We start from the raw sequence: 288,358 nt of genomic DNA, 5'->3' as shown, positions 1-288,358 counted from the left end.
AAATCAAACAAGGAATACTTATTGTAATTTACTTTGTATCTATATTTTATTTAAGCTGGAAAAATGTATTTCAAGGTGCTAGCTGTTCAATGACTTTTACCAAGACTTCTACATTGAACAGCCAGCACCTCCATGCATTACCCCCTTAGGAGCACAAATAATACTATGGGGATTGAAACTGACGTCATTTTAGGGTGCCGACATGAAAATGATTACTGCAGATGTGTTTTTTTCATACATTCGGTCATCCCAGTCTGTCGTGAATGACAGCTTCGGACTTTTCAAGCAAGGGAAAGTGTTGTCGTTGTTTTCGACATAGTGCTAAGGAACCCGCTGTTATACTCTTCGGTATTTTTTTGGATTTTAAGTATTGTCTGTGATGATGTTATGAACATCGATAAAACGTATCACACCCAGTGACACTTGGGGCTTTGTTAGAGGCCCTTCTTATATCATCATACATCAGAAAATATTTTAAAAAAAATGATGTTGCTGCTACCAGGTATAACGGAAACTCTCAGGAGGCCCCCAATGTGGCCTGCAGCCCACCAGTTGAATACCAATATTAACCATTCCTTCTTTTTTTAAACCAATCACAACCATGATTCCTTTTTAGTCCAGTCATGCAGACTTTGTTTCTAAAGTATGCCTGGTCTAACCTGTCTTATTCCTGAAAATTGCTGTGCCTCTAAAATTGCATAGGGCACTGCTATTAGGATTAAGGAATTTAGTATGATGTAAAGTCCTGATATCTTACAGCAATATTGGTGGTTTTGCTTGCATAATATAAATGTGACAGCTTGTGGTTCCTAGTAACAGCTTGCAGCATGACGTCCTGTGGCTCAAATGATTTATTTTAGCTTTTTATGGGTATGTTCTGCTGTTTTAGAGTGATTATATCTCAGTGTTGTACACATGCAGCTACAACATATTTATTATACTAATTATTTCATCTTCTCTTCACTAAAACCCCTACTGCACTTCCCAGGCATCTGGCAAGTAGATTACAGTAGTTCTGTCCATATATATGTCATTTCTATTATGTTGGCAGTGTTTATGCCATTTTACCTGGAAAGCATTTATTTATGCATTTTGTTTAAAACGATGCTGTATAAAACATTTTATATTTTTTTATATACAATGCCAAATATGTGCCAAAGTAATATATGCAAAACAATTTTGAAGTATGCGGTTTTTTTAAAAAAACAAAAACAAAATGCCACATTATTTTCAAAACCTGCAATTGTTTAGTTTGTTTATTATTAACATGTACTGTGATACTTTGCATTTATTCACAACAGTGCAGTATGTGGCTATGGTCGCTTATGAATGGAAAGGGAGCTATGATTGTGAATGCTAGTTCTGTGCCAGAGACAGTATGAAGAGATAGGTATAAGGTGTTAAAAGAATCAGCTGATCTGCCCTCAAGCTGGACATTTATTTGAATAATCAGTAATGGCAGTCTGAGAGCGAGTTGTAAGGGATAGAAGCAGTCTGAAGGAGGTCTTACAAAGGACTGAATGGGAATATAGAAATTTGAGAAGAGGAATAAATACATGAAATCAGAGAAACAATTAGAAAAATGAATCATTAAGAGAAATAATTAATAGCACAGATTAGGGGAAGAGAATAGTCGAAATCATTACAGGGGGAGATAAATAGGAGTAATAACGAGGAAAAGGTAAATTAGTTAATTACTAATTTAATTAACTATTTAGTTCAGTTAGTGTCAGGAGTAACAATAAAAGGTTGTGACAGATCAAACAAAAACAAAATATAAGAAAGAGAAAAGAAAGTTACAAAGGGATACGGATAATGAGCAGAAGACCAGAAAGTAAACGAGAAGATTTAAGTGTGACAGTTTACACAGAGACTAGTTAGTTAGATTGAAATAATCAGCACAATAAAATCAGGTGAAATATGAGAGTAGTTATCCAGTAGCAGAAAAGAAGCAAATGTTGAATCAATGAACTGTGATAGGGAACGTTTTTTTTTTTAGTAAATATGTTAGTGAGAGTTATTGCTAATTAGGCTGAAGCTGATGTGTTGTGTCAATACAAGGATTCCTCTCCAGGAAATCTGCAGATTCTGATATCTTCCAAGAAGTGCATTCATTGTGATCTTTATAGCAAATGCTGACCAAGCATATGCACTCATGGACTATCTTAAGGACAAATAAGTACTTTAATGAACTATGTAATTTGTACATAAACTAAAATCACCAAAAATTATGTCCAGGTGAACAAACATTATTAACTTCCTCTCTTCTGAGATCAATGTAATCCAACAGAACATAGGGAAGGTTGTTTGGATAATTAAAACACATAAAATATGATTTTGACTTATTGTCTCTGTGCACTTGTATCTTCTTTGGTTTTGCCTCTCCTCCAGTGTCAGGGTCAGAGAACCTCTTCCAGCCAGCAGTTGAGCTAGATAAATAAACTTACTAGCAAGGCAGGTGACGGCATTAGGTGTCTTATAATATACCATGATTTTACAGCTTTGCGCACCCTCGGAATAGAAAAAGAGGCAAAACGTCATTGTTATGTCGTCGGATCTTGCGAGTTTTGGATTCTATAAGTACGGCGATCCAGCGCCATTTCCCAGAGGGACACAGAAGGGGTAGCACAGTTCTTGGCAGTCTCTAGTGCAGTTGTGGAGCAGCACAGGTAGAAAAGAAAGAGGAGGGGTATCAGTGTTCTTCAAAGTCTCCAGTGACATTCAGGAGAGCTCCGTTGCTCCATTGCTAATTGTCATTACTGAAATACAAATAATAAGTATGGCAAGCTTGGTCTTATAAATCTGCAGTCACATTGTACTGTGTTATATAGGTAAAACACAAAGAGGAGAGCTCCATTGCTAATTGTCATTGCTGAAATAGATATAATAGGACTGACAGGCTTAGTCTTCTAAATCTGTAGTCACATTGTACTGTGTTATATAGGAAAAAACACAAAGAAGAGAGCTCCATTGCTAATTGTCATTGTTAATCTAGAAATAATAGGGCTGGCAGGCTTGGTCTTCTAAATCTGCAGTCACATTGTACTGTGTTATATAGGTAAACACAAAGAGGAGAGCTCCATTGCTAATTGTCATTGCTGAAATAGAAATAATAGGGCTGGCAGTGTTGTTCTTAATCTGCAATCACATTGTACTGTGTTATCTAAATGGATTCACAGCAGTAGACAGAAGACCAGGAGCACCAGGCAGCTGCTGGCACCAGTCATGATGATAGTAATCCTTCTACATCACCTGCTAAAGCCTATGTTAAAGAGCACAGTGTTTTTAAGTCAGGGAAACAAAAATGGAAAAAAACACCTTTTACCTTGGTCAAGAAAAAATGACCTGCAATCCAAAGTTATCTGCAGAAAAAAGTTATCTGCAGAAAAAAATTAAATTGCCAACATACCATTCTACACACACAGTGGCAAGGAAAGAATGAGGCCTTCGTCTTTCTCTATGCAGAAAAAGTTGTGCAACTGTCACTGAGCCATCTTCTTGTAAGGTCAGTCATGACCAAGCAAGACCTTGTCATTCGGACTCCAAAAGTGGTGTCCAAATACTTTTACATGTAAAAGCCGAGCTGGAAGAAAACAGTAAGGCATTAGAGGAAAGTGTATGTTCAGATTCAGAAATGACACCAAGGGTGTATAGTACAGATAATATTTTAATGTTATCACACCTTGGCTTGCACTTGTTAGGACCTATAGAATAATGAAATGGTAAATGGTATTTGTCTAGAAATGAGTATCCAGATACAGTATCAGCAGGCTTAACACATAAATTTCATTAAAACTATACAATCAGACACTCCCATTTAAGTGAACAAATGAAAGGCTAAGATACATGATACTGGTATGTGAGAAATGTTTTGTGATTGTTATTAACTATGTGATTTACAAGGATAAGTGTACAATAGACAAACAAGGCAAACAGTAAAGGAGGGGATACTAGGAGCTAGACAATTGAAATAACACAGACTACATTTCTAAAGTCATACTGTATTAATTAAGAGGGAATAGTAGTGGAACAAGTTTTTTTTTTCTTAAATCATAATTTTTTTTATTGAGTTTTTAGTTTTTACCTTTTTTGTTGGAACCCTTAACAGTAGACAAAAAGAACTAAACCCACGTAGGGTAGTAACAGTATTATAGAGTCAAACATACAAGATACATCATATAGTAGAAAACAGTTGCAGGCAAAAAATGTAGCGTCTGAAGCCAAGAAAACATCAGAATATGACATGTAAGGTGGCAGTAGCCTCCTAGTGTGACTTCCATAAGACAACGAATGATATAATAATGGCTGGGTATCCGCCCAGGACATAATAACTAAGAGAAGATCACTTTCCGCAGCCCTTCCATAACATAAGGAGATATTCTCCATGGGTACCAAATATTCTCATATTTATCAAGCAGATTTCGGCTAGTGTACATGAACCGTTCATGGCCTATTGTGTCATTGACAAGATCTATCCAATCTTTCAGCCCTGGACCTTCCAGAGCCAACCACTTCATGGCAATGATCATTTTCCCTAACATGTTCAAGGTAGTGATTAGTAGTCTAATAAGTTTGTGGGTAGTCTTGGCAGACCCAGGTTGAATAGGCATAGTCTCAGAGTAATGGTTGACACTCCCGCATCTAGTCATATTATGCAGGCTCCCACCTCCCTCCAGAATGGGAACACCACTGGGCAGCTCCATAGCATATGCCAGAAGTCCCCATCCGCAATCCCACAAAGGACCAGCCACTGAGGCCCCCCACTAAATTTAGAGTGCCAAAGGGGAGTGAGATATGCTCTTTGCAGAAGGAAAACCTGGACCAGGCGAAATCTAGCAGTGATCTATTCAATATGTTACCCCGAGCCTCATCACTGATCCCTCCTAAATCAACTTCCCATAAGTGCCACAGTCTCAGCAGGCCGTCCGCACCAACCCCACCAAACAGATTTGAATATATAGAAGAGATTTGGTGCCGCAAACTCAACCTTGCCAATTGCACCCATAAGGGGTCCTTAAGGAGACTGGGGCCACCCTCTAAAACTTCAAGACCAGGGCATGACTGAGTTAATAATCTAAAGAATTGACTGTGGGGCAGTCCCTACATTCCGACATATAATTGCCCAAGATAAAGGACACCGCAAGAACGCCAGGCCCCAGCTCCCCCATCCTCACAAGTTCACCAAAATCCAGATTGTCCCAGAGTATGGTACTCAAGTCATAACCTGGGTCACCCATAATTTTAAACGAGGCTCGCCACACTTTCAGTGCCTGTGCCACTAGGGGAGGGTCACCCAGAGACCACCTACCAGCCAAGAGAAATTGTGTTTGTGAATGTCTGGAGCGCATCTCAGAGGTTAAGAGATCATGAAGGTCTGAGCCCATCTGAGAACACAGCCAGGGACCAACATGCGCCAGTTGGGATGTAAAGTAATGGAGCTGCAGATTCGGTAGAGCCAGACCCTCAACCTCCCGGATCAACACATGGTAGTGAACTTGACACGGTCTCTCTTGTCCGCCCATATCAAAGAGATTATAGAGATTATACAAAGTGGTCAATAGTGCGGAATATATGTTGGGGGATGTAAACTGGTGACTGCTGCAGCACATATAGGAACTTCAGCTAAAGGATCATCTTGACTAACCTGTAACGGTTAGTGGCATCTGGATATTAGTGGTTAATATCCAGATGCACTCTGATGACACAAGCCAATGGTTCGATGGCTTAAGCAAAGAGATTGGGAGACAGGGAGCAACACTGTCTTGTGCCTCTACCCGGGACAAACTCACGGGACACAAAACCGTTAACACAGACTCTGGTTATGAGACAAGAGCATAGCAATCACACCCACTGAACAAAAACCGGTCAGAAACCGAATTTCGATAATACTGGCAAAAGGTACCGCCACTCCACAGAATCAAAGGCACTAGCAGTAACTAACGACACACCACTGCATCCTCCTCCACCAGGTGGGGCAGCTGCATGTGACAAAAGAGTCTGCACAAATTGATAGATTTATGAAACCAGTCTGGTCAGGGTGCACAATTCCATCAATTACCTGATTAAGATGCAGCGCCAAAAGTTTTGCCAGAATTTTTACAGCTGTCATAAATAGAGATATGGGTCTGTATGAGTCCAGGTATAAGAGGTCCTTAACCTCTGCCGGGTGCCTCAAATGCCACACATCCACCGAACTCATCTCAGCCACCAAGCTAGCAAATTTCGACTTCCCAGTACGCAAAGAATCCCCGACACCCTCCACCTATCAAGTGCATGATTCAACACAGCACTAAAAACTCCAAAGCAGAGCACAGGAGTATCGAGAGACAGGGAGATGATATCACTGCACCTCTTTAGGACTTCACTATTATATGGGGGTGGGACATAAACACCTACAAAACTTCAACGGATGGAGTTAAAGATGCTCCTCAGGAATACAAATCTACCCAGTGGGTCAGTTTCAACTACCTCCAGAAAAGTTAACCCTTTTTCGTACAAGGAGAGACACCCCTCTAGAGTGGCAAGTGTGAGTAGCATGATAGGCCCACTCAACCCATGGTTTCTTAAAAGCCAGTTGTCCCGTCCCCCCCACTAGATGAGTCTCAGTGAGACATATAACATCTGCTTCATATTTATTCAGCTGAGACAGAACCAAAGACCGCTTAATCTTATCATTTAGACCACAAAAATTTCAGGTCATGAACTTAATGGAACCACTACTCATCTTTCCAGTCGCCATAACATTAGGAAATACATACAAGATAGCACAATGGAAGAACCGCCCCTCCAAACTCAGGCAGACACCAGCCATCTGACAGCCACAAAAATACATGTTGAAACAAATCATCTTGACATTTGAAAGTAATTGCATAGAAGAGCATGGCACTTCATTGAACAATAGTTAACCTATCCCCCCTCTCTATCCAAACAACCCACCTCCCCGTATACCCACCCCCAACTTAGACAAACTTGGATCCCACTAAAACTAAAACCCATCCCTTCAAACAACCTACACAGACATCCCTACGTATAGAGGGAATAGCTAGTGTGTGTTAAAAGAGAAGTGGAGACCACAAGCCATTAAGCAAGGGCCCTCCAGCCTAGATACCTGCAATGCAACATATCTATCTCCCCACAAACGTCAGGGTAAAAAAGACATAGAATACTGGAGAATGCTAAATAAACCACCTCCAATAAACAGGTAAGTATTGTCTGAATGGACAGAAAATCAAGCATCTAAGTCAGCATAAACAGTTAAAAAAAACATTGAAACAAGTACTGTAGAAAGTCAACTTGACATTCTTGCAGCAATACTAATACAGTAACCAAGAATATTTGGAACAGTTCACCCCAAGAGGCCAGTACATCACCAGGAGAGTCTGGGCGAGAGCCTCTAGGTGCTCTCCTATCCAGCCAGGAAGTTGCCTTAGTCTGTGAGTTAAAGAAGGTAGTCCCATTCCGCGACTACTCGCAGTCTTGCTGGGAATAGCATAGCATTTGGCAAAAATAGATGTAAAATTATTAGTAATACTTGTAAGGGATACATTATTTTGGGAAAGATAATCATTTGATTTTGATTGATCCTTCCTACAAAAGAGAGATGAAGGTGTTTCCATGATTTTAATGCCAAGATAACATTTCATACCATACTATCAATATTTAATTTAAATAGATCTTCTAATATTTAGGTAAATAAATCCCCAAATATGTAATATGTGAATTAGCCCATTTCAGGGCAATATTTCTAGCTTCTGGGAATTTTCTATAGGATCCCAATGTCATAGCTACCGACCTATATACATTTATAGTAAATCCAAATTGATCTACCTTGTCCGGCATAAGTTGTAAACATTTTTGTAGATTAGAGACGTATAATAGTAAATCATCTGCAAATGCTGTTAATTTAATATTTAGTTTACCAATTTTTACACGTTGAAAATCTTCCATCTGTTGAAGGGACCTAATAAGGGGATCAATAGCCAAATTAAAAAGTAAAGGAGGTAAAGGGCATCCTTGTCTAGTTCCCCTAGACATAAATATTGGATCTCCACGTTTGTTGTTAATCACTAACTTTGTTTGAGGTTTCCTATTTAAATATTGAATACATTTTTAAAAAAGGAGAAAAAATTCACGTATTTCAAATATTCGGATAAAAGAACCACAAAATCTTATCAAAGGCTTTCACTGCGTCTAGACTTAATACGATATTCTGAGTATCTTTCTTTGCATTAGATGCTATTACTGCAGCCAATGCCATTCTTATACCTTTGACTGCATATCTCCCATGTGTAAAGTCTATTTGATGTTCTGTCAGCAAAAGGGGTATAATAAGCTGCAATCTATTTGCCATGATTTTGTCTAAGAGTTTAAAATCTTGATTAAGAAGTGTAACTGGTCTATATGATGAAACAAATTCTGAACTTTTCACTATCTTAGGTATTAGGATTGTATATGCTCCATTAAACTCAGGCACCTAATATTGATATTTGTAAATTCTCTGGAATAGATCTACCAAAACAGGCATAATTTCAATTTTCAAGATTTTTATAATATTCTCCACTGAACCCATCTGGGCCAGGTGTTTTATATAGACGCAACACATCTATAGCGTCTTGCACCTCTTTCCCCTTAATATCAGCCTCCAATATATTTTTCTGAGATGGCGTCAGCACCTGCATAAACTGAGCTCTGATTTTTGGTACATCCACAGAGAAGTCTGGAAACACAGCCACTCTTTGGCTTTGAAATAATTAAGGGCCCTTAAGCTGTGCTAGGTGCAGAATAGCATTCCGATCCTTGTAGTGGAGCATTTTAGCAATTAAGGTGCGTGGTGACGATACATGCAGCGGGCGCTGAGCTGGAATGTGATGTGTCACCTCAACTGCAAACTGAACCATGAACTCCTCTATACCAAACAGCTGGATCATCCAGTTTTCAAGGAAGGATTCAGGAGCAGCTCACTCCGCCCCCTCAGGGAGACTCACCAGTCGAACACTGCTGTGCTGGAGGCGACCCTTAATGTTTGAGAGTTTCTGCTTAACCAACACCATTTGGGCCTCCAGACCAGCGATCTTTCGAGGCATAGGAGCTGTGGTGTCCTCAAGGATGAAAACACAGGCCTCAGTCTCTGCAACCCGTTCCTGAAAGTCCTGTCGCAGCAATGACATATCAAGCAGTACCTCTCCAACTTTGTTTGTGACCTTTTCTTAACAGGCAGCAATAGCTTTGAGGGAGGCAGCGGAGTCTATAGACACAGCCGAGTCCTTGGAAAACTGGGAAACCTGTGACTTAGGTAGTTGGGCCCCTCCCGTGGCAATGGAGAAATTAGAATGTGCAAATCTGTCCAGCCTGCCAGAGATAGCAGAAGTTGTAAAATGTTTGCCCATGGTGGCACCCGCAATATAAAAATCTTGATACAGGCAATATAACATGGTATACAGTTAAAGTGCGACTTGGGGGGAATCCAGAAGCGGGCACCAAGGCCACAGAGGGGCACACATGGTTAATGTGTATATGGCACACAGAGAGATCAGGCTGATACAGTGAGCAAGCATGTGATAGGTACGCAGTGTAAGCAGCCACAGGATGCAGGATTATCAGAGAGAAGGCCACACAATACAGTCTAGTAACTCAATAAATTATCTCTACTTTGCCAGAGAAGGGAAGTTTTATGTCTCCAGAATCACTGAAGGCACTGTCCCTGCACGGATATTATAGAGTTACAGGGGAGCCTTGCCAAGTCTCTAGGAAATAGCCCTCACCTGGTGGTCCAAAGTTTCACGAACGCCCAGCCTGTCCCAGATACAGAAATCTCAGCAGCTGGTCGTGACTGGCATCATCTTAGTCACTTTGCAATGAATACACCTTTTGTGCCACCAGAAAATATTTATTATGGTGTCTTTACATTCACCAGAACCACTTATTAATGTTTCACACTTAAATCATATACACATGTAGCATGAGCCTCCCTGGGCTTCGTAAGTTCACAAAGAATCACGGAGAACACACTAGATTAAATCTATTTAATCTGAAAAATGGTTCCAAGGCTCAGTAACAAAAATGAATAACAAGACATACAATATGTTGCACAAATAAATTGCAGAAAATATACTAGGAAATAATATCAGAGTCACTACTTACTAGTTAAGACCTGGTGTGTGAGGGAACACAATTGAGAAATACGTGACATTTGAGTTTTGATAGACCCCCTCATGAAAGTGCACATGTTATTTTCTAAGTCAGATGATTTTAAACCTTTTTCCACATAGCTCTCACACTTTGGAGTTTAGCTGTCAATAAGGACAGATTGATCTCCCAAATGTCACAGGGCTTTCTAAGTGAGCTAGGGCAGGGCCCTCTTAACAACATTTGGGGCCCCCGGGCAAAGCAGTGCACCGGGGCCCCTATATATATAAAAAAAAAAATATATATATATTTTGGGCCCTGCAGCCCAGGGGGGCCGGTCAGAGGCAGCGAGAGAAAAAAGTTCCTGAGAAAAAGAAGCAGAAAATACTTACTTGCTCTCAGCTGGCGATCCGGCTCCCTCCATGGTCTCCTCCTCCGTGCTGTGCTCTGCAATGGATGTCGGGCAGGCGTGATGATGTCATTTATATATGCATATATATAAGCGGGTCTTGTAAATATATTAGGCTCAGCAGTGATAACATTGAATTGCATAAAAGTCAAGCAAATGAGGAGCAAACAAATAGGAATAACACCACAATCAATTTAGGTTACAGCCCGTGGAGCAAGGAATAAGTAGATCAAGATCTCCAAGTGGTTCCAGCAGATAGTATAAGAACTCATTAGTCTCTCCTCATGCCAAAAGGATTTGACACAGCTATGTGTGTAACAAGATATTATTCATTCATGACACGTTATCCAGAGAGGTCAATATGTTGTAATATCACCTGCTTGTCCATCCAGCCAGCGAAACTCACGGAAAGAGAGCTGTCCCGCTTAAGAGCACTTGTATAGTGAGGCGATTATCCGTACTGTGTTGTAATGGAACTCACAGAAGAGAGCCGTCCCACTTAAGAGCATTAGTAAAATAAAGCATTGTCCGTGCTGTCTGTTGTTAGAGTCCTATTAAAGTAATTTTATCGTTTTCGAATAAGCATTGCATAAACGATTGTATTGTGTTTCCAAGGCACAAAGTAATTTATTTTAGCAGATGCAAAATTTAACAATTCAATGCATGATTATAATACAGTACAGCCAATACCAAAAGATACATACATACCGCGCCTGCATGCGCTCGCTAAGCTGTGCTCCATCCTGCACCTTTGGACAGTATTTCACTCCAGGATACTGTGGTCAGAAGAGACTGAAGACAGTGGGAGTACAGCTATATTATATACATTCAGTGTTACAGAGAGAACAATGCAGATGATGTGGCTTGTTTCTATAGGTCCAGACTTCAGGTGGGTCCAGTGTAAACAGGTCATAGGCTAGTTCAAACAACCCCCTCTAAGGCTGAGGGTCAATATTCCAGATGATTCTCCCGCCCAGAAACCAGTGTAAGCTAGTCTATTTACACATTACAGTCAGTATAACTTTAAGTATTTATTCCCTAACATCACGAACTAGAGTATGCAATGTGCGATCTCTTCGGCGAAATAACCGGACAACTGCTGATGAACAGGGGATTAAAATGATACCAGACATGACACATTTCCTATAACCTGAACTTTAAATAACACTATAGTGTACATATAATCATAATATAAACTAATAATGAACTAAATACTATCAGCTCATAAATCACTGTGGATTGGAATCATTCTAAATATGAAATATATAAATAACTAAATGTTGTAGTGCGAATGTGCATGCGTATTTTACCGTGCAATCGCAGTATGCCACGTGTAAAACAATATTAACCAATATACTTTCGTTCATCCAATTATACGACTTTGACAGTTCCCAGGGTTTTTTAAGAATAGAATAAATAAAATTTGAGGTCTGGCCAATATTTTACTTAACGTGTTTCTCGGCTGTAGATGCCGTTTCATCAGAAGCAGATTTAGTATATGTTCTGCCGGAGATCCTTATATGTCGTTCTGTACTATAAATCTCTGTTTCATATCTGGGGCCTGTAGCACAATGGACTGGGCCAGAGCAGATTTCAGAGCTGTAAATGCATTTTCACATTCTTCTGTCCATTTAACCACCTGTAAGTCAGTCAGAGGTTTATCTAGGATGCTATAATGGGACACAAACTTTCTATAATACCCAGCTGTACTTAAGAAAGACATGACCTGCTTTTTTCTGGTAGCGGTTGGCCACGGCGTGATAGCCTCTACCTTGCCTGGCTCTGGGCAGGCAGGTATCTCCCCCTACATGGTGCCCCAAGTACTGCACTTCATGCATGCCAAGCTGACGCTTGTCTAGCTTAATAGTCATACCTGCCTCATTAATTTGGCCTAACACATTATTCAGGTGGATCAGGTGCTCCTCGCAGATCTAGCTGAACACTGCAATCTCCTGGCCCTCTAGCAGGTCATTGAGCAGGCGCTGGAAGGACGCAGGTGCACTTTTCATTCCAAAGGGCATGAGCAAAAACTCAAACAGCCCAAATGGGGTGATAAATGCAGAGCGCTCACATGCCTAGGGTGACAATTTGATCTGCAAGTACCCTCTACTGAGATCCATGATGGTGATGTAGCGTGCCTGAGTAAACTGATCTAGTAGTTCATCTATCCTAGGCAAAGGATAAGCATCAAACACTGTGGTGTCATTCAACCTCCTATAGTCTACAGAGAACCAGGTGCCAACACATTTCTTTGAGACCAGTACCACTGGGACAGCCCAAGAACTGGGAGATTTTTGAATTACTCCTAACTGCAACATCTCATCTATTTCCTTTTTCATTGCTTCTAGCACTTCTAGGGAAGTACGAAATCCTGGCTGTCTGAGGGGGACCTGGTTACCTGTGTTTACATGATTTGTAAAATGTGTGTTTTTCCACATTTCCCTGTAAAATGGGACTGATAGGGCCATAGCATGTCATCTAGCTGTTCTAGCTGAGAGTCAGACAGCTCTTTACTACAGTGGGCGTCTGCTAGGGAATCCTCCTCTTTAGCAACAGCTGCTAAATGCACCAAGGGGTCAGATTCCTGATTGCTCTCAGGCAATCTATACACAGCTAATACACAAGCTTCCCTTATCTGAAGACAGGGAGTCTGTAAAGGGGCATGGTTAGATTGCAAAACAACGCAATTTACCATATTGTCATCAGACACCTCTATCAGTGAGGAGCTGGAGGAAGGAAGGGGGTTAGAGAGAGTGCTTCAGGGTCAGTGTTACCTTGCGGTTCAGCCTGAGTTGCCTGTTCATGCGGTTCAGCCTGAGTTGCCAGTCCATGCGGTTCAGCCTGAGTTGCCTGTCCATGCGCTTCAGTCCGAGTTGCCTGTCCATGCGGTTCAGCCCAAGTTGCCTGTTCATGTGGTTCAGCCCGAGTTGCCAGTCCATGCGGTTCAGCCCGAGTTGCCTGTTCATGCGGTTCAGCCCTAGTTACCAGTCCATGCGGTTCAGCCTGAGTTGCCTGTCCATGCGCTTTAGCCCAAGTTTCCTGTCCGTGCGGATCAGCCCAAGTTGCCTGTCCATGCGGTTCAGCCCGAGTTGCCTGTTCATGCGGTTCAGCCCGAGTTGCCAGTCCATGCGGTTCAGCCTGAGTTGCCTGTCCATGCGCTTCGGCCCAAGTTGCCTGTCCATGCGGTTCAGCCTGAGTTGCCAGTCCATGCGGTTCAGCCTGAGTTGCCTGTCCATGCGCTTCAGTCCGAGTTGCCTGTCCATGCGGTTCAGCCCAAGTTGCCTGTTCATGTGGTTCAGCCCGAGTTGCCAGTCCATGCGGTTCAGCCCGAGTTGCCTGTTCATGCGGTTCAGCCCGAGTTACCAGTCCATGCGGTTCAGCCTGAGTTGCCTGTCCATGCGCTTTAGCCCAAGTTTCCTGTCCGTGCGGATCAGCCCAAGTTGCCTGTCCATGCGGTTCAGCCCGAGTTGCCTGTTCATGCGGTTCAGCCCGAGTTGCCAGTCCATGCGGTTCAGCCTGAGTTGCCTGTCCATGCGCTTCGGCCCAAGTTGCCTGTCCATGCGGTTCAGCCCGAGTTGCCTGTTCATGCGGTTCAGCCCGAGTTGCCAGTCCATGCGGTTCAGCCTGAGTTGCCTGTCCATGCGCTTCGGCCCGAGTTGCCTGTCCGTGCGGATCAGCCCAAGTTGCTTGTCTATGCGGTTCAGCCCAAGTTGCCCTTCTATGCGGTTCAGCCAGAGTTACCACTTGGTGCTGTCTGCTCTGATGCATCTCACAATGCTGTCTGCTCTGAGGCATCTCACAGTGCTGTCTGTTCTGAGGCATCTCACAGTGCTGTATGCTCTGAGGCATCTCACAGTGCTGTCTGCTCTGAGGCATCTCACAATACTGTCTGCTCTGAGGCATCTCACAATGCTGGCTGCTCTGAGGCATCTCACAGTGTTGTTCCTTCCAAGCCTGGTGTCCAGTCCAGGTCTCCTTCCAAGCCTTGTGCCCAGTCCGGGCCCCCTTTCAAGTCTTCTGCCCAATCCGGGCTTCCTGTCAATTCTTCTGCTCAATCCGGGCATCCTGTCAAGTCTTCTGCCCAGTCCGCACCCCCTTCCAAGTCTTCTGCCTATTCTGGGACTCCTGTCAAGTCTTCTGCCCAGTCCGGGACTCCTGTCAAGTCTTCTGCCCAGTCCGGGACTCCTGCCAAATAATCCGCCCAGTCCAGGTTGTTTTCTGCAAGGGTGTCCTGCCCGAGTCCCCTGTTCAACCTGAGACGACCAAGTCTCATGCTAATTCAAATTCATCCTCTGTTCCAGACTTCCAACCACCTACCTTCAATGGGAATATTCAGCAATTTAATGCTCTTATTAAATTTTGTATTTATGTCATGGTACCCCGGAGGGATGACTGGATCCTGGTGGTTCAGTCAGGATAGGTGTTACTACTTCTAGGGGCGCGGAATCTAACAAGCGAAAGGTGTTCACCAATGATTCCCGCAAGGTGAGGTTTGCTGCGTAGGAGTCTGGAGAATCCGGAATACTGGAATGCAGGTTAGCAGCGCAGAGTAGGAATTCCCAGGAGCAAGGAAAAGATGCAGGAGCTGTTTCCAGTGCAGGATCAGAAACTGACTGAAAGAACCAGCACAGAGTCCAGGTCAGAGGGTCTAGATATAGTGCAGTTCCTATTAGGCAGCCAATAGAGGGCAGCAGAAGGACAGAAAAGGAAGACAGTTCTGCGCATGCGCAGAACCGCTGAGCACCGTGAACAGAAGGATAGAGGCAGCGCTGGAGACTGCATGGCGGGGAAAACAGGAAAGCAGTTTAATTTAACAGGAAGAAGCCTGGCAGGGGGACCTGCGGATACGCACACTGGCTCCCGGGAGGGACGCAGCGGGAGTCCGTGACAGTACCTCGGCCTTCAGAGGTGGACACCGAACACTTAGGAGCTGGCTTCTTCGGAAATCTGGAGTGGAATCTCTTCAGCAGAAGAGGAGCACTAATGTCAGCAGCCCGCACCCAGGAGCACTCTTCGGGACCGTATCCCTTCCAATCCACTAGGTATTTGATTGTCCCTCTAGAAGTCTTGGAATCCAGAATATGGCTGATCTCGAACTCCTCACTTTGTTGGAGGGAAGGAGTAGTAGTAGGTGTAGCAGGAGTAGTGAACCGATTAATGATGAGTGGTCTTAACAATGAAACGGGGAAGGCGTTGGCAATACGCAGAGTGGGTGGTAGTCGTAACTTGAAGCAGACGGGATTGATTACTTGAGCGATCTTATAAGGACCAATGTAGCGAGGAGTGAGTTTCATACAAGGCACTTTAAGACGAATGTTCTTCGTAGACAACCACACCTTGTCACCGACTTTCAAAAGAGCAACAGCTCTGCGTTTTCTATCTGCCGCTAGCTTGTAGCGAGTAGAAGATTTTTTAAGGGACCTCCTGACTTGAGACCAAATGGATAGAAAATCTTGTCGGAGAGTATAAACTGCAGGAACTTGGGTGGGAGGGAGGGCTGAAAACTCCGGGATACGAGGATGGCTCCCAAAGACAATGGAAAAGGGAGTAGCTAAAGTGGACTCGTGAAAGGAGTTGTTGTGAACAAATTCTGCCCAGGGTAATAGGTCTACCCAATTGTCCTGGTTGGCTGATGAGAATATTCTGAGAAATGTCTCAAGGTCTTGATTCACCCTTTCCGTCTGACCGTTGGTCTGGGGGTGATATGCGAAAGAGAATTTCAGGCGGATACCCAGAAGGTGACAGAGGGACCTCCAGAACTTCGAGATGAATTGAACATCGCAGTCTGAGATAATTTCGGCCGGGCACCCATGTAGTCGGAATACTTCCTTTACAAAATATTGAGCTAGACATGCTGAGGACAGAAGTAAAATGAGTGGAACGAAGTGTGCCATTTTGGAGAAACGGTCCACTATCCCCCAGATGGTATTGAACCTTTTAGCTATGGGTAAGTCAGTGATGAAGTCCATGCTAACATGGGTCCACAGTTTGGTAGGTAGAGGAAGAGGGTGCAGCAGCCCCGGTTGGACTTGGCGGGGGGTCTTGTTTTGAGCACAGATAGAACAGGCGGCCACGAAGTCTTTAACTTCAGAGAGGCACTTGGGCCACCAATACTGTCGGGAAACTAGTTGAAAAGTCTTACGGGAACCGAGATGTCCTGCAAATCGTGAAGCATGGAACTAGCGTAGGAGACTCTTCCGTAGATGAAAAGGGACGAATGTTTTTCCCTGGGGGAAGTAGGATTAGGAGAGAGTGAGAGTAATTTCAGGCATTTGGAATCCAAGATAGGACGCTCCAGAAAAGTGTCTGTTCCCAAAGTTCCAGGGAAAGCCTGAGATAATGCATCCGCCTTTTGGTTTTTGGCGCCAGGCTTGAAGGTGACCCGAAGATCAAAGCGGGTAAAGAAAAGCGGCCAGCGGGCTTGACGTGGATTCAGGCATTGGGCAGTCTGAAAATAGAGTAGATTTTTGTGATCCGTGAAGATCGTTACTGGATGACGGGCCACCTCCAGGAGATAACGCCACTCACTTAAGGCTAACTTCATGGCAAGAATTTCTTTGTCCCCGATGGCGTAATTGCTCTCTGCGGGCAGAAACTTACAGTCAATAAACGCACATGGATGGAATTTGCCTTGAATGGTTTTTTGGTAAAGGACTGCCCCGACTCCGGTGGAAGAGGCATCTACCTCTAGGAAAAAAGGAAGAGAAACATCAGGTTGCTGAAGGATTGGGGCCGAAGAAAACGCTCTTTTTAGGAATTGGAAAGTTTCTAATGCTTCAGAGGACCGTATTTTAGGGTTCGCCACTTTCCGTGTGAGAGCCACCAGTGGCGCCACAATAGAAGAATAACCGGCAATAAAACGTCTATAATAATTGGTGAAGCCCAGGAAACGTTGAATGGATTTGAGGGTAGCTGGCTGGGGCCAGTCAGTAATAGAGCAGACTTTTCCAGGATCTATTTGTCGGCCTGATCCAGAAACCAAGTAACCAAGGAAAGGCAATTTTGAGACCTCGAAAATACATTTTTCCAGCTTGCAGAACAGATGGTTGATGCGTAGTCTGGAGAGGATCTCAGCCACATGCCGGCAATGAGAGAGAAGGTCTTTAGAAAAGATTAGGATGTCGTTCAGGTATACCACTACGTAGGAATATAACAGATCACGGAAGATTTTGTTAATAAAACTTTGAAAAACGGCAGGGGCATTACATAAGCCGAACGGCATAACTAGGTATTCATAATGACCGTCCCGTGTATTAAAAGCCGTTTTCCACTCGTCTCCAGAGCGGATCCTAATAAGATTGTACGCACCACGTAGATCTAGTTTAGTGAAGATCTTTGCCCCCTTAATGCGATCAAAGAGCTCCGTGATTAATGGAATGGGATAGCGGTTTTTAATAGTGATAGCGTTCAATCCTCTGTAGTCAATGCAGGGACGGAGGGCTCCATCTTTTTTTTTCACGAAGAAGAATCCAGCCCCGGCAGGTGAAGATGAGGGTCTAATGAATCCCCGTTGCAGATTTTCTTTAATATAGAGCATAGTAGCTTTAGTTTCTGGTAGTGAAAGGGGGTAGACCCATCCATGTGGAGGAATTTTCCCGGGAAGGAGATCAATGGGACAATCCCAGGGTCGGTGGGGTGGTAGACGTTCAGAGGAGGCTTTAGAGAAAACATCTGAAAACGAAGAATACTTGGGAGGTAGATTAACTGAAACAGGTTCCAGAGGAATTTGAGTAGTAGAGATAGGTTTAACAGGCGTCAAGCACTTGTGGGAGCATGCAGGACCCCATCCAATTATCTGTGAAGAAGGCCAATCCAGATGGGGTGAGTGAAGATGTAGCCAGGGTAATCCGAGGATGATGGGGCTGATTGTCAGCGGCATAACAAGGAAGGAAATTGTCTCTAGTGGAGTGCCCCAACTTGCATGGAGATGGGTCTGGTCCGTTTATGAATGCTGCCATTAGGGAGACGGGAACCATCAATGCCGGTAGTGACCACAGGCTTCTTCAGTGGAACAGTAGGTAAGGCAACCTGGGTTACTAGAGATTGTGAGATAAAGTTCCCGGCTGCTCCTGAGTCCAACAATGCCATGGAGTGAGTGGACCCTGAAGGCAAACATAAAGTGGCAGGAAAGGAACATGTAGGGTCTGGAAAAGAAGTTGGAGAGGAAGCAAAAGTCCCTAGTCTGACCTCTCCAGAGCAGGCTAAGGTCTGTCGTTTCCCGAGCGCCGGGTACAGGAAGCTAGTAGATGACTAGACTCTCCACAATATAAACATAATTTATTTTTCATCCTTCTGTCCTGTTCTTCAGGAGTTAAACAAGAGCGCCCCAGCTGCATTGGCTCTTCCACAGAAGTGGGCGATGGAAATCGGGTGGCAGGACGAAAGGTAGTACGTCTGGGGAAGTCCTTCTCAGAGGATCTCTCCCGGAACCGAAGATCCACCCGGTTACAGAGGGAAATTAGGGCATCCAAGGTGGGTGGTAACTCCTGAGAAGAAAGGACGTCTTTGACATTATCTGATAGTCCTTGCCAAAAGGCAGCAACAAGAGCCTCATCATTCCACTGGAGTTCGGAGGATAGAGTCCGGAACTCGATAACATATTGAGCCACCGAGCGGGGACCTTGGCGTAATCTCAGGATGCTGGAGGTCACCCATCCTGGTTCATCGAAAATCCTCCGGAATGCTGAGGTAAAGGCTGAAACATCATTGAGGAGGTCGTCGTTACGCTCCCAAAGAGGAGAGGCCCATGCCAGGGCTTGACCAGTCAGGAGGGAGACCATGTAGGCCACTTTTGACCTGGAAGTGGGGAAATTCTGTGGTAAGAGCTCAAACTGGATGGAGCACTGATTCAAGAATCCGCGGCAAGACTTTGGGTCTCCATCGAATTTGGAAGGGGTAGGCAAATGTAAAGAGGAAGCAGCGGCATGAGGAATCTCGGCAGCTTGTGGTTGAGGTTGATCAGCTGGAGGAGGCGGAGCCACCTGTAGAGCATCCAAGCGAGTAGCCAGAGTTTGTACACACTGTAATAATTGCATCTGGACGGCATCTTGACGCTCCAATCTTCCAACCAAGTGGTGAAGCATATCCTTGGCGGAAGGTTCTCTGTCAGGATCTGACATGGCTGGTTCTTAGTGTCACGGTACCCCGGAGGGATGACTGGATCCTGGTGGTTCAGTCGGGATAGGTGTTACTACTTCTAGGGGCGCGGAATCTAACAAGCGAAAGGTGTTCACCAGTGATTCCCGCAAGGGAATATGGGCTTCGCGGTTTTCACTTGCAGGTCACAGCCCCCTAGGCAGTTCCCAATGAACCAGAAGAGACAGAGCGTAGATGTAGGTAGTAAGGAGAGTTGCAGCTTGGACGATATTTAGCAGGAACTGTTCTGCAGCATTGACACTTGGGAGCAATTGGCAGGTGAGGTTTGCTGCGTAGGAGTCTGGAGAATCCGGAATACTGGAACGAAGGTTAGCAGCGCAGAGTAGGAATTCCCAGGAGCAAGTAAAAGATGCAGGAGCTGTTTCCAGTGCAGGATCAGAAACTGACTGAAAGAACCAGCACAGAGTCCAGGTCAGAGGGTCTAGATATAGTGCAGTTCCTATTAGGCAGCAATAGAGGGCAGCAGAAGGACAGAAAAGGAAGACGGCGCATGCGCAGAACCGCTGAGCGCCGTGAACAGAAGGACAAACAGGTAAGCAGTTTAATTTAACAGGAAGAAGTCTGGCGTGGGGACCTGCGGATACGCACGCCGGCTCCCGGGAGGGACGCAGTGGGATTCCGGCGTGTGACAATTTCTTATTTTCCCTCTGTACTCGACCCCCTAGATATCTCTTAAAAGGAAGTGTTTTACATATTAGACAACTTTACAGGGGAAGCTCTGGAATGGGCACAGCCTATAATCGAAACCCAAGGTCCCATCCTGTCTAATTTGCTGCTTTTAATGATGCCGTGCACCAGCAATTGCCAATTTCACTCCCAGTGCTTCATCTATGTCACGTTCTTTATCTTTGGCTACTTCAACTTTGAGGGTATCTTTTTCTTCGCTCCATAAAAAGAAAGGTAAAAAGAAGAGAAGAGTGACTTCGGGATCCCTGCATTCCTTGGACATGGTTTCTGTACCTTCTCTGCCCATGGATGAGGATTTTCCTGCTTCATGCCCAATTCTGGACAATGACTGACTTTTCTGAACATTCCTGGTAATTGGGTATCTGGAATCTGCCCTTTTTAGGAGGGGATATTGTCACGACCTGTATCCTGCAGCTCCTGTCTGCAGGTACTTTGTTGGACCTTTTGCATATATTGTATTCTGCCTGTAGTACCACTGCCCACCAAAGGGGCCACTGTGGTACTTAGACTGGAATCTTTACACCTGCTTGTGGCCTATATAAGCCTGCCTGTCCCAAACAATCTTTGCCAGATCATCAGGTCACTCAAACTGATGGGAAACAATCCTTTGACTCCAGGTTATTCATTGCTGCTGTATATTGGATTTTCTTCATCTCTACATACCTGTTCCACAATCTGTGGTAAGCTGCTATTCATTGCTGCTGTGTGTTCATCGCTACTGTGTATTGGATTTCCTTCATCTCTGCATGCCTGTTCCACAATCCGTGGTAAGCTGCTATTCATTGCTGCTGTGTGTTCCTTGCTGTTGCATATTGGATTTCCTTCATCTCTACATACCTGTTCCACAATCCGTGGTAAGCTGCTATTCATTGCCGCTGCGTGTTCATCGCTGCTGTGTATTGGATTTCCTTCATTTCTGCATACCTGTTCCACAATCCATGATAAGCTGCTATTCATTGCTGCTGTGTGTTCCTTGCTGCTGTATATTGGATTTCTTTAATCTCTGCATACCTGTTCCACAATCTGTGGTAGCTACTATTCAGGTAATCGCTATCAGCAACGCCTGCTATCTACTCTGTCTGCACTGCTGACTACTGCTGTTCCATTTCCACATCCCTGTGATAAGCTGAGGATCATCGTTGATGCATACCTGGAATTCTTTACATGTTTCTCTCCAGTATACTTCACTGAACTTGTGATATGTTCCACTCCCTAGTGGTACTTGTTGTGACTTTGATCATTACGTACTATTGGACATTGCTGATGGTTATTACTCTTTGCATATCTTCGTGACCATCATTTGCATCTTAAACCGGTATTATCTGTGTTGCTTATAAACCACTTCATTCACTTACCCTTTCTCCGTTGTCTTACGTTGGGAGCCCTGACACCTGTGGCGGGAAGACACAGATTTAGCCGACCCATGGGCAGACAGCATCCAAGTGCCACATTCGTCACCACACACTCAGCAGGGGACACAGAAGCAAGTGAGTAAGTATTGACAGCACTATAGTGAAATCAGATGTCACCGGAGGAAGAGAGCGGTGTCTGTCTCTGTTAGGATTCCAACAGGCCCCTTTAGATTCCATCTGCTGGTGCCAGCACCAGACACACCAATCCGTCAGCAAGGTCACAGTTTGGACTGGCGGTAGCAGGATAGCCACCTCCACTTAACTGAACCAGAAATTTCCAAGTTAGTAGTGCAACAAGGATGGATTATTCAAATATTCGGACTGGAGAGCTCAGGTACATATATTCTACTCCATGCTCTACCAGGCCATGCCTCCATAGTGGAACATGTTTAAACATATGCATGTTTATTATAACCTGAATTGTATAACTAATTCGCTCTGTCCAATGAAAGCAGAACCTTCACAAAGTACCGAGCAGATGCCTCAACATACATATTTCCTTTGAACAAAAGTACCTTGCTGATCATAAAAATAAGCTAACAAAGTCGGCAAAATTTTCAATTGTAAAATTGGGAATACATATGTCCAAATCCTTCTAAACAATTGCCCATTTGCACATACCCCACCTATTCAGGGTGAAGGCATCCCTCTTTTGAAAGACAACATTTCAAATAGTCCCAAGAAAATCATTATGGTTGACAAATATTTGTTTATAACAAAAAGAACAGTATGTTGTATCATAATAAAATCAAGTTCAAAGTTCTAAACACTATACATTTTTGTGGTGCTTATTGTTTAAAAATTACTGGCCTTCATTTGCATAATGTTTTTAGATTACATGCACTCTGGATCTTTCCACCTTCTTGAGGGATGTGTAAAATTAATTTTAATGGAAAGCAAAGTGTATTCCAACAAATGCACAAATAAAGCATTTGATGATCCTTATGCTTAGAACTGTCTGTATGGAAATCCCAAGAAATTATATTTCTGTCTTTGCTTCTTACATAATTACATACTGCAGATAAATAATAGCTATTGTCAATTTCAACTGTTCTCAATATGTATGGTCCCTCTCCTTTTAATTTTTATCAAAAAGTAGGTAGTAACAAGTTAAAACACTCATATTAAAGATGGGAAGAGTTTACACTTCTGAACAACAATCATCCTTCAACCACACTGTTAATAACAGCCAGTGAGTCCAGGAATGGGAGCAGCAACTTAGTGGTTCATTGCTCAATGTTGTTCCTCTACAGAAGAAACAGGGTGCTTACCAGGGCCGGACTGGCCATCTGGCTCCTCTGGCAAATGCCAGAAGGGCCGATGGCTGGATGGGCCGGCCCGACTGTTCTTGGCTTCCTGGTGGCTGGTGACCTCTGCTGCGCGCTGCTCTGCTCCCTCCCCTCTTATGCAGTTTCCAAATGTATTTTTCCTGAATGGAGGAGGGCGGTCGCAGGGGGCCTGTATGACTCACAAGTAGATGTTTGTGTAATTAGGTGTGAGTGGTGGTCTAGTGTATGTGCCACACTGAAACAATGAAACATAAGTAGTCCAATAGCTATCCAAGAGGATAGGCTTGCTAAGTATGTCAATCTAACTGATTAATACATTGGGCCACTTTAAACAGCTGTCTTCTTTCCTCTTGCCAATTTTAATGTATCTCACATAGGTAGAATCACTTATGTTTAGTCTATGGGATAATTGACACTTGTAGGCTTGCTATTACTCTAATACCTACTAATGTATAGTGTAACTGATACCGTCCGTTAAAAGAAAACTTCAATGTGGTGAGAATTTTACTAAAGTGCCGTGATTTTCGTGCGGGGAGCAGGGGGGTGCCGCGAGAGCGGCTGGGTCATGAGTGTGAGAGAGCCAGGGGGTAGGGGGTGCAGGGAGAGGGGTGAGAGAGCCAGGGGGGAAGGGGGTGCTGGGAGAGGGGTGAGAGAGAGCCAGGGGGGAAGGGGGAGCATGAAGAGGTGTGAGAGAGCCAGGGGGAAGGGGTTGCAGGGAGAGGGGTGAGAGAGCCAGGGGGGAAGGGGGTGCTGGGAGAGGGGTGAGAGCCAGGGGGAAGGGGGTGCTGGGAGAGGGGTGAGAGAGAGCCAGGGGGGAAGGGGGAGCACAAAGAGGTGTGAGAGAGCCAGGGGGGAAGGGGTTGCAGGGAGAGGGGTGAGAGAGCCAGGGGGGAAGGGGGTGCTGGGGGAGGGGTGAGAGCCAGGGGGGAAGGGGGTGCTGGGAGAGGGGTGAGAGCCAGGGCGGAAGGGGGTGCTGGGAGAGGGGTGAGAGCCAGGAGGGAAGGGGGTGCTTGGAGAGGGGTGAGAGCCAGGGGAGAAAGTGGTGCAGGGGGTTAAGTGAGAGTGACAAAGGAGAAGATGGTGCAGGGGCATAGGTAAAAGAAAGTGAAAAGGGAAAGACATCATAAAACACAAGTAGTAATGAAGAATTGGAATGCACAGAGGGGACAAGTGTTAAAAAAATACAAAATCAAGCCTTTATACTCCATTCACTTATATTTTCCATACCCCCACTTCTAAATTTCTACTCCTGACTGCCTGTGTGAGCTGACAGCTGCAGATCCCTCATCGCCCAGTGCGCCCAGTAGGAGAACAGAACACAGAATCCCATAATCGGGTAAGTCCATATATTTTCTCGTCTGCAATGTGTTTTTAACCATCCTTTCTTGAACTGGGGGCACTACTGTGTATCCAATGACGTTTAAAACACTATGTATTGCTCATTATTGCGCTGTAATGTTTCTTGCTGTAATCTGTACAGCGATTTTTAATTAAGAGGAAAAAACACTGCTTGTCATAAATTTTATTTGTGATTGTGTCAATATATCTATTTTTGTTTGCATTGTAAATGGTGTATTAAGCTGCTCCTGGGACTCACACTCTCAGTATCTGATATGCTGTACCAAATTTTATTTGTGAATGAGTTTTTGTCTGGGCACTACTAATGATTTGGGGGCACTACTATGGCATAATGTGATTTGGAGGCACTATTGTGGCATAATATGATTTGGGGGCACTACTGTATGGTATATGATTTGGGGGCACTACTATGCCATAATATGATTTGTGGGCACTACTACATGGCCAAATATGAATTGAGGGTAATACTATGTGGCATAATATGACCTTTGGGCACTACGATGTGGCATAATATGAACTGGGCGCACTACGGTGTGGCATATTATGAACTTCTGCCAAAGGCAAGTCTCTCATTGTTGAATATGATGGGAGCCCAAAGAAGTTGCTGTACCGGCCCAAAATTCCTCTTGTCGGCCCTGCCTGTGAGTCAAGGGGGTAGACGTCTGCAGGTAAATAATCTAAATATTTCCTATCTAATCAAACTGATGGAGCACATCCACTTATCTCTCACCCACCTCCTCTATCCCCCTTCATTTATATACTGTTATTTAAAATGAATAGAAAAGACGCATATCCAGTTACTGTAGTGACATTTTGCTGTAGATGGAAATACTTTTAATGCGGCCATGTGGGTTCAAATGATCATTCAATAGATATGTATTTTCTGATATATTTGTAAGAGTTTTATTTCATGTGGAATGATTCATGAAAATTCCACCATTACTATTTAACTGAGGGAAAAGGGTACCTGTTACCTATATGTGTGTAAGTATTCTGTTGTTGCTATCTTGTGGGAGATTTGAAAAAAGCAAAACATTGGTTTCCTACAGTGGCGTCTGTATGGGGTGGTGTGGTGGTGGCAATGTTGTAGTGTGTTTAAGGCTTAGTATTGCTAATAAGTAGGAGAAGGTATTGCTGTAATGTGGGGGTGATGCCGGTTGCTGTAATGTGGGGGATGATGCTGGTTGCTGTAATGTGGGGGGGGGGTAATGCTGGTTGCTGTAATGTGGGTGGGTATTGATTTAGTATGAGTGTGTGTGGGGGGTTAGCTATTGCTGTAATTTGGGTCCTAATAATTTATTGACATGGTATTTATTGATGTAATTGGGGTGCTACCAATGTAATTTTGAGGGTTATTAGGAGAAATAAATACCCCCCTGTGACGAAATGAGTTTGATAACCCTGTGAGCATTGTCCAATAACGTGTGGCTAAGGGGACATTGTAGTTCAGTGTACATATGTATATTGTTTATTGTATATTGATAACTTGAAGTAAGGTTGCTATTCATTGTCTTTAAAGTAAAGCCAGGGGGGTTATGGGTAGGGATCAGGTTGCCATGTGCCTGAGTAGGAAAACTAATTAGTGTCCATTGTTCTCACCAGGCTAGTCCAGACAGGCCATCTAACAGGGGAGGTTCTCTGAAAGGACAGCTCATCTTCACTCCCCTGTCCAACTCCCCCCCCCCCCCCCCAGTCCAGCACTGACCAATGGTTAAGTAGAATAGACGCAGGGGTTTTCCCAGGGAGGGGAAAGACTGTGGAAATTAGACCTGTAATATATAAGGAACAACTCCAGGGGGGAAGGGTGTTCAGGCTTGGATTTCATTCAGGAAGCTGCAAGATGGAGTTTTGAATTGTCGTTTTCTAACCCGAGTCTATATATGCAGCTGAGAGGGATCCATGGGTCATGAAGTCTGGACAGCAGGTGACTATATCTCCTTAAGTTATTGAGGTAAGGGACAGATGATGTGGTAAATCTGCCTGGCATTTATTTACTGTGTGTATATAATATTCTAGTGTTGTTTGTATGACAATAAATATACTGTTGTATTTTTATAACTGCATTTTGCCTGAGTGACCATACGAATCCTAGAAGGTACTGGGTTGCACTGGGCAAGATATACCCGGTATCTTCACATTTTTGGTGGCAAGCAGTGGGGTCACTCAGTCCCAGTTTCTCTCTGGATAGAGCTGCAGGGGAACTGTATCGTGATACATTCCAGGGCTCTGCAAAGCAGTTAGCACTAGAAACCAGTTACCACATTATCCTGAACTTATTTCTAAAGACTTTAAGGTAGAAAGTATCACGAAAAGCGTTGTGGGCTTTAGGCGAGGGAAGATGCCGCCTAAGTGCCGATTTGATAATATGAAGCGCACCCCGCCAGAGGAGAGCGGAAAATGGAACCGTGTCTCAAAGAGAGGAAATCACAGTGAGTTGATCCCTGGAAGTAAAATGGGTGTGAGCTCTAGGAACAAGAGAGCAGATCACAGCCCAGTGTTGAAAAAGTTCCCAAAGGAAGGGATGAAGCAGTCAAGTACAACCAGGAGAAAGGTGTACTGGGATGAAGGACTGTGGGAGTTTCTGCAGGATGGGGATATGGATGTGTTGCACCACCCCAACACAATGCAGCACATTTTGGATTATTGGGATGAGGAGTGCCCAAAGATTATTATGTGGGAAGGAGCCAGTCTACAGGAGAAATTGGAGAACCTGTTGAATGTTGAAAGAGGAGGCAAGTGCCTGTAATTTTCGGGATGAACCAGAATGGGATGATTTTACACATGAAGTTATTTGTACTATGCAGAATCTGGCCAAGGGAGAATCCAGATACAACAATAATCAGCTGTACAAACAAGACGTAAATGGACTGTTACAGCACAGGGACATGCCTGATGAATCCCCTGCAAATGTACTCATAGAATCTATCCCATTAGCAGATTCTACAGATCCACTAGAGACAATGAGTATGAAGGAGCTGATAGTGGAATGCCAGATTCGGGGTGTACCTTACCTGTACTGCACGCACAGGGATAACCTCAAATGTCTTTTAAAAGATCAGGAGAATCCCATCAATGCCTTCAGTGTCTATCGGAAATGGATGCTCACATTGGGTCCCCACATACCTCTCTGGGAACAAATGCAATGTCTGCAACAGAGTTTTGAAGAAGTAGAGGATGAGGTATGGCGGCAAGGACTTACGGACACTGAAATGTGGCAGGATCAGTGTTATCGAGTGAATACTGAAAAATGCCAATTGCAATATCTTTTGTCACACTCTAAAAAAATAGCTGCTCAGTCTGTTAATCAGGGGGAGGTCCATCCCAGTGGATTATACACAGTTGCCCAAGCTACTATCTTGGGGGAGACTGGAGAAGAACTTCTTGGTGAGGATGTTGTACCTCTTACTACTCAGAAAGGATTAGGAGAAATCCTCCCATTTGGGGACTTGGATGGAAAAGAGCTACCAAGTAAGTCCATGTAGTAGCATCTTCTGATAATTTGCCAGTGTTATTGGAACCTGAGACTGTGTCTGAGTTAGAACAGAATTACAGAAAAGACCAGTTATCCACCCCTGTTGCGCCTGAAAATGTATTGGTTAATGAAGTAACGCAGGATACCGTATGTGTGCTCTCCGGGGCAAGTGATGTACAGCTGTACCCAATTGTGGCAGAAGAGAATCATAAACTTGCTCAACATATGATCTCAGCAGAAATCATGATTACAGACTGTAGGACAGAATTAATGGGAGAGGATAAAGGAATCGTCATGTCAGAGGCCACTACCATTGGGCCCTGGGAAAATTACACTTATGCCTTCCCCTATGCCGAATTGGCAGATGAGGAGATGTTGACTGAGTGGGTGTCTGAAAGGGCACCAGTACAGCAGGATTCACACTACCCCGATGCGCCAGAGGCTAGGGAAGTAGTGCAACAGTTGGATGTGGTAGCAGGGGAGGGTAGATGCACACCAACATACTTACAGGGGCACCCACATGTGGTTTGGGAGGGGGACAGAGGATTCCCCATAATCAAAGAATTAATGGAGCCCCCACGCTTGCCTACCACTGGGCAGTTGTCCCTTGAGTGTTTGGGGGAGGGGGGATTGGATCTTTGCCAGAAACAAACGGACAAGGAGCCAGAAAGTTTGCCTGCCACTTGGCAGTTTTCACTTGAATATGTGGGGGAGGGGAGCATGGTTTCCAGAAACAGAGGATAGGCCAAGGGACTATTTGCAGTTGGGCAATTAAGGGTGGATAAGGCACACAAGGGATGTTGGACTACAACTCTCCTACCATGGATGTGTGCACAGGAGTGGCCCAGTTTTATTGTTGTCTCATCTTATGACACAGGGCAGCATAAACCCCCACTCCAGCTGGGTGGGAAGATATGCCTGCAGTCATGGGACCCTGGTGGGAGATTGAGGAACTGTGTACTGCTGTCTACCTTGCCATCAGACCCAGGAAAAACCACAGCAGGCCAGAGATTTTGGACTTGGGGGAGAAAGGTTTACTTGGAGCAAGGGAGCCACTGGGGAACAAGGGCTAAAAAAGTAGGGGAGGTATATGTGACGAAATGAGTTTGATAACCCTGTGAGCATGTCTCATTTCTCACATAATGTGGATTATAGTACTTTTTATAGCCCATGCTGTTTGTTCCCCAGCTCACCAAACTACAACTGCATTGTCCAATAACGTGTGGCTAAGGGGACATTGTAGTTCAGTGTACATATGTATATTGTTTATTGTATATTGATAACTTGAAGTAAGGTTGCTATTCATTGTCTTTAAAGTAAAGCCAGGGGGATTATGGGTAGGGATCAGGTTGCCATGTGCCTGAGTAGGAAAACTAATTAGTGTCCATTGTTCTCACCAGGCTAGTCCAGACAGGCCATCTAACAGGGGAGGCTCTCTGAAAGGACAGCTCATCTTCACTCCCCTGTCCAACCCCCCCCCCCCCCCAGTCCAGCACTGACCAATGGTTAAGTAGAATAGACGCAGGGGTTTTCCCAGGGAGGGGAAAGACTGTGGAAATTAGACCTGTGATATATAAGGAACAATTCCAGGGGGGAAGGGTGTTCAGGCTTGGATTTCATTCAGGAAGCTGCAAGATGGAGTTTTAAATTGTCGTTTTCTAACCCGAGTCTATATATGCAGCTGAGAGGGATCCATGGGTCATGAAGTCTGGACAGCAGGTGACTATATCTCCTTAAGTTATTGGGGTAAGGGACAGATGATGTGGTAAATCTGCCTGGCATTTATTTACTGTGTGTATATAATATTCTAGTGGTGTTTGTATGACAATAAATATACTGTTGTATTTTTATAACTGCATTTTGCCTGAGTGACCATACGAATCCTAGAAGGTACTGGGTAGCACTAGGCCAGATATACCCGCTATCTTCATACCCCCTCACACACACTCATACTACATCATGTTGTACTGCACCAGCAACGCGCACTGCACCAGCATCAGTGTGCAACAATATAGTGCATGTAGCCCACATGGGCCTGTGTGCTTTAAATGCCAGGGCTGATTTTTAGTCCCAGTCCGGCTCTGGTGCTTACAATTTATGGTTTTAAGTCCAAGTGCTGTCACTAGTGCCTTTCTCCGCATATACAGGTCTGTGATCTTGCATAGGATGCAAGACATTTTAATAGATACATGCTGACATGGAAAAACATTCTATTTTTGCCCATATAACCTCTTAAAGGTTTTATTAAAAGTATATATATTTTTCATTCCTATAATCATAAGATTCTTTTTCTGGTTTGTTGTCCCCTAGCTAATGCCTGTAAAGTCAAACTATATCTCAATATGTTACCTGAAGAAAACACTTCAAATCCAGATAAAACAATATACAATTTGCTTCGGGTGATTGAGGAATTAAAATGTATATCCCAGGGAAATTAGGCCAATTCATATTTTTATTCTGCCCATGGAGAAACATAAACCATGAAATATTATAGCTTAATTGAACTATATGCATAAGTTTGGCAATACAATGGCCCAGTGACTAGCAGTGCTACCTCACAGCACTGGGCTATGGGTTCGATTCTGCCAAGAGGCCGATCAGTGAATGTGTTTGCATGAGTTTTCTCAGAGTGCTCTGATTTGCAGTCACACTTGAAAAACATACTGATAGGTTTATTGGCTTCTAATGAAATAATAGCAATTGTGTGTATGTGTGTATATGTGCCCATGGGGTAGAGAATATGGTTTGTAAGCTCCATTGTACGTTTTATGTACGCGCTATATAAATAACTGTTAATAAATAACTGTTAATAAATAAGTCATTATCAGTAGTCAAGCAGCCCATGTATCAAGTTAATTATGACATAAAAATCACTTTTAGCAGTGAGTTGTATTTTGGGAAATAGTTATACAAATAGATTATATAGTAATATATATATAAAAAATCTTTGGTTCATTTTTTTTGTTTGTCGGGTTATGCATTCAGACACCACTGCACCGATTGGGAATTAACCAATGCGAGGTGTTCCAGTTGGATCCTGGCCAGGTTTTAGAGGGCTTAGGGTATCGGTCAAACCTTCCGTACATGTACGTTGTGCAGAACTTAGAGAGCCTGTTCTGGACTTTCCACTGGATGGATTTGGATAAAAACTTCACTGAGTGGTATCATTGGATCCCAGAAAACATACTAGGAAGTTGAGGTCCCAGTTGGACCTCCCATTGGTGTAGGTTGGGCAGAACTTTGACCCAGGGAGCCTGTTCTGCCACTTCCACTGAATAGAATTGGATGAAAACTTCATAGAGGTTTGCCAATTGGTCGGAATGCCTAATGGACTGGTTGGAGTTCCAGTCAGATCTTCCGTTGGTGTACTATTTGCAGAATTTTGACACCGGGAGACTGTACTGAGCCTTCCACTAGATGGATGTGGATGACATCTTAGCTGCTAATTATTTTTTTTTAAATGTTGACAGTTACATCAACCTCATTGATAACTTAATAACTTGAAGATTTAAACCCTGGCAATGCCGGGTACTTAAGCTATAGCTATAGCTGATAATTGTAAAAAAAATTAAATTATATATATATATATATATATATATACATATATATATATATATATATATATATAATATATATATATATATTTATTTATTTATTTCAATGCAGTAACATCACCATTATATCTGGAAGCTGCTGAAAAATCTTAAGGAAAAGAACATTTAAAAAATAAATTAAGTGCAAAAATACATTGCAATGTATGGGCATCAATTGAATCACTATTTATAATACAATGTAGTATGTTCAGTAAAAATAGGCTTCTTTATTATGATAGCAATGTGTTTCAAACAATTTGCTCTAGGCAAATGAGTATGACATTTTAACTAGCTGTTGTTTTTTCTATAACTGTTCAATTTAATAAGATATTAAATGGGATAATTGAAAAGGAAATTCTGGTTGCACAAGCCAATTTAAATTTAGTGTACTAAAAATGGAACAGTATAATGCTATTACATAGGCCACATACATTACACAGGTCTGATATATTTAGCAATACTAACATTTATAACCTTTTATTTTTAAATAACATTGTATAAAGTTCACATCTCTATGTTATTGCAACAGTTTTACAACATGTCAAATTATTGCATAGTTGTATTAAGGTAGCAGTGAAAAGTTTTTATCACAAAAATATCAAACTTTTTATTAAAACAGTGCTCTATTTTATAGGATAACAAGCTATGAATCCGTTATTAATCACAAACCCCTATAATGTTTACTGACTATTAAATTTGAAAGATTATAAGCAAATTCATGATGTTCTAAACTATGTAAAACTTTCTTCTGTATGATAACCACATTAAATTGCAGATGCCATTTATTATGCAGATGAAAATATAAGGGAAAAATGTCCTTATAGATGAAAAAGATTATTTTTATAGTTATCCATATTTTCTTACATTTTAATAACAGTTGAAACAGTTTCTTCAGTCAATCTATAGTTCCTTCTGCAAAGTGCCTAATACAAATATTCTGCTTGTAACTCTTTGAAAATGGTGGATGTCTCCTGAGGTGCTAATCCTGTTAAATATATTTGAAATATATTTTTCACTTATCTACAAAATTAAGGCAATCATTTAGGATTATATATCAATTTATTTTTCTGTGTAAACCATGTCAGTTAGTTTGCTATGAAAGACATTATATTACGCATTGCTCCAACATGCTCCAAGTAGAGATGTTCACTGACCCCCGTGTTCTGGTTTTGGTTTTGGTTATGAATCTGGATTAACTTTGTGTATTGGTTTTGGTTTTGGCAAAACTGCCCTTGCGTGTTTTGGATTTTCTAAAATCCATATTTTTTTTTTGCTAAAATCACGTATTTTTGCTTATTTCCCCCCTACATTATTATTAACCTAAACAATTCTAATTTCAAGACATTTGCAGTCAATTTTGACCACCTCACAGGTTACAATATTATTTTCATACACTTTCATACAAAGACTGCAGCGACCTGGCTGGATGCTATGCGACAGAGTAATGACTCAAACACACGGCAGTTCATAGCACATCTAGGAAACATTGACACACTGCAGTGGCAGAAAAGACAAGTGGTACAAGATGGAATTGTCCTTGGATCATGAAATCAGTTATAGTTAATTTGATCGCTCCACTCATTTCTTGGATAACTGCAGTAATTCTACAGCTAATACATGGTGACAAGCGCTGACCACCCCGGGATGCGTGCTTTTATCAGACCCAGACCAATCCAGAGTGCCAGACAATGCACTAAAGCCATTGCAATTCATCACTGAGCTTCGAATCGGACCCAATTCACAAAAATTATAATATAGTTAGGTACCTTTGACGTGAAGTGCAGATTACAAACACTTTGTGCAATGCTGATGAAAGAGCAGCAAAATGGAAGGTAATACATATACTCATCTATTTAGACATCCATGCTTACATTACTGTGGCTTTACAAATGGCTAGACAACTGTTGTCAGGATTTGGGTAAAAATAATTTCACACATAAGAGGTGGATTTTTTTTTGGTCTTATGCCCAGGCATGACAATGGCCTTCTTTTCACATGCAAGAACTGCTTTCACTGGGGCAGGACTTACACAAACAACATCATCCTCATCAACATCCTCATTAGCGCTCTCGTCAGCTACACAAATATCCCCCTCATCCTGTTGCAATTCCAAAGTGGCATCCTCAATTTGTGTATCACCGGCTATACTTGGGCTGTTCATGCACACATATGCAGAAATGCTGAAAGGGGCTTTCTTTATGGGTACACCATCAGACAGGTCAGGATTAGACATAGCACTCGTGGATAGATTCTCCTCAGAGATTTGTGTCATTTCTGAATATGAACATACATTTTCCTCTAACACCTTACTGTTTTCTTCCAACTCGGCTATTACATGTAAAAGTACTTGGAAACCACTTTTGGAGTCCGAATGACAAGGTCTTGCTTGGTCATGACTGACCGTACAAGTAGATGCCTCAGTCACAGTTGCAGAACTAACACTCATAGAAATAAGCGAAGACCTCATTCTTTCCTTGCCACTGCATGTGTAGAATGGCATGTTGACAATTTTATTTGTTTCTGCAGATAACCTGGATTACAGGTCTGTTTTTCTTGATCAAGGTAAAAGGTGTTTTTTTACATTTTTGTTTCCCTGACTTAAAAGCACTATGCACTTTAACATAGGCTTTAGAATATGACGTAGGGATTACTATCATCTGATTCCTGCTGTGAATCCATTTTGATAACACAGTACAATGTGACTGCAGATTAATAACAACACTGCTAGCCCTATTACTTGTATTTCAGCAATGACAAATAGCAATTGAGCAATGGAGCTCTCCTCTCTGTATGTTACCTATATACCACTGTACAATGTGACTGCGGATTTAGTAGGCCAAGCCTGCCAGACCTATTTTATTTCAGCAATGACAATTAGCAATGGAGCTCTCCTCTTTGTATGTTACCTATATAACACAGTTGTTATGACTCGCCGGGCTCTCTGTCAGAGTAACTAGATAGATAGCTAGATAGATAGTTGAGTAGATATTAGTAAGCCACTGGGTGTTTAGATAGGAAGTTAATTTAGTTCTTAGATAGATTAGATAGATTAGTTTAGGTAGATCAGATAGATTAACTAGATAGATTAGATAGGTATTAGATAAGGTCAGTTAGGTCTGTTCTCTGTCAGAATCTGCCCTCAATTCATGCTGTCATCTCTATATTATGCCTCACCTGGTCAGTATGTTTCTCCTAGCGCACTCACCTGGATTCCTCATTATCACCTGCAGCCTATTGGTTCTGCTCTCATTAAATTGCCAGCTAATCCTCTTCAGGATTGCCGGTAATACATTTACCTTAGTGTTCTGCCCCCTTGTGTTTGCCCTGTTACCTGCTCCTGTTGTTTCCTGCCTTCTTTGTGTATTCCAGTCTACCAGACCGTTCCGTTGCTGACTACTCTTCATTGGATTTCCCTGTGTACCAACTTGGCTCTGCTTTGACTCTTCTCCTGTGTTGATATCCCGTGTACCAGACCTGAATCTGTTCCTGATGATTCTACTATCTACTCACCAGTTCCAGTGAGTTTTCTCCTGGACCCAGGTAAAGTCATGCTCCTAGGCATGGCTCCGGCGTGATCTGCAGCTCCTTTGCTCATCCTACCAAATACGGAGACGCAGCCCCTGCAGCATCTCTGTGCTCAGATTTCAATAATCTTCCTATGGCTCCGGACTCAATCTTGCCACAGGTACTATTGACTGTTTACATATATCACTGTGTGCCTTTAATTGTAGTTACCCCTGGCAACCGCCAAGGAACTGTTTCCCTCCAATCTCCAGATGCCCACCAGTACTGTGGGTTGTAGTTATCCCTGGCAACTGCCTAATAACTATTTCTCTCAAATCCCCGGACTCTCACCAGTACTGTGGGTTGTAGTTACCATTGGTTACTGCCTACATTCAGTTTCATCATCTTTACCTATCACTGCAAGTTCCGTTCCTTTCCAGACAAGCACCTGTACAGAAGTCGCTGTGGAGCAGGGGACTTCTCTATCAACTGTTCATTATTTATTCCAGTGGCCACGAGTGATATATCAGTCTTGACACCATCCACTCGGTATCTCACTAGATTCCCTCCTTCATTTCCTACTCTACGGCCTCGGTAACTCTATTCCTGGGTTCCCCCCAGCCAGTGCACATCTCACGACCCTCTGTTTGTCTGCAGCCAAATCTGCCCCCACCACTAGGGGCAACAGTGAACACCAGACTTTCGGAGCAGACTCCAGGTTTTGCTGTACTGGCTGGAGGGGTTCCTAACAACAGTACAATGTGACTGCAGATTTAGAAGACCAAGCTTGCCAGACCTATTATTTCTATTTCAGCAATGACAATTAGCAATGGAGCAATGAAGCTTTCCTGTTTGTATGTTTCCTATATAACACAGTACAGTGTGACTGCAGATTTAGAAGACCAAGCCTGCCAGACCCATTATTTCTATTTCAACAATGACAATTAGCAATGGAGCTCTCCTGAATGTCACTGGAGACTTTGAAGAACACTGCTACCCCTCCTCTTTCTTTTCTACCTATGACGCTTCTATGTCCCTCTGTGTAATGGCATTGGAACGCCATGGAGGGCGGTACTTATAGAATCCAAAACTCTTAAGCTCTGATGACGTAACAATGACGTTTTGCATCGTTTTCAATTCCGAGGGCGCGCGAAAGTACAGAGCCGGCTCGGTACTTGGATCTGCTAAGTTTGGGTGTGTTCGGTTCTCGGGGAACCGAGCCTGAGCATCTCTAGCTCCAAGTGTTAACATTAAGCTACAGTGTGTGAAATATACAATTACAGTGGTGGAGAATTTGTTTGATTTAATTTCTGATGTTAAGGCCAAATATCATGTAAATATATTTAATATTCTATTCATTTGTTGATGTAATTTAATGATCTTACATTGTCTGAATTTTCATAGATGGATTTTCTCTTATGTACCTTGTCATGAGCTGTACATACGTGGACACATATGAACCACCAGATAAATAAGCCCAAATTATTAAGCAGTATGCACCTAGTTTTGGGACAAGATAATTGTGTGAACTGTGGATTGAACTGTACCATCTTTGGGACACCATGTGCACCAGGCAGGTTCTCTCCATGCAGAGAAACACACTATTAAGCACACAAATACTCATTGAATCACAATATTAAAATGTATAAAGGTGACATATGAAATAAAGATAATCTCAATATCCCCTGTAACCTAAAGTTTTAAGAGAAATATCTTTGTGTTCATGTTACGGAATTTTAATAAATATAATTTCCGATTTTTCAGAATTTAAGCTTTAGATAAAGTATATGTTATTTTTTTGCTATACTAAAATACTTATTTTTTAGAACATAAAGTGCTTGGTCTGTTTTCTATGGTTGTGGCATCTGTGAAAAATAGTATGTATGGATTGCTTTCTACAATTTTACACTCTTAGGGAGATAAATCAAATCACTGGCATACTGTACAGTTCATTTCCTCCAGGGACAGAATCGTCTAGTGCTAATCTGAGGCTAGGGTGACACATTCAAAACTAAGCATAAGAGAATAAAATTATAGTGAAGTCGTCCACTCCATATGCACTAAAAGAATCTCTCATTATTTCATAAAGCGACTTCTAAAATTTTAAATTATAGGCGATTTATGTTGAAGAATTTTTGATTGCAAATCTTTACTTTGAAAAATAACTTGTATAAGAATGCACTGAGTTCTCCAAGGCCTTGCAGCACAACAAACTAATTCATTTTATGACCACTGGAATTCTGTTAAAGAAGCACATTTTATTCCATTTATTATGGAATGAGTAATGGTTTCTAGCTGATCATTATTTTATGTGTCGATTTCACAAGATCTACAAAAAAATTACTTTCCCTGAAACATTTATTGCAGTAGTCAATTAAGAAGCATGTTCCTTGAGGCTATATGAGATCAATATCTCCAGGGAGTCAAGTGTGTTGAGATAACTACACCAAACGATTTGTTATATCTTTGTATGATTAGCTGCCACCAGAAAGAGAAAACATCTGCTCCTAAAATAGCAAATAAAGTCTTCTGTGGTAGCTTTAGCAAAAATACTATAGTATATTTTCTGTTTACTAGTAATATTCTGACTAGGATACTGGAACACAGTTGACAATAAAATCTGCCACAACCATATATGTTTTTGAATATTACATTTTCTTATTTATGAGAAAACTATCTTATATTAACCATAAACTGTTCTTATTATTTTACAATGAAACAATGCTAGGCCACAGCCACAGCAGGTAGCATTGCTGTCTGATTCAATTTCAACCAGGTCCCTATGTTTTCCTCCAGCTGCATGTTTTTTGCAGTGTGTGTGTGTGTGTGTGTGTGTGTGTGTGTGTGTGTGTGTGTGTGTGTATGTATGTATGTATGCATTTGTGTGCGGTAGACTGTATGCTCAAATGTGGAAGGCACTGATATGAATTTCTACATATCCTCTGTACAGCACTACATAATATGCCTAGCTCTATATAAATATATGATAATAAAGAATGAAAAATGAGTCACATTGTTGTATACTGTATGGAAGAGTCAGATGATCTCCAAGAAAGAATGCTTTAAATGCACTAACTTTATCCATTATGGTTTTATGGAGTTGGGTTCCTACTTCCATTATCCACATTAAAGCACCATTACATTAGCTATTTACATACTATGATGCCTATACAACTTCATCCACTGGGAAAGCTTTTGTGACAGTCACAACTATTTACTTTGTGCAGAATAAACCGCAGTGGTTCATATTACGGTATATGTTCATTGACAATGTTCCAGCACCGAACATCGGAGAATATGGAGATGCTTCTACAGCAAGAAAGTACGATGTTTATATGACCTACAGACTTTAGCCACTAGAGAGCTAAACAATTAATTTTCTCTTGCATCTTACCTCTAACACAAATTATATTACAACCTTACCTTTGGGTAACTAACATTGCCTTTTATGAATTGATTTCCCTGAAACTAATAATGTTTAATATTATTAACAAACAAGAAAATCTTTATTAACCTACAAGAAATAATCTTAAGTACATTGTTCTAATTATTTTTGTAGACATTGTTGGTTATTGTTTGTTTTCATATGACAACTCAGACACAATTCACTTTAGTCTATCTACAGTATGACATAGATCTTGGCACAGTACCAAAAGGTATTTTTTAGTTTTATTTTGTATTCTAATATAACGTCTATATTTGTGGGACTTGTGAGCCAATTGTCTGCATTGATTACCTTATAGTTGAAGTATTGACATCATATGAGTTTATTTTTTTGTCTAATATAGGTAACAGAGTTGGGACCTGAACTTAGCTCGCCAATAAAAATTAAGTGTGAATGATTAGCAGGTAATTGTTCCAATCATGTAAAACAGCTGTAAAATTGTTCTTTCCTAAAAATATATCACAACTCCAATGGGTTGAGATACGTCAATAACCAACAGATCCTTATACAGGCATCCAAATTACATAAACAATGGGAAAATATATATGTGCAAGTTAACCCGTGCATGATACTCATGCATTCTAGTCAAATCAAGCTACTTAAGGTCTTGAAAAGGTTCTTGTCATGCATTTGGGCCTAGCCCAGGCCTCCTCAGGGGAAGAGCGTTACTTCCCGACGCAAGCGCCCTTTTTTAACGTGGTTTTGTCCACATGTCACCACCTCATCATTTTTCTCCATCACTTCATCCCTTATCTTCATCGCCACATCCTTCATCAAGCTACTTAAGGTGTTAAAAACACCCCACTGTCACCCCCGGCAACCAATAACCACTCCCAACTGTCACTTCTCCTTCAAGAAATATATAGGTCAGTGTATAACTCTGCCCAGCAGGTGGCGCCACAGCTTGGTTTTTTTTTTCCACACACGCCACTAGGCATTTATATAGTAGATATATATATATATATATATATATATATATATATATATATTTAAAGTTTATATATAGAGAGAGACATGCCTTGTTGACAACCCAAAGGAAGTATTTGAGTAGTTGAATAGATTTTTTAGTTTATCATGAATTTAAGAGTTCAGGATACAGTATGGTAGTAAATAGTAATAGTAAATTTATTGTGGATGGAAGCAGGATACTCCACATAGATTTTTTTTTATATATCAGAGCTTTCATATTCACTTTTCATATATACATGGTATTCAAGTATTGTGTAAAAACATACCCAGATTGAAATCTAGGTTAAGACCATGTGAGGAGAGGGCATGTAATTTGCATATCCATCTGGACTCTTCTCTAGGTATTGCCTTTACATAATCCCCCCTCTCCACTTTTTCGGAACAATTTTGATGCCCATGTATTTTAGCGTGGTGTGGGATCTTGTTCATGCTGCCTAGAAAAGTGATCCGATACTCTATGCGTATCAAGTTGTTTTATTATGTTTCACAAGTGTTCAGATATTCTGACATTTAAACCTCGTACAGTACGCCTCACATATTGGAGGCCACACGGGCCCTATAGGTGATAAATTACACCAGCTGTGTCACATGTAATTTTCTCCTTAATAGCATACTCTTTGCCGTGGTTATTACATCTGAAAGACCTAATGGGCTGAGTAGCACTTTGCCATGTCATTTTACAAGTTTTACAGCGATTGCAAAAATTGAATCCACTTTTACTTTCCCTTAGCCATGTCTCTTGGTGCTTATTGGTCTCACAGGGCAAAATACTATTGACCAGTTTTTTCTTAAGATTTGGAGCCTTCTTGTAAATTAATCTTGGTCTTTCTGGAAGGATATGTGTTAGTTTCTCATCTTTCCTTAGTATAGGCTAGTGTTTTTTTGTCAATTTTCTCAAAAAAGCCTTACATGATCATTGTAGTATAAATTGCCAGATTTTCTGTCTTGACCTTGGCATGCCCTAACTGTATAATGACTATGTGCATAAACCCCTTCCCTCTCCCGTTCTGCCATGAAATTGTAGCCTGTTGGAAGTGTCCTTTGCATTCCAAGATGAATTGGATGTACTTGCGTTCTGAGCATTAGCAGTGAAATTTTATGCAAAATACGACACATATTGGCATTCACGTTCCTTATTAAATTAGGCCCTATTTGTATACATCTACAGATTGGCATTGTTATGGTGGCTGACCTAATAACTTATATGCTATCACACTAGGCTCTTAGATACTGGATTAGGTTTTCTTTATGCCTTTTTTTTTTGGCTCCTTTTAATCTATGGGTGCAAGTTTGAAACATGGTCTGACATTAGCTTTGTATGGGCATGGCATAGCAGCAATTGTCATTGATTTACCTCAGAGTTCATTCATTTCATGTACATTATGCTTTTACTATATATTTAATTACATTTATTTCAATGATTAATTAGTAACCAGTCAATTACACTGATTGGTCTCTTGCGATGACCCATACAGCAAATAGGTGCCATTGGCAATGCAGCGGTTACACATCTCACGGTTCATTCATATCATGTACATTGCACTCTCTCTACATACTTACTAAAGCTTAATTTATTCAGGCTTTATTTAATTAAGGATTCATTACTTTGATCAGGCTTTTGCAATGACCTGTACAGCAATGCACGGGTTACAGTTTTATTTTTGATATATGGGCACAACTAGTCACTTGTACAATTTCTGCTGATGATGTATAATTGTACCTGCATGTCATTTGTGAATTTCCTGATGTTATGGATACATTTTAGTAATGTAGATATTTCAATATGTTAAAGATAGAAAAGCGTCAGCTTTTGATAGCCGTATGATGACTTTTGATCCTATACTATTTTAAATTATATGATTATTTTCTTTACAAAACTATATTTTGATATACAGTGAATAAACTAATTAAGCACACCATTTTAGTTGCCATGGATATGGGTTGTGACCTTTTGATGCTAAAATCAGTGCATTCAATGCATTCAACGCTTTGAAATACAAAGAAAAAAAATTCTGTGTATAATTTACTATATAGTAATATGAAAGAATTTGTTGAAGGTCTGAATAATTTCACGTGGCACTGTGTGTATTTTACTTGCTTTTACCTTCAAAACTTTAGGTAGTGTAATGTTGCTCACTTCAATAAGATTATACATTGCTGATCATTACTGAAAGTTAAAGCCACCCACCACTCATGCAAACACTTCACTTCTTTTTGCAAAAATTATGCTTGTAAACGATCGTAGTTATAAGGGGGCAGCAAGATGTGATTGCTTATTAAAACCCATAATTTTGTAAGAATACAATAGGCAACAGCTTATTTACACATTTGACATAAGCTGACCTTTTGTTGAACTGTGAAGCTTTTCGAACCCTATTAAGTGCAAAGATGCAAAGAAGACTAGTAGAAAATATGATAAAGCTGAACATTTGTTGCCTAAGAACACAGCTATGAATAAAGAATGGTACAAAAAAAATCCTCCATGAGCAACTTCTCCCATCCAAGAACAGTATGATGATGATCAACGCCTTTTCCAGCATAATGGAGCACCTTTCCATAAGGCAAATGTGATAACTAGGTGGCTCAGGGATAAAAACATCAAAATTTTAGTTCCATGGCCAGGAAACTCCCCAGACCTTAATCCCATTGAGAACTTGTAGTCAATCCTTAACATGCGGGTGGACAAAAAAAACCCACAAATTCTGACAAAGTCCAAGCACAGATTAGGCAAGAATGGGCAACCATCAGTCAGTATGTGGCCCAGAAGTTGATTGAGAGCATGCCAGGGCAAATTGCAGAGGTGTTCAAAAATAAGGTTCAACGCTGCAAATATTGACTCTTTGCATAAACTTAATGTAATTGTCAATAAAAGCCTTTGACACTTATGAAATGCTTGTAATTTTATTTCAGTATACCATAGCAACATCTGACAAAAAGGTCTGAAAACACTGAAGCAGCAAACTTTGTGAAAACCAATACTTGTATCATTCTCAAAACTTTTGGCCATGACTGTACTATAATTTGTGTTTAAAGCACAGGTCACACCATTTATGTGCAGGACGTTCTTTATCTTTATTGCTTCTGTCACAAAGAATAAAAACACAGGATAAAAAAATATACTAATTGTTGTGGTATGGCAGCCATAGCGGTTGCCAGCATTTCTTTGGTGCATTGCTGTACAATGGCTAAATTCTAAATTCAAACTCAAATAAGCTAATAAGCACCCTAGCTGTACCCATAGACTTTGGGCTCCATCATCCAGCTAAGAATTATTTTATTTGATGCTCTGAAATCCCCAACTTATGAAAGAATTTGAGGCCTAGACTGAGCGTGCCTAGCCTGGGTCTGTTGCCCCCATTCCTGATTAGGACCTGTAAATAAGTGTGTGTGCTTTTATCATCTCAATGGAACATCATCGCTATATATCCCCAGAGCCAACTAGAGCAGCTTATTCCTGTAAAGTGCGAGTAGAGAGGAATTGGGCTTTATTGTATCGCAGAGTCAATACTTATTTTGGCACATGGCCCAGAGTTTCTTCGGGGGAACAGACTGGATAGCTCTCTGTTGAGTTGGCATATACACCACTACTGCACAGACCCTGGCAGTCATTTCAAGAACTTCACTGTGAATTGTGTGCATCCACACAACCCTGAATTCCCTACTGTCTAGCGGCCATCTTTGGACAGCCTTCATTAGCGATTTCACAACGAGAATATTGACTACAGACAAGTTTACCTTGACTCGTCTTCTTTGTTCTGAACCCTTTTGTACACTTATCTGTGTTGATAATTTCAGAAATTAGAATATTTATGCCTCTGAGTGCATGCGTACATATATCTCTCACTACCAATTTATCCCATTTGCAGGGACTATACACAAAACCGTGTAGAAACCTTTTCTTAAAAAAACGTTATTTTAAATATACATGAATTGCACTTCCTTCATCTTGACACAAGATGTTACTTGGAACTCTTATTAAGCCTCTCCACCTGCTATACCTATAACTACAGACAACAGTTGTTAGAGCAGTTAACTTTTTTAGAGTTCATTACCTCTATCAGCATTAAAATATATAATTTATCTGCATAGCTATTAAAGGCGTAGATGTGCTGTACCTTGTGCCTTGTGGCTCTCTTACACTAATATACAGCTCTCATCAATGTAGCAAAATGCGGTTTACATTCAAACAGACATTTTACACCCGGGGGGATCAACTCACCACTCTGGAGGAAGAAAAGGAAACCTCTTACGCGATTCTTTCACAGTTAAGAGATAACCTTGATAACTGAGGTCATTGGAACAACATTAGGGTCCCAGGGCTTTCAGAGGATATCTTTCAACAAGGCCTAATTGAGGCTCTTTACAAAATCTTTGGAGAAATTCTGGAGCTGGATCCTAGTGATCAAACTGAATTTCTCCACGCCCAAGGACCTTGAAACCAAAGGGACGACCTACTAAAAACCGAAAGATGTGAAAAGCAGGTTTTCCATTATTTTATACAAAGAGAAGAAATTATAAAGAAAATGAAAAATCTAGATGGAATAGAGTTTAACAGTAATAAAATTCTCTCTGCGCACATTAGAGCTACCCAGAATGCTTAGACCCTTGATAGAAGAATTACGTAAATATAATCTCAAGTACTGATGGAGAGTTCCACTTAATCTTCAGGTAGGGCATAATGTAAAGATAGCCAACTTGAGAGCTCCTTCAGACCATGATGTTTTTGTTCGAACCTAGATAACTATGGGGTACAAGTTCCAAACTGGCAGGACTTGGACCTCTAGCTGGAGGTCCCAACAACCTTGCCTAGAAGAGAAAAATGGCAAACAAACCACTTTCATAAAAAGAAGCATAAACTAGGCACGGACAACACCTGAAAGACCAAGACATGAGAAACCAGAGATTCTTAATTGTAAGGTTATCTCTCTAGTTTATATTGACTTATCGCACTCCACAGAAGGGAACAACTCTAATATTCCTGATAGAACTCAGAGCCGGATTTAGACCTCATGGGGCCCTAGGCAAGATACTGATTTGGGCCCCCCTCCTTGAAACAATCCATAGCACTATATTTTTTAGCTTAGCATATACTCCTATAGTTAAGTAGAACGGTAAACTATTTGCCACCACACATCACGTTTTTCCCCCTGCATGACACTTCGGCCACTGCATCACACTGCTGCCCCTCATTACTGTCCCTCTCATCCACACCGTGCCCTCCTTTATCATCACACTGCATCACACTGTGGTCCCTTATTACTGTCCCTCTCATCACACTGTGCCCTCCTTTATTATTACACTGCTTCACACTGTGGTCCCTTATTACTGTCCCTCTCATCACACTGTGCCCTCCTTTATTATTACACTGCTTCACACTGTGGTCCCTGCAGTTAAAGAATAATATTTTGTCAAAGGATCTAGCAGAATTTTTCATTATACTGGTCATATACACCATACGATGAATATTATGAATATTAAGCTCAGTGGTCGAAGTGGAAATTTAGAAGTGGCGGTATGAAAAATGTAATGGAAATGGAAATGCAAACAAGTGAATGGAATTTGATAGTTTTACAATGAAGGCAGTATGAGAAGTATTATTATTATTATTATTATTAATTTTTATTTATTAGGCGCCACAAAGTATCCGTAGCGCCGTTTAAGGACAAACAATGGCACAGTACAAGGTGAAACAGCACAGTACAAGTAACAGTAAGCACTATAACTCTGGGGGCTCAGGCACAGCATGAAAGAGAGGGAGGGAGGGGAAAATTGAGTACAGGCAGGTAACTATGACCCAAGAGGGTGGGCACGGATGACAGGTTGAGAGTCACTGAGGGGAGCGGAGAGAAGCGAGAGGAGACAGAGGGCAGAGGGACTGAGAGGAGGTGAGCTGAGTAGCTGGAGAGCGCAGTTAAAAGTGATGGAAACAGAAGGTAGGAGAGCCCTGCTCAAAGGAGCGAACAATCTAAAGGGAGGGGAAGACAGGCAGACACATGGATGAGACGGAGAGACGGGAGGAAGGGGGAGAAGGGAAGAAGGGATGAGAAGAGAGATAGCCGACCGCTGGGAGTTTAGGCATGAGACTGGAAGGCTTTAAGGAAAAGGTGGGTTTTTAATGTTCGTTTGAAAGAGGACAGATTAGGGGAAGTTCTGATGGAGCGGGGGAGCTTGTTCCAATGGAGGGGAGCAGCGCGGGAGAAGTCTTGGATACGTGCGTGAGAGGAGGTAATCAGAGGGGAAGAGAGGCGACGATCGTTGGACGATCGCAGTGAGCGGGAGGGAGTGTGAATAGAGATAAGGTTAGAGATGTAGGGAGCAGTGGAGTTGGCGAGGGCCTTGTAAGTCAGAGTGAGGAGCTTGAAAAGGATTCTGTAGGGGAAGGGGAGCCAGTGAAGGGCTTGGTAGAGTGGGGATACAGAAGTGGAACGGCGAGAGAGGAAAATAAGCCTAGCAGCGGCGTTAAGTACAGATCTAAGGGGAGCGAGATGAGAGAGGGGGAGGCCAATAAGGAGAAGGTTGCAGTAGGCCAAGTAGCGGTATGGCATACTACCATATACACCCCACTTCCACCACTACTTACCTTTCAATTCACACAAATTGTACCTTATCTTTAACTAAATTTAGGTATTAATCATAATTAACATGTCAAGAAGCTGCAGTTCAGGGTTAGCAAGCCCAGTAATAAAAGAACAGCAGTGTCCTATCACTACCACATCACAGACCGTCTGCCACTACAGTTACTGACTGCAGCCCTCTACCTACTGAAACCTTTTTCACCTTTTCACTTTTTCATGTCAGTCTTCTGTATGAATCCCATAGTGCAACATTTAAACAAGTCAGATCTCCTCATAATATAAATCCCACCAGATTCAGGGCAGTTGGCAGACTGTCCTGCTCTCTCCTACCTGTTCTTGTCACTTTCATCACTTGTGGCTGTTGGTGTCTTTAGATTAGTTGCTGCTTGTCTGGATCCCTGAATGTTGGGGGCCCTATTCGGAAAAAAAAATGGGTATATGAAATTTAGAAAACTCTAACCAGCCCTGGTGTTAAATCAATATAGCGCCCAAATTTTATAATGAGGCCTCCCTCCAGCCCAAACATTAAATTAATAGCATACACATTTAATAAATAGACCTTTTTCCTTCCAACCAGCTCCAACATTAAATTAATAGTGTTCCCATTTAAAAAATAAACCTATTTCCCTCCCTCCAAACAGCCCCAGTAATAAATTCAATATAATTTACATTTAATAAATTTAACCATTTCCCACAACCATCCCAGGCATTAAAAAATTAATAATCTCATTTAATGGAATACACCTCATTTTCCCCAAACAGCCCCATATTCAATTAATAGCTCCAAGCCACCCCAGCATTAAATTAAATGTCCAATCACCCCATCTTAAATGGATAGGACCCACTATTAAATTTAAATTGCCCCACCATTACCCCACAAATAAAATAGCACCCAATTATTAGCCCCCATCTGCACTCCACCATTAAATTAATAGCCTACCTTCCACATTATATTAAGACCCCCCTCTTCCATCACATGTGATATATAGAGATATATATATATATATATATATATATATATACACTGGCCCCTCACACACACATAATATATATAAACTAGCCCCTCACACATACGTAATATATATATATATATATATATATATACACTAGCCCCTCACACACACATAAAATATATACACTGCTCCCTCACACACACATAATATAACATAATTTTACCTTTCTATTGCCTTTTTCTCTTTCTGTTTGTTCTTCTTGTCTTGCTTTCTTGTTTCTTCTACGTCGCGCTGCCGCTGCTCCTCACTGAATCCAGACTAAAAATGATGTCTGAATGTCGGGCGTGACGTCAACACGCCCGACATTCAGTGGGAGAGAGGAGACTGCTGGGAGCTGCCGCGCTGTCAGGGGAATTTTTCTTTGTTTTGTTTTTTTGTTTTTTTCTTAACTCGCCCGTGAATTTGTGTTCTGCGGCCGGGGGGGGGAATGGCAGACAAAGGGGAGCGCCTCCGCCTTGCCTACCCCGCTCACCATTGGCTCTGGGGGGGCCCTCTGGGAACCGCTAGGCCCTAGGCAATTGCCTAGGTTGCCTAGTGGTAAATCTGGCCCTGGATAGAACAGAGAAGTAGATCACTGAATCAGCTTCATATGCTTGTTTCCCCTCTTATTTTACTGAATTATTTTAACAAGCAACTTCATATTTAGTTCCTGTAAGCTCAGTTTGGGTAGCCATCTTTATTACTGACTGTGAAAGTTTAATCTCTCCTCCAATAGGAGAATCTACTGATGGTCAGACTATGTTGAGACTATAAGTGAGCATTATAGAATTATTCAAAGTTGATGTTTTGTTCTGATTTCTTTAATCCTAACTCAAACGGAATTATTTTCAAATGTGTGTAGATTGTTATCTTCATAATCAATTTTCAACATCTAGATATTACATGTAAATATTTCACAACTATTTTCTTTACTGTAAGTTTGTGTTTTTGTTTTTGACTCAATCGGAATGATGGAGTCGGTACCATCCTGGTTGCCCCCACTGCTCTTTTAGAATCTCTGGACATGGGTCACTCTCTGTACCCCATGTTTCCCAGGAGCGGATTGTTGTTTATGACAATTTTTTGTTATAATGTTCATTTGCTTTCCACCTCATTAATGTGCTAACCCTCACTTCTCACTCCCATCCTATCCCTTACCTCACTTACCTTTTTGCAAGAGGATCTGTTGACTAGTCCCTCTTAATTATGTGAGCCTACGCCATTCATTCTTCCAACTCTAACATGACAGATAGGTTATGCATAGTGACGATTAAAGGCAAAGGTCTAAATACTGAAGAGAAGAGAGCTCAAGCGCTAAGATCTCTACAAGCTGACAGAATAGACATTGCATTAATACAAGAGGCCCATTTTAAATTAGAGATGGGCGGACTCGGTTAGTCGAGATCCGAATTCATCCGAAATTCGCCTATCCGAGTACCGAGCCGAGCAGGCTCAGTACTCTCCAGCCCATTCGGAATCGAAATTGAGGCAAAACGTCATTGTGACGTATTCGTATTTCTGAGCTCGGTTCTCGCGAGATTTGAAAAGCATAAATACCAGCCTCCACAGCAAACCATCGCCATTTGACAGAGGGAGAGGGCAGGGTTAGGTCACAGGCTATATCAGCACAGGGACAGAGCAATAATTGGACACATTATTGTTTCTATTCTATACAATGCTAATATTAATATCAATTGTTACAGCAGTAAGAGGAGGATAGAGGAGGTTTTTTTTTTAAAAATTTCTGGCACTCCAAGTGCTTTTGGGGTGTCCCTTATTCCCCATTGTTTTGCAGTAATTTTTCTGTCTGTCAAAAGTCATATTTGTCAGCAGTATCTAAAACAATATTTTGCACTACAAGTGCTTTTGGGGTCTCTCATATTCCCCAGTGTTTAACAGTAATTTTTCTGGCTGGCAAAAGTCATATTTGTCAGCGGTATCGAAAACAATATTTAGCACTACAAGTGCTTTTGGGTGTCCCATATTCCGCAGTGTGAAACACTAATTTTTCAGGCTGTCAAAAGTCATATTTGTCAGCAGTATCTAAAACAATATTTTGAACTCCAAGGGCTAGATTTACTAAGCTGCGTGTTTAAAAAAGTGGGGATGTTGCCTATAGCAACCAATCAGATTCTAGCTTTCATTTATTTAGTACCTTCTACAAAATGACAGCTAGAATCTGATTGGTTGCTATAGGCAACATCTCCACTTTTTCAAACCTGCAGCTTAGTAAATCTAGCCCCAAGTGCTTTTGGGGTCTCCCATATTCCCCAGTGTTTTACAGTAATTTTTCTGGCTGTCAAAAGTCATAAACTACATACTGCTGATTCCCTCAGCATTACACTATACCTTAACAATGCTAATCTTAGCCCTATACATTCTTAACTACAAATAAAGACACCAACAACTTTGTAGTGGCAAATAACGTAAACTTTTTATTTATTTATTATTTTATTTATTTGTTTACTATTAATTAACCTATGAAAGGGTGGCAACGAGAGCGATGCAATCAGCTAACAACTAATAACGAAACCGAACAGTGTATGGCCCACAGGTACTAACCACTGGTCCCAGGCACCACAGTCCTTTACGATCGGCCGGTGCTAAATCTGGCGTCATCGTGACCACTCCCCTCTGGGCTCCCCAAGACGTACGCGCACAGTGCAGGTCAAGGGGTCCTCGCACAGAGGTACCAAGAGCCAGGGTGCTTCGAAAGGGGCAGTGACATGCGGCCAATCAGCGGTAGCACCGTATGAATTAGTCTCTGATTGTTAAAGCTCTACTGCCACGCTAGAGTCCTTTAACGGACACCCAGCCCGCCACCCATAGCCCTCACTAACTTGCCTACACTCCAAAAGAGCTGCTCTACAAAAATCCAATTACCTTCTTCAGAAAGGTAAACCCCATCATTCCTATAGAGATGCCCATGCTCAGATCTTATCATGGGGCTGATCTACCACTATTCCCCCTATTTCTAATATTATTTTCCTTGTTGCCCTATTTAACTCGGAAACAATGGCTTTTATTTTACTGAAAGCTGTCTTTGCACGCCAGTTAATTCGGGGTATTATATTGGACCAGCACACTGATATTAAAGGCCATCGATTTTTAATGCCCCTCAGATCTTCACGAATGGCAATAATTAAGTCCAAAGACTTACCTATACCCACATCATTACACCCCAAATGTATCACCAACACATCTGGTGGGCCTGCTTTAGCAATTTCAGCAGTCAAGTGTGGCATCAAACCTTGCCATCTGAAACCTCTTACACCAATCCACCGAATATCCACTGGCCTACCAAAGGCTTCTTTATTGTTGGCAAATTTATATCTGGACGCCCAGAACACGAATGAATGCCCAACAAACCATATTTTTAAACTCCGAGTTGAACCACCTGCAACACAGATAATAGGAGTCATCACCAACAGGTTGCTCACACACACCTCCACCGATACACCTTGCTCCATTCTTGATATTCATATCACAGCTCCATGTAACGTAGAACAGTTAGTTAACTTCTAAGTGACTTCAAGTGACTTTAATTACTTTTAATTTACTTTACAAAATATTAATAAGGGGGTAGTGTTTACACCAAATGAAGGTAAAAACCATAACCCCCGAGACACACCACTAATCAGGCCTTTTTCAGAGGAAAAAATAGCAAAATCCCTTCATGCCCCCGTATAAAAACAACGGCAAGCGGCAGAGCCCAAGGTTAACACGGGAGGAGCGTGACCTACTGCGTACTTCATATTTGTGCGGCCTAATATACATTTTGTATGCATCTGATTTCCAACGACCTAAAGCTTTAATAGTGCTAACTGAAGAGCCCTCCTAAGCTGCAGCTGTAGCTGCTCCAATCCTGAAAGAGTGCGTACCAAAGCGCGATGGGTCTAAACCCACATGCACTAATGCACGATTAAATATGGCTGTGAACTGAAACTTCGACAGTGGAGACCTGTCAGCATGAGTCAAACAGGGCTCAGCACCACGTGGTCTAATTTTCCCAAACGTATTGCACCAGGACACGGGACAGATCTCACTATCCTCCTGAGCAGAGATGGTAATCCACTGACCACGAGCCGATTGATCTGTTTTGGATCTAAGGATTTGACAAGAAAGCATGTTAACATTCAAAAACATATGCCTGGCTGACAGAGCATTCCCCAAGTCATGCTTAGATTGCGCCACTAACTCACTCACCCTAAATGCGCCAAAGAAAGCCAGCGGGAAAGCTGAGCGAAACAGCAGCACTTCGTAAGGATTATCAGCTATGTATGCCAGCGCAGACATAATTTTTCTTAAAATACTCTTATCAACAGGCCTCCTCACATCCTCCTTCCCTGGTTGAAGTTTTGACCAGCCTTTCAGGGCTTTAGATATTAAAAACCCTTTCGTAAAATCAGTCCACCCATGAAGTTTAGCCATAAATGAAATGCCTGCCAGCATAGCTGCCATTAAAGTTTTAGTAATTCCCTCTTGATATTTAGCCCAAATGAAATCCAGCATGTCAGAGCTCTGACCTGAGTCGCACCGACCGCGCGACTGTAAAAATTGCCGCCACTGCAGCCAAGCAGCCCGATATGCTCTCCTGGTGGAAGGAGCCAGCGACGTTTCCGCCAGTCTTATAATACCTGTTTGACTACCTGCCAAACCAAAGGGGGACATGGCGTACCCTTAATGTCAGCCTGTGGAGCCAATTCTCTAAAACGTTCCCACTGCCCTCGAGATAAAGCATCAGCCACCTCGTTCTCCGCACCAGGGACATGTCTCGCCTTGAATGTAATGTCATGTTCCAAACAGTGCAAAACTAAGTGTCTTAACAATTCTATAGCCGGAATAGAGGATGCGCTCTGTTTGTTAATGCACTGTACTACACCAAGGTTGTCACACCAGAATATCACCTTAACAGCGACGCCCAGAGTTCCACAGCTACTACTATGGGGAACAATTCCAGCACCAACAGGTTGCATAGCAACCGTTTGAAGCGCCATGACTCCGGCCATCGATCCACACACCACCTACCCTTAAAATAGGCTCCAAAACACACGGACCACGAAGCGTCCATTACTAGCTCAAGCTGGCTACTGGCAACTGATGGAGCCGGCCAAATACGAATGCCATTAAAGTTCTCTAAGAACCCCAACCACATTCACAAATCTACCTTCACCTCCTTAGACAGGGTAATCTGTGCATGTGGTCGCAACATTCCCCCTGTAGCCAACTGCATCTTTCTACAGAACACTTTTCCCATTGGAATAATTCTGCACGAAAAATTAAAAGAGCCTAACAATGACTGGGCCTGGCACAGCAAAATAGACCTTGAAGCTAAGGTATTCCAATTCCCTCCTTACTGGTCTTCCCAAAGTCAGACTTGAACCCCTACAATCTTTTTTGCACGCAGCGGCTAGACTGATTTTCCTTACAAACCGTTATTCCTCTACCGAACCACTTTGTCAGTCTCTACATTGGCTGCCTGTATTTCAACGAATCCAATATAAATTCTTCTACTAACATACAAGGCCATCAACAAAATTGCACTGACATACATTTCCTCACTTGTCTCGAAATATCTCCCTACTCGACACCTCCGTTCTGCACAAGATCTACGTCTCTCCTCCACTCTCATCACATCCTCCCATTCTCGGTTACAGGATTTTTTCCGGGCTGCACCCACTTTGTGGAATCCCCTCCCACACACAGTAAGAGTTTCCTCTAGTCTTCAAACCTTCAAGCGTTCACTGAAAACCCACCTCTTCAGACAAGGTTATGATATTCCTCAACCATCATCTTAATTTCCCTAGATTACCCTATTGCCATCCTCTACACTGCTAATGTAAGACAACATCCTTCTGACCAACATTGCAACACACACAGCCCACTCAGTACTTTTACCTTTGCAGTCTGGCTGATCCATTGTGCAATATGATGTAGCACATGCCCTTGTGTTTCTAACTCCCATTGTCCTATAGATTGTAAGCTTTCGAGCAGGGTTCTCTTACCTCTCAGTCTGTATGTATTACCCAGTATTGTCTTATTAATGTTTGTTCCCAATTGTAAAGCGCTACGGAATTTGCTGGCGCTATATAAATAAATGTTGATGATGATGATGATGAAGGTGAGTCCGATTGCTCTTACCAGCTTCTTAACCTTTTCCTGGGGCAATCTACAACACCCTTCCACCGTGTCAATCTCGATTCCCAAGAATGACAAACAATGTAAGGGACCTTCTGTCTTGTCATGTGCCACCGGCACTCCCAAAACAGAAAATAAAGCCTGAGCCAAAAACAGTATGTCTGCACACTCTGATGAATCAGCCTTTCCTATGATCAGGAAGTCGTCCAAATAGTGAGCTATTCCTACGTGACCTGTTCCTGCCTGTATACACCAGTGCAGGAAGGAACTGAACGCTTCAAAATATGCACAGGACACTGCGCAACCCATCTGCAAACACTTGTCTACGTAGTAACCGTCTGGCAGATGAAAACCCATGAACTTAAATGACTCCGGATGAAGGGGAAGCAAGCGAAAAGCAGATTTAATATCCAGCTTTGCCAACAAGGCCCCTGTCCCGAAGAATCTAACTAAGTCTAAGACTTCCTCAAATGACTGGTAACTCACGGAACTGTCCTCCATGGCTATGGCATCGTTAACCGATTGCCCGTGGGGATGTGACAGGTGCTGTATGAGCCTAAACTTCCCCACTGCTTTTTTAGGCACTACTCCCACTGGGGATATTACCAACTCTTGTATTGGTGGGGATCGAAAGGGGCCTGCCATGCGACCCAAATCCACTTCTTTCCGTACTTTCTCTGCTAAAATCTCTGGATAAACATAGGCTGACCGCAAATTCTTTTTTGCCACAGCCCTGACCGTACCAATTATGGGAAGGGGAAAACCGTAATTAAAACCTGAACTCAAAAACTCAGTGAGTTTCCTGTCTGGAAACAAGCAAAGTCACCTTTTCAGCTGCTGTGTCTGGACCGGCGATACTGCCTTACTGATTGGGCAGTGGCTCCCCCCTGCCTCTACCTGTCCCCGGCACGGCTCTCGTGCAATTTCTGGCTGGATGAGGTCCACTGCATTTGGCACAGGAATGCCTATACCTACATGCATTCCCTCGAGCACATGTGCCACTGTTAAAGGCGAAGCACCTGTTTATATTCTGTGCTGGGGAGAGCTACGTCTCCCCTTCATCCGAAACGTCTGTGTCCTGAGCTCTGTCCCTCACTTTCCTTAGGCCCCATCATTTCCATCCACGTCTCCACGTCTTTACAATCAAAAGGGATTATGCGTTTCCCTTTGACCTTCTCCTGGAAGCTCTCGTCATACCTACGCCAGATGGTGCCCCCATCCTTTTTATAAATTCCCGTGATTAAATGAAGGTATTGCCATACGTCCACCGACGCCTCTGGCCTAGTTTCCAGGTGCACCAAGGCAAAGACTCTAAACGCCGTTACCCAATTAGGAAATGACTTATATGCCTCCTTACCTATCCCCCCTTTCTCCCTTGCCTTTGCCAACTCCTTCTTCCCCACCTTCGTAATGATGAAGACATCCACATATGCGCCCTTCCTAATCCTCTCTCTCAAACTCTTCCTAATTCCTGCCGTCAGTGCTGTGTAAGAACAATGTACCACTGGTCCCCTGCCTGCGCTATCACTGTCAGCTGCACACTCTATCTTCCTGTGACTTTTTAAACCGCTAAAATGCTCATTCAATATCCTCAACAACTTACGAGAACCGCGTTCATGGTCTGTTGAGGATCCACTGCTAGAATATGACAACATTGAACTACTTGAACATGTATCAGACAACATTTGATGACCCTCACCTTGAGATCGGTCTCCTGGACTTGCCGCTCCTTCCCTGCTAGACGCCTCATGACCCGATGGTGCCATCCTCGTATCCGATAGATTGCGTCTCTGTGATGTTCTCGGGGCTTTAGCCAAACACCAACCTCAACTCCTCTCATTCTCTGTTGTACTGGGAGACAAAGGACATTAGTATGCGCCTCACTCCTCCTGAGCCCCGCATGCGCGTGCTCAGGTGCACTAGATCTAGGAGTCTTTCTTACATTGTCCATTTGCCCCTCATTGCCTGTGTGAGTGCGCCCTTTTTGATGACTCAAGCGCCTCGGATGGGGGTACCCCTGCTGTGGTACCGACTCACCTGCTCTCCTATACTGATAAAGCGCCGACACCACATCTTGCGGGTAACCTGAACCCTCATGAAGGCAACATGTGTGCGCACCACCTTGACCACCCCACCTACTCTGCTGGTGGCTCCTTTTCCATGCACCTCTTTCCCTGCGTTGCCCTCCGAAAGCCTCTGCAGGGAAAAGAAAATCTATATCCGCATATGCTGCATGCCCTGATTGAGGATGAAACGCCGGCCATCCCCTGCTCCGTCCTTGCACTAATACCGGGTAAGGGTAACCTCGCTGATAAGTCCCTGATGTGCCTGGTGCGTGTACATCACCCCCATTCATAACTATAAAGCCTGTCCCTATTTTGTTCATAGCCAGCTTTCCCATTCAAGAAATCGCAAAACTGCTGGCTATCGTCCACCAGATGGAGTTCCTCACCTGTTTGATACTCACTGTCCTGACTATCTGAATAATAGCAAGCATCCATATAGTACTCCTGTCTTGCATCCTCCTGATACTCATAATCTCTTACCCACAGGCTGGGAGAGGAATGTGAACCTTCTGCCACGCTTGTCCCTTCTGTAGCCTGCACTTTCCTGCATTGCAGGACTTTTGGTGACCCCCTACACCCCTCTTGCTCCCAGACCTAGCCCCCATTTCCTGCCCCGCTGCCCCAGGAGACCCAGACCTGGCCCTGACTTGATATTCGCTACCTGGCGGGGTGCCCAGCTTAGCGGGGGAAGAAGTCTCTCTCCTAGGCCGTGTGTGTCTGGCTTTACCCCTTGCACTTTTTCCCACATGCTTCCGTCCCATAGATCTGCTCGGGGTCCGACCGCGCAAGCGCACAGCCCGCGCGGCCGGGATAGATGACCCCGCCACTGCCTCCGACCAACCCTGCTTCACTACCTCCTGCTCACTAACCAGACCCTCCACTCGCGCGGCTTCCTGCTCGGTAGCGTGACCCTGTCCCTCAGACCCCTCAACTAGGTTGGTGGCCGCCATTACCCAGGGACTGATAGAAATATCACTCTCAGTGGGGAGTTCAGCAAGGTCGCTGAAACGTGCCGGGGGACCCACACTGCGCCTGGGGCGAGACATTTTAATACCACAGTTGACGGTGAACTAACACACGCAGAGGCAAATTCAGCTACAAAGCACCTACTACAGTTTAAGCAATACAGTCAGCAATAAATCTATCTGAAAGGTAATCACACTATTACAGACAAATGAAAGCACACAGATATCGAAATTAAGCTAATAACTTCAGGTAACCAAATATGTTTCACTCAGCCTGACAGTGATCCGATCAGCAAAATTCCCGATGACAAGAGGAAGTTGAACTGCCTAGTCAGTGGTATATATCAAAAGTCTCCTCCTAGTTTCCCCCTAACATCTGGGAACCAAACACCTCCAACATTTAACCATGTAATGTCCGTGCCTGCTTCGTGACAAGCAGCTGTGTTTATCGGCATTCAGCTTAAGGGCTTTATTTTTAATGATTGTCAGCAGTATCTAAAACAATATTTAGCACTATAAGTGCTTTTGGGTCTCCCATATTCCCCAGTGTGAAACACTAATTTTTCTTGCTGTCAAAAGTCATATTTGTCAGCAGTATCTAAAACAATATTTAGCACTACAAGTGCTTTTGGGGTGTTCCATATTCCCCAGTGTGAAACACTAATTTTTCTGGCTGTCAAAAGTCATATTTGTCAGCAGTATCTAAAACAATATTTAGCACTACAAGTGCTTTTGGGGTCTACCATATTCCCCAGTGTGAAACACTAATTTTTCTGGCTGTCAAAAGTCATATTTGTCAGCAGTATCTAAAACAATATTTAGCACTACAAGTGCTTTTGGGGTCTCCCATATTCCCCAATGGGAAACACAAATTTTTCTGGCTGTCAAAAGTCATATTTGTCAGCAGTATCTAAAACAATATCTAGCTCTACAAGTGCTTTTGGGGTCTCCCATATCCTCAGTGTGAAACACTAATTTTTCTGGCTGTCAAAAGTCATGTTTGTCAGCAGTATCTAAAACAATATTTAGCTCTACAAGTGCTTTTGGGGTCTCCCATATTCCCCAGTGTGAAACAATATTTTTTCTGGCTGGGAAAAGTCATATTTGTCAGCAGTATCTAATACAATATTTAGCACTACAAGTGCTTTTGGGGTCTCCCATATTCCCCAGTGTTTTACAGTAATTTTTTCTGGCTGTCAAAAGTCATATTTGTCAGCAGTTCATAAAACAATATTTAGAACTAGAAGTGATATTGGGGTCTCCCATATTCCCCAGTGTGAAACACTAATTTTTCTGGCTGTCAAAAGTCATATTTGTCAGCAGTATCTAAAACAATATTTAGCTCTACAAGTGCTTTTGGGGTCTCCCATATCCCCCAGTGTGAAACAATATTTTTTCTGGCTGGCAAAAGTCATATTTGTCAGCAGTATCTAAAAAAATATTTAGCACTACAATTGCTTTTGGGGTGTCCCATATTCCCCAGTGTGAAACACTAGAAACACTATTTTTTCTGGCTGTCAAAAGTCATATTTGTCAGCAGTATCTAAAACATCATTTAGCACTAGAAGTGATATTGGGGTCTCCCATATTCCCCAGTGTGAAACACTAATTTTTCTTGCTGTCAAAAGTCATATTTGTCAGCAGTATCTATCTAATACAATTTTGGCACTACAAGTGCTTTGGCCTCATTAAAATGAATTCAAAGCAGTCCACATATGAGCAGAATCAGCAACCCGGTTCTGTCACCAGTCCTGATGGTAGTGTTCCCACTACGTCATCTGGGAAAGGTGATGTCAAAGTACATAGTCTTTTTAAATCAGGGAAAAAAGCACACACCAAAATTTTTTTTACAGTGTTGAAGCGAAAAAGAAGTGTAACTGAGGAAAAGTTAAATGCCAATAAAAAAAAAATTGCCAACATGCCCTTCTACACACACAGTGGCAAAGAAAGAATGAGGCCTTCTCCTTTCTCTATTAGTGGCAGATCCAAAAATGTTACTGAGTCTTCTTCTTGTACGGTCACTCGTGACCAAGCAAGACCAAGTAATTTGGAGTCTATAAGTGGTGCACAACTACTGTTACGCGTCAAAGCCGAGCTACAAGAAAACAGTAAGGCATTAGAGGATAATGTATGCTCTGAATCAGAAATGACAACAATCCCTGTGGAGAGTCCATCCAACAGTGGTATGTATAATCGTGAGCATTCTGTTAGTGTACCCATAAAGAAGGGCCCTTTCAGCAGTTCTGCTGATGTGTGCCTGAACAGCCTGAGTGTAGCCGGTGATACACAAATTGAGGATGTTACTTTAGAATTAGAAGAGGGTGAGGGGGAGATTTCTGTAGGCGACAAGGGCGCTAATGAGGATATTGATCAGGATGAGGTTGTTTGTGTAAGTCCTGCACCAGTGGCAGTAGTTCTGGCACGTGAGAAGAAAAAGGCCATTGTCATGCCTGGCATAAAACAAAGCAATCCACTTCTTATGTGTGGAATTAATTCTACCCCAATCCAGACAACAATTGTATAGCCATTTCTAGTGTATGTCAAGCCACAGTCAGACGAGGGAGGGACCTTAACCATTTTGGAACCTCGTCTATGTTACGCCATTTGAAGAGAGTTCATGCAATGGTTGGTAAAAGCTGAAAGTTCTTCCAAAAAAATTACAAGCACTCCATCATCAGCTAAGACCCTCCGGACACCGACATCCCGATGGCTACAAAATACACCCACCACACCATCCTCATCAATATCCTCAGTAGCGCTCGGAGTTAGCTCTGCATCCCACTTATTAAGGCTGGATGACTCCTGCACTATTATTGATTCCTCTGAAGAAAACATTAGTCCTACTGCTGCTGCTGTTGCTGCTGCTGGGGATGAATCGTCAGCCCAGAGGAAGGCCAAGAAAAAGTGCAGTCCTACATTTCAACAATTAACTGTGAAACAATCATTTGCTAGGGGAAGCAAATATGACAGCAGTCACCCAGTCGCCAAGCGAATCACGGTCGCCATGGCTGCCATGTTAGTGTTAGATCTGCGTCCAATATCCACAATAAATGCAGCTGTTTTCACAGTTAATTGAGGTTTTGTGTTCGCGTTACAGAATTCCATCGTGACACAATTTTTCCCGTAAACTTATTCCACAACTATACCAAAAAGTGTGTACAAATGTAGAGATTGCGCTGCAAAATGCCATTCTGCCCACTGTCCACTTAACCACAGATATGTGGACAGGTGGAACAAGTGGAAGTGGTCAAACCAAAGACTATATGACTGTGACAGCCCACTGGGTTGGTCATTCACCTTCACCAGCAGGAACAGCAGCAGCATGTACACCACTACGTAACATTTGTCACAGGCAGGCCACTCTTTGTATCACCAGCTTCACTAACAGGCATACAGATGACAGTTTGTTACGCAAACTGAGAGATGTGATTGATACATGGCTTATACTACTTGGACTCTCTCCAGGATATATAATTTCTGATAACGCCAACAATATAGTGCGAGCATTACAGAATTCCATCACACGTTTTACTCACACCATCAACTTGGTGGTGCAGAGCTTCCTAAGAAATAACCGTGAGGTGCAGGAGATGCTTTCGGTGGCCCGTAAAATTTCAGGCTATTTCAGGCATTCGGCCACAGCATGTAGGAGATTGCAGCAGCTCCAAGAGCAGTTTAACTTGTCCTGCCATCAACTTAAGCAAGAGGTGGTAACTAGGTGGAATTCCACGCTGTACATGCTTCAGAGGATGGAGGAACAGCGCAAAGCAATCCAAGCGTATTGCACAAGTCATTACATTGGGAAAGGAGGGGGCATGTATTTCACTCTTGTAGTGGGAAATCTTTGCAGTGCTGTGCAAGGTGCTGAAACCATTTGAAGTTGTGATGTGTGAAGTGAGTGCAGATTCTGCTAGTTTGAGCCAAGTCATTACTTTAATTACACTATTGGAAAAGCAGCTTGAGAAACTGAAGGAGGAGATGAAAGCAAGCAATTCCGCAAAGTATGTTGGCCTTGTCGATCAAGTGCTTAATTCGCTTCACAATGATCCTCGAGTTATTAAGATCTTGAATTCGGATCAGTACGTTTTGGCCACTGTGCTTGATCCAAGGTTTAAGACCTACATTTAGTCTTTGCTTCAATATGAACGAGATGTGAACTTTTGCAAGGAGCTATTGCTCAGCAAGTTGTCCGCTGAACTGGGCCTTGGCTTGTTGACGTGTCCTCCTTCAGTTTCTCAAGCAGCTGCTGCTCGTAAAAAATTATATTTTTAAAAAAGAAGCAGGGAAGACGCAGAGGGTAGCCCAGAACAGTTTAACATCTGGGCTGGTTTGAAGCAGTTTTCAAAAAAATGTGTGACCTTGCCCATAACTCCATCCAATATGAGTATTAACATGCAAAGGATGGTGGAGGATTATTTTCAAGAGGTAATTGATATGGAAATGTCAGACAGTCCCTTTCCTTACTGGAAAGAAAAGCAGGCAATTCGGAAACCCATGTACAAACTTGCTTTGCAATACTTAAGTTGCCCACCCTCCAGTGTGTACTCTGAACGAGTGTTCAGCACAGCAGGGAACTTAGTCAGTGATTGCCGTAGAAGGTTACTTCCCAAAAATGTTGAGAAAATTATGTTTATAAAAATGAACTACATCTTCCACGAGGAAGGCCTTCACCATCCAAGACATCCAAGCACTGACTGTTCTCTAATGGCGGATTCAAGCGGCGCTGAATTGATGGTCTGTGATGATGACGTACACACTGATGAGGTTGAGAATGAAGCTGGAGATGATGACGATAACATCTTTTTAAAACTTTCTATTTAAGTGTAGGGTGCAATCTACCCACAAAGAGGAGAGGGACTTGGGGCATTTCCATATCACGTACGGTCTTGAAAGGCTGCTGTTTGGGCAATTTCTCCTTAAGGGTAAGGTGTCATACACAGAGTTACCCCAAACTGGCTTTCTCCATTTCAATTAATATTGTACAGTCTGTAACGGCTGAATCTTTTTGATATTTTCGACAAGTGGAGGGGGTCCTATAGAGACAGAAACCAAACTGCCTTTGTCCATTTCAATTGATATTGTACAGTCTATAACGGCTGAATTTTTTTGGTATTTTCAACAAGTGGAGGGGGGCCTATAGAGACAGAAACCAAGCTGCCTTTCTCCATTTCTTTACATATTTAACTATAAGTGTAGGGTGTAATATACATCCAAAGACGATGGCTGCATTGCCAATATGCATAGATGGAGAGGAAGACAATCTGGTTTGTGTGTAGAATTAATGAAGGCCTACCAGAAATTAAACAGTTTTTTTGATAATTTATTAGCTTTACAACTACATTATCTATCCAAGAAAGGTGGAACACTAAATGTGGTTCTTTTATGACCAAAAACATTGATTTTTGAACAAAATAGCAAAACAAAACCAACCAAAACAAAAACACGCAATGGCGGTTTGGCAAAACCAAAACACGATGGAAATCCAGATCCAAAACCAAAACCAAAACACGGGGGTTAGTGAGCATCTCTATTTTAAATATTCTGTTTATCACTATATCTTAGTAACAGACAGTTCCCTCAGGTTTTTTTCTGTAACAATTTTAATGGTAAGACAAAAAAAAGTTGCCATATTGTTTGCAAAGCATTTGCCTTTACTGGATGTGGAGGTAAGTAGGTACATAGGTTGGAGGAGGGTAGGTATCTCCCTGTGAGAGGCCTCGTTTGAAGCTATAAATATTATACAGATGGAAACATAGGAGAGGACTCCAGCTTCTTCATATAGCTATCTATTATCAAGCAAATTTGTTTAGAGTGGACTAGAGGTATAAATGCAAAGCAGTGGCTAGAGATTGAGGAGCAGTACATGTAAGTTTCAGCTGGAATTGGCTCATGGACCCCTAAATTCCCTACAACGTTGCATCCATCAATCACTCCCACCCTTGCTTGCTGGAAAAATCTTAGACACAGGAAAATTTTCTTATCAATGGTCTTCCCTTTGATGTGACTTGTTGTAAATGCCTAGTTCCCACTGGGCAAGGATCTGGCTGCTTTTATATACTTTCTGGAGGCAGTGATTTTTTTGGAATTGGCGAGGTGGTGGACACTGCACCTTTTTAGTGATATCCAAACAAAATGAAATCTTCCCCATGATGAGAGTGGAAACACTTCCAATTCCACCACTTCCTCAGTGCAAAAAACATGCTTAGGCAGGTTTGTAAAGACCTCATGCCATTTGAACAACTATGCTTAGGACCTAATAATCATACCCATATGATCCCCAAACTATACAACCTAATCAGTGAGGATTTACAGGATATGTTACCACGATACACCGATGCCTGGTAGAAGGACCTTGGATATGAAATTGAGGAGATTAAGTGGACAACGATTTGTCAGATTACACATGATACACAAGAACACATTAATTTATTTGTAGGTGGCGCATATGTCCTGATACCCTGAGGATGCGCATGGGAAATCCTAATTTATGGTAGAGAAGCTCTTTGGAACCAGGCAATCCTCTCCATATTTGGTCAAAGTGCTCAAAACTAAAACCCTTTTGGGATAATGTGCTGCATCTCTCCAGGGAGATCATTCAGGAGGATGTAACTAGTTTCCAGATATAAAATAAACCCTTGTAAGGCACCTTAACAATGCCACTAACACTCTATAAATCATATCTTTCTCTCCACCAAATAGGTCATCTTAAATACAACTGAAATTATGAGATGAAATATTGTAGTTAACTGCTCCTATACATGTAGTTGACTTCCCATCCCCTAGTAGTCTCACCCCCTGGTTCTCTTCGTGGGAATAGAACTGAATAGAAACATATTAACATTTAGACTAAATATGAAATTTACCTAGACAAACTGGGCTTTACTTCCCATCTCTATTTTCTCAATCCTCTCCAATCAAAGATAAATGTAAATAACCCCGCCCTCACCTCGCCTTCCACTTTTGGCTCGCCCTCAATTTTTTTCCTTCCCCCAACTTTTTTTTACATTTCTTTGTGCTGTTTGTTTATGTTTCCATATATTATAATGTTACACAATTTGTTTTTGTATATAATTGGCAAAAATGTGAACTACCCAAGATAGGGTAAATGATTATTTGAGTGCTAATTAATCAAGCAAGCAACAATCATATGTTAGCATAACTGTTATGCTTTAAAAAACAATAAAGTTTAAACAATAAATAAACTTATTAAAGTTTAACAGAATTCAGAAAAGAGAGCTAAGCATTTGGTGTTCTAAAAGTAGAGGTGCATTAATGAAATGATTGAGTAAACAGGTAAGTTTTAAGTCTGTTTTTTAAATGCTCTAACGATTGATGTTTTTACCTCAAACCATCACATACCATACACTCTATGTGTATTTAATTTTAAGAACCTTATAATAAATAATAACAGACAATCATTTATTTTGTAAAACTGGAGGCCACCGCTTTATTAACTGATTGCTTAAATTCAATGGCAAGACAAAAAAAATCAATCAGCTAAAAACTAATACTACCAATAAATAAAGGAGGGACCATCCATACCCTCCGGTGCCTCTTATGGCATGGAGTCTTTCCATCCCCTCTTTTGGCTCAGTCAGGGCCCTTAGTAAAGGCAAGCACCAGCACATACAGCTGCATTAAATAAGGGACAGCGCTCAGGAGCTCATCTCCTCTCAAACCACAAGACACTACCATATTTGGTTGCTCTCTGCAGCTCTATATTACCAAAGCAAGGTTCACTCACAAACCACAGCTTGCCACCAACTAAACCTTAAAACCTCAGACAGAACCTGTAATATTGATGCACAAACAAAACTAAGCCCTCCCCAGAAAGATGAACCTCATCAGACCTATAAAAATGAACAATCCCACGCTGCAACATAGGTATATCTCATATCAAAAAATGTACCAACCTAGTGATTAATGATATTACACAGCATCTTCATCACCCCCAGAATATGGGCAGCCCTCCAATTTCTCCTGAGAAATATGTTGGACTAAAGAATGCGACGTTCACGCCAGCGGTACCTAAAACACAGGCTCACCTCCGTTACATGGGGCATCAGGTCCCTTGCCCAGGTCATTATAGCCTAAGTGTCAATCAATGCAGGATTCTAGCTTGTGCCAAAGTATAACCTTTTATAAAATCACCGTAACTGTATACCCTTTGGAACAACAGAAGGAGCATGCGCTAAATGGTGACAGGAGCACCAGTAAATGAAAGCGTGTCCCACCACCTATATCTGGAGTACACCCCTGGAACAATCTGTAGAGAAGGGAAAACCAAAAGGAGAACAGCCATAATATGCAAATTCAGGGAAAACATAAACCTGTCACGATAACAAGAAACAGCACACATTAAAAACATAAAATATAGTAAATCACAATCGATCTAAACCAAGCATCCTAGCCAATGAAGCTGGAAAGAAAGGAACATGGGGAGGGGGAAGGGTAAACAGGTAGCACATTGAAGGTGAAACTATAAAAAACCCATAGGGGCTCACAAGCTAATCAGGCACTCTGTGTATGATCCACCACGCTAATCGCAGGAGCTCATTGCTTCTGAATTCCACTTAAGCCGATGCGCTGTACTATGGGCCATACTTCTCGACTGTTGCCTAGACATCCGGGATGCGGCTTCTACCTTCTATGTTCTGGCTGTTGCCTTGACAGCTGAACACTTCTTTATCTCTCCTCCCTAGACTGTTTGACAGGCAACAGGGACAAGCTCGATCACACTGCAAACACCTGACTGCATTCACCATTGTGGGCTGGGAGTGAGCCTCTGTTCCTCCTCTGATTGTTACTATCTTGCTTAATATACAGGAAGGGCTTAGTCTCCCTGCTGGTTATAATGCTCTTGACCTTCAAATGCTGTGTCAGCTCTCTGTGAGAGTTCTGCTATTTTAACCACCTGTTATCTGATCCCTTGGTTTTGTTATCTGGACCACTCTCGTTTGCTGCATGTCCTTGACCTTTTGGCTTTGTTATCTGTACTATCCTTGCTCACTGTCTGCCCCTGATCTCCTGGCCTGTATTGACACTTTTTGTTTGCCACTGACCTATGACCTCTGTCTTTACTCCGATTACTCCTTACACAGATTTGCACCCCAGCCTCCTGTTCATCGCCATTCCTTGATATAAGCTTTTACTACTTCTTAGTATAAGTCCTGGGGGCATCCAAGTACCTGTGAGAGTAACTATCTTATGCAGGAATTGGGGAGGCCCTACCATTATATCTGGCCAGAAAATACTTGGAGGATCCTGCCCTTAGGGATGAATCCTCCAAGTATCCTCTGCCATTGCTCTCAAAGCTTATGCTGGATTTGGGGAGGCCCTATTATATGACCCCATTTAGCGTGGTAAGTAAAAATCATGGGATAACTGCAGGCAGGGAACAGGAAAGCGAAAACACAGTAACAGAGTCTATGTTTTTTCTATCAATATTAGAGTGCCGCCCCCCTAATTTTTTTATAGCACCCACGGAATATCCTCCAAAACAAGCTTCTCCCTAGCCCATCTCTTCAACACTTTCCTAACTAGAAAACCTTTTGTAACATCTAACAGGTTGAAATTTTCTGCCAGGCCAACTAATCAAGACCAACAATTTGCCAAACAGAAGGGGAACATGGAGGACCATTAACCTTGATATGGGACCAAGGGAACAAACCATAAAACAATATTAAAAATGCAAACATTGCAGCACTGTCTGATGCAGCATATGGATAGCCAGAAGGGACGAGGCCCGAGGATTGTTGATTGCTTGGAACACTTCCATGTTGTCTCACCAGAATATTATTGATCTGTCCCAGAAAGCCACTACAATGGGGAATAGCTCCTACAAGATCAAGTGGCATCCAAGTTGCAAGACCAGAGGATACCTACTGGAAGGGCTACTATTCCACTGGTCACTATTAAATGCAAAACATCTGCTCTGAAAAAGGGACGGCCTAGTCTCCAAGTAGCTTGTTCCAAAAATGGAAGCACCCCCAACCAATTATTTTAGGACCTGTTAGCCTCATTTCCAATATCACCTGGCCTACTCACCTCAGCAAGGGCCTTTTTTGCATCCTGAGTAATAACAAACATGTCTACAAAGACCCCTATAGCAATCCTGTCCTTCACCCTCTTCCTGGGACCCCTCAATATGACATTTTAGCACAGCGTACCACCTCAGAACTCCCCTGGGCCTGTTAGCCCTGATCGGCATTTAACCGGCCCCTCTATTGATGCCTACCCCTCATGTGTGACTTGAACAAGCTAATTAATTTGCTAGGACAGGTCACAACATTTGAAGAGTCCCACTATTGCTAGTCCTGCCCAACATACCCTGGAGAATGCACTAAAGACAATCCATACTCTCCCAACACAGTGATTAATCTAGGAGTGTGATCCTGTCTCAGTAGCAGAGGCCCCCATCACACCCAAAGGCTTGGTCACAGGCCCATGGGATAAACCCCAAACACTGGAACCTACTGCAGGGGACAAACCATCTTTAAAAATACATTTTGTGGGAAGTAGGAGACACTGACCAGGTGGTTATGGCAAGTAAGTCAATTTGGGAACCTGGGGGGGGGGTATTGAGGCTGGAGGGGAAATTGAGGGAGGAAGAGTATCTGCCACTGGGCATTGCTGAGGGGTGGAAGACTGGGGCCCCACTGTGATGGGTGGGAGTACTTGAAGGGTGGCCAGGAAACCATGTGAAATGTAATGGGGGAAAGGGGTGGAAAAAACGGGGATGGGTAATATTCACAGAGGTTGTAATTTTGGTATTTCAAAGCACTCTATAGATATAAAGTATATTATTTCAGCTCAATTGTTATATTTTGGGAAAATAGTATGAAAGCACATACAGGAGACAACTGAATGCTGAAACTTAAAAAAAAAGACATACTGTATTTTATATTGGTAACACAATGTTTTCCCAAGAGGTCTAAATGATCAAACATGGCCATTATGATTTTTTTCTGTGATGTGAAGAAAAGGAAGATTGTAGTGGGAAATTCACCATTTTATGTAAAGTGCAACCAACTTGTTTGTTAATGTATGCAAATTAGCCTTTTGTTAAACAGAGAATGCAGCTCTTTCACTTTTCTAACCCTCCACTGATAATTTCTTAGTATGCATTAGACTGTTGGTTACTTTATGGCTTTTACTTGTCTTTTCTTTAATTCATTGGGCCCAATTCAATTGGCCACATGTGATGGGGGCATTACATGAGCAATATGGTTAAAGAGGAGCCATTTCAAAGAGTTACACATGTAAATCCCTGCAATTGGAGGTAAGTAACCAGGGAATCAAGTTTTCTAGACAAAACCATGTTGCAATGTAAACGGTGCAAATTAGTTTTTTATTTTGCACATAAGGAAAATACTGTCTGTTTTATCATGTTGTACACAAATACTTGGTAGCATATTTGTACACTGAAATTTAAAATTGATCTAGGACATGCTCTACCCCAATTATAAATCTGCCTTCACATTTTAAATTTACCTCCCCCTCAAATGCAACATGGTTTTGCCTTTCTTACTTACTTTTGCTTAACTTTCCTTAATGAATCAGGCACTATGTGTGGAACTACTGCTTTTTAATAAATCTACTGGTATGCAACCTGCATATGTAACATTGCTGTAACAAGTAGGTGGAGAAGGAGACTTTGTGGAATATGTATTGTATAATATCTGCTAAAATAATGTGCTGAAGGTGTTTGTAGTCATTGTGGGCTTGATTCATTAAGGAATACAAAACTATAGTATTGTGTGTTTTTTTTAAAATGCATGTAAATCGGGGATATGTATATTGGTATTCAACTACAAGCAGATATCAAGAAGCATCTCTTGTTGAATATGGGTCCACATATGCTCTGCTTCTATGGTACTTGCCATATTGAACCAGATACAATACACTGCTGGATACGTACATACACGTATTCTGGATTAGAAATTCGCAAATCAGTAAGGAACGGAAAGTTGCAAAACACACCCACCTTCAGACCTTTACGCAATGGAATATAAGAAGCAACGGATCTTAAGATGTTAAAATCCGCTTCTTATTTAAGAAAGTGTTACGTAACTGCAAATGTGGGAGGTGCAAAGGGTTTGTTTACAAATGTTAAAACACAATCTGAGTGTATTATGCAGGAAATTGTAATCTAGTTATTCGTTTTAACACTTACATGTTTATAGAACCTAGGAAAAATTACTTTGCAGTGTTTTTAATCAGCTAAATCAACACACCTTCTTATTCACCTAGATAAAAGATTGCGTAATGTGTTTGCTTTGAACTAAGAATGTGGATGCAAATTTATTACATAATAAATCGCTAACATAAATAAACACATATTATAATAAACATCTGCGTATTATTAAAATTTTATATTATTGATGTTACAAAATGCATAGCGTACTCTTCCATAATAGAGTACATACAACCTCCACACAGAAAAAGGTCATGAGTACGGAGTCAAATTCATGTCTCCATTGGTGGATTGGTTAACCACTAAGGCAGCGCTCATTTGGAAAGATAATTAAATTCTGGAGACTAGTGTGAGAAGCACAACAATACAGCATGTGTGCAGCAGATGAAAGAGCTAGATTATAGTACTCTTCATTATTAGCCAAAAATATATGCCAGTTCTAATCTGCACATGTACCTTAGTGGTTAGCACTTCTGTCTCACAACACTGGCGTCATGACTTCAAATACCAAACATGTCCTTAGCATCTGTGTGCAGCTTGTGGGCCTTATTCATTAATGAAAGGAACACAGCAGGAACTTTGCCCAAACCAGCCTATGTTTTCTTTTTGGCAAGGGCTAGTATTAGGATAGTAGTTACCTCATAAGGAAAGTAATGGTTGGTTTTCAAGTAACACACAAACACTTGATAGCTTGATTTTTCACGCTCTACCACAATGATAAATCTGTCCATATATTTTACATGTATCTCCCCCTTAAATGCAACTTTATAAGGCCAAGAAGCATTTATAAATATTAATGTTTTGGGATCCAAAATGAATCTGGGCCACATAATTCACATTACCTGCATGCTGCCATTTATTACTACAAATATCCTTAGACTTTTGGGGGCAGGGGGTTGATTTTCAGGGGACATGCTCCTTTGAGGTTAATGTAAATATTGTCTGCTAACCTTTTATTTTTTTATTCATCTACCGCTTGTATGTTGTGTACTCAGCTTCACTACAAATCATTGCATACAACACATCAGCAGCACAGTGGGTTAGTGATCAGCACTTCTGTCTTACAGCTCTGGGGTCATGAGTTCGTTTCCCAAACATGGCCTTAGCTGCGTAGAATTGTGGGCCATTAAGATAAGTAAAGTCAAAATTAGAGGAACGTTGTAAAAGTGTTGACTAAATAAACTAATGGCTCTTTTTTCATGTATCGAACTGATACATTGAAAGTTGATGTAGGACATGTCTTACCCCAATTATAAATATACACCAACTTTTTCAATATACCTGCAATCCAACATGCTTTAACCAAGTTACTCCTTTTATTGTGTAACTTTTCTTAACGAATCTTGCCCTGTATGTTCTCCCCATGTTTTTTCCCTCCCTGAACTCCATTTTACTTCATCAATCAAAATGTGTGTGTGTGTGTGTGTGTGTGTTGTTATACTGTAAGCTCTATTGGGTCAGGGACTGTATTCTCCTTATAGCGCCTCAGAATTGTTGGTGGCATCTTAAATAAATAAATGATGAAAGAAATTATGATGTAGTGCAAAGGCACCAATGAAAATAGGTATTAAGGTATGTTCTAAATGTCCTTACATTATTGGCTAAAATAACCTTGACACATTTCTTGTAATTAAATTACAAAAGACACACAGAAATTTTTTTGTTGTTTTTTTAATATATATAGCAAGTTTTTAAGCATTAACATTTGAAAAAGCAGCAATATCAAACTTTTGGTAAACTAATAATTTTCTTGCCATAATAATTTTTTTAAAAATAATTTAGAATATATTTTAATTTTTTGACAATATTTTAATATATCATGTAAAATTTGGTCTTTGCCTGGTGGGATTCCCACCCAAGCCTGGGTGACTTCTTGAGCTGTTGATAAAAAAGAAAAAAATACATGCATAGCTAATTGTTCAAACATATATTACTTCAAAAGGGTGTACTTTGTTTACTCCATTTGATGGGACCAGCAGAGGCATGAAGTGTTACATAACTTTACATTGTCAGAAAACGTTAATGGTATGCTAAACACAGTACCAGGCAGAGGATTAATACTTTTGGTTGGCAGATGTATTTATATATATACATTTGTGTGTTGGCTAGAGTTTACTTAAAACACCCAAATTTGTTTTCGGCCCATCATGGTTGAAAACTGTGGAATGGCTAACTAGCTCTTTGCCTAAATGAATTTGGCAAATCATGAATTGTGCTCCAATATAAATGTGACTACAAAGGAAAACTAATTGGAAAAGTGATTAATTTAAATACTTACATTCACCCATTGCCCCCTCAAACACTGCCTTTGTGGCAGGCACCTCCTCATCTGGGGCCATCTCCTCCCCTTCCTCCTCTGGGACCTCTTCCTCCACCTCTTGTGGGACCTCCTCCCCCACCTCCTGTGGGGCCTCCTCCTCCTCGCCAGACTCCTTTGGCTCCTCCACCTCCTCCTGTGGGGCCTACTCCATCTCCGTCCCAGACTCCTCCTGTTGTTGGCGGGCACAATGTCTCTGGTCTGTTGGAATAAATATTACACATAAGCTTCTGGAAAAAAACTTCAACATGCTTCTCAATGATAAACATGTAGCCTGATAATAATGTCAATTGACATTGTGCAGAATGCATTTTAATAGAGATCTAAATAAAATGGTTTTGGATCCTGTTTTTTTTCTAAAATCCCTATTTTATTTTTTTTTGCTAAAATCACATATTTTTGCTTTTATTCCCCCCTACATTATTATTAACCTGAATAATACTAATTTCAAGTCATTTACAGTCAATTTTGACCACCTCACAGTTCATAATATTATTTTCATACAGTTTCAAACAAAGACTGCAGATTTAGAAGAACAAGGCCTGCCAGACCTATTATTTGTATTTCAGAAATGACAATTAGCAAAGGAGCAATGGAGCTCTCCTCTTTGTGTGTTACCTATATAACACAGTACAATGTGACTGCAGATTTACATCAAACCTGCCAGCTCTAGTATTTGGATTTCAGCAATGACAATTAGAATGGAGCAATGGATCTCTCCTCTTTGTGTTTTACCTATATAACACAGTACAATGTGACTGCAGATTTACACCACGCCTGCCAGCCCTAGTATGTGAATATCAGCAATGACATTTAGCAATGGAGCAATAAAGCTCTCATCTTTGTGTGTTACCTATATAACACTGTACATTATGGGACTGCAGATTTAGAAGACCAAGCCTGCCAGACCTATTATTTCTATTTCAGCAATGACAATTAGCAATGGAGCAATGGAGCTATCCTGAATGTCACTGTAGATTTTGAAGAACACTGCTACCACCTCCTCTTTCTATTCTACCTATAATGTTGCCCAACTGCTCTACAGACTCCCAAGAACTTTGCTACCTCTTCTGTGTCCCTCTGTGTAATGGCACTGGATCGCTGTGGAGGGCGGTTCTTATAGAATCCAAAAATCGCAAGATCCGAGATCCAACAACGTAACAATGACATTTTGTCTCGTTTTTAATTATGAGGGCACGCAAAAGTACTTAGCCGATTCGGCTCGGTATTCGGATCTGCTAAGTTCGCGTGTGTTCAGTTCTCGGGGAACCGAGCTTGAGCATCTCTAATAAGAATAGAAACTGTCCAACTGGCCCTCAGAAGGGGGTTGAGGGCTGGTACAGAAGTTTGGGAAGTGTCTATGGCTAATATAAATTACCGACACCTGTATTTATAACTTTAGAAAACTTTCTTGCGTGGACATTTTAACTGTTGCTGTCTCGGTTACTCTCTCCTTTCCTCTTTTGTGGTGTGGCATTTGCCAATATTTGTAAAGGTTTGCTTTAAAAACATATTGGGGTGATAATGTAATAAAGCCGTTACTGAGTAGTGGAAATGCCTGGCAAATTATCAATCTGTAAGGGAAAAACAAATGAGGGCTGCACTCTACTCTCGGAGTACAAGAGCTGCTGTAATTCAGGGTATCTCTCCCTAAATAACAAGACACAAATTGGAAAGGAATTACGCACTCATTTGCCTCTATGGAGTAATAATATAGGGTGTGAATAAATGAATAGAAAGGATGAATGTCCTATAGTGAAAATATTTAATCTTAAGGGGTATTTATTTCAATAAGAAGGAAACAAAAACATCAAATTGATAAAACATCAAATGGTAAGGAAACTAAAACAATAACAATGACTGTAGCTGGAACCAGGCTGGTTGTAATCTAGTTTGGAGAACTGGCCAGTTGCGGGTACTTAGTCCCGATTAACTCACTGTTTGAAGGTATCTTAATTGAAGATGGTAAGTAATGTGCAGCTAAAAAAGTGAGGGAAGTTCCAATGAACTGAGAACAGGATCGTCGCAGCCAAACAGCCAGTTGAGGAGGGGATGAGAGCAAAGAGAAGACGGCAGCGGATAATGTGCGTTCCACAGTGGAATGCTAGATGAGGTATTTCCTGTATTCCTGTATTCGGCATAGAAAGAGAGGGGGTGTTCCCAACGTGTTTCATCCGGCTAGAGGATTTCTTCAGGGGGTGGTGTTGTCTGTCATAGGGGTGGGTATTTGTACATATCCATAGATCTGAATACCCAATCGGTGACATGTTCATACGATTGGGATGTTAAATCAAAAAGTGAAGGTGAATAACATAAACACAAAATCGAAATATCGATATTTAGTAGAGATAACAAACTGACATAGCAATATTATATACAATGTAATAGTTAAAATATACATATCAATTATAGTCTGAATGTCAATGCCATAGACTGACAAGTATCTGATCTATATAAAAGCAATATGTCATTATTCGGCAAGCAAATATCCCATATTATATATATATAAAAATTACATATTTGATAAGTAATCATCCTTATTGTGTGACTCACAAGATCCTATAAATTAGTATTATTGTAAATTGACTCGTAGATGTGTCAGGGAAGGTCGGCTACAGCCAGCATATATTCTAGACCAAATGGTTGGGCGTATAGTTATTGATAAGACAATATTCAATAAACGTTCATAATTCAGCTTTGTAAGTGATATGAAAATGAGAAAAAATTGAGAACAATTCTCAATGTGGGGGTAGACGTCTGTGATTTCTACACTAAGTGGGATTTTCTCACAAAGTGGACGAAAATGCACAGTTAGACAACACAGTTGGACAAACATTGGACTACATTGGATGACTCCCAGGAATAAGCTATATTTGCAAAGTCTATTTCTGCAATACTTGTCTATCTATACAGAACACTGCAAAGAGGTAATTGTTTAAAAACCCGTTACTTTTTGCTTTTACTCTGATCACAATGTTTAACAAATTGCTCTTCTTGGTCTCATTTCATGGCATTATTTTTAGGACTGTGTCATCTTTCACCCCTTCACCAATACAAGCATTTATCCACATTGCACCTTCATTACTCCACTCACCTCTAGTTAATACCCATGAACTGTTGTCCTATTTATTATCTCTAACTAGTACAGCCTCCACCTGTAGCCAGAAAATAAAAGGTCACACTTTTTACAATCCCCTTACCTATTTTTCTCTCTCTCCTTCTATTAGCCGGTGATGTATCACCTACTCCAGGTCCCCACACTCCTCACACACACATACATCAGAACAATACCGCTCTATAGCAAACCTCAAACACATTACCTGCCTCCCCGCTCTCCCAAAGTCCTTTAAATGTGCCCTTTGGAATGCACGCTCTGTTTGTAACAAACTTACCTCCATTCATGATCTCTTCCTCTCAAAAAACCTTAACCTTCTGGTAATAACTGAAACATCAGACACTGCCTCACCTGCAGCACTTTCACATGGTGGTCTCCAACTCACCCACACCTCCAGACCTGAAGGCAGACAAGGAGGTGGGGTTGGACTACTTCTCTCCCCACAATGCACGTTCACAGTTCTACCAAATGTCCCATCACTCACGTTCACATCTTTTGAAGTATATGCTATTCGCATTTTTAATCCATTCTCTCTACGTGTTGCAGTGATTTATCGTCCCCCAGGAGCACACCAACAATTTTTTGAGGCTTTTTCTGCATGGCTCCGTCACTTCTTATCTTCAGATATCCCCACCATCATCATGGGTGATTTCAACATCCCGATTGATAACCCACCTTCCAAAGCTGCTTCCAAACTACTCTCTCTAACCTCCTCACTTGACCTCTCGCAGTGGATTGAATCATCTACTCATCAGGATGGCCATTGTCTTGATCTTGTTTTCTCTAGACTATGCTCACTTTCTAACTTTCTTAACACACCCTTCCCCCTCTCGGATCATCACTTTATCAGCTACATGCTCACCCCCAGTGCTCTAACCTCTCTACTGTCTAACTCTACCAAGCCTCCTCATACCCGCAGAAATCTAAAATCTAATAATATTCAACAATTTTCCACCTCTCTCCAACACCTTCTCTCCCCTATCTCTACATTCTCCTCCCCTGAGATGGCAGTACCTCATTTTCACCAAACCTTAGCAACAGCCATTGATCAAGTGGCTCCAGCGACACTACATACTACACGTCGACTTCGATGTCAGCCGTGACACACTACAGCAACGCGAAATCTTAAAAAACTTTCCCGTAAAGCAGAACGCCACTGGCGTAAAATTCGCACCTCTAATGACTTCTTCACATATACTTCTATCTACCGCACCTATCGAAATGCTCTGGACACTGCAAAACAAACATACTACCAATCTCTTATCTATGCTCAGGCTTCCAACCCCAAATGCCTTTTTAAGACATTTAAACCTCTTCTCAATCCTCCCACCCCAAACCCTACGTCCACTATCAGTACCCAGGATCTTGCTTCCTATTTCAAGGACAAGATTGATAAGATCAGACTAGAATTGGTATCCTCTTCCTTGACAAGCAATTGGTTCAATTCCTTCCCACCAACCTCTGACATACTCTCTTTATTTGACCCCACAAATGAAGAGGAAATATCTCCTCTCTTCTTATCCTCCTACTCTACCTCCTGTCCTCTTGCTCCTATCCCCTCGCAAATTGGTAGATCCCTGTCTCCTGTGTTCATCTTACCTCTAACTAAAATCTGTTATCTCTCGCTCTCTACTGGCATCTATAAAAGCATGCAGTGATTACTCCTATTCTAAAAAAACAAGATTCCGACCCAAACTCTTTATCAAATTACCATCCCATCTCTCAGCTGCCGTGCTCCTCCAAGCTTCTAGAGAGACTTGCCTACACTCGCCTCACATGCTTCCTTTCCACAAACAACGTGTTGGATCCTCTTCAGTCTGGCTTTCGTTCTCAACACTCCCCAGAGACACTGTTCTATCCTGGTTTTCATCCTACCTTTCTAATCGCTCTTTTACTGTTAATTTCTCTGGGGCCACCTCTGCTCTTCTTTCTTTATCAGTTGGAGTACCACAGGGCTCAGTGCTAGGTCCTCTGCTGTTCTCTATCTATACCGCTTCTCTTGGAAATCTAATAAGTTCCTTTGGATTTCAGTATCATCTCTATGCGGATGATACCCAAATTTATCTATCCTCTCCTGATCTCTTGACATCTGTGTTGACCCGTGTAACTGACTGTCTTTCTGCCATTTCATCTTGGATGTCCTCTCGCCAACTCAAACTTAATCTTTCTAAAACAGAGTTAATAATATTCCCACCCACCAACAAGAGCATACCTGACATTTCTATCTCTGTTGATAGCAGGACCATAAATCCCACCCCACAAGCTCTGTGCCTTGGTGTAACCCTTGACTCACACCTATCCTTTGTTCCCTACATTGACTCTATATCTAAATCATGTTACATACATCTCAAAAACATTTCCAGAATTCGCACATATCTCACACAAAACACTGCAAAAACCTTAATTCATGCACTTATCATCTCCCGCATTGACTATTGCAATTCCCTCATTACCGGCCTTCCCAAAAACAGGCGCAAACCTACAATCTATTTTGCACACTGCGGCAAGATTAATTTTCCTTGCAAATCGTTATTCCTCTGTTGAATTACTCTGTATGTCTCTACACTGGTTGCCTGTTTTCTACCGAATCCAATATAAAATACTCTTACTAACCTACAAGGCCATCAACAAAGCTGCACCAACATACATCTCCTCTCTTGTCACAAAATATCTCCCAACTCGGCAACTCCGTTCTGCACAAGATCTGTGTCTCTCATCCACACTCATTACATCCTCCTATTCCTGGTTACAGGACTTTTTCCGGGCTGCACCCACTCTATGGAATTCTCTCCCTCGCGCAATAAGACTTTCCTCTAGTCTACAAGCTTTCAAGCGTTCTCTGAAAACCCACCTCTTCAGACAAGCTTATAATATTCCTCAACCACCCTCTTTACCTCACTACACTACCCTATTACCACCTGTTATACAACTACCCCTTGACCAACATTGTTGTGTGACAGGATCATTTAGCTTATAAGTCACTTTTACCTTTGCAGTCTGGCTGGGCCGAAATGTAAGATGTAGACTTAACCTCATGTGTCAAACTCCCATTGTCCAATTGATTGTAAGCTTGCGAGCAGGGCCATCTCACCTCTTTGTCTGTTTTACCCTGTTTGTTTATTAGTTTACTATGTTTGTCCTCTATTGTAAAGCGCTATGGAATATGTTGGTGCTATATAAATAAATGATGATGATGATGGTAAATACAGAAGGCAATTACTACAATTAAAGAATAAAAATGTAGGGAGAAAACACTGCACATTTGTTATGAGCCGCGGCGGTGCCCAGCCACCGTGACTCACTCACCCGCGACCGGAATGTCTCTTCCGGTATTCGTCCCAGCCGTTGCCTAGGCAACGGTCGGGACGCTGCAGTTGGTAGCGCAGCGTCCCGGCATTAGGGTCAGCCGGGCGCGTGCGCTACGCTTCAGTTGTTTTACATTATGACAGCCCTTAGGGCTGATTTGTTCTTTGCCCCCATTGGCTAGTGCCTGTTTATTAGGCAGGGAGGGCTTAGCCTCCCTGCCGGTTATAGTTCTGTCTACCAGTCTGTAGCCTGCTCCTGTGCTGTGTTGGTGAAGAACCTTAGATATTGACTACCCGTGTATGACCCCTTGCCTGTTCTTGGAATTTGAGCCTTTGTCTGTGACCCTTGACTTCTGCCTGTGTACCGATTCAGAACCTTTGCCTGTGATCCTTATCCGGTGCCTGTACCTGGACTCCGAACCATTGCCTGTGACCCTGACCGTGCTTTTTCCTGACACCTCCTCCGGTGCTCCGTCCAGTCTGCAGATCGCTGGTCCGCCACTGTTCCGTGTGCCATCACCTGAACTCGTATGCAGCTGTGTGAGTATAAACTTATACTACTTAGAGTTTAAGACCTGGGGGCATCTGAGTGCCTGTGAGCGTAGCCAGTCACTACGGGAAAGGCGGCTGCTATAGGTGAAGACCTCCTATATCTGTTCTATAAGTTTATGCCGCAATAGTTGTTGTAACATTATAACCGGCCAGTGAAGAGCGGTACTGCTCCCATGGATGAAAGCGGAACAAATCTTTCTCCTGCTCAAGTTTTAGCGGGCCATATTCAAACACTATCCCAGATGGTCCAAGGCCTGTCGCAGCGCTTGTCTGCGCAAGAGGAAAATACTAGAGCCTCACAAGCCCAGCAATCTCCCTTGGCCTTTTCTGCAGAACCTAAATTGAATCTGCTAGATTGGTTCCCTGGAGATAGAACCCTATTTCGGAATTTTAAAGAAAAATGCAAGCTGTACTTCTGCCTTAGGCCTCGCTCTTCTGGATTGGAGTTTCAAAAGTTTGGCATTATCATATCCCTTCTGCAGGGAGACCCTCAGTCCTGGGCATTCAGCCAGGCCCCTACAAGTCCTCAGTTACAGTTTGTTGATGCCTTCCTTGACGCCCTAGGACTGCTCTGTGATGATCCGGACAGAGTTACCTCAGCCGAATCACATCCCAGAGCCCTGAAACAGGGTCGTCGCACTGCTGAGGAATACTATGCGGAGTTCAGACGCTGGTCCACAGACAGTGAGCGGAATGACCCAGCACTCCGGAGCCAGTTTTTTTTGGCCCGAACAGATAAAAGACTCTCTGGTGCAATACCCTGTACCAACTACACTGGAGAATCTGATGCAACTGGTCATCAATATTGACCGTGGGTTTAAAGAAAGAAAGGCTGAGAGGGATACCTCTGTTTCCTTGTGCTCTTTTCTTACTCCTCCTGCAGCACTATTTGAAGCCACTGAGCCCATGCAGCTAGGTGCTTATCGGCTCACGTCAGAAGAAAAAACCCGGAGACGTACGTTAGGCCTCTGCCTATACTGTGGCAATAGGGGTCACCTCCTCCGAAGCTGTCCCAACAAATCAAATAAGTTGGAAAAAGAACAGGCCTAGAGAATGTGGAAGAGGTTTGTCTAGGTCTGCAAATTATTTCTTCCAAAAATGCACTTCTGATTCCTGCAGAGATTTCTTTTGGTGCTAAATCTACCCCTCTCACTGCTTTCTTAGATAGTGGTGCCGCTGGAAATTTCTTGGATCTGGACTTTGCCCGTTCGCTGGGAATTCCAACTGTTGAGCTCAAGTCACCCATTACTGTCTGTGGTCTAGATGGTGGTCCTTTACCAGGCGGGAAAATATTTTCACAGACACCTCTGTTGCAACTTACCATAGGGGCACTACATACCGAGAACCTGGCATTTTTTCTTATTAATTGCCCTTCGGTTCCTGTGATCCTAGGGCACCCCTGGCTGCAGCTCCATAGTCCTATCATCGCCTGGAACAAGGGCAATATAATTCACTAGAGCTCTTTTTGCTCATCGTCCTGTTTATCTCTGCCTGTTCGGTTGCTCCAGGTTCCATCTGACCAGTTGCCTCTACCATATCATGAATTTCGAGATGTTTTCTCCATGCAGGCAGCTGACACCTTGCCTCCACATCGCAGTTACGACTGGGCCATTGACCTGGTTCCAGGGTTTAAGCTCCCTAAGGGACGATTATACTCTCTCTCTGTACCGGAAACGCAGGCCATGGAAGAATATATTAAGGAGAATCTCAAAAGAGGCTTTATCAGGCCTTCAAAGTCTCCCATCGGAGCCGGATTTTTCTTCGTCTCAAAGAAAAATGGGACGCTTCGACCCTGCATAGATTACTGCGGGTTGAATGAAATCACCATTAAAAATACGTACCCGCTCCCACTCATATCAGTCCTCTTTGATCAGCTTAGAAGTGCTTCAGTCTTTACCAAGATCGACTTACGTGGTGCATATAACCTTATTTGTATCAGAGATGGGGATGAATGGAAGACCGTGTTCAACACTCACTCAGGTCACTATGAATATTTGGTCATGCCTTTCGGTTTATGCAATGCACCACTGTTTTCCAAGAACTAATTAATGATGTTCTCAGGGAATTCTTAGTCCACTTCATTGTGGTATACCTGGATGACATCTTGATCTTTTCTCAGTTCATGGCTCAACACCGCCATCATGTGAAACAAGTTCTCTTCAAGCTTCGGCAGAATCAATTATTCGCCAAGCTAGAGAAGTGTGAATTTGAGGTCCAGAAAGTCTCTTTCCTCGGATACATTATCTCTCCAGACGGGTTTTTAATGGATCCTAGCAAGGTTCAAGCAATCGTGGAATGGGTGCGCCCAACTAATCTGAAGGCTATCCAGAGATTTTTGGGCAAATTATTACCGGAGATTCATTCATTCCTTTTCAGATCTAGTCGCTCCTATTACTGCGTTAACCCGGAAAGGGGCTGACGCCACCAATTGGACTCCGGATGCCATAACCTCTTTTTAAGCCTTGAAATCAGCTTTTGTCTCCGCTCCAGTTTTGAGACGCCCCAATCCTGACTAACCTTTCGTCATTAAAGTAGACGCCTCTGATATAGGTGCAGGTGCTGTTTTGTCCCAGAAGCATCCTCGAGACTACAGATTACATCCGTGTGCCTACTTTTCACGGAAATTCTCTTCTCCTGAGATTAATTACGACGTGGGCAATCGTGAAATCTAAGCCATAAAATGGGCATTTGAGGAATGGCGACATTGGTTAGAAGGAGCACTCCATGTCATCTCTGTACTCACGGATCATAAAAATCTACTATTTATTGAATCTGTTAAACGCTTAACTTCCAGGTAAGCCCGATGGGCATTGTTTTTTACTCACTTTAAGTTTGTGATCTCATACAGGTCGGGCTCCAAGAATATTAAAGCGGATGCTCTCTCCCGAAGTTTCAGTTCTTCTCACGCTCCACCTGCTGTTCCGCTTCCTATCATTCCTCCTGCTTCTATCCATGTGGCGCTGACTCAGGATCTAGGGGTTGCTCTCCGCCGGTTCCAGAAAATTGCTCCTCCCGAGACTCTGTTGGGCAAGTTGTTTGTGCCTATTCACCTCAGAAAAGCTGTGTTGTTTGAAGCCCATGAAAATAAAAGTGCTGGTCATCCAGGCATTTTCAAGACCACTTAAATTCTTCTGCGTTCTTATTGGTGGCCCACCTTATCTCCCGATGTCAGAGAATTCATCCTCTCCTGCAGGGATTGTGCCAGGAATAAGTCTGCCAGGAATTGTCCTTTAGGACAACTCATGACTTTGCATACTCCAACTAAGCCTTGGTCACATCTCTCAATGGATTTTATTGTGGATCTGCCCTGCTCATCTGGTCATAGTACAATTTGGGTGGTGGTCAATCGGTTTAGCAAAATAGCCAACTTTATTCCATTGGCAGGGCTACCTAATGCCCAGAACCTGGCATCATTGTTCATCCACATGTCTTTCGTCTCCACGGGTTGCCAGATGATATTGTTTCGGACCGCGGGTCTCAATTCATTGCCCAAATTTTGGAGATCCTTCTGCAACCACCTGGGCATCAACATTAGTCTATCATCTGCCTATCATCCACAGTCAAACGGTCAGACTGAAAGGGTCAACCGGTCTCTGGAACAATTCCTTCGACTATACATTTCCAAATTACATATCAACTGGTCTTCATTACTCCCATGGGCTGAATTTGCTTACAATAATTCCTGCCATTTTTCCACCCGCATGTCTCCATTTTATTGTAATTTTGGCTTTCATCCTAGGTCTAATTTCCTTTCTGAGATCAATTCATCTGGTTCCTCTGGTATACATTCCACTATGTCTCGTCTTAGAATTATTTGGAAGAAAGTCCATTCCGCTCTGCTTCAGGCTTCCACTCGAGCAAAATTTTTTGCAGACTGTCATCGCAGGAGATGCTCTTTTAAAGTGGGAGATGAAGTATGGCTCTTCACCCGTAATATTAGGATCAAACAACCATGCAAGAAATTGGGACCTAGGTTCTTTGGACCTTTCTCTGTTATTAAGAAAGTGAACCCGGTTGCTTTCAGGCTCAAACTTCCACCTTCGTAAAGAATCCCTAATACTTTCCACTGCTCCCGGCTGTCGCTATGACGACCGGGACGTCACTTTCAGTATTCGTCCCGGCCGTTGCCCGCGTCTCGGCATTAGGGTCAGCCGGGCGCGCGTGCTGCGCTTCAGGTGTTTTACATTATGACAGCCCTTAGGGCTGATTTGTTCTTTGCCCCCATTGGCTAGAGCCTGTTTATTAGGCAGGGAGGGCTTAGCCTCCCTGCTGGTTATAGTTCTGTCTGCCAGTCTGTAGCCTGCTCCTGTTCTGTGTTGGTGAAGAACCTAAGATATTGACTACCCGTGTATGACCCCTTGCCTGTTCTTGGAATTTGAGCCTTTGTCTGTGACCATTGACCTCTGCCTGTGTACCGATTCTAAACCTTTGCCTGTGACCCTTGACCTCTGCCTGTGTACCGATTCTGAACCTTTGCCTGTGATCCTGGTCCGTTGCCTGTCCCTGGACTCCGAACCATTGCCTGTGACCCTGACCGTGCTGTTTCCTGACACCTCCTCCGGTGCTCCGTCCAGTCTGCAGATCGCTGGTCCGCCGCTGTTCCGTGTGCCATCACCTGAACCCGTATGCAGCTGTGTGAGTATAAACTTATACTACTTAGAGTTTAAGACCTGGGGGCATCTGAGTGCCTGTGAGCATAACCAGTCTCTACGGGAAAGGCGGCTGCTATAGGTGAAGACCTCCTATATCTGTTCTATAAGTTTATGCCGCACTAGTTGTCGTAACAGTATTCTCCTTGCTCTAACTGCAAAACAGAGGGAGGAGGGGGGAAAGAAATGAAGAGAACCTCATATAAATTGATTAAGAGGTCCTAAAAAGATGTAAAGTCCAATATTTAGTTATTTGAGGCCACTCAAAGGCAGCGCTGCAGTCGCAATATGTCAACTGTACCAGATGTTCCCAGGTGGTCACCCATCCTGGTATTGAACTGGCTCCAACCTGCTTGGCTTCCAAGGTCAGTGGTGGTTGGGCATTCCCAGGGCATTACAGTGGTATGACTGTAGTTAGTGCGATGGAGCGACTCTTAAGAAAGCCAGATCTGGATGAAAGCAGCCAAATGGTATTGCCATCAATCGCCTATCATGGGACTAAAAATGATAGTATCATACCTATTTGTTCCATTGAGTAAAAATCATACGGAGTATATTGAGTACTTTAGGTGCTAGTTCTTCAAGGTAAAGATCATCTTGGCTTCTTCTCTATTTATATTTTTAATTTTATCTTCTCCTCTCCAAATGTTATGTACCTGTTTTATACCAAGGAACCTAAGTCCTATAGGGTTGCAGTTGTGGACAGTTTTGAAATGAATTGATAGATGAAGTTTATCAAATCCGCTTTTAATGTTCCTGAGGTGTTCTCCTATTCGGATTTTGAGGGGTCTGATTGTGCGGCCAATGTATTGTTTGCAGCACGGACAAGATAAATGACATTACCAGTGCTACAAATTTTATTGAAATAAATAGCCCTTTAGATTAGATATTTTTCATTATAGGAAATTCATCCTTTCTATTCATTTATTCACACCCTATATTAGTACTCCATAGAGGCATTTGAGCGCAATTCCTTTCCAATTTGTGTCAAATTATCAATCTGTGGCTTTGGCTAAGACCCTTTTTTACATGTTTGCAAAGTTACAGGTGTCTATATAGAAAGCACAAGCATTTATATATTAATGTGCATGTACTTGCAAACTATGTAGGAGTCTGAGGAATGCATTGTTTAGCTTAAGAATGCAATAAAGTCGATAAAGGGGGTGGGAATTTTCCAAAAGTACAAAGTTTGAGTGTTTGATTGGACATTTTTCACACATGATTTCTCTTATAGCTAACAATGTCTGATGCTGGGCCCAGCTCACCCCCCGGTCCGGTGGAACGAACCAGGCATCGCCCTAATTTCACGGAGCTGGAATTAGAGTTGCTTGAAGAGGTCGTGGTTGCAAAATTCCATTCAAGCACCAGACAAATTCCTGCCTTTGAAAAAACCAGTCTATGGGCAGAGATCACCAACCAAGTAAACACCATAGCTCCGTGTCGGTGTCTGCCAAACGAAGTCCAGAAATGGTACTATTAAATTGCTTTATCAAAACCACCGTTTCATTTGTATGCCTCTAAACATAGTACAAGTCTGACGACTGTGACCTTGACACATATTGTGCCTGTGTAAGTCATTTCTCTAGGAAGGCCTGTTTTTTTCCTAGCAAATGCCCATGGTGGGGTCAAAGTGTACTTATTAAAATTTACAGGTCACTTTCTGTCAATTATCCACCCTGGAAAAGCCACACACATTTAACAGTGTTCTTGTAGTGTTATTTTTGTGTGTATATAGTAAGCTGACACTATTATGTACCATGTTTTTGCCTATCAATCCATTTGTTGCCAATTCTGCAGCTGGGCTGACTATAAGCAAAGATTAAAAAAGAAAACTACGGAGGTAAGGAGGCATGCTCAGTGAAGACCTGCGCTTAACACCCATAGAGGAGCATGCAAGTGTCACCATTTCCGAGGAGTCCCTTGTTGGGGTGAACCAAATTGATACAGGCTGCAACCTACCCCTAACATGGCTGCTATATCACCTAGGTACATTATAACTATCTAATATTTCTGTCTGTTAATGTCTATGTTGTGTTTAGTAACATGTGGCACCTCTATCAGCATGTGCCTTAATGCAACCTTTCCAGTCATACTCTGTTCGTGCACCACATAATAGGGAATTTAATGTCAACACTGATTCTAAAATGTGTAAATCTGTTGCTCAAATCTAAGTCCAAGCATAAATATGGCTCTTTCATTATGTCCCAAACACATATACTTAATAGACAGGGCTGTTATGTGGAAATATCAAGGCATGCTTGTTGCTTAATTACCTGTACTACATTTCTTCAAAATGAATGCATTACAATTTGCAGGAATTGTCATTTGTTCAATGAGCATTTTTTGACTTTGCTTAGTTTTGAAGGTCACCTTTTTTAAAGTTTTTAAACTCTATATTCAGAAAGTGAGGCGGAGGAGGTGGCTGTAGGCATTCAAGAAGTGGTGGAGCATGGCCGTGATGTTGAGGCCCCTTAGAGAGAGGATGCACGACTCTTGAGACAGCAGTCATTGTCGCACATAAGTAACCATTTTGAATCCGCCCTTCAGTCCTTAGACACACATGTTGGTGAAATTTCCCAAACCCTCACCGGTATGGAGGACAAATTTGATACTTCTTAACCCATTTCAACTCATACCACACACAATACCTTCTCCACACCAGACCACCAGCTCACTCTTCATAATATTTCACCCCTTTCCACTTCTCAGGCTCCGTCCCCTTCTTTGGCTCCTGCCCCTTCTCTGACCCCTGCCCCTTCTTTGGCTCCTGCCGCTTCTCTGCCTCTTGCACCCCCCTCTGCACCCACACCCTCCTCGTCACGTCCAGCGGGGCACCATTACTCCTCCCCCTACCTATCCCCTTGGTTATCCCCCTGGCTATCCCCTTGTTTATCCCCCTACCTAACCCCTTGACTACCCCCTTTGGCTATCCCCATGCCCATCCCCCTGCTCCTTTGTCACGCCGTCGGTCACACCCTGCTGACCAAGAGAGCTCCGATGTTTGCTCAGAGCCCTCCACATCACGGGTGACTCGAAGCCAGACACAGGTTATGAAACCTCAGTGGGGGAAAAAAGGAAAAAATATTATAAAAATTTTATTTATTTATTTTTTTACATTGTTCAAACTCTTTTAAACACATATATATATATATATATATATATATATATATATATATATATATATATATATATATTATACTCTAAATTAGAACTGTTTGGTTACTGGTTATTGAAGACATTATGTTTACCGTGCAAAACCCAAAAAAATTGCCGTTTGTCAGTACACTGTTACATCAGTACACTGAGTCTACATCACTTTAAGCACTCTTTTAAAAGTGTATTACAATACATTTGAGTTTGAAATGAGCCTGCATCGTGTTTGTAAAGTCAAAACCTATGTATTTTTAAGATTATTTTTTGGTGGAGTGTAATAATACCCCTACTCAAGCATCCCCCCACAACAAGAAAAATCCCCCAAACTCCAAGGTACATTGTAAAATTTAAATCCTAGTTTTGTCAACTCAAATTGTTTGCTCCACAGGGACAAGTGTGTAACATAAGAGTACACAACAACATTTCAAAGTTAGTATCATGGATGCTTAATTGAGGCATTTCTGACAAATCAAGAAACATTTAGAGCTGTCTGTCCCTTATTGCGTGGTCCTGAAATGTGTGTACTACTTTAAGTAGAGGAAGCAAAAGTAGAATTGTCCTGGTGTCTGTGTTGCTTGAACTTATTTTTAATCGGCCCTTGTGTGCCAAAATTATTACTTGAAATCAAAAACCATTATGCAGTTTAGCCTAAAAAGGTGTGCTTGTAGTGTGCTTCAATAGGAAATTGTGTGTTGTGACTGCATGAAACATTTAGTGGATTGTGGGCCAACAGACATATTGTAACTTATATTCAAAATCGAGCCATCAGTTGCAGCACTTGCAGTGTATCATGGTTTGTGTGAGAGAATTGTGTGTACCAAAGGCTGAACAGCCTACAGTATTCCCCTGTAAGTGGCAAAATACTAACACCCAGGCAGATATCCAACTTTAACAATGGCAGCTTTTATAAATGTTACAGGAGCCACAATCCAAAAAACAACATATGGTACTGGATTAACAATTACACAATGGACACGAGAGTTGTACATACTATACAATGCTGGTCCTATTATTATGGGCATATTTGAAATGCCTAATATAGACTTAAGCTTTCCTGGGAGTGCAAAGCACCAGTGACTGCCAACAGGGCAGCGGTCTGGCTTCACTGCCACCTTGCTTTTGGCAAGCACACAGATTCACCAAACCTGGGGTAACTTGACCCAAAGGAATAAGAATAAGGGTTGTCGCAGTCGTTCACCCAAATTCCAGCCTCCGTCAGCTGGCAAGAACCATTACCTCCAACAGCAGCATGAACTTTCTGAGAATACCCTCTGGCTGTAGGGGTGTATTGACTGCCTGCTGTGTCTAAGGATGTTAAGGCATAGAAATACAATTCACATTCCCTAATTATGTTGATTACATCAGACACAGAAAACCACACTGTCGTGCTTGTGAATACACTACTAAACATTATCTACTTTGCCTACTGATGTACCTAAATGCGCAATATTACAAAATTTCCTTTTTAGGCTGAAATGTGTAGATAATTAGCAACGTTAATAGCAGGACTAAATATACACAATCTATATAAATGGCTACAGCATAATGTAATGTTGCCTATTCACTCCATTGAGCTTTAAACATAACACTTGCCTGACTAGAATTTAACAGAGGACAGGTGACTTCCCCTAGCTAGATATCCTGTATTTTATGCAAACAAATATAGTTTATCTAATCCAAAAATCTCATCTACCTCTTAATATCATTTATATAATACATTTTTGATGTATGTTTCCACAGATCTATACACAATACACATAGACTTAACCATTTGGCCTAAGTGAACAATAGGAAGTGTCAGACTAACATGACTACATCATCTACAGTGTAATAGATAATGTTACACCATCTCCTATATGACCAATCTTAAGGCTGATATCCAAACACAGTATGGTGGTGAGCACAAACATGCTATGTGAATGAAAACATACCTACTGAAAACGCAGTCTTAATGTGTGCTAGGGCAGACTCTCTAGGGGAACCTGGGGATAACAAGTACATCTTCAACATTATTGTGTCAGTTTGGGCCTTGAGTAAACGTGTATTAAAATATAATGAAAAAACCCATAAGGAATGGTTGGAAGATTTGGAGTAGGGTTAGGGTAGTGGACTTGATTGTGTGGACTTTTTGCTTTGCATTTGTCTGTGGGCACGATTCAGAGCAAAGTGGTGATTGTGACTGAAGTCCACATTGATCAATGTGGTTTGAACATGTCCTAGCCTAGGAAGTGTGGTGGCCAACGATTCTAACATTTAAGGACCTGACTTTACCCACATTTACAGAGGGTAATGATAGGAGTAAGTTCAGATGCCATGTTGACCTTGCAAAATACATAATCCTAACACGTGGGCCAAGAAAAGAGTGCTTACATACTAACCACAAAATATCCCTAATATTAGATAGTTCAAACTATAGTGTGCGCTACAGGAAAGCGCTGTAAGTGGCTGATGTTCAAATAAGCTAGGATGGCTACAATAGATACATGTACCTATATGGGCCCCAAAGGACTATGGAGTTATTGTTGTGTATGACAAGAGTAAGAACAGCAGTGTAGTAAGCAGATACTTATTTGGGGCAGATTGCTGACACTATTACAGGGTAATATTTATTATCAACAGACAATATTGCAGATTTTCACCACAATACATGAAAAGTAAGACAATGGTCTTTAACATAAAGTTCCTTGGGTAAGGACCAAACAATCAGGGCCAAGTGTAGAAACTCATAGTCAGGGTTGTAGCAATTGCTAAATACTTCAACATCTGATAAGACACGAAATGCAGAGCTGTCAAATGCATGTCAGCTTTTGCTGTTGAAGGGAAAAGAAACAAAATTGTTCAACAATATTAGCTCATATATAACTTTACTGCCTATGCTTAGCTTATGCCTTTGTGCACATGAAGGTGGCCACTGTAACATAACATGCAAAGGGTCTTATAAAGTTCAACACAGTACTCTTCTGTCCCCTCCCGCTCCCTCCTCTCCCCCCCTGGGGGTCTCCCTATAATCCGTGCCCTCCCTCTTGGGTTCCGTCAAATGCAGACCTTCCCCTCTCCCCTCCCCCGCCCTTGCTGTGCTTTGAGCTCACGGAGTTACTGTGCTTATTGTTTACTGTACTGTGCTGTCTCTCCTTGTATTGTAATTTTGTTTGTCCCTGTATGGCGCTACGGACACCTAGTGGCGCCCTATAAATAAAAATTAATAATAATAATACTGGCTTGTGCGTTTCAGCTATATAATGGTTTTGGAGTTTGCTTTGTGGTGGTTTTAGAGAAAGTATTCCAAAAAAAACATCAGCTAGTAAACCTGTGGATTGGATAACGTTGCCTAGGCAGACACACAAATCAGCGTCTGATTCACAAAGCTTATTAACAGTCAAATTGTATGCTGCGCCCACACTTTAAAATAAGATTACATGTTCCTTTTCAGAACACTATAGATACTTACATTCTTCAAATGGCTACCACACCATGGCCACCTCCAGCAACTCTAAATGCAAATTGCGCGGACCCTCGCCCTGCCAGCACCTACATGGTCCGCCATGTGGGTGAAACAGTCTATGGTTACAAAGATAAAACATTACTTCTTGTACGAATGTGGAATGTTCTTCAGTGTAATGGCAACAATTTATAATATATACTTTACATTCCTTGGTGAACACTGTTATCCTAGAGTGTAACTAACAATGTTAAGCAAAGTATTAAGGTAAATGGCATTGCCTTACCAAACCATTCTGCCATGTAATCAATGATATTCATCAAACAGCATATGGGTCATGTTAGGACATTTGCAAGCTAAGTCTTCATTTCTACACTTTAGGACGTAGATGTTTGCACATTAGCCATTAGTTTTTTAAAAACAATTTATGCTGGGTGGGCCAAATGTTTGACCCAAAAATATTCACTTAGTTAAGGAGAGTTCCTAAAGCATTTTCAAGAACGCTTACATGTTGCCATAGATTTGACAAGCATGTCAAATGGATTCCATTTCATTAAAACAACTACACATGTATGTTTGGCCAGCCTTTGTTTGTTTCTAATGTAAGTTTACATATCATTTTGGTTTGCTACTTTTTACATCAGATAGCATCGGTGTAATTTACATTTAACCTTTAAAGGAAACAGTAATGATATATTAGATTTACCACAAAAATAAGTGTCAATGACATATTGCCTGAAGTTGGCCCCCTCTTCTGACTCACGGGTTCTGGCTTCACGCTCCCCCACCTCATCCATGCCAGCAACCTCTTCCTCCACCCCAGGAGCCCCAATCCGGATGGCAATATTGTGAAACACCGCACAGCATTAAGATATCACACACTTTACTCGGCTCATACATCAGTGCACCACCAGACCGGTCAAGGCATCTGAAACGGGCCTTTAAAAGGCCAAATGTCTGTTCAATGACCGATCTGGTGGCTGTATGAGCCAAGTTATAAGCAACCTCACGCTCTGTGTGCTCTGCTCAACATCGGAGTGAGGAACCACGGGCGTAAGGGAAAAGTGTTGTCTCTTATGTAGGGTGAGAAGAAAGATATATAAAACAAACATTAATACACTGTAACAGTAACAAATGACCACCCTACCAGTCAAAAATTTATATAGTACATTATAGGTAAGGCAAATTAACAGCTAAGTGAGGAATATTACCTGAATAAACTATACAATGCATTGTAAAGTTAACACTTTGGGAAAAACACAAACCATAGTAGGGTGAAGGCTTTGAACAATGTGTCTATGTGATTTTGGAAGCATGACATGACCGATGTCTATCTTACATGTAGCGACTATTTTAAAACTAACCATCTCTTTAAAAATTACCACTACCCAAAAATTTGCTAACATTTAGAAAATACATAAATTTCAACCCAACTTGACTTAGGCATATAGCCTTGTAGAGTTTACTAACTTTATAATTATGTAGCAAAATAGCCCTTTTCAAAACATTAGGTAACCTTACATGTTATGTTTCTGTGTTGTAAATCTGGCTACATTACCAAGAGCATTTTGAAACATGGTGAAAGAGAAAAAAAAACAGTTTTCTAACTACTCTAAAGAAAGGCCACATGCACTATATATCACAATGTGGAAACATAACATGTGAGGACAAAAGTACAGTAATTTATGACTTGATTAGTGCAAAAATGTTAGCAATAAATTGAGTTAATACATTATTCTAATTATCAAGAAGCCACGCCGCTCCATGTAAACTTGCACCCCCTTGCCTCTCTTGCAATCTGTGCCACGTCCCTGATTGCCGAAGTGCAAAGGAGTCATGGGTACTCCCACCCCATTTGGCAACCAGGTCTCGAATCTGGAGAGGCGGGTCACATATAGCCTGGACTTTTATTGAGTGGAAATGCTTCCTGTTCAAATACAGCGAAGCATTCCCACTCAATGGGACCAAAGCCACATGCGTCCCATCTACTGCCCCTATGAAATGCAGAAAGCCAGCTATGGTGGCAAACTGCAGCTTAATCCGCACAAGGGACTCCTCATCGAGTGGCAAATGGATAAGCTGAGAGAGCCCGGAGCACAACCTTCAGCACACGACTGAAGGTGGCCTGGGACATACCTGCAGTGACCCCCACTGTGGTCTGGAAGGACCCAGATGCACAGAAGTGCAGTACCACCAACAGTTTTGTCAAAGGCGACACTGCTGTAAGGATGTGACGCATTGGCTCAAGGTCACACTGCACAATGCACAGGGTGTCCAAGATTACATGAGGAGTAAGCCGATAGCGACGGACAACTTCAGCATCTGACATCCCAAAGAGGCTGACATGTGGCCTGAAGACACACTCCCGAGGACGGCGATGTTGTACCAGTAGCTGTTTTGGATGATGTGGAAGATCAACCTCCTCATGAACCAGATTATAATGCAACTCCTGGCTCTCCTGTATTTCTGACAAAAAGCTGAGTTTACAAACAAACAAAAACATTAGCTGAGGACTTTACAGCTTTGCAATTATACTGTAGACCCCAAACATGAAACTGATACTTAAAATAAAATTGTGATTCAGCTTCAATCTTTCTTTAGGCAAGTAAAGTCAGGAATTATTAAAATAAAAATAAAAGTAAAACATGCATCAATACTCAAGCCATAGTGAAAGAACAAAGACACCACATCAGAGACAACCTCACCATGAAGAGGCAGAAAGAAAAACACAACAGACAGAAGAGTGGGTGGCACTGGATACTTACCACACAGAAAAACACAGAAAAACCACAAAGGCAGGTAAAAAAGAGAGACAAGAAAAGGGGCCAAAATATAAAGCAAAACAAAATTAATTTTGTAAACATGCAGTCCCTAGTCAAAGCAACAAGACACAGTGCTAGAAGGTAGTCAATCCAAAATAATTTACAATACTTTACTCCTACCACCCAAAATCAAATTTAAAACAGTAAATGTAAACACATTACTTTGAAAAGTAGAGATGCTTACAGTTAAATTAGCATTGATTTCTTAACAATAAATGCTTCACAATGCTAATTTCATTCATAAAACACACTGATTGATTTATGAAAGACATTGCGCCAAATACCTCAAATCAACACTCCTTCGTCTCTTCTACTCAAAGAAACACCTGAACTCCCAACAAAAAACAAGTGCAGCAAATGCTGTTTTAAAGTGAAGCATAATTAAAGAAGTATCTGCAAGTGCATACGCTGTCGCAGATCAATGACGGCAGTCGCAGGTGCGTTTAGAGAGCGCAAGTGTCTTTTTTGGCATAAAAATCCCCCATGCATATTTTTTGCATTGGATAACAAAAAATGATGTAAGTGTATGTGGTTAGTTTAATTACATATTTTGTTAATATACTTAGGTGTTCCTTCTGTGGAATGAATCAGGCTTCTCAATTGCAGATATGTAGTATGATCTATTGTTTCAGTGCAATCTATATAACGTATGTACTCTTTAGTCTGGAGGTTAGTGTTGTGGTTAGTCATTCCTTCTGGCAACAGTAGGGTACTATGTTCGGTAAGAAATGTATCTGTACAGACTTTGCATTTCCCCATATTTCGGCGACTATTGCCGATGCATCTCTCAAAGAACAGTACGCTAGTATATGTTGGTTTTGTGGACATAATTCTGTTTGCGAATTATTAGCCTTTACATCCGCATCCATGTTTATTTACATCTTAAAATTGCCTATGACACAATTTTCGTGATGGAGAACAAGAGAATGTGTTTTTGTAATTCTTAATTGTTTATCCTTAAACCTTCATGTTGGCAGTGATGCATGTGTTGTGTTTGGAATTTACATATATAAAAATATAAACTGTGCATGTTCCAAGGAGTTAGGGCTCCAATATGTCTTTGTAGATTTGATAATAATAATAATATAATTGATTGATTGTTACATTAATTAAAATTATTAAAGTAAAATTATTTTTTATGAGAGACGTTGATGCTCTGCTATTCCTTCTACTCTATTTCATGCACATACAGCTTCCACTTGTACGTTGGCGTAGTAGTTAGACAATCCCCTTTTCATCAGTGGGTTCATGATTTTGATTCCTACTACATTTTGTGGAATATTGCTACATAGCATGTTGAAATTTGTGTGCAGTTACAACACAGAGAAGCAGCTGTTCCCAAAAACTGGATTGCAAAGACATAGGAAATATCCACAAATGAAAGTTAAAAAAGCCTAAGTGCCCCCACCTAAAAAAAAAATAAGTCCAATTATTATCATTATCATAATTAATATAACTATTATTATACATGACTTCATTTCCATATCCAAATATTTAAACTGTGCATGTACCAAGGTTTTATGTCTATAATATTTCAAAGTATAATCATTGACATTAATAAAAATTAAAAAGGATAAAAGCTTGTTATGAGAGAAGTTGATGGTCAGCTTTTCCTTTTAGTCTATTTTATGCACATATTGCTTCCACTTGCATATTTGGTGTAGCGGTTAGACAATCCACGTTTCAATAGTAGAATCCTGAGTTTGAATCCTCACGACTGCCCTTATCGCTCTGGAGTTTATATATCTTTCCATGTTTGTGTGGATTTCCTATGTGTCCCTTATGTAAGTATACACTTGGTTTAAGTCTGTACAATTTTCTTAAAGTAAGTCGTTGTGCTTTTATATTATTACTAGCGTATTGTTAGCTGTTTTTAACAATTATCAGCAACTAAAACTGTTGACACATCAGCCACTTTACAGTGTGATTCATTACAATGGTGGTTGTAGTTAAAAAGGGATTGTTTTTAAAAAAAATTACACAATGTTTAATATTTAATATAAATATAAAATAAATTTACGATTTTTTTTTAAGTTAAGTGTATTAAGATATATGTTGTGCATATTTAGTTGTGAGTGTTTTAAACGAATGATGCTTTTAGGACAGTTTATTGTTGATACTCAGTGTTGCTGCTGTAGCTGCTTTGGATTTAAACATGACCCTGAGCTTCCTTAAGTTTCAGCGAGGAGTCACAGCTTTTTTCGTTCACTATCCGACGAATACGGAGGGAACGCCTACTCTTCTTAAGTCAGTACAAATTACAAATAATGCTTTCTCCTATTAACTTCTTTTGGATCTCCACTCATTCTCCTCCCATTCCCAACCCTTTTTTCTTCAGTGGTCAGAAAACTTCTTAATGTGCAGTTAAGAAGGATTTTCATTTTAACTTGCGAAAATCTTAGCTTACACAATGGATTGTCCTTCTTAACTCCCTTTTCTAGGCATGCGCATTGAAGATTTTCGTATTATTCGCAAAAAACGGCAGATCCGATCGTTAATTAAGCAGGCCCATAGTCATTAAGGAAAAAACTTTATTAAAAAGATATTTTTTCCCAATCCCCCCTCATAAAATACATCAGTCATGATGTTATTACTATCTACTGTAGGTATCTGTGCATGTACAGAGCAATTTTGCTCAAAATACGGCATGTATTGGCATTTACGTTCCTTAATGAATCAGGACCTGTCTGTATAACTGCTAAAATATCTGCTGAGATATCTGGAGTTTGAGTACTGTGATCTATTGCAACCATTTCCCTTTATGTGCCAACCTTATTTTTTACACTGCACCTGTGTCCAATCCACATGATAGAACTCTGTATTAAAATCCAATGTATTTGGGAGGAAGGGGGGTCCTCTGGTCTTTATATGCCCATAGCCACCAGATAGCCATGCTGAAAAGATGCATTTTGAAAACAAACCAGGCTATCAGTGGGTATTCACACCTTCATAGTTCTAATGCACTTTCTTCCAAATTGACTAGGTACACACAGCAGTAGATTAAATGATTCTGCATCTCCTTTTGTTTTACATACTCTGTCCCTTCTAACAGAAGATCCAGATGAAGGTATGTAGCACTCCCTACCTAGTTCCTTCTTCCCACCTCCAACTCCATCCAGGCCTTTCCAAAATTGCCTTCATTAAATTTACTACAGGCAATAGACAACTCCAAGGGGGCCAATCAGCACAAAAATGTTCACTCTGTTTTTTGCAAATCAGTCAGGGCCAGTGGAACACAGTAAGCTAAGTAAGCAGGAGGGCACCATGCTTTCAGGGCACCCTGCCAGGCCGCGCTGAAAAATATATATTTATTTCAATGTGGGCAACTTCCCCCTTAGCCTCCAAGTTTCCACTTTTAGCAAAGCAGAGACCGGAATAAGCGATCCCAAATGAGCTTCACTACACAACACAAACTCCAGCAGGGAGATGGGGGAGTGAAAATGCCAGTACTGACCCTTAACTCAATATATCATTTTCAACAAATTATTTTGAGAGTGGCAGTATTAAATTACAGACTACATTACAAAGATGTTTTCTATAAACTCTATAGAAACAAATTACTCTAAGATAAAATTTGATTCTCTCATTAGTAGTAGTATTGCAAAATGTTTCAGCACACATGATGCTTTGTTAGGAACACTGACTATTTCTACAAACCAAATTGTGGGAGGTACGCTCATCACCAGTCTAGATTATGGAGACTGGCAAGAGTATAGTGTAGGAAAAAATCATAACACCATTTGGATTCACTGGTTTCATCATGAAGGTTGACTTAAATCACAATATTAAAAGAGTTGATCTTTATAGCTGTAAAAATCAAATGTATTAATAAAGGGACTCAGAAATGTTTTACCTTACACTCAAATTGCAGATATTTAGTGTATAAAAATCAGACCTCTTAAATAACTGACATTTGGGTCCAAATCAACCAGAATATAGATCTTAATAGATAAAAAGTAAGTGAAAAATAATAAAAAGTAATAAAAATAAAACAAAATAAATAAAAAATGAAAAGTGTCTGTGTTCTAAATTCAACATAAAAGTATCAAATGCCAGTGTCATTATGAGCTTTAGTATAGTTTTAGTGTTTAATGTAATCTAATATAAAATGAGAGTGCTGGTTTGTCACTATGGTTCAGACAAAGTGGTCATGTTTTTTCTTATCTTAGGTATCACGTTAGCATTTGGGGAGTTTATTAATAATTCACACATTTCTCTAATTTACTGCATTAATGATCTCATTATAAAACTTAGTTGATATTCTAGGAAGCATGTTTACAAAATTGAAAATAGTTCTAATGTTTCCAATACATTTACATGCACTAGAAATACACAATATTACTTAAGCTGTGAGATTTGATTTTGTTGATATCATCTACTGAATAAAACAACAGGTTCCCTATGTGCCAGAGATGTTTGTTACAAAAGTCATTGCTTGGCAAAGTACTACTTTCCATCATTATGTGGCCACTGGGGGTAATCTTCCACAGATGAGATTTTATTTTATTTCAGCAGAAGAAGCAGTAGAGAAGGAACCACCCATATTAATTAACTCAAATATGCAGAACAAATATGTTTATCATGCTGAATAACCATTGCATATTTTTCTACTGCACATTAAAAAAATGAAACTTTTAGTACTTGGTGAGAAAGTATATTTTCCCTTAATCATTTCAATAAACTCTGAGGCAATTTCTAATAGCTTTGCAATTTACAAAAAGGAACACATTATCCTATATATAAAAAAGGTAGACTTTCAAAGTAAGAATTTCTAGCACAAATGTCATGTTATTCTAGTAGTGTACGTGATTTGTTCAGTTGAAAATATTAGTTTTTGGCAACAAGTCTACAAATTGTTTATACACACAGCCACCTGGTATAATGTTTTGATCCTGTGTGGAAAGGTGTAACTCCAGAGCACAGTTTACAGATGGAGGGCATTATTAATTAAGGCAGGCAAAACAAACATTGTTTTTTTATTAAATGCATGTAAATCAGGCATACGAATGCCCTATTCAATTACAAGCGGATTTGAAGAAACTTCTTTTGTTGAAAATGAGTGTAGGTACGATCTGCATAAACGCAGTTGCATAAAGTGGGCAGAGCAGATGGAACACATGATCTGGGGCTCCAGAAGCGGATGGGGGCTCCAGCAGGGGCAAAAAGGACATAATTTTTATCATACACCTAAGAAAAGCGGGGACGTCATTTGTATAAAATTCTTGATGTTGGCAGCAGCGAGCCCATCCCATTACTTTATTGAGCAGCCTCTTCCTACATTCCCAAAGGGCACAGCCTCTTCCTGTGCACAGTGCACATGTGTGGCCCATGACATCTGCTTCTCCTCCACAGGGTACTTGTATCTGAGCACCTCTGCTCCTCCCCCTTTTGCCCAATTGACTTTGGCTGCACGCCTTCAGTGTGTATGTCTCTATCTCCCCCTGCCTCTACCTTTGTGTTTTCCTCTGTGTGTGTGTGTGTACTTATCTGCACCATGTGTGTCTCTGTCCTCCCTTTGTGTGTATACAATTGTGTCTATTCTTTGTTTGTGTGCCTGTGCTTCCTTTTCTCTCTCTTTATGTGTCTTTCTCTATTTGTCTGTTTACCTATGTTTCCCTCTCTGTTTATCATTGTGTTCACCCTTTGTGTTTTTGTGTCTCTGTCTTGTGGGTGTCTGTCCTTTTATTTTTCCCATTTGTGTCTGTCTCCCTTCACCCGTCTTACCATATCTATCCCTCACCTTCTTCTATGATGTATGCTCATTACCCACATTCCCTCTGTGCCCATCACAATCCACTTTTTCTCTTGATCTATACCTTTTACCACTTCCTCCTTCTTCCACTTCTCTCCTCGCACCCCTTACATTCCTCTGTTCTCTTCTTCTGAAGTCACTGGAGTCCTGCTGGCTGCCTATCAGAAGTGAAGTGGATGAGCCTGAGTATGGCAGATAAGTACAATTTTCTGTTTATATTTATTTATCCAAAGAAAAAATATAATAATATATACAGGCGCTAAAAGACTGTCTTCCTCAACCTTAGAATACAATCAACTAATATCTGCAGCTGTCCCTCGGCAATCTGCTGAAATTGCCTCATATAGAATGAGAATAATAAAAAAAAATAGAAATGCGCTGATATAGTTGATTAGTTGATTAAATATTTAATTGAATGTACAGTTAAAATTAAATAAGAAATAGACACTCATAATATGAATAATATATATATATATACCGGTATCTCTCATATTAAATCAATCCGGATTGAATGAATAAAAAAATAGAAATAGTAGTTTAAAAGTTATATTTTTTTAAAAATAATGGTATTTTAATACCTTTATATTGCAACTGATCAACCAATGGACAAAGGTCAATTATATATCTCTTATTGTTTGGAATTGCAAGAAAATTTGGAAAGCTATACATCAATATTATCCAATGGTCCTGACAGATCCATATCCACGTTCTAAATGCCTATCTAAATGATCTATAACAAGACAGTGGCATATGCTTATTCTTCTATTGTTGTAGTGCCTTAGGTGTATAATCACCAAATAGTATCAGTCATACATACAGTCCCACAATCAGCATATCAGACAAGATGTTGCGTTCTCCCAAGATGTTTGTAATTAGGATGACACTAGGCATCCAATAATTCAATTGTTAAATGTAGCACAATAGGACTTATCTGATCTGAGACTTGTGCATAAATCCATCCATTGGAATCTCCATTCAATCCAGGAAATAAGGTGAATTGCTCTCACACCACTTCTGCTGGCGTTCTAGCGATCAAGTGTGATTCCAGATGTGATGTCTCCTGAAGCGTTTCTCCGTTCCAAGCGAACAGTTTCATCAGAGGTAATAATTTTTGCCTATAACCCTGCTATCACCGGCGGCAGAAAGATTCATTGCGTTTCAATTAGTGTTATGACAGTACTTCTACACCTGTTTTCTTTCTGTTAAATGATAGTATATTAAAATAATTTAATAATGTGGAAAATGCTTTATTCTTTAAATAAAAGGTTTTTAAACTTTTTTTAAAAAAAATTAATGTTATCTCTTATTTATTTATTTTCCACTTTAGTGGAAATGAAAGCTCAGATCTGGCAAGTCGATTCAAAGACTGACAAAGCATTAAGTTATCCCTTACTGCTTCTGGCCAGTATCACCAGGACGGCTGTGTATTGCTGAGCAGCGCTAGCAATATTTTTAAAAAAAATTGTGGCGATAAGTGATTTTTTTAATGACGTGATCAATGGCGATAAAAGAAAGCTGCATATTAACACAAAGGGGCTGTTCATGATAAAAAAAGACCCATGTATCTTTGAATTGTTTCTCTTGCTTTTAACAGAAAGAAAATGAATCATTCTCCTTGGCCATCTTAATAACGCTAGTTTAGACAAGCGGTATCAAAATTGCTTTACTGTAAAAACAGAAGTAATTGAAAAAAATTATTTTAAATGTAGTACTTGTGACGTGTCTTGATTTGTATAGTAAGATACCATAAAATATCAGACATGTGACTACATAGCATTTTTACTTTGTGTAGCAATACAAGCTTCCACATGGATGGATTCCGCACCCTGCACTGCTCAGGAGAAGCTACAGTGGTGAAGCAAACAGGCCAGAATATAAGCTGCTAGATAACTAGACCTTCAGTCAATTACACTACTTTTATCAATGCCTCTCACTCTTCAGTGTTGTGGAACTGCAAAGTATGTCCTGCCAGTGGGCAAGCTGGTACTTCTAGTTTCAAAATAGCTGGAGAGTCAAATTTTACATTGGTAAATATTCAGCCAAATAACACACATACTGTTCCATTGTCACATACAAGGTCATTCCCCCATTGTGCCCTTCATACCCCATTCTGACATTGCCCGTATCGGGTACTTTTCACATAAAATACCCCCACATAAATGTCACACCCACATGTTGGTCATGCCCAGGGCCGGTGCAAGGTCTCCAGGTACCCTAGGCAAACTTTCGCCCTATTTCCTAATTTTTAAAAAATATATATTTTAATTGCAATATAACATTTACTTACCTATATTTCTTCCCTCCTGGATGGTCAGCACAGCAGTAGATGCAGTGGGGGACTCATATTTCAGCTTCTCACCTTCCTCTCAGAGGGGGGTGGAACGAAGCACAGCTGCAGCAAGGGTCCTGCAAATAACTTTATACACACTGTCTGTCCCTGACAGACAGTGTGATCATTGTTTTGCATTGGCCGGCAGCTGTTTCAATGTGCCAGCAGTGTCTCTCACTGACAGACTGACATCTCTGACACATCGATACAGCTGCCGGCTGCCGCAACACAATGAAGAAAGTCTATTGTAGACTTTTTAATTTAAAAAACCTTGTAATGGAAGTGCCGGGCCTGGTCATGCCCACTATCTTGGTAAGGGGGGGCACTGTAGCTTGCTTTTGCCCCAGGTGCAATGGCTGCATGTTACAACCCTGCATATAAAGTGATATTGAAACTGGCACAATACACAGCTGAATACATACAATACATTTGTCAAATATAAAGTTCCAGCAGAATGCACATACAAAAAAATATTCAATTAATTTCACCTGTTAATAATATAGTCAATAATTAAAAAAATATATCTATTTTTTTTTAAAAAATTCCCATGAAATACATTTATCAGGATGTTATTAATCAATACTGTACCTAAAATGTAATTTTACAGTTGCTCTGGATTACAAACACATGTTCTAGCATGTATATGGCACGTATTGACATTTGCTTTCTCTAATGACTCAGGCCCAGAGTGTTCTTCATATAAATTTATTGGCTGTCCCAAAGTGCCCATCTCACATATTGTCACAGCCAATCCTTAACTTCAACAGAAAAAGTTTGGTAATGATCTAGCTAACTGGTGTGAAATAGTGTGCTAAGTCACTTACAGGTTCAGTGAATTCAGCTTAATTTGTACTGCTCAATGTCAATTGTTCTGCTATGTTTGAATTTGTTTTTAATTCCCTAGCCCTTATATTTACTGTGTTTTTGCTTTTACTTTTGGTTTTTGAGTCACGGGAATGTGGAAGTAATTGTATTCATCTGTCTGGTAACAGAGCACAATTCACAAATATTTCATTGTTAATCTTGCTGCATTCCATATTCCATTAGTTAAATGTATTCATGATACATTATTTAAAACTCAAATACCCTGAATTGTTTTATAAAGTTATTGAAATGCTGCACAAGCATTTTATCAACTTATTTTCAGAAGACAAAACATTTGAGCTAAATCAACTCCAGTGGAGTCATTGAAATTTTCTAGTGATGAACTGAAAAGTCAGATGAGCTGTTAACATTAAACTAAACTCAGAAGCTTGTTCAAAACACTGAAAAACAGACCAATGCTAATTATTTGGTCTTGTTTTTACATAACAAAAGATAGGGTTTTCACCTCATTTGATATTATAGGAAGCACTTTATTATACGTACTATTGTGACTTGCAATGGGAAAATTGAGCCTTAAATACATTTCTGCTAAATCTTGCATATTATTGTTCATTTTGACACATACTATTATATTAGTTCACAGAAGTATAATGAAAGAGATAAAATGTATTACTTTCATTGTATAATGTTACATTTCTTCTACTTTCTTCTACTATTAAGTTGGTTAGTTTTAAATATACCAATAAGAAAAGTGAAAAATGCACTTGTGTTTAACAAATAATTATTTAATACAAAATAATAATGTATATATTTAAACCAAATCAGTGTAAATTTTGTAATCAGTGCAAAATGCAAGTATACTATGTGGTCAAAAGTATGTAGACAACCGTTCTAATTAGCGTGTTTGACCATTTCAGCCACACCCATTGCTAACAGGTGCATAAAATCATGCATAGAACCATGTTATATTCATAGACAAACATTAGCAGTAGAATGGGTAGCTCTGAAGAGCCCAGTGACTTTCAATGCAGCCCTGTCATAGGTCAGTTCACCTCTCCAATAATTCATATTGTAAAATGTCTGCTTGCTAAAACTGCTCGTGTCAACTGTAAGTGCTGTTATTGTGAAATGGAAATGTCTAGAAGCAACAGAGGATAAGACTGCTTAGTGGTGAAGCTAGTAGCATGTAAAAATCACATGCCCTCATTTGCAACACTCACTACCGAGTTCCAAACTGTCTTTGGAAGCAATTTCAGCAAAAAAACTGTTCATTGGGAAATTCATGAATTGATGTTTCATGGCTGAGCAGCCATACACAAGCCTCAGAGCACCATGCATAATGCCAAACATCAACTGGAGTAGTGTAAAGTGAACCATCATTGGACTCTGAAACAGTGGAAACTTGTTCTGGTGGACAGATCTGCCAAATGTATGGTTTGTTGAAGGATGAAAAGTTGTCTGGGGCTGTTTTTCATGGTTTGGCCTGGGCCCCTTAGCTTCGGTGAAGGGAAATCTTAATGCATACAGTGACATACTAGAAAATTGTGTGTTTCCCACTTTGTGACAACAGCTTGGGAAGGGGCTTTTTAGTTTCAGCATGACTATGCCCCCTTGCAGAAGACAAGATCCATCAAAAAGTGGTTTAACAAGTGTAGAGTGGAAAGCCTTGACTCACCTGCACAGAACCCTGACCTCAGTCCCATCAATCACCTTTTGGGATGAACTGGAATTCAGGCCTTATAGCCCAAAATCAGTGCCATAACCTCACTAATACTTTTGAGGCTGAATGAATTCATATCCCAACAGCCAAGTTCCAAATTGTAGAGGAAAGCCTTCCCAAAAGAGTGGAGGCTGTTATAGCAACTAAAGAAAGAACAACTTCATATTAAAACCCTTAATTTTGGAGTGAGGTGTTCAGCAAGTACATATGGATGTGATGTTCGAATGTCCATATACTTTTGGTTATGTTGTATTTCTTACATTAGCCCAAAAAACGTAATTGCCCTTCTTTTGGGACACTTTATAATTGGACAACCATATATGTCATTCACTAATTTAATCCATACATATATAATAAAAAGGAAGGTATGAGAGCCCTGGTAATTATATTAGTAACAAATCTATTAAGATAGTATTAGTAAAATATAAAATATAAAAACATTAATCCACACAGCGTGAAAGATATGCACTCAATATAAAGCAAACAGGAGTTAAAATCAAATATATAATTATGCTTAGCTGTGACCTCTGAAGAAACCGCCCATTGAAGGGGCAGAGAAATGCGTCTGGTGATGCCGGCATTCACGGACACACTTTAATTCAATACACATTTTTTTTGTCTGCAGAGCACTTAAAGTTCCTGATTTCCTTTTTCCATTATATGGAAACAACTTGTTTAAAAATTACTAATACTACATTCTCTAGGAGGACACTAGGAGTTACAACTGATCCCTATATGGTACAGTGAGGACTCTATTGCTGAGGAGAATTTGTATGACACATTAAAACTCTACTTAAGATCTGTGTCTACAGCTTAATATCGCTGGAACCATTGCCCATAGAGGGTATAACGCTGCATGCTAACTCCTGCTAACCTGTGCATTAGGGCTAACTATTAGACAAAATATTCAATTTTCTTGAGAAATGTGGACATAGTGTCATAACAGCTGAGCATAAGTATATATTTGATTTTAACTCCAGTTTGCTTTATATTGAGTGCATATCTTTCACGCTGTGTTGATAAATGTTTTTAATTTTTATCTTTTACTAATACTATCTTAATAAATTTGTTATGAATATAATTACCAGTGCTTTCATACCTTCCTATAAATGCCAATGGGCTGATTCCTCAACACTGCCCAAAATCCAAAATTACCTTAAGATGTGATTTGTGTAATGAACCTGAAAAAAATGACACGGGCTCAGGAATAAATTTGGCCATAAGGTCACAGTTTATTTATTTAGGTAAAAGTTAAAAGATGGTGACAATGAAAGGGGATGAAGACAAGCTACCATTCAATACCAAACTTTACCAGAATACTTTAAAAGGATGGCCAGCCGGCCTATAAAACCCAACGCAACTTTACATTGTCAGAAAGACTCCACCCCCTCTGACCTCACGGGTACGCTTCTGAAAACGATACCCAGGGTACCTGCACAGGTGACTCTTCTAAAGAGACAGGATCGAAGGGAGGAAGACCCCTGCGACTAACCAAAACACCTGCGCCCTGTATTAACCATTGCCTGCACTGTTTTCCCGCCTACTGTGCCTCCTCGGATTACGAAAAGAAAGTATGATTAGTACACAAAACATATAACACTTTATACACAACAACAACATATAACATACAAGGGAAGGAGGGTGTTCCACAGAGAAAAAGAGGAGGGATACCTCCTCACACTTGCTTGTAAGTAGTAATGTACAACCCCACCCCCCTTTCATCCTACTGGCCAAAATAATTCTCTCAACATAACCCTTTAGGGTAAAAACAGCGTGGCTCAACATCCAGGGCCATCTTTCCCATTGGGCACAATGGGCAGGTGCCCAGGGGCCCTGCAGCCCAGGGGGGCCCGTCGGAGGCAGAAAAAAATAAAACCTCCAACAGGCGCCCCTGAGCTGCAGGGCCCATATATATAATCTTTTTTTTTTGTATATATAGGGGCCCCGGTGCACTGCTGTGCCCGTGGGCCCAAGATGTTCTTAAGAGAGCCCTGTCAACATCCCGGCATTTAACAATACTTTTCATTATCTAGGTCTTCGCTCATCCTTTCTTTGTTCTTTATGAATTATTTAACAAGCAACAGTACTTGTTAATTGGACAGCTTCAGGTTTTTTCCAGGCACCATTTGTTCATTTGTCATTAAGCCTATGTGTGTTTTTTAATTACCACCTATCTTACTAGCGCCTGACTGTTTGTGTTTTTCTTGTCATATAAAATAAAAAGTCACATTAATTCTTATTTCATTTGTATTCATCAAATATAAATATTAAACAATTAATGCAAAACAGGTGTGATAATGTTGTCACAATACAATAGCTTGGGGTTGCCTATCAGCAAAGGCATTTTCTAAATTAATTTTGGGGCAGGATAGAATAAACAGAAAATATTAGCACACACAGCTCACAAAGGTTTTGCAGTACTATTAGAGCCAACTTTTTATTTGCAGTTGTTCACTACATTATATTTACAGTCCTTCTATCAGGATTATTTTCAATCTACACAGTACATGTGTGTCATTCTGATGTATCTATGATGCTTTATGTTTGTTTCAGTGTTTTTTTAGATATATGGGAAATCCTGAACCAGATGACTGAATATTATCAAAGTGGATTATGTCTAGACCAGATCACTAAAAATACAAGAAATTTTACTGCTCAAAGCAGTAAGTTGATGGGACAGAAAATATAACATACATGTAACATGGTATAGAGAAACAAAAACATCATGAATAGTACACCATTCTATGTATACAGTGCAAATAGAAAATCCTTTTTGGCACGGGGGCATTTTTATTATTGGAGGGGATTCCCAATGTTCGTTTTACCAAAATATCCATATCTACATTCCATATGTATCTTGCTTTAAAAAAATCCCACATATAACACTGAGCTGCAAGTCCCCCCAAACACACACACAAAGTGCAGGTTCTTCTGCAGTACTAGAAATTACAAAGAAGTGTAATAGTGAGTAAGTTTGTTCTAAATGGGAGATTCTGGGCACTTTAAATCCATTTGTGCCTACCTATGCTGTAGTTCTCAAATATTGATGATAAATATAAAAAATTAATTGCGGCATAATATGTAGCAGTAGCTGGTTAGGCAGAGATAGAGGGGCTGATGCAGAATGGAATGCACACCATAAACACTACCAATTCCTGGATTTCAGCCACCGCAGTCATACAACCAATTCGCTCTCTCTTTCTGCTCTTATGTCCTTTATCTGCTTCCCACACTTATAGCATCTGGGTTCCTGATTGACAGACCTTATCTCTCAGGTGCTGAACAGAAACAGAGGTGCTTTCTTTTTCACTCCTGGTCCCCCTACCAGCATTAGCTCCACAATAGTTCTCTACAAGGGAGTTTATTACTGATATATACATAAGGAAAAAAAGGGGATAAGGGAAAATGGAAAACCGCTCCGCACAAGGTAATTACCAACCTCACTGTTAAACCAAACTAAGCTTGATATGTCGTGAGGGGGTGCTAAGCTCAAAACTCGTCAATATACAAATCCAAAAGAAGAAAAATATGACCAGAGAAGCACTCCAGGGGGTAAATGTATCATACCCCGGTTTCTTCAACTCCCGCGAGTTCGGCGTCTTCGCAGCTTAAATTTAAAGTGGCGCTGTCTTGTAAAGGGAAAAGACGCCGAACTCGCGGGAGTTGAAGAAACCAGTGTATGATACATTTACCCCCAGGTTTAGGAAGTTAATTACATTAATACAATAATTTTTATTAGTATTTGTTAAAAATATTTATGAACAGCCAAAATGGAAAGGAGCGAAATATTAAAAAATTATAGTGGTGAATAAAGAAAGAATTTTAAAATAATGTGACTCAGTAGTAGGACTGACCATATATTTGTAATGACTTAAACCTGAGTTAGCCAGTAATAATACTCTTAAACAAATGTGAGCAGTTGTAAATAACTTATATGAGAAACGAAAGCTGCTGACAACTGGTATCTAAGGTATGGTTGGAATATTAAAAGGATGCAATTAATCTCTTATAGATCCTCTTTATTAAGTGAATTATGCACCAAGCATCAATATTGCACTCATTATGTTGCCTTTTGTGTTTGCATGATAATACATAGTTGCCAACATTTCATTTTTTTTTTCCGGGAGCTGCTAGTAGGAGGTAGGTGTGTAGGGGGCGGGGCCCCGAAAATCGCGTCATTTTAGCCCCGCCCCCGTTACGTAATGACGCAAATCGCATCATTTTACAGTGGGGACGAGGAAAAACGCCGCGATTCCCGGTGAATTGCGGCGTTTGAACCTTATTCTGCCCACTTCTGGGCAGATCAGGGAGATTGCCACACTCTCTCGGGAGTCCGGGAGACTCACGCAAAATGCGGGAGTCTCCCGGACGTTCCGGGAGAGTTGGCAAGTATGTGATAATAGGGTTCAAAACATCCCTTTTAAATCCTCTTAGCAGACTGCTTAATACACAAAGCAACAATGTTGCACCTATTTGGTTGTTTAGAATTCCAATACCTAGGCAACATAATGAGTGTAAGGATGCATTGACTTGGACTTAACATTGAATGCAAAAGCACTGTATTGCACACAAACCAGATAGCAAATACAATATCATGATGGCAATTCCTTTACAACTCTTTTGCCCCTGTTGCGCTCCCTGGTATCCCTAAAAAACAAAAGTAATCCACATGAGCCAAATAACAGAGGAATGTGCAGTCCCACTCTGTGTATGCCAATTCGGAGTGCCCTTTCCCAAACAAAGAGTTTCCATCATATCAAATTTCAGAATAATGGCTACTCAACCTCTGCTCACCCTACATTCAGTGTGACAATTTGGTTCGGTTTTGACAATAGGAGGCCACTGCAACTGTGATCTTCCTAATCCTAGAGTCCTTTTTCAGTTCAGCATCAGCTCACCTGACTCTTTTATGCAAGCCCTGTCAGTCAGGTGATCGGAGCATCATGGGAGGCATCACTGACTTTTTGTCCTTACCTCAGGAGCGAGAACACCTGTGGGAAGTTGTACCATTCTTTCCCCCCTCTCTCAATGTGTTGGCATTTTTGCCAAAACATCCACAGTTAATTATAGGTCTTTTACACAGTTGGAGCAGTATTAGATGATGTCCTTGATTAGTCAAACTGAACACTCGCTATGCCCTGTTAGTCAGACTGTTCCTTGCGCAAGAGTCCATCTGTGTTCCCATGGGTGCTACCCCTGCAATGTTGAATGGTGAAGTTATACTTTTGTAAAGTAAGACTCCACTAAAGAAGTTTCCCATTATTCCTGGGTACTGCCAGGGATTGAGGGGATTGTGATGCGCAATGACAAAAAGAACTTCTAGCTATGCACATAGGGTTGATTTTTTTATTACCCATACAATGGCTAACCTCTCTTTTTCAATTGGAACATGGAATACTTTGTGAAGTAACAATTTCCAGATTCAGTTGATGATGGAGTTTTTATCTCTAGCACCACTAACTTGTAACAACACAGCTATATTGCCAAATGGGGAGGCATCTTTCTGCATAATAGTATATTCAGACAATTCCTGATGGCCAGAACAGGGGCATTCAAAGAGTTCAAAGCAGTTTTGCAATATGGCATAAAGAAAAGATTGTGTCTTCTGTCTAGTCAGATCTTTCAATGATTTCATGAACATCCTGTAAAAGTGGTCATAATCAAGAATATAAATTAGTTATAAGGTCAGGCAAAGGCTGGCATGACCATGCAGGAGAATTATAATACCAAAACAATTCTTATGATAATATGGGCAGAGGATTTTTTTGAGTGACAGTACAAGGAAAGAAAAGTATTGCAAAGTAATATGCGACTCATGTTGCACTTCATGACACACTGAACAATGTTTAGCCAAGTTTTCAACAAGCAACCGGAAAATGTAATATGTAGCTGATTGTAGGCACAGCACAGAGATCTTGAAAATAAACAGTGTTGGATATGTCAGTTAATCAGACAGGTTTCAAAAGCCACTGCAGATAATCTACCAGTTCACAGGATCAGAAATTAGTAGTCAACCAGTTCAAAAGACAACAGAAGCCAATGTACGTTTTCAAACAAACTTGGGTCAAAGCCAGTAAATTAGGAAAATATAGTGGAGCCTGATAGTTGAGAATTTACTCAGGTGCACAGAAACTATGAATAACTATGTCGGGAACTGCTTGGTCAGGGAGGGAGATAAAGATCTTATGGACAGAGTCACAGGGTAAGAAAGCATTTACAATAATATCCTGTGATGATCAAGAATGCTAGATCCCGTTAATGATGGGTGGGCCATTTCATGATAATATCTATGTTAAGGGGTTCCAAAGATATCTGTCCTCCTCCTACTCAATGCCATAGATATTGAACTTAAGCAATGGCTGGTGACCCTTTCCTGAATTTAGAGTCAACCCAGCTTGGACCTGATGGATTCCATAATTGTGATTTGGGTAATAAAAGCCCCATAAACTCTTACATTAACCACATCGACTTTGACTCTCACCACCTGTTGCTGTCATTAAGCTCGGTTAAGATTTTCAATTCCAAATACTGCAAACTCCACAGAATCCCCATTACATTTGCTATGCCTATTTTAGGTCAGAAGCAGCAGGATCATCAATGGATGCAATGAAATGAGGTCAGGAGATCTCTACCACAGTTCTACTACCTGTCAGAAAAGCTACAGGGTTCAGTCTATGGGCTGCAACCTTACTTGGAACCAATATAGTTCATTCACCTACTACTCAATCCACAATTATAGTCAATCTACTTCTGCTCACCTCACATACCACGTTCAGTATAATCCATTGGTGGTGGTTTAACAATCAGGGTTCAACTGAGCTGGAATACTTTGTACCTAATTTTCATTTTTAAGCCCCGAGTTCACATAGTTGTCTCTCAGCAGATGGGTCTCACTGTTCTGATGTTTTCTTTATTTCTGTCCTGGGTTTAAGTGCTAGAGAAGCACTTGTGTACCACCATCTCAACTCCAAAATATTTTTTCTCCTGCTATTTTCTGCCCATGTAGGTCTTGTGGAAGTGGATGCTGCTGCCATCTCGGACTTTTGGATCCCCTGGATGTCCACAGCTAAGTCTTCTATTCACATTCATTATTGAGCTGAATGACTCATAATTTACCCTATTTGTCATAAGATTCTTTTCTCTGGCAGTATTCAGTCATATACATATTAGCTTCCTTATATGATCAAAAATATTTTTTCATTGTCTCAGGACTGCTTTCAAATACACATGTTATATAAATATTCATAGATCAAGTAAACCTCCACTTGACAGAGAGTAAAACATGGCATACAGGAATTTATGGTTAAACCATAGACTGAACTTGGAATTTTCAGAAGAAAATCCTGTGACAGGAAATGATGTGAGTAAAATATTTTTTTCTTTGCTTCAGTAACATTGCTGAGTATCACCATTCCTGAATTTACAATAAATATCAATACAAATGAGCTTTCTAAAATTAAAATGTACCTAAACTTCTTACCCAATACCAATTTATTTTTATTTACAAACCTGAGATATCACATCTGGTCATTAGCATGCTGTGGTTATATAAACAAATTAGCTGGCAGTTTATCTTGCTGGAGATTTACTTTTACACTTTAATGTTATTCAATTAAAGGGCCTTTATGGGGATATAAATTTTCACATACCATAGCAAAATAAAATATATATATAATGTTGCAAGCTTGTGCTTACATTATTTATGTAACAGAGAAATAAATTAAAATAATTACAGTAAAACCCAGGTATTGATAACATTTTACCTAGTTTCTTTAGAAAACATGTATTTTAAAATCAGACATTTATATAAAGTGTTTTATTTTGCTTTTTGAAAGCCGAAGCTATGGATGTATATGTAAATCAAATATGTTTTATGGAAGCTATCAAATGCAGAAAACTAACTCTGTGGCAGCTACTTAGCCAAGGAAATCTAATTTAAATCAAGCCAAATTAGATGAGGCATATTTAACATGCCTTATTACATCTTACAGATGCAAATGGAAAACTTTTGGGGGGATATTTAATTTTACTGTTCTGCTAGTCATTTTAAATATTTTGTAAAACTTTTCCTGATTATCACAGATTGCCAAATAAGTTGTTCAGTTTTTTTTATCTTTGTATCTTTGCTACTAGATTATTCCATTCTCCCATTTAAAGTGTATTACAAAAATAAACTTCTGCAATAGGTTGGGTTTTAAGTTTCAAATCTTATTTTATTCTGATATGTTTGCTAAAATGCAATAATTTACAACAAAAGAATTACACTAGAGATGCGCCAATATTCTTTAAATAATCTACATTATTTCGCAATGATGTGACACTGAAGCTCGAACCTGCCTGAAGATAAAAACTCTTTCACAAAATATATAGAAAAAACAAGGATAATCTGCACTCTCCAAACACATAATTAATGTTGTACTAACTACTTTTCTATAATAAAACAGCCAATGTTAGTTCCATATATTGCAATGTATATTAAGGTGACCAACTCACGCCACAGTGTTCCCTTTCTGGTCAGTCCTAACATGATCAAATGCTATGTTTTTATCTGGGATAAAGGCTTTCATGCACACAGCTTTTAAAGACAAGTCTTTCCCAAGCACTAACAGCCATGGGAGACTTGGGACTTAGCTGACACAAGTTGGAATTAATTAATGTAAAGAATGGGGAGCAAGAGAGATGGGACTTACATTGTATAAACAAAAAAAGACATAGATCCTCTGCACCCTCCATGTACAGACTAGAGTGCAAGAGGGGTTGCCCCCATTGTATCAACAAAAAACAGGGATACTCTGCACTCTCCAAACACATAATTAATGCTTACTAACTACTTTTCTATATTAAAACAGGGAATGTTAGTTCCACATATTGCAATATATGTTAAGTTGTGGATGAATAGTTTTTCTTGGTTGTGATTTTAAAAGAAAATACACACATTTTCTTTTAGTTCACTTTTTTGCAATTTCAATAAAAAAAACAAAAAACACTTTTTGGGCAATTTTGGGAAGATTTTCTTTGTTTTGTCAGGAGGTATATGCAAGCCAGTGGTATTTTATGAAAATTCTAAGTCTTCTAAAATTACAAGGTATAACTTATAAGGGTACTGCATAAAAAAATTACTGATATTGATGTTGATTGAATTTGACCAGCCCTAAAAGTGGCAAAATAGACTCAGCCTAGGGTTGAGAAAAGCTTCTATGGTGGAATCCAATGGCAAAGGGGTTGATATAAATTATTCCTATTCAATAAATCTTTCATCAGTTTCTACATCCAAAATAATCCAGTATTACAGATGTGTTTATCTCATGCTTTACAGTATATTTTACTTCAGTTCCCTTTTTTTCCCCATTATGCTTATTAAAGTGCATGTTTTGTCAGATTTACTAAAGGCAAATCCACACATTATACTCATTAGTTTGAACACGCATGGCTTGAAACTAGTATTGCGATTTTCCAAATCACAAATATACAAGCCATACACTTTCTGAAAGTGCCGATTGAAAAATAAACATGTAAAATAGCCAGAAGTATTTTAGACAGGTTTTGTTAAACATGGGTCTGACAGGCGAGATAGCTGAAACCACATACTATTTGAGCTATCTTGCCTGTAGGAATATGTAAAAGTAAATAAATAACTAAATTGAAAATAATCCCCTCCCTTCAGTTTAATTAAAGCCCAGTACTATTCAGCATGGGACACGGTGTTCAAGGCAGATTCAATAATATGGTCAGGTCTCTGCACCTATCTCGAATCGTGTGAGGTCACTCCAGATTGGCTGCCAGGCTATCAAGTAGGTGGACTTATTCTAGTTTAAATCATTTGGTGTTAGGAGCACGTTTTTGGGAACAGTCCATCTTGTCTTTGCAGGGTTTTTTTTGTTTTTTTTTAAATTTCCATATGAATTATGTCTGACCAAGAAAAGAATTTTCCAGGTAAATATTTAAAATAATATTACAATAACTTGCAGCACAGAAAAAAAAGATAGGGCCAAAAATACAATATTAAAAATGCAATAAGATATATTAGTTATATCAAGGGGTCACTATAATTTCATTACTTAGATTAGTCTATTTATTACATGTATTACTGGTCAAACACATGTAGGCACTGCAAGTGTCCGTATGCACAGCCACTCATTGGCTTGCTGGCATTTGTAGTACTACAATCACCAGCATTCAAGAATCTTACACAGTTTGGCCTAAACTACATGTGGTTTAGGTATTTTTAATCCATCACACATCCCCAGCAGCTTAACTTTTCATCCTGCATGATAGTAAAACTCGGGGTTTGGAGGTAAAAACCACTGGTGGTGTCTGGTGTTTGCAAAGCACCAAAAAACAACAATTTACCCCTTTGGCTTTTTATAAGGGATGTAACCAGGAAAAACTATATCATATAGTCATGATAATCATTACACCATGACTCAATAATTGCTAGGATATTTCAGTGATCCCTTAATATGATTACCATGCAGGCATTTGTACACATAGCATTTAAACCACTTTTCCTTAACCTACCACTGTTTCTAATACACTTTTAACATTATCAGCAGTGCAGAGAGATCTACCAATTTTTTTAAAACAACCACTAACGAAACATCTGAACACCTCACTAAGAACCTTTGACCCCCTAGTACCAGGATCCAAGCAGACACGTTTTAATAACGTATTTTCCTTCTAAACTTTGCTATCATGACAGTTAAATCCAAACCCTTCCTCTTTGAATCATTTCTTTAACCAAGTGTAAAAGTGTCTAATCTAAAGTATCATATCTCACCTCCATCTTATGAGTAGTCTAAAACATTAGAGTAGGACACTGAGGTTGCGATCTGCCCATATCCTTTCCTATCAGATTAAAAGCATTTTTAGAAGTGATATACAGGCTTAGGTAAGGTAAGGGAAACACCTTAAGTGGCGGGGCAAGCTATTGATATTCTGATAATTACAAGGAGTGGAAAATAAAAAATATGGGGTGTGCTAAGGGTCCTTATCCGCTATTCAGATCTGTAACATTTTGGCCCCTTTGACTCCTTATGCAAGAGGCCTGATAAGGGAAGCAAGGGGCGTTCTAATGTAGGTAATGTACCATAAGGATGTGTTTAAGTATTTGTGTATGGACTCAGATATGATTGAAAAAGTGCCAGGGGTCAGGATCATGTGTCTGAGGGTTATGCTTGTTGTCAAATGGACTGATACTCATTTGCTTCTTCAACTCTGAATACAATGTACGTATGCATACACTTGTGTGTGACTTTTTCTTAAAAGAAACTTACACTTATGTTTGCGCTCTACTCTGAATCAAGCCCTATATATTTGCAAATGTGTCTGATAAGTGCTTGATATGTGGTTTACATGATGACACATTTCACATGGTCGGATGCATTTAGGAATGAGTCCAGAACACAAGCGGTATGAAGCTGCGATTTCCAGCATTGTGTATGCTACATCTGGAAACCCCACTGAAATGAATGGGAAATTGTAGTACATAAACAATTCATTTAAAAAATTGGGCAGCATGATCATCTCAAATTCCTCATCGCTAGATAGTCTGGGGTGATTCCCATTAGAAGAAAAGGTCAATGAAAATTGTATTCCACCCTGCTGTAGCAAAAGCCAGCCCCAGGCAGGACAGCACAGGGCTAGAGCCTCAATGGGGGAGGGGTTCAAAAAACAGTATGGTCCTCCCAGTGACTACCATACCCATCTTGAATAGTATTGGTCATCATCTCGCCAGAGCTGGTGTAACAAGGACTACTGGGAACCCTTTAGTGGGTTTCAATTTGAATTTTGGTGTCAGTACTCTGTCACAAAGTTACTTGTCATATGTAGAAACACATCTCAGACTGCAATATATGCACAAGTATCTGTTCACTAAAAGGTCACATCAGAGCACATAAAAAATATATAAAATAAATGAACAGTATTATCATTAATAAAAATATGGATATTTAAAATATATAAAAAAAAATGTTTTACATTAAACACATAAAACACAATACTTAATGTACATTGCCCATATATCTTACTATACATGCAAACTTGTATGTATAGTGGCCCTGATTCATTAAGTAAGGTAAGGTAAAAAAATAATTAAGTTTTCTCCTGTACAAACCCATGTTACAATGCAAGGGGTGCATATTATTTTATTATTTTGAACATAAGTTAATAAAGGCTGTTTTGTCATGTAGCACACAAATACTTGATAGCTTTATTTTTACACTGAAACTTAAAGTTGATCAAGGACATGCCCTACACCAACTATAAATATGTCCCCACATTTTAAATTTAGCCCCCCCTCCAATGCAACATGGTTTTGCCAAGGTGTAAATTTACTATTTTTTTTGCTTTACTTTCCTTAATGAATCATGTCCAGTGTATTTAGCCTCATCAAGTTTCAATCTGAGTATAATGACCAGGGTAAAGATACAGCAGTCATCATTATTAACTTAATGAGGATGACTGGCATATTGTTAGTGTATAAAAAAAAAGAATAATTAAATATTTTTTTTTAAAAAAAAAATGGTGTGGCTTTCCCCCTAAGATAAGTAACCAGCACCCATGCAATAATCTAGGCTAGTTACTGCTAAAGGAGAAGTAAAATGAGCTTCATGTTCCCTTGCAAAATGGGCAACCACAACTAAGCTATTTCAGGCTGGGTTAGTCCCATTATACAAGAAGGCCCATAATGTGTTATCCCCCCTCTAGACTATCTACAGTGTATAAGATCTATTGTAATTCCAACATCTAGGATATCTCCTATGGTGTGCCTGTGAGCAGGGCCGGATTTACCACTATGCAACCTAGGCAATTGCCTAGGGCCCAACGGTCCCCAGAGGGCCCTCGCAGGGCCGGCGGTGAAACCACCCTTTAAAAATGGGCCGCTACTTATGGGCCAGTGCTATATGCTTGACCCCCCCGGGCTAAAGTCAGCCAGACCCTTAATAGGGGTATATGTTATGCTAAAAAAATTATAGTGCTATGGATTTTTTCAGAGAGGGGGCCCCAAACCAGTATCTTGTCTAGGGCCCCTTGAGGTCTAAATCCGGCTCTGCTTGTGAGGAATAAATAATAGATTACCACAATGCAACTCGCTCCAAATGAGCTGCAACAAGAATGAATGAACTATATTATGTATCCAAAAATTGCTTATTGCTTTTTGGTCCATCCCTAATTAATAAAATAAATGAACTTATTTTTCCTACAATACTGCTTGTTAGAGCCTTACTATCTCATATTAAGCCATTAGCGTCAGAGCAAATTAATGAGATAAAATATATGTGAACGCCTACTAAAGTGGTAACACCACCCTAAATGCATTCCCTTCGCAGCTTCATTGGTATATCTAAAAATGTAATATGTTTTTTTGCATTACATACATATATTAATACCTATATTCAGATTGTATTTATTAATCATGAAATACTCCAATTAACCAATGGCTAGCCAGCTCATTCCAGCAGAAAAAAATACAATTAGTTCCCTTCTTAATAGACACTATCTTGACATGCTAACACAGACACATTTATATTAAAATAGGCACACAACATCACTAAAGAAGAAACTGTATTTTTGTTGCATACCCTCAATTTACTGAATTTGCAATGAGCCTTAAAAATGTTCTATACCTTATTAGATACCCTTTAGTTTCATTCCAGAGTGATTCATATTTGTTTTTCATCTAGAATGTTATGGGGAGGATTCTTCCCAAAAAAAAAACCCACCACTATGCAAAAGTTAGTTTTGCTTGGTAAAATTTAAGCAATCATAATTTGATGGGATGATGCCTCTTTTACATTGACCAGTACATGATAACTGTGAAACCTGTTTAATATATATTCACTTAAAGAAAATAAAAGCACCATTCTAGCAAAAGATCCTTGAACATTTACATAATTCTACATTAATTTTAAAAATAATGTGAACTATTGCTATGGTTTAATTATTTCACTTAAAGTCCCGACTGTAATGTGCATTTTAAAAAGTGAATAAAACACTAGCAGTTCTATGAATTGTCACAGTATAGTTAAATCTAATTACTGTATTGAAAAAAACAGGAAAAAGTAAATTTCATTTACAATTAAAATAATTTGCATCACTGGTTTCATACCGCTTGTTATTTAACTGTCTGTTTAAAGAATATAATGGTCATTTATATATATATATATATATATATATATATATATATATATATATATACAAGGAAAGTAACCTATGCTGTAAACAACATCATCATCATCAAGGGACCTTATGTCAGCAACTGTATTTTACAAAAAATATTTTAAGCTCTTTCCATTTGGCTTATTGCTGCCATTATGAAGATTATGGAATTTATGCTGGTATCAAATCAGCAATGGAATAATAAGTGTAAAGAGCTTCTATTAGTCTTCAAATAAGCACTGAGCTGTATAAGTCCCAGTGATGATTAAACTAAGCTTCCCTGTTAACAATATGTGAGAAGAGAATTTCAAGTTTATTTTTAAATGTCAAGGTTAATTATTACTTGTGAGCAGAAGAAAGACAAAATTTGAGCTGAAGAACATTGTTTTAGGGATTCCTCTGAAGTCTGGTTCAATTATGTTAAACTTTTTTCAATATGTATAGAGATTAAGCCCAATGCTATTAAATTATTTACTGCCTTTTCATTTCTCAATTATTTTATTATGTAAATAATAATAATAAATGAAAATTGCTTTTAATATTAAGAAGCTTATCATTTTTACTATTCATAATATAAATAATGTAAATAAGATAGGGATAAATGAACAGTATAATAAAGATTTTTTTTTAATTAAATTACGGCATATTGTCTATATTACCTGCTGATAAAGTCAAGATATGATTTAAAGCATCTATCCCAGTTAATTTGGTAAACTTGCTTGCTAATACTTTTAGTAAAAAGTAGTTAGTAGACAATATTATTCTAAGTTTTCAATACAACAATGAAACTTACTAATAATAGCTTATTATTTTAATATAATTCATTAGTGAGCAAAGGCATTTTACACCTTAGCCCCATTGGGCCTGATTCATTAAGGAAGGTAAGTCATAAAAAGGAGTAGATTTTCTCCTGGGCAAACCATGTTACAAAGCAAAGGGTGCAAATTAGTTTATTATTTTGCACATATGTTAAATACTGACTGTTTTTCATGTAGCACACAAATACTTGATAACTTAATTTTTACACTGAACTTTAAAGTTGTGCAAGGACATGCCCTACCCCATTATAAATCTGTCCCCACAGTTCAAATTTACCTCCCCTTCAATGCAACATTGTTTTGCCCAGGTGCAAAGTTACTCTTTGTTTTTGCTTTGATTTCCTTAATGAATCAGGCCCTTTATGTTCATTTGGCAACTCATTATCAATATCCATTTTCACCTTTATTTATTTTCATTGAACAGGTTAGCTTGAAGTAGTCCAACAGAGATATAAAGCCTGATGCAGAGATGAACTTATGCCCATTTGCTTAGCATAAAAAAACACAAGTACAAATGTGTGCAACTCAGATTTCTGCATCTTATATACAAAAAGAAATAGCTACTCCTTTGCTGGTTATAGCAGTGTGCTGGAGGATATTTCTCTTTATTTGTTCCTTGCTGGATAAATCCCAATCTTCAAGCACCTGCTGTGAAACTATAAATTAATTGAGCAACTTCCACTTCTGTTTTGTTATGCTCATACAATGCTGCAGCAACCACACGTATGCCCTTCATAACTAAAGGGTATTCTAATGCAAGTTGAGTACAGTAAGGGTACAGTAAGGGTGTGTTCACAGATATGTGAGCCAATCTAGTCCTAAATGCAGGCATAGGTATGCCTTTTTCAGTAGTGTTATTTGCACCAGCCTAATGAATATACGAATACACGCTCATGATGAAGATAATTGCCAGCTCAAGCTGACCTCTTCTGATTGGCTGACTGCAATTTTCTCTATAAGTCTGCTGGGTGTTTTCTTAATTGATAATTAATATATTATAGGATTTTTTGTGTGTATTACAAAAAATATGTTGATATTTTCATGCATACGTGAGAAGGAAAGTTCCATCTACTCTTTTACATGAATGTTAATAGCAAATAAGTGTTTTCCTATGAAAACAAATGTTTACAAAGTTTTATTGCACTTGTAAGTTGGTTCTTGGTATGTATTGTATATGAGGGTGTAAGTATGCATGCCATAAGCTTGGCCAATATTATACAGATGCCAAGCTGGAGGCATCCTGAGAATCATGTAACTCAGCATATCAGCTGAAAAACACTAATTTTGCATGTACATTTCTGGTCCATAAATTACCTCAAAGTTGCATTCAGCTCTGCATGAGTCTCATAATGTTCAGATGCAGTCTGAACTCTTATATCCCTGATTCATCAAGGTCCTGCAACATCTAGGGGTAAATGTATCAAAGTGCGATTTTGCAAATCCAGCGATTTTCTCAGGAGAGTTGAAACTCGCAGATGTATGAAGCTGAGATTTCATGCAAAATCACCAGAGTTCTGCTTCTGTCAAAATCGCTATTTGCAAAATCGCCAGAGATCAAACTCCCGACTGTTTGCCACTGCAGCTATACAGCTCTCAAATATATGAAGCTGCGAGTTAGCAAACTCAGGAGAGTTTGCTTCAAAACACGCCAGATACAACATGCTGCTTGCTAGCAGCGTGTTGTATAAACACATCACTGTTGCCCTGGCAGTGTTAGAATGTTAAAGAATAGATAAAAGTGCAAAAAAAAAGCGTGGGATCCCCTCTCTATTCCAGCTTAACCCTAGTGCTGCCTGACTAGTGCTGGTCCCGTGAAAATCGTGAAAAATTTTTGCGTGGGATCCCCCCGATTTTCACTTTACCAGCACTAGGCAAAACAGCCTGGGTTGGCGGCACTATAGTAGTGGGACACACGGCAGGGGTCCCCCTGCCATAATGACAAACCAACCCTAGACTGTTCAGTGCTGGGCTGGATTCCCTAGGGAGTGGGGTCCGCCAAAAAAAACGCGCAGGCCCGCCCCTAGAGACCCCCAGCCCAGTGCTGATAGCACTAGGGCTCTTCCTACTACCCCTTGGCTGTGGGTAGTAGGGTAATAACGGTGAAAGTGAGTAAAAATAATAAACAGACGCCATTTTGTTTTGTGGAACTACAAGTACCAGCCAGCCAGGTTGCCCAAAACAAGCACCAGCATACCCACGGCAGCCAGGGCATGTTGGCTCTTGGAGAACCACAAGTGCCAATATGCCCTGACATCCCTGGCTTGCTGGGACCTGTAGTTCCACAAAAAAAAATGTTAAATAAACCACAACACCCTCATAATTACCACATACATTTAATAAAAATAAAAAACCCACAATAAACACAGAAACCACCATCATGTACACCATAAACATTTATTAAAAATAATAACACCCAAACTACTCACCGATGAAGTCTTCATTGTGGTCCAAAAGTTCCTTGCTTGCCCCAGTCCCAGATTAATTATACCTTCCAATTGTCCTGCTTGCCCCAGTCCCAAATTATTTGTACCCTCCAAAAGTTTATGCTTGTCCAATCTCTTCTTCACTTCGCCCAGAAGGGGCCCCTTGTTGCTAGAAGTCTTCTTTGCTTCGGCCAGGAGGGCCCCATATTTGTACATCCAACGAATCTTTAATGTTGCTTGAAGAAAAATAAAAAAATCAGGAACCTATGCTACCACCTCCTACCTAGTATTAGAGCTTACGCAAGTAGCGTAGCGCATGCACAATGAGCTACGCTACTTGCGTAAGCTCTATTTACAGTATTAGGTGATTTCCCCACCAGCGTGGGAAAATCACATAATACAGTATATAGAGCTTGCGCAATGAACGTAAGTTGATTGCGTACCGGACCTCCTACTAGGTAGGAGGTGTCAGCGTCGGCTCCTGATTTTTTTTTTTTTTCTTTAAACAGTAGTTATAGTTATACAAGCAGCAGCATGCCCACACTGTTTTGAGCAACCTGGCTGGCTGGCACTTGTATTTATACAAAACAAAATGGCGTCTGTTTATTATTTTTACTCACTTTCGCTGTTATTACCCTACTACCCACAGCCCAGGGGTAGTAGGAAGAGCCCTAGTGCTATCAGCTCTGGGCTGGATTCCCTAGGGAGTCGGGTGTGCCAAAAAAAATGAGCGGGCCCCCCCTAGAGACCCCTAGCCCAGGGCTGAACAGTCTAGGGTTGGTTTGTCATTATGGTAGGGGGACCCCTGCCGTGTGTCCCACTACTATAGTGCCGCCAACCCTGGTTGGTTTGCCTAGTGCTGGTAAAGTGAAAATCGGGGGGACCCCACGCAAATTTTTCCCCGATTTTCACGGGACCAGCACTAGTCAGGCAGCACTAGGGTTAAGCTGGAATAGAGGGGGGACCTCACGCTTTTTTTTTTTTTTTTACTTTTATCAGTTCATTACATTTTTGACAGCTGCCGGAGCTCCGGCAGCTGTATGACAGGCAGTGTAACAGTGATGTGTTTACAACTCACTGCTACAACACAGGAGAGCTTGCCAAACACAGGAGAGCTGGCTAATCTCGGGAGTGTTTACATCGCAGCAAATCGCCAGAGATGACCAGCGATTTTGAAGATCAGTGTTAAAATCGCAGCTTGATACATTTCAGTTTATTTTTACTAAAATCGCGGGTAAACACCCACGATTTGCCACGATTTTAACACGCTGCCAAACTCGCACTTTGATACATTTACCCCCTAGTGTTCTGTCTACCAGACTACTCAGATCGCAGTGCCCCAGCCAATATTATATGCTATTCTGTTCCACAGGATTCTAGGGCTATCATTTTGGGAGGCATGAATGTGATATTAGCAGATGTACAATATATGCAGTTCTTGAGGCGATTATTAAGAACTGTGGCAACTGAAGACAGAAATGCATCACTTAAAAACCCAAACCATTATGATGGAGCTTAAAAATATTAATCTACTTTGTGACCCACAACAAATTATTGAGTTAAAACACATAAAGCCTTTAGATGACTTAACCCATTCTCTGGTTATAACTAGAGATGGTCAGTGACCCGTGTGTTTTTGCTTTGGATCTGGATTACCTTCGTGTTCTGGTTTTGGTTTTAGCAAAACCACCCTTGCGTGTTTTGGTTTTGGTTTTGTTTGGTTTTGTTTTGCTAATTTTGCAAAAAATAGCATGGTTTCTGTCTGCATCAGCCCCCCCTCCACTTGTATTTAAATAGAAAAAAAGCAGCCTGCATAAACTGAACAATATAAAACGAAATGAACAAAGGTAGTTTGGTGGCTGTGTATGACCCCCCCTCCACTTGTAGGTAAATAGAAAAAAGCAGCCTGCATTGACTGAACAATATAAAAAGAAATGGACAAAGGCAGTTTGGTTTCTGTCTGTATCAGACCTCCTCTCCACTAGCAGTAAAATAGAAAAAAATTCAGCCGTTATAGACTGTAGAATATAAGTAGAAATGGACAAGGGCAGTTTGGTTTCTGTCTGCTTCAGTGTCCCCCTCCACTTATAGTTAAATAGAAAAAAGTAGCCTGCATAGACTGAACAATATAAAACGAAATGGACAAAGGTAGTTTAGTGGCTGTCTATGAGCCCCCCCCCTCCACTTGTAGTTAAATAGAAAAAAAGCAGCCTGCATAGACTGAACAATATAAAAATAAATGGACAAAGGCAGTTTAGTGGCAGTCTGTATCAGACCCCCCCTCTCCACTTTTATTGAAATAGAAAAAATTCAGCCATTATAGACTGTAGAATATAAAAAGAAATGGACCAAGGTGGTTTAGTGTCTGTCTGTATATGACACTCTACCCTTATCGTGAAATTGACAAAACAGCAGCCTTTCAAGACTGTACGTGATATAGAAATGCCCCAAGTCCCTTTCCTATTTGGGGGTATATTGCACCCTACACTTATACTTATACTTAAACTTATAAGTATACTTATTTTTTTTTTTGGTGTGTTTTTTTCCCTGATTTAAAAAGACTATGTACTTTTACATAGGCTTTACCAGATGATGTACAGGGAAGACTACCATCAGGACTGGTGCCAGCACCTGCTTGCTGATCCTGCTCATATGTGGACTGTTTTGAATCCATTTTAATGAGCCCAAAGCACTTGTAGTGCAAAATAGTAAATAGATAGTGCTGCAGATAAGACTTTCAACACCAGAAAAATTGTAGTTTCATACTGGGGAATATGGGACACCCCAAAGCACTTGTAGTGCAAATATTCTATAGATACTGCTGCTAAATATGACTTTTTGCAGCCAGAAAAATTATTGTTTGACACTGGGGAATAAGGGCCTCCCCAAAGCACTTGTAGTGCAAAATATTCTATAGATACTGTTGCTAGATATGACTTTTTGCAGCCAGAAAAATTATTGTTTGACACAGGGGAATATGGGACACCCCAAAGCACTTGTAGTGCAAAATATTCTTTAGATACTGCTGCTAGATATGACTTTTTGCAGCCATAAAAATTATTGTTTCACACTGGGGAATATGGGACACCCCAAAGCATTTATAGTGCAAAATATTGAAAAAAAATGCCTCCTCTATCCTCCTCTCTTCCTGCTCTAACAATTCCTAATAGAATTGGTAGCAGAATTTCAATAATAATTGAAAGAATAAGGAATACAATTATTGCTCTGTCCCTGCTCTAATATAGCCTGTGACCTAACCCTGCTCTCTCCCTCTGTCAAATGGAGATGGATTGCTGTGGAGGCGGGTATTTATGCATTTCAAACATTGCGAGAACCGAGCCCCGAGATCCGACGACGTCACAATGACGTTTTGCCTCGATTTCGATTCCGAACGGGCGGGAGAGTACCGAGCCTGCTCGGCTCAGTACTCGGATAGGCAAAGTTTGGGAGGGTTTGGATCTCGGGGAACCGAGCCCACCCATCTCTAGTTATAACTACTAGTGTAACATTGCCACTCAGCAAGCAATATATACACCAGCTACTGAGCCTCATTCAGTGTTAGGAGTAAATTTAGGTGGAAAGTGCACCTTGGTAAAGTCATTTTCCATTGCAGAGGGGTGAAATTTAAAATATACTCTACATGCAAAGTTAGAGTTGGGTGGGAGAGGAACATTTTAGCTCAACTCTAAATTGCAGTGTAGAAATGAAGTTGCCCAATATTTGAGTGATACATACAAGGCAGTAATTTTTCTAAATGCAATTATATTAATTAATTGGAAAGAAGAAGGAGAATGAGGGGAATCAGGAAAATTATCACTCGGTATATATACTGTCTGGTCACACTACAAGAGATTTACCTGCACTGTATCACTGGAAGTAGAAATTACCAAGTTTATATGTATATATATATATATTGTCAAAGATATTTTATTTTGGATGAAGACAATTTATTAATATGAAAATATTTATATTGTTTTATCCTATTTTAGTATATCATTAATATTTTATGTGGTTTTATTATGTCATATGTTATATTATTTAATCCTTTCGTGTGAGCTGATGAGGGATATGAAAATAATTGAAGGAGTTAATTCAACATCCAAGCAGAAGTTTCCAATCAAGAGATTTTTTTGAACAAAGACTTCTTCAATTTCTCCATTACATCCTGTAGAGCCTGGATCAGGATACACCTATATACTTTCTCAGCCAATTGTAATATAATGTTTGTAAAGTATAGTACAGCCTACTTTGAAACTAAAACTATGTGTCTGGTCTATTGGGGACCAGTTTTCAATTTGAAAATGGAAGTGATAATGTTATCACAGCGCTTGCTTATTCTTTTGTAAATAAACAATGATATAATTTTATTCTTAAAGTCTCTTTTGCTGAAGGAATTATTTTATTACTTTATTAAATTGGAGGCACTGCTGAGATTTTTTTCAACAGGATTTGATTTGGACAAAGGACATTTGGATTTCTAATTTTGAAATGCATGGTCGACGATTTTCTCTTTTATAAAGGAAGGTAAGTAATTGCCGATCCTTTTGAAATAGAGAGAGATGTATACCATGGATTGCAAACTGGTTATCTTGTGTTTTTTTCCAATGAGATTTGTGTTTCAAAAAAAGAACTTTTATTATTTTTTATTTATAGTAACTGTAATATAATTTAAAAGTAGGAGTTTAAAGTGTTACATTTTTCTGTCTGCTACTTTGCTAAACAGTTCATCAAATGTATTTCTGTTATTGGAATGTAGGCAATATAAAAATTTGCCTGAAGTACAGGGGAGGCTGCTTTGTGAACTGATTATCTGAGTATGAGTGTGTTAATGAGTGTTGAGAAGTTAAGAGATAAAATAAAGAGTTAATAAATCTACGTAGTTACTGAATACAGTGTTGAGATTGTGGCTATCTCTCAGACGTGAGGCCTAATGGACTTTCTGGATAGTGGGACTGCGGGACCACTATCGATTAAATGTGCACTGCGGGACGCATTTTAACTTGAGAAATTTGGACTTATGTACTGCAGAGTCCAGTTCTTAAAATAAAATTAAAATAAAATAAAGATGAATATGAAATATAATGAGCGATTTATGTACTGCGGGGGATAAATCCTCAGTTAAATATGAGAAAGATTGTCCAAAGGTTTAGATAGAAAAATAAGTTTAATTTTGTAAAACTGCGGGGTTACAAACGTGTGTTTTTTTGAGTGATTTGTGTAAGGCTGTATGAAAATGACTAATTATTGTGATAAGCAGTTTACAAATGCAGGGTCCTTTGATTAAAAAAAACATTTTGGATAATGTGCAAACAGAAATTGAAAAATCAGAAAACTAAATTATTAATGAATTACTGTTTGGTTTTGTGGAAAGCGGAAGCGGAACATTGGAAGCCATTAGAAACTTTAGGCAGTGTTTTATAGTCACCTGAATCTGATCTAGGTGATTCTGAAACAGTTATGTCTGAAAAGACACAGGATAATAATAAAATTGGGAATTATCCCAATAAAAAGTAATTTAATAGGGAGTGGCTGCACTACCAGAAGTAACCAATAGATGGCGCAGGGGCTGCATCAGAAATAGTTACCTGTAACTTTAAAAAAAAAAAAGAAACAAATACAAAGCCATATTTGTTAGATCGTCAGAAATTTATTATGGATTTTCGACATTTCATTGCCTGTGAGAGACATTGTTCAATTTTATGATAATTCTAAATGCTGTGCATGAATTAAATTTTTTTAATACTAAAATTACTAATATTTAATATCATTGTTTTGCTAATTATGTATTTTCTCCTGTGACTTGATTAATATAAACTTTTCATGATTAAGCTAAAGAATAGTAAATCTTTTAAGGATTATTATGCATGAGATGTGGCTAAAATGTCACATTAGATGGGTATATGTATTTATATATATATGTATATGTGGACATAGCAGAGCATAGATAAATGGCTGTTAAAATTTGGAGCTGAAGTTTTAGCAGAAACTTTGAGAAGCATTCTTTAAATTGCAACCCTAGAGTATAGGAGTAAGAGTTGATCATTAATTGTGATATATTATTAGTAAGAAACAGGAAGATATAAAATATACATTATTGACTGATCAATTAAAATCTTTTAGACAAAGATAATTAATAGCCCAAATAATTTAAAATATTCAATGTGATTGTGTGTGAACCACACCTAAAAATGTCTGGTAACGATTTTATGTGCTGACAAGAATCATTTCTATCATTCTTTTTTTTTTTGTTCAGACGGAGAACCAGACCCACCCCCCACACCTTTTACTGCTAGTGGAAGAATCTCTTTGTGCTCAGCAGAAGAGAGGGGGGGCCATGGGTTTTGAAAAGAAAAAAATACATGTGTAGATCTCTGAAAAAAAAAAGGCAGAGAACTTTAGATGTTGATCATTTATTTAATATAGCACCAACATATTCCGTTGCGCTTTACAATTGGGGACAAACATATTAAACTAATAAACAAATTGGGTAAAACAGACAAAGAGGTGAGAAGGCACTGCTTGTAAGCTTACAATTTTATTGTTTGATTTTCCTGAGCCTTTTATATCACACTGTGATTTTGTATTTATCTTATATGTTAATAACTTACTTTTGTTTTGTTTTTTACAGTCTTTGTAGACACTATTCTTAGCTGTTAATATTCCGATATCAACATGGCTACATGGTTTCCAGAAATAAACTGCAATTTTGCCAGTTTAGGTTAAGTATTTGGGTTACTGCTTGACCCAAGGACTGACACATCTTTCCTCAGAAAGAGTGCGAGTTATTCTGCATATGCACTAGTCGCTAAATAAAATCCTTAGTGCACATCTTTCTAGGGATGTGTAGTTGAAATTTACATGGAAACTATCAAGTACTTATTGTTTATTATAGTGACGAATTTAAATATAGATGCTCATTCATTGTCAATCTGTTCAAAGATAGTTGCAACTGTGGCATTGTTCAGAGAAAGTGTCTAGTAGTTAGTCAGAAGTTTTGTTTTTGTTTTTTTTCCATTCCATATCCTGTTTTGTTTTTGATGAATTTTGCACAAACATGACAAGTCTTCGCTGCCAGATTCGTAAATTGTAAATGAGATCTTATGGCTTTACTTTATCTAATTATTTGTTGGTGTAATATCTTTAATACTGTTATGTTCTTAATTAGTGTGCATGGGAATGCACAGAGTGTGGATGAAAGTACTGATAAGTATATGAAATTTTTGATAAATTATTGCCTATTTATGACTGTATGGAACTTTTGGACTAGAACCTTTACTGCTAGATCTGACATTGAGGACACACACTTACTGGGAGAAGGTATAATTTTTTATATATACAGATGGTAGTTATCATAGATAAAATGAGATTGTAAAGTTATGAATAAGATATAATATAAGTAGCACTCACAGCAGTGTGTGAGTTGGTGCAAGGCAAAAGTATTAAACATCTACCCAGATAGTAGATATGTATTTAGTGCCTTGTGGTGGTTTAGAGATTGTCTAACTGTAGTAGGTACTTCAATAGCATATTTTCAACATGTGAAGATGCTAGATGCTATTCAGATGTCATTGTAGGTAGTGATTAAGTGTTAAGATCACACAAGTAATACTGATCAATTGCATTAGGTAATAAAAAGGACAGATGAAGTTACAATAGGTGTAGTAAGAAGTCCATTACTAATTAACATTTCTTCACAGGACTTGAATTTGTTGTTGTTTCAGTTAATTACTGATCAGAAATTAATCAGAATATAAAAGTTTTGTTATTCACAGGAATTGGCCCTCTGGAAGTTGAAGGGATGTGTACAAGATACCAATGGTACATGGAAAGATGGTAAAGATAGATCAGTGGCCCCAAAGGCTTACCTACCAGCACTGGCAGAAGCAGCCTATGGTTTGACTCATTTAGATAAGTATGCACCTGGCTTCTCTTCTCATGCAGGTAAAAAGGCTGGTTCATGCTTTATTTGCCTGAGGGAAGAATTCAGGTAAAGCCATATCTGTAGAACCATTACATATCCGTCCTACATAGATTTATTCCAGATAATATAAATTGACTTCATCCAAATAAAAAATGTCATAATCTACAGTATGTACTAATGTTTGTAGATATGTTTTCTAAGTGGGATAGAAGTGCAATTCCACTGCAAGTTGCACTGCAGTATTTACAGCAAAGAAATTGGTATATGAATTTGTGTATAGATAGATATGGTATATCACCAATGATTGAGAATGACAGAGGTACACATTTCAATGTGTAAGATTTTTTTTTGTTTTTTTTAATGTATTTTACTAAAGAATAAAAAATAAGTTACTGAAACGATTTAATGGTATATAAAATACACTGAGTAAAGTGATGAAGAATACAGGGATGATTTGATTAGAGGTTTTATCTCTAATATTTTATAGTATCAGAACCACTCCCAGACTTCCATTCAATTTTTTTTCACCATATGAGATTTTGTTCAGAACACAACCCAATATTATTATCAGCCCGCAAGAGACTTTTCAAATGCATTCAAGATGTAACTGTTAAGTGCCTGAATGAGATGAGTAAGCAGTTACAAAAGCAACAAGAGACTTTGAAACTGATTGTACTACAAATGCCTATTGAGAACTGTCAGTATATACAACCAGGTAAATGTTATGGTCAGACATTTTTAATGTTCTAGTTATTTGACAGATCGATGGGAATAACCACAGCATTGAAAGTTGCTGAAACAAGATACTTGGATTTATATATCCCACTGCAAGAAGGTAGTCGATCCGACAGTGACCTGAAGAGACGCAGAGACTAATAAAGTTTTGGAACCATATATAACAAATTTATTTCAGGACTCTGACAATGATGTGGTTCGGGAAGAAGAATCTGACCAAGAAGCCAAAGGATAATATCCTTATATCTATTGCCATCGCTATAGGCATGATCTGTTTTCTGATTCTTATACCTTATATTATTTTTTTTATGGACATTTGGTTATGAGGACCCGATGGTAAGATCCGGTAGTGGTTTTGAGGAAATGGGGGCATATAGTCGTAAAAAAAAAGAATCAGAACTGTCTTCATCATTCATTCTACTCATAACTAATAACACATACAATAATGACACATATAAGATAGAATTAAAAGATAAGCAATTGGAGATAAACCTGAAGATTGTAATGAGACTATCAACTGAAATATGTATATGTCAATATTATAATAACCTCCTGAAAATGTGTACAATGGCATGATAGGACGAGCAATTAAACTAATTGTTGAATATGTTCACATACACTACATGGACACCAATATGTTGAATTGTTGCCAATACCTTTAAATCTTACAGAGTTGCTTAATTTACCAGAGGAAAATAACAGTTGTTGGGAAATATAATGAAACATGACCTCTTTATTTAAAATTGTTGCCACATGTATTGACTGAAAGTGTTATATGTATAAATTTTACTAATAGACCTATACATGAGAAAAATGAACATTTAGGTAAAAATTGGGAAAAGTCCTGCATTTAAAAAGAAATCTTAAATTTAGATATGTTGGATCAAAGAGATATTTGGGAACAGTAGCATGAAAATAAAATATTATAATGTTACAAGATGGTGTTTATAAAGAGCAGTTAGAGAAAAACAAACACGGAAAGTTTATAGATATTGTATACATAGATATATTACATGTAGCAATACCATGTATTTTATTAGATGATATATTACAAATGTGGAAGTAAGGCATATAAATGTATACCATTGAATTAAGGTAGAATATGTTATGTAGGTTAGGAGATTCCAGTTGTTAATGTATTTACACAAAATGATTTAAAGGAAATTGAATCAGTAAAGTATTTAATAGATATTTGACTATAAAAAGAAAGGAAAGAAGTGATGAAAAGAGTGAATCAACTGCTGTACAAGTATGAATTATATTAAAAGTTATAGGCACTGCACATAGAAATATGAATTGGTTTTATATCCAAGGTTTAGCTACATTGAATGATAAAATATCAAATGTGTATGATGAAACCTTTTGTTATGTTGCAAAAGAACTTTAAATTTTTAAAATATAGTTAATAGAGCATAGATTGATCTTGAATTATTTTATTGCACAAACAAGAGGTTATTGTGTAACATTATAGATGAAATAATACAAGTAAAGAGAGATTTTGCAAAGATATATATAACATGACATTATCTGCAGTGGATACAAGGTTTTCGTTATTAGATTAAAAACAATATATAATAATATTTTTTCAGGTTTTGGTACATGGTTTCAATCGTTGATACATTTATTAGGAAGATTTTTTTTTATATTCGGAAAATTGTTAGTTATCTATTTTGTATTAAAATGTATACCAGTACTGTTGAAATTTTGTAAGAAAACATTGAGTAAAGACATTGAGAGTGAATAATATAGGGGAAGAAATTATAGAACTGTATGAACAAATTAAACCTCGTAATTATAATATTGTGTGATAGTTTAGAGAACTATCAAATGAGGGGACTGTCAAAGATATTTTATTTTGGATGAAGACAATTTATTAATATGAAAATATTTATATTGTTTTATCCTATTTTAGTATATCATTAATATTTTATGTGGTTTTATTATGTCATATGTTATATTATATAATCCTTTCGTGTGAGCTGATGAGGGATATGAAAAGGATTGAAGGAGTTAATTCAACATCCAAGCAGATGTTTCCAATCAAGAGATTTTTTTGAACAAAGACTTCTTCAATTTCTCCATTACATCCTGTAGAGCCTGGATCAGGATACGCCTATATACTTTCTCAGCCAATTGTAATATAATATTTGTAAAGTATAGTACAGCCTACTTTGAAACTAAAACTATGTGTCTGGTCTATTGGGGACCAGTTTTCAATTTGAAAATGGAAGTGATAATGTTATCACAGCGCTTGCTTATTCTTTTGTAAAAAAACAATGATATAATTTTATTCTTAAAGTCTCTTTTGCTGAAGGAATTATTTTATTACTTTATTAATATATATATATTTCTCTCTCTCTCTCTCTCTCTCTCTCTCTATATATATATATATATATATATATATAATGAAAAAGGTAACCACAATCATCATCATCATCATTTATTTATATAGCGCCAACATATTCCGTAGCGCTTTACAATTGGGAACAAACATAATAAACTAATAAACAAACTGGGTAAAACAGACAAAGAGGTGAGAAGGCCCTGCTCGCAAGCCTACAATAGGCCCTATCCAGCAGAGAAATGTACAGCCAGGGTTAATGATCCTGCTGGTACCTGGAGAATTGGAGAATGAAGCACAGACACAAGTGCATGACATGCTAAAGTAAAACAGCTACTGCTTAAGAAGCCTGGATTGAAGAGTCTCTTATTTGGTGCTTTATACAAAGTGGTGTCATCATGGGATCTTAAAAGGACAGCCAAAAACACAGCTGTCCACCCAGACATCCAGGCAATGAAAGATAAGTTTGATTTACAGAAAAAAAGTTGTGTGTGATTTTCTGTTCCCCTACTGTTTGTTGTATCCCTCCTTAGAGGTAAAATGTAGCAAGGTGCTGCTAGTTAAGACATTTGTAAAAGTTTTTTTGTGGTGTGCATATCTTTCTTTTCTTTTTTTTAATGCTTGTTTTGTTCCTTCTTGGAGGTAAAATGTAGCAGCTGCTGCTAGCTCAGACATTACTGCTTAGGCTAAAAAAAATAAAAACATTGGGTTTTTCTTTTTTTGTTTTTCTTATTTTGCTTGTCAGTGTATGGTAAGGGAAGCTCAGTTTCACTCCTCCACTATCCTGTCAGATCAGATGGAGGAAATCCTCAGAGTGTTAACTAACAAGGCAGCCACACAGCAGGCCCAGCAGGGCCAAATGCTAGCCGTCGCCGAGGCTCAGGTGAAAAGTAGCAGACTTTTGCGGGTGGAGCTCAGTCAGCTCAGACAAAGTGAGTACAAACCCACTGTGTTGCAAAATATGACCTCCTCATATGACGTTGAGGCATTTTTATTATTGTTTGAAAGGACGGCGACTCATCTTAAGTGGTCAACAGGCAAATGGGTAGAGAAACTGGCTCCTTATTTGACAGGTTAAGCCCAGCGGGCCGCTATGGATGTGCCAGAGGATCAGGCAGTATACTTTAAGCATCTAAAGGCCGCTATTTTAGCACAGATAGAGGTGACAGGTCCTGAGAAGGCGCAGCGATTTCATGACTGGCGGTTTAGATTTGGATCAGCAACGCGTGCCCAGCTGGCAAACCTGGCAAAGTTAACAAAAAGTTGGTTGGAGTCCAACCGTAATACACCAGTTAGAATTTTAGAAATCCTGCCTATTGACCACTGTAAGCGAAATCTGAGTCTGGAGTTACAGAGATGGGTTCTTTAGACCGCCCCTCAGTCGTTCGAGGAGCTTGTGACAGCTATTGACCGGTATTACGCTGTGGAAAATATGGCCCGGACAGCTGGGAAAGTTGTCAAGCCAGACTTCAGGCCGAAACCAACACCAGAGGTGAGAGCAGGCCACAAAGTGACCCCAGCGAAATGTTTCGAGTGTGGTGAGCAGGGGCACTTCTGGAGACATGGTTGAAAACGTTCAGAACCGATGGATTTTTCAGTGGTTCGACTAGACCCCAGGTTTCCTGCTTGTTTCACCATGTCCTCCTCTGCAGGGAATCCACTGACCATCTTGATACGGCAACAAGCGGTGTTAGTGTTGGTGGACTCGGGTAGTGAAATCACCTTGGTATCCGTAACTGTGGTTCCAGAAGGCCTGGCAACTGTCACGGGCACTAGGAGTCTTTACCCAGGGATCACCAGATGGTAGGCTTACCAGAGCAATGTAGATGGTAATAGGGTACTCTGGTAGCTGGGTGATCACGGAACATGAAATGATGGCCGATGAGATGCTCAGGAAAGTCTATGACTAGCAACACTGGTAATAATGAGGTAATGATACACAAGGAACTGTATGGACAAGGACACGTGAAGGTAGTCAGTGGTCTGCGATAGCAAGTTGTACCACTGCTATAGTGAGGAGGAATGTCCAACAGAAACAAGGAGGTGATGAGAGTCAGCGGTCTGCGGGTAGCAAGTTGTACCGCTGTCTGAGTGAAGGAATGGAATCCAAGTGGAGGTATCCAGGTAGTCAGTGGTCTGCGGTAGCAAGTTGTACCACTGCTATGTGAGAGGATAATGGAACAGGTGATACCGGAAACAGGGATCAGTGGTCTGACATCAGCAAGTTGTACCACTGCATATATATGTGAGGAGGTGCACGGGGGAAGACTGCTACACAGGATATACACAGGCACCTTATACACGATCCACAGTAATATGCACAATATAGGTATATATATATGTAAATGACTGATCAGGTCTGCAATCTAGAAAGTCTCTTGAAGTAGTCCAGCACAATGATAACACAGTCAATGATGGCAATAGACTCAGCGGATAGCAGACTCCAGAGAGAACCAAACACAGTCCAGCAAGATATGCAATACACAGCACAGTCAATGAGAAGTATGCATACCGTGGTTCAGCAGTAGCAGTAAGATGGGATTGCAGCGGTACCTGAGCGGCTGGAGACCGACTGGATAGGAAGTCCCTGGATAGGAGAAGCAGCGGTCTAGCAGGTGCAGCGCACAGGTGAGTAGACCGACAGGGACACGAATCCACAGGAGTCAGCAACACGTGGAACTGGACTCATAGGAAACCCAGGAGAATGGAGATGATCCAGCAGAGGGTAGTAGAAGAGATACAAATCCAATGCTGACAGGAGGGTAGAGGCCAGTGGAACACGTGAAGGCGTGGAGAGTGGATCAGCAGGAGATGGACGATAGCGCTGACCACAGCGGCAGGACTCAGCGGCACACGGAGGTAACCAGTAGCAACCACAGGAACCAACAGCGATGGGAAACAGGAGTGCAGCGCAGGGCAGGAGCTGTAGATCACGAAGTGTAGCAGATGGTAATGAAAAGCGGCAGTCTCGAGGAAGTCACAGCAAAGATGAGATGAGAGTGTAGTGCACGGAGGCAGCGGATAGTAATCAGCTGGCAGTCACGATGTTGAACACAGGCGAGTTGCAAGCAGGAGACTGTAGTGCACAGAGGCAGCGGATAGTAGTCAGCTGGCAGTCACGATGTTGAACACAGGCGAGTTGCAAGCAGGAGACTGTAGTGCACAGAGGCAGCGGATAGTAGTCAGCTGGCAGTCACGATGTTGAACACAGGCGAGTTGCAAGCAGGAGACTGTAGTGCACAGAGGCAGCGGATAGAAATCAGCAAACAGACTTGATGAGAAGCAGGTGAGTGAGGTAAAAGCTGGAGTGCACGGAGGCAGCGGATAGCAATGAGCAAACAGTCACATTGATATAAAATAACGTTGAAGTGGTGTAGAAGACTGTAGTGCACGGAGGCAGCGGATAGGAATCAGCAAACAGTCATGATGATAAAGTTGATGGTAGAAGTGGTATGGAACCACAGTAGTAGAAGTGGTTTGGAAACCACAGGAATCAGCAGCACTGAATACACAAGTAATACAGGAACACCTTCAGAGACTCATGAGGAATGAGACTCCAAGATCAGGCAACGTGGTAGTGACCACAGGTGCTTAATATAGGGAGGTTGCCTGATCTGCCAATTAAGTTAAAGGGGTATACACTGAAGTATAGAAAAGGGCTGCGCATGCGCAGACCCTCAGGATGGTGGACGGCCACGGTTCCTAAATGTCCGGGAAGAGGCACTCACGGTCCGGTGAGTGACAGTACCCCCCCTTTTAAAGGTGGGCACAGAACGCCTGGAACCGGGCTTGTCCGGATTTTTGGAGTAAAACTTCTTCAAAAGGGCAGGAGCATTAAGATCTTCAGCTTTGATCCAAGAGCGCTCCTCAGGACCAAAGCCCTTCCAATGAACGAGGAAGTGGAGGACTCCTCGCGAAATTTTTGCATCTAGTACCTCGGTAATCTCAAAATCCTCCTCCTGATGGACTTGAACTGGCTGCGGAGCTGAGGGAGGAGTTGAAAAACGGTTGATAATAAGAGGTTTGAGCAAAGATACATGGAAGGCATTAGAAATCCGAAGACTCTTAGGAAGAAGAAGTTTCACACATACTGGATTGATAACTTGAATGATCCTATATGGACCAATAAAACGAGGGGCGAATTTCATGGATGGAACCTTCAAACGAATATTTTTTGTGGATAACCAGACACGATCTCCAATTTTTAGTGGTGGAATAGCCCGCCTCTTCTTATCAGCGAAAGATTTATATTTGACAGATGTCTTCTTCAAACAGGTTCTAACCTGAGACCAGATATTTTTAAAGGTCTGACAAACAGTCTCCACCGCAGGAACTTGGGTGGGCGGGAGGGCAGGAAATTCCGGAAAAGACGGATGGTGACCGTAGACCACAAAGAATGGAGTTTTGGATGATGACTCATGGTACATGTTGTTATGGGCGAACTCAGCCCAAGGGAGTAACTCTACCCAGTTGTCTTGATTGGCTGATGAAAATATCCTTATAAAAGTCTCAAGATCTTGATTGACACGTTCGGTTTGTCCATTGGATTGTGGATGGTAAGAAGATGAGAGTGCTAATCGTATGCCCAAGGTTTTACAAAGGGCTCGCCAGAATCTGGACACGAATTGTACTCCTCTATCAGACACAATCTCAGATGGACATCCATGGATACGGAAGATCTCTTTAATGAAATGTTCAGCCAGGATAGACGAGGAAGGCAAACCAGACAGAGGGATGAAATGAGCCATCTTCGAAAATCTGTCCACTACGACCCAAATAGTGTTATGGTTCTTACTAGGTGGTAAGTCAGTAACGAAATCCATACTAATATGGGTCCATGGTTTGGACGGAATGGGTAGTGGTCGCAGCAACCCTGCTGGGGTTCTGCGGGAGGATTTGAATTGCGAACATAATTCACAGGAAGCAATGAACTCTTTGACGTCTCTCCTCATTGAAGGCCACCAGTAACTTCGAGAGAGGATCTCAAAAGTCTTGTGTTCACCGGCGTGTCCAGAAAAACGAGAGGCATGGAACCACGAAAGGATTTTCCTCCTTAGAGTAGGAGGCACGAGGGTCTTCCCAAATGGTAGCGTTTTGGTGGATGAAGCAGCCAGTGAGATACTTTTGGGGTCTAGAATGGTATGGTTGGAAACCTCTTCTATATCAGAGGACGTAGCAAAGGCTCTAGATAAGGCATCAGCTTTTTTGTTCTTGGCAGCTGGTTTGAAGGTAATTATTAATTCAAAACGGGAAAAGAAAAGAGACCATCTTGCTTGACGAGGGTTCAAGCATTGGGCAGACTGGAGATATGACAAGTTCTTATGATCCGTGAAGATCGTCACCGGATGGCGAGCTCCCTCCAACAAGTATCTCCATTCCTCTAATGCGGCTTTGATAGCCAGTAATTCCTTGTCTCCGATGGTATAATTCTTCTCTGCGGGTAGGAGACCCCGAGAATAGAAGGCACAAGGGTGGAATTTTTGCTGTTCCGAGCGTTGGGAGAGAATAGCTCCTAAGCCCACATTAGAGGCATCTACTTCTAGGAAAAAAGGGAGTGTCACATCAGGCTGACGAAGGATTGGAGCCGAAGAGAAGGACTCTTTTAATGTTTGAAAGGCTTGAATAGCCTCAGTAGACCATTGCTTAGGATTAGCCCCTTTACGAGTCAGGGCCACAATAGGAGATGCAATGGAAGAAAAGTCTTGAATGAAGCGTCTATAGTAATTGGCAAAACCTAAAAAACGCTGGATGGCACGAAGAGTAGTTGGCTGGGGCCAATGTAGTACAGCATTTACTTTGTCAGGATCCATCTTCAGACCAACTCCGGAAACAATATACCCCAAGAATGGAATCTGGGGTAATTCGAATGAACATTTTTCTAATTTACAGAACAATGAATTTTTCCGTAGCCTGGAGAGGACTTCTGCCACATGTTGGTGGTGAGAAGGCAGGTCCTGTGAAAAAATCAATATGTCGTCCAGGTAGACGACGACACATACATATAATAAGTCCCGAAAAATCTCATTGATGAAGCCCTGAAAAACAGCGGGGGCATTACATAGCCCGAAAGGCATTACCAGATATTCGTAATGCCCGTCTCTGGTGTTAAACGCCGTCTTCCATTCGTCACCGGAACGGATTCTGATTAAATTGTAAGCACCACGAAGATCCAACTTAGTAAAAATACGGGCTCCCTTAATGCGGTCAAATAGCTCAGTGATCAACGGAATGGGATACCGGTTCTTGATAGTAATGGCATTGAGTCCACGAAAATCTATACAAGGGCGTAATGATCCATCCTTCTTTTTGACAAAGAAGAACCCAGCTCCAGCGGGCGAGGTGGAAGGTCGAATGAACCCACGCTGGAGGTTCTCCCGTATATATTCAGATGTAGCTTGAGTTTCAGGTAACGAGAGTGGATAGACCCGGCCTCTGGGAGGAGTCTTGCCAGGAAGAAGATCAATCGGACAATCCCAAGAACGATGAGGAGGAAGACGTTCAGACTGAGCTTTATCAAAAACATCGGTAAATGAAGCATATTGAGGAGGGAGTCCCGGTGAAATAGCTGAAATGGAAGCTTGCTGTACCTTGAGAGGAATGACTTGGGAAAGGCAATGATGGTGACATTCAGGCCCCCAAGACGTGACTTGAGGGGTGCGCCAGTCAATCTGGGGAGAGTGACACTGAAGCCATGGAAGGCCTAGGACAATCGGACTTGTCGTAACAGGAAGAATTAAAAACGATATCTCTTCATGATGCAGAGCACCAATCTGAAGGGTTACTGGAGACGTACTCTGGGTGATGAGACCGTTGATGAGACGTGATCCATCGATAGCCGTCACAGTAATGGGAGTTTTTAAGGTAATCATTGGTAGAGACCATTGATTAACTAACGATTTGGAAATAAAATTTCCTGCTGCTCCGGAATCAATCAATGCCTGTGACTCAAAGGTCTTGGTAGCAAAGGAAATAGTCACATCAAAAGCGCAGACTTTAGATTTCATAGACGATGGAGAGGACTCCAGGGACCCTAACTTCACCTCTCCAGAACTAGTTAGGGCCTGGCATTTCCCGATCTCTTAGGGCAGGAGCTGAGGACATGAGTGGAATCAGCACAATAGATACAGAGTCTATTCTTGACTCTTCGTTTCCTCTCCTCAGAAGATAACTTGGAACGTCCAATCTCCATGGGAATCACAGCGGGTGACACTGGACGAAATTGAGAGTTAGAGCGAAAAGGTGCTTTAGCAGAAGTCGTTTTCTCAGCCTCTCTTTCACGAAATCTCATATCAACACGATGGCATAGAGAGATCAAATCTTCAAGTGACGAAGGAAGCTCTTGGGTAGTCAGTGCATCTTTAATTTTATCGGAAAGCCCCTGCCAGAAGGCGGCAACTAGGGCTTCAGTGTTCCACTGAAGTTCAGAGGCTAAGATCCTAAATTGAATGACGTACTGGCCTACAGTATGAGATCCTTGTCGCAGACGGAGGATGCTGGAAGCAGCGGAGGTCACACGACCTGGTTCATCGAACACACTTCGGAATGTAGAAATGAATTTGGCACTATCTTGTAATATTGGATCGTTCCTCTCCCACAGAGGGGAGGCCCAAGCCAGGGCTTGTCCTGAAAACAAAGAGATAAGATAGGCCACTCTGGAACGATGGGTAGAAAAATTTTGAGGTTGGAGCTCAAAATGGACTGAACATTGGTTAAGGAAACCCCTACAAGTTTTGGGGTCTCCATCGTACTTTGACGGAGTAGGCAGGTGAAGCGTGGAAGCTATAGACACCTGGGATGGCAATGGGGAAACGGAGGAAAGCACAGGAGCTTCAGTAGTAGCTGTCACAGTCTGTCCAGATGTTCCTTGGGAGGTTAATGACTGATAACACTGAAGTAACAGCTGTTGGCGGGCATCCTGTTGCTCCACACGGCTAACCAGATGTTGCAGCATCTCTATGGCGGTAGGTTCCACATCTGGGTCTGTCATGGCCTGATCTTACTGTCACGGGCACTAGGAGTCTTTACCCAGGGATCACCAGATGGTAGGCTTACCAGAGCAATGTAGATGGTAATAGGGTACTCTGGTAGCTGGGTGATCACGGAACATGAAATGATGGCCGATGAGATGCTCAGGAAAGTCTATGACTAGCAACACTGGTAATAATGAGGTAATGATACACAAGGAACTGTATGGACAAGGACACGTGAAGGTAGTCAGTGGTCTGCGATAGCAAGTTGTACCACTGCTATAGTGAGGAGGAATGTCCAACAGAAACAAGGAGGTGATGAGAGTCAGCGGTCTGCGGGTAGCAAGTTGTACCGCTGTCTGAGTGAAGGAATGGAATCCAAGTGGAGGTATCCAGGTAGTCAGTGGTCTGCGGTAGCAAGTTGTACCACTGCTATGTGAGAGGATAATGGAACAGGTGATACCGGAAACAGGGATCAGTGGTCTGACATCAGCAAGTTGTACCACTGCATATATATGTGAGGAGGTGCACGGGGGAAGACTGCTACACAGGATATACACAGGCACCTTATACACGATCCACAGTAATATGCACAATATAGGTATATATATATGTAAATGACTGATCAGGTCTGCAATCTAGAAAGTCTCTTGAAGTAGTCCAGCACAATGATAACACAGTCAATGATGGCAATAGACTCAGCGGATAGCAGACTCCAGAGAGAACCAAACACAGTCCAGCAAGATATGCAATACACAGCACAGTCAATGAGAAGTATGCATACCGTGGTTCAGCAGTAGCAGTAAGATGGGATTGCAGCGGTACCTGAGCGGCTGGAGACCGACTGGATAGGAAGTCCCTGGATAGGAGAAGCAGCGGTCTAGCAGGTGCAGCGCACAGGTGAGTAGACCGACAGGGACACGAATCCACAGGAGTCAGCAACACGTGGAACTGGACTCATAGGAAACCCAGGAGAATGGAGATGATCCAGCAGAGGGTAGTAGAAGAGATACAAATCCAATGCTGACAGGAGGGTAGAGGCCAGTGGAACACGTGAAGGCGTGGAGAGTGGATCAGCAGGAGATGGACGATAGCGCTGACCACAGCGGCAGGACTCAGCGGCACACGGAGGTAACCAGTAGCAACCACAGGAACCAACAGCGATGGGAAACAGGAGTGCAGCGCAGGGCAGGAGCTGTAGATCACGAAGTGTAGCAGATGGTAATGAAAAGCGGCAGTCTCGAGGAAGTCACAGCAAAGATGAGATGAGAGTGTAGTGCACGGAGGCAGCGGATAGTAATCAGCTGGCAGTCACGATGTTGAACACAGGCGAGTTGCAAGCAGGAGACTGTAGTGCACAGAGGCAGCGGATAGTAGTCAGCTGGCAGTCACGATGTTGAACACAGGCGAGTTGCAAGCAGGAGACTGTAGTGCACAGAGGCAGCGGATAGTAGTCATCTGGCAGTCACGATGTTGAACACAGGCGAGTTGCAAGCAGGAGACTGTAGTGCACAGAGGCAGCGGATAGAAATCAGCAAACAGACTTGATGAGAAGCAGGTGAGTGAGGTAAAAGCTGGAGTGCACGGAGGCAGCGGATAGCAATGAGCAAACAGTCACATTGATATAAAATAACGTTGAAGTGGTGTAGAAGACTGTAGTGCACGGAGGCAGCGGATAGGAATCAGCAAACAGTCATGATGATAAAGTTGATGGTAGAAGTGGTATGGAACCACAGTAGTAGAAGTGGTTTGGAAACCACAGGAATCAGCAGCACTGAATACACAAGTAATACAGGAACACCTTCAGAGACTCATGAGGAATGAGACTCCAAGATCAGGCAACGTGGTAGTGACCACAGGTGCTTAATATAGGGAGGTTGCCTGATCTGCCAATTAAGTTAAAGGGGTATACACTGAAGTATAGAAAAGGGCTGCGCATGCGCAGACCCTCAGGATGGTGGACGGCCACGGTTCCTAAATGTCCGGGAAGAGGCACTCACGGTCCGGTGAGTGACAGCAACCCTGCTACCACCAGTGAAAGTCCTGTGCATTCACGTGGTAACAGAGGAATATGACCGTGTCAATATTCCCATACTGCGAAGGGGCGAACAGTGCAAGTGGTAGCAGCAATAGCCGCAAGACTGCCATATATTCTTATTCTGCCGCGAGTCTTTTCCCTGTTCTGGGAAATTATAGCCGACCGAATCGGTGAAGACATGCTGGCAACTGAGTCACTGGCCGGACCTCCGACCTTACTTGATCCTGTTTTTCACGCCCCAGAACTGGAGATAAAGGCCAAAAAGTCGTAATACCTGGAGCCTGAATACCAGGCTTTGGCTGCAACTAGATCGCTGTCATGTTCCAGAACACTGGAGGTCCAAGCTTGAGAAAGTCAGGAGGGAACAGAAGCCCTGCCAGAGGGCGAAGATTGGCCCCCAATATGAAGGACTCTGTCACTCCAGGACTTTGCAAGAGACCAATTTAATGATAGTGCTCTGGAAAATGCTTATAAATACGTGATGGAAGTGAATGGAGTGTGGAAGGCTGCGTGACCAGCCAGGGGAGAACCTAATTTTACAATAAAATGGGATCTGTTGTATAGAGTGGCAGTGGTACAGAAGAAAACAGTTCATCAACTCTTGGTGCCACAGGTACACATTGCTTTGGTACTAACAACAGCCCATACACACTTTTTGGGGGGGGCATCTGGGAGACGAGCAGACTCTAAGTCGAGTGCTCCTGAGGTTTTACTGGCCGGGGATCCGTATGGCAGTCAAGAGATACTGTCAAGCCTGCCCAGTGTTCCAGTGGACGGACCCTAAACCAGACTATCGAACTCCCTTGATACCTCTTTCTATAATTCCAGTTCCATTTGAACGAATTGACATGGATTTAGTGGGTCCCTTGGACAAGTCTGCCCGAGGGCATCAGTATGTATTGGTAGTCCTTGATTATGCTACATGATAATCTGAGGCAATTCCGCTAAAGAATATTAAATCAAGCACTATTGTCAAAGAGCTATGGTTAAATTACACTCTACTGGGAAACTCAAAAGAGAGCCTAACGGATCAGGGAACCCCCTTCATGTCAGGTTTAATGAAGGAGTTATGTAAATTTCTAGGGGTACAATGAGTGCAGACCTCAGTTTATCATCCGCAAACCAATGGGTTGGTTGAGCGGTTCAATAGGACCCTAAAGCAAATGATCAGATGAGCTGTGGTTTAGGACAAAAGAGATTGGGATACCCTGTTACCCTATCTCGTGTTTGCGATAAGGGAGGTGCCTCAGGCATCAACAGGGTTTAGACCCATTGAGCTCCTGTTTGGGAGACAACCCTTTGGAGTTATGCAGCGGCAGTGTCCCAAAGAACCAAATATAGTACAATTTGTGGCTCAATTATGAGATCGACTACAACAGATCAGGCCGTTGGTAAAAGAACACCTGACGGAAGCACAAGGATGGCAAAAGAAGGGTTATGATACCAAGCCACCCTATGCACCTTTAACCAAGGTGACAAGGTGCTCGTCCTAGTGCCAACTCAGAAAAGCAAGTTTTATACACATTGGCAAGGCTCTTATGAGGTAATAGAGCCCAGAGGGCAAGTAAATTACCGAGTGCGGCAGCTCGGTAGATGGCGAAGTCTACCATGTCAACTTGTTAAAGCCGTGGGACGAGCAAATACCAACATTTTTACTGCTGACAATGTTGTTAGCAGTAAAAACCGAGGACTGCACAGTCCCCGTAGAGTCTTCTCTGACTCTATACTCACTCTCACTCACTCTCACTCAGAGACAACAAGCCTTAGAAATAGTAGCTAGAAATAAGGAAGTTTTTTTGGCTATTCTAGGGCGTACCAAAATAATTGAACACAACATTGTCACCCCACCAGGAGTTATAGTTAAGCAGCGGCCATATAGAATACCTGATGCAAGAAGGGTTGCAGTAAAGCGAGAGGTGGAGGACATGTTGAAACTTGGAGTAGCGGAAGAGTCCACCAGTGATTGGATTAGCCCCATAGTCCTTGTGCCAAAGCCTTCGGGGCTATTCGCTTCTGCAATGATTTTAGGAAGCTGAATAAGGTGTCTAGGTTTGACACATATCCAATGCCACGGGTAGACGAGTTAGTGGAGAATCTGGCCAGTAGTAAAACAGCCCTTTCAACACCTGAAGGGCTGTTTCTGTACAAGGTATTGTCGTGTGTCCTGCATGGGGTGCCATCCATGTTCCAGCAGGTAATGGACAAACTGATGAAGCCTCACCGGGAATACGCTACTGCCCACCTTGATGACATAGTTATCCACAGTCAGGACTGGTAGTCCCATCTTCCCAAGGTGGGATGACATAGTCATCCACAGTCAGAACTGGAAGTCCCATCTTCCCAAGGTGGAGGCTGTTATGCAGTCATTAAGACATCACGGCTTTATGGCAAATCCCCTGAAGTGTGCGTTAGCCATGCAGAGACTAAGTATCTGGGTTATGTGGTCGGTCTGGGGAAAGTAAAGCCCCATGTTGATATGGTAGAGGCTGTGAGGGATTGGCCTAAACCAGAGAGAAATTCTCAGCTACATACTTTCCTGGGGTTGGTTGGATACTACCGACGGTTTACTCAAGACTTTGCGACCTGAACGTCCCCATTGACCGAATTTCTTAAAAAGAATAGCCCGGACAAATTAGTTTAGTCTCTGCCTGGAAAAACTTGAAAGAAGCCTTGTGCACTCCACCGGTTCTACAAGCACCTAACTTTAGGGAGCGGTTCTTCCTCCAGACAGATGCTTCCGGGATGGGTCTGGGGCAGTATTGTCCCAAACGGTAAAGGGTGAGGAGAGACCAGTTCTTTTCCTCAGCCGTAAACTCCACCCGAGAGAAAAGAGGTATGCCACGATCAAACAAGAGTTAAGTGGGCAGTGGAGGCACTCCAGGACTATCTGCTGGGTAAAGAGTTCACCCTGGTCACTGACCACACTCCACTGCAATGGATGCATACCAACAATGTCAAAGTCACACACTGGTTCCTGGCATTACAACCCTTTAGCTTTAAGGTGGAACATAGGTCAGGGGCTCTGCATAATAATGCTGATGCCCTGTCATGGAGGGATGCGCTCCCCAGGTCAGCCGATTCGCCTGAATTGGCAAAGCCAGTGGAGGGGGAGAGGGCAAAAAAGAAGATTTTTGCCATGAGCAGTATCCGCTTCGCCAAGTATGGCAAAGCTAAGGGGAAGGGTATGTGGCACAGGTAACCACAATAGGCCCTATCCAGCATGGAAAGGTACAACCAGGGTTAATGATCCTGCTGGTACCTGGAGAAAGAAGCACATACACAGGTGCACAACATGGGTGTGATTCCTGTGTGTGTGTGTGTGTGTGTGTGTGTATAAAAGGATAGTGGGAACTGGTGGGTGGGGCTTCCGATGCTGACAAGCAGCCAGACAATAGTGAGGGGCTGTGGACATAGTTAGCTTGTTAGGAAGCCATGGATTCTTTATGTTTATGTTATGCTGTTTTATAATGAAATAAAACAGCTACCTATATATATATATATATATATATATATATATATATATATATATATATATGTTTTGTAGATATAAGTTTTGCAGTGAGAAATTAATTCAATGCTATTAATTTCAGTTTGCTAACAGAGCTAGTTATATTACAAGTACACCATATTCATTAACAAGCTAGCATTAAACATTTGTTGTGTTATGCAAATTTGCCTTTTCACACACACACACACAGGATGTATGTGTATATTTAAATAGTTTTTCAGTGGCTATATACATTTTTACCCATTTTTATAACTGAGGACTGACAAAATGTTCCCAAATTTCTTTCTCTATGGCATTTACATCAGCCGCATTACTTAATTGATGTGTAAAAAAAATCATTCACATAAATGAATGCATTTTGTACTAAAAAGAAGGAAGGTCTTTTGTTCCTTTTATGGATTTCCATGTAAAGAAGGATATTTTGTGGTTAGCAATTTAGTGAATTGAAGAAAGGGATTACATTTGTTACATGTGTTGTAATAACACCCTGCTATAATGTAACATTTAAAATAGTGGGCATATTGAGATAAGTGGAATGATTTTATGAGCTGACATAACATTCACCTTTTTGATGTTTAACATAGGCAATGATAATGTGAATCACAAATAATGTACATGGTGTCTGTGCTGTGGATATGCACTTTAAAAGATACAGCATTATAATTCTACACAGTATCAAGTATAATTTTCAGAGAAAAGAACCTTTTTTCAAACTGCTTTAAGGCGGGTAGTGATAAGTTAAATGCAATTGTTATTGAGAAAACAAATGAAGGATACAGAAGTGAGAAAAGCTAGTTACACACTACAGATTTTTCACCCAATTATCATGACAATTACACAATAAATAACTGTTAGTTCCAATATCGAATTAGTGTGTACACTCCCACTAACATGTTTTACCAAAGCACATCATTTCGTTTAATTTAAATTTAAACTCAGTGTCGGGGAAATTATGAAGAGTGTATGCACTCACGTCTCTTCATAGAGTTTACAGTCACGATCTTTTCAGCAGATGGTTATGACAGATGAAGATTAAAGATCTTAAGATAAATTGTGTAAAATCGTGTAAGTGTGTACGCATGAATCGGCATGCTAATCGGGTCTTTCTGTCATTGGTAAAATTGTTAAAGATATTGCATCTGGAGAAACTGTCTGTAGTGTGCTAGCATAAGTGTCTATTCATAAAGCCTGAGGAAGAGCACATGACATACTGGAATAGGTTTGATATGTGTACTTTCCATTTGTGTTGGTATTTTTAGGGGAAGATTAAGCAACAGGGCTTATGGGCTTTAGCTATGCCACTTGCCATTATAAATAACAGACAAGGAGGAATATCAATTGCTTAGGTTCCAGAATCCCATAGTCTGCCTCACTTCTCATCTATCAGAATTTCTAGTGCTATTAGAAATGTTCCCTTCAGCTATTGATTTGCAGCCACAATTTAAGGGGCTACCTGTCTTGGAACTCACAGACATTATTATTATTATTTCACACTATGGGCCTTAGTCATTAAGAAGAGAAAAGCAAAAAAAAAGAGTAACTTTGCACCTTGGCAAAACTATGTTACATTGGAAGAGGAGGTAAATTTCAAATGTGTAAGTCTCTATCAACTTAAAATTTCAATGTAAAAAAAGCTATCAAGTATTTGTGTTTTACATGAAAAAGCAGCCAGTATTTCCTTCATTGAAAAATAGTAAACTAATTTACACCCCTTGCATTGTAACATAGTTTGTCTAGGATCAATTTTATTTTTTTGCCTTATTCTCCTTAATAACTCAGGCCCTATGGGGCCCTATACCCAAGCCAAATTTTTACAATTACTGTAGGTGCTCAGTTTACACACACACACACACACACATTTATACACATACTTGTTTTTATTGCATTGTGAAAATCCAAGTCTGGAACATTCCTCATAAGGACACCCCTTACCTAATGCCCTATTAACAGGACAATCAAATGGGTATATTTTGGAGCTATTTGTTACCATAACTTGAGATTATGATTTTCAGTTTGACCTAGACCAAAAGATTGACATTTCACTGAATTGTGGGGACAGTTTCATGTATTTCAGGCATGTGAGAACATCCATACACATTCATACAGAGACACCTAGCTAGTGAAACAGGTTACAGGCATTGCATTGACAACCACTGCATATTGATTCAGCTATTTTTATTTCCATTTATAACTGTTATCTGCTTCTTTATGTCTAATTTCACAGCCAAACAATTCCAATCTCTCAGTGTGGATGGTTCAGCCATGATGCATGTCATGCAGTTATGCTTTCCAGGCACTCTGTATGTCTGAATAAATGTAATGATGTACTTCTCCAAGGCTTCTTTCTTCTCATACTCCTCAACCACTCTGCTGCTATTGACACAGTCATTCATTCTCTTCTCCTCACCACCCTTCCCTCCCTAGGTCTTGACCGCGAAACAGCTATCTTCTGGTTTGTCTCCTACCACTCTGATTACTTTTTTAGCATCTCAGCTTCCAATTCTTCCTCCCCCCTCTTCCCCTTTGTATTGGAGTCCCACAAGGCTCTGTCTTTGCCCCTCTGCTCTTGTCTCTCTAGACCACCTTTCTCAGTGCACTATTTCAATAATTTGGCCTCCAATACCACCTCTATGCTGATGACTCGCAAATCTATCTTTCCTCCCCTAACCTCTCTCCCACCTTCCTAACCCAGGTATCTAGCTGTATCTCTGCTGTCACTACCTGGATGTCACAGTGCTTCCTGAAACTCAACATCTCCAAATCCAAGATAATCATCTTTCCTCCTCCAATGTTTCTATCCCTCCCAATATCTCCACCTTGGTTGACATCATCACTGTTTCTCCTGTCACCCAAGCCCGCTGCCTTGGAGTTACCCTTCATATGCAGTCCTTTACAAATCCTGCCACTTCCTCCTCCATAACATCACAAAAATACATCCCTTCCTCTCTCTGGGAACAACCAAAATCCTGGTGCATTCACTCACCATTTCTCATCTTGACTATTGCAAACTCCTCCTTACTGGCCTTCCTGACTCTCACATTTCTGACCTTCAAACCACACAGAATGTTGGACCTAGGATCATCTTCTTCTCCCACTGCACCACTTATGCTTCTCTTCTGCATAAATCCCTTAATTGGCTGCCTATCCATTTCAGAATTCAGTTCAAGCTCTTTATCCTCACTTACAAATCTCTTACCTACACTCTCCATGGATTGTAATGTTCCAAGAAACACACTTCAAACATGCTCACCCAAAAGTGCATTGTAAACAATATCCACAGGCATTCTACTCAACCTCCTTGCAGAAGGTCAAAGGTGCAGCTATTCTTCTTCATCATACTCTTCCGCTGACAATTGAGACAACCCAAGCGGATCCCCAAGGGCGCTTCATTATTTTCACGGGCCTTCTTTCGCACTCCAGTATTACTTTAGCTACGATATATACTCCTAATACCTCCCAAAACACTTTCCTCACTCACTTTTTTGCCAGACTCTCACAATCTAAGGTAGGAAAAGTAATAGTAGGAGGCGATATTAATACCATCTTAAATCCACGATTAGACTGCTCGCAGCCTGCATTGTGCAGTGGTTGTACTATTCGTGAAGGCTCTAAATTGCAATCCCTACTCACACATGCAAATCTGTATGACACATGGAGAGTGCTGTACCCTAACAACAAAGCTTACCGCATGGTATGTACTCTATATTAGATATGCTCTTTGTAGATGCTCAGATGACGCAGAACCTGAAATCGGCCAACATTACATCAGTTCCGTGGTCTGACCACTCGGCTTTGATTTTGCGGCTTGACATCTTGCCACCATTTTTGCCGTGATTCAGGTGGAAGCTAAATGACCATTTGTTTCTAAAGAAGGAAAATGTTAGTGCGATAAGAAAAGCTTTACTTGACTTTCAAGCAGACAATAGTCCAGATGAAACTGCTCCTAATATTAGATGGGAAGCCCATAAGGCTACTATTAGAGGCCGTTTTTATACGATCCCCAGGCAATAGCAAATAGAGTCTGCCCTTATTACAACTCGCTATATAAACTCCCTCCGCCTACAGGTCCCCTAGACATAAACGAATACGTGAATACCTTCAAATGTGCTCTCTCCCACGCCTCACAGAAGCACAACTGTCAGGTTTAAATGCTGACATTAGGCTGAAAGAGATATAAACAACTATCAAGACCCTTAGAAACTCGACTGCACCGGGTCCAGATGGCCTTACAGTATCATATTATAAAAAATTTGCTCCCGACCTGGCGCCTATGCTCCTTTCCCTTTTTAGAACAATTTTGAGTGGTAAAAACTTTGAAAGGGACACCACCAGTGCAGATACTATTGTTATTGCTAAGGAGGGCTGTGAACCTAGTTACTGTCAGAGTTACCAACCTATCTCTCTACTGAATGTAGATTTAAAATGATTTGCTAAATTACTTGCGAACAGACTGGCCCAAGTGATTCCCGCTCTGGTTTACCCTGCCCAGGTGGGATTTATTCCCGCACGTCAGGGGGCAGATAATACAAGACAAGCAATTAATCTAATTGAAGCAGCTAACTGGGCACAGGTCCCTGGTCTGGTTGTGTCCCTCGATGCAGAAAAGTCCTTTGACAGGGTCTCATGGCCCTTTATAAAAGCTACCCTTGAAGAAATGGACTTTAAGGGTCAATTTATATCTGGGTTAGTTTCTTTGTATTATAATCCCTCAGCTACTGTGTGCTACCAATGGGGCTGCGTCGCCTGCATTTCAAATTACTAACAGCACCCGACAAGGCAGCCTGCTTTCTCCTCTCTTGTTTGCCCTAACAATGGAACCATTGGCATCTTGAGCTCGTAATAACCTGACGATCACAGGGATCCATGCAGGTAAGACTGATTATAAAATATCCATGTACGCGACGCCATTCTACTAACAATTACCAACACCCTCACCTCCCTCCCTTCCATACAGAATGAACTCAGTGAATTATCTAACTTTAAAATCAATATGGACGAATCTGAAATTCTTCCTTTTAACTTATCGCCCCACCTATTGGATTCTCTGAAATAGCAGTCAAGTTTTAGATGGCAACCAGACAAGCTCAAATATCTGGGAATCTATTTGACTAGTCAATATAGTCAATTATATGCTGCTAATTTTCCCGGACTTTTCAATTTGTTCAAACGAGACCTTGAGAAATGGGATAAGTTATATATTACCATCAAACTTCGGAGGGAGGGCTGGGTCTTCCAAATATCTCTAAATACTACACTGCTGCGCATATGACCCAGTTAGTTTTATTTCACTCCCCACCTATTACTAGGTTATGGGTTGACATAGAAGCTAATCTCATTCAGCTGCTTTCACCTTACACCCTTTTGTTGATATTAATTAAACATCGTCCGCCACTCCCCTTGCTTCCATCTTCTATTCTCATGGTACTATGCTATTCGTGCTTTCCACTTGATAGCCAACTCTGAAATTATGTTACCGTTGTGGAATAACCCAGCATTTCCCCCTGGGCAACAACAGTCCTTCTCACACCAATGGTTCGGTCACGGGCTCTGGTTTCTGACAGATATAGCACCTATGCAAATCTTTCCTGAGTTTGCGGACCTCCAGCGGTTGCATGACATTCCCCATAAGCTCTTCTATCAATATCTCCAATTAAAACATTTGTTTCATTCAATCCCAGCGTTTAAAACTTTTTACCAATTCATGCCTTGGAAACTTTTTGTCAAAATAGATCTCCCCTTACTGGCTTAATCTCTACATTCTATAGTCTTTTGGTGGCATTTTGACAACCTGTTAAAGAGTTAAAATGGGAAGAGGACCTTGGAGTGGAGCTGGAAATTGATAATTGGGCTGAGATCAGGACTCAAATCGCTAAGAGCTCTATTTGTGTGCGAGACCAAAGAGAATGCGTATAAGATACTTTATAGGTGGTACTTAGTCCCCACTCATCTGAAAACTATATTCCCTCAAGCTTCCAGTTACTGTTGGAGATCCTGTGGACATGAGGGCTCTTTTTTACATATTTGGTGGTCTTGCCCCAAGATGGTCAGATTCTGGCAAAAGGTACATAACCTAATCCTTAGAGTTACTTCAATAAAAATTCCTCCTTGTTTTTCCTACTCACTTCTGCACAGGCCAATACCTGACACTGACAAGCATGAGACAGCAGCACTAGTGAGCCATATTCTTACCGCAGCCAAATGTGTGATAGCGGTAAATTGGAAATAACTAGAACCTCCTACGCTGCCTGAATTAATTAATAGAGTTTGGCAGACTTACCGCTGTGAGCATATCACGAATATACTTAATGAGCGACCTAATAAATTTCCATATTATCTGGCAACCTTGGCTTACCTCTTTCGGAGTGGAACAATTGAATACCCCTTGAAGCAGACACCGACACCGTAGACTAAAATACTAAATCACATACTAAATATTTGATATCCGCTAAGACACTAAGTTAAGCTCCCTTCCTCTTTTCTTATCTTCTTATACCTTTCCCTTCTTTCCCTTCCCCCTTTATCTTTTCTTGTCCTTTTAGCCTTTTTCTTCCTTCTTTCCTAATCTGTTTTTCCTCTCCCTTCCTTGTCCCCCTCTTGTGTTCTTCCCTCCCCCTATTTACAATAATGTTGTTGTTTTATTTTACTATAACAAAGTTAAATATCGAAAGTGCAATTTATGTCCTAACTTGTATGGTGTTAAAACTTGAAAAACCTTCTAATAAAATATGTTTAAAAAAAACAAATCTCTTACCTATGCTTCTTCCCCTTACATCTCTGACCTTGTCGTGAGGTACATAGCTACCCAGCCACTCTGCTCTGCCTCTGACCTCTGCCTCAATTCACCTCTCATTACCTTCTCCCATGCTCACCTCCATGATTTTGCTGTGCTGCCCCTAATCTTTGGATCTCCCTACCTCATCTCGCTTGACTCTCCCCCAACCTTCAGTCCTTCAAATGCTCACTAAAACCTCACCTTTTCAAGCTTACCTATCCTACCACCTCCTAATGATTCTATCCATCACCTCCTCTTCCTCGCCTGCCAACTCCATTCTCTCCCAGTTGGTCCTTCTGTCTCTCACCACCTCTTCTTCTAGAATATAAGCTCTCACTGGCAGGGTCCGCTTTACCTATTGTCCCATGTCTGTCTACTGTCTGACTCCCTCATACGTCCCGTCAGGTCTTTTGCTGCACTCTGTGTGACTCCTTTATAACATTACTCACACACACCTGTGCTACTTACATGTATTACCTCATCTATTTGTTACTTGCTTCTGTATTCAGCACTATGGAATCTGTGACACCTTATAAATAAATAAATTAATGAATTAATAATAATAAAAATAATAATAATGTGTTGTCATAGGTATTTTTTTCAAAGAAGCCTTGGCAAGCTGTGGAGTGCATGGAACCTTCGGGAAGAAGTCTTTTTGTGGTTGTTTGCATGTAATCAGAACAACATATTCTGTCATTAGCACCTCAGAGTTGTGTGCAAAGTTGCCTCTATTTCAAAGATGTACAAATTGTATACGCATTTCCTTCGAGTGCTTGGGAAATTTAAGTGCCAGCAAACTTCAGTCTCATTACGATGAACATGCTCAATATATCTGGCTATTTTTGAGACAGGTTTATCACAGTATAGGCAGTAGCACTTTTTCTTTTATGCTCTGGATACATCATCGTTTCTGGAATGTGTTTGGATGGACATCACTACAAATTTTCAGCCTCTGTATTTAAAGCACTGCTGCCATTAGGTAAAGAATCATTGTATGCAGAACAAATCTCTGTGTTCTTTCTTTTTGTTCCACTACTCCGTACCCCTGCAGCTGTTGCTGCTGCTGCTGCTGCTGTTGGTGTTAGAACTACTCTCCTCTGTACGGTCAGGGACATTCTCATCTCCACTGCTCTCCAGGCAATAATCAAAGCCACCACAAACGGGCTGTGTCCTACCCTACTGTTCCTACCTTATTTTCTGACAGAGAAGACTTCCCTGTTATCTGTTCTGCTCCACCGAGGAACTAGAAATCTTCTTATGTGGCAGAAGACACATATTTGAATATGTGCATATACTTACAGTTCCACTGACAGAGAGTTTTGGAGTGCAGACAAGTTCCCCTATATTGTATAAAAGCATGCACACTTTTAGTCTGACAAAAGTGACTCGGTCTCCTGCATTGACTAGCATAGTCAGTTTAGTGGTACTTCAGTTTGTGATACCACAACAGCTGAGGTTCCCAGAATGTTGGTATGTAAACAGGTCAATGTCCCGACAAATATTGGGATACAAGTACACACACCCACACACACTTGGAAAATGCCATTGATAGACCTGGTTAGTGGTAGTGGCAGAACAAATATTTGGTTTTGCTCAATCACCCACATCACCCACATAACTGGTACCTATGCTTCTGTACGAGAAATGCTCATTTTGTTACACAATGAAGGCACACACAAATATATTACAAGACAAGATTTTTTCAGCTTATTTTGACTGGCCTACAACCTTTTTGAAATTAATTTATATTACTGGTGGTGGCCTTCTTATTCAATTTGCTAATATACATATAAAGTCCTGTATATAATATCTGTATAAACAAAGAGTTTTGATGAGGTATGTATGTATTTTAAGGAATAACACGTGCTCTAAAAAATTGCAGGAATTATACGTCACCTTGAAGATCCATGAAGTGTATATTGACACAGAACTCCTCAGTGACTTATTGTATCCTTATTTTCACTAGAACGTGCATTATCCCATCCCTATATAAATAATTCCTATAAAATAGGTAAAGGATGTTGTTTACCGTCCATAGTATAACAATGCACTTCCAATACACTGTTACAAGTCTTTTGCATGTGAGAGTTAACCAGGTGATTTTGTCACCACTCAAAAGTATCTTTGTTTACAACATTGTTTCCATTTGGAGATTGGGAGATAAAAATAAGTAATTATATTGCTTACAATTGGATATTTTTTAATGAATATTTGTGGATTAAGTGGACCTGGTGGTTTATGAAGATATTTAAATGTATATAATATTTATGATTGCATTAAAGATCACTTGATTTTATATCATATTTAAAGATATTTGGGAGAGTGAACATTAGTGGAAGTTGTGAGTAAAAAACGGTTTCTTTCTGTAAAAGAGGACTCAAAAATAACCCACATACTGCTGGCAAAACAAATATAGAAATGCAACCATGACACAGATGCATATCTCGTCACTTTTATAATATTTATATTTAATTATAATATTTTTTTATTTATATTTTTATAATATTTTTTTAGTTTTATATTTATCTTTATATTTAATACAATTTTTTCTGCATCTAATTTCTTTAATTGATTTCTCACTTTTTCTCACATCCCTGCTTCCTACACATATATCTATTTGCCCACACCCAAGATGGTGTAGAAGCACACACAAACATTTCCACAAGGACCTATTAAATTGTACCCCTGAATGCCCCAGGATAAGGTGGTTATTAGACATAAACTTGGATTCCTGTTGCCTCATTGTTTTTTCTCCACTTTTTCTACTTTGACCCACATCTCAAAATTGACTTATATACTCTGGTATTGCAGCACTCCCATAGGATATATAATGACACTTATCACTTAAACGGTATGAAGTGGAAAGAAATTAAACGAAAACTAGGGCGCAAGAAGGGTGTGACCACATTTTACAAACAAAGACACATTGATCCTCTTCATTCGCCAAAACATTTTTAATGGTATTATAGCTGCTTCCAACTGTATATATTAGTGACACATTAGACCAGTGTAGGCTAACCTGTGATACTCCAGGTGTTGTGAAACTACAAGTCCCAGCATGCTTTGCCAATATATAGCAGCTTATTGCTGGAAGGGTATGCTGGGACTTGTAGTTTCACAACACCTAGAGTGCCACAGGTTAGCCAACACTGCTTTAGACTGTACTTTCTATTAAAACAGGAAATGTTAGTTTCACATATTGCAATATATGTTAAGCAGATCAACTCACCACTCTGGCCAATTCTACACTGAATATAAACATGAATTAAAGCTAAACCACAACAAGACATGGTTCTTCATTGCTGCATTGCTTCCCTCTTTTATTACTTTGGCCCTCATCTCAATAATGGGGCTAACATACATTCCCTGTTGACAGGCTAAGCTATTTCAATTGTCCTACCACTTCCATATAAATTATATTATAACTATTATTAATTCATTAGAGCTTATTTTATAAAATAGTGGGCCATGCACTTCAACTAATAGCGAACAATCAAATATTACCTAGAATTAGTCTGAGTACAGAAGGGCAAAATTGTTCTTATTTTTTAATGGACAGCACTATTGACAGTCTTAGAATGTAATATAAGATTCCACCCCAATACTGTGCAAAACTATATCAAAGCTTTTGATATCATAAATATAATACAGCCATGCCTGTTTATTATAATGTTGCAAATGGCAAAAAAATTCTTTTTGCACAGTACACTTTATATTTAACAATCGTTCTTTAATGACACTGAAACCGAAACGTGCCGCTGCTAATACAAAACTTAATACACTTTCTTATATTTGGTACAATGTCTAGCAAATAACATTACTTTAATTTTTGCAGTCTTCTTCTATACATGTATTTTAAATACAACTGAAAACAATCCTGGGTTTTTTTGCCTCAATAACATCGCAGAAAATGTATTTTTACTCTTTACATTTGCAATCACATCACTTACCTTAAATAACTGAAAAATGCTTTTGCTGGAAATTGCTTTGCATGTTTCGTTAAATGTGGAAATGAGAGTTCAGGGCTCAGTAGTTATTACTTTCCTCTGAAGAGTTGAAAAATGATAGTAATAACACATTCTATGTTGAATCAAATAGCAGACCTCCTTAAAAGTTCCTAAATATATTTTAGCATGCACCCATCATTAGATACATAAAGTACTGGATTTGTAAGCAGTGATAGCATTATAGAATTTGAGAATGCTTTTAGGAATGTTTCTTTGTGATACAAGACTTTTATCTTATCCCTGGTGGTATCTTTGGGATTGTGTTGTATTAGAAACAGTAACACACTGATTCCCATTTACAAAGCACATTGGGATTTGTACCATTGCATCTACTACTGGATGAGGTGCACTGTGCTTCATATCAAACCTCATACCGCTTTTATTGAATTAAAGCTTTCAGTTATCCCCTACATTGCTGTTTGGTAAGATTGCTGGTTTTAAAGTGGCAATGGGCGGACACATCACCTGGATTACATTATATAGCTGGCGGGTCCACCCATTGCCACTTTAAAACCTGCAATCTCACTCTGGCCATTTATACTGATGTCATTTCTTGCTGGAGACATTTTACAAATTCTCATTTTACATGTGGCTCCAAATAAGCATGGGGAAAATGTTGTATGTCAGTTATATGGTAAGTCTGTATTTACTGCTTGTCAACCTTATATTACTCGAAATTTTTACATCGTTAAAACTTTTGTCAGCATTCTTAAAGCCGGAAAGACCTTCCCCACCTGATGGGAGTGGGGGAAGCTGGTGAGGAGAATGTTACAGTAATCAAAACGGGAATTGATGTGTGCATGGATAATGGTTTTGGTGGCATCCTGAGATAGTGTCACGAGGGAGGTATCAGCAACTGCAAGTATTGGCACAACTACACAAGGAGGCGCGGATTCTAACACGCTGCCGGTATTCACCAGGGACCCACGCAAGGAGGTTTGGACTTCGCGGCGAACAACGTGCAGGTTGCGGCCCTCCCAGGTAGCTACTTGCGAGATGGCAGAGGTATTCGTGGTCGTACAGGCAGAGTCAGGAACCAAGCGGACAGATAAGGTACCAAATCAGGAGGCGAAGAGATGTCAACAGGCCGAGGTCAAACCAGAGAATACAATGCAGGACAGAAGATTGATCCAAGAGCGAGGTCAGAGAGAGCCGGGTCGGTAACAGGAATCAGACAGACTATATAAATAGATATATATCAAGAAAGCTGGTGGCTAGATAACTAGTTGCTTTGGCACCCTAGTGGTGTCAGAGCAGGATATTTAAAGGAAGTGGCCCTCCCTCATTGGTGGGCAGTGGTTCGGCGGTCAGAAGCACTGACTGCCGACAGGAAGCCCAACAGCGCGTCCCGTTGCTATGGCGACGGGCACGCATGCGCACCACGCCGCCGGAAGAAGTTTCCCCGTTGCTTGGCAGCGGGGCGCACAGCCGGAAGCAGACGCCCGTCCCTGCATAGCGAGGAGGCGCAGGGACGGTGTCTGATAGTACCCCCCTCCTCACAATTGGGGGAAACATCAGGTACTGAGCGTCGCTTAAGGAAGGCGGCTAACAGTCTTGGGGCATGCAAGTCTTCTTTAAAAACCCAAGATCTTTCCTCCGGTCCGAAGCCCCTCCAGTGTACCAGGTACTGAAAACGTCCTCAGAATTTGCATTCAGCAAGGACTTGACTAACCTCATATTCATCGCCCATAGTAGTTGGAATGGCTTGAGGAACAGAAGTGGTATGAAAAAATTTGTTGAGTACCAGAGGTTTAAGGAGGGAGATATGGAAGGTGTTATGGATCTTCAGTGCAGGAGGGAGTTGGAGTCTAACAGTAACTGGATTAATTACTTGAGTCACTGAAAAAGGTCCAATAAAGCGGGGTGCTAGTTTCATGGAGTGAACCCGTAGTTTCGGATTCCGAGTGGACAACCACACTTTGTCCCCAACCTGGAGGACCGGCACAAGTCTTCTATGGTGATCAGCGGAAGACTTATAATGACGTCCAGATTTTAGAAGGTTCTGCTTCGTGGAAACCCAAAGTTTAGCTATATCTTGAGTCATAGCATGGGCGGCAGGAACCGTGGGAGGTGGGGAAGAAAATGTGGGAAGAATAGGATGGATCCCATACACAGTGAAGAAGGGGGAATATCCAGAAGGAGAATGACTATGATTGCTATGGGCAAATTCGGCCCAAGGCAGCAGAAGACTCCAATTGGACTGGTTGTGTGAGGAAAAGAAGCGTAGAAATAATTCTAAGTCTTGATTTACACGCTCTGTCTGGCCGTTGGTCTGTGGGTGATACCCAGAGGAGAATTTAAGGCCAATACCTAGATCTTTGCAAAAGGCTCTCCAGAAGCGAGAAATGAACTGGATGCCATGGTCAGAGATTATTTCCTGAGGACAACCGTGGAGGTGAAAGATTTCTTTAATAAAGATTTGTGCTAATTTGGATGCAGATGGAAGACCTTTTAGTGGAACAAAATGGGCCATCTTGGAAAATCTGACCACTGTGACCCAAATGGTGTTGAAGCCACTGCTGGGTGGCAAATCAGTGATGAAGTCCATCGATATGCTAGACCATGGATGATCAGGAATTAGAAGAGGTTGTAACAGTCCTGCGGGAAGTTGCCTAGGTACTTTATTCTGGGCACAAGTAGTGCACGAGGCTACAAACTCCCGAACATCTTTACGGACAGTTGGCCACCAATAATGCCGAGATAGCAGCGAGAGGGTCTTCTCTGTACCGGCATGACCAGCGATCTTTGAGGCATGTGCCCAACGGAGCGCCTTCAGGCGTAGGTGTGGTTCAAGGAAGGAACAACCGACAGGAGGTGTACGAGTGATAGCCACAATACATGAAGGTTCTAAGACCGGTGGAAGTTCAACTGTAGGTGGAGTATCGGAGATGTCAAAAGAACGAGAAATAGCATCAGCCTTGGAATTCAGAGTACCAGCACGGTAGGTGAGTTTTAGATTGAACCGAGCAAAAAATGAGGACCATCTGGGTTGACGTGGATTTAGACACCGGGCATCCCGAAGGTAGATGAGGTTCTTGTGATCGGTAAAGACAGTAACCGGGTAGCGAGCACCCTCCAGACGATGACGCCATTCCTCAAGCGCAGACTTCACTGCGAGTAACTCTTTATCTCCAATGCCATAGTTAGACTCAGAGGGGGAGAACCTCCTAGAGAAGAAACCACAGGGTAATAGTTTCCCAGAAATAGACTCCTGCGACAGAACTATCCCGACACCAACTGAAGAAGCATCAACTTCGACTAGGAATGGTTTGTTCTGATCAAGCTGAGCAGGCACAGAAGCAGAAGAGAAGGCTTTCTTAAGTACTTCAAAGGCGGAGACAGCCTCCGGAGACCAAACCTGAGGATTAGCTGATTTTCAGATCAGGGCGGTAATGGGCGCGATGATGGAGGAGAATTGTGGTATGAACTGCCGGTAATAGTTGGCGAAGCCAATAAATCTCTGAATAGCTTTCAGTCCCATAGGTCTAGGCCACTTGAGGATCGCAGATAACTTTACAGGACCCATCTGCAGACCGGCCGCCGACACAATGTAGCCCAGGAAGGGAATCTGTGGCATCTCAAAAACACACTTCTCGAGCTTGCAGTAAAGTTTATTGGCTCATAAACAAGATAGGACCTCTCTTACATGACCACGATGGTTGGCCAAGTCTGAGGAGAAGATTAAGATGTCGTCTAGGTAAGCTGCTACTAAAACGTAGTGGAGGTCTTGAAAAATCTCGTTAATAAAAGACTAAAAAACAGCAGGGGCGTTGCACAATCCGAAGGGTATTACTAGATACTCAAAGTGACCTTCTTTAGTACAGAAAGCGGTCTTTCACTCGTCTCCTGAGCGTATATGAATGAGATTATATGCCCCCCGCAGGTCTAGTTTAGTAAAGATCTTTCATCCAGCGATCCTATCAAAAAGTTCAGAGATAAGTGGCAACGGGTATCTGTTTTTGACGGTGATGGCATTCAGTCGCCGGTAATCAATACAAGGCCGTAAAGAGTCGCCCTTTTTTTTAACAAAGAAAAATCCTGCGCCCACGGGAGAAGTAGACTTCCTGATAAATCCACGCTGTAGATTCTCAGATATATAAGTAGCCATAACAGAGTTCTCGGGAAGAGATAATGGGTAGATTCTGCCTTTAGGGAGCGGTTTATCTGGTAGTAGTTCAATGGTGCAATCCCAGGGGCGGTGAGGAGGTAGTGTCTCTGCGGCGGCCTTGCAGAACACATCTTGGTAGGAGAGGTATGAAGATGGTAAATCAATCTGAGGATATGTCAGGCGACAAGGGAGCGAGGACTGGCCAGGTTTCAGGCCAGACAGACAGGACTTGAAATATTGTGGGCCCCAAGAGGTAATCATCGGACGATTCCAATCAAATTGGGGTGAGTGAAGCTTGAGCCAAGGTAATCCTAGAATGAATGTATTAACAGAACGAGGGAGGACCAGGAACTCAATGACTTCAGAATGTAGCACCCCTACCGTCAGCCGAATAGGCGAGCAGATATGGGAAACCGACCCGTTAGAGATCCGATTCCCATCCACCGCGGTGGGAAATAACGGCTGAGACAATTTTAGTGTAGATAATTGGAGTTGCGATGCCAGTGTGGCGGAGATGAAATTCCCGGCAGAGCCGTTATCCACAAAGGCTAAGGTCTCAAAGGGGCCGACAGGAGTATCCAAGGAGATAGGCATGAGGCAATCAGTGCTAGAAGCAGAATAGGGAGTAGTAACCCCAACTCCTAAGTCGGCCTCCCTGCCACCGACTAGGAGGGGGCGTTTCCCGGTCTTTTTGTGCAAGAAGATATAATATGGCCAGGATCCCCGCAATATCAACAAAGATTTTGTTAGAAGCGTCGCTGACGTTCCTCAGGGGAAAGCCGGGACCGGCCGATTTGCATTGGTTCCTCCAAAGGTACCGGGTTCTGGAACAGGGGAGCAAGGCGAGTAGAGGTCCGTCTGGTGGCGGATTGTTACTGGGTACGCTCTCGGAAGCGTAGATCTATGCGATTGCATAGGGAGATCAGGGAATCCAGATCTGTAGGAAGTTCCCGTGAGGTTAACTCATCTTTGACTCCGTCTGCCAGTCCTTGCCAAAATGTCGCCACCAAAGCTTCATTGTTCCAACTGAGCTCGGAGGACAAGGTGCGGAACTGAATTGCGTATTGACCGACTGTCAGAGATCCCTGGCGGAGGTTTAAGAGACTGGAGGCAGCAGAAGATATGCGATCGGGCTCAACAAACACTTTTCAGAAGGCCTCGATAAAGGTAGAGGAGTTAGACAACATTGGGTCATTCCGTTCCCACAGGGGGGAGGCCCAGGCTAGAGCTTGTCCGGACAATAAGGATATAATGAAGGCCACTTTTATGCGTTCCGAGGATAAGGATGCTGGATTACACTCGAAGTGGATAAGACACTGATTTAGAAATCCTCTGCATCTCTTGGGCTCTCCTTTAAACTTATCCGGCGGGGAAAGTTTCAATGAAGCGGAGGACACCACAGCAGGAGAGGATGAGGTTGCTGCAGCAGCCGAGGGGGTCACGGGAATGATCTGAACTGATGTCACTGATGCCTGGAGGGACTCGAGGCGCTTAAATACATTGAAGCAACTGCGCCTGCTCGTACTCCTGTTTTTAAACTCTGTGAGCCAGGTGGATTAGAAGGTCTCGAGCAGAACGTTCGTTAGGTATTTCGGTTGACATGGCCAAAGCAAGCTGTCATGAGGGAGGTATCAGCACCTGCAAGTATTGGCACAACTACACAAGGAGGTGCGGAGTCTAACAGGCCGCCGGTATTCACCAGGGACCCCCGCAAGGAGGTTTGGACTTCGCGGCGAACAACGTGCAGGTCGCGGCCCTCCCAGGTAGCTACTTGCGAGATGGCGGAGGTATTCGTGGTCGTACAGGCAGAGTCAGGAACCAAGTGGGCAGTTAAGGTACCGAATCAGGAGGCGAAGAGAAGTCAACAGGCCGAGGTCAAACCGGAGAATACAATGCAGGACAGAAGGGTGATCCAAGAGCGAGCTCAGAGAGAGCCGGGTCGGTAACAGGAATCAGACAGATTATATAAATAAATATATATCAGGAATGCTGGAGGCTAGATAACTAGTTCCTCTGGCACCCTAGTGGTGTCAGAGCAGGATATTTAAAGGAAGTGGCCATCCCTCATTGGTGGGCAGTGATTCGGCGGTCAGACGCGCTTAGCGAGGAGGCGACAGGAAGCCCAACAGTGCGTCCCGTTGCAATGGCGACGGGCGCACATGCGCACCACGCCGCCGGAAGAAGCATCCCCATTGCTTGGCAACGGGGCGCACAGCTGAAAGCAGACGCCCATTCCTGCATAGCGAGGAGGCGCAGGGACGGCGTCTGATAGATAGGAAAGGCTGGATGTGGGCTATGTTGCTGAGTTGGAAGCGACATCATTGGGCAATAGATTGAATGTGGGGGTAAATAAGAGGGAGGAGTCAAGGGTGATGCCCAGGCACCCGAGTTGGGGAACAGATGAGATTGGTATATTGTTAACAGTGATAGAGAGGGCAAGGTGGGATGAAGATTGAAAAGGAGGGAAGACAGTATACAGCAAAAAGAGTCGAGGGCAGAGATCAAAGCCCTGAGGGACTCCTACAGGAAGGGCGTAGGAGGAGAGGATGAACTAGACATGGATACAGAGAAGGAACTGTTAGCGAGGTAAGAGTTACTAATGATCTTCTCTCGGCTAAATCCAGGGGTCACTTTTCCCTGCTCTTTCTACTGAACCTATTCACAGCCTTTGACATAATGTAGAAAGAGCATGATAGATTGAAAACATTGCTAGGTAAGGGTAGGCAGTGGGGGAAAGGGAGTGAAGGAGGTGAGTGGGGATGGGATCCAGGTGGCAAGTAGACAGGAGAGAGGAAAGAATGAGTGAGTGGACTTCTGAAGCCCTGAGGGACTCCTACAGGAAGGGCGTAGGGGGAGAGGATGAACTAGACATGGATACAGAGAAGGAACTGTTAGCGAGGTAAGAGGACAGAACCAGTGAGGCCAAGAGAAAGAAGGGTCTCCAGCAGGAGGGGGTGTTACATTATGTCAAAGGCTGTGAATATGTTCAGTTGAAAGAGCAGGGAAAAGTGACCCCTGGATTTAGCCGAGAGAAGATCATTAGTAACTTTGGCAAGGGCAATTTCAGTTGCGCGGAGGGGGCGGAAGCCGGATTGGCGAGAGTCAAGGAGGAAATTGTTCAAGAGGTGCCTATTGAGGCGGTTGCAGGCAACCTGCTGGAGGGACTTAAAGCCATAGAGAAGAAGTGAAATGGGGCAGAAGGTAGCAAGTGAGGTGGGATCAAGATTCGGTTTTTTTTTAAGATTGGGAGAGATAAGAGCATGTTTAGAGGAGGAGGGGACAATACCAGTGGAGAGTGATAGATTGAAAACATTTGCTAGGTAAGGGTAGGCAGTGGGGGAAAGGGAGTGAAGGAGGTGAGTGGGGATGGGATCCAGGTGGCAAGTAGACAGGAGAGAGGAAAGAATGAGTGAGTGGACTTCTTCACCCGAAGTAGGGCGGAAAGAGCACCAGAGTTGGAGGAGAAAAAGGAAGCAAAGTCAATGGTGGAGTTGTAGAGTGAGATAGGAGGGGGAAGAGTTAAACCTGGCAAAGAGACTATGGGGATTGGAGGACTGAGAAGAAATGAGGGACTTAAAGGAAGACTGTTTAGCAAGAGAGAGGGTGGAGCTTTAGGAAGTGAGGATAAATTTAAAATTAAAGTGTCAAGAACCGTCCCGCTGTTCTTCAGTGGAGCAGGGACAGCCGGGGAAGTCCTGTTGCTAAGCAACAGGTCCGCAGCATCCCCGTCTGTCTCAGGTGCATACGCAGTAGCGTGTCCCATTGCTAGTAGCGTGTCTGACTGTCCACTTCCTCCTCCAATCAACTCCTTGCTGCCTCTGTTTAAATCCTGCTCTAGCACCATTAGGGTGCCAGAGTATCAGGTCTCCTGTCTCCAGCATTATTATTTTTTATATAGTAGTCTTCTTGGCTTGACCTGTCTTCCTTTGGCCATTCTCCTGATTGTGCCCATTTCTGCTTCCTGTTGTGACCCCAGCTTCTTGACTATTCTCCTGGATTGCGATATTCTGTCTGCCCGTTGTAACCTCTGCTAGTCTGACCTCTCTTTGGATCTTCCTTTGGTATCATCTCCTCCTATTGGTTTGACCTGGATAGTCCTGACTTCTCTCTGTAACCACACTGGTAACTGTCTTGTAAGACCGTGACCTGCATATCCCTTGCAGTTAAGTCCAAACCTCCTTGCAGTCAGTAAACACTCGTTCAGTGGCGTAAATACCAGTTGGTGGTTCCTGTACATCTTAGAGTCTGACAGAAGGAAGTTGGCCTGAGTGCAGTTCAGCAGCGTGAGTGCACTTCTGAAGGAAGTGGGTGAATTTGGAGTGCCAGGATTGAGAAATTAATCAGTGATGGCAGACAGAATAGGTGAGGGCGACAGCATCCAAGGCAGAGGGAGTGGTTGCAGAGAGACGTTGCCTGGTTAGAGTAGACCCTGGCAGGAAAAGTAGAGAGGAGAGTTTCAAGAGAGGAGGAGAATCAAAAAGGGTCTACTGCATCAAGATTGCTCATAGTGAGGGTAGACTGAGGCAAGGTTGCAGTGGAAGAGGACAGAGTGCATGAGAGGAGATGGTGGACAGAGAGTGGGAAGGGAAGTTAGAGAATTCAGAGAGAGAACATATATGAGAGTAGACAAGGTCAAGGGCGTGACCAAGGCAGTGGGTGAGAAATGTGGTCTATTGGTTGAGGCCAAAGGAAAAAGAAAGGCCAAGAAGTTTGATGGAGGCTAGGTCAGTGCGGTTATGAGTAGGGATGTTCAAATCATCTAGTATGATGGAGGGGAGGTCAGAGGAGAGGTAGTGGGGAAGCCAAGATGTGAAGTTATCTAGAAAAAGGAAAGTGAGGCAAGGGGGTCAGTACATTGAGCAGAATGTCTAAATATACACTTCTCCACTGATCTGGCGCAATATTTAAATACTTTTGCAGAGTGGAAATTATGGTGTGCACTTCCAGAGCGCAAGATAGGCCCCTAACAATTTGCCCTCAAGCCGAATTACATAATTTCAATAATCTCAATCCACAAAATGAAATCTTGTTTTTGCACTGTTCAACAAAGCTGGTGTTGCTCTGTACTTCATCATCATCACCATTTATTTATATAGCGCCACTGATTCCACAGCGCTGTACAGAGAACTCATTTACATCTGTCCCTGCCTCTTTGGAGCTTACAGTCTAAGTGCCCTAACATATACACCCACAATGAGAGAGAGACTGGGGTAAATTTTGATAGCAGCCAATTAACCTACTAGTATGTTTTTTGAATGTGGGAGGAAACCAGAGCACCCGGAGGAAACCCACGCAAACACGGGGAGAACATACAAACTCCACACAAATAAGGCCATGGTCGGGAATTGAAATCATGACCCCAGTGCTGTGAGGCAGAAGTGCTAACCACTGAGCCACTGTGCTGCCCACTTAGCAAGGAACACCTTCTCCCTGCCCAACATTGTCACTGCAAACTTCTTCTCTGCAAATGCAGCAGTCTTACTCTGAACACCCATGTGAATGGATAGTAATCTAAATGCACAGCATTACCAAAATTAATTTGTGCTGCTCTTTGGCCATTTGTGATTTGTAAATTGTCAAAAGCCGATCCTGAGGTAATTGTGTTATTATTAGATGGCATTGTGGTTACAGTACTGAACTTACCACACATAAAAGCTTAATAACAAAAATATAAGAGCTTAAAAGCAAACAGAAATGTAATTAATTCCACATAGGCCCTTGTTCTGTGCATCAAAAGAATAAGATAACTAAATTACCGCATTTCCAGAAGTTTAATGTTACACCTAGTATAATAAGTAACGGTCACAGTGCTGTGCCACAAAGGACAATTTACTTAAGTAATAATTTTAGCCCCACTGGAGAGGTTAGCCAGAATATATCACTATTGGACAAATTGCAAAAAAAAAAAATTTTCAGCCTGCTGTGAAATTTATGCAAGTGTTTTTCAGGCTATTTGACAGGAATAATATGTCAGACTTGTCAGCTGGTTTGTAAGACTAAACCACAACAATGGAAAAGGGGTTTTTCTTTATCCTAGGATTCACCAAAGCTTAACCAAGCGTCCAGAAACTTTCCCATCCTTGGATGGGAGGGCACTGTAGCTTCTAGGGAGTGGGAACCCATGGCCACACCACTCCCCCTTAGATCTTCGGGGAAATACAGAGCCAATAATTACCTACCGTGCCCAGCCTAACAGCCTGCGGATTATAAAAATTCTTGCAGAAGGCCAGGGCAAAATGAGGTCACGCAGGAAAATAAAAGTGGAAAAATGTGGTAAAGTGCCCCATGAATCACATGATAAAACATCAACAGTGATTCTCCTGCACCTCCAGGTCACTAGCTTATGCATCAATGATGCAGCTTGCTGCTGTGATACTGTAATGTCTGAATCAATGGAGAGTGGCCTAATTATGCTATGCTGATCATCATTAGACACTGGAGAGAAACTGCTACCTTACATGCAAGCCCAGCGCTCCCATTAGGCAAGGTTAGGCACTTGCCTAGGGCGCCGGGCTCTGGAGGGCGCCTGGAGGGCGCCACAGAACTGGAAATTGATTTTAAAACTGTGCGGCGACCGCTGACCATACCTGTCACGGCCGCCGCATAGCATTCAGATGCATGGGGAGGGGGGGAAGAGGCTATTGCTCACCACCGCCGCCTCTCTGCTCCTTCTCCTCCCCTCCAATCACTAGTGTCAGTGAGTTGAGGGGAGGAGACGGAGCAGAGAGACGGCGGTGGTGAGACAAGGTAAGAAAAGACGGGGTGAGGGGGGAGGAGGGAGGAGGGCGCCGATTTTTGCGGGGGGGGGGGAGGGCGCCGATTTTGCCTAGGGCGCCATGGACCCTAGCATCGGCCCTGCTTACATGTAAGGTCCATATTTCATTCTCCAAAAAATTAAAGTTAAGAGAGGATCATATAAAGGATCACCATACATGTGTGATATATGTTGATTTGTGCTACGTATCAAATTAATGCAACATTTCTATCATTTGCAAAAGATCACATCAATCTTCATTATGTGTATTTTTTACCTGGTTGGGTGAACCTGACTAAAGTGGCTGGGAGACACACTTGTACAGTGGTCACATATAACAACTGTCCCTAAACTGAAGTAACAGGTTGTGCATTCAGTTCTAAGGCTCCTAACCGGCAGCGATTTCACAAGGGCTCCCTTCTATGGTCCTTCTATTGTTTCTTAAACTATAGCCCACATATCTAGGGTGGTTTCAACCAAGGACTAGAGAATGAAGCACTTCAATATTTCAGAGTTTTATTCCGGCTAACAAGAAAAATAAAGCCAAATAATGGTAACAATTTAGGAATAGGTTTAAAATAACTTTCCATAGCTTGCATCAGTATCAATTTATCATTGTGCATAAATGGAAGCTATTTCTGATTAAAGGATTCACATAGATATCTTACTTGCAATGTTTGACAACCTTCATCAGGAAGATTCCTATTGGTCTCAATCAGTAGTATAGTATGATAGATGTGAGGGTGTTTGTGATTACTTATAATGTTATTGTTAAGTGGGATTGCCACATTTTTCACCCAATACTGCAAACACATACAATTTCAAATTTGTTTTTTAACGAATATGTACTGAATAAATCTTGCCACATATTGTTACTGCCACTGTAAGCACACACAAAATACTTTCTCATCATTATGAAACATCTGGGCAATTCAATTTTGTGCCTACTTTTTTCCTTTGTAGAACTGGACCATATATTCCTAGACTGCGACAGGGAAGATATTTTGCAGCTTTCACTGTTAACATGGATTAATAATTTATATATATATATATATATATATATATATATATATATATATATATATATGTATATATATATATATATATAAATATATATATAATCATCCTCATCTATTTATATAGCACCACTAATCCTGCAGCGCTGTACAGAGAACACACTCATATCAGTCCCTGCCCCATTAGAACTTACAGTCTAAATTACCTAACATACACACACACAGAAAGAGAGCGAGAGACTAGGGTCAATTTGATAGCAGCCAATTAACCTACCAGTGTGTTTTTGGAGAGTGGGAGGAAGCCAGAGCACCCGGAGGAAACCCACACAAACACGTGGAGAACATACCAACATACAAATTCCACAGTCAAACTCATGACCCCACTGCTGTGAGGCAGAAGTGCTAAGCCATCATGCTGAAAAAAAAATATATATATATATATATATATATATATATATATATATACATATATATATATATATATATATATATATATATATACACAGACACTGTTAGGTGACACTTGTTTAACATCACATACTGCAGTGATAAATGTGAAGTTTGTCTATAACATAAGTGTATGTCTTCAGAATTTTATCGCAGGAGACTTGGTTAATCAACTCATATCATCATTCTTCTGCTCTTTGTGTTCATGTATAATATAGGTTAATTTGATCAGATATTATTAATATCTTCAGGAGAGAAACCGCTGGTGCCAGCAGGAGCACCAGCTGCTATGATCGAGGGTGTATGTTTACATATCATGCATAAGCCTCTTTGGGAGGTCATCAGCTGGTTCAGGCCATGCCCTCAGGTCAACTTGGAAACTCTGCAGATTTTGCAGAGTAATATTAAGCCTTTGACAGGTATCCCCACAGAAATGCCACCGCTGACTAAATTGTTGGCTGCTCTACGTTTCTCAATATCTGGCTCATTACAGACCATAGTAGCTGTGGAGGCAGGGTTTACTATTATTATATTTTATTTATAAAGCTCTAACATATTACACAGATGTCAGGCGCTGACTCCATTCTCACCCCTCACAACAGGGACGAATGCCTTTTCGCCCAGCGCAACCCACTGGTAGGCAATGGGACGCAACTTTCAAAAACCTATTGGAATGACTTCACTGACCACCAGAAATACTTTAGTGCAGCCTATTTAAGGCACATTCTGGAACTGATCCAATACCAGAGTTTTGCATCACCCCTTGGTCTGTTCCTAGTTCCCGTCCATACCTGCACCCTTGATTTCTTTTATTGGATTTCTTGTTGCTGACTTGCTTGTTCCTGACCATTCTTCAACTTCTCAATTTTGGCTGTGTTTGGATTCCTCATTTGACCTTGGCTACACTGACTATTCTTCAGCTTCTCGATTCTGATTCACGTTTCTGGCTTTGTTTGGATCTCCTGGTGCTGACCCGGTGTCAGGAGCCGCGGCGGCCATGGGCACTGCCGCGACTCTCCTCCTCGCTGTTCTGACGTCCCGTCATCTCCATGACGACCGGGGCATCACTTCCAGTTTTGCAGCCCCGACTGATGCCAAGGCAACGGCCGGACGCCGAACACATTAGACAGCGCCCCGACATTTCAGAGCTGCCGGGCACATGCGCAGAATCTAGTACAGCCTGGAGGCTGTTTAAGCTAATTATAAGGGCCATACCTCTTCCTGTGCTCTATTACAGGGCAAAGCCCTGATTGGTCAATGCTACTAGTTAAGGCAGGGAGGGCTTAGACTCCCTGCCGGTTATAGCGTCTTAGTTTTGTACTTGTACTGACCTGCTCTGATACTCTGCTGGATTTCTGTTGTGACCTTTTGCCTGTTTACTGGACCTTGCCTGATTGCCTGTGACCTTGACCTTTTGGCCTGTACCTTGGATTCTGCTGATCTGCTCGTGACCTTGACCTTTGGTGTGTTTTCTGACTATTCCACCCTGCAAGTGACCTCTGACCTTGGCTTTCGTCTGACCATCCATTACCATCTGTACTGTCTCCAGGCCTGCGCTGCAGTTAGTAAAAAAACCTACACTACATTGGAGTTAAGTCCTGGGGGCACCCGAGTATCTGTGAGCGCGTCTAGCTCTATGGGAAAGGTGACTGCTATAGGTGAAGACCTCCACCTATCAGTTCTGCAGGTTTGTTGTCTGACCGGACAGCCTAACACCCGGCTAGTCTACTATGCTAGCATTAGAAAGCTAGCAATTATACCCATCCAAATGAAATTTATACCTGTGGCTGGATCACTTATTAATAACTTCTGGTATAAATTTATTTAAAGGAAATAGTGCAGGATGCTTTTTTATATAATTGCACATGCACTTATTTTTAGTATTGTGGATATTTTGGTAAGGGAAATCTTTAGTTTTTGAGACCAGGGGGAGAAAATTTGGTTTTTTTTGTTTTAATCTTCCTAGAGGAAATGCCTTATTTCTGATGTATATATATATATATATATATATATATATATATATATATATATATATATATGATACAATAAACCTTTGTTTTAGAAAGCCTTTTGTACATCTTGGTGTAAGGAATCATTTTGTTTGGGGTTTGCAACTTTTCTTGGGGAATTCTTCTCTTTGGAGGAAATGTGTATTCTGCAACTGTTGGAAGAAAGGACTCATGCTAATATCATGCTAATTAGACCTTTTGATGTGTGAGGGTCATAGGAAGATGTAATTAGACTTGCTGTCAGATGTCCACTGTGTCCAAATTAAGATGCAGGATATCACAACAAGGTTTTAAGGTATCACAGACAAATATTGTAAATATTGATAGCTTTGCAATGCATGTAAATCTATGTTTTGATAAACAGGTTACATCCTGATCCTAAAAATAGCCTTTAAGGCTGTGTCGAAAATAGTATATAAAGTATGTAAACTGAAATGTATCATTCTGGTGTTCCATCTGACCTGACCACTGATACCTTTAATCAGTGAAACTGTCATTCTGAGGAAACTTGAGTAAAATTAAACATAACTCTTTGCTTCAAGGCCCTGCTTGACAACTTTTTTAATATTGCTGTAATCATGTGACCTACAGATTAGTCACTAAATCTATTCCGTCCTCCGGCTGTTTCTCAGGTTTGGACCCAGCTCTCCAGTACCACCGCTCTGCGCTACCGAGCAGCTTTGGCCAGAGTGATAGGCCAGAGGGGATCCATTCACAGCACCCTGATCCATAGTAAGCGATCAGGGGTACCAGCCTAAGTGTACAAGCATGGGGGTACACTATTAGTGACAGTTACCCAGAAGAAAAGCGGCTCTGGGCGCCATAAAGGTGCCTAGTGGTGGCAGCAGGCTCCTCTTACTGAAGCAGAAGGGGTGAATTCGGAATAACGAAAGTGGACTGTGGCAAAGTAAACCCAGTTGGATGGTCTCTCCGCTGCTTAACAACTTCTTCAATATTGCTGTAATCCTGTGACCTACAGATTACATCCTAAATCTAATCCATCCTGTTTCTGAGGTTTGGACCCAGCTCTCTAGTACCACTGCTCTGCCGCTACCCAGCAGCTTTGGCCAGTGTATTAGGCCAGGGGAGATCCATCCACAGCACCCTGATCCATAGTAAGCGGTCAGGAGTAATAGCCCAAGTGTACCAGCACGGGAGTACACTAGCAGCGACAGTTACCCAGAAGGAGCGTGGTTCTGGGCGCCATAAAGAAGCCCAGTGGTGGAAGCATGCTCCTCCTACTGCGGCAGGAGGGGCATATTCGGAATAACGCAAGGGGACGGTGGCAAAGTAAGCTCCACCAGTTCCCAGCAATACTTATTTAAAAAAAAAAAAAAATTGTTACTTTTTCATCTACAACTAATACTATTTTATTAACATCACTGATCGAAGTGTGCCGGTATGTGCAAGTATGACATCTTTCCACTTCTCCCTTATCATTCAGTAGAAATAGCAGTCCCAGCTGATTTAAGTAGAAGTCCTGTGCAAATATAGTAGCAGTATACCAGTGAATTGAGCCTGCAAGGACTAAGAAAAAAGACTGCAGATTCTCCCTGCTAAGAACTGCCAATTACACTCCAGGGAAGTGCCAAGTGTTAGTAAGTTACTTTTGTGATACACTGTATCTATCTAATGGCAGTTCAGACCAGACCAGAAATACAATCGCTGTGAGTGGAAGACAAAGTACATTGTTACAATATGCCAAGGCATCACTGAGACCATAGTGTGATTTTAATGTAACAAGACATGCTTGCAATGCAATAATAAAGAGATTTTTGAACTGCAACAGGAAAGCAAAGAATTAGAACTGTGTAAAGTCTCTGTTAATGTATTACTCATGATCACATCTACACTGTGTTTAAATATTTTCCCATAATCATAGTTTACTATGGTGCAAATATTATAAAACATAAGGACACTTATCAGCAATTGTCCATAACATTAAATATTTTGATGTATCTAGCAAAATGAAAACAGAAGATATTGGTTCATATTTTGATCAAACATTTAATCCTGCATCCTAGATTTAAGGGTACCTCATTGTATTCATTCATTTATTGCTTCAAACACCATTAAATGCAGTTAAAATCAGATTTGCTCAATTCCCCGGTACAGGGGCTCACATTTAGCAAGGATTTTGATTCAAAATATTGCCTTCTGCTGTCTTGGCAGTTGTCTTTCATGCCTATTTATGGCCTTTTGGGTTTGGCTTACAAGCCAGTTCTTGCTGGAAGTGAGCTCCTGTACCTATGAGATGAGCACATCTCATTTCAACTATATTTTGATGGTGTTTGAAGCATATAGGTCAGTGTAGAACATGCATACAATGTTGCAACTTTGACGGATGTAGGGATCAAATCATGAACCAATATCTTGTGTTATCATTGTGCTAGATACACACAAATTTGCAGTGTAAAGTATAAGCACTGACAACAATTGTCTTTTTGTTTTGTAATCATATAGAGCATTTATATTACTCTGCAACTAGTACCATGTATAATATGGGATTAAACGAGCGCTGGTTTACTTTTTTTAGAAGTTGATACTTTTTTTCTTTTGACTTTATGTAATCTCTCAAGAGAACAGCCATATACTATTTTTATATATTATAGTATCTATTATGATTTTAAGATAGGTCCACTGGACCCCTCAAAATATTACATAGATCATTCAAATAATTTGCAACACCTATAATTCATACTCATATTGTACCAGATGACTAACATAGCGATAGCTAATTCCTGTCTAATCCAATGTATATTATTTAATGCAGAGTTTCATTGTCTAGAATAAATATCTATTTGTTTATATGTTCATAGAGTAGTCATTCCCACCATTCATTAATTAAAATATTTAGTCATATGTATTTCACAGTATTTATTTATACATTACAAAAGTGTAACTGACATGTTGTTATTATAGTTGCCAACAGTAACACTATGTGGTTGATAAGTAATTCTAGCTTTGTCTAATTTTCAATCATTAGTGCCTTAAGGGTTACTTTTTCTGTTTAGATAAATATTAGTACATAATCATATTCTAAGTGGTCAAAAGAAGGTAGATGAACAGAGCTTTTAAAAATGTTCAGTGAGACAGTTTCCTAGTGTGGGGAATAGGGAATAATAGGAGTAAGGACAGGGATAGATTGAGAGGAGTAGGGAGTAATGAAGGAGAAAGAGAAGTGGGCTGCCAGGGGAGAATTGGTGGAGAGGGAGAGGTGAAAAAAACACAGGAAGACATTATGGAAAGTTGAAGGTACACAAGAGATATTAGGAAAAATATAAATGCACAAAGGAGACATGAGAGATGTGGGAATACAAGAGACATTACGGAAAAGTGAAGTAACACAGGAGATTTGAGAAAGAGGGGGAGGGACACAGAGGAGTGGAAATTGGACACATGAGAGCTGGGTGATGCAGGATGGATATATTAAAGTAATTCTATCGTTTTCAAATAAGCATTGCATAGGCGATTGTATTGTGTTTCCAACGCACAAAGTGATTTATTTTAGCAGATGTAAATAGCTAACAGTTCAATACATTATTATATTATGATACAGTACAGTACAGCCAATACCAAAAGATACATACATACCGCTGCGCTACCACGGGCACCAGTGGACAGTAGTTCACCCTTAAACACTGTGGTCAGAGTAGACTGAAGACTGGGAGCGCAGCTATGATTATATATACATTCAGTGCTACAGAGTGAACAATGCAGATGACGTGGCTTGCTTCTATAAGTCCAGACTTCGGGTGGGTCCAGGGTAAACAGGTCATAGGCTAGTTCAAACAACCCCCTGAAAGGCTGAGGTCAACATTCCAGATGATTCTCCCGCCCAGAAACCAGTTACAACTAGTCCATTAGCATTTTACAATCTGATATCAATCTGACAAGATATTGCCTAACATCAATAACTAGAGTATGCAATATGCGATCTCTTCGGCGATGGAACCGGACAGCTGCTGATGAATAGGGGATTAGAATGATATCAGACATGACACATTTCCTATAACCTGAACCTTAAATAACACTGAAGTGTACATATAATCATAACTAATAACTAATAATAAACTTAATACTATCTGCTCATAAATTACTGTGTAACGGAACCAATATGAATATGAATTATATAAAAAACTAAATGTTGTAATGCGAGTGTGTACGTGCATATTTTACCGTGCGATAGCCGTATGCCACATGTAGCGTGGCATACTGAGTGCAATCGGCCAATAAAACAATATTAACCAATATACTTTCGTTCATCCAATTATACGACTTCGACAGATAGTTTTGCATCATTTAAAATGTTTTATATTTTACTATTCAGGGTTAAAATGCATCTAAAACTAATTTTACATATTCAAAATCCATAAAGATTCAGGCCCCAGCAATACATTTCAAATTTCCATAGCAGGATTTCTAAATTCCCACTTGAACAACTAATTAACATAATATTAATTTCTCAGCAAATAACATTGGAAAAGTGCTTTCAGTGTATATCTTCTACTTTGTATTCTAAAGGTATCATTGTGAACAACACAGCTTGTTTGTCTAGGAATTGTATCCTTAGAATCCTCCATCTGCTTTCTAATAGCTCTGCATCCTGCACTGTATATAATTAATCAATAAACAACCAATTCAATTGGTTCAATTGAAAAATCAACAAGGTATCACCAAACAAAGGAAAACTAGCAAAGACAAAATTAATTAGGAGAAAGCTGCTGAATAGAGTATATTACAAATACATTAATGCTATTTTATCAATGTCCACAGACTCATTGCCATTGTCTAAGAGCATGCATTCCCTGCCTCCTTGTCATCACATTAATACAGCACAGATGGTGTTCATTAAATAAATAAAATATAATACATTGTGATCTCTGAATACTGATGCATTCAGCTGTATGGCTCCTATTGACTTTAATTATAGTAAGAAAACAAATCAGCTTTTCTGCTGGTTCACCTCAAAGGAATTTAAAACTTGCTTATGAATATCTATGGAAATTCCAAATGGATTTTCCATAGCTTAAAACCAACTAAAGGAATACTTAAACTCAATATATAAAGTAGCAAGCATATATTTTTTTTTACAAAGAATATAATATGCTTTGTGAGACAAATTGCTTTGAATTTTTATAGTGTTCATACAGTAGCAAGCATATATTTATTACAAAGAATGTCATAAGCTTTGTGAGATTGATTGTTTTGCATTTTATAGTGTTTATACCATGTTTATATCTGTCTATGCTGCATGCAGTTTCTAAAGTATCTTGTCTCAAGATATCAGGAATATGCCTACAACTAAATCATACCATGGTATTACTGTACATATTTGTTTCTAAATATAATGCTGATCTATAACCATATGACAAACCATTGAGCAACACAATACATTCATGAACACTAGGGAAAGGCATGTCTGATTTTTATTTATTCCAACTTTTTTCCCTTATTGTTTGAATTACTTACTAGTCCTCTGTTGCCTTTGGACTTCTACAGGAGCCCAAAAGGTTCACTAATAGAGCAGATAGGATCCAGGCAACAGAATGACAGATAGTAGGCAAAAACAGTAACAGTTGGTGAACAATGGTACAAGATTCCTAAACAGACACTTAGCCAAGCTCTAGGCAAAGATCACAAACAAACAAGCAGTGAGGTTTAGCATTGCAATTAAAAATGAGAGATTTGACACATTTGAAGATGGAGTTTTCACAAAAAAACTGATGTACAAAATAGTCATGATTACAATGAAATAAATTGAAGTATTAAAAATCATATCACAATAAAGTGCACAGCAAGGAGCCAAAGTCTGTTGTTACTCCTCTACTCATTTATGTTGCCTCTGAGAGAAGAAACATCTGAAGAAATGGCTACCTAGATACTCTTTCAGAATAGATTGGCTAGGTCTTCAGCTATAGCTGCCTCCTTTTCAGTAGAACTAATTGCGTTCGGAGGTACTCAGCTGTCCCAAGGACTTCATGTAGTAATAGTTTATCACTGGTGACCGTAGTGCAGAGGTGGAAGGTAACTGGAATACAGGAGGCAAATACAAAAAACAGTCCAGAGGTCGTGGGTCAGTAGCCAACAGTGTAATAAGGGACAGGCCAGAGGTCAAGGCAGGTTGCAACACAGGTAATCCATAAAGACAGGCAGAGGTCAGGGGCAATCAGCATTCAATCAAGGTCCAAAAATAAACCAAAGGTCACAACTGGAATCAGGTCAAAAGGTAGCAGACTTTTCACAGGGCAAAGCAGGTCAGCAAGGTGCAGTACACTGGATGCTATAACCGATAGGGGGCTAAGCCCTCCCTGCCTTAAATACCGATATTGACCAATCATGGGAGAGACAGTCAAGGGGATGATATCCGCCACAGGAGGCTGTTTACTTAATTTGTACCATTGCACATGCACCCGGCTGTCCACACCTGTCGGGACTCGGCACTAACTAACTGAGTGTCCCGGCCGTTGCTTGGTGACGACCGGAAGGAATAAACAGAAAGTGACATCCCGGCTGTTGCCATGGCAGCTGTTGCGCAACCCGATGAGAGGGGCAGCGAGTTGCCGTGGCTCCTAACATTAGTTCCTGCAAACTGAATCTTAACTGCACTACAACGCTCTCCTTTTGTTCATTTTCATAGCAGCAGTAAGAAGTGGTTATTTTTAAATGTAGCACCCCCTTTCCTGTAGATCTGCTGGATGTCTATGTAAAATGTATTTGACCTGTGGTGTTTCCATTACTTCTATTCTCAGTTTGCGCAGTGCCTCCACCTTGGTCTGAGTGCAGTAGGCTCTTTGTTGGGTAGTGTTCTTAACAAGCAACACCAGAAGGAGACCAAGGAACCCTCCGCCCCCTACTAACAAAATCACAGGCACACACATAAAGAGACAGCAATTGGCAAATTGGTCTTTGAAAAAGCCACGCCGGCACTTTTATTGATTGGGCGTGTGCTCTCAAAGATTTTCATGTCTAATTAGACTTTATATATACCAAAATAGAATATCTCTTATATAAACTGTATTTTAAAAATATTCCTTTAAAACAGGTGAAATATAGTGACTGTACAAAACTACAATGCAATACCTTAATCTTTCTTACCCTAGCCAAGAGGTAGCTCTACCTTAAATGCTTACTTGCAATTATTCTCCAATTCTAATAATGTCTAGCAAAAGTCCATTCTAAACTCAAAACATATCCCCTAACTTAACATGTTATACATCACTATATGCATGTTTAGCACTAAAATGCAGTTAAGTGGTCTTATGAGGAAATTAACGACAAGCAAATGTCTCTCCACTTCCCTATCCAAGAAACAGTAGACTATGGTAGTAAAGACTCCAGAATAAAGTTGCTGGTGTCAGTCTTCCTTAGCTTTGTCAAACATAAATCTCCTTCAATGGTGACACTCTGTAGTATCTCTCACTTTTCTAATAAGCACAATCTCTAGTCTGTCTTTATTCTGACGGAATATGACTTGAAGAAATTAGGCGTGTACTCACTTTCCTCCTTGTCTCATCCTATTACACAGGCCCAGTCCTGCAGTGAGCTATCTCTCCCTTATACTTCACTGCAATGAATGTCACTTGCCTGAGGTAAATTTTGTTGCTTAGTGCAGATTTTCCCTATATATCTCAATCTCTGATCCCTAACTGTATTTCCCTATAACTACCCCGGATAGTTTATCACAGTCCTGCAAAGGGGGATGCAAATTATCTTTGGGCCTTCCCACCAAGTCCCTATCTACCTAATAACAAGATCCACAGTAAATAATAAATAAATAAGGGTTACTTATCCATTTAGAATGTGTTTTCTCCTCAGACCTCTCACAGGACATTTCAGGTGTTTCTCTCACAGGACAAGGTTGACAAATTTGACTGGGATCTCTTCCTGTCAGAGCTGATACTTCTCTGTCCCTCCCGCCTGTTTCTTCACAAGCTGATTTTCTTCAGAGACTCACAGGGCTTTTCTGCTGACAACATGTCAGCGTTCTTCCCTGACACTCACAGGTGTCACCGCTGTCAGGGACCAACTGCCACACTTCAACTGTCAGTTTAAAGTCATTCCTCTCACCTAACTGCCACTTTTCCCTCACTCCATTGGTTTCTGTGAGGTCACTGTGAGCAGAGCTTTATCAATCCTTGATATTAGTGCATATGTGTGGGTCATCATGTCCACCGCCACTACATAAAACCTTATTAGAATTTCTTTGTCTAATGCATCATAATTCCAATAGGCTCGCTGTTGCTATGCATAATGCTATACTTTTCCTTCAACTCAGGAGAAGGAACTACTGGAGATCAAATGGGTAAATAATATGGAAGTGACCTTGCTTTCAGTAGACTGGGCCGTGATTAGAAGCAACCTATCTAAACCATCAATACACATTTGCATTAAAATGATTTTAAATTGCATACAGCTAGTATCTCCATGATACATGGTATCTATTTTTCATCATCTGAACTCTGTTGAAGGATCTGTGGCCAAACTGGCTCCTTTAAACACATTTGTTGGAGCTACCTTAAATCATGCATTTTATGGTCGGGGTTAGAGATCTAATTTTAATTTTGCTTACTGTCTATCTCCAAGTGTCACCTAAACTCAAATTACTTAACCTTTGGCTTCAAGATGTCTCTAAATATAAACTGGTAAGAAAAATCTGCTCAGCAGCCACTTGCCTGATAGCCTGACAATGGATGACTCTTGACCCTATTGAGCTTTATTCATTAGTTATCATACAATGGACCATATTTCAATTTAAATTGCTGTAGGCAATATAAATTGAAATAGTTGTGATTTTACTGCACAAATCGTAAGCGTTTTTTTGCAGATCAGTCTGCTGGAATTATGTGCTGATAAATTTTGATGTGAGAGAGCTAAGAGAAGAAAAGCAGTGGCTAATGGTCATAATAGTATGTAAACTGTAAACTGATTAGGAGTGGACAAAAATAGTCTTTCTTGATTATAAAATCAAAAGAGTAAAATTATCAAGCTATGGGTTTGAAAAAGTGTTTTTTTCTTTTAAAAAAATATTACGTGGGAAGAAAGTATAATAAAAGATGCTCAAAATCCAAACTTTGTCAATCTCAAAGAAGACATTAGCACTTGATGTATGGATTGAGGGAAAAGTTTCTCATAAATGTGGTGAATTTTTCAAAAAAATTAAAATAGCTAATATATATACACCATCCGCAGTGGCAAAAAAGGCTCCGACCATGCCTACTTTTTGCTAGTAGGGTTTTTTTCTACTGCTGGTACACGTACTAGAATGGCCATTGGAATAGAGAGTGCCCAACACAGCCATGCATCTTCCATAACTTCCCATGCACTACCTTCTGGCTCAGAATGTTCTGACAACTTGAAAACAGCCACAACAGTGCATGAGGCTGAAGAACAACTTGGGCACTCACAGAATTCTGAGGGGAGACTAAGAGTATCCATGAGTGCTATATGTGAGAATCAGAATGAAATTTCTGATTCTGACATTGTAATTATACAGCAGCCGTCTTCCAAAATATCTCAACCATTTGGAAAGTGAGGATGAGTAGTAATGATGATGATTTAGAAAAAGAAATTGACGATGTTACTTTGGAACTTGCTAATGTGCAGAAAGATGAGGGGGACAATTGTGGACCTGCAAATGATGATATTGTACTTGAGCAAGATATTGAGGAACATGATGATGATTGTGTTCAAGTAAGGCAGCCACCAGTGGTACCGCCTCATGCCCATGATAAGCACATTATCATGCCAAGGCTTAAAACAAAAAAAGCACCTCTTAGACCTGATTCATTAAGGCACATAGAAACAAGAAAAGGAGAGTCTGTATAGTTGGGACACTCTAGAAACCAATATAATAAAACATATATAAAGTTTATTGATATGCATTAAAATAATATGAAATGTCATCAATAAGAAACGTTAGCGAAATATGAAAACATAATATAAAACATATATATAAAACATGAATATAGAAATGTAGACCAAAAGGTATAAACGGGTAAAACTAGCAGTAAGATACCGCTAGACCGCGGCACAAAGCCCTATATTGTATGGTTAGTATTAGGAGGGGGATATGAAAAAACCCCTATCACCCAAAAGGGAGAATTCCCTATTGCCTAAATAATACGGCAGGTAAATATTTGTTAGTGCCGGGCAGAAAGATTTCTCGTAAATCTAAATAATCAATATTAGGTTATATAAAGTCCCATCCTATTACTAAAACCCCTTCTATCATAGATATTTCCAGGAGTCTGACTCTAATGAAGTCTGCAGAGGGCGCATCCTTATCTTTATAAATTAATGCTGCCTTTTTTAAACCTCTAACAATAGACCGAGAGATTCATTTAGTTAATTGCTAATCCATGGAGAAGGTACGTAACTATTGTGTCCAATTTCCTTCACTGATATCGGAGGAGTACATATCTAGATTCAATTGACAAGTCCCTTCTTCCTAAAGAATAATTAACTACATCTCTTTGATGTTGATGCTAATGGAACGCTTACATTTCTAAAGACCTATTGCTACTGTACAGCGGGCTTGAGGCGTGTGTAACGCCGAAGCGCGTTTCGCTAAGACTGGATTTTTCAAGGCAATCCGACCAAGCCTTCTAATTGGTTATTTATAGCAGGGGGAACCACCCATGACTTCTTACTTAGCAACGTTTAGTAGCAACCCTGACCGTCACTCATATGACAGTCATGTGATCCCCCATAGGGGTTGTAATAATCACCCACCAGTTTTCAGAATCTAATACCAAAATATCTCTTCTGACATAGAAACATATGTTGGAGCATAAACAATCATCTTTAATTATGCCTGATGCGTCTCCAACAGTTCAATTAATATAATAAAGTAGTGACGACCAAAATAATGCAATTAGATTCCTAAATGGTATGCAAAAAACGGCTCTATTCAGATCCCATAGAAAAAACCATTGATGGTACACAAAAATATATGCCCAAAATTATGGTAGGTCATTGATCCACTGTATTTTGTAATTGAAGGTAAGTATGGCAATGGTAATTAAGGCATATATCTGCAGTTTTTTTGTGTTTCCTCCGCTAAATCAATCTGCGCATGCCCAGAACTGGCCCATATGGCAGTTGGAGCTGACAAGTAGGTATCCTACAGTGTATTGTGCAGTAGAGCAGAACAGAGCATACCTATTTTCATCACAGCAGGTATCTATCAAACACATCCTTTGTTGAATTGGGGAGCATGCAGAGCTGATTTCCAGCTCTTTAAATAAAATGCAGGTTATGATCAGTATACGTGCCTTGATGAATCAAGCCCCTTGTGTTTGAAAATATTTTTAGCCTATCCCAGACCACATGTATCAAGTCATTTGCAGCCTTTATGACTCCACAATAAGTAACGGTAAGGACATTGATCAACTAAGCACCTCCTCACTGGTACAACATTTGCAGCCCAGCAATATCTAGCATCAGAATCAGGGGCGGGCTGGGCCGGGGGGCAGGGGGGCACATGCCCCCTGGGCTGGACAGAAAATTACTATTTTTGGCTGGTGCATGAACCGACCCAAGTCTTTATTATTTGGTGGCTGGTCCCTCCTCTGGGACTAGCCACCTTTCACCATTGGCCGCGGCCCCTACTCCCCGGCTTGTCACATGGGACACGCACCACGTAACAGGTGCTGTCCCATGTGTTAACAATGAAGTGCTGCAGATGTGCGGGTGGAATAAGGTAAGTGTGTGTGTGTGGGATATATTGTGTGTGTGTGAGCAGTATATATACTGTGTGTGTGTGTGTGGGCAGTATATATATTGTGTGTGTGTGTGCAGTATATTTATTGTATGTATGTGTGTGGGCAGAATATATATTGTGTGTGTGTGGACAGTATATTTATTTTGTGTGTGTGTGGGCAGTATATATATTGTGTGTGTGTATGTGTGTGTGTGTGTGGGCAGTATATATATATATATATATATATATATATATATATATTGTGTGTGTGGGCAGTATATATATATTGTGTGTGTGGGGGCAGTATATATATATTGTGTGTGTGTGGGCAGTATATGTTGTGTGTATGTATGGCCGTAGTATATATATTGTGTGTGTGTGTGGGCAGTATATATTGTGTGTGTGTGTGTGTGTGTGTGTGTGCAGTATATATTGTGTGTGTGTGTGTGTGGGCAGTAAATATATATATTGTGTGTGGGGGGCAGTATATATATATATTGTGTGTGTGTGGCCAGTATATGTTGTGTGCATGTATGTGGGCAGTATATATATTGTGTGTGTGTGTGTGTGGGTAGTATATATTGTGTGTGTGTGTGTGTGTGTGTGTGGGCAGTACATATTGTTTGTGTGTGTTTGTGGGCAGTATATATTGTGTGTGTGTGTGTGTGTGGGGGGGGGGTAGTATATATTGTTTGTGTGTGTGTGTGTGTCAGAGCCGTAGTGAGAGCTGTGCAGGCAGTGCAGCCACCCAGGGCGCCATGCCGAGGGGGCGCCACGGCCACCGTTACTACACAAATGTGGGGCTGTTGCATCATTAAGAAAGGTGCACTTAGGAGCTCCTGTGTAGTGAAGCACAGGACACTCCTCCTTGAGGCCGTTCTGCCTGCCCTCCAACTGTGCTGATCGAGAAGCTGCCCCTCCCCCTGTGGTCAGCCCATCAAGCATGATTATGGTGAGTGCCCAGCAGACAGCTCTCCGCCCCCTGGACATCAGCTTCTCCTCCATTATAAACATGTTGGGAGCTCCAGCTATGTAGGTAAGCAATCCTCCGCCTGTCTCTCTGTTTCCCCCCCAGAGTGTCTCTCTCTTCCCCAGCCTGTCTCTCTTCCCCCTCAGCCTGTCTCCCTGTCTCTCTCCCCCCTCAGCATGTCTCCCTGTCTCTCTCCCCCCTCAGCCTGTCTCTCTCACCCCCTCAGCCTGTCTCTCTCTCTCCCATCTCAGCCTGTCTCCTTCTCCCCCCACAGTCTGTCTCTTTCTCCCCCCCCAGCCTGTCTCTTTCTCCACCCCAGCCTGTCTCTCTCTCCCCCCAGCCTGTCTCTCTCTCACCCCCCAGCCTGTCTCTCTCTCCCCACCAGCTTACCTCTCTCTCCCCCCCTCTCACCCTGTCTCTCTCCCCCCTCAGCCTGTCTCTCCCCCCGCTCAGCCTGTCTCCCCCCCAGCCTGTCTCTCTGTCTCTCTCTCTTCCCTCCCTAGCCTGTTTCTCTGCATCTCTCCGCCAATCCCAGTCTGTGAATCTCTTCCTCCCCGCAACCTGTGAATCTCTGTTTACCCCTGTCTCCACTCTGTCTCCTCCTCAGCCTGTGAGTCAATCTTCACTAGCTATTAATTTAATAAGAGTAGGGGCTATTAATGTATTGGTAAGGGCTATTAATTTAATGGAGTTAGGTGCTAATAATTTCACCGGTGTAGGGGTTATTAATTTATAAGTGGGGCTATTGATTCAATGAGGGTAGAGTATATTAATGTAAAAGTATCGGGGTTATTAATTTATTGGTAGGGCTATTCATTTAATGTGGCTATGGTCTATTTAACGTAGGTAAGGGATATTAATTTATTGGTGGTGACTATTAATTTAATGTGGATAAGAGCTATTCGTTTATTGGTGGAACTAGTCATTTATCGATAGCGGCTATTTTTTTACTTGTTGAATGGGGCCTATTACTTTAATAATGAGGGGTTTTGGGTGTATTTAATTGAATGTGGGACTGATTTGGGGCAGAAGAATTCCTATTTGCGAAATGTGAATGCTATTTAGTGTCTGGGCTGCTGGGTTGCAAATATGCCTATTTTTTAATCTAAATAATATTAATTTAATCTTGGAAAGGAGACCTGCGTATTAAACATGGGTACTTTGTTTAATGAAAGGGCTGGTTAGAGGAGGGAGGCCTAGAGTATTCACTAGTTGCTTTGCTTTCCTTGTGGTGAATAATAACTATATTTTTTAAACAGGGTCCCAACATGATCCAGCCAAGCAGCAAGTGAGCTTAAGATACCACCAGCAGCACCAGGTAGGCAAATCACAAGAACAGGTAAGAGAGAGTTGCACAGCCTCCCCACCACAGTAGGATGGCTTTTTCTTTTGCAGCTGTGCATGCATTGGGAGGCAGCATATATCCCCATCAAAATGGGGAGGGGCGCCACTGGTGTCTCTCACCCAGGGCACTAAAATCTCTAGTTAAGGCTCTGGTGTGTGTGTGGGCATTATATATTGTGTGTGTGTGGGCAGTATATAAACTATAGTGTGTGAGTGTGTGGGGGCAGTATATAAATATAGTGATTGAGTGTGGGGGGGGAATATAAATATAGTGTGTGAGTGTGGGGGGCCAGTATATAAATACAGGGGCACACGTAAGGGGGGTTTCTGAGTCTCCAGAAACACACCCTCCCCCCCCCCCTCCGCGGGTCGTAGCTGGCAAAAGCATGTTTTTAAACATGCAAAATATTTTTTCTATTACAGCACCGTCGCAATGCTTTTGTCACAGCGCCGCGGCTGCTGTATAACTCACGTTCGCGAGAAGGAGCGGCCGCGCATGCGCGAGCGCAGCAGCTCCTCCCTTGAATACCCAGCATCACCCATCCTGGCTTCCCTGGGGCACGGTAGGGCTTGATATTTGAAGCAATCTCCATAAATAAATAATAAAAGATTTGATGATACTGGCCATAATCAATATGATGTATTGTTTTATTAAAAGACCAAAGACTCCATTTCTGAGGAGCCTGCAGGATATGCAGAGCTGTGTTATTGTATATAAATATTGTACTATAGGATTAAAAAAGTAGAGGATTCCTCTACTTTTTTAGTTCTCTAACACAATATTTATATATAATCACACAGCTCTGCATACCCTGCAGGCTCCTCAGAAATGAAGTTTTTGGTCTATTAATAAAAAAAACTACATCAGATTGATTGTGGCCAGTATCTGATTTCACCCTGTAACCCAAGAACAAATCTATATAAATAAATATATATATATATATATATATATATATATATATATATATGTGTGTGTGTGTATATATATATATATATATATATATATGTATATAAATATATATGTATATATGTGTGTGTGTATATATATATATATATATATATATATATATATATATATATATACAAACTTGTGTCATGTCATAAATGTTTTTGGTTTTTTTTGTTGATCTTTTTTTTCGTGTACATTAGCAAAGTTAGTTTTAATGTGTGTTATCAATGCTATTTTGATATGCGGTATCATTGCTAGTTTTAATGTGTATTATCAATGCTATTTTCATGAGCGGTTTCATTGTTATTTTTATTGTGGAGTATCATTGCTAGTTTTAATGTGTGTCATCAATGCTATTTTGATGTGCGGTATCATTGCTAGTTTTAATGTGGAGTGTAAATACTCGTTTTACAGATAGGTTTTGATTGTTGTAATGTACAGTATTTTAGTGTGTGCTAGCAATGATTTTTCATTTCATGTAAAATGCTAATATAAGATATAATAGAAAATATTTTTACAAAAATATTAGCTTTTACAAAATCATAATTTGATCATATCTTTTAGAACAGTCAGAAGTTTTGGCAGAAAATACAACCATGTCAAAACGTCCCTCACCTCAAAAGGGTGCTATCTTTAAATATTTTAAAGCAGCTTCAAAGGCTATGCCGCTGCCAGCAGTGATGGATTCTACTGATACCCAAAGCTGTTTGGTAGAGCACGCTGGCCCAGCTGTTTTGGAGGGACGCTCTGATTGCGAGGAAGGAACATCATCTGCTGTACTACCCAGCCCAATAAGTAACATAGAGACATGTCCAAGTGTATCAGAAAGATGGTGTGAGGATGATGCAGGACCATCATCTGCAGAACTAGAAAATCCACCTACAGTTCCACATGTTGAACAGCTTCCTCCACAGCCTGACATCAGCATTGCCTTAACTCAGTTACTAAGTGATGCAGAGAAGTTCAATCTTCTTGAAAATTTCTATAAACCTCCGTTAGATTTCCAGTTTCCGAAGACTCTTGTGTATGGAAAGCATCATAAATTCAAGCATGAATATTTATCACAATTCAAATGGCTGGCATATTCTAAATCACGTGATGCAGGACTCTGTGTTTTCTGTGCAGTCTTCCCTCCGCCAAGTGGTGCTGCTGAAAATTTTGGGTCTGTTCTGTTTTCAAACTGGACAAAAATGATTGGCGCATTAAATAAACACCAAGTTTGTTTAACTCATGTAAATGCTGTATCAGTAGCTTTAGAGTTTAAACAGACTTATAAGGGAATCCAGAAACCAGTGGACCACTAACTAAGCCATGAAAGATCAAAGAATTTTGAGCAAAATAGATCTAAGCTTAAACCAATTATCAGTGCCATTATTATGTGTGGTCATCAAAATATTGCTCTAAGAGGCCATCGAGACTGTATTAGGGATGATTCTGCAAACAAAGGAAACTATAATGCTATTTTAGAATACCAAAGTGAAGGAGACAATGAATTGAGAGACCATCTACAAAATTCAGCCAAAAACTCAGGATACACCAGCTGGCGCATCCAAAATGAAATCATAGACATATGTGGGAACATACTAACTAGAAAGATAGTGGCTGATGTGGACGACTTCTTTACTGTCATAGCTGATGAAACGGCGGACTGCAGTAACAAAGAACATTTGGCACTCGTCATTCGCTTTGTTAGTAAACATAGCTATATAAGAGAAGAGTTCCTGAGGTTCCTAGAATGCAGTGAGGGAGTCACTGGTCAACAAATTGCCAAGGAAATTATCACAGGTCTTAAAATGGCAGGACTTTGGAAAAACTTAGAGGCCAAGGATATGATGGTGCAGGATCAATGGCAGGGAAAGTGAAAGGTGCTGCTGCAATCATTTCTCAGCAGTACCCAAGGGCTGTGTACACCCATTGTTGCTCCCATGTTTTAAACCTGGCCATCATGGCAGCTTCTCAGATTCCCATGGTGAGAAATATGTTTGGTGTTGTTGACAGAGTATATATATATATTTTGACTCTCACCCTAAACGACAAAATGCTCTTGATGCTGCTATTACAAGTGAGTGCCCTGAAGCGAGAAGGAAAAGGTTAAAGTCTTTGTGCAGGACCCGCTGGATAGAACGACATCATGCACTGGAGACATTTCTTGACTTGTATCCAGCAATAGTCAAATGTTTTGTGGACATTTATAATCCTTCATCTGATAATCCTGTATCATGGAACAAAGATAGTGTTGTTGATGCCAAAGCACTGTACCTTTCTTTAACCACTTTTGACCACTTCATCTCATTAGTAGTAGTACAGCACTGTATGTCCTTTGTGAAAGGACTAACTGTATTGTTACAATCTAAAGCTAATGACATTGTGAAGGCCTGTTCTGCAATTGATGGTGTGAAAGTGACAATGGCAGGGATCAGAGAGGATGTGGAAAACCAGCATACAGTACTTTTTAAGAAAGCTGTTGATTTGGGATTACAGATTGTATGCTCCTTTGAGCAGGGTCATCTCTCCTCCTGTCTTCACCACTTTTAACTCTGCTCTCCAGCTACCTTACCCTCCTCCTCTAGGACCTTCTTCTCCCCGTTCCCTCTTGCTCCCTCCTCTCCACTCTGGGGGTTTCCCTGCCATCCGTGCCCTCCCTCTTGGGCTCCGCCGTATGCGGGACCTTCCCCTCTCCCCTCCCCCGCCCCTCTAGCTGTGCTTTGAGCTCACTGAGTTACTGTGCATTTTGTTTACTGTATTGTGCTGTCTCACCTTTGTATTGTAATTTTGTTTGTCCCTGTACGGCGCTACGGATACCTAGTGGCGCCCTATAAATAAAAATTAATAATAATAGTAATAAAAGTTACACCTTGTCTCCCACGTACGTGTGGTCGTCAGACCAATATAAATAACACGTCAGCTGAACACCCTGAAATTTATTATAGGCGTGTCATTACCATTCCCTATCTTGATTACTTAATTGCCGATCTTGACATGTGTTTCTCAGATCACCAAACAAAAGCTATGACGGCACTAACAATAATCCCATCCATACTGGTTACAGACATCGAGAATTACAGCCAAGTTCAAAATACCTTCACCAACATGTATGAAGATGATCTTCCATCACCAAGAACATTTCATGCTGAGCTATTGTTATGGAAACATCATTGGCAGGCTCAGGATACAGCACTTCTCCCATCTACTCCTTCGGAAGCTCTGTGCCATGCTAGTAAGCTGGCATATCCTAACATCAACACCCTGCTGAAGATATTATGTGTCCTTCCAGTTATGACCTGTGAGGCTGAGCGCAGCTTTAGTTCTCTGAAGCTTCTGAAAACGTATCTGCGCAGCACTATGGGGCAGAGTCGTCTGAATGGTCTGGCCTTACTTCACATCCATAATAAAACCCCTCCTGCTGTGGATGACATATTAGCAGAGTTCATTGGACTCCATAAGCGTAGAATGGAATTGGGCTTTATTGACATTCAAAGTGTTGAATAAATGGTTGAGCACTAGAAATTTGGTTAACAGTAAATGTTTTGTTATTGTGTTTTGTTATTTATTATTTATTATTTTCAATGTTATTATTACATGATGTTATACTATGTGAAAAGGAATTTATTTTGTGACTAATCTGTACTTGTTATTTACAGTAAAAAAGTTTATGTTGACATCTTATTGTGGCAATTTATTTTTTAAGTTGTATTTTTGCTTTGTTCAGAATTCAACTATTTGGACACCCCCCCTTAAAAATCCTGCATTTGCCCCTGAAATATAGTGTGTGTGGGGGCAGTATGTTAATATATGTGAGGGAAAGGGGATCTAAATATAGCTTGGGAGGTAGGCTATTTAATGGTGGAGTGCAGGTGGGGCTAGTTATTTAATGAGTGCTATTTTATTTGTGGGGTGATGGTAGGGAAATTTCATTAATTGGTGGGGCTATTTAATTTAATATTCGGTCCAATTAATTTAAGGTGAGGAGGTTTGGAGCTATTAATTGAATATGGGACTGATTTTGGGGCTGAGGGCTATTTATTAAATGTAATTGTAAATATTTAATTTATTGCTGAGGCTGTTTGAAGGGAGGGAAAAGGGATTATGTATTAAATGGGAGTACTATTAATTTAATGTTGGGACTGGTCGGAGGGAAATAGATCTATTTAGCAAATGTAAATATTAGTATTTTAATGTTGAGGGTGGAGGGAGGCCTAATTCTAAAACGTGTGTGCTACTGATTTAACACTGGGGCTAGTTGGAGCAAATGAACTAAAGTAACCAGCAGCTACAAGTGGTGACAGTGACAAGACAGGTAGGAGAGAGCAGGACAGTCTGCCAACTATCCTGAATCTGGAGGGACAGTCCTGAATTTGGGAGACTGTTTCGCTTAGGACGGTTGGGAGGTATGTCCCGCTTCACCGTGTACTGCTCGTGAAGGCATAACTGTGTGCACCTTACAGTAGTGCACACAGTATTGCCTGAGTATTTGTCTAAAATGATAACCATGCTACATCATAGGGTGTTACCCTGTCTAAAGTGCCCAGGCCCCCCAGAGCCTTAATCTAGCTCTGGGCCTGGGCATAAAAATATATATATATGGATTAAACAACACTAAAATAGTCTCTTTTTATATAGATAAATATATATTGTACCAAAAACCACCCTTTAAGGATTACCCGCTAATTATGGGCCAGTGCTGTGTGCTTGCCCCCTGGGCTAAAATCTGCCATTCTTCCCCTAATCAGAATGGATAGACACCTTATGTAATTTTCACCGTCAACACCTTCATCATCAACCTGCTCATTATTAATAGGTAGTAATACATTACATTTTTTTTAATTCAAACTACGTAATGCAATTCATGATTCCTGAGAGGCATCTTTGCACACTAGGGGCTGGAGTCATTAAGTAGAGCAAAGCAGAAAAAAAGGGTAAGCTTGATCCTGGACAAACCATGTTACAATGCAAGGGGTGCAAATTAGTTTATTTTTTTGCACATAAGTTAAATACTGGCTGCTTTTTCATGTAGCACACAAATAATTGATAGCTTTATTTTTACACTGAAATTCAAAGTTGCTCTAGGACATGATCTAGCCCAACTATAAATCTGTCTCCACATTTTAAATTTTCCTCCCCCTCCAGTGCAACATGCCTTTGCCAATGTCCAACGTTACTTCTTTTTTATGCTTTGCTTTCCTTAATGACTCAGGCCTTACAACTTTGTTGCTGCTGGGGGTAACTTTATACAGAAGGGGACCAAGAAGAGTAAGCATAGTGTTAAGTGCGTTTTATCGCTAACCAATAACGACCTCGAGTTGTGTTTCCAAAGCACAAAGATTTATTCGCAAATAGGTAGAATAATATGCTCAAGCGAAGTAATAGTAAATACAGCCATTACTTATCGCAGGCGCTCTGGATCCAGTGCAGTCATTCAATCCTGAAGTCTGGGGACAAGAAGTCTGCACTCTGGATCACAAGCTACTGCTTATATACACAATCACATACAGTAATACAATGAAGATGGAATAGCTTGCATCTATTGGTCCAGGTCTCAGGAAGGTCCAAGGGGGTCGTCATCATTGGCCACTTCATACAAAGGAATCCAAAGGAGGGGGTCATCTCAGCAGGGGGTATGCTCTGCTCTTCCCGCCAAGATTTCTTAGTCTTAAGTAGTTCATAATTCCCTATCATTCATAACTTGCGTATGCACTCTGCGATTCCCTCGCAGAGTGAACCAAACAGTAAAATATGTGACAAGGTTCATTATGATACCACTCATGATGTTATTCCTTCAACCCATTCCGTGTATTTCACTAATATGCATGTAACTCTGATATAACATATAAATACAACTATATTTCGACATAACTGACTATGTGTTGCAACTACCATTAATGTGTACTATTTTATAAGTATGCGTGTTTGTGCGAATGTGTGGTAAAAGATCGATTACTGTTGCTGCCACGTGTAGTGGATGCGCACGCCCTTTCACGCCGTAGCGTGCCCTTGTACGTAGCGTACCGTACGCATCTTTTCAGACAAAGACAACCAAGTTTGCTAGACTTTAATTGAAATGACTTTTATCCAATTTACTGACTTCGACAGTTCCACCCTTTGATAGTGTAATAAACTATCACCCAATCACCGTTTCAAGTTCAGGATTATACAATACTTCTCCACAGACCATGATCTCGGTATCTGGTACCACCCTTTCAGTCTCTTTCTCAGTGTTACTCATATGAGACCATTTTCCACACTTCAACACAGTAGGAACACATTTGACAACTAAACCAATTGCTAAGATGACACCCAGTATCAGGAGAAGGAGCTTACCTACACTCGCAATCATTTCCTGTACCCACTCCCTCAGACCGGAGAACCATTTTGCTGGGTTCAACCATGAGAACCAACCCGCCACCTTTTCCCCGACCTCATATAACGAAGAATTATGGCTCTTTCGAAATTCCCATTTCAGCTGCAAAATTTCATCCATCTTCCGGTCTATAACCTCTTTAGGGTCATCCGTATTATTAGTAATGTACGTGCAACATTTGACACCAAACTGGGTGGCCAGTGTCACACAGTACCCACCAGTAATAGAGGTGAGGTAATTTAGTACCAGTCTATGTTGCACCAACTCTTTCTTGTACGCTTGTAGTTCCCTTCCAGTATACCTGAAAGTGTCATCATACATCTCGGTGATATTATCTATTAATTTGGCTAGGTCTTGGATATATTTAAAGTTTAATGTTCCCCGAGCGGTCCTGGTGAGATCTAGAGCAACCATAACTTGGAAACCAGCAGTTTCACTAATCAATTTTGTAGCTATGGGTTCCTCACCAGGAATCATATTTCTCTTGCCACAGTGTTCATACTGTGTGTGTATGTATGGTGGTGATGTAGTCTTGTGAATATCAACCATTTCTTCATGAGTAATAGTCATGATTTCAGGAACCAGTTTAGCTAGGAAACACAAGCCCTTGGAACTCGAAGTCACCCAGGAATAAGCTTTTCTCCCACAAACAAAATACACATCCTCAGGGAGAACATAAGGAACAGTATGCCGATGAATTATATCACACAGAGTTTTGATAAAACTACCCATGCCTAGTGTCTTCATCTGCTCTAGACACGTGTCGGCATTAATGACATTTTCACATTTATCTGTAGAGACTTTTCCTATGGATACCTTCTTATGTTTGGTTACACGCCCTAACTTGTGACTTCCATCAACATTCCTGCCTAGTAGTGACCTTGTGAGTCTTCCTCTAAAATGAGTGTGGCGAGCCATTGTCTGATCTGATAGGTCAGCCTCCCAATTCTCCAGGCGCTTTGCTTGAGATATGTTTAGGCACAGCAAAGATCTGCCTATGGAGTATTGTCGAAGCGTCAGACTAGGGGACCTAGTGTTATTGTACCTCCCTTCTATGGGCCTCCCACCCCTCAATTCGAGTACTTCGGATATGTTTAGAGGGAATGGCACTAGTCCAATGTTATGCTGCCCTTGAGGCACGTGAGAGCACACCCAACACTCGGTTTGGTTTAGCACCTTACCCACCAGGGAGTGAAAATCCTCCAAAGGATGCCCGCCTATATTCAGAGTACTGGGGGACTGGCATCGTTGGATGCATCTCTCTTCAACTAGGGAGTCGCAGAACTTGCAGATACAATACTCATCAGACAATAGCCCCTCACACTGCCTCCGAGTTCCTGAGCTAGCAGACCTTTTCATAACCCCTGGACCAAGTTTGATAATGGGCTGCTCAGAGTATCCTATTAACTTTTCTTTAGTCTCCATTTCATCCGTATCACTCCTAGAACTCTCCTCCGTCATCCATGCTCCTTCACAAAAATAGAATGTCCTAGAAAAAGTACAAACAAGGAAAATCCTGGAACAAAAGAAAAACAAAAACCGCCACTCCATCACTGGAAAGATAGTTCTGAGGCAACGTCTCTAGTTCAGGTGTCTCAACTGCAGGCTTTAGGTCTCCCGGAACAGGCTCACAAGTGACAGTTCTATGTCGTCGGTCTGAGTTTTGTCTTGCACTTTCTCCGGATTATGGACTCTCCTGCAGTGGGTGGAATGGACCCAAGTGTCTCTTTCTGCAACCTTCAGTGATGTAGTACTGGTCAGCAACACTTGGTACGGGCCTTCCCAACGGTCTGTTAAACAACCTGAACGTAAGAAATTGCGGATCATAACATAGTCTCCAGGTTCAACATCATGACAGTTCGTCTCTGGCATACCAGTTGACAGCTTTTTAAGTTTTTGTTGTTGTTGTTTCAGCTGTCTACTCATTCTTATAAGATATTGTACAGTCACTTCATTATTACACTTTAAGTCGTCTTGTGGACTCACGATCAAATGAGGTTGTCGTCCGAACAGTATATCAAAGGGGGACAGATTAAGAGGAGGTCTAGGAGTGGTTCGAATGCTATGGAGGACCAACGGCAAAGCCTCAGGCCATGCCAACCCAGTTTCAGCCATTATCTTACCCAGTTTGTTCTTGATAGTACCGTTTACTCTCTCAACCTTACCACTGGCTTGTGGTCGGTAAGGGGTGTGAAGTTTGCTACAGATTCCCATGAGTTTACACATATTTTGGAAGATATCACCAGTAAAATGGGTACCCCTATCACTTTCAATGATTCTAGGTATACCGAACCTACACACAAAGTCTTGTACAATTTTCTTTGCAGTGACCACAGCAGTATTAGTGGCTGCCGGATATGCTTCTACCCAACCGGAAAACACATCAATACATACTAACACATACTTTAGATTCCTGCACGGTGGTAATTGGATATAGTCAATTTGTATTACCTGAAAAGGTCCGTCTGTAGGAGGGATGTGGGATGGCTCAGTTGGAATAGTTTTCCCAACATTTTTCCTCAAACAAGTAAGACATGACATTGCTTTCTTACCAGCTTGAGAGGAAAATCCGGGAGCACACCAGTATGCTCTCACCAGTTTGCGCATACCTTCTTTACCCAGGTGAGTCAGGCCGTGTGCTGCTTCAGCCAGGCTTGGATAGTATGTTCGGGGAGCTACAGGCTTACCTTGTCCATCCCTCCAGAGTCCTGAGGACTCTTGACCACATCCCTTCGCCTTCCAGACCGCCTTTTCCTGCAGGGAACACAAATCTTGCATTTCAATTAATTTCTGCATGTCTAATGTCTGAAAAACCATCATAGTCTCGGTCGATACAGTCATAGGTTGGCCTGCTGCCCATTTAGCAGCTTCGTCTGCCCTGTTGTTGCCCAGTGACACTGGGTCTTCTTCAAAGGTATGGGCTTTGCACTTTATGACGGCTACTGTTCTGGGTAACTGTATCGCTGTCAGAAGTCCTTTTATGTGTTGTGAATGTGCTACTGGTGTACCTGCTGCTGTCTTAAAGTTTCTAAGACGCCAAAGGGCCCCAAAATCGTGCACTACCCCGAAGGCGTACCTAGAGTCAGTATATATGTTGGCTGATTTACCCTCTGCCAATTCACACGCTCTCCTTAGTGCTACTAGTTCCGCCACCTGGGCTGAGTGAGGTGGGCCAAGGGGTTCAGCTTCTACTACATCCTGATCGTCTACAACAGCGTAACCAGTACATAGCTCTCCTGTCTCTGTCTGTCTATGGCAACTTCCGTCTGTATAAAACGTAAAATCTACATTTTCTAAGGGGGTGTCACGTATGTCGGGCCTTGCAGTAAAGGTCTGATTCAGGTGTTCCATACAGTCATGCATGTCAGTATTCTTGCCTAACTCATCATCAACCAGGGTCTCCTCACCTCCCACCCTTTGTGTCTCTAGAGACACATATGGAAGGTATGTAGCTGGATTTAAGATGCTACATCGTTTGATGGTGATGTTTGAGGGTGCCATCAGGGCTAGTTCCCATTTTGTGAATCTAGCTGAAGAAACATGTCTGGTTTGGGCTGAATTTAACAGAGCTGATACAGCATGGGGTGTATAGATGGTTGAATTATGTCCTATTACTACATCCTCGCTCTTACTTACTAGAAGGGCTGTTGCTGCTACACTTCTGAAACATGTTGGGAGTGATCTTGCCACATTGTCCAATTGTGCACTGTAGTATGCTACCCGTCTGCTAGCGTCACCATATTTCTGTGCGAGGACACCTGCTGCACAACCATCAGCTTCTGTACAAAATAGTTCAAAAGGCTTTTCATAATCAGGTATTCCCAATGCAGGTGCTCTTGTCAGACTATCTTTAAGATTAAAGAACGCTTGCTCTGACTCTTCTGTGTGTACAACACGTTCTGGTTTTGAGGAAGAGACTAGCTCCTGCAATGGTAATGCCAGAATAGAAAAACCTGGGATCCAGGACCTACAGTATCCACACATCCCCAAGAATCTGCTTCTGGCTCTGTGGCAGGGTCATGTGTTGTATGGCCTCAATTCTGTCGGTTGTCAGGTGTCTTAGCCCCTTGGTGAGGCAGTGTCCTAAGTATTTGACCTTAGTCTGACATGGCTGTAATTTATCCTTTGCCACCTTGTGCCCTGTTTGTGAAAGATGAAGCAACAACAATTTAGTATCATGTAAACATGACATAAAAGAATCAGAGCACAACAACAAATCGTCCACATATTGAATTAGAACAGATCCATAGTGGGGTTGAAAGGATTGCAAACAGTCATGTAAGGCTTGGGAGAAAATACTGGGGCTGTCAATGAACCCCTGGGGTAGTCTGGTCCATGTATATTGCACTCCCCTGTAGGAGAATGCAAAAAGGTATTGGCAGTCAGGGTGAAGAGGGACTGAAAAGAAAGCAGAACATAGATCAATGACAGTAAAATGGCTGGCAGACGGTGGAATCTGCATGAGGATGACAGCTGGATTCGGCACTACGGGGAATTGGCTCTCAACAACTTTGTTAATTCCCCTTAAGTCCTGGACTAATCTATAGCCCCTCCCCCCACTCTTCTTCACAGGGAAAATGGGACTATTTGCTGTACTAGCTGTACGGATTAAAATCCCTTGTTGTATTAGCCTCTCAATAACAGGATATACCCCTAGTTCCTCCTCCGGTTTTAATGGATACTGTGGGATTTTTGGAGCTATCCTACCACTTTTTAGATTGACCATGACAGGGGCTACGTTTGCCATCAGTCCAGTGTCCTGTCCATCTCTGGTCCATAGGGAACCTGGTACTTCCAGCAACATCCCCTTTACTTGAGATGGACTTTGTTCTATAACAGGAGAGTGTAACATTAACCTTTGAGGGATGTCCAATATGTCCTGTACCTCATGTGCAACCTTCTCGGGTATATCTAGGAACACACCATCTGAAGTGCAGTATATGACACATCCCATTTTACATAACAAGTCTCTCCCTAGCAAGTTAGTAGGAGCCGCTGCAGCTAAGAGGAATGAATGCTTAGTATGCAGAGGGTCGATAGTAACTTCAGCGGGTTTAGTTAGAGGATAATGTAACACTTTTCCTGTCACCCCCATAGCTGGAATGGTTTTACTGGTCACCTGTAGATTGAAAGGAGAGGTTATCACAGATCGGGCCACCCCTGTATCTACAAGAAAAGTTTGTTTCCTACCAGCTATGTCAACTATCATTGTTGGTTCTTCACTCTGACTCTCAGTTAACCTCACTGGCTGTAGACTACAGGTATGACCTGACCCCTAGCGCTGACTATTGATTTCCTGCGCCGCATTTGCTGCCGTAATATGCGCGGGTAGATGTGAGTCTTCTAGTCTATGTGAATCCTTCCTTGGAGGATATCTATGTGAACCACCCCTATGTGTATTGAGTCTTTCTTTATTACAATGTTGGATTTCCCAGTAAATCGTGCGATCGCTGTTATAGCTCTAGTGAAGTAATCTGAGGCAGTTTCACTATCCTTTTGTTTAATGGTGAAAATCTTACTCCAATTTACGACTACTGGAAAACAGATGGCTAAATGTTTGACAATTTGTTCTATATTCCGTTGGTTAATCTCATCAGTCAAGGTGTCATCTTCCTCCAACAAACAATCTTCAATAAATTTTTGTATGTTAGTATTGGGAGGAAGACACGCTCTCAACACTACCCGCCAATCCTTACTGGTTGGTTCGTGAGCATTCCCTAAGTCTTTAACAAATTTCTGACATTTAGCTAACTCCTTTCTAGGATCTGGGAATTCAGTCATAATGGAACGTAATTCTGATCTAGTCCAGGGACAATGCATTGTAACATTTCTTAAAGGAACTACACCATCCTTATCCGGTTTCCCATTGGGAACCGATATTGTGCAGACCAGGAACACACCCTCTGGTGCACTAACTTCAGGGGACACTACAGGATTTACAGGCCCTAGATTTAGAACACTTTCACTCCTAGTGATCACGCTACTCTCAACTATCTCAGCCATTTTCTCATACTTGCGCTGAGCCTCTAGTACACTAACAGCATGGGCAATGGCCGAAATCACAGTGGGTTCATCTTCATTTTCAGATACACTTGATTGAAACTGGTTTAAAACAGGGTACAACTTAGTAATTTTTCTATTTTCAGTTTTAACAACGGCTGTACTTACCCCTCCCGCCACATAAGGTGGCGGGGGCGCATTTGCGCTGAGTTCGCCACGCTTCTCAATGGTTACATCCGCCTCGCGCGCGCTTTTCGCCACGCCTACTTCCGGTTTGCATTCGCTGCTCTGCCACGTGTTACCTTCCATTTGCCACAATTTTAAACAATCATTATGTCTATTTCTCTTTTTCGTTGACTTGATCAACCATACTTTATCTTTTACAGTATTTAGTACCTCTGCATTAAAACTCCCTATTGTTGGGAAAGGCCTTTCACAAGCTTTGGTCATCCCGACCCACGTGTCACAATACACAGTTGCATATGCACCATATTTCTTACACATGAGAAACCTAGCTGAACCAATAGGGCCTTCCTTAGGCAGTACACTGACCATCTCTAGCGTATGCTTAGCACCCATGTTGAACAATATACCTTGTACCCGGAACACAGACACACCGCAGTGCTCTGTTTCTTCCACCTAATGATTTCAACTCTGTTGCTATACTCACCGCTAGAGATCTATAATGCTCGGTGAACGTATTTCCTTTAGCCGCGTTCACTCGCTTTTCTCGCACCAGGCGAGGATCCCTAATACAGAAATATCACTTGTGGGCCCCAAGGGCTATCAGCTCCTCGATACCCTGGCTTAACCACAAAAATCTGCTGAGTTTATTATCGCTGGGAGCGCAAAGTCGATACAATCAACCTGTCTTTCCAGTATAATTCCTCCTAGCTGCTTCACCAATCCGCACTAACGGTGCGATCGGATCGCACTGCCTACCAATACTAATTATTAGCAAACCTTGCGATCTATTGGTAGCGCTTTTGCGAAAAACCCGTTTTTCGCATTCGGTATACCTGCCCTGTATACCGTCCTTCAGTTGGGCAATCCGCCTCGTCAGACAGCAACTGAGCACAATCCACAATAAAACAGTGTATCTTCGTTACAACATCACACACTATACACCTTTTCTGCGCAGAAAATCAAAAGTTCCCAACAATAGTAATAATGTCTCAGAGGCTTTCACAAGTGATTATACTATGCATGTACAATAACTATCAAAACGATTGTTTAACCACGTGGCAAGTTTACCGGAAGTTCGCATACGCACAGCAGGAAGTACACATACGCAATGCAATACAGTTAAAATGCACAATGACAGTAAAAAGAAACAGTTTTCTCTTTTGTCCCTAGGTTCTAGTTAGCGTGCCCTAGATAATGCAAAACGGACATTCGGTTTCGCAACACAGAGTAAAATTCAGGTTTTGAACACCATGCGTTCTTACCCGTTTATGACGCGTCTCCACCCTTTGTTGAGGAACCGAAATCCGTTGGTCTTGCGTATCATCGGCAATGAAACCTCCAAAGCTCACGAGCCCCCAAATTGTTAAGTGCGTTTTATCGCTAACCAATAACGATTGTCGAACCTCGAGTTGTGTTTCCAAAGCACAAAGATTTATTCGCAAATAAGTAGAATAATATGCTCAAGTGAAGTAATAGTAAATACAGCCGTTACTTATCGCAGGCGCTCTGGATCCAGTGCAGTCATTCAATCCTGAAGTCTGGGGACAAGAAGTCTGCACTCTGGATCACAAGCTTCTGCTTATATACACAATCACATACAGTAATACAATGAAGATGGAATAGCTTGCATCTATTGGTCCAGGTCTCAGGAAGGTCCAAGGGGTCGTCATCATTGGCCACTTCATACAAAGGAATCCAAAGGAGGGGGTCATCTCAGCAGGGGTATGCTCTGCTCTTCCCGCCAAGATTCCTTAGTCTTAAGTAGTTCATAATTCCCTATCATTCATAACTTGCGTATGCACTCTGCGATTCCCTCGCAGAGTGAACCAAACAGTAAAATATGTGACAAGGTTCATTATGATACCACTCATGATGTTATTCCTTCAACCCATTCCGTGTATTTCACTAATATGCATGTAACTCTGATATAACATATAAATACAACTATATTTCGACATAACTGACTATGTGTTGCAACTACCATTAATGTGTACTATAAGTATGCGTGTTAGTGCGAATGTGTGGTAAAAGACCAATTACTGTTGCTGCCACGTGTAGTGGATGCGCACGCCCTTTCACGCCGTAGCGTGCCCTTGTACGTAGCGTACCGTACGCATCTTTTCAGACAAAGACAACCAAGTTTGCTAGACTTTAATTGAAATGACTTTTATCCAATTTACTGACTTCGACAATAGCTTTAAACAACATGACAGCCAGCATCCTGTGGCACAGCGGATCATTAAAGCCTTGACAGTTATGTTAGCATTGTACATGCAATGTCCACTTTCTGCCATCAATGCATCAAGTTTTAGCCAATTATTTGAGGTCATGTGTCCAAGCTACCAAATTCCATCTAGATTACATATCTCCCGAACAGCAATTTCTCAGCTGTAACTGGAGGTTAAATAAAAAGTAATTCAATCCATAGAAAATGCCATTGTACCGACTATTCACTTAGCTATGGATAAGTGAGAAAAAGTACTGGTCAAACAAAAAACTACATGACCGTGAAAGCCCACTGGGTAAGAGTATTACCATCAGCACCGAAAGTACCGGTAGCTTCACCATCAGCCTCCTCATTTTTCAGCATAGTAGTGCTAGCACACAATGCCAGGTCATTCACAGGCAAGCTACTATCCTTGTCACTGTTTTCACTAAGGTAAATACCAGTGTCAATCTGTTGGAAAAACTTAGGAATGTCATAGCAAAATGGTCCACCCAGCTAAGACTTTCCTTAGGATTCATCATTGCCGATAAAGGAGTGAACATTGTGGGCCTGATTCATTAAGGAATGTAAGGCAAAACAATGAATACATTTTCTTCTGGACAAAACCATGTTAGACTGCAAGGTTTGCAAATTAGTTTATTATTTTGAACATAATATATTGAAATATTAAGAATTGATATAACAACAGCGATGTGCTATAGCATGTGTTAACTGCTTTTTAACAGATCATACAATACTGGTCCTATTACTTATACTTCATGGTTTTTAATATTTTTCTAATAAAAGATAATTTGTATTACTAGTTACTATTTAGTTTTCAATATTAATAAAGGATTTATGGAATGGCATCAAGGAATTAATCAGTATACATTGCAAGTACGAATCCTTGAGTGCCCCGATACACACATTTATGGCTCTTGTTCTCTTGTTGTTTACTAATTTTACCCAGCCAGCTTGCTACAGCCTTTGGCCAAAATTGGTGAAAATTTTGACAGTGGTGAAGAGATCATTAGAAATTAGTTTGGAAATGGCTGTAAATGAATATTAATGCTATAAATACTAATGTAGGAGCAAAAGCAGCTCAATATCACATGATTTTACCTGTTTTTCTCAATTTTTACTGAAATCCAGATCCAAAACATATGAGAAATTTAGGCCTAAACCAAAACACGAAGATGGCTTTAGAACCAAAACCAAAACTTGGGGTCTGCACACATCTCTACTTGAAAGAAAAATGGGTGTGAAGAAAAATGTGCAATCTTGATTTGTCTGATATTTGCTATATTCAAATGTTGTTAAAGTGCATACCCCATGCTATGGTAGCTTTACTACACAGACCCCAGATCTCTGGTGGCTTTATATTGCAGAACTCGCTAATCTCTGTTGGTGATAAATGCAGACCACTGATCTCTGGTGACCCAAATGAATTTCTAATCTCTCCTGTTGTCTTTCTCTGTGCTACGGAAGAAGTTTGGCTCCTAGAAATCTGTATGGTCTATAGTTCCAGCTATTCAGTAATCAGTGTGTGGGGACCTCTTGACATTCCAGTTTAAGATTGGTCAGCGCCATAAACGAATCAGTATTTTAGGAGTTATGTGGCAGAAGCTGTCATACCCATTAAAACAGATGGGTGAAAAAAACCCCTCTAAATTGCTCTAAATGTCACTTTAATGTTATTATGTTCAAAATAAATAAAACAACAAATCACTGATCCTGTTCATAGGTCTTTCAGGTTGATCTAATTTCAAACATGAGTGCTGAAAAAATAAAACAAATAATAGGGCAATATGTTCTCCTTTTAATCCAATATGTGTGCTTACACTCACATGTGATCGAAATGTGAAACGCCTTTCAAATAATGAACCCAGCATTAAATTCAAGACACTTTCCTGTATGATTTTATCAACTACCTCTCCTCTTTTTACAATCCTTTAATGGTGTTGTTCTCTGACATAACCAATATAACTAACAAGAGAGTTATGTGTTCATAGAAAAGATAATTATACTGCATGATAAAATGAATTGTATTAGACTTCCCTTTTCCTGAAAGGAATATTTTAATGACCCCTATGTATTTTTTTAAGTGAACTTCAAGTGGTTTTAAGCCCTTGTTTAATAGAGTTGCCTGCAAGTAGGATAGATAATTAGATTATCTGGACACCTTCATTATTAAGTTACAGAATAACCAATTTTGAGACCCATACAACACCAGATCTTTAGTTCCAAGCATGTGCCTATTGTTGTCCTACCATGCCCTACTTCTTGGGATCTGTGCTCCATTCAGGAGTGTGGCATGGGCAGAGGCAGTGGAGCTGGTGCTCCAGACTCTGGTAACAGGAAATGGGGCACTGACAGGGGAGAAATGGAGAGTTTGAAAAAAACCCAAAATAAAATAGTAATAGAGGGTGGTGAAGGTATGGCGTGCCTGTGCCCCCCCTGACCTCTTTGCTCCTCCTTCTCCACCAGGTGCTTGAATCATGAGCACCATTGCTCCTCTTCCTGCTTCCCACATTGTTAGGTTTCCTCCATTTCTCCCTTCCCAGCCCCCCACCCCCAGTGCGTATGTTTCTATAAGCCTGTCTCTGTCTCCCCCTTTGTATTTTTCTCTGTATCTCCAAATTTGTATGTGTACCTATCTCCCCCATGAGTGCATTTGTCCCTCCTTTTTGTTGGTGTGTGCATCTGTCTTCTCTCTTTACCCATCTTTGCTTGTCTGTCTCTAATTCTCTAGGTTCACCTCAGACTCTCCATCTTTCACTTTGCCCCAATTTGTGTGTCTCTTGTCTCCATATTCTTTCTCCCCCTTTGTGTATCCCCATTTACACCTCATCATATCTATCCCCCGCATCTTCTTCTACCATTTGCCCCTACCACCTACTTTTCCCTTGTACCCGTCACAACTCACTAATCCTCTTGCCTTGCACCTTCTCCTGTCATTCCCTTCTTCCACATCTCCGATCTTTACCCTTTACCTTCCTCCTTCTTTTCTGCTGAAGAACATGGAGTACTGCTGGCTGTCGGTCAGAAACGATGTGGACAAACCTGAGGATGGCAGGGAAGCATAATCTTCTGATTTTAATAATGTTTGCCCTGTCGCCAGTGAGAACCCTGGTGGAGGTGAGATTCAACTGCTTTTGACTGCAATAGCTTCCCCTTGCAAATTGCAGAAGTAACATGGCGGCATGTGTACCAATGAAATACCTATTTGTTCATGGTTAACTTATTAAAACTAGTTTGTCAGCACAGGACCCCCCTCCTTCCTTCTCCCTGTTATTCCCCCAGTTTTTTGGTCTATTGTTTTTATATAGTAAAAATGATACATTTAGATTTGTCTAGTATACCACATTTTTGGCTGATTGTATTCCATACTTAGTTACTCTAATAAAATAGTTTATAAGAAAAAAGAAAAGAAATCATTTAGTAATTTAAAAAAATGTTTTATTCCTTAATTGTATAAAGGTTTTTTAAATAATTTCTAATTTCTGAGCATCACTGAGCTGCCTCAGGAATATTTTTTTAATAAATGGTAAGGGATTTTTTACATGTTACATATCACCACAAAGGGACTGTTCATGATAAATAGGTCCCTATATATTTGAAATGAACCTCTTGGTTTTAACAGAAATTAAAAACATCAAGATTCTAGGCCATCTTGATAACGTTAAATTAGGCAATCTGTATCAAAATGAATAAAAACATTTTTTTAAATGTACTTCTTGTGTCATGTCTTTTTTAGTATAGTAAGAGACCTTTAAAAAACAGCAATTACATAGCATATTTACTTTGTATAGCAATACAAGCTTCCCACATGGATCAACTCCGCTGCCCTGCTCTGCTCCAAAGAAGCGACAGAGGAGAAGCAGGCCAACTGGAATACAAACTGCATGAGAAGTGAGCCTTCAATCAGTGACACTTTAACTTTTATCTGTGCCTCTGTCTGTTTAGTGTTGTAGAACAACAAAGCACAATATGTCCTGCCAGAGGGCAAGCTGGAATTTGCAGTTCCAAAATAGCTGGAGAGCCATAGGTTACACTGGTATACAGCCAATCACATAATACACACACACTGTTCCACTGGCACTTACAAATCCTTTCCCTCATTGGGTCATTCAAGCCCTAGCCCAGCACTGCCCCTGCTACTTTTTTCCCTTTAACCTGTGGGGGTGTCTCCGGTGAAGACCCCCGCCAGCGCTGTGTCCCTGGAGGGACAGAAGATGCTGGAGCCGGTGCCCATGAAGAGGGCGAAGATGTCCGCCAGCGCTGTGCCCCTGGAGGGGCTGAAGAGGTCCCCGATGGTGCCCAGCAGGAAGAAAGAAGAGGAGAAGTACTCACCCGTCCAGCGATCCAGCGGTGAGTATCGTGGCTTCTTTCCTGCAGGTCCTGTGCGCGGGAGAAGGATGAGCCAATCAGGGCTCATCTTTTCCCGCTGGCCAATCAGCGGCCGGATGCGCGAGCCAATCGCGGCTCGCGCCCGGCCATTCAAAAGATTGGCGCCGACGCGAGCCAATCAGCGCTCGCGCCGGCTAATGACGTCACGCCGGCGACTATATAAGTCGCCGGGTGGCGCCATTTTGACAGAAGAGAGTCGGCGGCGGAGGGAGAAGGACGTCGTGGGACGTCCGGAGCGGAAGAAGGCCAGAAGCGGCGGAGATCGTCGGCGGGGAGCCCTTGTAAGGGCTGAGAGCGCCCCCGCCAAGCAGCCCTCAACAGCGCCGAACCGGAGAAGAGGCGCCGCCGGCTGGAGGGTCTGGAAGATCCGGAGAAAGAGGAAGAAGACGGCGTGGCAAGCTGAGATTCCTGCGCAGAGCAGGTAAGTGACTCAGCATTAATTCGGGCACTAGGCCCGTGGGCACTGTCGGGCACAAGGCCCGTTGGCGCAGAGTATCAGGGGCACAAGGCCCAGGGACTTGGGCACTAGGCCCCGATAAAGTTAGTGGGCCAGTAGGCCATTGTGATAAAGGGGACAAGCCCCTGTTAGTTAGACAGGGGCGTGAGAGCCCAGGTACAAGGGCACAAGGCCCTTAGGTAGTTAGTGGCCTAGAGGCCATAGAAAGGCCAGAGGGCCTGGTTAGGGGCTGGTAGCCCGTAGGCTATTAAGGGCACAAGGCCCTAGTAGATAGCTAGGGAGGCCACAGGCCTCGGTAGGCAGGGGCTAGGACCCCTAGGTAGCAGGGCACAAGGCCCTAGTTAGTGGGCTCAGAGCCCTGAGGTAGAGAGGGGGCTGAGGCCCATGAAACAGAGCAGAAGGCTCTGTGTGTAGCTGGGCAGAGACCCATGGTGTGTAGGGCATAAGGCCCTGGTGGTGATGAGGTAGAGGCGTGGGAGCCTCATGAGTGTAGGCGCGGTCCTGTGTGAGGTGAGCACACGTGGTTAGGTGGTACAGTAGAGCGGAGGCTCCTGTGGTGCTGTAGCAACCTGCTGGTTGGCTACCAGCGGTGTGCTTGGGTAAGTATCGTGCAAAGTACCGTATACTGTATTTATTCTGTCTGTGCGGCGAGTGTAGTTTACATTACGGTATTTTGGGGTGTGCTACATAACTGTGTCCAGGGGCAAGACGTCAGGCCCCCATTAAAGGTAGGCTCTTGTTCCCTGTGTTTCCTGTGCTAACCCGTGTTGTGGGGACAAGTGTAGTTACCAGCATACACATAGTCAGGGGAGAACACACGAAGTTTCCCTGTCCCTTAGGTCCCCGGGGTCACACTGGTACCCAGAGGGGGTGGCTGAGTGAGTCGGTGGCAGTGCAGCACACCTTGAGGCAGTTCCAGGGGCGGCCGTGGTTCTGATCAAGGGTCCTCAAGGCCGGTTCCGTGCAGGAGAACCGGATCGGAAGTGGGAGTGTCCCGGTGAGTATCACGCTCGATTCCTCCTTTCGGTTAGGCCCTCACCGGCAGGTGTGTGAGGTACTTGAGGCGGGATTAGTCCTCGGACTAGTCTTGGCCTTCAGTGCCTGTAGTCCCCCGCGTCTTGGCAAGAACAAAGTGAGAAGGCGGCAAGGAGCTTGGACTGACTGTGCCCTTGTTCTTTGCCGTAGTCTCGGACAGCCCTTACCTGGTAGGCACGGCCGTAATCCCTGTCTCTATCTTAGAGGGACGTGATTGGAGGTGACTGCGGCTGCGGATCTGCTGGGATTGGATCGCAGCTGGGAAATAGGAAGCGGACTGGAGGTGACCATCGTTTTCAAGGTGAGTTCTTTTGTGTTGCGTCTGTCCCTGTCTTTCCCCGCAGGGGGCGTTACAAACCCACTACCATATGCTGAACAATCCCCCCCCCCTCCTCCTAAGTACTTCAGTACTGGGAAGAGCTGTACCATACGCTTGCTTCTGGCACGATGGTTCCATGTTATACCTCTGGTTCCATTACTCCCTGTCATCCAAGTTCTTGAAAATATTTTAATGAATGCAGATCCAGTCAATCCAAATAGTTCACTGAAATAACATATGAATGGATTAGATCAACTAAAAATTTAGTAAATACCTAATTATATGGATTTTTGTGTTGCAGAGGCAGTTTTGCAGTGCTTGCCCATCATTAAAGGCTGCATGTGCTTATTATATGTGCTGATCAATGCACAGTAACTTACATCACCGTGTATAAACTTGCCTTGCATCATCAATTTGTCTTATATCATATGGCATTTAACTTTTATTTTGATATTGCGCTTTAGTAAACTGTCACTGACTGCAGTAAGGGGTGAGGAACAGTGATGAGCAAAAACAGATGTGGCTGCTTCTTAATAATAAGACACCTCAATTGTAGTTTAAAATGACTCAATATATCAACACATATGTAAACATTCAGTATATTTAAGTGATTACTACACTGATGTCATTTTTTTTATTTAGATATAATTATAAAAATTACTGTTTTTGCTAGATCAAAATTAAATTATTGCTGCTGCTGTGTGATTTTGTTATATACACAGAAATGATCACTAAGGGCCTGAACACAACTTGGACGTAAATTCCGGGCAAAAAAATGCGCACCATAGGCTGGTGCAAATAATATGGCTGTAAAAGGTGTATCTGCATCCACAATAAGGTCTACATTGGCTCTCAATTCCGAAAACACATCCTTTACTATACTCAGCCTAAGTTAGAATGCCTCTTCCCTCCTCTGTCATGTTTGGAAGTGTGCAACTCTGCATAGGTAAAGGTACCATCGGAGATCTGCAGTGTCGGGTTTCAGGTAAGTCTGTTTATTGTGTAATTGTTTTTTGATACATTTGGATTTTATTTGTAGGGTTTGTTGTTGTCGGATTTGTGGTCATCGTTAAAATGATTACCAACAATTTATACTATGTAACAGGATGTATGTTCAATTGTGCATCAGGCTCTAAATGTTTCTTTTCTTCCACCATTAATATGAGGAGCACTACTAAACAGTTTAATGAATATGAGAAATGTAAGGGCATTATGGGGAGAAATGTTTTACTTTTATATGTGTTTTAGTAGATTTTATGTATGATGCTCCAGATATTGTGAAAACTCCTTAGTCCCAAAACAATTCTCAAGCATTCTGGATAATAGACACCGTACCTGTATATTGCTTATAAATTGTTAAAGAGTGATGTTATGGTTTTCAGTAACTGGACTTTTTTCTCAATAACCTCTTGTGTGTTAGTTTCCATTTCCATGGTACTTCAGTTTCTCAACCCTAGTCAAAATTGGCAGAAAGAAAAATAAGGCTTGTCTAAAGTTTTATGAAGTTTCATTTTATATAAAACAACAACAGCATCTACAAAGACATTTCCAGTGCAATTTTCCTTTTAGTTGAAAGACAATGTTTTACAGTCAGACATGGAATTCATTCTCTGAGCAGTAAGGTGTAAGAAATGTGGTTTGATATTGAATAGCCTTCAGATGGCAAAACATCCTTAAAATGTCCATAAATCTCAAAAAACAAACAGATGACAGGCAATATTTTCCTTAGGAATATAAACTACATTTTAAGTCAAGTGCTGAAAGCTGGGGATTGAATTACTTATTTGGACCTTTCAGTTTATATATGCTGTGTTATCTTGCAGCTAATTAATATTTCAACTTCAAACATGCGCCTTTATTAGAACTAAAAAAAACATGCCGTTTTATCACTTTTAAATAGTTTTATATGTTGCTATTTGGTGTTTCTTACTGAGACTACAAGTTCAAAGCCAAGTTAGGTTTCAGAACTGTGCATTGTTCTTCATTCTTCCGGCAACTAACTGAAAAGTGCATTTCTTTAGGTGAGCACAAAGATTAACACAAGGACATAGTTGGAGAAGGAAGAAAGTAAGTTTCTGTAAAATGTTATGACTCCTTGTACTTTTAGTGAAATGTCAAATTTATTTTAAAATAAATTTGTTGCAATTTAATTTAAATATACTTAACTATTACTCAGTGACAAAGTGTGTACTAGTGTTCAGGAGCCTTCCGAATGTAAGAGCTACTTAGGTGTGGGATGTCCAAGTCCCAAGGTACAATTGTAAAAATAGAAAGAAAATAACGCAGCTCTAAACTTGCATTCACTGTATGTAGTTTATTTGATCTTGTGTGTATTGGTTCTGTTGATCTGTTAATGTCCTAGCCTTTACTTATTAATTTAAATATAGATTACGTAGGCAACCTGGAATGTATGTGTTTTTAGTGGAAAAATATCACCAATTAACACTGTGTGTGTCACGAACGCCCAGCCTTTCCCAGATACAGCAATCTGAACAGTTGGCCATGACTGGCGTCACCTTAGTCACATAGCAATAAATACACCTTTTCTGCTACCACAAAGGATTTACTATGGTGTTCTTAAGTTCACCAAAACCACTTATTATTGTTTCACATTTAAATCACATACACATGTAGCATGAGCCTTCCTGGGCTTTATAAGTTCACAGAAAATCATGGAGAATATGCTAGATTAAATTAATTTTAAACCGAAAAAAGGTTTCCAAGGCTTAGTTGCAAAAAAATTAATAACAAGACATACAATAAGTAGCACAAAATAAGTTTCAGAAAATAAAATAGGAAATAAAACCAGAGTCACTACTTGCTAGTTATGACTTGGGGCTAGATTTACTAAACTGCGGGTTTGGAAAAGTGGAGACAACCAATCAGATTCTAGCTTTCATTTATTTAGTGCTTTCTACAAAATGACAGCTAGAATCTGATAGGCAACATCTCCACTTTTTCAAACCAGCAGTTTAGTAAATATACCCCTTGGTGTGTGAGGGAACACAATTGAGAAAAATAGGACATTTCAGTCTAGATAGACCCCCCTCATGAAAATGCACACTGTAATGTCTAAAACACAAGATTTTAAACCCTTCTTATAGGCTTTTCACCCCGCCTTAGGAATTACATTTTCAATTAAGTCAGATTGATTCCCAAAATTACACCAGGCTTTCAAAGTAAATAATCTATCACTAAGATATAAGTTAGCATATCAGAGAATCTCTCACCTCTGCTCTGCTTGAGTGGCTAGATGGTTTACAATTTTGGGGTTTGAAACTCCTCCAAGTTGCTTATCTATCTCGGGCCCAGCTAATTTCAAAAGACTCTTGGCCAATTGCACAGGTCACTTAGGGCAGTCAGCAAAGCATACTTTGAGACATTGCAGAAAATATTCACATAATCATCACAGTGTGCTTCAGTTTTATATAGGTGTGCCATGATACAACAAAATTAAGTCTATTCAGCGGGTAACATAGACTTAGTCCACAAGATTAATATGAAGTTCAGTATTGATAACTTTAGAAACACTGGCTTAAAAGTTCATAGACAGTTGTGTATGCAGAAAATGGTTTAAAGTCTCTGATTTGAGTTAACTGAGTGCTTGCTGAAGTTATCCGTATCTGTTATACATACACACCTTACTAGTGGGCATATATATATATATATATATATATATATATATATGTATATATATATATATATAATATAAAAGCCTAGCGGCGTGTGTTAGTCTGTGTGTGTAAAAAAAACAACAAGCTGCAGCGCCACCTGCTGGGCGGAGTTATACACTGACCTACTAAATTCTTAGCATTTTCTGATATATAAAAGTAAAAGCCTAGCGGCGTGTGTTAGTGTGTGTGTGTGTGTGGAAAAAACAATTTTCTCAGAAAGGGCTCATCCAATTGACCTGAAATTTGGTATACTGACATTATTTGACAAAAAAATTAGAATAGTGAAGTCAGTTAACTTCCATCATCCCCCCTTCCCCCCGTGGGAGGAATAGTAAAGGCTAAATTTACGAGTTGAGGGCTAAAACTCATTTTCGTGAGGTAATTTTACCTCATGAACACACATGTGTAGCGGCGTGTGTTAGTGTGTGTGTGTGTGTGTGTGTAAAAAACAATTTTCTCAGAAAGGGCTCATCCAATTGACCTGAAATTTGGTATACTGACATTATTTGACAAAAAAATTAGAATAGTGAAGTCAGTTAACTTCCATCATCCCCCCTTCCCCCCGTGGAAGGGGTAGTAAAGGCTAAATTTACGAGTTGAGGGGTCAAACTCATTTTCGTGAGGTAATTTTACCTCATAAACGCACATTAAAAAGGGCGCTTGCGTCGGGAAGTAATGCTCTTCCCCTGAGGAGGCCTGGTCTAGGCCCAAATGCATGACAAGAACCTTTTTAGGACCTTAAGTAGCTTGATTTGACTAGAATGCATGAGTATCATGCACGGGTTAACTTGTATAGATATATATATATATATATATATATATATATATACATATATATAAAATATATATGTTATATATATGTGTGTGTGTATATATATATATATATATATATATATATATATATACACATATATAATATATATGTGTATATATATCTAATTATTATCTAAATAGCATTTTTGGTCTATTTACCAAATAATACCAAACAATATGCTATATGTATAAAAACTGCTACACATTACAAGTCGGAGCTGTGCAATATATAGATATATCTAACTGCATGTACTCAACAGTAACAATATTCTAGAATTATGACTCTGTTCCCGCATTATAACATCACTAAACATCACCTCTCAATTAATCATACTGCTCCCAGTAATCACATCACACTGCCCCCTATAATGCATCCATCACATCCACCTCAACGTTATCTATCACATATAAATATCGGTAATTCTCTTAGCATAGGACTCTGCATATCCTTAATCCATTATAATCCTTCCCATGTTCCAATATATCTCTCAATGTTCTGCTTATTAGTTCATACTCAGCCTTGTATTTCCCTGAACAAGACTGGAAGTTAGTCATTGTGTAAATCTATATGGTGAAGTGGGGGGTGGGGATGAAAGGGAAGATGTGTGAAGTGAATAGCCAAGCTGCAAAAAATAGGGAACACATCTATGTTTTCTCTAATTTTGTTACCTATCGTATGTGGGAGGAATCTTGTGCAGGATATTAATATGTAAATTATGGGCCATGTGTCCAGACAAGAGTCTTAGTACAAACAATGGGGAAATGGAGTATTCACCCAGTTTAAACATTATATGTTGCTATGTAATCAAAATTGATTGTATATGAATTCTTAAAACTAATCCATTGACCCAGTGGAATAAAAGATTATTACTTTATCTAAATAAAAAACAGAAAAAAATTGATTACGTATGCATTGACTTTTTGTACTAAAACTCTGTTATAATCACTTGCTATTAGATGTAAAATAGAAATCTTACAATTAAAGTGTTTCAATTGATTCAAAATTAATCACACATATCTGTAAGATGTTTCACATTTGGGTAGTGTATTTCCACAAGAACATTATGAAGTGCAAGGAATCTTTAAAGCAAATCTGACAAAAAATTATCAAAATGCACCAATCGGGGGAAACATCTAAGAAAAGTTCAAATACTTTGAATAACCCCCAACACATTGTCTGATTAACTGTTATTATCTGATCACCAGAAAAAATAACCTACACTACAGAATTAAATAGAAGCCCAGAGATGGAGGAGGACAGCACAGATCCCCCCACCCATCGTGAATTTAAAAAAAATGATCAGGAAACTAACTTGAAAGAGAGGAGTCCACTATTTTAAATGATGTGGTGTCTATGACAACCAAAAGATTCAAATATCTGTTAGTATACAGTCATTATATACTGCGTGTTATACTGCCATTCTACTTTTTCCAAACAATCAACTGTAGCTTAGTCCATGATTACCCGTCCTCATTAAACAGCTGATTCAAAAATGGCTGCTCCCAGTGATGAAATAACTTCATCATCAAGGAAACAATCTGAAGTCACATTACTGATGTGACTGAGACGCATTGCGGCAGCACAGACTGATGATGCAGCCACACATCTCTGTCGGATCCTAACACTGTGACACATTGCAGGGATTACCAACAACAAGAAGTCACCACTCTCCAAAGTTTGAAAGGGCATAAAACATATGACACACTGCAACATATTCTTAATGTTTACCATCATACTTCTAAAATCTATTTTAATAACCTGTATGTTCATAAAACCCTATACTTTAAAAATGACAATATGTACAGCTATGCAAATAATTTTAACAAACATTTGTATAAACAAAAACCTTGTATTAAGAAAATTATGTTTTTAATATTCATCCGTTTTTCTAAAAAAATGTTTGCATCCATACCTTAAGTTTGCTCTCAGGGGTGCACCTGGCTATGGGTGATCGGAACAGCAATGGGCGCAGGAGTTGAAGGAGGAGCTAGCTTCTTTGGCTCTGGATTACTCACACAAGATGCACCACTATTGCCAAAGTCTGTTGCCAAAATGTGCCAAAGGAAACCCTGGATCAATAGTTTTAGTGGTAGAGGAAATCCCATCTAAACATTCCCTACACTACTACTATGTCAACCACCAAACAGGTTGTGATATTACCAGGCTGCCCAGCTACTGAGTAAGGAAGTATTTGCATTAAAGATGTGCCTGACTTGCGTCTATATCTGGTACGCATACAAATAAACACCTTGTTGAGTTTCATTATACTTAATTACTACACTATCAGGCACCCTGTTCCTTCTCCCCTATCTCTCTAGATTGCTTGCTTGTACTGTACAGGTCTCATATAAGAGTTTTAACACATTTTTGTAATCTAATATCTCCAATAAAATGGGAAAATTATTATTAATTTTTAACATGTGACATTGAACCCTTTTACACCAATATACCATATGAGGGAGGCATAAGAGCAGTAAAATATTTTTTAGATCAAGATGTGAACCTTAGTCAGACTCGTCGTGGGTTTATTTTAGACGCTATTAAATTTATTTCATCACTTAATTATTTCATTTTTGACACAAATTACATTTTACAAATTGACGCCACAGCTATGGGCACTAGGTTTGCCCCGAGGTTTGCTAATTTGTATATGGATCTATTTGAATTTCAATTTATCTGGAATAGCCAATATTAGGTGAACCTAGTGCTGTACGGGAGATATATAGATGATTTATTTTTTATTTGGAAAGGGTTTTTTTTTATTTATTTATTGAGCAACTTAATGTGAATAATTTTGGTTTAAAACTCAAAAGTTCTTCTAACAGGAGTCAAAATAACTTTATTAAAAGAAATTTTCAGTCTTGGAATAGGACGAATTTCTTATGGCTTCAGTTCGTAATAACCCTAAAGTGGTATTTAGAAGAGGAATAATGATAAAAAATAAAATAGTATCTAGTCTCTTCAAAAGAAAAGGAAGAGAGGAAAATAAAGAATCCATAGAAAAACTCAATTGGCTCACTGCAAAACCTAGCGGTTTTTATAGAGGTAATACAAATGGGTGTATCACGTGCAAATTTCTCTATAGAAGTGTTCATTTCTGTTCAACAAGAACAAAAGAATCATATGAAATTCAGAGTTTTATGAATTGCCAAGCAAGTTTTGTAATTTATTTAATTGACTGTGAATGTGGAGGTGTCTAGAACATAGAAGAAACATCATAAAAAAGTGGGGCTCATACATTTTTGCAAGGTATTTTTTTCGTAAGCATGACAGTTCTTTGGATTCCTTGAAAATCATAGCTATTGAATTTACAAAACCTACAATCAGAGAAGGAGATAGATTTGCTCTTCTCTGTAAAAGTGAAGCATTGTGAAATTTTCCTTTAGACTATTTATACGCAAAAGAGGTAAATGATTATGTTGAACTAAATATGTTTTAATAAAGATATTGTAATAAGACATGGAGCGTTTATCTAAATTGGGTTATTGAAAAACTGTGTTTTAGGTTAAGAAACTGCAACACCTATATATATATATATATATATATATATATATATATATATATATATATATATATCTAATATTCATCATCATCATCATCATCATTATTTATTTATATAGCGTCACTAATTACACAGCACTGTACAGAGAACTCATTCACACATTCACATCAGTCCCTTCCCCAATGGAGCTTACAGTCTACATTCTTTAACACACAGAGAGAGAGAGAAAGAGAGAGAGAGACTAGGGTCAATTTGATAGCAGCCAGTTAACCTACTAGTATGTTTTTTGGAGTATAATGGTATAATTCATCCTTGTTTCGACTATTTCTGTCTAACTCTGTATAATCTATGACTGACAGATAGAGTATTGTGGTAATAATACTCTGAAGAAACTCAGTATAATTACTGAGTGTGCTGAAACTCAGTACAATCTGTGTTAGGATTATTTGAAGGAATTATTTCAGGAATTCATTTATATTGAAGTCAATAAATCCTAGTGGCTCAGTTGGATGATTACTGACCTATGATATAAGGGGTTATGCATTCTAGCCCCAAGTGGAATCAATTGTAAACAATTGATTCTAAACTTTCTTGTTTTTTTAAAATAAGGAGATTTGATGGTGCTCAGTTGAGAACCAAAAACACCAAAAGTGGCCGGTGCACACCCCTAATAGTAGTTGGAATTTCTTAAAGAGCAGAAGTGGCATGAAAAAATTTGTTGAGTACCAGAGGTTTAAGGAGGGAGATATGGAAGGTGTTATGGATCTTCAGAGCAGGAGGGAGTTGGAGTCTAACAGTAACTGGATTAATCACTTGAGTCACCGAAAAAGGCCCAATTAAGCGGGGTGCTAGTTTCATGGAGTGAACCCGTTTCAGATTCCAAGTGGACAACCAAACCTTGTCCCCAACCTGGAGGACCGGCACAAGTCTTCTATGGTGATCAGCGGAAGACTTATAATGGCGTCCGGACCTTAGAAGGTTCTGCTTCGTGGAAACCCATAGTTTAGCCATATCTTGAGTCATGGCATGGGCGGCAGGAACCGTGGGAGGTGGGGAAGAAAGCGTGGAAAGAATAGGATGGGTCCCATACACAGTGAAGAAGGGGGAATATCCAGAAGAAGAATGACTATGATTGTTATGGGCAAATTCAGCAGGAGACTCCAATTGGACTGGTTGTGTGAGGAAAAGCAGCGGAGAAATAATTCTAAGTCTTGATTTACCCGCTCTGTCTGGCCGTTGGTCTGTGGGTGATACCCAGAGGAGAATTTAAGGCCAATACCTAGATCTTTGCAAAAGGCTCTCCAGAAGCGAGAAGTGAACTGGACGCCACCTTCAGAGATTATCTCCTGAGGACAACCGTGGAGACGAAAGATCTCTTTGATAAAGACTTGTGCTAATTTGGATGCAGATGGAAGACCTTTTAGTGGAACAAAATTGGAGAATCTGTCCACTGTGACCCAAATAGTGTTGAAGCCACTGCTGGGTGGCAAATCAGTGATGAAGTCCATCAAGATGCTAGACCATGGATGATCAGGAATTGGAAGAGGTTATAATAGTCCTGCGGGAAGTTGCCTAAGTACCTTATTCTGGGCACAGGTAGTGCACGAGGCTACGAACTCCCGAACATCTGTACGGACAGTTGGCCACCAATAATGCCAAGATAGCAGCGAGAGGGTCTTCTCTATAACGGCATGACCAGCAATTTTAGAGGCATATGCCCAACGGAGCGCCTTCAGGCGTAGGTGAGGTTCCAGAAAGGAGCAACCGACAGGAGGTGTACGAGTGATAGCCACAATACATGAAGGTTCTATGACTGGTGGAGGTTGAACAGTAGGTGGAGTATCAGAGATGTCAAAGGAGCGAGAGAGAGCATCAGCCTTGGAATTCAGAGTACCAGCACGGTAGGTGAGTTTTAGATTGAACCGAGCAAAAAATGAGGACCATCTGGCTTGACAGGGATTTAGACACCGGGCATCCCGAAGGTAGATGAGGTTCTTGTGATCAGTAAAGACAGTAACCGGGTAGCGAGCGCCCTCCAGAAGATGACGCCATTCCTCAAGCACAGACTTCACTGCGAGTAACTCTTTATCTCCAATGCCTTAGTTAGACTCAGAGGGGGAGAACCTCCTGGAGAAGAAACCACAGGGGTATAGTTTCGCAGAAATAGACTCCTGCGACAGAACTGCCCCGACACCAACTGAGGAAGCATCAACTTTGACTAGGAATGGTCTGTTCTGATCGGGCTGAGCAAGCACAGAAGCAGAAGAGAAGGCTTTCTTAAGTACTTCAAAGGCGGTGACAGCCTCCGGAGACCAAACCTGAGGATTAGCTGATTTTCTGGTCAAGGCGGTGATGGGCGCGATGATAGAGGAGAATTGTGGTATGAACTGTCGGTAATAGTTGGCGAAGCCAATAAATCTCTGAATAGCTTTCAGTCCCATAGATCTAGGCCACTTGAGGATCGCAGATAACTTTACAGGATCCATCTGCAGGCCGGCCCCCGATACAATGTAGCCCAGGAAGGGAATCTGTGGCACCTCAAAAACACACTTCTCGAGCTTGCAGTATAGCTTATTAGCGCGTAAGCGAGATAGGACCTCTCTCACATGACCACGATGGTTGACCAAGTCAGAGGAGAAGATTAAGATGTCGTCTAGGTAAGCTACACCGAAACATAGAGGAGGTCTTGAAAAATCTCGTTAATAAAAGACTGAAAAACAGCAGGAGCATTGCACAATCCGAAGGGCATTACTAGATATTCGAAGTGACCTTCTTTATTACAGAAAGCAGTCTTCCACTCATCTCCTGAGCGTATACGAATGAGATTATACGCCCCCCGCAGGTCCAGTTTAGTAAAGATCTTTGATCCAGCAATCCTATCAAATAGTTCAGAGATAAGTGGCAACGGGTATCTGTTTTTGATGGTGATGGCATTTAATCGCTGGTAATCAATACAAGGCCGTAAGGAGCCATCCTTTTTTTTAACAAAGAAAAATACTGCGCCAGCGGGAGAGGTAGACTTCCTGATAAATCCACGCTGTAGATTCTCAGATATATAAGTAGCCATAGCAGAATTCTCGGGAAGAGATAATGGATAGATTCTGCCTTTAGGGAGCGGTTTATCTGGTAGTAGTTCAATAGTGCAATCCCAGGGGCGGTGAGGAGGAAGGGTCTCTGCAGCGGCCTTGCAGAACACATCCTTATAGGAGAGGTATGGAGATGGTAAATCAATTTGAGGAGACGTCAGACGACAAGGGAGAGGGCACTGGCCAGGTTTTAGGCCAGACAGGCAGGACTTGAAACATGATGAGCCCCAAGAGGTAACCATCGCACGATTCCAATCAAATTGGGGTGAAAGAAGCTTGAGCCAAGGTAATCCTAGAATGACTGTATTAACAGAACGAGGGAGAACCAGGAAATCGATGACTTCAGAATGTAGCACCCCTACCGTTAGCCGAATAGGAGAGCAGATATGGGAAACTGAGCGGTTAGAGATCCGATTCCCATCCACCGCAGTTAGAAATAACGGCTGAGGCAATTTTAGTGTAGATAATTGGAGTTGCGATGCCAGTGTGGCAGAGATGAAATTCCCGACAGAGCCGGAATCCACAAAGGCTAAGGTCTCAAAGGGGACGACAGGAGTATCCAAGAAGATGGGCGTGAGACAATCAGTGCCAGATGCAGAGTAGGGAGTAGTAACCCCAACTCCTAAGTCGGCCTCCCTGCCACCGACTAGGAGGGGGCGTTTCCCGGTCTTTTGGTGCAAGAAGATATAATATGGCCAGGATCCCCGTAGTATAAACAAAGGTTTTGCTTGAAGCGTCGCTGACGTTCCTCAGGGGAGAGATGGGACCGGCCGATTTGCATTGGTTCCTCCAAAGGTACCGGGTTCTGGAACAGGGGAGCAAGGCGAGTAGAAGTCCGTCTGGTGGCGGAACTATCCTGAGTACACTCTGGAAAGCGTAGATCTATGCGATTGCATAGGGAGATCAGGGAATCCAGATCTTTAGAAAATTCTCGTGAGGTTAACTCATCTTTGACTCGGTCTGCCAGTCCTTGCCAAAATGTTGCCACCAAAGCTTCATTGTTCCATCTGAGCTCGGAGGACAGGGTGCAGAACTGAATTGCGTACTGACCGACTGTCAGAGATCCCTGGCGGAGGTTTAAGAGACTGGAGGCAGCAGAAGATATGCGACCGGGCTCATCAAACACTTTTTGGAAGGCCTTGATAAACTTAGAGGCGTTAGACAATATTGGGTCATTCCGTTCCCACAGGGGGAAGGCCCAGGCTAGAGCTTGTCCGGACAATAGGGATATAATGAAGGCCACCTTTATGCGTTCCGAGGGAAAGGATGCTGGATTACACTCGAAGTTGATAAGACACTGATTTAGGAATCCTCTGCATCTCTTGGGCTCCCCATCAAACTTATCTGGCGGGGAAAGTTTTAATGAAGCGGAGGACGCCTCAACAGGAGAAGATGAGGTTGCTGCGGCAACCGACGTTGTCACGGGAACAGCCTGAGCAGATGTCACTGACGCCGGAAGGGACTCGAGGCGCGCTGCGACTCCTTGAATACATTGAAGCAACTGCACGTGCTCGGACTCCTGTTTTTCAACTCTGTGAGCCAGGTGGAGTAGAAGGTCTCGAGCAGAAGGTTCGCTAGGTGTCTCGGTTGACATGGCCAGAGCAAGCTGTCACAAAGGAGGTATCAGCACCTGCAAGTATTGGCACAACAACACAAGGAGGCGCAGAGTTTAACACGCCGCCGGTTTTCACCAGGGACCCCCGCAAGGAGGTTTGGACTTTGCGGCGAATGACGTGCAGGTCGCGGCCCTCCCAGGTAGCTACTTGCGAGATGGCGGAGATATTCGTGGTCGTACAGGCTGAGTCAGGAACCAAGCGGGCAGATAAGGTACTGAATCAGGAGGCGAAGAATAGTCAACAGGCCAAGGTCAAACCGGAGAATACAATGCTGGACAGAAAGGAGATCCAAGGATCCAAGAGCGAGGTCAGAGAGAGCCGAGTCGGTAACAGGAATCAGACTGAATATTAGTATATAACAGGTAAAGCTGGAGGCTAGATAACTAGTTGCTCTGGCACCCTAGTGGTGTCAGAGCAGGATATTTATAGGAAGTGGCCATCTCTCATTGGTGGGCAGTGGTTCGGCGGTCAGACGCGTTTAGCGAGGAGGCGCGGGGATGGCATCTGATACACAGGTAGTGAAAGTGACAAGAATAGGTAGGAGAGAGCAGGGCAGTCTGCTAATTGTCCTGAATCTGGTGGGGCAGTCCTGATTTTGGATGACTGTCGTGCTTAGAATTTGGTCCGACTAACAGAAGTGCACACAGTATCGCTCTGTATTTGTCTAAAATGATGACCATATGGGCCCCCTGTCTTAAGTTTCCCAGGCCTCCCAGATCCTTAATCCAGCTCTAGTTGCGGATGCATGCATCTTCTTTTCCTCACCTTTGACATTCTGACAGTGCCTCCATTCTTAATCTTCATTGCACTTTCAGAATGATTGATGGATTTCTGCCCACCAGGGATCAATTCTGGAAATTCCCTCTATGCACCAAATTGACCCATACACAAACTAAAATCGGATTGTGTACTAAAACCACCTGGCATTCACACTGGATATCATTCTGGGGTCTCAGCCCTTCCTTCAATCTCCACACTGATGTGTCCACCTCTCTGGGTGTCATGCTTGCTGCTTTCCCACACACAGTCTCCTCTCTTCTTCCTGTCTCTGCTGTTGTTGGCTTCCTGCCCTTGCTACCCCACACTTTCTGCTGCTGCTCCTCCTTTCCTGCCCATGTGGGCTTCTTAGAGGTGTAGACTTTAAGAGACCATCAGTGCATGCATATTCACAAAGCAACACTGGAAATACATCTTGTGAGGAAGTGAAAGGACCCTTATCAAGCAAACAAGCTGTACCTTGTTTCTAACACTAATAGGGGATAAGTTACTATACATGCATTATATGCTGTGATGTCTATATGCAGTTACATTAATATTCTGTGGTTTATCACAACCCAATGTTTTTAATATTTAGTGCTACATACACATATTTTTACATTGTGCAACTGAGCAGGTTAATAGATTATCCACACAGGCATTGTTGGCAGAACTTCACTTTTTAAGAGACCATTGTGTTCAAGATAGTTGCTTAGTATGTAGCAAAATGTTTACTTATTAAATTAGAGTAATTGCTGTGTGTATATATGCAGATATGGAAAAACAATGTATCTGCTACAATAATTAGCAAAACTGCTACCTCCAATGCTGCTCTTAATCTGATCGCACGCACCATTAATGTGCAGGTAAATAGACAACCTGTCTACCTCTTATCAGACTTTATATGGTCAATATTGTGGCTAGGGTATAAAGTATGAGGAAGAATGGCTAAAAAAGTTAGGAACATCTGGATCGTAAACACTGAGCAGGATCTGTGGATCCATTAATGAAGAAAGTCCTTGGTGCAGCCAGTATCCCAGGACAGGAGACACAGGACTGCCTCTGGCATTAGCTCACAATAGGACTGCGAACCTTTGCAACTCAATATCAGCACGGACCCCAGCATCAGAGAGTCTCAGGCCTCACACAGGCTAACTACAACCAGGGCTTAGCTAATGGATAATCACATGGCTGTAAGTTGATAATGTTATTGTATTGCTATTACTATTATTATATTGTTCCATGTGCTTTTACGAAAATAAATCCCACATTTATATTCTTTTGCCTATAAAGCATAAATGGCAGAGCATGCTGCAAATCCCTTTTGATTTGCACAAGTGCACTTCAATTCCCTCCAAAGCACAAAGGTTGAAAGAGCAAGATAATAGCATTTGCAAAGGAGTCAGAACTGGCTGGTGGGAAGAGTTGGGTACAGGGGTAGATTGGGAACTTAAGGGGGCCCTGTAAAAAATTACTGAAGTGGCCTCATGTGGGCTGGATTAAAACAAATGTAGATGGGGCTAACATAAAAGTAGGCGGGATTTAGAACTACTGGAATTTGGTTGCAGTAACATTTAGGAAACCCTAGTTGTGATGACTTAAGACACAATGGATAATTTCTAAAGCAATACAGGGCAAACGCTGCCATTCCTGTGTTATAAAATTACATGAGTCCTTTTGCATTATCTGCTACTGATTTATGCCTCTGAGCTCAAACTTGTTTAGTTGTCTACTAACACATCCTTTCAAAATTCCCTTCAGAGAAACACATCTGACATTGTTTAACATGTTTAAGAAACATGTTGGCACAATCGTATTTGATCAGTCTACAGGAGCAGCATATGAGCACCTCACACACTTTTGCATGTTTCCCTGACGTCATGTGATGCAAACTACCTGTCAAATCTCTCTCTATATATAATATATAAATATGTGTACTGTGCGTTTAACAAAAAAATGTTCTCTCCAATCTGTTTTTGTCACTTTCATCACCTGTGACTGTTGATTTCTTTAGATCAGTTGCTGCTTGTCTGGGTCTAGGAATGTTGAAAGCCCTATTTGGAAAAAAAACATGAAAATTAGAAACAGCCAACCAGCCTTGACATTAAATTAATAGTACAGACATTTAATAAATAGACTTATTGCCTTTCAACCAACCCAAGCAAAAAATGAATAGCATTTACGTTTAATATTACCATTTCCTACAACCATCCTCGACATTAAATAATTAATATTCATATTTAATAAATAACCCTCCCCCCCAAACTCAGCACCACATTCAATTAATATCCCCAAACCTCCCCAGTATGAAAGTAAAGGTCCAGTCACCCATCTTATTGCAAAAGGCCCCACTATTAAATTAAATAGCACACCAATAAATCAAGCTGTCCCACCATCACCCACAAATAAAATAGCACCCATTAAATAATTAGCCCCCACCTAAACGCCACCATTAAATTATAGCCCACCTCCCACCCATGTACTATTAAGACAGCCCCCACCCTTCACTCATATCACACATTATATTAAGAAGCCCCCCATTCCCTCACATATTATAGCAATATAATCCTCTCATCCCTCACTCATTATAGCAACATACCCCCCTACACACATTAGAGCAGCTCCCCCTAATTTTCTTCACACATTAGAGCAGGCCCCCCTCTTTCATTCACACATTAGAGCAGGCCCCCCTCTTTCATTCAAACATTAGAGCAGGCCCCCCTCTTTCATTCAAACATTAGAACAGGCCCCCCTCTTTCATTCAAACATTAGAGCAGGCCCCCCTCTTTCATTCAAACACTAAAGCAGGCCCCCTTCTTTCATTCAAACATATACAGCAGGACCCCCTTCATTTAAACATTAAAGCAGTCTCCCTCTTTCATTCAAACATTACAGCAGGCTCCCCCTGTCATTCAAACATTACAGCAGCCCCACCCCGTCATTAAAAGATTAAATAGTCCCCATCATTGAAACATTACAGCAGCACCCCCCCTGTCATTCATACATTACAGCAGCCACCCCTGTCATTCAAACTTACTTGCAGCCCTGGAGACTCCTCTCCGCACACACATGGGATGGCACTTGACACGCGGTGCACATTCTATGTGACATCAGGCACTGGGGGGATTGGAGGATGCCACGCTGGGGAGAGGAGGGGTGGATCAATAGATCCGTGGCCACATTGGGGAAGGTGGCTGGCCACACTACCACAGTGTCCCCTGCCGGCAGCCGGTTCGGGGGGTCCCGTGTTCCGTGTCCCACGCCGGCCCTCGCCCCCCAATCAGCTGCACTCAAAAAAAAAAATCAGCCTCCCCCCAAAAAGAAAACACTCAGCCTAACTGGAAAACTCCCGGTAGGTTCTGTGGCCAATCCGCCCCTGGTTGGGTAGAATTAGGAAGCTCCTTACAAAGTATGAAGTAGATGCACTAGTACACCTCATTTTACAGGGCAATGTAAACAACTAGATTTTATGTTGCAGAGCAAGATTATAGAAATGAGAAAATGGGGAGCATATAGTGAAATTTTAGGGGCATTTCTTGCTGTGCAGAGGGATAAACAGCTTTTTCTATACCACAAGAGCAAATTGTGTCTCATACTATACTTTTAATGAGATGCCTTTTGTACCTTCCAGTTGAACTTTAATGGATAAATGCATTTCTAGGTGCATTTTACACAAAGTAAAACAAAGTCATTCACACAAAAGTTTCACATCTTGTAAAGACAGTCCCTTCAGTCTAATGAATAATTTAATTCATTAAAGTGGGTGAACCAAGAAGTGTTTTAGTATTAAAGATGAAAAGTTTGATATAATAAAAGAGGTGTTTCGTAACTGGTAGAATGTTAGCCTATAGATTTAGACATTTGATCATTTTGATGTACTCTGGGCAGGCTATCTAGACTCAAAGATGCAAAACCAGGGCAGTTCATGCTGCACATTAAGTACTATATGGAAATTACATGTATTTATCTATTTTTAACTACAGTGTCTTTGTAGAATACTCTTGCCAGCAGGAGCTTCCCTCCTACTGTTCTAATGACATAACATAATGGCAATGATTTTAACTAAAGTACATGCAATAAAAAGGTACATTTTAGAAAGCTTAACCATGAAATGCTAAGATCCACTGGGACTTCACAAATCTTGCAGCCAATGACACAGAAAGTCACAGACAATAATAATAAAAAAAAAGCATCTACTGTCTGTTCTAACTGTATACATTGAGGGTTTAATAGCTTAATGGATGTTTACATATTTTCCTTATGGATTATATATATATGTAAGATTCATGTCACAAGCTCTAAAGTTGAATGGCATGAAATAGAAGTAAATTTACCTATATCATTTAAAGCATCAAAGACGTTGTAAAAATTAGTGTTTATAATTTTTATGTTTTCACACAAAATTCTGGAAAAAGCAAATGCAGTGTGATTGCAGATAAACTAATTATCTCATTGCAATAGTGGGCTTAGCACTGTTTTCACTGCACAAACTACCATCAACCCCTTACAATGGAAAGAGAGGTATAAATGTATAAATATTCAGTCTAAATAAAAGGGATACTAAATTAAAAATATCTACTGTACAGTGGGAACTCTAGATCCAAGTCCCCAAGTGGAATTAATAATCCAGGACGTATACATAGCTGCTTGGCTGGTGTTGGGTAAGAGACAAGGTAAAAGTAATAACATCTAGCTTAGTACTGAAGGCCTTAGGTCACTCCCTTTAAGACTGGAATGGATGCAAAACAACCTAGTGCTGGGGCCTTAATATTGGCCCCGGAAGCATTCAGAAATGCATGAGAGTCAAACCTCTGGAGGTAAAATAGTCAAGACAACTGATTTCTAGGGCTAGCTATATTCGTGTACAGACCCTTGGGAGGCAGGGAACAGTGTCCTGACCTCCAGGTAATTGGTAGAAAGTGCCTCTTAGTAGTGGAACCAGGAGTGTACGAAAAGAAACTTGCAGATGGCATTGAATGCCAGTTACAGGTATCGCTACATTTCACATGACAGGGTTTGATGGGTAGGGAAACAGGGTTGGCATATACCAACCGAGATGGTCCTATAGTTGACTGTCATGGCTGGCATGATGGCATTGAGTGACAGTTACATGTTTTATTTATCCCGCATGGTATTGGAGGATATGTACTTACAGAGAAAAGCTGGGCAGCAAGGTGGCATATACCCACAGGAGGCTACTATAGTAGTATGACTGGGCTGGCATTAGCACAGCTAGACACAGACGTGAGCAAACTGTGCCACTGCCCTGCAATCTGCCAAAGGGTTGTGGGTTATAGTTTTGCTGTTTCTGTCCTACAGCTTCTAATTCTTTAACTAGACAGCACAAGCTACAGAGCAATTCCTTTATCAACACACTGCTGGACAATCAACTGTAACAAATGTTTATTATTATAATGCTTGTCCATTAATACTAGACTGCTCTTGTTATTTTAAACTATTTTATACTGTGAATGCTTTACATTTCTAATCAAGAACATTTTCTCTTATAAATTTCACTGATTAAAAAGTTTTATTTGGCAGTTTAATGTAGTATTTTTATATCAGTGTGTTTTTGGGTGACACATGCATGTGTGGTATATTTTAGTTGTGTTTCTGCTTCTGCTACACGTGACATTGTTGCTATTATATTGCTCTTTAAAATAGAGATGGGCGGGCTTGGTTTCCCGAAAACCGAGCCCACCCGAACTTATGGTATCCGAGCCGGCTCGCGAGCCGACTCAGAACTGGCGCATGAGTTCAGGCAAAACGTCATCATTGTCTCGTTGAATCTCGCAAGATTTTGATTCTTTAAATAACGCCCGAAACGAAGCTTCGTCGCCATTTCACAGAGAGACAGAGGAGGGATAGCAACGTCTTTGATAGGGTCTAGTATAGTTAGGCAGGGTTAGTATTGTGATAGTCTCAAGTCACATTGCCAGTGCCAGAGCTCACCCACAATTAGGAGAGGTGTCAGTGGGCTTTATTTAATAGGCTGGTATTGTGCTTTCCAGTCTCCATTCACAGTGTACTGTTGCAGAGCTCAGCTAGGGCTTTGCTTTATAATTCAATAGGCTGTTATTGTTCTTTCCAGTCTCGACTCACAGTGTACTATGGCGGAGCTCACCCACAATTAGGAGAGTTGGCATTTTGCATTTTCTTTATAAAAATTTAATAGGCTGATAATGTTCTTTACACTCACATTGTACTGTGCCAGAGCTCACCACAAGTAGGAGAGTGGGCCTTTTGCATTTTCTTTATAAAAAATTTATAGGCTGGTATTGCTCTTTACACTCAAATTGTATTGTGCCACAACTCAGCCACATTTAGGATAGGTGGCATTTTGCATTTTTTTTAATTAAAATTTAATAGGTGGTATTGCTCTTTACAATCAAATTGTACTGTGCTATGGATTCCCATCAGTCCCCAGAAGACATGGAGTACCAAGCAGCTGCTGGCACCAGTCATGATGATGATAATAATAATCCCTCTACATCTACATAATCTGCTAAAGCCTTTCTTAAAGTGCATAGTGTTTGTAAGTCAGGGAAACAAAAATGTAAGAAAACACCTTTTACCTCAGTAAAGAAAAAATCACCTTTACTCAAGGCCAAGTTAAGTGTAGAAAAAAAACAAAAACATACAATGCCATTCTACACACGCAGTGGCAAGGAAAGATTCAGGCCTTCACCTTACTTTAGGAGTTCTAGTTCTGCAATTGTACTTCAGACATTTTCTTGTAAGGTCAGTGATGATGATGGAAGACCTTGTCATTCTGACTACAAAAGTGGTGCCCAAATACCTCTAAGTGTAAAAGCAGAGCTGGAAGAAAGAAGCAAGGCCTTACAAGAAAATGTTGGTTCTGATGCAGATATGACACAAATACCTGAGGAGAGTCTTAACCTTTTTGATACAGTACTCATTTTACCCAGTCACAAAGCAGCTCACAGACGCCATGGTGACTATGCTAGTGTTATATCTTATCCAATATCCACTATTAACGCAGCTGGTTTTTCACAGTTAATTGAGTTCTTGTGTCCCTGTTACCAAATTCCATTGCAACACCATTTTTCGAGAAAAGTTATTCCTCAACTGTACCAGAACGTTCGTAAAAATATAATAATTGGGCTAAAAAATGCCATTCTAACCACTGTACACTTAACCACAGATATGTGGACAAGTGGAAGTGGGCAAACAAAAGATTGTATGACTTTGACAGCCCACTGGGTTGGTGATTCGCCTTCACAAGCAGGAACAGCACCACTACGTAACATTTCTCACAGGCAGGCTACTCTTTGTATCACCGGCTTCACTAACAGGCATACATTCTGTAATGGTGGATTCCAGCAGAGATGAATTAATAGTCTGTGATGATGTACACACTGATGAGGGTGAGGATGATGCTGAATATGATGACGACAACATCTTGACTGTGTAGAATTCATTTGACAGTACTGTTGGTCTAACCTGCCTTTAGGGCATTGATAGCTGGTTTAGTGGGGGCCCAAACAAACCAAGCACTTCAGCCACAAAAGTGGCAGCCCTTGTTGCTGAAGTGCTTGGTTTGTTAAAGTGTGCATGTGCTTTGTAAGATCCAACATATGGGTGGGTGGGCCACAAGGACAATTCCATCTTTTATTATTTTTCTATTATGAGTTTGTGACACTGGTGTGTGGCAATGTTTTCTAGATGTGATATAAACTGCAGTGTGTTTATGTCGTTGCTCTGTCGCTTAACATCCAGCCACCTCGCTGTAGTATTTTAGTGTATGAAAAGCATATTGTGACCTATGAGATGGTAAAAATTGAATGGAAATGACTGGAAATTAGTGTTAGTGACGTTAATAATAATGTAGGTACAAAATAATACCTAAATTATGTGATTTTAGCCCAAAAAAAATATTTTTTTTTAAGAAAATAGCAAAACAAAACCAAAACCAAAACACGCAAGGGCAGTTTTGGCAAAGCCAAAACCAAAACCCTAAGGTAATCCAGATCCGAAACCAAAACCAAAACACGGGAGTCAGTGAGCATCTCTACTTTAAAACCATCATGACCATGGTATTGTATACCTTAATTGTCTCAATTGTCAGATAAAATTTTATATCTACCCTTGTTCATTTGGGGGATAGATATTGCTTTTTTGATGGCATAGTGAAATAAATGCATTTATTTATATTTTATAGCCATTTTACAGGAAACCCAAAGCAAAATGGGGAGAACATAATTTTCATGATTCTTCACAAAGTATCTTTCAGACAATTATAAAGCCCCAATACATTACCCATACATCTCAGGGTCATGCATGTGTCACTTCCCCGTAACCAAGCACCTATCCCAATCCCTACTCTCTTCAGAGCGGGAACTCAGAAAATAAAGGGGAAGGAGCAGACCGGCTGGCTGTCCATTAAGTGCTGCTCCTTCTTGCCATGCTTACTGAGCTTACAGTGTACTGTTTGCACATTTTTGTGCTGGAGTAAGCTATTAGAGACTTGCATTTATGACTATTTTTTTTTTTTTTTTTGATAAGTATGACAAGTGATTGTATGTTAATCCAAAGCAGATAATGCAGAGATTATGTCCACCTGCACTGCAGGCAGTTCCTGTGATGTCATGCTGCTGTACTTTTTAACAAGTATATAAGTTGGCCATGTTCATAAATGTCTCTTGCTAATTTCACAGAATCACATTGATACACTCACACAAGCCAGGAGTGAAATAGGGAGTGACAGCATTCATATATAATACATTGGAGCTAAATCAGAAAGCATTGTGTCAACAGCCTTTGACAATTTGCCAATGTTAGTGTAAAACATACATTGAGGTTTTTTTTTATCAATAGAACACAGCTGATCTATTTTAATTTCTTATTTACAATAATTAGATCTTGCAACCAGTAACTATGGGAGACAATGCAAACTGTTAGGTTGCTTTCTCTATAATTATGCATGTGAACAATATTCTTCCCATAATTACAGTTATGCAATTAGTGCAGCCTCAGGAAATAAATATAGATGAACAAATCAGTCTACATTAAATGTGTGACCAATTTGCCAAGTTGGTAACAATAATAAAAATAGATCCACAAGTTAAAGCAGCAATTCCTATAAGAAGTTCCTGTCCAGTTAGGTTTTTCCTCCCCCAGAACCATCTTTGTTTCTTTCTGGTGTGAATCTTATATATAAAAATCATTGGTCTATTTGTTTGTTTGTTTGTTGTCCGGTTATGCATTCGGACACACCTGCACCGATTGTGATGAAACCAATGCGAGGTGGTTCAGCTGGATCCTGGCCAAGTTTTAGGGGTTTTAGGAGGGTTATGGTCTGACCTTCTGTTGCTGTACATTGGGCAGAACTTTGACCTATGGAGCTTGTTCTGAGCCTTCCACTGGATATATGGCGCTGTGGATCTCTTGTGGTGCCTTAAAAAAAATAATAATAATATTAATAATAATAATAATAATTATTATTATTATAATTAAAAATAGAGGGTGATGCTTCTGGCCAGTCAGAATCATCCTCCGAAGCTAATGACCTCAAGACTACTCTATTTCATGGGTTAATGCAGTTCAAAAAGGTTTCCACAAGAGAATTCATTATAAAAGACTTTCCTCTTAGCTCTGATGGTTTGAAAGGTTCAAATGGTTATTCTGGGTACACACTACAGAATTTTCCACCAACTTTTTATGCTGATCGATTTTACATGCGATCGATGGTCCAATCGCTCGGTCCATGGACTGCATACAAACTAGTCTTGTTTTAGACGATAAAGGGAAGAGCGGCCGTCCCGTTAGCGACTTTTTACAGCCATGTTGCCGTGAGCAATAATTTTAATTTCGTACACACTGAAGCATCATTTGTGGGGCATGTAACGATATATAAAAGACAGTATCATAAAGGTTCAGAGCTTTCACTATAGTTAACACCCAAAGCCACATAAAAAGAGAGGGCAACACTGTCTCTTCATTCTTTCCTATAAAATAGAAGTTTATTACCATACATAAAATTTAGAAAAAACATTTAACTGGTAAAGTGCAATGCAATAATTATTCCCTAATAATAAAATCCCTTCGTATGTTATAGAATGCTCCATTCTCTGCGGGCATCATTGCTGGTTGGTCCACAGCAGTTACGAACACCCATGTCTGAGTGTATAAAATGACAGGAGCCTGTCTGGCGCCAAGGAGTGTGAGAAGATGGTGAGTGAAGAGAAGGTGTCAGTTGGACTTGCGGATGAGGAGAAGATGTCAGTGGGGGTTGCGGGTGAGGAGAAGGTGTCAGTTCTGGTTGCAGCTATGGAAACGGAGACTGAGTCGGAGATGGTGCTGGAAGGGCCAGAAAATGTTGAAAAAGTTAAGCTGGGGGATGGAGATGCTCAAGAAGAGCATAGAGCAAATTCAATGAGCCCAAGAGAGGTGGAGATAATGGTAAAAGTACTGGACCAGTACGACTACGACATTAAAAAAGGTCAGTAGCACATGTAGTATACCTGTTTGAAGGACTTTATTTCATTCTAGTTTCACACGAAGCAATGTAAACGCCTAATTTGTAACATAGATTTTTTTTGTCAGAACGAAGAATTAACGTTGAGAAGGCCTGTATAGATACCACTGATACCACTAATGTCACACCTGTTATCACACAATAAAAAATTGATGTTGAATCCCAAGATGTGAAAGAAGTTATACACAAAGGTATTACAGTGAACATGTATAGACAACTAAACTTTGGTCACATACCTGTACCGTTATAATAACCAAAATGGTGCCTGTTTTCCAGAATATATGGAGGTTAAGCCCGCAATTATTGTGATTACGCCACAGGGACCAAAACATAAACTGATCTCGAGCAGTGTGCAAGGTGAGCAAATGAGAGTATTTCTGGCGTTGGATATAAATTACGGATATAGAAGTTTAATGGTAAACATTTTTTATTTCGTTATTTCATAGGTAAAGAAATCAAATGGAATAGAAACCCAAGCGACATCAAGAAAAAAATTATCATCGTGTCACTACACACACTGACTCGACTTTCGAACGAGCAGTTGTATGTCAACTGGTTGAGCCAAAAATTGGACAAAAACCCTGTAGTGTGTATTTAGCTTAAGAAATCAGTAAGTGGAGAGAAAAATTCAACTTCTCATGTATCTAATTGGTTGAAGCTATCAGATTACTGAACAAATAGAGATGTTTAAAAATGGGTGGTGTGGTGTATTTATATTTTGTATGGTGAGCTGAGAATTTGGCAGGGGTCTTATGGATCCTTTGAAAAATTCAGATGGACCCTAGAAATATGGCATGATTTCGACCTTTAAGAAGACTGGATGCTGGTTTTAATTAGTAGCAAATTGGCTAGTGCAGTGGCTGCTTATTTAGGGGTAGGGAGCCTTATGGGCATTTTGCCTATTAAACAGGGAACCTGGGAAGATTGAGTAATTGCCACCACTTGGGTAAGGTCTCTTTTATTTCACTAGTCAACCCCAGTGTCAGGGTGACTAGGAGGAGTAGCTTCACAGGTTGATTACAATATATGGAGTGGTTTACCCATAGATTTTCTTAGCCCTGCTAGCCCATTTGCCCATTTCTGACTAACCTGGGCTCTGGGACACACCACATTCTAGATTTATGCAAAAATCAAGGCTGCCAGCCAATATTTTATGTTATTAGTTGAAACTAGCCACATTTAATTCCAAGATGGCAATGTGGCACTGAGGATCTGTTTTTTTGTAGCAACGTTGTAGTCTGCTAAAGTCAGTTTTTCTATATTGCAGAAGTTGTTATTTTGTTATTGCAGGGCCTCTTCTATTTGCAAGCATGCATCTATCACTATAAGTAGAGTACATATTGCAGTTTTACAATGGAAAAGGAGATTTTAACACTTGGTAGGAGGTACAACACTTTCTGTGGTTTTTGCTTTATATGTGTTTTTTGCTCATATAGCCATTATTTTAATGCCTTATCATTCTGGCCCATATTGTCAGCCACAAAGGAAGCATAAAACCGTAAACCACAAAAGTAGAGTTAGTTAATGGTTATCAGTTTCATATATACGTTTTGCCATTACTATACGATTTAAAAATGGTTTAATATCAGTACAAAATTGCAGATGCTGCAAAAGTGACATGTCTCCCATTTGTTCTTATTAGCTTCACCTGGGGTATCTTTTATTGCAGGTTCTTTATCGGTCTTAAGATTTATAGCTCTTCTGTGCAGTATATCAAAATTAAATGAATCATTTAAGATTGAATGTAGTATAGGTTTCAATAAAGGAATATCCCAGCAATGTGTATTATTCATTTTAATTTGTTTTCTATTTCTTTTTAACATCACTGTCGATCTTCAACAGCTGGGCAACATAATATTGCAGGTTAGTAATAGGTTTGCTTTGTAGGTATTCCAAGAGTAACCATCCATTTCTCAGCATTTCTCCAACTAATTGGTCAATGCCATGATAGTTAAATGTCAACTGATCTTCTTTTAAGCTAATTGCAGGACTGTCTGATATTTAGTTAATAATGATAATAATAATAATAATAATAATAATAATAATAATAATAATAATACTATCGATATAGCTTCCAAAGCAATAGTGAGTCCAACCAAGCATATTAGTAACAGTACATCTTGATTGGTAATTATACAGCCCTAATTGTATCTTTTTCTCTTTTTGAATTGTAGTTTAGTAGGGTAACCAGTGTTTTTAGCTGTCACGGGTACTAGGAGTCTTTGCCCAGGATATCACCAGATGATGTTCTTACCAGAGTAATATAGCTGGTACTATGGTCCTCTGGTAGCAGGGTGACAATGGAACAGGAGAATCAGCAGATGGTGAGAGAATGCTCAAAGAAAGTCTATGACTAGCAGCAACTGGTAATGATGGATGTACACGTGGAACCAGATGGACAAGGAAACGTGAGGAGAGTCAGTGGTCTGCGTACAGCAAGTTGTACCACTGCTATAGTGAGGAGGAATGTCCAGGAGTAGAGAGAAGGTAGTGAGAGTCATTGGTCTGCGTATAGCAAGTTGTACCACTGTCTATAGTGAAGGAATGGATTCCAGGTGCAAGTAGGTAACGGGGTAGTCAGTGGTCTGCGTACAGCTAGTTGTACCACTGCTATAGTGAGGAGGAATGTCCAGGAGTAGCGAGGAGGTAGTGAGAGTCAGTGGTCTGTGTATAGCAAGTTGTACCACTGTCTATAGTGAAGGAATGGATTCCAGGTGCAAGTAGGTAACGGGGAAGTCAGTGGTCTGCGTACAGCAAGTTGTACCACTGCTTATGTGAGAGGATACTTGAAACTGGTGCCAAAGGGAAACAGGAATCACTTGGAGCTGAATACACGAGGAAACACAGGAACACCTTCAGAGGCTCATGGGGAATGAGACTCCAAGATCAGGCAACCAGGTAATGATCACAGGTGCTTTAAATAGGGAGGGTTGCTTGATCATCCAATCAATTAAAAGCAACAGGTACTGAAGGTTTCATAAGGGCTGCACATGCGCAGACCCTCAGGATGGCGGACGGCCACGGTTCCTGAACACAGTAGAAATGGCACTCACAGTCCGGTGAGTTACATTAGCAATAATCTCTATGAAAAAATGGTTTCACTTACATGTCCTAGATCTTCCCATCTTAATGTTAATCATCCACATTACATCCTTGCTTACAGCTGACAGATAGAAAGAACTGAGAGATGTGTTCCTGAATTAAAAATGTATTCAAGGTTATTTAGCAAGCAGCAATTTAATATACCTGACTCACTGTGTAGTAAAATGTAATGATACAAATTAGAGATGTGCGTAGCCCCCCGTATTTTGGCTTTGGTTCTAAAACTATCCCTGTGTTTTGGCTTTGGTTTTGGCTTTGGATCTGGATTTAATTAAAAATTGTTAACAATAGATAAAATAATGTGATTTTGAGCCGTTTTTATTCCTGCATTTCGATTTATAGCATTAACATTCATTTACCGCCATTTGTAGTCTAATTTCTAATGATTTCTTTACAAATGCCACTCCACAACTGAAATTGTTTGAGAAAATCACTGAAGCATATAAATTGAGGAACTCCACTTCATTACTACCTCTTGCTGGGTGTAATATATATGTTCGACAATTACCTGATCAACATTTATATGGTCAACAAAAATTACATTGACAGTATTATTAGGTTGACAAGTGAAATGTAGACAGTATTGTTAGGTCGACAATTTGAATGTAGATAGTATCATTAGGTGGAAAATTGAAATGATCATGACCTTAAACTGTGTGGAGTTTGTATGTTCTCCCTGTGTTTGCGTGGGTTTCCTCCGGGTGCTCCGGTTTCCTCCCACACTCCATAAAACATACTGGTAGGTTAATTGGCTGCTATCAAAAATTGACCCAAGTCTCTCTCTCTCTGTCTGTCTGTCTGTCTGTCTGTCTGTCTGTCTGTCTGTGTATGTACCGGTATGTTAGAGAGTTTAGACTGTAAGCTCCAATGGGGCAGGGACTGATGTGAATGAGTTCTCTGTACAGCGCTGCGGAATCAGTGGCGCTATATAAATAAATGATGATGATGATGATGAAATGTAGATAGTATTATTAGGGCGACAATTCAAATGTAGAAAGTATATTTAGGTTGACAAAAATATCCATAATCCTATCCCTATCGCTAACTCTAACGTTAGCAATATCCCTAAACCTATCCCTAATCCTATTCATAAATCTAGCACTAAACTTAACAACAACCCTAAAATTAACCATATAATACTGTCTAAATTTGAATTGTCAACATAATAGTACCGTCAAATATGTGAATTGTCAACCTAATTGTCATCCTAATGATACTGTCGACATTTGAATTGTCAATCTAATAAGAATGTCAAGAATTTGAACTGTCAACCTAATATTACTGTTGACAATTGAGTTGTTGACCTAATGTTGTTGACTCTATGAATGAATGCCTACTAGCCATGGTTCGCATAGTCTCTTCCTTCAATTGGTGGCATGGCAGGTAATTTTTTATAGCAACTGCTGCAATGATCACTAAATAACTAAAATTCACAAAATATTTTCATATAGCCAGTGAAACACAGATTAGCTTGCCTGTGTTTGACTTTAAGCAGCACACCTCCCAAAACAATATTTACTATATTAAAATCCAAGTGTTTTACAGTAAAGGCAATTGTGTGAGGGGCAGTATCACAGCTGTACTAGTAAGTGGCCAAAATACATGGCGCTGTGTTTGACAGAGCCACCCAAATAAATAAAAATATTGTACGACTGTTATGAATCACCCTATGAGTTAAGTTATCAGAACCTGTTGTTGACGAGAGCTTTTTTTTTAGCAACCCCCTTTTCAATAGAACCAGATATGTTCGTAGGTACTGGGTTGTCCTCAGGACTTAATCTCGAGTAGTGATAACTTAACTCAGGTAGGTTGACAGTGGGACGCTGAGCAGAAATCTCTATGGCAACAGGGATGCAGGATGCACCTTGACCAGATTAAGCAGGAACACTGAGTCGCAATAGAATGCCGTAACATACTCTTCTTGTAAAACAGGTTGGCAGTATAGCATAGAGGATGGAGCAGTAGAGCAACACATTTCAAGGGAAGGTGGTGGAGCAAGTTCAAGCTGTAATACTGGAAGATGAAACTTACCTGACACAGGTGAATCTGATGGAAAGCAGGCACCATGATCCTGCAGCTGTGAGATGATTTCACAGAAGAAAGGCAGTGTCACGGGCACTAGGAGTCTTTACCCAGGTATCACCAGATGATGGACTTACCAGAGCAGTATAGTTGGTAATATGGTACTCTGGTAGCGGGGTGACCACGGAACAGGAGACAGCAGATGGTAAGAGAATGCTCGAGAAAAGTCTATGACTAGCAGCACTGGTAATAGGTAGATAACTGTACACGAGGAACTAGATGGACAAGGAAACGTGAGGGTAGTCAGTGGTATGCGGATAGCAAGTTGTACCACTGCTAACTGCTATAGTGTGGAGGAATGTCCAGGAGTAACGAGGAGGTGGTGAGAGTCAACGGTCTGCGTATAGCAAGTTGTACCGCTGTCTAGGTGAAGGAATGGAATCCAGGTGAAGGTATCAGGGGAGTCAGTGGTCTGCATTAGCAAGTTGTACCACTGCTATGTGAGAGGATACTTGAAACTGGTGTCACAGGGAACAGGAGACAGTGGTCTGCATCTAGCAAGTTGTACCACTGCAATATATATGTGAGGAGGAGCACGAGGAGATAAATGCAATGCAGAGTATACACGGGCACACAGAACTTGATCCCACGATGATATGCACAATATAATAATAACTGAGCAGCACTGCACAAATATACAGAGTCACAATAACTATCCAGGCAAATAGGAAACACAGTCAAATGATAGCAATAGTCTCAGTGGATAGGAACTCCAGAGGAGAACAAACTCAGTCCAGCTAGATATGCAATACACCAGCACAGTCAATGAGAAGTATGCATACCGCGGTTCAGGAGAGCAGGCTGTCAGAGAGACGTGCAGGGATACCTGAGCGGCTGAAGGCTGGCAGGAGGAGAGACCACTGGAAGATGGAAGCGGTAACCAAGTTGGTGCAGCGCACGGTAGGTAGACCAGCAAGAACAAAGCAATACTCAGGAAGCAGTAGTATATGGAACTGGTCACCTGGAGAACACGGGAGAGTTGAGGCGGTCTGATAACCAGTAGCTGAGATGAAAGCAGCGGAACTCTGACCCGATGAAGACAGGCAAGTTGAAATGAGCAGTAACACTGTAGAAGCACGGAGACAGCGGATAGGAATCAGCTGGCTGCAGACACGATGAACACAGGAGAGTTGAAGTGAACATGATACTGTAGAAGCACGGAGGCAGCGGATAGGAATCAGCTGGTGCAGTCACGATGAACACAGGAGAGTTGAAGTGGTCTGGAAACCACAAACGAACAACAGGAATCAGCAGGAGCTGAATACACGAGGAAACACAGGAACACCTTCAGAGGCTCATGGGGAATGAGACTCCAAGATCAGGCTACGAGGTATTGACCACAGGTGCTTTAAATAGGGAGTGTTGCCTGATCAGCCAATTAACTAAAAGCAACAGGTACTGAAGGTTTGAAAGGGCTGCACATGCGCAGACCCTCAGGATGGTGGACGGCCACGGTTCCTAAACACACAAGAAGCGGCACTCACAGTCCGGTGAGTGACATGCAGAGTCAAACAACAGGCAAAGGGATGGTCCAGGTGGCAATATTCATTGTCTGTGTCAAAGGGAAAAGGTCTATCCAGGCACCAATTAAAGATGAACAGTTTACAGGTTACTGGGATTAGTAGAATCCCAGTACTAGTACTGTCATTAGCAATACTTTTTCAAACTCTCAGAGTAAAAAAGTTCATGTGGGAAAAAAATGTAGGAAAGGGCATTCCAAATGCAAACAATGTTTGTCAATCTAAAAGAGAACAGTTCACTATTGGCCAGCTCTTCAGTTCTTTGTATTTGAGGCTTAGGTCTTTCTCCATGGTAGCTTTGTATATGACCAACTGCTCATTTCCCCAGTCAACCACCAGATACTGATTAAACAACTATTTCCCTTTAGGCTCCCACCATTAAAGAATATTGATGTTTCTTGTATTGTCATTTTCTTACATATTCTAATTCCTGTGATCTCATATTTCCTCCCAAGAAATCCTCTTGGAGGGTATAGAATCTACACGTCTATTGGAACTTTCCAGTCCCTGACCATCAGATGTTTCTACTTAAGATGTAGTGTAAGCCGAATTATAAGTATTGGTCTTGATTCTACCTCTCCATTGGCTCCAATTGAAGATAGTATTATAATTGAAATAATTTTTATCTCTGTCAAATATCTTTCTCTTTTTGGGCCTGATTCATTAAGGATCTTAAATGAAGAGGTATCTTATTTCAGTCTCCTGGACAAAACCATGTTACAATGCAAGGGGTGCAAACTAGTTTTCTGTTTTGCACATAAGTTAAATACTGACTGTTTTTTCATGTTACAATGTACCCCTTGCATTGTAACATGGTTTTGTCCAGGAGACTGAAATAAGATACCTCTTCATTTAAGATCCTTAATAAATCAGGCCCTTTGTCCTTAATATTTTGTTCTATGTCCTTGACTCTTTTTTATATTTTTCATGTGTTTTTTTAAATTTATCCAGATTTTCAAGTTCTTTTAACTTATCTCCTAGTTTGCCAATTTCTACTGTATATTGCTCTAGTTTAATTTGGTCGTGTTTGATCAGTACTTTCATTAGATCTTGTGAACATTTAAGGAGGATCTGTTCCCACTCTTCTTTTAAAGTATCATTTGCTAATTCGTATGCAGGAAATATTTTTGGTCTTAAGCCACTTGGTACCAATTTTTGTTTGATATAGTTGTCAAATGTTATTTTATTCCAAAAGATCTTGGTTTCTTTTATTAATAGATGTTTTAAATCTAACAGGTCTCCTGACCAATGTTGACTTGCTGTTTCCCTCAATTGTGACTCTCTAAACAAGCACTCAATATTTATGCCCCATTTTTCCTGTCTAAGGCTTAAATCTTCTGGAATATTCAGAAAAGTCATCTCAGAATCCAACAGATGTAAAATAAAATAAAATATTGTTTCACTCTTCTATTATCCTGATTCAATATCTCAAAAAATTACATATATCATTTTGTTTTACCATTATAAATCAATATTTGAACCACTGTGCTGACAGGAAGAAATTAATTAAATCAAATCAGTTTATGATCTATATCTAGTGGGAAAAGGGAAAGAGAGGGAGGACCTATCATACCAATGAAAGAGAGCAATAAACCCACTGATTCACAATTGAAGAGATATGTTCTGTCTATAGTGTTATGTGGGATGCAACCTATTACTATAATAACAGTTATGTGGGGTGCATCCATCTGATTTTAACTCACACATTACTAGTCTTTATTGAGCATATACCTTATATATCGCTGGTTTTACTATTATGAATAAAAGTTAAGTTTTAATTATTCTCCCTATGTACATTCACCTTCTACCCCTTATATAATAAAGATAACTACTTAATACCTCAAAAAAAGTCATGCAAACAGATTGCAATTTTATCAAGCTAAGGTCACTATTTTAATTATATAAATGGTGGTGCCAAAGAAAGGACCCAAAAGAGACATAGATTGAAAGGAAAAGAATCTTGTGGCCAAACATAAACTCTTGCATCATGTATTAACCACTGACTACACTGCTTTCCCACCAACTGTGCCTTGTCAGAATAGTGCTAAAGAAGATTAGATTAACAACACAAACATCACACACAATTAACAGACATATTATGACAGAGCGGGATGGAGAGATTTCTTAAACCAAATGAGGGATAATTTCCTGTTCTTGTATGCTATATAGGCCTGTTTACCACTCCCAGTGGCAGCCTATTGGATAATTGTCAAAACAAATCAGGGAAGACTTTTACCCCTGAAGGTAAGTGCAATGGAAGCCTACAAACCTGACATTAAAGTGCATTTATCCCTATGCTGCTCTTCATTTATCAAAAACACCAAATGGCTGATATTCTCACTTTGCACAATCACCTTCTACCCCTTATATAATAAAGATAACTACTTAATACCTGAAATAATAAATTGACACAGATTTAAATTTTAGTGAACTAAGGTCATAGTCTTAATTATATAAATAACAGTGGCGAAGAAAGCAATGCAAGTTCAATTAACAATCTAATACTATAAAACCAAACAAAGGTATTGTCAACCTGCCCAGAAGCTAACAATGTCAGAGAGCCTATTCCCTTTCCGACCTACAAGGGCACTGTTCGCTTAAACACTGCCTAGGACCCTAAAGGAAACATAGATCAAAGAAGAAAGAATCCGGTGGCCAATCTTAAACTCTTGCATCATGTATTGACTGATGACTGCACTGCCTTCCCGACAAAACTGTGTTCCTTTAACAAATACACAGCCCTCCACCACCTGAACCTAGAATCTCTAACAAAGAGCTAAAAATTTGGAGTATAAAAATACCCAAGCCTTCGTCCGTGAGTTGCACCCCATCCGGTCTATAGAGATGAGGGTGGCATAATTTAAATAAAGGACGTGGTATTAGTGCACCCCTGATTGCCTCATGAGATTAGAATTAGATCGACTAACCTGCCATCTAACTTTGTTCATCACCAGTCCACCACTCCAAGATACTGGTTAAGATCTGGTTCAGCAGATCTTAAGCTCTGACCAGCTGCAAATCAGCTATGATATTTAAAACAAGCCCAATAGATTTACCTTTACCCAAGTTGTTATCCCCTAAATGAATCTCTAAAAAATCAGGAGCTTAATCCTTGGCAATAATGTTAGGCAACAAATCCTTGGAACCGCTCCAGCACATCCCTACCAATCCACTTAATTTTCACCAAAATGGTAAAAAAGGACAAGTCCTGTGCCAAGGAATGTCTGGCAGCCCAGATGATGAAAAAGTGGCAAAAAACTCAAACTTGAATGGGCTTTGGGAAACAATCTGTAATTCAGAATACGTCCCAAATGTCAGTTATATGAATATTGGCAAATGTAACACTATGAACAATCACAAACAATATGAAATAAATTGAGATTCAATCATTTAGGTAAAGAAGACTTGAACCAGTACCAGGTACTTAAGCTATGAGACCCTTCAGCTGAGGAAAAATTAGGTAAATCGCTTCATGCCCTCACCTCCAAAGGTGACAAGCAAAGAAATTCTGAGTTGCCAAAGCTGGGAGCACGGTAATTACAATTTTGTGAGTTTGATATATTTTTTATAAATAGTGAATTTCCAACCGCTTCATTGTTTGATACTCCCCATGAATGACCCTGCTATGGCTGTGGAGGAAGTCACACCTATTCTAAAATAATAGGTGCTGCAACTGACTGCATTCAGCCTTTTAATTGTAATACATGTTTTAAAGATACACCTGAATGTTTTTTGCTATTAAAAAAATGTTATCAAACTTTTAGTCTGTTAATGGTATGGTTGTTTGTAAGTATATTTGGGTGTATGTATGCCTAATTTAAACCTGACAAATATGCTACAGATGCTGAGCTGGGTGCATCTAGAGATGTCTGTGTAATACCTGGAAAATCACCGGTAAATTACAACAGCTCCCTAGTGGCCATTTTTGGGTGGGCAACCTGTAAATTACAACCCCAGGCTGCTCACCAGAGCCCCAGACTGCACTAGAAGAATGCAGAGACAGTTAGACACCTGAGCAAGTTGCAAAAGCTCACAAAAAAATAGTATTTTGGTGCCAGAATGTATTAGAATACTTCAGATGGTTCTTGGGTGATGCTTCTAAACCTCTCTGCTCCTCTTTGACAATGCAGAAAAAGAAAGAAAGAAAGAATGCACTTATGTTACTGCATTACACGAGTCACAGGAGTTTGCATCCAGGAGAACAGTTTGGGAAAAGTGCGTGAACGAATCCATCATGTCCTGAAAAGGAAAGTGAAGCATCTTTAGTGTTTAATTGGTGCTTTCTTACCTCAGAATATGCCAATTAAACACATATTTACATAATGATCAATGGAATGAGCTCAATGACATGTATTGTGTCCTGATTAATGTCAATTAACTAAATCTGCATTATTCAGCTTCAATTTCAGTTAAATCACAATTTACTGGACATATTTCAATCCTGTAGTAATTATAAAACTTTAATCTACCTGCTAACTAAATATATTTGATACATTTTGTGCATATTAAATATAATAGAAACTTGTATTACATAAAAAGAAGACTGTAAATACAGTAACTTATATTCCTTTATCTGTGAAAAAGACAAAATATATTTAAATTTTTACGTCGCTTTAATAACTATTTATGTAAGAATACTAACAATGCCAAATTCTGGACATACATAATCACAAGTGATGTACAGAAAATTCTGATTAGCAACATATATTTCCTTTGGTACCTAATTAGACATTAATGTATTGCAATGGGTTTTTAATTAAATAATCACATTTAAACCTAATTAGTAATGGGGTTTAAAAGCTCTGGAGTACATACTCTGTATTGATATAAGACCACTATTTTAAGACCTCTAGCTTCAGGGAAATCATAGTAGTTTGTGCATAAATCTGCAGGGAGGGATTTTGAGTCACAGCTAGTACAGGGAAATAAACACAATTTATATCTTACAGATATAAAAGCCCTAAAAAGCATTTTTTTGCTAAGCCATAATTATATTATTTATATATCATATGCTTTTAAGAGCAAATGCACATAGTAATGGTATGTATTTGATCGTTTATTTGAATAAATTGATAATTGTTAAAATTAGAAATTATTGTACTCTGTATATTTTAAGTAACTTTAATAAAACAATTGATATCAATGGATAAAATTTTGTGTGCCATAAAGATAATAAACACAGTAAACACTGTCCATTACCAAAATGTAAGCTTTTATTTCAAATTTTACATATACATGTATTGGGAATTGCTTGCTTAAGAAGGTCACAGGAGTTCTGTGTGCTGTGCATTCAAGTGTTCAAGTATGGGATATTGTGTCCCAATATTTGCGGCTAGATTTACTAAGCTGCGGGTTTGAAAAAGTGGGGATGTTGCCTATTGCAACCAATCAGATTCTAGCTGTCATTGTGTAGAAAGCACTAAATAAATGAAAGCTAGAATCTGATTGGTTGCTATAGGCAACATCCCCATTTTTTTAAACCCGCAGCTTAGAAAATCTAGCCCTTGGTCACTAACTCCTTTTCTGTGTCTGTGTTTCTTTAGATTCAACTTAGAAAGCCACTTAGGTGAAATCAACTCTCTTCATATTTATGTATGAGGATCACATGGTATCTTTGTTGTTACCAGAGAAGAGCAATCAGTATATTATGTGAAATTCTACAATCATGGCCATGACTAGTTCCACAACACTGATATTTATTTCTTCATTTCTGACAGTTGTAACACAACATTTCTTTTTACATTTGATAAAAGTCTTCACATAATATTATTTTTGTCATATTTTTTCAATAAAATTATTAATATCCTTTATTTATAAAGCACTATCTTATAATGCAACACTGTGCATTGAGGGGACCACGATTCAAAAAATAACATACATTCAGGCCCGGTGCTCCCATTAGGCAAGGTTAGGCAGTTGCCTAGGGCGCCGGGCTCTGGAGAGCGCCACAGGATTAAAATTACTTTAAAACTGTTCGGCGACCGCTGGCCATACCTTCCAGGGCCGCCGCACAGCTTCCGATAAATCCACGGGGAGGGGGGAAGGGGCTATGGATCACCACCGACGCTTCTCTGCTCCGTCTCCTCCTCTCCACTCACTGACTGTCGGGCGTGACATCATGATCACGGCCTGACAGTGTCAGTGAGTGGAGGGGAGGAGACGAAGCAGAGAGGAGCAGCTTTATGGTGGCAAGTAAAGACGTGTGGAGGGAGGGCGCGGATTGTGAAAGTGTGCCTGGGGGGGCGCGGATGTGAATGTGTGCCTAGGGCGCCAAGGACCCTAGCACCGGCCCTGCATACATTGACATGAATCAGAAGACAAAATGGCCCTGCCCAAATGAGCTAACAATCTAAGATGTGTGGAAATCAATGGATGCATAGGATAGTGGAATAAAAATTGTAACTGGTGGTTATTGAAGTTACATACATGCATTGAGAATTAAACAAAAACATAGTGATTCAGATAGAAAAGCAAATGTATCCCTCTCTAATTTGTTGGCAGTTCTTATTTTTTCAATTTTAGTGAAGACTTATGAACTTGAAAATTGTAGTAGCACCAAAAATGCGGTATATATGCACAGGTATCTGTATCTGTGCAGATATTTTGTGTGATCATGTTCAGGATTATAATGTGTCATAGGAATGTGCCTTCCAGCAAAAGTAAACACATCAGTGCCTACTAACATTTTAAGCCACCCCTTAATTCATTACATGTCTTCTAAAATATTGCTTATTTGTGCTATATTTAGATATTATTTAAGTCATGGGAGTAAGGCATTATCACAACTGTACTTTTTTTTTTGTTTTTTTTACAACTGTACTTTTTAATGTGTCAAAATTGTGCATTGAAGAATCAAAAGTGCTTAAGTAAAAATAAATCAATCGAGCAGATGTGCATTCCATCAGCTCCTGCTGTTTCATCCGGTATTTCCAGGAAAACTTGGGACATCCTCTCACTAAACTGCACTAGCAGCCTTGACACAACATCAGGACCCACTAGAGATCATGGCAAACTTTTTCCCACTACCAGGGACCCAAAAACTCTGAGATCTCCATATTGTGGCCTAGCCCACACTTCACTGCAGGGACTCACCAGCAACTACAGGGCATCCCCTCTGAACAGCTCACAGACTTCACCTAAGATGGACTTAACCGCTCATCGAGCCTCCAATTACTGGCTCTGCTGCTGCATACAGACCTGAGGAAAAGAGGGACACTCACCTGGGATGGCATTCAAAGACCTTACATGCCTGTAGACTGGAACTGAGGACCACAGCAAGCTTCAGGAGCCTTCAATCAATCCATTTTCAGCAGCCCCCACACGAAGGCATCACAGGACCAGCTCCTGCACACGAACCTCACCTAAACTGGCAGGTTAGCGTGGCGCAATCCGCCTGACATTTTGGCTGGGCAGCGCCACCTGTTTGAGCGTCCTTCAAGCGCAGAAATCGGATCAGAGGTGGGGCCATCTAAACAGCATCAGCCACCGACACCACCACTAGATGGCTCTTACATGACAACCTGGTCCCCCACAACTAACCAGCACACCCTTCAGAGCACACATACAGCTAAGAAGGGCAGAGGGGCTACATTTTCTGGTCCACAGCCTGTACATAAGCACAAAATAGGGGTTCAGCGGCCCTGCTGTTCTAATCTGCACTGGCAAAGTGGCTGCAAGAACCTGAAGGTTAATCCCTGCATCACACAGCTCTCTGTTGGCCTGTCTCCTCTGTGTAGCTCATTGCTGTCACCTAGTGTCTAACTTGAAAACAGCAGCTGAATTTGTCATTTAAAACCAGACAGTTAGCCTGTGCTGCCTCTAACAACACAATTGATGGCTTCTGGACACTCTATATAATACGGTTCCCAAGCACTGCTGTCACAACTTACCTCCCGTGCTTCTGACACACACTGTCTGGGGTCTGGGAATGCCACAGAAGAAAGACCATTAATAACCATTCACTTCTAGCTTTACCTACAGATATTATGAACTAACTATCCTATGTAGGGGCATCAACTCATTGTCTTTAGCTTCTTACCTTCCTGCATGGATACAACTGATCTGTTGTGGCGGGCAGAACAAAACGGAACCCCTCGGTGGAAACTTACCACTTGTTTGACAGAAACAAAAAGCAACATAAATCACAGCATCAATGGCTCAGCTTCAAGTTGACCATTCATCCAGCTCAGACCCGCAGGGGTAAGACGAAATTCCTTCCGCCATGAGACACTTAATCAGCTCTCTTTTCCAAGACATCACACGGAACGACATCAGGAAATCTCTGACTTTTGTAAAGGTATCACTGAGCATGGCGACCGCACCGATACACTGGAGACCAAAACGGATGAAATTTGCAGATCTCTGGTGGACACCACCCAAGAGCTCTCCTCGCTACACACGGATGTAACATCTCTCACAGAGAAATGTGAGGATATCGAAAACAGAGCTTGAAGGTACAACATCCGACTCAAAAATATTCCTGAGACTGTGGATGCACTAACCTTACCTGGCATCCTGCTTGGCTTCGTGAAAACTATGCAGATTTCCTTTTAGATAGATCTCCTTTTAGATAGAGCACAAAGATCTCTCCGACCTAGGTCGACCTCAGGCCAACAACCTAGAGATGTAATTTTTTGCATGCACTATTATCATGTAAAGGAGAAAGTCATGCAGAGTACAAGGAATCACAACAATATTCTGTACCTCGGCAAAGACAGTCAATGGCATGTGGACCTGGCCCCTCTCACTATTCAAAAGCATTGGGAGTTTTGGGACACTACAGAGGCCTTACACCAAGATGGATATGGTTACTGATAGAGCTTCACCTTCTATCTGTAGGTTTTCACAAAGACCAGACCACTCTTTGCCAAGACTCCGGCAGAAGGTGCACTCATACTTGAAAAACTAGGATTCCCTCCTAGTTCTACACCTTCTCCGACCCCGTCAATGTCATCATGATCTTCACAGAGACCACCGCCTGCTGAATGAAATGCAGCTTGAAGCTGGTCAGGGACGTAATAGATTCTGAGGGAGCAGTCCAATGATTCACCGCCTTGATCGTCCCCTCAGACGTGGCTGTTTCCTTTTGTTTCCTTTTACTCCTTCCTATCAAACTATTACATTGCTTGGAGATTGAACTGAAGATTCACTCATAACTATATGGAGACGAGTGCGCCTGAATGACACGGGACATAGACCTGAAGCAGGGGAGGGCTGGCAAATTTTAGTCCGGAGGCATGACCTGCCTCAGCAGTCTATTTAAATGGTAAAAAAATGCAGGCGGCACAGTAACCCAGCCCAAGCTAGCCCACCATGGCACCGGCTCGGGGAGCAGATGCACCCCTGGCTACCAGCCCAGCCTCCTCCTGACTTGAAACACAGAGTCTCTTTCCTTTATGGCTCTTGATACTGTCTCTCCCCCACCTCCTTGTTTCTTTCTATCGCCTTTTGTTTTACAGGCAAGATGACTGCACTTCGACAAACTTAACACAAAGTGATCAGCCCTGACCTGTATTGCTGCTCAGAGAAGACACCTAACCTCACCCAATGAGCTCATCATTTGCCACCTCTGAGGGACATTGCCTATCCAGAACTCACGGTTCCACATCTCTTTCATGTTACATGTTGTGTATACATTTTTGCATTAATGATGATCTCTTTCTCTGATTACTTTATCATGCTTACACATTAATGGCCTGATTCATAAAGGAGAGCAAAGAATAAAAAGAAGTAACTTTGCACCTTGGCAAAACCAAGTTGCAATGGAGGGTGAAGGAAAATTTAAAATGTAGGGACAGTTCCCCAATACCCTTTGAGAGGCATTGCATTTGCAGTCCGGGTCGTCATGACTATATATATCGATCCTGTACAGTTCTCTCGTGTCTTCCTCATCTCCTCCCACTGAACCGTTTGAGCGGGCATGGGAACAGGATCTTGGAGTAACCGTGGACGAGGAGGGATGGTCGCTCATTCGTGAAAGGATTTCAAGGTCTTCTATTAATACAGCATTCCGTGAAAATACATACAAGATTTATACTAAATGGCACATGGTCCCTGTGAGACTACATTCTATCTTCCCCCACACCTCAGATCTTTGTTGGCGTAACTGTGGAGCGGTGGGTTCTTTCCTTAATATTTGGTGGGACTGCCCTCTAGTGTCTAGATTTTGGAATGATGTAATATTACTAGTTCGACAGGTTACCTCAATCAATGTGTCTAAGAATCCACTTTTGGTGCTATTGTACCAGCCTATCAAAGGGATCACTAAGGCATCGGATAAGCATTTCCAACACATATATAATGCAGCTAAGCTACAAATAGCTAGTGAGTGGAAGAAGGCCTCACAACCTTCTAGAGAGGGTGTTAGAAAGAGAACTTGGCACACTGCATCCATGGAATATGTGACAAGTCTTCTTCATAGCACAGTTCCCACTTTCCACAAAGTGAGGGGTCCTTGGTATAGCTTTAACAACAGTACTCAGTGGCGCACGGAGGATTGTCGGGGGAGGTTTCCCCCCGCCGACCCAAAAAACCCCCCAAAAAAAAACCTGAGAGAGAGCTGCTGCGCATACGCAGCAGTTCTGTTTCGCCAGCGCTGTCCTATACAGCAACCGCGGCGCTGTCTAAGAAGCGTCTGCGGCGGTGCTGTATACAGCACCGCCGCGGACGCTTCTTTGACAGCGCCGCGGCTGCTTTATAGGACAGTGGCCACTTAGTTAGCGCAGGGGGGGTTTCTAGAGACTCAGAAACCCCCCCTGCGTGCGCCACTTCATGTCAGACCTCTTATAAGCCTTATATGTTCTCCCCCCCTTCTTTTACCAATCTTTGAGTCTCTCTACTCCCCCTACTCTGTTTTTTCTCCTTCTGTTTACCTCTCCCTTTTTCACTATCATCTTGGCATTTTGGGTTCTCAGGCAGAGACGTATTCCCAACTTGGATTGTCCCTCCCTCTTCCCTCCAGTCCCCTCCCCTCTTTACCCCCAACAAAAAATAAAAAATTCCATCAATTTGCTCTATTCGCTTTATATCTACAACCTTACATGATCTACCACTGGAAATAGGGAAATTCCTCACTCCTATAATCACCCCGTAGATCTTTAACTCCCAGTTTCCACCTGGAATGTACAATAATGTGAAAACTATATTTATATATTTTTCATTGTTCTTCTGCGTTTTTCTTTTTTCTACCCGAGTTTTTATATTTTGTATTCTTGGTACTTATTTACTGTCATTGACATGTACTGTTGTGTTTAATATCTATCTGCTGTTAAAAATAAAAAGCTTTTTAAAAAAATGCAGGTACAGATTTATAGCTGGGGTAGGGCATGTCCTAGATCAACTTTAAATTTCAGTATAAAAATAAAGCATAAAGTATTTTTGTGCTAGATGAAAAAACAGCCAGTATTTAACTTATGTTCAAAATGATAAACTAATTTGCACCCCTTGCATTCTAATATGGTTTGTCCCAGAGAACATTTTCTCCTTTTTTTGCCTTACTTTTCTTAATAACTCAGGCCCTAAACTTGCACTGTTGCATCACACAACATTTTACTATTACTATGCACATTTTCTGTTGACATTATTTTCAAAATGTTAATGTTGTATCCACGCTTTCAATTTATATTTACATTTGTTCACGCCCCCCTATCCAAACAAACCACCCTAACGCAACTTTAGCTAGACAACCTTCCCCTCCCTGCCGGTGCTGCAGCTGTTGACCTTGATAAAGATCTCACTTGAAAGATCAAAACGTGTTGGTGACTGAAGGAACATTCATTGGACTATCTACTACCACCAATCCTGTGGAGGATCTATCTCGATATGCTGGAAACTTGGAACCCTCTTTAATCCCATTGTCTTTTATGTGCTCTGCTATGGTTAGGTAGCAATATAGGCTGTATTGAATGCTTCCTTAAGGGGATGTATTATGTTTTTAAATTATTTTAATAAATGACACTACATTTTAAAATGGATAACCCGCCTAGATATGGCTTTGTTTTTCATTCCTCTGAGTGAATCTTGTTTGAAGGCAGGAGGAGGGACTAAGAAAGACCATATATTTGAAGCTGATTTCCATCTATTTGGATGTAAGGATATTACCATTGGGGACTGAGGCGTTACATCAGCACTCTGGGAACAATTTGTTTGTATATTTTGTGAACTTGATACCTTCTCCACTAACTCAAATTTTAAAATCAACATGACTAAAACAGACATCCTTCATTTCCACATTTCTCCCAAACTGAAGCAGCTCTTGAAACTGAATTTTTCTTTTCACTGGACCAAATCAGATATGTGGGTATAGCACTCACCAGAAAGGTGGAACACCTCTATCAGGCCAATTATTCCCCACTCATAACTTGCATTAAAAAAGACTAAACATTCTGCGACAGACTCAGCATCTCTAACCTCCGCAATACCTACTATGCACCCTCTTTTGCCCAATGTGTGCAGTGGCACGCTCTGCCTGGAACCAGGGTCTGGGTACACATAGAGTCAGACCTGCTGGAGGGATCACCAATCTGCTCCGCTCTCTGGCTTCCTACAGTACAGCGCACAGCCCCAGCTCAAACTCATCTGGTGGTGGCCTTCTCCCACTCTGCCAGGTCCCAATGTTATAAAATGGCTTCTCTCTCCCCTGTCCCCTTGATTCTGATACCCCTCTGGTCCAACCCTGCGTTCACGCCTGGTCTCTCCAGTCCTTTGCATAGCAAGCTGGCAGGAAGAGGCAAAGTACTTCTTAACCACATTACCTAGACCGCATCATTCCCACAGTACTCTGGTTTGGCAAAGCACTGTGGATTCACAAAGGGGCAGTTCCATCCTGCAGATCAGGCACTTTCATCAGGCAGTCAAAACCCAGCTGTCAGCTAGAACAACCACTATTTTTGAGAACCTGTATCTCTCTGGACCTTCCTCAAAAGGCCTCATATCGGCACTGTATAATGCATTGCTTCCTCTCACCGTAAAGGTTAAGGACTATTTCCAGACGCAGTGGGAGGCAGATCTGGGGGAAACATTAGATCACCAAGAATGGACAGATATCCATGAATGGAGAGCACGCTGGTCGATTAATGTCTGAATTAAAGGAAATACAAATAAATTACTCCATAGGTGGTACTACGTCCCTTCCAGACTGCACACTATATACCCGCAGACGAGAGCTGCTTGCTGGAGAAACTGTGACCACATTGGAATCTTTCTGCATGTGTGGTGGGACTGTCCCAAACTACACCCATACTCGACCACTGTCCTTTCTTTTGTCTTGACAATCCTCAGTATCCCTCTACCTTCCAATCACAAACACGTGTTTTTGGCAGTGCCTGTCGTAGACCTCCCTTCTCATGCCCATAAACTTTCCGGACATAATGTTAGTGTGGCGACCTGCCAAATGGCTGCTTCTGGAAGAGCCCCCTGCCTCCAACGCTTCAAATGGTCCATTTGTTAGGTGTTTGGTACACCTAACAAATGGAACATATTATCAGCATCCTGAGGGGCTCCTCTTTATCTAACTAGAAAGTTTGGTCCCCCTGGACCTCTTATCATAATCAACCTCTACTCCGATTGTAACCAATACCATTCCTGTGCCTGGATTCCCAACCTAGACCACCTCTGCATTTTCATTGTGTGAACTTTCTTCCCCACACTTCTCACCTAATTTCCCCCTCAACCCTACAACCTCATACTATTTCTTTCTTTTCACTCCGCCCTATAGCCCCTTCTGTTCCTTTTAGGTAACATTTTATTGTATCTAGTACCAATTGTTATTAATGTTATTTAGAGATGGGCGGGCTCGGTTCCCCGAGATCCGAATCCTACTGAATTTAGCCTATCCGAGTACCGAGCCGAGCACGCTCGGTACTCTCCCGCCCGTTCGGATTCGAAATCAAGGCAAAACGTCATTGTGACGTATTCGGTTTTCTGAGCTCGGTTCTCGCGAGATCTGAAAAGCATAAATACCAGCCTCCACAGCAATCCATCGCCAATTAACAGAGGGAGAAAGCAGGGTTAGGTCACATTGGCTATATCAGCGCAGGGACAGAGCAGTAATTGGACACATTATTGTTTCTATTCAATACCATTCTAATCTTAATACCAGTTGTTACAGCAGTAAGAGGAGAAGAGAGGAGGTTTTTTGTTCAGTTTCTGGCACTCCAAGTGATTTTGGGGTGTCCCCCATTCTTTTGCATACATTTTTCTGGCTGTCAAAAGTCCTATTTGGCAGCAGTGTCAAAATATATTTAGCACTCCCAAGCAGAGCCGTAACTAGGGTGGTGCGGGCGGTGCCGTCGCCCAGGGCGCAAGCCCGAGGGGGCTCAGCAGCCGCCCGCTACCTTCCCCTTTGTGGCACATAGTAATAAAAAATATTTAAAAAATTGTGGCCCCTCCCCCGACTCGCAGCTCTGCCGTCCCGCGACTCGTGCAGGGGGGGCAGGGGGCATAATGTTATAGATTATATTGTGCATAAGGCATGTGTAATATCATGCAGCATGGAGGACCAGGCAGACTGTTACTGAGGAGCACAGCGTAGAAAGTGACTTATTTATATTGATACATTTACCTGATTTTACACGGCCAAAGTATGACCACTTCAAAGTCCAATTTTATCACCACGTTTGGCCTTAACAGCATGACTTTAAAGGCAGGATCCCAAAAGAATAAGTTTTAACAGTTTTCAAACATTAGGTTTTTGCAGGGTGACACAGTTAGCAATGAACTCTGATACCCAGAGTGACAGACAGCACACCCTCTACTGCCCATGTGCTCAGCCTGTGGTGTGGAGGGGTTCAGGTAGTGGAAGATCCAAGGGGGGGGAGGCAATCGCCCCCTAGCAGCAGAAGCAAATACTTTAAAATGTAAAGAATAGATGCCGGCCAAAGGGGCGTGGCCAATCGCGACCAGGGGGCGGTCCAGCCGGGACTAGCTAATCAGACTAAAGGGGGCGTGACTAACAAAGTCTAGTTCCGCCCCTGGGTTCAGGATTCTGGGAAATGTGGCTGTGCTGTGGGTAACAGAGAAGCCTGGGATGTGGTGGAGCTTTGTCAAACACACTGATGTCTAAAGTAGAGGTAAGTGCTGCCTGGTGTGGGACAGCAGTGTCAACCATAATATGTAGTGGCTACAAGGAATTTATAGGGGTACAGAGTTTACAAGGATTGCTGTGTGATTCAGCCAATAATATGGGTGTACATGGGTTAATTAGTTGTTATTGTTGGGAAGTGAGGGTATAAAGGTACCTGTAAGTTACTTGGGCTTGTCAGCATGGTGAGCGATGGGGTGTCAGGAATTATGGGTCTATAATTGTACCATAGTTTTGTCTGTCAGTTCAGACAGTATTTGGAAGGTTTAAGGATGCCAGGAGCTAGTATGGAATTATAGATTATCATGCATTAGTGTGGAGGCGATAGGCTGTGTAGGACTGTACCACCAGGATTCCAGTGGCATTCATGGTGGGCTTCACTTGCTGTGGCAGATTTTAATATGGCTATTTGCTGGTCACACCCCCTTTCATGGGCCATTACCATTGTTTTCCCCTGTGGTACATTCATTCCTCAGTCTGACGAGAGAGAGAGAGAGAGAGAGAGAGAGAGATGCAGGTATACAGAGAGGTCAGGGGTATATAGAGATACAGGTATATACAGAGGACAGGGTATATAGAGATGTAGGTATATAGAGAGGACAGGGAGTATAGAAAGAGATTCAGGGGGTATATAGGAAAAACAGGGGGTATAGAGAGAGATTCAGGGGTATATAGGAAAAGCAGGGGGTATAGAGAGAGATTCAGGGGGTATATAGGAAAAACAGGTGGTATACAGAGAATTTCAGGGGGTATATAGGAAAAACAGGGGCTATTGAGAGAGATTCAGGGGGTATATAGGAAAAACAGGGGGTATTGAGAGAGATTCAGGGGGTATATAGGAAAAACAGGGGTTATAGAGAGAGATTCAGGGGGTATATAGGAAAAACAGGGGTTATAGAGAGAGATACAGGGGATATATAGAGATGTAGAGGGGACAGTGTATATATAGAGAGATACAGGGGGTATAGCGAAAGATACAGAGGGAATATAGGGATTACATAGAGAGGACGGGGTATATATAGATGCAGGTATATAGAGAGATGCACATATATAAAGAGATATAGGGGGTATATAGAGATGCAGGTATTTAGAGAGGACAAGGGGCATACAGAGAGCCCACTGCAGCACCACACTACACCCCTACAGCTGTGCACCTACCACCTCACACTACACCCATACAGTACTCTGCTACACCCCTCGCACTGCACCTCTACAGCACTGCATCTACCCCTGGACACTACAGCTCTGCCCCTACCACCGGACACTACACCTCTACAGCCAATGCCGTAACGAGGGTGGTGCGGGCAGTGCAGTTACACAGGGCGCAAGGCCAAGGGGGCGCAGCAGCCACCCGCTACCTGCCTCCATACCTGCCTCCAAGAGAGAGAGAGACATTCACATTCACTTACAAGACTTTGAAGCTTCAACCCTTAAGTCCCGCAGTGGAACGCAAATGCCGAACTTCCTGTCAATGGAATGCACATTGGGGGACTTGACTTAAAGGTTGACGTTCAAAGTTATGTAAGTGAATGTCTCTCTCTCTCCCCCCCAATGAAACATATCACAATATATTAAACTCACTTAAATCTACACATATTAACTGCATAAAATATTACAATACCTATCGCTATATATTTTTGAAATATACCACTGTGTGTGTGCATATAACAATTCTTTCACTAAAGTGCTAGCCACCCCCACTTGTCAAATGCCACTCCCACTTAGATGGTGGGCGCCGGTGCCCTGTCTTGCCCAGGGCACCAAAATTTCTAGTTACGGCACTGCTCCCAAGAGCTTTTGGGGAAATTTTTCTGGCTGTCAAAAGTCCTATTTGGCAGCAGTGTCAAAAAAATATATTTAGCACTCCCAAGGGCTTTTGGGGTGTCCCCCATTCTTTTGCATAAATTTTTCTGTCTGTCAAAAGTCCTATTTGGCAGCAGTGTCAAAAAAATATATTTAGCACTCCCAAGTGCTTTTGGGGTGTCCCCCATTCTTTTGCATAGATTTTTCTGGCTGTCAAAAGTCCTATTTGGCAGCAGTGTCAAAAAAATATATTTAGCACTCCCAAGAGCTTTTGGGGTGTCCCCCATTCTTTTGCATTAATTTTTCTGGCTGTCAAAAGTCCTATTTGGCAGCAGTGTCAAAAAAATATATTTAGCACTCCAAGTGCTTTTGGGGTGTTCTCCATTCTTTGCATTAATGTTTCTGGCTGTCAAAATTCATATTTGTCAGCAGTCTAAAAAACTATTTTTAGCACTCCAAGTGCTTTTGGGGTGTCCCCCATTCTTTTGCATAGATTTTTCTGGCTGTCAAAAGTCCTATTTGGCAGCAGTGTCAAAAAAATATATTTAGCACTCCCAAGAGCTTTTGGGGTGTCCCCCATTCTTTTGCATTAATTTTTCTGGCTGTCAAAAGTCCTATTTGGCAGCAGTGTCAAAAAAATATATTTAGCACTCCAAGTGCTTTTGGGGTGTTCTCCATTCTTTGCATTAATGTTTCTGGCTGTCAAAATTCATATTTGTCAGCAGTCTAAAAAACTATTTTTAGCACTCCAAGTGCTTTTGGGGTGTTCCCCATTCTTTTGCATTAATATTTCTGGCTGTCAAAAGTCATATTTGTTAGCAGTATAAAAAACTATTTTTAGCACTACAAGTGCTTTGCCCTCATTATAATGGATTCAAAGCAGTCCACATATGAGCAGAATCAGCAACCAGGTTCTGTCACCAGTCCTGATGGTAATGTTCCCAGTACGTCATCTGGGAAAGGCAATGTCAAATTACATAGTCTTTTGAAATCAGGCAAAAAAACACGCACCAATTTTTTTTTTACCGTGTTGAAGCGGAAAAGAAGTATAACTGAGGAAAAGTTAACTGCCAATAAAAAAAAAATTGACAACATGCCATTCTACACACGCGGTGGCAAAGAGAGAATGAGGCCTTCGCCTTTCTATTAGTGGCAGATCCAAAAATGTTACCGAGCCTTCTTCTTGTATGGTCACTCGTGACCAAGCAAGACCAAGTAATTTGGAGACTAAAAGTGGTGCACAACTACTGTTACGCATCAAAGCCGAGCTGAAAGAAAACAGTAAGGCATTAGAGGATAATGTATGCTCTGAATCAGAAATTACACCAATCCCTGTGGAGAGTCCATCCAACAGTGGTATGTCTAATCGTGAGCATTCTGTTAGTGCCAGTGTACCCATAAAGAAGGGTCCTTTCAGCAGTGCTGCTGATGTGTGCCTTAACAGCCCGAGTGTAGTCGGCTATACACCAATTGAGGATGCCACTTTGGAATTAGAAGAGGATGAGGGGGAGATATGTGTAGGTGACGAGGGCACTAATGATGATGTTGATGATTATGATGCAGACAGATACCAAATTGCCTTTATCAATTTCTATTTATATTCTAGACTCTATAACGGCTGAATAGTTTTCTATTTTACTCCTAGTGGAGAGGGGGTCTGATGCAGACAGATGCCAAACTGCCTTTGTCCATTTATTTTTATATTCTAATTCTACAGTCTATGCAGGCTGCTTTTTTCTATTCAACTACAAGTGGAGGGCGGGGGGGGGGGTCAAAGACTGCCACCAAACTACCTTGGTCCATTTATTTTTATATTCTAATTGTTCAGTCTATGCAGGCTGCTTTTTTTCTATTCAAATACAAGTGGAGGGCGGGGGGGTTATAGACAGTCACCGAACTACCTTGTTCCATTTATTTTCATATTCTAATTGTTCAGTCTATGCAGGCTGCTTTTTATCTATTCAACTACAAGTGGAGGGCGGGGGGGCTCATAGACAGCCACCAAACTACCTTGGTCCATTTATTTTTATATTCTAACTGTTCAGTCTATGCAGGCTGCTTTTTTTCTATTCAACTACAAGTGGAGGGCGGGAGGGGCTCATAGACAGCCACCAAACTACCTTGGTCCATTTATTTTTATATTCTAATTGTTCAGTCTATGCAGGCTGCTCTTTTTCTATTCAACTACAAGTGGAGGGTGGGGGGGCTCATAGACAGCCACCAAACTACCTTGGTCCATTTATTTTTTATATTGTTCAGTCTATGCAGGCTGAAACCAAACTGCCTTTGTCCATTTCAATTTATATTGTATAGTCTATAACGGCTGAATTGTTTTGTATTTTCCACAAGTGCAGGGGGGCCTAGAGAGACAGAAACCAAACTGACTTGTCCATTTCTTTATATATTTAACTATAAGTGTAGGGTGTAATATACACCCAAAGATGATGGCTGCATTGCCAATAGGCTAAGATAAAGAAGAAGACAATCAGGTTTGTGTGCAGAATTAAGGATGGCCTACCAGTGATTAAACTGTTTTCTTTTAAACAATATAGCAAAACAAAAGCAAATAAAACCAAAACCAAAACACGCAATGCCGATTTGGCAAAACCAAAATAAAAACCAAAACACAATGGTAATCCAGATCCAATATCAAAACCAAAACCAAAACACGGGGGGTGAGTGAGCATCTCTAATGTTACTATATTCACATTAATCTATTTAGGTGAAGGGACAGTTCATTTTGATGGTTTGTAAGACACCTGTCCAGGAAGTTTCCTTTATAGTGCCAGTAATCTAAACCATGTTTGTGAAAACCCTAGTTTTCTAGTACTTCTGGATCCCATCAAGCCCTTGGAATTTTATTGTAATTTTATTAAGAATAAATATAAGAATTTTATATGTACTCTCCATAGAGGCGTTAATTTGAATACACATTTTCTACAGCGCAAGTACACTTATTTTGTTGGTCTACTTTTTTTTTTTATTCTATTTTTATTGAAAATGGTACAGCGTATACATATGCGAACAGCAGTATAAATACAATTGAGTGGTTTTTTTTATATCTGTCCGCTAATTAACAACATATAGATATTAAAAAGCACCTGTAGGATGGTTCATTAGGTTGCGTTGAGACATTTAGCATCTGGTTTCACTAACAGAGCTGTAACCTATTTAAATAAACTTATCAAAAGATGTGTAGTTGCCTAACCACTTTTTTAGATAGAGGATAGTAGAAGGGGGAAGACAGGGATGGGAGAGCTGGGAAATTAGGGGGGTAAGACTTGGGGCCTGATTCATTAAGGATCTTAAATGAAGAGGTATCTTATTTCAGTCTCCTGGACAAAACCTGTTACAATGCAAGGGGTGCAAACTAGTTTTCTGTTTTGCACAAAAAATTGCACGGTAAAAATTACATTAAAAACTAAATACAATGACATTACAGTCCCTGTTGGTTAGGGTGATTACAAAAAAATCTTTGTTTGAAAATGACATCTACCAACCCACCAAAATGTGTCATTATGTGAAAAAACATGACAGTAATTTTTATTTTGAAATCATATTATATTTAGAACTTGCACAACTTAACCAAAGTTTATAATATGACGATTACATTGCGATAATGCAGAACCGTAACTTGTTTCATAATATGCTAAATATTAATGCTTTTTTCATCAAATATTTTAAACAATTACCAAGTTTACGTTACTCACTTTGATAATGATCTTTTGATGGCAACAGTTTTTGTTGGCATGCAGAATTTACTGCAAAAGGAACGGCTTCTGTTCCTCATTTCATGTTATCAAAGCATTGAATTCTTGGATTAGCGCCACACCTCTCTCAGCAAGATCATTTACTACCTTCACTGATTCTGCAATCTTCTAATTTTTTTTGCTATGATTCAAGGTTTTGTCATTCCGCCGGTTCATACTCCAAGAATTCCTCAGACAGACCAAGAATTTTGGACAAACTCAGCGTTGATCTTGTGACGAAGTTATGTAAACCCTTTTTTGCTGACTGAAAAACTAGTGGAATACGTTGATTGTTTGATAGCAGCAGCTACTGTTGACACTTCTTCACCAAAGAAACTGAAACTGACCAGTATTTCTGAAAGATACCATTGATGGTTGTTAAATGCCTTTTTGGCTACCGTTGCAACTTCTTTGTTTGGATACACCGACAGTACATGTAAGAACGGAAGGTAATTCCTTGGAGCTGCAGTAGGTGATGAGCTCTGGAACCAGTATCTCACATAAATGGCAGTAATGCACAAACTTCCTACAGATGATGCCATACTTTTTCACAGTACGATTTCTTGCAAGTCTTCCATGACTCGCTGAACCCTGACTAATGTGGTTTGTACTGGTTGCGGAACAGCCACTTTTTGATGGAGTAAATGGCCCAGGCCATCCAGGAAGCCCAATGGATAGCTCCAGGAAATATGAAACGTACTCCCCATGGAAGAAATCCCTCCCAAGAAAATTATGTTGAGGTCCAATAGCTCACTGTAATCATCTCCCGGTTGGAATTTCTCTAAATGAGCAACTGCAAACTAAATGATATCATCCTTCCAGGGAGCAACCACAGCTGATGTCTTTTCATCTTCAATTGCTGTGCTGAATGAAGCTTGATCTATTCTAGGCCAAAAGTCTCGGAAGTGGACGGAAAACTCCATGTTTGGACATTTAGAAACATCATGGATACTGAAGACCTTTACCAGCATTATTTCAGCGATGTGATGTCGACAAGCCAAATTTAGTTGTGGTCAGCCAATCTCAGACTCCAGCAGCACACATACTCCACCTTTCACTCCAGTGTTAGATGCTGTGGTATCAAAACATAGCCCTTGGATTTTGTCCCGCAATCCCCACTCATCTATGGTTTCCACCATTGCCTTAGCCATAATTTTTCTGGTTCCATCCTCAAGTTTCAGAACTGAAAGCAGAATAGGGAGCCTGTCAACCAGTTTTCGGGGAAACACAGTAATAACAATGAATATCTCCCATATTATCACTCATTGACATGACTGCAGTGCATTAGGTTATTAATGTTCACTTCTATTTGTTCCTGCAATTATACAGCATTAATATAAATATTTATAATGCATATTCTTAACATAAATTGTGTATTGGCAAAGTCACTACATCTGATATTGTGGAAAATCGTATAACATCAAACTTTGACCATCTTGTGCAAGTTGAAAATATGCACTAAATAAAAAATTATTTATGATTCAATGTCAGTATACCACGTGGAACCGAATGATGGGTTGGAGAAGTATGAAAAAAAAATAAAAAATTGGCCATTGGAGATGGAATCAACCTACTGTTGGTGTAATGTAAAATACTTTTGTCCATATAGTGTATCTTTAGCAGAAACAAGATAATATTGCAATTCCTAATACTCATTAAAAATCTATTTCTTCCTTCAGCATTCTCTTGGTCTTCTTTGACATGATGGGCTGTTAAACAGACAGAATAAAAAATACTGTCATGCTGTGTAAATATTCACGAAATCCAATTCAAACAGAAACACAGTGCACTATTGTCAAAAGCTGATAAAGAACTGCCCAAAGATTATTAATATATAAAAAGATTGAAAACTCTGCTCCATTTCCACTTTAAAGCTGTCGCATTTTTGCATCTGGTGCTTGCTCATGTATTTCGGTCGGCGCCCATTTCCGGCAGCCATTGATGCAGTGGTTTATAGCAGCTGAGCATGAACTCAAATCATATATATTGGTGGTGGGAAGGTAGGGGGAATGCTTTCCCTAAAACAAATTGTGTATATATAGATATACAGATAAGAGGTAAATAACAACTTGTCGATATTGACTATGTTTACAAATATACCCGGTCATTAATGGGGTAATTGTCAATATAGATCTGGCATCACACAACATTGTTTTCAGCCAAAAACTCGCAATTTGACAGTTTGATATGAAAACAGTTATACTGTCATTTACAGTTGTTGAAATGAATGTTATTTTAAAAGTATCACACCAATGACATACAAAAATCATTCACATTTGTATGAAATATCAATTCTTTTTACTTTGTGTCTTATTTTACTATCCATTTACTATTTCGTTGTCAGCTTCCAACCAATAATGTGCACAAAGTGTAAAAGTAAGAATTATTTTTTATGAAACTGCCGTACTCAACCCCCATAGACTTTGACCAACCAGCCTCGTGCAGTAGAGACGCCAGTCAGGCTGGGAAGTTATCAGACATTTTAAAGTAGTATTAAAACTAAATCAGGAGCGTAGCAGGTGTTAATTTAGCCCTAACAGCTAACTAATGTTCTAATTTTGTCGGTCAATCTGGATGGATTATTTTGTTGAAACCAATTTTACTCATTGGTAATTTAAATTCGTTAATTTTAAGACTAAAATAACATTTAAAAAACATTTTAATATAAATAAAATGACTTGTTTTGTACAATTTGGATTCAATCAAAAGGCTGCACTTAAGGACCTAGAAGGCAGCATGCGGCCTTAAGACCGCAGCTTTCCCATCCCTGTTCTAGCTAGTTCATAATGTCATGTTTTTGATTCATAACTAGTAAAGCATCACCTTAGTTTAAGCAATCTTTATCACATAGTTTTCTTCATACAATTCATCATTCTCTACAAAGTAACTTCAAGTCAATACAATATACACCAGTAGAAATAACAATATATTGCCTGTACACTTAGATGACTAATGGCAGCAAAACACATGTTGATAAAAAATGTTTGTTTTTTGTATCAGTTAGGACATTATAAAATAATACATCAGTTGAGAAAGCAGGCAAAGAATTACATGGGTATTTGAACATCTATATGGGCTTTGGATTTATTAAAGCACTGATTTATTAAAGCACTGAATGATATAATAAAGAATATGAACATATGAGCAACTGTACAATGGAAACAAAACCCCTACATAAATCTATTGGACTATTGGATAGACTGTGAGTCACTATAGGGCAAACTAAGTAGTATATACTAAGTTTTCATAGAACAGAAGTGAAGTTTAGAACAGTCAGAAGTCCATACACTAATAAGTCACAGCTCACCTCACAAGTCACAGTCACAAATAGTAATTTCCATACAATTTGCCCCCTAGAAAAATGAAAAAAAAAATATTCAGTGATGGTCAACAGGTGACCCTAGGGCCACAAGTAGTCCTCTGAGCCTTCACAAGGCAGGCCCACCTCGATCATGCTTTATTGTCATATTTGTTTGTTATAGCTTAAAACACCTTTTTAAATTGACTGCTGATTAGTTATTACAAATAGGTGTCTCTTGCTTTGATTAAATGTATTGTTTTAGCTAATTATTCTTTTCTGTGTAAATAATACAGACATCTCTATCTATCTATCTATCTATCTATCTATCTATCTATCTATCTATCTATCTATCTATCTATCCCACAGCTTCAATTTACAGAGATATCACTTGAGTTCAGGATTTTTCGATGGGAATAGCGTAATAATGTGTATATAATTTCCTTTATGGAACATTTTATTTAGAAAATACATGTTTTTTTCACCAATATAATTGTAAAATACTGAGTATTACAGTGCTAAGTGAAGCACAGAGCACTTAGCCAATGTTATTATAACTACTCTTCTTATATAGCCATATGTCTGTCTATCTCTAGAGGGTGAAATTAGAAAAACAGCTGACTCTCTAAAAGACTAAACTAGTATAATATATAATTGCAACCATATGGAGTATATCAGGTGACAAAGACAAAAATGAGGATTTATTTTGCTTCTCTGTAAAGTACATGCATTTCAATTATTTTGAGTTTGGCTTCTTAGAAGCACACATGGCATTTTCTTTGCACAAATTTACTTTTGTATTCCATAGTTTACTGTTATTATTGTATTGTTAACATGGTGATTTTTATTGATTTTGTGAACACAGCATTTTGTTAATGAATGTTGCTGTCTGCCAACACTTGTTCAGTATTCCATTAGTAGATTTAGTCAAGGCTAAATATATCATAATTACTGCTTCTGTAAGTTACTTATTTTAAAGGAAGATAGTTATCTAACTGTTACCTACTGGTTTTTGTGCAAACATTAAAATGCTTAATGGTTTATAACATAACCATAGACCTTTTAGTCTTAACCTTAACCCTTATGTAATATAATAAAAGACACCACACTGACTTGTTGGCCAATAAATCTTCTTTATTTAAATAACCGTTTACTGTTATGGTGACTAGAGAACACTGTACTCTGCCTTGTCTATCCATAAGTGCACTCTAGTATCTGAATCTTAATGGGACAACCGGAACCCGCACCTTTCTGGGCTAAACGTAACGCACCGCAAGCCAGCCCAGAGGAGCTGTACTTGCACTGAATCTAAGCTGACTCTCCAAAGGGAACGGGTTCCAATTGCCTACCATGAATGTGCGCTTCACCCACCTTGCTTATACTGTACAATGTTCTCCTGCCATGCTAAAGGCTGAACCAGCCACAGGGCTTCAGCCTGTGCTGTGTTTTATATATATATATATATATATATATATATATATATATATTATTTCTTTATTTTATTTTTTTCAGTGGTTGAAGTGAAAATTTAGAAGTGGAGGTATGAAATTTAGAAGTGGTGGTATGCAAAATGTAATTGGAATGTAAGTGAGTGGAGTTTCATAGTGTTACCATGCAGGCAACAGGAGAAGTGGTGGTATGCCATACCACCATATACACCTCCTCTTCGACCACTATATATATTTTGATGCTGGCATGCAGTAGACACAAACAACTTCTTGCTTGGAAAAATGTTACTTTTTATAGTTCACTTCACAAATAGCACAGCAGACATGTCAGGATGACACCAAGCGATCCTTGGTCTAGCTAGACACAGTTCAGATGCCTATTCACCGGCCAACTAGCTGGCATCCGTCACACTGCACACGTGCACAATACAGATTTAAATACTTTACACTCCTCCTCCCCCTAGCTTGATTGACAGGTAATGCTCCCTCCTGGTTCTGATAGAGCAGGAATCTTCAGGTGCTCTGTTTGATCCATCTCACTGTAGACACATTCAAACAGCTGCAAAGGAAAATACATCCAAACCACCTGCACCATGTAAGTTAAACTACACTTTATACTTTCACATTTTCAAACATATGTCTTTCACCTGTATTCCTTTAACCTAGTTACACTGCTCTTCTGTATATGTGGATCTCTCCCATCCCTATGCAGGAGAGGTGTGCCAAATTGGCAAATACACCTCTTTGTCACTATATATATATATATATATATATATATATATATATATATATATCTATATCGCCTTAATCATTTCTACCATATCCCCCCACCTACCATTCCATTTGAAGACTGTACCTGATTAATAACAACCATCTTCCATTTCACACTATTCCACTACCCCACTCTATACCTTTACATACTACAAAGCCTTCAATCCTTTAACACATATCCACATTTCCACAGCCATTATGTCCATCTGGACTAAAGACTGGCCTATGTTTTATTCAATATCTAACTCACAAACCCTCTCTACTACTTCTACTGCACCATTATCGACTAATAATATTAATCATCACATACGTCATTTCTTCCACAAACACACACATATGATCTATCTTTATATCTTGCTTTTTCTTCTTTCCATCTATTCTTATTTTCTTCCACCTTTCCCCCACAATGTACATATCAACCATCTATTTATACATTTTTTCTCACCCACAGTTTATTGCACCAAGATTTATTATTCCATGTACTTGTCATTTTTACTTTAATAATATTGTTTCTATCTTCACTTACTATCTCATATATTGTCTATGGTTTTTACTTTAATACCATCAAACATTGTCAACATTACTGCTTCCTGTTCATCAACCATCAGCAAACTCTGTGCTACACAACTCCAGACATCCTTACCCACAACATCCAGAGAATTAACCTAGTGTCTCATGCAAATGTACAGCTAAGTATTATATTTTGTAGGTTAACAATATGGAGGACTCATGTTTATAGCATACACAACCTTTCCCACAACAGCTAAGTGCACATAAATCTAAAATTCTTTCAGGTTTTTTTGCTTTGGTCTTCCGAGGAACGGCATTACTGTATTTTTATTTTCACATTCATCTATGAATTTTTACCAGGGCTGGGATAACACTCCAATATAATGACAAGAGCAGCCTTAAAGCTGAACACACTTAAACTCATGAAGTTTATGCTCATTTACATAAACACTTACCTATCAAGGGTCAAGTTTTTTTGTAAGACACCTTCGAACCAGTGAGATCCTGTGGGGGAGTGTATGGGGTTTTATAGAAAAACTGTTTCTGGTTTCTGTTTTATCTGCACAAAATCCAGTGGAACCTGTAACACGAAGGCTCAGTATCAGTCAATCTCATTGTCTTACTGTCTATTTTTGTAGTTTTATCTTACCTTTATTCCTAATTGTCTGTCACTTTAGTTTCATTTAAATAAAAGTAAACTAATTCAGATGCCCCTTTGCAGTCACCTTTGCCCAGTACCTTGTCAGATATTAACATGTCCACATTTGTACAGATTCCACTGTGTGAGGAACACTTTCGGACAATGCACCAGGGATTCATAGTGGATTGAGTGGCGTGGACGCCGAGGGTCGCGCCTTTCAGCATAGCATATAGGAGTGATAAGAACCTATAGAAATGGGACTGATGACATGTGTTCCAGTGAGTATGATGCACCTACTACATATTCATACAATACGCATGACAGGTTATAGTTAATACCAATGACGACTCTTCCGATTCTGTTGGGGTCCTCATACATGTGGGAGGTTATTTCACACTCAGATGTTTGGTTAACAGCAAGCCTAACTAATCGTGCAGCCGTACAGCTTTAGGTGCAGGGTAAACATCCCTAAGGAAGATAATGGTGTGGAGGCTTATTAGTCCTACCACAATGGCTGACAGGTTTATGTTTTTTGCACCTGCCTTAATAACAACTGGGACCCATGACAAGCTAGGACATATATAGTTATCTCTATATGAAAAACCAAACTGCTGGGTTTTTAAGGATGTAGAAATCTGGTTGGCCTTAATGGAAGGAAGGTACACTTACAGCCGGGGATTGATAATCAATTTACCTAATGATTGGTTGATAGCTTGAATTTATTTGTTCTACTATATTATCTTTTAGCTTGTGTTGACAAAGCATATAGCACGACATGCGAGTCGCCACACCCACTGGGGATCTAGGGTCCTGCATTTATTTGTCCATTAGAATATAACACTAATGTATGTGTCACACTTGAATAAAATTATATGTTACCAATTTGGGCTTACAATCCGGATGTGGCCGTGATAGTCGGTGAGAATCCCACATCTCGACACTGACACTGACATCACAAGTAAGGGCTGTTGTTATCATAGGGGTAATATGAGGACCTGGTGGCTGTATAATGTAATATACAGCCGCCAAGTCCTCAAATTGCCCCTTTAAAAACATCAGCCTAATTGAATATGCCCCTAAATGTTATAAGTACAGTATTATACAACCGCTGGGTCCTCGCATTGCCTCTTTAATAACATCAGCCCTTACTTGTGATATCAGTGTCAGTGTTGGGATGTGGGCTTGTCTCAATTCTGGTATATCACTATTTCAAGTCTATTTTTATGTTTGTCAGAATTTATACTTGTCGCTATTAACATCTAATTGCAAATTAGATCAGTCGGTTTTAAACTGTTGCGGTACCTGTTGACGGCGTTTACAGCTTCGAGAAAACGTTCCCAACCTGTATCAGTGACAGATTTCATATTTGTGGCTATAAAGTGCATAGATTTAAAACCAACTTCTTAATATACAAATGTAAAAGATCAACACATATCACATGCATATAATATATTTCAATAATAATAAGGTATTGAACATTTTATTTTAAATGTATAAAATATAGTATAATTTAATGATTATGCTAAACTTAAACATTTTGTTACCAACAGATTTGGAGAATCTGAAGTAAAAGTAATTTTCATATGCATTCATTTGCAGTCTATGTCAAATTTAGTGACATTATTCATAAAAGATTGTATCCTAGCTTTTGAAAATACTATTTTTTGGATCATGACAGATGATGGAAGTCCTAGTTTTTGATCTTAGACATGTGTTCTATTCTTATCTTTCAGCCTTTCATTCCTTAAACTGTAGCAGTGTTAAATGTAACATCAAAGAAATCTGAGTGAAAAAAAAATCTTCAATTTTAGTGTTTATGCTAATTAGTTCACCTGTGGGTCTAACTTAATATACTAAAGATATATAATGAATAAATTGTTATAGCATATTCAAAATATATAAATCCACTATTATTTTTACAAATTATTGTTATATATAGCAAAAATGGATCAGTTGACCCCATATATTGTCTTTGCTTTATAGTTATTATCGTATAGTATGTAGAGACAATTACAGAGGAGGATCACTGGTACTTGAACCCTCTTCCCCCACCTCACACACACACACTCACTTATAGACCAGACTTTCTGATGAAACTAGGAAGTAAATCTGTTGCATGGCCATTTCTAGCTTTGTACTGGATCTTCTTTGTAGGACAGTGTGATGAAATGTAAAGATGGAATCAGTAGCAGAATATTGTTGGGCACCATAGAAAATTTGATGGTGGGCCCAGCGATTCTAGACCGCCCCTTCAGAGGTCCCTGCTCTGCTTTTCTGACATAGCCAATAACTTTAATATTTTATTAAGCAGTGTTCTACTAAATCTGGAGTAATTCTTTAATATACTGCAATCTAGCAATCTTGCAGATAAGTTATAGCTGGTTCAGTGTTTTAGATGATTTTGCCACCTGCCTTTAGCTGCCCTATACTCAGGCAAAAGTTTATATTAATGGACAAGGACTATTGCTGTGTGCTCTGGCACATTTATGTCAGCTGGACACATAAGGCCTCATTTAGAGTCAGACGCAGAGTCCATTTTAGGCGCAACCTGCATATTTCCACTGATGGGCATGCGCAGTAAGCAACAGTTCCCTGCAGTTCCGTCTGCTTTTCAGACGCAAGTCTACACTGCGACAGCTTGCATCTCAGTACGAGGGAAAGAGTGGAACACAGAGTTATGTAGGCATGACTGTGAATAATTCAGATACTATGGGCGTCTACCCGCAAAAACTACCTTAGTCGGATAAAGACGCAGGCGGAACACACGTCAAAACAAGACTGAAAAAGTGCGGCAGGAATTAGGTGGTGCAAGTAGTTAGCTAGCTGCAGGAACTGGTCACAGCTTGGTAAGGTATTATGAGTGGGATGCATGTCACTCGTAATACCCTACCAAGCAGCGGCACACTCTCACTACTACTCTTTCATGTAAGTCTTAGAGGCACATTGCGTCCGACTCTAAATGAAGCCCATACAGAGTAAGTCACTTGTCTAAACAACAAAGCTCCATCTGTAAATTCACAGAAGTGCAGTTAAATCACATCATTTTCAATGGTATTGTGGTGCTGGTAGAGGTTGGCGGCATGAGCAGCTTACTCTGAAACATTTGACCATTTACAAGGCATAGCCATTAATTCAGCTAAATCTCTCTGTTCAAGTCCAAAGAGAAAATCCCCAGAAGACTAGTGTTGAAGAGCCATGCAAGGAATGATATTATAAATAGAGATGGGCGGGTCCGGTTCTCCGAGAACCGAACCCACCCGAAATTTGGGTATCCGAGTACCGAGCTGAGCAGCTCGGTACTCTCCCGCCCATTCCGAATCCAAATCGAGGCCGAACGTCATTGTGACGTCGTCGGATCTCGGGGCTCGGTTCTCGCGATACTTCAACTTTATAAATACACGCTTCCACAGCAATCCATCGCCATTTGACAGAGGGAGAGAGCAGGGTGTAGTCATAGGCTAATTAGAGCAGGGACAGAGAATACAATATTGTTCTTGCAATTGCTCTAACCAAAATCGCTAGTGCAGAGAGGAGGATAGAGGTTTATTATTTTTTCTTCATATTTGGCACTCCCCAGCGCTTTTGGGGTGTCCCCCATAATTGTGCATTAATATTTCTGGCTGTCAAAAGTCATATCTGTCAGCAGTATCTACTAAATAATTTGTAGCACACCTCAGTGCTTTTGGGGTGTCCTCCCTAATTGTGCATTAATATTTCTGGCTGTCAAAAGTCATATCTGTCAGCAGTATCTACTAAATAATTTGTAGCACACCTCAGTGCTTTTGGGGTGTCCTCCCTAATTGTGCATTAATATTTCTGGCTGTCAAAAGTCATATCTGTCAGCAGTATCTACTAAATAATTTGTAGCACTCCTCAGTGCTTTTGGGGTGTCCTCCCTAATTGTGCATTAATATTTCTGGCTGTCAAAAGTCATATCTGTCAGCAGTATCTACTAAATAATTTTTAGCACTCCTCAGTGCTTTTGGGGTGTCCTCCCTAATTGTGCATTAACATTTCTGGCTGTCAAAAGTCATATCTGTCAGCAGTATCTACTAAATAATTTTTAGCACTCCTCAGTGCTTTTGGGGTGTCCTCCCTAATTGTGCATTAATATTTCTGGCTGTCAAAAGTCATATCTGTCAGCAGTATCTACTAAATAATTTGTAGCACACCTCAGTGCTTTTGGGGTGTCCTCCCTAATTGTGCATTAATATTTCTGGCTGTCAAAAGTCATATCTGTCAGCAGTATCTACTAAATAATTTGTAGCACACCTCAGTGCTTTTGGGGTGTCCTCCCTAATTGTGCATTAATATTTCTGGCTGTCAAAAGTCATATCTGTCAGCAGTATCTACTAAATAATTTGTAGCACTCCTCAGTGCTTTTGGGGTGTCCTCCCTAATTGTGCATTAATATTTCTGGCTGTCAAAAGTCATATCTGTCAGCAGTATCTACTAAATAATTTTTAGCACTCCTCAGTGCTTTTGGGGTGTCCTCCCTAATTGTGCATTAATATTTCTGGCTGTCAAAAGTCATATCTGTCAGCAGTATCTACTAAATAATTTTTAGCACTCATCAGTGCTTTTGGGGTGTCCTCCCTAATTGTGCATTAATATTTCTGGCTGTCAAAAGTCATATCTGTCAGCAGTATCTACTAAATAATTTGTAGCACTCCTCAGTGCTTTTGGGGTGTCCTCCCTAATTGTGCATTAATATTTCTGGCTGTCAAAAGTCATATCTGTCAGCAGTATTTACTAAATAATTTTTAGCACTCCTCAGTGCTTTTGGGGTGTCCTCCCTAATTGTGCATTAATATTTCTGGCTGTCAAAAGTCATATCTGTCAGCAGTATCTACTAAATAATTTTTAGCACTCCTCAGTGCTTTTGGGGTGTCCTCCCTAATTGTGCATTAATATTTCTGGCTGTCAAAAGTCATATCTGTCAGCAGTATCTACCAAATAATTTTTAGCACTCCCCAGTGGTTTGCGCTCAGAATGGATTCAAAGCAGTCCACATATGATCTGAATGAGCAACCAGGTTCTGTCACCAGTCCTGATGTTAGTGGTCCCAGTACGTCATCTGGCCAAGGCGATGTCAAACAACAGAGTGTTTTCAAATTAGTGCAAAAAACAAAAACCAAAAAAAAATTTACTGTATTGAAGCGAAAAAGAAGTGTAACTGAGCAAAAGATAAGTGACGATAAAAAAAAAATTGCAAGCATGCCATTCTACACACGCAGTGGCAAAAAGAGAATGAGGCCTTCACCTTTGGCTATTAGTGGCAGATCCCAAAAAGTTACCCAGCCTACAATTGGTGCACAACTACTGTTACGCGTCAAAGCCGAGCTGCAAGATAACAGTGAGGCATTACAGGAGAATATTTGCTCTGATTCACAAATGACAACAATCCCTGTGGAGAGTCCATCCAACAGTGGGATGTCTAATCGTGAGCATTCTGCTGATGTGTGCCTTAATAGCCCGAGTGTAGCCGGTGATACCCAAATTGAGGATGCCACTTTGGAATTAGAAGAGGATGAGGGGGAGATTTGTGTAGGCGACGAGGGCGCTAATGATGATGTTGATGATTATGATGCAGACAGATACCAAATTGCCTTTCTCAATTTCTATTTATATTCTAGATTATATAACGGCTGAATAGTTTTCTATTTTACTCCTAGTGGAGAGAGGATCTGATGCAGACAGATACCAAACTGCCTTTGTCCATTTCAATTTATATTGTACAGTATATAACGGCTGAATTTATTAGTATTTTATACAAGTGGAGGGGGGCCTAGAGAGACAGAAACCAAACTGGCTTTCTCCATGTCAATTAATATTGTACAGTCTATAACGGCTGGATTTTTTGGTATTTTATACAAGTGGAGGGGGGCCTAGAGAGACAGAAACCAAACTGGCTTTCTCCATGTCAATTAATATTGTACAGTCTATAATGGCTGAATTTTTTGTTTTTTTAAAAAAGTGGAGGGGGGGCTATAGAGAAAGAAAGCAAACTGTCTTTTTCCATTTCTTTACATATTTAACTATAAGTGTAGGGTGTAATATACATCCAAAGACGATGGCTGCATTGCCAATATGCATAGAGGGATAGGAAGACAATCTGTTTTGTGTGTAGAATAAATGAAGGCCTACCAACGAAGAATTAAACAGTTTTTTTGGATGATTTATTACCTCAACAATTAGATTACTTATCTCTAAAACAGTTGGAGCACTAAATTGGGTTATTTTAGGCACAAAAACATGTATTTTCCAACAAAATAGCAAAACAAAACCAAACAAAACCAAAACCAAAACCAAAACACGCAATGGCAGTTTTGCAAAACCAAAACCAAAACCAAAACACGACGGTAATCCAGATCCAAAACCGAATCCAAAACCAAAACACGGAGGTCAGTGACCATCTCTAAATATAAAAGAGCTGAATGTGGAATGCTAGTTTACAGGGCTGCTATCAGAAACTATGGGGCCCAGTACTAATTAAACTGGCAGGGCTCCCCCTGCCTCCCTTTTCACTGTACATGTCCCCCGCTTTTCGCTGTACATGCTCTCGTCCAATTTTCACCATACATGCTCACCACCTTCTTCGCCGTATATGCCTTCTCTCCCTCTTTGCAGTACATGCTTTGCTCCCCTCCTCACCTCATCATGGTAACAGCCCCTCCCCCCTTATAGTACATGTCCCCCTCCCCATCATGGTACATGCCCCCTCCTCATTACAGTACATGCCCCCCTTTTTACAGTACATGACCCTCTCATTTCAGTACATGCCCATCTCATTTCAGTAGATGCCCCCCTCTTTACAGTACATGCCCCCTCATTACACTACTTACCCATATCATAACAGTACATGTCCTCCCCCTCCCCTCATTACAGGACATGCGTCAGACCCCCTTTCCCATATAATTCCACTTCTTCACTTACCTTGCCTTCACGATGCGGCTGCTCCCAGACACTGATAGACTGGGAGCAGGCCGAGCAGTGATGACGTCACTGCGTCAACCTATCAGTGTCTGGGAGCTGACATGTTGCCACAGAGATGACGTACAGTTGGGCTATGGGGCCCGGACAGATGGAGAGGTCTGTCCTAGCCCCCTAGTTTGTCCGGTTCAAAACATATAATATAGTCCAAAGTCTAGATAATGCATGAATTGCAGAGTGTTCTTGGAATTACATCTGATTGCTCACGCAATCAGACACTGCTTCACTTGCAGCCCTTTCACATGGTGGTCTCCATTTCACCCACACCCCCAGACCGGGAGGCAGACAAGGAGGGGGGGTTGGACTGCTTCTCTCCCTACAGTGCACATTCACAGTTCAACCAAGTGTCCCATCACTCACGTTCACATCTTTTGAAGCACATGCTGCTAGGATTTTTAACCCATTCTCTATGCGTGTTGCTGTCATCTATCGCCCCCCTGGTCCACACCAACAATTTCTTGATCACTTCTCTACATGGCTCCCTCACTTCTTATCTACTGATATCCCCACCATTATCATGGGTGATTTCAATATCCCTATTTCTAAGCCACGTTCCAACGCTGCTTCCAAACTACTCTCTCTAATCTCCTCATTTGATCTCTCCCAGTGGATTGAATCCATTACTCATCAGGATGGCCACTGTCTTGATCTTGTTTTCTCTAGACTATGCTCAGTTTCTCATTTCCTTAACACTCCTTTCCCCCTCTCGGATCATCACCTTATTAGCTACTCGCTCACCCCCAGTTCTTTACTCTCCCTAGTGTCAAACTCTTCCAAGCCTCCTCACAACCGCAGGAATTTCAACTCTATTTTCAACAGTTTTCCACCTCTCTCCAACACCTTCTCTCCCCAATTTCTACATTCACCTCCCCTGATAGGGCAGTACCCCATTTTCATCAAACCCTAGCAACTGCCCTGGATCAAGTGGCTCCAGCGATACTACATACTTTGCGTAGAATTCCTTGCCAACCGTGGCACACTACAGTAACACGAACTCTACAAAAACTTTCTCGTAGAGCAGAACATTACTGGCGTAAATCTTGTGCCTCTATTGATTTCATCACATATACTGATATCTACCACTCCTATAGAAATGCTCTGGACACAGCTAAATAAGCATACTTCCAATCTCTCATCTATGCTCAGGCTTCTAACCCCATATGCCTCTTTAACACATTAAACTCTCTTCTGAATCCTCCTGCCCCAAATCCTCCAACTAACATCAGTGCACATTTGCTTCCTATTTCAAGGACAAAATTGATACAAACAGGCTTGAAATGGTATCTCCCTTGACAAGCAATCGGCTCAATTCTTTTGTAGCACCCTCTGACACTCTCTCTTCATTTGATCCCACAAATGAAGAGGAAGTTTCTACTCTCTTCTCATCTTCCTACTCTAGCTCCTGTCCTCTTGATCCCATTCCCTCACAAATTGGTATGTCCCTGTCTCCTGTACTCATTCCCCCTCTAACTAAAATCTGTAATCTATCTGTTTTTACTGGTATTTTTCCATCACTAATCAAGCATGCAGTGATTACTTCCATTTTAAAAAAAAAAGAATTCTGACCCTAACTCTCTCGTAAATTACCGCCCCATCTCCCAGCTCCCATGCCCCTCCAAGCTTCTCAAGAGAATTGCTTACACTCACCTTACACACTTTCTTACAGCAAACAACCTGTTGGATCCTCTTCAGTCAGGCTATCGCTCTCAACACTCCACAGAGACTGCGCTGACCAAGGTTGTCAATGATTTGATCACAGCAAAACATAATAACCATTACTCTCTTCTAATTCTCCTGGATCTCTCTGCTGCATTTGACAATGTTGACCACTCTCTCCTCATACAAACGTTACAATCCCTAGGTCTTGAAGGCACTGTCCTATCCTGGTTCTCATCCTACCTATCTAATTGCTCTTTCAGTGTTAATTTCTCTGGATCCACATCTGCTCCGCTTCCTTTATAAGTTGGAGTACCACAAGGCTCAGTCCTAGGTCCTCTGCTATTCTCTATCTACACCACTTCTCTTGGAAAACTAATAAGCTCCTTTGGATTTCAGTATCATCTCTATGCGGATGATACACAAATTTATCTATCCTCTCCTGATCTTTCACCATCTGTGTTGTCTCGCGTTACTGACTGTCTTTCTGCCATTTCATCTTGGATGTCTTCTCGCCAACTCAAACTCAATCTTTCAAAAATTGAATTAATAATATTCCCACCCAAAAACAGAAGCTTCCTGCCTGACATTTCTATTTCTGTTGATAACATGACCATAAATGCCACCCCGCAAGCTCGTAGCCTATGTGTAATCCTTGATTCACAACTGTTGTTTATTTTTACATCAACTCTATATCTAAATCATGTTACATACACCTAAAGTACATTTCCAGAATACGCACATATCTGACACAAGACACCGCAAAAACATTAATTCATGCACTCATCATCTCCCGCATCGACTATTGCAATTCCCTCCTTACTGGTCTTCCCAAAGTCAGACTTGAACCCCTACAATCTATTTTGCACGTAGCGGCTAGACTGATTTTTCTTACTAACCGTTTTTCCTCTGCTGAGCCACTCTGTCAGTCTCTACATTGGCTGCCTCTATTTCAACGAATCCAATATAAAATTCTTCTACTAACATACAAGGCCATCAACAAAATTGCACCAACATACATCTCCTCACTGGTCTCGAAATACCTCCCTACTCGACAACTCCGTTCTGCACAAGATCTACGTCTCTCTTTCACTCTCATCACATCCTTCCATTCTCGGTTACCCGATTTTTTCTGGGCTGCACCTACTTTGTGGAATTCTCTCCCACGCACAGTAAGACTTTCCTCTAGTCTTCAAACCTTCAAGTGTTCACTGAAAACCCACCTCTTCAGACAACGTTATGATATTCCTCAACCATCATCTTAATTTCCCTAGATTACCCTATTACCATCCTCTACACTGCTAACGCAAGACAACAACCCTCTGACCAACATTGCAACACACACAGCCCACTCAATACTTTTACCTTTGCATTCTAGCTGGTCTATTGTGCAATATGATGTAGCACATGCCCTTGTGTTTCAAACTCCCATTGTCCTATAGATTGTAAGCTTGCGAGCAGGGTTCTGTTACCTCTCTGTCTGTATGTATTACCCAGTATTGTCTTATCAATGTTTGTTCCCAATTGTAAAGCGCTACGGAATTTGCTGGCGCTAAATAAATAAATGATGATGATGATGTCTTTAAAAGACTGCATAAGATGTCCCACAAACTTTCTCTATAAAGTTCCAAAAATGAGATTCCAAACCTCCCAGGAGGACTTACAGTTAGTAGTTGACGGGTATCGTCATTCTCTCTGATCTTTCCATATTGCTCCGTTTTTTTCTTCCAGCTGGATAGGAGAAATGTTTGTGGACAAACTGTCCCAATTGCAGCAAGTAACCAATTAGGAGGGATATTTAAATCGGCAATACAGAAAAAGCATTCATCTTTGAGGAAGCCTCTATTTGCCTAGGTGAAACGCGTTGGTAATTATTCAATCCACACATTACATTGCTGACACGGTCAATGCTAAAGATCTCCTTGTGAGTCCTTTATGGATACATCTGTTGAATATAAATTGTCCGCCGTGCGGGGCTACAATTAGCAACAGACTAAGCAGTTTGTCACTGGGAATTCACAGAAGCCGGTGCACTTGCGCACACCCACTTACGGTTGCCATTGGGACAGTTCGTCCACAGATATTTCTCCTATCCAGCTGGAAGAAAAAGCAATATGGAAAGATCAGAAAGAATGACGATACCCTTCAACTACTAACTGTATAGTTCTGCTGGAGGCGTTGGAATCTCATTTTTGTAACTTTATAGAGAAAGTTTGTGGGACGTCTTATGCACTCTTTTACAAACATCACTTTCAGATGTTATTCCGGGAACACTCTGCAATTCATGCACATTATCTAGACTTTGGACTATATTATATGCTTAGATTTGCATTGCATGTGTGCATTTTATTCTTTTGATCACTGTATTTAATAGGTGATTTAACTCTGGCCAGACTTGTATAGCTATATGCTATTTATACTATAAAGATTTATCATTATATCACATTATTGTTGTATTTGAGATATATTACACTATTCAGCGGTGGAGCGCCAGGGAATTGCAATCATTTATTATATATTTATTTATATATTCTTGAGTGGTAGGGAAACCATTCTAATCCCTAATAGGCAGCACCACACTGTATTTTATCTCTTTGAGGAGATAGACAGTGCTTGGTCATCACCAATATTGTAGAAGAATGTTTATTAATATGCATTTTTAAATCTTTAGTTTAAAGTGTAATTAAAATATAATTTATATCTACAAATCAGTGCAGTTGCACTGGGAACCAGATGCTAAAACGATCATATGTTTGAGCATTTTTTAAAAAAATTCATACTTGAAAGTTTAGTTTACTTCCCCTTATGCATTGTAATAGTCCTTTACACATACTACTACTAAAGTTTCTCTATTGAACCATGCCAACATAAGTGAGGTTAAAACAACATATGCAGAACTGAGTGTTCTTATGTATTATTTGACTACTTTTGCTATAATATTTAATAAAAGCAAAAATGACATTAAAATTTAAGTCACACTTCTCAGGTGATGTGATTATGATAGCTTTACATGTAGGTTTGAATAGATATAAACTTCCTCTTATTAGGAGAGTCTTATGTTTTCACAGCAAACACAAGCAAGGAAAGAGTAGGCAATTAGAAACTAAGACATTCATGAAAAACATTTGATAACAACACTTTCATTCCAGCATCAAGTAATCAACATTCGAGATGATTAAGCAACATTTGTGAATGTCAGTTTAGGAGAATAAGATATGTTCCATCATAACTGATTACGATAGCCAGGCCTCCACTCTGAGATGAAGATTCATATAATGCAACTCTAACACATAATTGGTAGATGAAATGCATGAAACTGAACTAACAAAACATAGGATCAAATGCAAGCCCAATCACAATCAAGAGCTATTAATTATGCAGTTTAATGAACATTCAAAAACCCTAGAAAACATTATAAACAAGCACTAGCCAATGCAAGTAAATGATGGCAAATTGCAAAGTATACTTGCAGTATAAACTAGAGCAATTTGCAAAACAACTCCTGAAAATGTAAAAAGAAATATTGTGAAAACTTCAATCCCACTAAACGAAGTAATAATCAAAGAAATCTGGTTAGGTGAAAAGAGAAATGGCTTTTTATTGCACAAGGTGCTATGCTTGTAAGACCGCATGGTACAAAAGCACAAAGCCCAATAACCAAACCAAATCCAATACCAACAAAAAGGAATTTGCTACAAAAAAAATAACAAGCCTAAACAATGGGGTCATCTCTTTGTTAGAAGGCCCTTGCGAGCTGCAATACAGGGTGATTCAAAAGTCGCAGTACACCCTTTTATTTCAAAAACTCTGCAGGAAATTGGGAAACCTGAATACTCCAGTAAGGTATGGGTGATGTGGTCTATCTTTTACAGTATGTACCAAACATGAGCGCCATCTTGAAATCGGCCAATCGGCCCAATTCCTGTAGAGTTTTTGAAATAAAAGGGTGTACTGCGACTTTTGAATCACCCTGTACATCAGGGGATAAATGTATCAAGGTCCAATTTCTTCAGTGTTTTAAAATCCCTGTAAATCGGGGTTGATAACATGCTAGTCATCTCTGGTGATTTGCTGCAATGTAAATCACTCCCGTTTCCTGTCTTGCCTGCATGTTTAGTAAACACACCACTGTTACACTGTTCTGCCTATACAGCCGGAGCACCAGCAGTTGTCAAATGTTTAACAATAGATAAATGGTCAAAATAAAAAAGAGTGGGGTCCCCCTGTCCTACCACTTCTAACCTTAGTGCTACCAGCCTACTGCTGGTTATGTGAAAATCGGGAAAAAATATTGTGCAGCACGGATGAGGGGACCAGGGAGGGAGCCGGATCGCCACCTGACCTAAACGGTCAGGTTACCGCAACAGGTACATTTTTTGTTTTGTTTTGTTTTTTTATAGGCATCCTGCCTCGGGCCCCCTTGCCCACTGGGCCCCCGGGAACCTGCTCATCATGCCTAATCGGACAGACGGCTCTGCTGGTGAGTATATTGGGGATTTATTATTTTTAATAAAATTATGTGGTATAAATGAGGGTGTTTAGTGTCTTTATTGGGGTTTAATTAGCTTTATTAAATGTATGTGGTTTGAAAGAGGGAGTTGTGGTATTGTAAACTTTTTATTTTGTGGAACTACATATGTCAGCAAGCCATAGGTGTAAGGGCATGTTGGCACTTGTGGTTCTCCAAGTTCCAGCAGGTCCTGGCTGCCACGGGTATGCTGGTGCTTGTAGTTATACAAGCATCAGCATGCCCACACTGTTTATGGCACCCTGGCTGGCTGGGACTTGTAGTTCCATAAAACAAAATGACGTCCATTTGTTTTTTTACATTTCTATTGCTGTTATTACCCTACACCCACCGCACAGGGGTGTATTAAGAGCCCTAGTGCTTTCAGCACTGGGCTGGTTGACCCTAGAGGGGGTGCCCACTCATTTTTATTGGCGGATCCCACTCCCTAGGGAATGCAGCCCAGCGCTGATCAGCCTGGTGTTGGTTGTCATTATGGCAGGGGGACCCCTGCCGCGTGTCCCCCTGTTATAGTGCCACACACCCCAGGCTGGTTTGCCTAGTGCTGGTTGCATGAAAATCGGGGGGACCTCACGCAAAATTTGTCTCCGAATTTCATGCAACTAGCAGTAGGGTGGCAGCACTAGGGTTAATAGTAGTAGGACATGGGGCCCCACATTTTTTAAAAAAAATCTTTTATCTATTTTTAAACTTTTGACAGCCGCCGGAGTTCCAGCTGTAAAGGCAGAACAGTCAGTGTAACAGTGATGTGCTGCTAGGATGCAGAGTGGTGTATGTAGCGATTTTGAAAGCAAACTCAGTAGAGTTTGCCTAATCGTAGCTTCATACATTTGAGACTTGTATAGTTAGAGTGGCAAACAGTCGGGAGTTTGCGCTCTATCGATTTTGGAAATAGCGATTTTGACAGAAAAACAACTCTGGCGATTTTACATGAAATCTCAGGTTCATACATCTGCGAGTTTCAACTATCCCGAGAAAATCGCTGGATTTGCAAAATCACACCTTGATACATTTATCCCCAGATGTATAAAAGTAAGAGTTTTAATCATTAAATTGGAATTTGTAATAATGATTCATAATTTATAGTAAAGTCTGTAATAAAGGGGTAATTGTTAGCATTGAATAGTGCAGGTGAAAATATGTAAAGCAGTGAAAGGGTTAATATTAATAAATTGTCAGGAGACAGCAGTGTTTTTGGACTGATAAGGGTAATTAAGGAAATCCACATATGTGCGTTTTGATGTAAATTTATTGTAAATATACAAGGAGTAAAAATAAATGCAAGTGCTAAAAGATAAAAAAATTGTACACGTAACTATATTTATAGGGGAATTATGCAACATAATTTATTTACTACTATATTCATATTAAAATGCATTTTGTGAAACGTGTGGATAACTACGCAACAGTAGCATGTCGAATACGTACATTTTGTGTTCCAATTTACATGAAGCCCATTATAACATAGTAACATAATTAACGACGTTAAAAAAGACAACAGTCCATCAAGTTCAACCTATTTTGGATCTCCTGAGATCCCTATCTTATATTTGAAACTGCTCCAGATGAAGCAACTACCAATCTGTTTCAATCGGAAAAAAATCCCTCCTGACCCTTTACTTTATATTAATTAACAGTCGTTACCCTGGATACCCTTTTATGCTTAAAATTTGTCTAACCCTTTCTTGAACATATCAATTGAATCTGCCATCACAGCCTTCCCAGGCAGTCAAAATATTGACTGCCCTTACTGTAAAGAACCCCCTTCTTTGTTGGTTGTGAAACTTCCTCTCCTCTAACCTTAGGGGTGACCGTGTGTCCTGTGTATAGTCCTTGGGGTAAAATGTCCCCATATAAGTTTCCTGTATTGACCCTTAATGTATTTGCAGTAATCATATGCCTCTTTTCTCAAGTAAAAATGCCTAAACTGGTTACCCTTTTCTCATAACTTAATGACTCTATACCCCTTATCAATTTTGTCACCCTTCTCAGAACCCCTTCTAGTTCCAAAATGTCTTTTTTATAGAGTGGTGCCCATAACTGTACTCAATTTTGAATATGAGGCCTTACAAATGATTTATATAGTGTAAAATTATGTTTTTCCATTTTTTAAAGTACATGGAAGTAGTCCAACAACCCTAAAATTCATTGGGATCAAAATAGACACCAAGCCATAGAGTGTGATTTCATAGCAGTAATTTATAAAGAAAAGAGGTTTGTTGCATATACAATCTAGATAAGCTGTCACCAAAAGGTTTAAATATAGATTACACTTTACAACTCAAATACCATTTATATCCAATACCATTAACATTCCTTATACATGAACCAAAGCCATATACAGTAGTCTAAAACTTCACATAACATTTTAAAACACCATATTCATGTTTACAATATTCTCATGTCTGTGGCTGCCAGTTAATGTAACTTAACCCCATTAGACAACAGGGGTTTATTACCTGCAATCCTCAATCAGGTTTTCTCTTTCCAGGGAGATTGGCTACAGTGTCTTCAACTCCCTGATAGCATTAAGTACGGTAGAAACTGGAACATCAAGGTCTCTGGGATTAATTTGTAACTTTAGGATTGTCCATGCTTGGTTATAATCTTCTAATATCTGGTGAGTTCAGCTCCAAAGTGAAGGAGCACTATTTACTTAAACTCTAATTATTACTTTCTACTTCCAAAAGGTGGCAATGATTTTGTCCAACCCATTTAAGGATTGCTGTGTGGAATAAACTGTGACTTGGTACATTCTATGCTTTTTTGTGTTTTATTCCACTTTAAACCAAATACATATGTAGATACCAAAATATATATAATTTTATTTTTATTTCAAAAAATTTCTGGAAGAAATGGCGTGTTATTAGAAAAAACTGCAAAGGTGTCCATCTTTTTGCAAACAATTTTATATATGAGCCTAACTGCATATGTATTAAAGTCTAAATTCACTATTGTTGACATTCTAATATTTAACATATATGTCTGTGACCATCTGATAGTTATATACACGCATATTAGACTAATAAACAGTGCAACTATCAGGTTGAATTTATACCTTACACGTAGGGTATATCTATGCATGACTCAAACCATTTTCGGGCTATACTCTGGACAATATAATCCAAAATATATTTTTGCATGGGCAACATACTATGATACAGTTTTGAATACAATATTGCACTAGGCTGATGTGTCGGTGTGTGTGCACTATTGAACATGAGTCGCTCCACCTAGCAAAGCTAGAAATAGGAGGTACTTATCTTTGTGTAGTCGTGGAGCGCAGGATGTAGGGGGCTGCCACGGTGTGTCTGTTGTCCTTGTAGTTTAATTGTTGTGGTGGGGTTGTGGTTTGTAGAATCAGAGTTTTCTTTAGGCGTCGAGCTGGAGGACGAGTTGGGTAAAGAAGTTAGTAATAGGAAGTATGGTTGTTCGATGTAAGTAACCAGGGTCTGTGGTGTAGAAATATTACAGAGTGATGTGGAAGAAAAGGAGCTCAGGGATTGGTGTTGTTGGGGGCAAGAGGGGAAAGGAGGAAGAGTATGGACAGATAGAGTGTGTTTGCTTTAAAGTGTGTTCATGCGGAAGGTATGGTGAGAGTGACATTTAATACTGTGGTAGGAAAGATAGAGAGATAAGTGGGTGAGATACGTATGGATAGGGATGTTTGGTGCGAATGGGTGGTGTAGTGTGTAGGCTATCATCATCATCATCATCATCAACATTTATTTATATAGCGCCAGCAAATTCCGTAGCGCTTTACAATTGGAAACAAACATTAATAAGACAATACTGGGTAATACATACAGACAGAGAGGTAAGAGAACCCTGCTCGAAAGCTTACAATCTATAGGACAATGGGAGTTAGAAACACAAGGGCATGTGCTACATCATATTGCACAATGGACCAGCCAGACTGCAAAGGTAAAAGTACTGAGTGGGCTATGTGTGTTGCAATGTTGGTCAGAAGGTTGTTGTCTTGCGTTAGCAGTGTAGAGGATGGTAATAGGGTAATCTAGGGAAATTAAGATGATGGTTGAGGAATTTCATAACCTTGTCTGAAGAGGTGGGTTTTCAGTGAACGCTTGAAGGTTTGAAGACTAGAGGAAAGTCTTACTGTGCGTGGGAGGGAATTCCACAAAGTAGGTGCAGCCCGGAAAAAATCCTGTAACCGAGAATGGGAGGATGTGATGAGAGTGGAGGAAAGACGTAGATCTTGTGCAGAAAGGAGGTTTCGAGTAGGGAGATATTTCGAGACAAGTGAGGAAATGTATGTCGGTGCAATTTTGTTGATGGCCTTGAATGTTAGTAGAAGAATTTTATATTGGATTCGTTGAAATACAGGCAGCCAATGTAGAGACTGACAGAGTGGCTCAGCAGAGGAATAACGGTTTGTAAGGAAAATCAGTCTAGCCGCTGCGTGCAAAATAGATTGTAGGGGTTCGTTATGTGTCTGGGAGGAGGTGACAGATAGGAGTGGGTGTAAGGGGTTCTGATTGTGTGGAGAAATGCAGTGAGGTGGATAGAAAGGTGAAAGTGAGAGTGACTGTGAAGGTAGTGAGAATATAGGGATGGGAGGAATAATGGGTAAGGACAGTAAGGATTTGTGAGAGGCGATGGGGGCAGAAGGGTGTGTGTACAGGGACAGGTGAATTTACAGCGAACAAACATCTTTCCCATTACTCACTTTACCCAACTTATCCTCCAGCTCGACGCCTAAAGAAAACTCTGATTCCACAAACCATGGCCCCACGACAAGAATCAAACTACAGGGACATCAGCCGTGAAACCACACCATGGTGCCTCTACGACTATGCAAAGATAAGTACAAAATACTACCATAGCTATCCAAATCTCTATAGCGGGGTATATATAAGCATTCTTTATGACATTGCTGAATATTGACTTACAAATCATATTTTGTGTAGATTGTGGTAGATGAGTTACAACAAACATACTAAACAAAAACATTACTCATTACTTATTGGTTTAATGCCTCAGATTTGACTTTACGAGTGAGAAATTATAGAATCATACTCTATTTAGACTAGGTGCACACTACAGAATTGTCCTACTAATATATTATCTACAACAATTACAACTACGACTAAAGTTCTGATCAGTCAGTCGATTCATGAATACACGCTATACACATTTGAAACGATTTTTGCCTGACTAATCGTCCGGCCAGCGATTTTTGTCATTCATAATATCGTCTCAAAAGATTGTGACTCCGTATACACTGAAGCGATATTTGGCCTTTTTGTATTTGAAAACATAGATAGCAACATCAAAATAGTCCATGATTTTTTGGACACTGGTATATGACCTTAAAATGGCATTTTTAACAAAATTGTTATTAAATGTATTATTTTATATTATTATTATTATTATTGTTATTATTATTATTGTTATTTTTATATGAGGGGTGCTCTCCCAGAAAAATGTAAGTAAATCCATATGTACAGCAAGCAAAGAGAGAGTTCTATTATTGGAGGCACATTCTTATGTGCCAGTGTACAGGCTCGTTCTCAACCTTGTTATATTTAATCTAGAGCCATTAAAAAAAAAAAAGTATTTAAATGATTTAAAATAGCAAACTATGGAAATATAGTAATACTAAAATGATGCAAAATTTTGGATAAAATTGTGTGTAGATAGAAAATAGTACAATAGATAAAAAACTACTGGGGAAAAATGGCAGTAATCCCCCTGTTGAACTTCTAAGTTCCTCATATAGCAGAGCCTATCACTATTAAATTTGCTATGATGTAAACTTAAGTTACTTCTTATAGCTGATGGATGGTCAGTGTATTATGCCTGATTGATACATAAGGTGTTGATCATCACCATCCTTTGATGGTGATCATAATTCCCACCATCCTATGCATGGTCAAGTGTATCTTGACCATGCATAGCAAGTGGGAATTATGGGATATGAACACTTATTGTTCAGTGATTATATCTAGCTACCAAATTATTCAAAACTATCTTTATTTTGGGATATAAACACGTGTTTTTCAGTGGTTATATCTAGCTAACGATATTTAGCCTCCCAGAAGCAATATGCCAAATAAATTTAAATAAAAGGCTGCACATCACTAGCAAAAGCTCCCACAAACTCAAATTCTGGAAAAGTACATATGTAATTGCCATCCATTCTCTAGCACATCTTTGTGTATAGTGTACGTTCATTTGCAACTGCTCATTTACTATGGTCTATTTAAATATAATGGCCACAATTGAACTACAGCAAGCTTGTGGTCTTTTGCTACTCGCTATGGAAAGAATACTGCAAGCACAGACCCAGAGAGAAAGAAAAAGAAAGAATCGCACCTGATGGACCAAAACGTGGTTCCAGAGGAAAGACTTTTTTTCATATGCCCTTGCAACAGGAGATACGGGACTACAACCCTGATGACTTCAAGAATTTCCAGAGGATAAAGAAATCCCCATTCCAGGAGCTACTCTAACTTGTCGCCCCCCTCATAAGGAAGGCGGACAACCGTTTCAGAAAACCCATATCTGCAGACCAGAGACTTTACAGAGATGCATACAAGTTTATTTATAATCTCTTTATTTTCCATACTGCACAAAACAAGAAACTTATACAAGAAACTCAAAAAAGGGTATGAAACTTGTAATATAATGCATATATGGAAAAAAGAGAGTAAAAGTGGTGGGGTAATGGAATCCAAGTTCACTGCAGTCCCGGGACAGGGGTATTATAAAATCGACACCAGGGGGACCCAAGTGCCATGGAATTTAGGCTGGGAGTCATTAAGGATGGCAATAATGTACTCCATGGATGAAATATGCCATAGCCTATTCACCAATTCCAGTTTGGATGATCAAAGAGACTTTTTCCATGCACTAGAAATCAGCAGTTTATAGACATAGCTGACATGAAGTATTAGTCTGTTGTGGATTTACTCACCAATAGGACAGGATTATTGAGTAGGAATATGAGAGGATCTTTGGGAATTTGAGTAGCTGTGAGTTGACAGAGGAGATCAGTATTGGTGTCCAAGATGCAGAAAGGTTTTTTAGAAGTATAACCTACCAGAAAACCATATCTCTCTTTAATAAATGTCATGACCTTCTTGCTGCAAAATTTGGTTTCTTCAGATTGTACACTAAACATGACAGATTGTTGCAATTACAATCTTTAAAGTCTAAAACATTTTATGAACATGAGGATCATCATATTCCTACACAATTTCTACCCATAAAAAAGTGATGGCACTAGTGATGGAAATATGCCTTATGAAATTACAATTTTACAATGTACATAATAAAAAAGATGAATTTCTCTGCAAAGTGGTTAGAGTTAATAAGTCCCAATATTGTTATCTGAAAGAAACATTTTTGTAACACTTCAACAATTATAATGGTGTGTTTTCAATTTATACTCAAAATATCTAGTCAATTCACCACCTTCCACAATGAAACACTGGAATTAATTCAGTTCAATTTCATATAAAAATCATATTTATCCCCTTTTACTAATGCATTTACTAGAAAGCCATTTTCAATTAGCCTGTAGTCTAATTTCTTTAACTGTATTCTCCAATATCTTGTGTGTTCCTCCATCCTTATCACACCTTATTTATTCCGGATATAGTATATTGATTTAATGTAATAATAAGGGGAACATATACCGTATTAAATAACAACTGAGGAATTACCTCTGCAATTCGCTCAGTAATACATGTGTGTGTTATCCCAATCATAAGCATGCATACTATGCAAACATATACTTTACAATACAAACTACTTACTAAAACAATGAATGCACAGTTTTCAAAATACCACAAGTGAGGATCGAAGATGTTTAAAAATATGTTAAAAAAGCTTAGAATTTAACATTGATTTTGAAACTAGATAAACTATAATTTAAGGTCTACACTTCTGAATTCAATTCAGGGAATTCAATATCACAACGAAACATAGGAATTCTGAATAGTATGAGCAATGAAAAATCTAATTTAGATTTTTTGTAAAAGACTAATTTTAAATGCAACAACCCACCCTGGATTTCAGAACAGACTGTACCCTTGTTGGTTCCACAGTAGCAGTCCAAACCAGAAATCAGGTTTGCACTGAATTACATAAAGATATAGGTTTTACCTTTCTGGCAAATATGAGTATTATTATTATTATTATTATTATTATTATTATTATTATTATTATTATTATCATGTATTTGTTAGGCGCCACAAGGTTTCCGCATCGCCGTACATAGTACAAACAGGAGACCATACAGGGTGACATAGTACAGAGCAATAAACACAAAGTACCAATACTTCAGAACTCCGGGCAGACATATGAGTGAAGATGGAGTAGAAGAACAGGTATGAAGACAGCAGGGGAGAGGGGCCCTGCTCATACGAGCTCACATCCTAAGGGAGGGTGGACAAACAGGCACAGGAGGGAGCCATTAAAGTAAGGGAGAGAAAGGCGGGGCTGGTGGAGAGAGGGGAGAACGAGAGAAGGATGTTTGCAAAGGTGCAACAAGGTAAGGGTTAAGTGGATTGTTGGTAGGCTTTGAGGAACAGGTGAGTTTTGAGTGCCCGTTTGAAGGAGCACAGACTGGGTGAGAGACACATGGAGCGAGGGAGGTCATTCCAGTGGAGGGGAGCAGCTCGGGAGAAGTCTTGGATTCTGGAGTGGCAAGACGTGATCAGAGTGGATGAGAGGCGACGGTCATTGGCCGAGCGCAGGGAGCGGGCAGGTGTGTGAATGGTGAGGAGGTTGGAGATATAGGGGGCAGTAGACTGGGAGAGAGCTTTGTAAGTGGTGGTGAGGAGCTTGAAAAGGATCCTGTAGGGGAAGGGGAGCCAGTATAAGGCAAGGCAGAGAGGGGAGGCGGAGGAGGAGCGGCGTGAGAGAAAGATGAGATGGGCGGCCGCATTGAGAACAGAGCGAAGGGGGCGAGGTGGGAGAGGGGGAGGCCAGTAAGGAGAAGGTTGCAGTAGTCGAGGCGGGAGATGATGAGAGCGTGTATGATGGTTTTGGTGGCATCTTGTGAGAGGAAGGGTCGTATGTGGGCAATGTTACGCAGCTGGAAGTGGCAGGTTTGGGCTAGAGATTGGATGTAGGGAACAAAGGAGAGAGAGGAGTCAAGGGTGACACCCAGGCAGCAGAGCTGGGTGACAGAGGAGATGGTTGAATTATTAACCATGATGGAGAGGTTGTGGTGAGAGGGGAGCCTGGGGGGAGGGAAGACAATTAGTTCAGTTTTAGAGATATTAATTTTGAGAAAGCGCGAGGACATCCAGGAGGAGATGGCAGAAAGGCAGTCAGATACACAAGAGAGGAGAGTGGGAGAGAGATCAGGAGAAGATACGTAGAGCTGAATGTCGTCAGCATAGAGGTGATACTGAAGACCGTAAAAGGAGATGAGAATCCCGAGTGAGGAAGTGTAGAGCGAGAATAGTAGGGGGCCGAGAACAGAGCCCTGGGGGACGGAGTATTGTATATCTATTTTTGTTAATGGCTCATTGGGAACATTGCAAAGTGACATATATACACATCCAGTAAGGGTCAATCCCAATTATTTGAGCCTGACCCTGGGAGACAAATTTACATGAACTTGGCAATATAATAGGAATCTCCTGTAGAGTCAAAATAGAGGAACAATAATGGAGGGCCCGATTCATCAAGGTACGCAAACGCATATGCATCTGCGTTGCATACGTTGAGTGACGCAACCCAAATTTGCGCGTGAAATAAGCACCTCAAACAGCAAAAACACACCCCCTTGTGGTCCATTACAACTAAGTGACGCAAATAAGTAGTGCGAACGTTAGAAAACACACCCACCTGCGTATCTTTAAACATTCTACACGCATAAGCGACGGCTCTCAACTGATTGACGGCAAGCTAAAGAATGCAAACTTCACACCCACTGTGGGAGGGGCCAACAGTTTATTTATATACAACACAACAAACATGCCTGGGGCTTATTTTAACGAGATAGCTCTTTACTCATTCATCACTGTCAATTAACAATAATCTGGAACACTCTCAACCTTGTTTTTCCTTTGCGAATAATTAGTGCAATACACACTGTTAACAAACACATTCTTCACGATCTTTCTGTGTTTAGGATTTGAAGTCGCTGTATAGTGCGCAAAATGCATGGACAATGGCTACATTAAAAACACATGAATAACAAATGTATCAAAATGTATGTGGTGTAAATAAATCTTGCCTTTTCAGCAAAATGCACAGCATACTCTTCCATAAAGGATACACACAAGAGTGTATACAACCTCCACACAGAGGAAGGGTTTCTGTCTGGATTTGAACTCAGGAATGACTGTATGCAAATGGGGACAGCTACCCACTACCCCAACCTGAGACATGAAAATACACCGACAACACCAACAATACGGCATGCGTGCTACACAGGCAACTCACACTTAATACTACTCCTCATTATTCACACAAATTACTCACACAATACCAATCTCACAGGTAGGTCACTGGTTAGCACTTTGGACTCACAACACAGCAGACATGAGTTCAAATACCAAACATACCCACCAACTATTGTGTGGACTGGAATCATGACGCTTACAACAAACACATGAACTTGACATAATGGTTTCATTTTTGAAATGGGTTTTGTTTTAAGTGCTCACCCACATTGTAAAATAAACCCTCATATTGTTCCTGTATGGTAAGATTTACATTTTTGGGGGTGTACTTTATACAAGCCGCAGGGCTAACACTTCACACATGCACATTATTATGTCCATGCTTACATTTTTTTACTCCAAATGGACTAAGATGGGGGGGGGGGGATTGTAGGGGTCAGCCTCCTTGGAGTTACATGCAACATTGTCAGCAAACAGACTTTCCTCTGGATCCACGGCGTACACATTATGTCATGTACTCAGCTTTATCCAAATAGGCCGATCTCCACACTCCAGTACCATGGAGCTTTGCATCGCTTGCACTTCTGCCTTACACCACTTACGCCACTCCTGGGTACGCTTTCCATGTTTCCATGTTCTCTTCAATGTGTGACTGGCTTTGCTCTGACACTGGAACGTAACCTTGGACTATCACTACAATGACACATGATTTGGGGAAGTTGTGAAATAGCTAGGGCATTTGATCTTTTGGAATGTCTTGCACACAGGGCCTACAGATGGCATACCTCTTACAGGGGTGGCTTGTTGGTGGAGGGCACACGTTCCTTTTGGATGACATGCAAACAGCAAATCTAAACCTTTTATGCTACAGCAATGATTTTAGAAACAATCTATCTTGCTGAAATGTAGCACATTTAGGATTTTAAATACATTCTCTTGTAGCCTTACACCCACATGTTGTGTAATGAGATGAATAAAGACACACACACCAAGGTTTTTTGGAAAATTAGTTATATAATGTGGCAAGGGCTCAAAATTAATAACATATTTACAAGGAAAAACGATAATATTTACATCTAATACAAAAATTAAAATAAAGAGGACCAGTAGTCCAATGTGGCCTTCCAGTCGGCAACCAATCGCACCAGTTGCTGGCAGGTGGCCTCGAGATTGCCGAGTAAGTGGCCCATTTGGGCCAACAATTGGGCCGGAGTGGGTGGTGGTGTGACCAATCTCCGACCTTCCTCCTCAGGTGCTGAAAGGAACCAAACGAAAACAATAAATATACAGCTCTACCTAATTTGGCAAACAGACTGGACTTACTAGAGATGTGTACTGTTACATTACTTTCAAATGTTAGGCTTCTGCCAACAAAACCATTTGGACGCACGTTAGACATTGCTAAGGCATTTGGATAAATGTCCTACATTCTGGTGAGCCACGGGGAGAGGGCCATGGACAGGGTTGTCTTATCCAGCATTATAGGCCCCAGGGCAAAGCACTACCATGGGCCACTACCTACACAATAACTCACAGGAAGTCAAAATATGTTGGTTGAT

This window comes from Mixophyes fleayi, chromosome 5 (assembly GCF_038048845.1).
Source record: "Mixophyes fleayi isolate aMixFle1 chromosome 5, aMixFle1.hap1, whole genome shotgun sequence".
Taxonomy (NCBI): domain Eukaryota; kingdom Metazoa; phylum Chordata; class Amphibia; order Anura; family Limnodynastidae; genus Mixophyes; species Mixophyes fleayi.
Note: the sequence above shows the minus strand (reverse complement) of the source record.